We start from the raw sequence: 211,770 nt of genomic DNA on the forward strand, positions 1-211,770 counted from the left end.
TACAATTCATTTGCAAACTTAACACCATTAATTTGGGCTTGAATAGGGACTGGGAGTGGCTGGCTCATTACAAAAGCAATTTTCCCTCTCTTGGTATTGACACCTCATCAGTTATTGGGAGTGGACCACATCCACCCTAACTAAACTGGCCTTGTAAACACTGGTTCTCCACTTGTAAGGTAACTCCCTTCTCTTCATGTATAATAATGCCTGCATCTGTCATTTTCACTCCATGCATCTGAAGAAGTGGGTTTTTTTACCCACGAAAGCTTATACCCAAATAAAGACTAACAGATTTAAGGTGCCACTAGACTCCTTGTTGTTTTTGTGAATACAGACTAACACAGCTACCCCTCTGATACTGAAAGGCAAAGGATTCTTGCCCTATGTAAACCCTATATAAGGCAGGGGAGGAAGATAATCAGGGTTCATTCTTCACTGAATCCCTGACCAGGATAGATGTCTCCAGCAGTCAAGAAACAAGGAGCAGGAGAGAAGAGCTGAGCCCAGGCTGGAAAAGGTGTCTGACCTGCAAAAGAAATGCCTAAAACAACAACATTTAGGGTGAGAAATTATTACTTGCAACCAGTTTCTTTAGTGTATTAGGCTGAGTTTGCATGTTTGTTTCAGTAATCTGCTTTGATCTGTTTGCTATCCCTTATAATCCCTTCAGATCCATCCTTTGTAGATAATACACGTTTTTGTTTTCTCTAAAATCAGTTTGTGGAATTCGTAACGGAGGGGAGGCGGGGAAAAGCTGTGCATGTCTTCCTCTGCATGAGGGAGGTGGTGATTTTCAGGGGCTTACAACGTGCAGTGCAAGACAATACAATTTGGGGTTCGCCCCCAGAGGGGATGTGCACTTGAGTGCCGGGCAATCCCCTAGCTGAGTCTTTCCGTGCAGAGCTGATTTCAGTGTCTCTTTCTGCAGCTGGGGGTGTCCCTACCTGTGTGTGTGCTGGAGGAGGCTTGAGGGCCTGGCTCAGCAGAACAGTGTAAGGGAGCCCAGGAGGGTGGAACAGGCAGGCTCAGTGGTACCCCAGTATGTCAGGTACCCTGGCGGGGAGCCGGGGGGTGTAGCCTATCACAGCTGTGACTGCAAGAAGAGCCCCTGATGGCAGTATTTGAGAAACACTGTGCTAGGCACTGGTAGGCCTCAACTGGAGGACTGGGTCCAGTTCTATGCACCTCACTTCAGGAAAGATGTGAACAAACTGGAGAGAATCCAGAGGAGGGCAACAAAAATGACAATTGGTTTAGAAAACCTGAGCAGGGAGGATGGGTTAAAAAACTGGGCGTGTTTCGTGTTGAGAAAAGACTGAAAGGGGACCTGAGAACAGTCTTCAAATATGTTCAGGGCTGTTAGAAAGAGGACAGAGATCAATTGTTCTCCACGTCCACTGAAGGGAGGACAAGTAATGGGCTTAAGCTACAGCAAGGGAGCTTTAGGTTTGATATTACAGAAGATTAACTAAGGGTAGATAAGGCGTCCATGGGAGGCTGGGGAATCCCCGTCACTGGAGGTTTTTAAGACCAGGTTGGACAAACCCCTGTCAGGGAGGGTCTAGGTGTAGTCACAGTGGAGGGGGGATGGATTTGATCTCTCGGGGCCTGCTCCAGACCGGCATTTCTGAGACTCTAGATTAAGGCCACAGCACTGCGCATGATGGGCAGCTATTCCTGAGCACAGGACAGCAGCATGGGAGACCCCATGAAGAGGGGCAGGGGGGCAGAGGTTGACAGTGGGATGAGGGGTTACATTTGGAAAGGGGGGCAGGGCAACATGGCCTGACAGGTGAAGGCAGGGAGCTTGTGGGTTGGAGGGGGAGTCAAACAGGCCAAAGCTGGGAATCTGGCAATTATTTCTTGTTAGGAAAGGCAGCGAGAGGAAGAGTTTTCTAGAGCACATGGGCTCTGGGTCCAGCTTCACCAGTGACTCCTCCTAGAGCCTTCAGCAAGTCACTCCAGCTCTGTAGCCTGGTCTGCTTTAACTGAGGAGCAACAGTCCTAAACTCCTCGGGGATTAGCAAAGGCACCAGTCCTTCCACTTGGGCGATGAAAATGGATCGACAAGCTTCCGAGCCAGGATTCCTGCCACAGAAAGCAGAGGCCACAGGTCCAGCTGCACAGACTACCTGTCCTGTGGCACTTGTGTTCCCTTGGCTGGCAAGGGCTCTGTTTCACCACTCTTCAGGGGCAGTAGAGCTGCTCTGAAGCCCACAGAGCTTCTGGGCATGGCTGAGAGAAAAGCACCATGAGCACATACTTGCCTGCTGCTGCGGGTGCATCTGAGGACAAGAGACAGCCCCTCCAAGCCCCAGTGCAGATACTCAAGGGCTTCCCCTGCAAGTTAGTTCATTTTCCAGCTCAGTTCACTGCCGCAGATGTGGGGTGAGTTGGTGTTTGACATGCCAGCCACCGAAATGGCATCTCCCTCTTCAAAGAACCTCCCTGAGCATGATGTGAATGGCACGTTCTCCAGGGCTTCGTAGTCCTGAGATCTGCCCCACTGGCACTCCAGCTCTTCAGAGGTGGGGGCAGAACTGTATTTTCTGAATTTTTCAATTTATGTTCTTTTGGGCATGTGTGCTAGACTCTTGGAGCCCGGCTAAGGGTCCAAGATGCAAGGGAAGCAACCGCAGCAGCTGCTCATTTAATAAGGTCTCATTTAATAACAGCAGAAGACCTGGATGCCAGCACCAAGGCTATGAATTAAAACAGCTGCCAAAACAATGCCCTCTCCTCCACACTCCCTTGGCAAAGGCACCAGTACTCAACAGCCCACTGAGAACCAAACACCAACAGTGGGCTTGCAGGAGAGAGAGGCATGGGTGTGGACGGGTATGAGGTCTGTATGGAGTAAAGCGGAGCAAGCTTCCCGGGCAGCTGCTCCGAAGAGCCGACACAGCACGGAGCTTCAGGCCACGGTGGCAACGCAGGGGCAGGCCGCGCGCGCATCTCACAAGCAGTGATCCGATGCTGAAAGAACAGAGGCCAGCAGCTGCAAAAAAGCTCCTCAGAAGTCACCCTCCACCCATCACTATTAGGCTTATGCTCAAGCCAGTGTCCCTAAGGCAGGCCAATGCATCTGCCCCGCGGATGGCTGTAATCAAACCCCCTGGCAATCAAGGAGAGTGACCAGTGTCCAAGTGGCAGCGCAGCCCCTAACCAATTTCCATGATCCAAATGGAGCAGCAGAGAGGCCAGGACAGGGCACATCACACCTGTTACTCACCCTTGGGCACTCTGAACATGGCTCTGCTCACTGCAGAAGAGGTCCTGTCTCCTCAGGCAGGTACATCTGCTGACTGACTTGCCTTGGACTCCTGCCAGCCCTGCAGAGCCAACACAACAAACCAGAAAAGCCAGCGTGGCTCTCAGAGGGCAGGCTGGGTTGGCACCTCTGCCCTGGCATCACCTTCACTCTGCTAGCAGGGGGCTCCGGGAGGCAGCTCAGCCTGTTCAGACAGAACTGCATGCTGCAAGGTGATTTTTGAAAACAGAGTTCTGGGTGCTGAAGTTAAAAATGTGGTTCCTGCCACTGATAACATGCTAGTCACCTGGCTTGACCCATTTCTGGGAGGTGCTCAGATGGGGAGGTCTGAGAACATTAGCTAATTCTGGCTTGCATAAGGAATGGGACAGCTTTAAAATGTTCTCTATTATTTATCTTACCAAAACTCGGTGGCGCGACCTCATTTGGACGCTGTGTGATCATCCCATTTTACAGGACAGTGCAGAACTAGTGGGGAACAGAGAATGATCAAGGCCTGGAAAACTCTCAGATGAAGATACCAAAAAACAAAAAAAACAACCCAAAAACCCAGATTGTAACCTTGGAGGAGACGAGAAACGTCTGTAAAACAGTGACAGGTCCCGGAGAAGGTGCGCCTGTTCTTTCTGCCTCCTAACACAAGAACAAAGACCTTCCATTGAATTACAAGGTGGCGCATTCAAAACCGACAAGGAAATAATTTTTCACACAACGTGTAATTAAACTGTGAAACTCATTAACCACAGGAAACCACTGAGGCTAAGAACTTAAGATTCAAAAAGGGACTGGACATATATGGGAATTAACAAAGAAACCCCATACATGTGGGCAGGATATTAAACCTTGGCTTCAGAGTTTAGAGACCAGGTTGAGACCTGAGGAGGAGAGGAGATTATTCCACCTCTGCTACTAGGGGCTCTCACACCTCTCTCTGAAGCAGCTGATGCTGGTGGCTGGGCTAGATGGGGCTCAGTTCTGATCCAGTCTGGCAAATCCTATGTTCCTAGAGGAGCCTGCATCCAGGGCAGATGTGTAGAGAGATGAAAGAAGAGGGCAAGGTTTAACTTAACACCCATATGAATTTATTCAATCCAGAGTCCATAGTAGAGTGCAATGATGAGAAATGGGACTTGTTCGGATAATCAGCTCTCTTTATGAAACAGAGACACAACTCTGAGAAACTCCTTAATGTCCTAAACACCTGCACAATGGAACGGCGCTCACAATGATTACTGGATGAGTTTGACTTTAAATACAGAGATACGGGGGTTCTCTCCCATGGATACAGCACATCACACGAATGTCACCAAATTCTCAATCCCTCCCTGCCCCAAAGTTACTGGAATAGAAAATAAAAAGCTTTGGAGCCAGAGGACCACAGCAGCTTCCCCGCTTCCCTTTCTGTCCAGTATCCAAGGGGGAGAGTGGAAAGTTAGGCTTTGTTTAAAAATTAAAGTTAGCGCAGGTTAGTCCTTTTTCTTGTCCTCTGCTGTTTTCTCCGTCTGGGCCCCAGGGGAGCCATCGGCCACATCCTCCGTTACTGGTGCAGGAGACCCATCAGCCAGGCCCTCCTTTATCACCCCCTGGGTGCTCGTTGCGTCCCCATCGGGTAGCAGTGCAGGGGCACAGTCTGCTGGGGTGGTACCTTGTGTTAGCTGAGGGACTCGGCCCTCCCCACTTATCCCAAACTCGTTGACGCGCGTCAGATCCACCCGGTAGATCCAGCGCTGATAGAGGTAAATGAAGAAGACGACATCTGTGGGAGGAGAGCAGAGCGAGCGTAAACAGCAGGCCAACCCCAGGCCAGATGCACACCTCTGAACTGCCCAGTTCTTGGTCCCCCGGGGCCTATAAGTGCCTCGTGAGCTGCTTGGCAAGAGACCCCCAGGCATGAGTGACAGCATAGCTCAGCTGCAGCCCACCAGCGAGTTGCTGAGGCCCTGGGGCAGAGAGGAGGACGAAAGCTCTCTTTTCTCATCCTGCATGGGGAACTCACAGGCCAGCCCATGGAGCCATCACTGGACTCCTGGAAGGCTCAGTGGGAGAAGGACCATGCAGCTGCAATCAGCTGAAAGAAGTGGGGTCTTGAGTGCTGGGTTCAGACACTGGTAGGGTCCCAGCTAAGCCTGGGTGATTCCCACACTGGCTGGGGAGACACACGGACATGCTACACCCCCATCCCCAAGTAGCACGGCATGCTCCAAGCCTGTATGACACATTTGTAAAGGAGACGCGTTGCCATCCTTGCAGACAATGGCAGGGGATGGGAGGCTGGCACTGAGCCCCTTACCGTCTCGGAGGCATCCTATCCTGTACATCATGGGCATTTTGATCACAAAGGCAAAGAGGTCATCGATGAAGGTGTTGAGTGCTTTGTAGGTGAGCATCCTCCAGGGCAGGTGGGCCACTGACTTCAGTTTGTAGTTTATGAACAGCTGCGGCGTCATCGTAATAAAACCTGGGGGGAAAAGGGGGAGAAGTCAGGCCGCGGGCCACTAGGCTAACTCCGGCCAGTGTGCGTCTGGGACAGGCTGGATGCCAACAGAGCTGGCCCGGGCCATGGAGTTACATCCTGGCAGAAATGAGGGCAAACCTTGTGCACAGCAGCTCTGCCATAAAGCAGGCCCCAATCTCTACGGAGTTCACCGCACTCAGAGTCCCAAGAATAAACGGCTGAGGCAGAGGCGGGGAGGAGAGACCTCCTCCGCTATCTGAAATGGCAGAGTCATTTTTAGCAGCAAGGCCAATCAGCCACCGAACAAGCTACTGAAGGATGGGGTGCATTCCTCATGACTTGAGCCCAGGCTGATGTGCGATAGTCCAACTGCAAGCTGCTGGGCTGGACAGGATTCTCTGACCTGTGCTGGGCAGGTGATCAGACTGGATGAGCAGAGTGGTTCCTTATGGCCTTAAAAATCTATTAAACACAAGGCGGCTGCTCAAAACAGCAGGCACGGCAAGGAAGAAGGCTCCTGAGCCAGTAGTGGTGAGATTACATGAAGGGCCCGAGGCAGCCAATGCTAAGAGCAGAACAGTGGGAGGCAGAGAGGAGGAGAGAGGCAGGCAGCCACAAGCCCACTGAAATCTGAAAGGAACAGGGAACAGTAGCTTTGGGAGGCTGGTCAGCAGCAAAGCAAGTGAAAATAAAGGGAGTTTGGTTTTCAGTGCAGGTCGGGTGTTCTGTGGGTAAATTGCAACACGTTAGCTAAGGGAGGTCATGGCAGCCTTGCAGAGATCAGGAGACTGCAAGTCAGGATGGACTGATTTAAATCACTGATTTTAATCTTGCTTTTCATTGGCACTGTTTAGTTCTTTTCCTAAAGAACGTTCAATTCTCACTGGCTGGTAACGATTAAAACATGCTGATTTGCACCTTAACTATACAGCCTTTACATTCCATTGGTGTTTCTATTGGCTAGCCTGGAGGATACACTGTATCTATACACACTTTAACCAGTTATATAGCTTAACATACATTGATTCAGATTCTTAATAAAAGATTCTACATTTAGTCTTAACCAGGGGTTTTGCCAGCATAGCTTTGCTGGCTAGGGAATGTGAGAGTTTCCCCACACTCCTAAGGAACAGAGCTCTGCCGGCAAAACTTTGCAGTGTAGACTAAGCCTATGTGAGGAAGACACACTGCAAGCTTGGAAACAGCTTCTATGATCACAGCCTGCTTGGATTCCATCAGTTCATTTAGGCAGAAGAGGTTCCACCCGAGTTCAAACTAGCAAGGCTGGACTTTGACCTACACAGAAAAGGGAGTTGCCCAGCAATTCACCAGCACACACTGGCAACGCGTACGAGATACGGCAGGAAACAGAACCTCTCTGAAACAGAAGCTGAAGATTAACAGAGTCTGAAGTTGCTACAGTAGCTCCCTCAAGAGCAGGGAGTATGGCCAGAAACAGACTACAAGTGTTACTAAGTGAGGGACAGTGAAACCGAATCACTGCAGGCGAAGCCTATGGGGAATATCAATACCCAGAGTCTGAAAGGAGATTGGAGGTGCCTACACAATACCGCAGGGCACGCTTCAAAGTTGGGGTTAGGAGACAGGAACAAAGAAACAAGACTGCAACCATCTGCTCTGGATTGTGAGAAAGAGCACGAGAGAGAGAGACATGAGAACATAGAAGGGCCATAGTGGGTCAGACCAAAGGTCCATCTAGCCCAGTATCCAGTCTTCTGACAGCGGCCAATGCCAGGTACTCCAGAGGGAATGAACAGAACAGGTAATCATCAACTGATCCATCCCACTGCCCATTCCCAACTTCTGGCAAACAGAGGTGAGGGACACCATCCGTGCCCACCCTGGCTAATAGCCCTTGATAGACCTATCCTCCATGAATGTATCTAGTTCTTCTTTGAGTTTTTATACTCTCAGCCTTCACAACATCCTCTGGCAAAGAGTTCCACAGGTTGACTGCATTGTGTGAAGAAATATTTTTTTGTTTGTTTGAAACCTGCTGCCTATTAATTTCATTTGGTGACCCCCCCTAGTTCTTGCGTTACAAGGAATAAACAACACTTCTTTATTTGCTGTCTCCCCACCTATCATGATTTTATAGATCTCTATCATATCCCCCTTAATCGTTTCTTTTCCAAGCTGAAAACTCCCAGTCTTATTAATCTTGCCTCATGTGGAAGCTGTTCCATACCCCTAATTTTTGTTGCCCTTTTCTGTACACCTTTTCTAATTCCAATTAATCTTTTTGGAGATGGGGCGACCACATCTGCACGCAGTATTCAAGATATGGGTGTACCATGGATTTATATACAGGCAATATGATATTTTCTGTCTTATTATCTATCCCTTTCTTAATGATTCCCAAACAGCAAATGTGAAGCCAGGCCCTTTGTATGCGATATCAGGAGCTGGAGGGCTCCTTACTGGTAAGTGCAACTCAGTATCTCTTCTCCCTGCTGAAAGCTCATCCTAATTCCAGCCAGACACACATGACCAGCCTCTAACGCGTGCAGAGCACTATCCATGGCCTCCCCTGAGTGCGGGTGGACCCCGAAGCTGGGCGTGAGAGGCCGGGAGGGGGTCAGGAGGCCTCGGACGGGGCCCAGTGACTCCAGCAAACTCAGGCATCCAGAACGCTGCCTTGTGGATGCTACTCACCGAATGTCAGAAGGAAGCCATAGAGCATGCTCAGGACCCACGAGTACCAGCCCTTGTGCTCCATGTACAGCAAGCTGTACACAGCGTAGCAGCCGAGCAAGGGGAAGAGAATCCACGAGAGATACCGGAATGCCATCTGGGGAGGCAATATTCAAAGGTGACCGGTCAGCTGGGAGCCACACAGAATCCTGCTCAGGATCGGGGGGGAGGGTGCGTGTGTGCGTGCGCGCGTGCGCGTCTGCAGGGGCCCACTAGTCACAGACCCACCTCTTTGCAGGCCTGCTGGCTCTCAAGCCCTGGCTTCACAGTGGGAGACTCTTGTTAGAAGGGGGTTTCTGAACAGTGCTTGGGGTCACAAGGTGCTGGACACATCCCATGTCACTCACTCGCTAGCGCATCACAGCAGGGCTGGAAGCAGGGTCTCAATCCTTTTTCCCCTTCTGCCTCCACAGCCACCAAGGAGTGAGCGTGCTCCATGCCCCTTGAACACCTGTTGCTCCACCTCTCAAAGATGGGGGGTACGGGGGGGTGGTAGAGCTACCAGGGATTCTCAAACTGGAGGTCCAAACCCCTCAGGGGGTCACAAGGTAACCACTGACAGCCCTTAGCCCCCATTAAATTACGCACCCCCCATTTTTAATGAGGGGGGAAATCACATTCAGAGGCTTGCTGTGTGAAAGGGGTCACCAATACAAGAAGTTTGAAAGCCACTGAGCTACACTCATACACCGCCACCCTGGCTCTGGGGATCAGACCAGCAGAGTGGCCAAGAGACGCATCTTGGGCATCCTTTAGCAGTTCATGACTATGACGTTTTGCTGAGATTCCCGGCTGCGTGAGGGTGGGACTGCACCACCACACACGTGGCTTAATGACAACTATGCCTCAGCACCTGCAGCCATGCCAGAAGGAAAAGACTGAAGGGTGTAACTTGGGGCAGCAGGGCCTAGTGCGGGCCCTGGGCCACACAAGCTGATGGAGGGGATACCGTGGCTGCAGACAGGCACCAGGAGGGCATGCATCACTCAAGCAGCTGCCAGGGGTCAGAGGTGAGATAGACCCAGGGGAGTAGCAAACTGGACACATGAAAACCCACGCGTCCATCCAGCAGAGAGGAGAGAACAGAACAGAACAGAACTCAGGGCAAACAAGCCAACAACTAGAACGTGCTGTGGGTTCAGCTCTCTTGCAGGGCCCAGTGTAGCCCAGCTTAGCAAGGGAGCTGCTGTCCTGCTGGGAGAGCAGCAGCTTCCCAAGGAATAAGCTAGAAGGGATGACCAGGGCACCTCTCCTCTTCCAGGAGCAGGATCCTAATGCAGGGTATACCTGGGTCCCCTTTCCCTGGTCAAGGGCTCCCATGTCCAGTGGCGTAGGAATCTAACCCACACTACCCCCGCCTCCCAGAGGGATCCTACCACGTGCTGAAGGAAATCCCCTGCCAGGCACTGGACTTACATCATCGTAGACTTTGGTAGATGATTCTATATATGTTGATTTGTCTTTGAAGGTTAAACGTGGAAAAATCCCAGCGACTTTGTTGTCTCGATCCAGCTGTTTATTGACAAGAGCAGAAGTTACAGGGGAGGCAGTACATAATAAAGGCCCCAAGCTAGAAGGCAGCCTAGCTAGGGGTGTGGATCTCACACTCTCTAGCTTTCTGCTTACTCTGGCAAGGTGGAGAATTGGGTCTTCTACACAGGGCACCCCTTCAGTCTAGTGCGTATGCGGCCCACAATGTATTACCTGGGCCGCAGAGGCCAGGGCAACAGCAGCCCTGGACCCCTGACCCCGTGGGGCCTGCGCGGCTGCCCCAGACCCCAACCCTGCGCAGCTGCCCCGGGCCCTGGACTCCCACCACATGAGGTGGGCCGGCAGCCCTGCCCCCTCCCCACAAGGCAGCGGGAAACCCAGCGGACCCTGGGCATATAGACTGGGCTTTAGCACACAGCTGTGGGCTAATTGGGCCGCCTGCAGGCTGAGAACCACTGGTCTAGTGCAATGAGCCATGTGCTTACCCTGACATCCATGACTTTTGTGATTTTCCAGAGGTCTATGAGGAGCCCGATGAAGACGCTGACTTGAACCACAAAGTTAGTTTCATTGTCCAGGATGTAGAGAAGGACCACAAGTGACTGAAATACTCCGAAGAACACAGAGCGGACGGAGAGCCCCTCCAGAGACTGCCTGCTGTTCCAGAACTGGATATCTAGGGGCCAGAGAGAAGAGCATAGAGGGAGAACTTCCTGAGCATAGGGGGCCCTTCAGGGGCAGCCAGAGCCCCACTGCAGGGAGGAGTTTCCAGCTTTCTCCTCTACCTTATGAAAGGAGCAGAGCACAGGTCTACTTGCCAATGCCTTTCACCTCCATGAGTGGGAGTGAGTTGCGTTTCCCAGCTGTATGAAGAAGAAAATGGCCGGGCCAGCTCTGTGGGCCATGAAGGTGGTTCAGAAGAACCTGGCCAGAAACCCATCCACTGTTAGCAGCAGACTGACTTTGCCCTCTCCATTATGTTGTGGATACAGACTCTCCTGTGGCCAGTAGGTGTGTGACTAGTATGTGATCATGGGGTCATTATACAGACTGAACTCCCAGCAGTGTCAGAGGCATGAAGCTTGCTGCCCACAGACTTTGTAAGGGAAGCACTTGAAGTTTGCAAGCCCCCACAACAGCTGAGGAGAGTCTTGTGAAACTGGTGGTTGGCAGAATGGAGAGAGTGCTCCTCCTGCCCTAAAGCACATGGGGTGGGGGAGACGGCAAGGAGCAGAGTGCAGAGAGTTAGGGCAGGTAGCAGAGGGACAGGCCAGCTGAGTCACCCCTGTGGGGCCTCAGCAATTTATCACTGGAGAGCCTGGGCCCAAGTGAAAACAACTATGTTTTCCATTTAGTCACATCCATGTTCTTCACCTGTCCCAGATGTTCTTCCTCTTACATTCATATTGCCACCCCAACGGGGGCATTGAACAACTCTGCAAGGCCAACGCAGACCCAGGTTAAAAACCCTTCCTATGAGAAGGGCTGGAGCCAGAAGAGGAGATCTTCACTGCACTGCAGAACTTACCATTTTTGAAGGCAAGAAACTCAAATATGCTGTGAACTATGGAAACGACAATGGTCAAAGCCAGCAGATATGGATTGGTCTCCAAAAGAGCAACCTGGAAAAGAAAAAGATGTGAAGGGCCTATCCTGCCCCTCCAGCCAGGCCCCACCCAAAGGGACCCAGAGAAGGCAATCCGGACAGAACTGAGGGTTTCAGGCAGACAAACAGGAGCCAGAACACGTGTGGAAAAATAACCCAACCCAGAGATGCTTTAGTAGGAATAATTGGGGCAAAGCAGAAATGCCAACAGATTTCAGAGTCACAGGAAACAGGAAGTTAGATTACATCTAAGTGTGTGGGGGGTACTGTGGATACTCTCCCAGGGACTGAGCAAAGCCCGCTGTGTCTGGCTTTCACTCCAGCCACTGTAATGGAGTGAGGAGAGGCCCTAAGACTGTGACAGCTCAGAATAAAACTGCAGTGAGTGGCACAATCAAACCATTATTTCATGCACTAGTCTCAGAATTTATTTCTGTAAGAAGGGAATACAGCATTAATAGGATTAATTTCTAAACTAAAGTGAAAAGCTTTTAAAATAAGCTATGCACTTACATCAAAAGGTACACATGTAATTTTAATTTAAGCCTTTTGTAAAACAGCGTATACTGAACACTATGTCTCCTGAAAACACTGTTAAAGGAGACCAGGGCTGCCCTGGTTCCTCGTGCCCTTCCAGAATGCCCTTCCCGACACTCGGACACTGCTAGATTAGGAAACGCAGATCCCTGCCCCCACGGGTCCCTCAGGGAAAGCACAGTACCCATCTCAGACCTCACCAACTGGCTGCAAATACTACCCAGATTAACAGTGCTGTCCAGAGCACAGGGAGATTCTATACGAGCAGCAGTGCTGATCTGAACCCCAGCTGGGCACAGAGGAAGTGGTGAGCTTTGTTAGGGAGGGCTGAGGTCCTGCTACAGGCCCAGATTCTGCTGCCAGCCTCACAAAGAAAGCTACGGGATCACTTTCCATCCCAACTGACCTGTGTTTTTCCAGTGATGGAGTTTGGGGGATGACACCCCACATTAACGGCAATGCCCCAGGAAGCTGTTGACAGGGGGGGCGGGGGGATGGGTTGCAGTGGCAGTTAGAGCCACATACAGCCATCAGTTCAACTCTGAGCACGAGTCAGAACCAACCAGCCAAGCACCTGACAGAGAATGCTCGGTGCCACCTCAGAGGTCTGGCCACCCCCACAATGTCCTATCTTCAGCTATGGCCAGCTCTGATGCTTCAAAGGAGATAAAGCCCTCCCAGAATACATTGGGGCAGGGGAATAAATCTGTCTGACCCCTGGCTGGCGGCCAACTGAAACCCTGAAGGTTGAACTTTAAGGACATAGGACATAACCCCCCAGGTTGCTGAGCCCTGCCCCACCATCCCAAGCAACCCCATCAGACATTTGCTCTCAAATTTGTTCAGCTTTCTCCAGCAACTCTGAACCTCACCCCTCTGATGTTTAGAAACCTTCTTCTAATTACCAGCCTGAATTTGTTCCTGGCCAGTTTATATCTACTTGTTCTTGTGCCAACACTGTCCTTTTGCTTAAAGAGCTCATTACTCTCTCTGTGTTTACCTCCTTGCTGTATTTACAAGGAGCAATCACATCGCCTCTCAGCCTTCTTTTTACTAGGCTAACAAACCAAGCTCTTCTGGTCTCCTCTCAGAAGGCAGGCCCTGCATTCCCCTGAGCAGCCTGGTAGCTCTTCTCGGCACCTGTTCCAGGTTGAATTAATCTTTCTTGAACACGGATGACCAGAATTGCACACAGCCTTCCAAGTGAGGTCTAAACAATACCTTGTACAATGGCATTAGTACCTCTCTGGATGTACTGGAAATGCCTCGCCTATTATCCTAGCATCGCATTTGCCTTTTTCACAGCCACGTCACACTGGTTGGTAGCTCAGCCATCCTGCAATCGACTCACACATCCAAGCCTCTCTGCACCCTAACTGATGAACCCCCAGCTTGTAGCACAGATTCTTATTATTAGACAAAAAGTGCATGACCTTGCACTTAGTACTACTGAATTTCATCCCATTTCTGTCACTCTAGTTTTCAAGGTCATCCCACTGCCAGCTCCCCAGAGCCCCACTGATCTAACAGCTGGGGGAGTCCCGGCCTGTCTTGAGCTAGGGAGACAAGATCCAAGAGTAAATCCTGTGATGGTTGACACCATTTCTACAGAGCACTCGCCAGAGCAGAACAGCGCTGACTACACTGGCCTCCGTTTCCTTGGCAATAATATCCTGGGGCCTGTCCTGTTGTACCCAGTCACAGGAGGCACTGATATAGCTTAAGGCTGAACCCCTTCATACATCCCAAGCTGAGTTCACCCCGCCACACCGGAAGCACTGACTGAGAACAGGAGCGCTCAAAGCTGCCCTGTCCAGGCAAGGAGTGCTCAAAGAAACATCTCTCAGTCCTTGCTGAGGCCTGTTCACGACTGGGCCTGTGCATACTTGGAGCACTTCTTGAAGCCATGGAGTGGCCGATTCTCTCTCCCAGAAGAAGAAAGGCGGGTGTTGGGCAGAGAAGGCAGGAATCAAAGCAGGAAGCCAAGGTGACCTGGGCAAGCCCACCAGTTGCAGGGCCAGAAGGGAAGGGTTGGATTTTCCAGATGTATGCAGAATGCAGCAGCACAATCCAGACTCTGCTGGGATTTGACAGAAAAAGGAAATTGAAAGGGATCCCAGATGGTGGTGATGTGTGGGCCAGAGAAGAAGGATCAGGAGGGGGTAAGGCCATTTGGGAATGTTCTGAAAATTGCCTGAACGACTTAGGGGCCTAAGATGCATTTTCAAAAGTGACTTTGCCATTTGGTGTTCAGGCTCCTAAGTCACTTAGTCTTTTGAAACTCTTATCCCAGCAGTTCAGGTTTGGCTATGTTAAAAATAAGCTGATAGCATGAAATGAGGAGCTATTGGAAAGTCAGGCCAAGACGGGGCTGGATGGAGGGGGACAGGCCAGGAGTGGAGAGGTACATTTGGGAGTCATCCACATAGGAACAGCAATTGAAGCTCTGCGAGTGGGTCAGAAAGGGTGGAGAGATGCGAGCCGAGGACAGAGGCCTGTGGTACCTCCGTGGAAAGTGGCAGAGAGAGGGACCCACCAAAAACAAAGCTGGAGAAAACCCACCCAGAGGAGATTTGTCAAGGCTGTCTAACCTTTACAGAATCCTGCTCCTCATCCGATTGCTCGTACAAGTCCTCTCCCAGGAAGTTCCACGGGGACTTGGTGCTCTGTGCAGCATAGAGCTGCCAGCGCCACAGCGAGAGTGGGCAGAAGGAGAGGCGGAAAGGTAGCCGCTCCACTGTCTCGTTGATGGGGAAGTAATCCTTCTGCAGGTTCCAGTAATCGTTGAAGTAGAGGATGGGGTAGTAGTCACCACTGACCGCATCGAACTTCACATCTGCAGCAATGGGAGAGAGCGCAGAGACAGGCCTGAGAGAGCAAACAGGGATGGGATAGCACAAAGAAAGCTACCGTCACTCACTAAGACAGACAATGGAGACCCACCTCATCCTGCAGCTACAAAAATCATCCTAGACCAGCACCAATAGAAACCCCAGACCAGCAACTGCTTCTGTACAGCTGGCTGCACATGGAGCCTGAGCCTCCCGGCCTTCCCTCGGGAGAAAGATGCCAGCTCCTGCAGCACAGAGGGCACTAAGCAATGGCCAGAGTGCCAAGGAGGGGGTCTTGCTTTGCCACAGAGGGACGGGAGAGTATAGCACCTTTCTCTCGGTGCCCAGAGCTCAAACCCATTCCCTCTGTATATTACTGACCAAGCTCAGACTCAGGTATTGAAAGCAGTCTGACAGCATCCAATTAACACCCTCTGGAAACCAGGCCATTTGCAGAATTCCAATATATCAAACTGGCTTCCAGGAAGTTTATGGTGCCAGCTATTTTCTTTTAAAGAGCGTTTGTGATTTGAATCTCAAGCTGATGGATAGCGCCGGTCTAACAACCCTGGAGACGGATGTTCATTTAGCCACAGAACAGCATGGGGAGCAGCAGGGAAAGTCTGCCACATACATCCTTCCCTGATAGCGTAACAGAGTCCCTACTTAGGGGGCCACCTGGTGAGAGTTTACGCTCCATGACCCATTCGGTCCTGGGTTGCCACTTTTGAGACAGGCAATACAGGGGTCCAATTACAAAGGTGAATTGGTTGGGGTTTTTTAGGGTTTTTTTTGTTTTTCGCTGTGGAAGCCTGCCTCTTAGACGCTGCACTGAAGCCCTTAACTCACTTCCCATAAGCAGGCTTGGTAGAATTCAATTTGCTTTTTAAAAAATAATTTTGACAGCTATCAGTGCTTATTTCTTTAAGTGTTTATCCAATTTTTACCTATTTATTTTTTCACAGTTGCAGGATATTATGGAGGGAGGGGTCTGACAATAATTATTTAATGACACATGTTGAGATTAAGAAAAAGTTAAAGGTCCCTAAAAAGGTGCTCTGCTAATGCCGGCATTATAACACCCTCTTAAGCACGTTATGGTTGGACTCAAGTTTTCAAGCAGCATTTTTCTTACTTTGTCTACCTATCAATATCAATCATCACTGATGGAAATAGTGGTTGGTGTGTGTGTGTGTGTGTGTGTGTGTGTGTGTGTGTAAAATCAGTGTTTACCAACATTTACTTCTAAAAATCCAATCCTTCCAAGCCTCCTCACAAGGCAATGAACAGACAGGAACAATTTAGTTACTGCCAACTTGGGAGAAATTTATACTGCTGAACTAGAGGGAAAGTCTCCAATATTCCATTCCCAAGCCCCTCAGCTGCCCAATCCACAAGCATGCTGAAGAAATTAAGCTAGTCCAAAGCAGACAAAACCAACTCCACTCGCATGCAACTACTACATTACAACAAGTGCCCCAAAGTGGGCAAATAACAGAGGTAAACTCTGCAGAGAGCTGTGATGAGAGGAGATGACAAGACCAGCTATAAGAACCAGACAGATGAGCTGTGAAGAGACGAGTTCTTGGAGCAAAAACACACATTCCAAAATGGCATCTCAGAGAACGGGAAGTGCTGGCAGATCCCAAGTTCTTACATTGGTCCAGAGGCGGTGGCACGCTACCCTTCACCCAGGGAGTATGATCGTCCACTATGTTGATGGTGAGATTAGGGTGCCAGTGTGAGATCACCTCCACAGGGCCAAAGTCTTCTGCTCTCTGCAACAAAAACACAAAGTCACATTTGGTATAGGATGCTGGGGCATTTCATTGCTCTAGCGATAACAAGAGGGCGCCACATATACAATAACAGCCAGTGCAGCTCATTAGTTTTGGGCACTGTAGGTAATTTTGGATTTGGTCCTGGGGAAAGAGAACACAGATAAAGGCACTGGACTTCCATAATGCAGCTAGAGAGACCATCTGACAGGGATGTAAGGACCTGAGGGGTTTAGGACCATGAAGGAAACAAAGGGGAAGACAGTTTCATCCAGATCTTGGCCAAACGTGGGCAGATGTAGATAGATTAGAGGAGATAAACTTACTCCTGGAGGAATTCTGCATCATTGCGCAATTCAGAATTTCCTTTTCCCCACAGAAATGAGCTGCAGTGCTAACAGCCACCACTAGGGGCCACTGGACTCTGCAGAGCCCAGCTCACACATAGGAGAGGAGGGCAGGAGAGGGAGCTAGAGGGTTTCTGGCAGCTGCAGTTCCCAGCATGCCCTGGGAAGGAGAGGGCAGCATGTAGGAAGCACTGTGCAAACCTGGGACGGAGCATCAGGCTGTTTCTCCCTCTGGATCCCTGGGCTTGGGGGGCCATGATTATGTAGTGTTATTTTGACAAATAAAATTTGTAGAATTTTAAAAGATTGTGTGCAGAATTTTTAGTTTTAAACTAGGAGATTTTTTTTACAATTTAAAACCCATAAGAACTCTGCTAGGTTTTAGGTAGCAAGGGTCTTCGTAATGCTAGTTACTAACCCTTCTAAAGGCACCACTTTGACAGGGCAGTTCCAGCCCAAATTGAAAATTTCTGAACCAGGTCAGAGCATGTGTCTGGGAGCTCACTTTGTAGGCCTTTGGCTCCATGTCTCACTTCAGCCAATCAACCCCTTCAACTGTCCATCAGTTTTCCCCCTGCTATGGGCTTTTTTGGGGCTTGTGTTTTTGCCATCTTTCTTCTCCTCCAGCCAGGAGGGAGCGAGAGATTAACACAAGTACATAAGAATGACCAGACTAGGACAGGCCAATGGTCCACAGCCCACTATCCTGTCTTTCGACAGCGATCGGCAGCAGAGGGAATGAACAGAACAGGGCAATTTACTGAGCAATCCATCCCAGCTTCCAGCAATCAGAAGTTTATGGACACCCAGAGCTTGGGATTGTCAGCACCAGCCAGTCACAGATAGGCAAACAAGGATTAGATCAGACCAGACCACAACCAGCAGGGTGGCCTCTAATAATGCTTTTCTGCATCTCATGAGGCTGTAAATCAGCAGCACCTGTGATCCAGTCTGGCACCCCCCCAGCAAATAGCACTGGGTTGTCCTGGGCCCAGAGAACACTCAGAACAGGAAAGCACATGCCTTACGGGTGAGAGCACCAGGTCTACCCTTTGCAATACAAGGGCAGGAGGAAGCCTTCTGTAGCTGGTTTCTACTTCTCTATCAGACTCAGATTTGTATCCGTTTTCAACAGCAGGTTTAACTGGGCTCCCTTTCTGAGTTAACCCTTTAACAAAGTTCTGCCTGGGACCCTTCTGCTCCTCAGTCACAACCTGCTGTCACAGGACTAGAGAGCTGAGGCGAAAAGGGGAGATCCACAGGAGAGGCAGAAGGAGAAGTGATATAGCAGCAGCACACATATAGGAGCAGGAAAAGGTAGTTGAAACAGAGTCAGAGTCCCCCAGTGTGATTGTCTGATAAAGGGGTGAAGGAAAACCTTGTATCAATACATCAGAGGGAGGACACGGTAACGGTTCATTAAAGAGAAGGAGCAAAGTACCAGCCTGTGTAGGCAGGAGAATTCCACAGAAACATCTCCGCAATACCAAGGATGGTGAACCAACAAACATCTAGGGAACGTTTTGGACTTATTCACTGCTGAGTCTAAGTTCTACTTCCCACTGTTTGGGAAAAGCTTTAACCCACAGCAAACAAAGGGATACACGGATGATAAAAAAAATCTGATTTCTTAATTTATCAATCCACTTGTAGCAAAGCAGCTATTCGCAGGACAACGATACCTGGGATACAGGAAATTCTGCAGATGTCCAGGTTCTGCTAGGGAGTTAAGATGTACTTTGAAATGTCTTTACCATGTGCTTTACAAGTCAATTTGCTTCACGGCCTCTCTGGGAAATGCTGTAGGCCAGTGTAATCACTCCAACACCCCACCCCAGCAGAGATCCTGACCATTCATCCTATTCTCTCTCGAAGTGGAAGTTAGTACCTGACTGCAGCAAAGCCTAAACTTCTCTCCAAGCAAAGACGCACCTGGGTGTGGAAGCAGAGGTGAGAGAAAAGCCAGGGCCTTGATGAATGAGGAAAGCAGTTAGATACCTTTATCATTTCTGGATCTGCTTCTGTCTCCCCCGTCAGAAGATTCTTGGTTTTCTGGAACCGCCGACGTTTATATTTATTTATCACTAGAAGGAAAGAGGCAGGCAGGCAGACGTGAGTAATGCTGAATTCTTCCATTTATCAGTAACACACTCTGCAGGAGGCAGCCGCCCAAAACAGATCCACTTCAAGCAGCATCTCCCTGCTTCTCCTGAGCTCATGATTTGGGACAAAGTGGACCACTGACCAGGTGAATGAAAAGCATCAGTTCTTAGCACTTCCTGAACATCCTTCGTTCAAACTGGACATCTCGTGACCCCCCCCAACCGCCTGTGGGGTCACGACACCCAGTTTGAGAAAACCTGCTTTAGATGTATACAAATATTAAAAAACCCTATTCAAGGCTCACAGTAAATTAATATAAGAAAAGCATCCAATGGAGACAGAATAGCTTCTTAAGAACATAAGAATGGGCATACTGCATCAGACTAAAGTTCATCTAGCCCAGTATCCTGTCTTCCAACAGTGGCCAATGCCAGGAAATGAACAGAACAGAGAATCATCAAGTAATCCATCCCGTCATCTATTCCCAGCTTCTGGCAAACCGAGGCTAGGGACACCATTCCTGCACATCCTGGCTAATAGCCATTTGAACCCTGTTATAGTATTGGCCTTCACAACATCCTCCGGCAAAGAGTTCCACAAACTGACTAGGTTGTGTGAAAAAAATACTTCCTTTTGTTTTAAACCTGCTGCCTATTAATTTCATTTGGTGACCCCTGGGTCTTGTGTTATAAGAAACAGTAAATAACACTTCCTTATTTACTTTCTCCACACCAATCATGATTTTATAGACCTGAATCATATCCCCTTTAGTCGTCTCTTTTCCAAGCTGAAAAGTGCCAGTCTTATTAATCTCTCCTCATACGGAAATCCTGACTCCCTGTATTACACAGGACTTCACCTAGTTACTCCGGCATCGAGCCCAACGGTTTGTCTGGCTAAAGTATACCTTCCAGAAAGGCAGTCAGCTGGAGAATCTGCCCCTTCCCTTGGCAGTTTGCACCCATGGTTAATCACCTCACCGTTAAATTTGTGCCTTATTTCTAATAAAAGTGTTTGGCTTTATCTCAGTAGCAGCCTTGCATATTTCAAAGATGGTCTCTGCAAAAGCCACATTGGAGAGATTTCTATAAACCTCACTGAGATTATGCTCAGATGACATTCTACCTAGCTTCATGTTACATGACAAAAGACAGCCACATTCCCATCCTACGCAGCACAACACACTCCCTTTCCAACACAAAATTGCACCCACTCACTTCTGATTCATAGCACATGGCTTTTCTGTAACCCTCTAGGATCATCCCAACTTCTTCACGACTTCTCAGAAATAAATTTCACTTACCATTTTCCAGAAACCAACTCCTAGGTCTGTTGATGCCCATCTGTGTGTTTGTTATGAACACACAAACATGTCCCTTTCCAAAGGGCATTTATTCAAATTTGTATAATAAAAATAGAGACAGAATTTAAAGCCAGAAGGGACCAATCTCTAGTCAGACTGTAAAAGGCCCTTGAATTAATTCCAATCTTGATTTTAAAGAGAGAGTCAGTGATGGAGAATCCATGAAAACCTTGTGACTTTACTAAAAATAACTGGGGGGAGGGAGTGGGAGTGCGCAGAGGAATGACTGCTGAGCCCCATGGGGGGGGGCACCCCTCCGCCACAGGGAGGCACAGAGCCCCCGCTCCAGCCCACAACCGTGGTGCATAGTCCTGGCTCCAGTCCTGGGATGCACCAACAAGGGAAAGTCAAGTACAAGTAGAGAGGTTCTTTTACCTCTGTATTTCCAACTGGCGTGACCACTGCTGGAATAGTGTGTCCAGTTCTGGTGTCCACAATTCAAGAAGGATATTGATAAATTGGAGAGAGGTCAGAAAAGAGCCATGAAAATGATTAAAGTATTAGAAAACCTGCCTTTTAGTGACAAACTCAAAGAGCTCACTATTCAGCTTAACAAAGAAAAGATTAAGGGATGACTGGATTACAGTACCTACCTGGGAAACAAATATTTGATAATGGGCTTTTCAGTCTAGCAGTCTAACATGATCAATATTCACTTGTTTGTCCAGTTGCCAGGGCAAATTGTCCCGATATTTTGCACTCCGGTGCACAGGCGGAAGGGGCTCACGCCCCCAACTCAGCCCCGGCCCCCTCCCTGCCCCATTGGATCCCTCCCCAAATCCCTGCCCTGGCCCCGCCTCTTCCCCAAGCTCTCCACATTCCTCCTCCTCCCCCCTCCCTCCCAGGCTTGCACGAATCAGCTGTATGGCAGTGCAAGTGCTGGGAGGGAGGAGGGAGAAGCAGGATGCTCTGGGGAGGTGGAGGTGAGGTGGTGTGGTGGGGGGCGGGGAGCTGCCGGTGGGTGCTCAGCCCCCACCAGTTTTTCCTATGCTTCGGCGGCTTTTTTTTTTTTTTCCTCTGCCGGTGACCCCCACACTGCCCCGTGCCCCGATATTTCATGTCTCTCATCTGGTCACCCTAATCCAATGTCTGGAAGTTGAAGTTAGAAAAATTCAGATTGGAAAGAAGGTATACATTTAACGGTGAGGATAATTATCCATTGGAACAACTAACAAAGAGTCATGGTAGATTCTCCATCACTGGGAATTTTTAAATCAAGGTTGAAATTTTTTTAAAGTAAGATTTTCTACTTCAAAAGGAATAACGTTGGGGAAGTTCGCTGGCCTGTGCTGTACAGGACATAACAGTAGTGGTCCTACTACAGACAAAAAGAAGGGGGCACGATCAAGTAAGTTTGAGAGCGACTGCTGTAGAATCACACCACGGCTTGCCACACAAAGGGTACATGTCACCAACACGGCACTATGGTAGCCTCTCAGTTAGTTCTTCTAGTATTAGAACACTTCTGTACTATGACACCAGTTATCACACACTGCTCAAGCAATATATATATATATATATATAAAAATCAGACAGTCATGGAGTTTAAGGCCAGAAGTAGGGTGACCAGATGTCCCGATTTGATAGGGACAGTCCTGATATTTGGGCCTTTTTCTTATATTTGCGCCTATTACCCGCCACCCCTGCCTGATTTTTCACACTTGCTATCTGGTCACCCTAGCCAGAAGGGACCACCTGTATTCCCTGTAAGCTGCGTACTTGAGTGGCTGCACAGGAGAGATTCAAGTGCCGCTCAGCTGATTAGCAGAGTCCCCCAGCCAGCAGCATGTGTTCAGGTGCCCCTCCCCCAACGCTGATTTCCCCAGCAGCCAGCTCACACTCTCTCCCTCCCTCTCCCCATGTACCCCATCTCTGCAGAGCTGGGGAGGGGAGACAACAGGGCTTAGGACAGAGCAGGAGAGCTTTCCGTGTGTCTTAAAGAGACAGTGCATGTTTTCCCCAGCAGCCAGCACCCCCCCCCCCCCCACATACTTGTATTATTGCTGCTGTTACTCCTTGGTACTTCCTGCAATGCACATATATTCTCTGTAATTTTATTCTTTCAAAAGGTGTTTTGACTGGTTTATACATTTCATAATTTTTATTTCTCTTTAAATTTGATTCTTTGAGTAGTGAGTTCTAAAATGCCTAACCTGTCCTGGTAGAGTAATTACCCCTATGGTAACTTTTTAAAAATATATACAGATTATCTCTAGGTTTTTTGTTTCTACTGGTGGCGCACATCCGCACATACCTCGGTACACGTAACATTTATTCCGCACATGGCTAGAAAAAGTTAGAGGGAGCACTGGGGACCACCACCTCAGAGTCTGACCTCCTATACATCACAGGCCAACAGTACCCAGCAAACACACAGTAAACTCAACAACCAACATTAGACCTAAGCATTACAGCTCACAGGAGACTAGGCTATTTCGTGCCACAGGCAGAGAACAGAAGGGACCGAGAGGCACCAGTGCCCAAGATCCCCACAATTGCAGGGAAATGATTATATGAGATACACCCAGATAATCTTGGCAAGTGACCAGCACCCACCACTGCAGAGGAAGGCGAAAAACCCCAAGATCCCTGCCACGCTGACCTGGGGGAAAATTCCTTCCCAACCCCATGTATGGCAACCAGTTCAACCCTGAACACGTGAGCAAAAACCAGCCAGCCCAGCACCCGAGAAAGAATGCTCAGTGCCACCTCAGAGCCCTGGCCCACCCCAGCCAATGTCCCATCTCCAGCCATGACCATCCCTGATGCTTCAGGAGAAGGAAATCAAACACTGTTGAACCCCACCACTCATGCCAGCACGAGCTGTCTTACTGCGTGATGTGTGAACTGTAGCAAGTCTTCTGTACAAGTTCTTCTGTTTGGGATCGGGATGGAAGCCACTCTTCGTAAAAAACACATGGACGTACATGGAGCCATTATGCTGCACGCTCTGAAATCACACACACCAACAGGACAGTTAGCCTCTTCATTCCCTGCACTGGAAAACCAGGAACGACATTGCCTGGGCTATGCAGAGCAGTAAGCATCAAGAAGTGTTCTGTTCCTGTCAAGACACATTGCCTTCCTCTTCTGGATGCACTAATAGTATCCGTTATGCTCCAGTGAGTCCACTGGCCAATACAAAGTGATATGGCTACTCCCTGTGCAATGAAAAGGCTTAATACGTAGAGCCTGTATGAGGGGAACATCATGATACTGGTTTTATAACTAGATTTACAGATCTCTACAATTCTAAACATAAAGCTTCATCACCACACTATCGTTGCTCTTTCCAGGCAAGTGCCACGCCCCCCTACTCCAGTCTGCTGTTTGTTTATATTACTACAGTGCCGAGGCGCCCCAGTCATGGACTAGGACCCTGTTGCGCAAGGTGCGGTACAAACCTAAAACAAAAGACAGCCTTGCCCATAAATTAGTTCTGTGCATAATATGTATGAACGGTGGGAATGGCTGCTCTTGGAATGCTATTTGTCTAATCATGAATGGCTAAAGGAGGTTTCCCATGCACTGTCCGGTCATAAGAAAGGCCGGAGCCCACTCTTAACCATACACAGGCTGCAAAGTATTAAAGCTTTTGGGGTTACTCAAGAGATGAACCCGTGACGGATGAATAGGACTTTTGTATTACAGTAACACCAGGGGGCCTGAGGGAGATGAAGCCCCATTGTGTGGGAGCTGTTCAGACATGGATGGTTTGAAAAACGTGAAGCTTAATAGCAGACAAGACCAAGTGGGCATAAGAAAAAGAATGTGGGTGAGAAGTTGAGAACAGCGATGGGATCACGTGGCCCCATCACCTCAATGGCTCCACTCGCAACCTGGCTCCCACCACATCTTATCTTTGGCTCTACCCACAGCCCAGCCCAGCCCACTCAGCAGCTCCAAGTAACTCTGGGGTTTTTTTTAAATGTTTATAAGATTAAAAACTAAAAGACAACCAAGCCAGGCCTCGGTAATCCCCAAGGGCCGTCTGTCTGCCACTGCAGTGGTCAGTGTCCTGCAGCAGCAAATTTTTAGGAGGGGTTTGGAGAAAGGTTGGGTAGTGGCTGTACAGACCAATTTAGAGACGATGATCCATGCCTACTTATGGCCCAGAAGCAAGCACTAAGGGAGCTACAGGCAAGCAGCCTATTGAGGCAGACACTGCAGGACTGGCAGAGGACCACTTGCTAGCAAACAGTAACAGCTAGGAGGGCCCTGAAGAATGATAGCATGCAGCTGAAGTCTGACACAAGGCCAAAGGGGGAGCTAGCGGAGCAAACGGAAGAGGGAGAGTAATATAGTCCAACTGAGGTACCAGGAACACTATCTCAGCAGTGGCATTTTGAACAGGCCAGAGGTAGCAAGGAGCCAGAGTCAGGATGGGACATGAGGGGCCTGGGTGAGAGTTTTAGTCATATGGGCAGAGAGAGATGGCTGGGTTCGAATAAAAGAAGATCATAGAATCATAGACTATCAGGGTTGGAAGGGACCTCAGGAGGCCATCTAGTCCAACCTCCTGCTCAAAGCAGGACCAATTCCCAACTAAATCATCCCAGCCAGGGCTTTGATAATCCTGACCTTAAAAACCACCTCCCTAGGTAATGTTCTAGACTTCACCATTACTGGCAGAGCAGCAGCTCGCCACCACCCAAAGACAGCACCCATTTGCAAACAAGGAAATGGGGCTGGTTTTGCAAGCTGACCAATGCCTTGTGCAGGTACACCTCAGCATCCGACTCCTGCTCTGGAACACAAGGACAGAAAGGACATTGCAGGCAGGGGATTTATTGCTGGCCAAATCAGGAGAGTGAAACTCAGGCTTGCAATACAATGCCAGCTACACCTTACTTATGGAAAGATCAGTCACTCTGTAAGATCCCTGAAGGCTGCAGAGGGAAAGCCTGCAATGCCTTAGCCTAAGCATTTAATCTGAGGCTTTAAAAGGAGGACAGAGCAAAAAAAGGGGAGAAAACAACTCATCTCCAAGTCAGTGCTCCATTCTATGGCCCATTATCCAGCGTCAGGAGAAAAACCACCTACGAAGAGAGAAATCAGAGTTATGTACTAACCTCAGGAATGTCTAACTCTGCATAGCGTTCATAGCACCCATCTGCATTCTCACCACTGGTCCAGTCACCATAGACAAGGTCCCGTTGCTCCCAAAACAGTGCTGAGGTGACATTAAAATCTGTAAAGTGCTCATGCTCTGAGATATACACGTGAAGATCCTGCAGGGAGAAGAGAGGAGGGTTGCTTCTGGCAGGCAGTTCAGCGTGATGGTGACATCAAAATAGCGCAGGGAGGGTGGGTGAAAGGGGATACTCCCAGAAGCAGATAGCCACCCCGGGTGGAACTCCAACTGAAATGCTGTTTTACTTACCTGGGAAGTGCAGTTCTGCTCTGACAAGTGGCCCCTTTTGACTCAGCAGATGGCTCGCAAGACAACAAAGTTCGCACTGCTGGCTAACGTAAGTTTCTCCTGCTTTTGACTCCTGTTAACCATGCAGAGGCAGCACAGGAATGAGAGGGGAACCGGGAGTCTGTTGTGGCTCATGTGTCATCAGGATCTTTAGCCGTATGGCAGGACTTGGCAGTTGGCCTCTGTCATAGCTATGTGATCCACGCAGGGCAACGCGGTTGCAAAAGTTTACATGACTGTACAATCTTTATTGCTGAGCCAGAAAGACCCCAGCTTGACTCTCAGATCCCACGATGGGTTTGCAAGGAAAACAGCTCTATATCTGTAAGCTGAGCAGGTTAGCTATGCAATCACTAAGGGCTTGTCTACATGGGAAAGTTATACCAATATAAGCTAAGGTCTGAATATAAACAGCTACAGTTATACTAGTATAACTCCCTGTGTAGACAGTCCTATTCCCATAGAACAGGGCCTTTTTGTGTGTGTGTGTGTGTGTGTTGCTTGGGAAGAGGTTTAAACTAAACTGAAAAAAACCACTCTTATTCTGGAATAAGAGTTTCTGCACAGGGAGTTACACGGGTATAGTTGTACAGATATAATTAAATCTGTACAACTGCAAACACTTTCCTAAGTAGACAAGCCTTAAAGGCTTTTACATAAAGCACTTCAGTGTAGATGCTACCTTCACTGACGGAAGGGATTCTCCCATCAGTGTACGTAATCCACCTCCCCCAAGAGGTGGTATCTAGGCTAGAATTCTTCCATCAATCTGGCGCTGTCTACACTGGGGTTAGGCTACGTCTACACAGCACACCTTACAATGGCACAGCTGTGCTGCTGCAGCCGCGCCGTTGTCAGATGCGCTGTGTGGCAGTTCTTTATCACCGTGAGAGTGCTCTCCTGGTGACAAAATAAACCACCCCCAACGAGGGGCAGCAGCTTCATCATCGGGAGTAGCGCTGTCCACACCAGCTCTTTTTGTTGTTAAAACTTTTGTTCTTTTGGGGTGTTTTTTCACAGCCCGAACAGCAAAGGTTTTAGCAACGAGAGTGCCAGTGTAGACACAGCCTCATGTCGGTATAGCTATGCCTCTCAGGGTGTGGATTTTTCACATCCCCAAGAGACATAGCCACACCGATGTAAAATTCTAGTGTAGACCAGGCCCAAGATAGAGAACATGGAATAAGTTCTGTGATGTGACAAATCCATCTATGCTCTGAGGCCACAGTGCCACGCAGAAGAACTGCTGCAAATCTACGTGCTTATGACACTGTCCAACAACAGACTTCAAAACGCAAGAGCCAACCTACAGCAGGAAGTGCACTAGTGTTATCAGGTCCCTTTTAAAGTTAAGAAAACTGAGACAATGAATGAGCACTTTGCTTCAGCTGCACCGTGGAGCAGAGGGTTAGGGGCAAGGCACCACATATTCAATGTCAAACTGGGACAACCCCCATGGCAAACACCTCCCTCCAGGCAGAAGGGAACAGAGACAGCTTCACTGGCTCATCTCCCTGGGTCTCAGCTGCTGCACCATTCTCCAGACAGCCCTGGTCACCACCTGCACTTCCAGCTTTCCTGTTGCCAACTAGCCCCCAACTCTTGCACCTGATCCCTACAGCTTGGTCCCACGGAGCAGTGCAGGGAACACATGCTGGAATCCAACCAGCTCTCCACTTGTGGGGAATGCTGCAGAGCAAAAGGTGGGTGCAGACAGGATCCAACAGAGCAGGGAGACAGGACAAAACATCAGCACTCAGGTCACAGCAAAACCCACAGCAAAACAACTCCGCAACCTCTTGGAAACATGCTAAGTTTGCAGGTGCAGAACCGTGGAGTCCATAGGGTCCTGAGTGAATGGGGATTCACACCTGAGAGCTATTTTGTGGTCTCTCTGCAGCCCTGCACTGGCATCACAGCAGCAGTTTCTGCTTGTCTCAGTTTTAAGGTTATACAACTAGAAACATACATTTTTAAAAGAAATGAGAGCTGAGATTCTGAGCCCAATTCTGCAGCGAGAGGCAAATACTCAGGGCCATGGTTAGAGGCACAGGCCTGGGAGACAAAAGACTGTAGCTTGACACTAGTCTGCCACAAGTTTCCCACGTGACTTTTGACAAGTCCTCTTGGTGCTTTGGTTACCCAGTGTGAAAATGGGGGAGGTGGGGGATGATGTGTGGGCAGGACGTGAGTGCAGCTGCACAAAACCGAGGTGACATGCATGGTCAGTCAGCGGAAGAGAACGGTGAACCTGCAGCGTCCCAGCCCCACAGCAGAGCCTGTTGGCACGGACCGATTCGCGAAGTTCCGATCCGTGACAACCACGGAGCTGACAGGGAGCAAAGTCAGCTGGGCGAACGCTTTACAAACTTTGCTGGACATGCTCAGCATGTGATGTCCAAACCCAGTGTACTCTGGAAAGAGGCAGGACACCGCTCCCCAGCAAGAGCTAGCCCAGCTTTCAAACTGCCACTACTTCAGCTCCAGGGCTGCTCGAATAAAGGCCACAGGAATCTGGCAGTGGCAGGTTAGGGCTCATTTCCCAGAATTCTATTTTCACTTCCCTTCTCCTCAAGCTGCTCAAACTTCAGAGCTCGAGCCCCCAAGTCTCCTAACCAGCATCTGGCTGATTTGCTGGGGGAAGAATGTTTCCCTACCACATCCTTCTCTGCGTCCCACCATGGATGGGAATCGGAAAGAACTCTTCCAGACTCCTATCCCTTAATGGAAGGAAGTTATTTCGGGGCTCAAAACCACTAGCCAGGAAACCATGGTTTGGGGACCAGGGTGTCCCTTGCACACTCAGGACAAGATTTTTCCACTGGCTCCCATTTTTCCTCCCTTTTAAACCTCTCACTCATTTCCCTCATCCCCACTTGTTCTCACTCTTCCCCACCTGTCTCTTCTCATTCCCACTTTACTCCTGGGGGAATTCTGCGCCACTGCACATGTGCAGAATTCATGTCCCGCAAGGACTTGAATTCCCTTTGCTTTCTGACAGGGAAGCAAAGGGAATCCACAAGAGCGGTCATGCAACGCTCCCCTGCAGTATGTTTTGGGTGCCCAGGACAGCCAGCAGAGGGCAGGACTGCGGAAGACCCAACTGGTGGCTCCTACCCTGTGCTGGGCTCAGCTGCTAGTCTCGGCTGGGCTGAGGAGGATGGGACCTTCTCTTCCCCTGCACAGCCTCCAGGACTGGGTCAGACCCACCCCCAGATTTCTTCCCAGTCTTCAAGAAGCTCTGCAAACACCTCCCCAATACCCTTTTTGCACCCACTGCTCGTCAGCTGCAGGGGGAGGGATCATCCAACCCCGTTGCATCCAGCCTCCCTCATACCTAGACCCTCCCTCCGAGCCTCACCCCCCTACACACCTAGATCCCCACTCCACTGAGCCCCACTCCCCCAGCATCTGGACCACCCACTGAACCCCTTACACCCAGACCCCCCCTGCTGAGCTCTATTCCACACACTCCCAGACTCCTCACCCTCACTGAGCTCCAACTACCTTCACCTGGACCCCCCTGCAGAGTCCCATTATCCTTGCACCAAGATCTCCCACTGAGCTGCTCGCACCCAGACTGCCCCACTCAGAACCCTCTCAACCCGCACCAGGATCCCCCCAGGCTAAGCCCCTCCACGCTTGGATCCTGCCGAGCTGAGCCTGCCTGCCCACACCTGGTGCACCTGGCACAGAGGGGCAGGGCTCTGGGGTGTTTCTGGGGCAGGCATGGTCCTTGCGCTGTATCAGGGTCGGGTGCAGCCTCACCAATGAGTCCATGTCACAGCGGGGAGCTGCAGAGTGATCGCCCACCTCCATGCAGCCAGTGGACTGTGGTCCCCAATGCCATGCTGGAGCCTCCACATTTAAAATGTGCAGAATTTTAAAATAGTGTGTGCAGAATTTATTTATTTTTTTGGCACAGAATGTCCCCAGGAGTATCACTTCAATTCCTCATCTGAGAGCGAGGCCTGGGTTTTCCCGCTCCCTAGCTGCTGCCTGGCATTCCTACAAGTGCTGCTCCTTTCAACTCATCATCTAGCCCTCTGCAGCAGCTGCACTGCTTGCCCTGTTGGCTACGTGACCACCTCTCAGGTGCACTGATACTCAAACTGCCCTGCCCTCACAGGGATGATCCCTGTAGCTGCAGCAGCTCCCACCTGGCCATGCCCAAGAGAGACAGGAAGGTTTCTGGGCTAGTTTATATGCAGGAGAGGAAGGGGTTGCTAGGTTCCCTCTATGCCAACCTTCCACACCAAGGAACAAGGCTGCTCAGGAAAGGCCCCTTGCCCCAGGAGAAGTCCAATATGGAGAGAGAGGGGCAGTGACTATGTAGCAGGCTGGGAACTGGAGACGCCCTTGGGAGCAGAAGAAAGGGAAATGAACTCCTCACCCCTAGATTCTATTTATGGCAAAATCCCAGTGGGACCTGGAACTAGGCCCACATAACTCAGCTGAGTTCACTCCAATCAGAATACACTGAAAAAAATGCCCTTGCCTTTGGAATTCATCAGCTGCATAAAGTTAAATGTACCAAAGCATGACCTCCCTCCCTCCCCCATCACCAAAACAGCCCTTTCCTCTCAAACGCTTCCTAGAAACACTCCCCCTACCACGTCCCCCTTCCCAGAATTAGTCCTCTCCCCTCCATTGCATCAATCGCTTTTTCAAGGTTATTTTCACACCCACAAGGGCTAGAAGAATTTTTTTTTTTATTTTTTTTTTAAAAGGAAAGCTGAGATTCTGGAAGACGTCTGATACAGGGTGGATTCTGCAATTCTGTGCAACATCGGAGACCCATACTGCACTTTTAGAGCATCTTGAAGATTTTGGCCTGTGTCAGGTACATTGACTAATTCAGTCTTCCCACCCCTGGGAGATGGTATTATTTTCCAAGTAGGGGCACTGAGGTGACATGACTTACGCCAGGTCACACAGTGGCAGTGCAGGGTTCATTTCCCAGAGTTCTAGTCTTAGTGCGCTGCCCCAAGCACTAATTACTATCCTCCTAGGACAGGATGATACAGACACCTGGACCAGAGGCCATATTTGCCTTACCTCTGAGATTGGCCGTAACAACTGTCTGATACCCATGCAGTTGCAATGGCTACCCCTACTCAGAACCTGGGTCAGCTAACAGGCCTGCTCCTTTCACCATTACCATTAAAGTGTCTTTAGGGAAAAGGTTGCGGCTCGGAACGCGGGGTGCTCCGCCAGCGCTACTCTGATCCTGTGGTGCCGGCCCACGACGGAACCAACTGCTGATGGCCCAGATGATAAAGATCCTATGGAAGAAAGAGGGGGAGTGAATTAACACTGAGATTTTACCCAATCCTTTCTGACACAGCCAAATGCCCCCCTTAATCACATACCAGAAGCCCCATACCCCAAGCCTTCAACTGAAGTGCTGACAGATCTGTTAGGAGGACTGTGCTTGCTGGATGGCCAGCCAACTCTGTAAGGAAGAAGCTTTCACTGGTTTCTCTCAATCATGTTGCTTTCTCAGACTTACAGCCTGTGGTCATGAGGCCCAGCCAAGGCAAACTGATTCTGTGCCAGTTCACGGTTACAGACTCCTGCTGAGCAACACTATGAAAAACTGACTAGGTCTGTGCTGGAAACGAAAACCAAGTACGCTCAGTACGTGCCATCGATTCAAAGAGCTGAGAGAACACCCAGTGAGATGAACGGGCCATTTCACACCTTTGCAAGCCTCATATGGGTGTGCAGAACATGGAGCCTTATGTTAGGCTCCAATATGAGGTCCCAAGTTTCTCCTCCCACTTGCTGTCTCTAGCTGGTAGATGTACTCTTCACAGCCCCTCTACTACCACTTTCCCTCCTCCCTCTGGCCCTTCTAGCTCTACCATGGAGAGGCTGGGCAGCGTTGGTAGCTGAGAAGGAGCAAGGTGTGCCCAGCAGGAGGTTCCCATATGCCCCACCCCCGCAGGTGCCCTATAGTCATAACCTCTTCACTGCCACCCCCACTTCAAGAGAAGACCAACGGAAATTCACAGCCAAACAACTTACAAGCAGAACAGTAGTTGCCTCGTTTCCGACAAGACCCTGAACGAGGGGCTACATTTGTAGCTCCTGGTTTTCAGAAGTTTTAAGTTTAGCTTTTCTCCACATTCTGGTAGGGTACAAGGCAGCATTCACCAGGCAACCTGAGCTCTGCATTAACAAACCTCTTCGGCCAGCCAAATAGTCCATGAAAAAGCCAATGAATTCTCACACCGCTCGACAGGGCAAGGCGATAGAGTAAGTGAGAATTTACTGGGATACACAGACCACAGAAGTTGGCAGTGAAGTCAGCTTTTAGTTAAATACCCCAAACCTAAATGCACCTATGGAAGGCTGTGCTGACGCTTGAAAATAAACTATAGCGATACCAGGGACTGAGAGAAGCCCTAATCACACAGAAATCTGCAGTACTGAATCCCTACCTAGTAGATTCCAAGGCCAGAGGGGACCACTGCGATCAGCTAGTCTGACCTCCTGTATAGCATAAGCCAGAGAACTGCCCCAAGATAATTCCTTTTGAACTACAGCCTATCAAACGCTATTCAGCCCTTTGAGCTAAGAGAGGGCAGGCCAAGTAGATATTACAATGGATTTTGTACACTTAACACTGAAACAGCTAACTATGTGTTGCACATTTCCAAGTGGAAAGTCCTTACTGCCAGCCCTTCTGCAAGCTAATTTGCCTTAAATTGAAAAGTTCAAAGTTCCAATTCTTTCAAGGTTCAGTACCGCAGAGGTATGCCAGTTACAATACTAAGTGCCATAGCCAATAGTTACACCGAAGACTTCGCAGGTAGGAATTTATTTTCTAGAGCAGTTAGCCATAAAAAACTTGTTAAAAATGTGTTAATGACACAGAACCAAGAGAGGCAGGACATTTCAGGCACTGAAGGTGCGTGCTGAAATTTGTGTCCTGCACGTCTCGCATCTATTCTGAGTGCCACATTCCAAGCTCAACTTCTTTATCTGAAGAAGCAGCAAAGAATCCTGTGGCACCTTATAGACTAACAGATGTTTTGCAGCATGAGCTTTCGTGGGTGAATACCCACTTCTTCGGATGCAAGCAGTGGACCCACGAAAGCTCATGCTGCAAAACATCTGTTAGTCTATAAGGTGCCACAGGATTCTTTGCTGCTTCTACAGAACCAGACTAACACGGCTACCCCTCTGATTCTTTATCTGACCAGCCCCCTCCGAGTCACTGGACTGAATTCCCACGTATGCTCTGTTGAATGTAAACTTCCACTCTTTCCCCTCTAGGCCTCTGCTCTACTCTCACCTCACCTGCTGTCCCCACCCTCACTGCAAACAGTGCAAGCCCCAGAGTACACCTACACCCTGATTAAAAAAAAACCCACACCACCAAGTCTCAGAGCTCAGGCTCATGGTTTCAAGCTGTGGGACTAAAAATAGTGTAGAGACACAGGCTGGAGCCTGGGCTCTGAGACCCTCTCCCCTTCTGGAGTTCTATAGTCCTGCAGCACAAGCCCTTGAGCTTAAGTCAGCTGATGTGCCAGTGACGGATGTGCCATGGGTTTTTTATTGCAGTGTAGACATACCCTCAGAGCCCTTACTGTTCCACATGCCAGCCTGGCCCATGCATGGAACAACCCTCCAACTCTACTACCCCTGCGACTAGATAGGTTTGTTCGAATCCCAGGATTTTTCAGGAAAGCAAAGTGGCCGAAGATTTAGTTCTCTCTCCTGGCTCAATGAATCTTTTTCCTGGCCCACGGGCAGGAAGCTGAGTTGTGATCACTCCCGATGAGAGTTTGCCAAAGCAGCCGAGAGTCAAAGCAGCCCATGAAAGAGTAAGAACATGATCCTGGTGGTGTCAGGGAAAAAATAAATTCCTCCTTTTTGAGGACGTGGCATGGGGAGGTGGGTTATTTTGACGAGGCTGGGTGCTTTGTAGAGGGAAGGCCGGGGCATGAAGGGCCTATGAGGCTAAAAAAGGGGTGGGGTGGGGCAGATGGGGGAGAGCTCCTTAGAAAGTGGTGGGCAGTGGAAATCACAGGGGAGTTTGGATTCTGCCGCCTCTGGTGGAGATCCTCAGTCTGCTGCCCACTATAGCCATGTCATAGCCACCTTAAGGTGGCTCAGAGCGGAACACAACGCTACCATGTGCTGGATATACAGAGAATCGAGGGCAGGGTGGAGAACAAGTCAGGTCCTCAAGCCTGTGGGTTTTAGCAGGACAAGTCAAAGCACAGAGAATGTGTACAAGACAAAAAACAACAGCTGTGACCACAGCTCATCCTGCTGATCAGAATTGTCTCACTGGTCCCTCATGCTTCCCCATCGCTTTCATGTTGTATCATGTCTGTCTTTGATTGTAACCTCTTTGGGGGCAGGAAGATTAATCGATTCCAAGGCCAGAAGGTACCATTGTGATCATCCAGTCTGACCACAGGCCAGAGAACTGCCCCAAAACCATTGCTAGAACAGAGCTTTTAGAAAAACATCCTGATTTTAAAATGGTCAGTGATGGAGATCTCCAACCCTTGGTAAATTGTTCCAATGGTTAATTACTCTCACTGGCCCAATCTGAATTTGTCTAGCTTCAACTTCCAGTTATTGGATCACATTAGACCTTTCGCTGATAAACTGAAGAGCCCATTATTAAATATTTGTTCCCCATGTAGGTATTTACAGACGAATCAAATTGCCCCTCAAGTCTCTCTTTATTAAGCTAAATAGATTCAGCTCGAGTCTCATTACAAGACGTATTCTAATCCTTGAATCATTCTCATGACTCTTCTCTGACCCCTCTCTGATTTATCAACATCCTTTTTGAATTACAGACAACAGAACTGGACACAGGGTTCCAGCAACAGTCACCAGTGTCAAATACAGACATAAAAGAACCTCTACCCTACTTAAGATTCCCGTTTATGCATCCTAGGATTGCATTAGCTCTTCTGGACACAGTGTCATACTAAGAGCTCATAGCAGCTGATCCTCCATAATCTCCAAACCTTTTTCAGAGTCAGTGCTTCCCAGGATAGAATCCTCCATCCTGTAAGTATGGCCTAAGACTCATCAAGTCTAAGGGGAAAAACAATTGAAGACAGTTGGCAGTTTTTCAAAGAGACATTATTAAGGGCAAAAGAGCAAACTATCCCACTCTGTAGGAAACACTGAAAGTATGGCAAGAGACCACACTGGCTTAAACCAGGAGATGTTCAATGATCTAAAACTCAAAAAAGAGTCCTACAAAAAGTGGAAATTTGGTCAAATTATAAACGATGAATATAAACAAATAACAAGCGTGTAGGGACAAAATTAGAAAAGCCAAGGCACAAAACGAGCTCAAACTAGCTAGGGACATAAAAGGAAACAAGGAAAACATTCTATAAATACATTAGAAGCAAGAGGAAGATCAAGAACAGACTAGACCCATTACTCAGTGGGGGTGGAGGGGTGGAAACAGTACAGAAAATGTGGAAATGGCAGAGGTGCTTAATGACTTGTTTCAGTGTTCACCAAGAAGGTTGGTGGCGACTGGACATCTAACATAGTGAATGCTGGTGAAAATGAGGTAGCATCAGAGTCTAAAATAGGGAAAGAACAAGTCAAAAATTAGACAAGTTAGGAGTTTTCAAATCACCAGGGCCCGATGAAATGCACCCTAGAATACTCAAGGAGATGACTGAGGAGATATCTGAGCCATTAGCAACTATTTTTGAAAAGTCATGGAAGAAGGGAGACATTGCGGAAGACTGGAAAAGGGAAAATATAGTGCCCATTTATAAAAAGGGAAATAAGGACAACCCGAGGAATTACAGAGCAGTCAGCTTAATTTCTGTACCCGGAAAGATAATGGAGCAAATAATTAAGCAATCAACTGGCAAACACTTAGAAGATAATAAGGTGATAAACAACAGTCAGCATGGATTTGTCAAGAAGAAATCATGCCAAACCAACCGGATATCTTTCTTTGACAGGGAAACAAGCCTTGTGGATGGGGAGGAAGCATTAGATGTGGTATATCTTGACTTTAGTAAGGCTTTTGATATTGTCTCACATGACCTTCTCATAAACAAACTAGGGTAATACAACCTAGATGGAGCTGCTATTAGGTGGGTGCATTACTGCTTGGAAAATCGTTCCCAGAGAATAGTTATCAGTGGTTCACAGTCATGCTGGAAGGGCATAATGAGTGGGGTCCTGTAGGGATCAGTTCTGGATCCAGTTCTGTTCTCACAGACTCACAGACTTTAAGGTCAGAAGGGACCATTATGATCATCTAGTCTGATCTCCTGCACAATGCAGGCCACAGAATCTCACCCATCCACTTCAATAACAAACCCCTAACCTATGTCTGAGTTACTGAAGTCCTCAAATTGTGGTTTGAAGACCTCAAGCTACAGAGAATCCTCCAGCAAGTGACTCCTGCCCCGTGCTGCAGAGGAAGGCAAAAAACCTCCAGGGCCTCTGCCAATCTGCCCTGGAGGAAAATTCCTTCCCAACCCCAAATATGGCGATCAGTTAAACCCTGAGCATGTGGGCAATATGTTCAATATCTTCATCAATTAGTTAGATAATGGCATAGAGTCCACTTATAAAGTTTGTGGATGATACCAAGCTGGGAGGGGTTGCAAGTGCTTTGGAGGATAGGATTAAAATTCAAAGTGATCTGGAGAAACTGAAGAAAGGGTCTGAAGTAAATAGGATGAAATTCAGTAAGGACAAATGCAAAGTGCTCCACTTAGGAAGGAACAATCAGTTGCATACATACAAGACAGGAAATGACTGCCTAGGAAGGAGTACTGCGGAAAGGGATCTGAGGGTCATAATGGATCACAAGCTAAATATGAGTCAGTGTAACGCATTGTAAGCAAGACACGAGAAGTAATTCTTCTGCTCTATTCCACGCTGATTAGGCCTCAACTGGAGTATTATGTCGAAATTTGGGCAACACATTTCAGGAAAGATGTGGACAAATTGGAGAAAGTATAGAGAAGAGCAACAAAAAATATTAAAGGTCTAGAAAACATGACCTATGATGGAAGATGGAAAGAATTGGGTTTGTTTAGTCTAGAGAAGAGAAGACAGAGGGGACATAACAGTTTTCAAGTACATAAAAGGTTGTTACGAGGATGGAGAAAAATTGTTGTTCCTAACTGCTGAGGATAGGACAGGCAGCAATGGGCTTAAACTGCAGCAAGGGTGGTTATGCATTGTAATAAATTGCCCCGGAAAGTTGTGGAATCTCCAAAATTAGGGATTTTTAAGAGCAGGTTGGACAAACACCTGTTAGGGATGGTCCAGATCAGTGTTTCCCAAACTGTGTTCCACACGATGTGAATAAGTGTTCCGTGAAAGAATCATAATTAGAAAAAAGGGTCTAATTTTTTTTTTAATTTTAAATTTGGCATATTTGAAGCATAGTTTACAACTTTTTGAATGACTATAATTTAACATAAAACTTTTTCAGTTATTGATACATCTTGTATTGAATATCATGGCGTAAAGAGAATGTGGCACGTCTACCCCTTTTGGGTACGTTTCAGTTAGTGACGTCGTACCCCTTCCGCTCAAGGCTGCGCGAACTGCAGTGGTATGCACACACCATTCTCTTTACGCCATGCTGAATATAACATTAACTCAACACGTTCAAACCTGTGGGTCTTTACTGTGTGTATGATAAGCACAACTAAACTAGCTTCGCTCGAAACAATATAAATATTTGTGACAAAATTTGACAAAAATCAGTATTTCTAAATATTGTTACTAAATCTAATCACCATGGATTTGTGGCTAAAAGAAGGAACTTTGAAACAAAAAGCAAGTTCTTCTGGTACTCCAACTGTGGCCGAAATAAACGAGCAAAATATTGTGACACTTTAAAGGGAGGATGAACAATCACAGTCTTTTGTTGCCGAAAAATCTGTTAGTACTAGTGAGTTATCCAAGGTGAAAGAATTTCCACTGAAGTATATCAAAAAACAAGAAGCAGGTGTTAAAAGACCAAAACGAAAGTATGATGAAAGTTATTTGCCTTTCGGTTTTACGTGTGTTGGAAATAAAGATGTTCCTGATGCGCAGTGCGTCGTGTGCATAAAATACTAGCAAACAGTTCATTGGCTCCTGCTAAACTTTGTAGGCATTTGGAAACCAAGCATGCTGAATACAAAGACAAAGATATAAGTTTTTTCAAGAGGAAGCGTGACTCACTTGGAAATTGTAAACTTTCGATGATTAAAATTGCTAACAGACAACAAAAGTGCAACAGAGGCATCTTATCGACTAAGTTACCGTATAGCGCTTGCCAGAGAAGCTCACACTATTGGAGAAATGCTTATCAAGCCTTGCGCGAAAGATACTGCAACGTTCATGTTGAGCGAGCAGTCTGGTAAAAAAAATTGATGCTGTACAGTTGTCAAATAATACTGTTGCACACCGTATTAAAGATCTTGCTGATGATATAGAAAAGGAGCTAGTTTGCCAACTGAAAATTTGCCATGAGTATTCACTGCAGCTAGATGATTCCACTGATGTTTCAGGACTTGCTGTGCTACTAGTATCTGTCCGATATAGATTTAGTAAAAGCAGCAAAGAATCCTGTGGCACCTTATAGACTAACAGATGTTTTGCAGATTTAGTAACATTACTGAAGAGGACCTGCTCTTCTGTGAATCTCTGCAAAGCTACACAACTAGAGAAGAAATATTCAACTGCATCAACGATTTTATCAGAAAGCATGAAATTAGTTGGGGAAATGTATTGATGTATGTACTGACGGGGCTCTGGCAATGATTGGGAAGATGAAGGGAGCTGTAACGCGAATCATAAGCGTGGCACCAGAAAGCACTAAGAGCCATTGTGTTCTACACAGACAAGCACTTGCAGTTAAAAATATACCAGCATATCTGAAAATTGTGGTCGATGAAGCTGTACAAATTATCAATTTTGTCAAATCTTGACCACTTCAATCAAGGTTATTTAAAATTTTGTGAGAGGAAATGGGTAGTCAGCACAAAGTGCTGCTTTTACATACAGAAGTGAGGTGGCTATCCAGAGGAAAAGTGCTTGTGAGGCTTTTTGAGTTTCGCAGTGAACTACTGGTATTCTTCACTTCAGATAATTCAGGAGGAAAATTTAATGACTGTGTGACAAATTCCTCATGGCTAATGAGACTTGCGTATCTTGCAGATATTTTTGCAAAATTAAATGAGATTAATCTGTCGCTGAAAGGAAAGAATGTGACCATTTTTACTACAATGGATAAAATTTCATCATTAAAAAAGAAACCGGAATTCTGGGCATCTTCTGTAGAAGAGAATAACTGACTGCTTCCCTACTGTACATGAATTTCTGACTGAAATAAATTCTACAGTCCATGAAGAAGTTTCCAGCCCCATTTTACAGCACTTACGTGACTTGCAGACCTCTTTATTAGAATATTTTCCTACAACTACTGATAATGCTTGGGTTGGAAATCCATTTGTAATTACAGCCAAACCTGTCAGCTTTACTGCACATGATTATGAAAGCCTAATTGACTTAATTTCTGATTTGAAACAAAAGTTTAAGGAACTCCCGCTGAATAATTTTTGGAGCAGCCTAACAGAAGAGTACCCTAATGTGGCTAAACGTGCAGTTTGAGTGCTCCTTCCTTTTGCTACAACTTATTTGTGTGAGACGGGATTTTCGTATTATACTGCAACAAAAACCAAATATAGGAATAGACTGGATGCTGCGCCTGACATGAGGATTCAACTTTCCAGCATTATTCCTAATATTAAGCGAATTTGTGATAGAAAAAACGCAGGAACACCAATCCCATTAAAGCCAAATTTGTATTTTTGTTTATAAAAAGAGATTTTCCTAGTAAAAATCTAATTTGTTTGGTGTTTGTGTATATATAAAAATAGTTTTTTTTAAAATAGAACACTTTTTAATTTTGACTCTTGCACTTGATTTTTGTACTACTTTATACATGCTTTCCAGTTAGAAATTGTTAGTTCAAGTTATTTTAAATTTGTACTTTTGCTTTGTTTTATACAATAAAATATATTTGAGCATAAATAACGCAATTTTTTATTTGAAAACCAAACGACTACAAAATAATATTATAAGCGTTCTGTAACAGGCTAAGAAGTGTTTCGTGGCCAAAAAAGTTTGGGAAACGCTGGTCTAGATAATACTTAGTCCTGTCTTGAGGGCAGGGGACAGGATTAGATGACCTCTCGAGGTCCCTTCCAGTTCTATGATTCTATGACTTGTAGGCTCTAAAGCAGGGGTCCCCAAGCAGTGCCCGCAGGTGCCATGGCGCCAAAATTCGGTGGCATTTCGGCAGTGACACCTCTGGATGACGCTGCTTGCCGCCGACAAAGAGCGTCATCCAGAGGTGTTGCCGGCGCCATTTCGGCGGCGATGCCTTTGGATGACGCTGCTTGTCAGCGGCATTTTGGCGGATGCTTGTCCGCCGCCACGGTCCTCCGTGGCTCGTCGTCTGGCGCCCGCCAGACAAAAAAGGTTGGGGACCACTGCAAAGGTTTGCATTGTTTTGTTTTTGAGTGCAGTTATGTAACAACAACAAAAATCTACCTTTTAAAGTTGCACTTTCACAATAAAAAGATTGCATTACGGTACTTGTATGAGGTGAATTGAAAAATACTATATCTTATTTTTACAGTGCAAATATTTGTAATAAAAACAAAAAGTGAGCACTGTACACTTTGTATTCTGTGTTGTAATTTAAATCAATATATTTGAAAAATGTAGAAAAACATCCAAAAATAGTTAATACATTTCAACTGGTATTCTATTAACAGTGCAATTAAAACTCTGATTAATTGCAATTACTTTTTTTGCGTTAATCGCATCAGTTAACTGCAATTAATTGACAGCGTATTTTTAATCTCGCCTCACACGGAAGCTGTTCCATGCCCCTAATCATTTTTGTTGCCCATCTCTGTATCTTTTTCAACTCTAATATCTCTTTTTAGTGACGGGGCAACCAGATCGGCAAACAGTATTCAAGACATGGGCAGACCATGGATTAATATAGAGGCATAATATTTTCTGTTTTATTGTCTATCCCTTTACTAATAGTTCCTAACATTGTTAGCTTTTTTGACTGCAGCTGCACATTGAGCAGATGTTTTCAGAGAACTAGCCACAATATCTCCAAGATCTTTCTCTTGAATGGTAACAGCTAATTTAGATCCCATCATTTTGCATGTATAGTTGGGATTATATTTTCCAATGTGCATTACTTTGTACTTAACATTTAATTTTACCTGCCATTTTGTTACCCAGTCATTCAGTTTAGTGAGAGCCCTTAGTAACTCTTCGCAGTCTGCTTTGGACTGACGTATTTTGAGTAATTTTGTATCATCTGCAAATTTTACCACCTCACTGTTTACCCCTTTTTCCAGATCATTTATGAATATGTTGAAGAGCACTGGTCACTGTACAGACCCTGCAGGACACTGCTTTTTACCTGTCTCCATTCTCAAAACTGACCATTTATTCCTACCCTTTGCTTCCTATCTTTTAACCAGTTACTGATCCATTGGATCCCTCTTATCCCATGACTGCTTACTTTGCCTAAGAACCTTTGGTGAGGTCCCTTGTCAAAGGCTTTCTGGAAGTCTAAATACACTGTATCCACTGGATCCCCCTTGTCAATATGTTTGTTGATCTCCCTCAAAGAATTCTAATAGATTGGTGAGGCATGATTTCCATTTATAAAAGCCATATTGACTCTTCCCCCAACAAAGCATGTTCACCTGTATGTCTGATAATTCTGTTCTTCACTATAGTTTCAACCAATCTACCTGGTACAGAAGTTAGGTTTTACTGGCTGTAATTGCCAGGATCGCCTCTCCAGTTTGGAGTTTAATTTAAGAAGACTGTTAGCCTGGGAACCTGTCTTAAATAGAGGACTATTCCAGTCTTGAATGAATGATGTTAACTTAGAAGCATGGCAGGGGCTTACACCAGCCTGGAAAGCTTATGTAGTCTGTAAAAGACTTGTTCTAACTCTGGGGGCTGGGAGCTAAACAGCACCAAGCTGTATGGGAATCTTTAACCTAAGCTATTTCAGTTCCTATGGGACTTTTATTTTATTTTCCCCCTGTATTTCCAATGCTCCTGACTCTTCACAATATTAGAGCCCACAACTCTCAATTCACACACAAACTGCTCTCATCACCACCAGCACCAGTGGTAGAAATCTCATCTGAAGCTGATCACGTATGTCAATTTTTTTTTTTTAAATATTCTGTCACTGTGGCCATGCAAATGTTAAAGAAATTCTTTTGACTCTACCACATCTGCAAAACCTCCAGCAACAATTTCTTTCAGGTTAACAATTAACCTGATTAATCCACATTCTTTCCACACACTGGCTGCTGTGAAGCCTTCCTGTTCCCAAGAAAACTGAGCGGATTTAGCTTGAACTGTCTGCAGCCATAGAAGCAGGACAATCTCTGAAGGAAATAGACACTTGGCTCTCTTCAGTCACATTTTGACCAGCATTGTTCACTCAGATTCTGGATGTCCTGGGACAACACTCTACTCAACTCATACTTTATCTCCTCCTTCAGTGCTGCTGAAGGCTAGTTGAGAACATTAACATCTACTTAGAGAAGGGCACGATGCTCACTGCTCTAGTGGAGGCATCTCTTCAGACTCTGCTCAAAAGCTCTCACTTGATGCTGATCGTCACTGGAGAGACTAACTAATACCTACATTTCCATTTTTGGTTATGACAATGGAGAAGCTGTGATGAGACATTCTGAAGTAGCTCACTGCCTCGCACTTCCCACTGACAACCAGGGCTGTGACCTGGGTATGTACAGAGACATGGCTATCTCCTTTCAGTAATGGATACAGATGAGGTGCCTGTGCCAATACTAGATGATGAGGCATTAGTCTCTCAACTGCAGTGCATGGTAGAGTGAAAAAGCTGAGCTCAGGTGGCTTTGTTCTTCTCCCTCCCACCTGGAGGAGCCCCAGAGATTAGTTTTAGGCAATGCTCAATAGGTACCCCAAGAGATCTCGGATGTGAGGGACAGCAGCATTCTGTGTGATATGAGACTGGTGGCAGAGCTGGCGGGTGAAGCATTGAACTGTGGGTGAAGTGCTGTCAGTATGCAGATGACCCCAACTTTATAGCTTTGTCTCAGACCAGAACATGTCTTGCTCTTGTAGGAGTGGCTAGGCTGTGGGGTTTCTCAAGAGACCAGAGGAGCGGGAATTTTTAGTTGTCAATGTTCCCTTGCTGAATGGCAGTTTTTAATATAGGATGGGATCTGTTGATGTTTTGTTACTAAATGTATTTGTAATAACGGTCAGAGCACCTACAGCCAGGGGCAAGGGACTCAGAGGCCAAATTGAAATTAACATCAGGTTTTTAATACATGATGAGCAGAGGGCAGCTGGGGAATCAGCCAGGGCTCACCTGAACAACACTCCTTTGATGACCTGCCAGGCATTGGGAGCTTGTTGCTGGGGCTGGTTCTGCTGCTGGGTCTCTGCAGTCGGGGCCCCCGCCACAGTTCCATTACTCGTTACCTGCTTTGGAGAGAGGAGCAGATACAGGCTGGTAAGCAGTGCACAGGGCAGCAGGTTATCTGGTATTGCTGGTGGGAAATGGCCACATGTTGGGCAGTGCCAGGTGGTTCCCCCAGCTGGCTATGCAGGACAACCCCCCATCCAGGCCTGCTGGGGGAGCCCAGAGCCCCAGTCTAGAAACAACACGGGGGGCTCCCCTGGATCCCAGGACTGAAGGACCTGGGCCATAACAGAAGGGATGGGGCAGTCCAGCGAGACGAACCTGGGCAGGACAGGAGGCTGGAAGCTGAGTCGGGGCAGCCTGGTGAGGAAGGGGACTGAGGGGCTCAGGAAGCAGAGAATGGGGGGAAAGGGAGGAGGTGGGGAGCTGAGCTGGGACCGGCCTAGGGATGAGTGAGGGTAAGGGTGGCCCGGCCAGGGCAGGGGAAGGAGGAAGCGAGGAGCTGAGACGGCCAGCCCGGCGGGGGAGGGGGCGGAAGGGGGCCGAGCCCAGGGAAAGCAAAGTCGGGATGAGGTAGGAACTGAGCCGCCCCGGCCCGGGAAGGGGCAGAAGGGCGCAGGGAGGGGGCCGAGCCCGGGGAGAGCAGAGTCCAGTGGGCAGGGGCGGGATGAGGTGGGAGCGGAGCCGCCCGGCCCGGCGGGGGAAGGGGCGGCAGGGCCCGGGGAGAGCGGAGCCCAGGGGCGGGATGAGGTGGGAGCGGAGCCGCCCGGCCCGGCGGGGGAGGGGGCCGAGCCCGGGGAGAGCGGAGTCCAGTGGGCAGGGGCGGGATGAGGTGGGAGCGGAGCCGCCCGGCCCGGCGGGGGAAGGGGCGGCAGGGCCCGGGGAGAGCGGAGCCCTGCGGGAAGGGGCGGGATGAGGTGGGAGCGGAGCCGCCCGGCCCGGCGAGGGAGGGGGCGGCAGGGCCCAGGGAGCGCAGCCGAACCCGTGGGGAGCGGTTATGGGGCCGGGAAACGACACCGGCCCAGGAAGGGGAGGCTCAAGGGGCCCGGCGACACGCCACAGCGCCGCTACCTGCTCCGAGCCGGAACCAGGAAGCGCCGCCTCCGTCTCCGGCGCCGCCATCTTGCTACGCCGATACTTGCGTTGATCTCGCGAGAAGCTGCTCCCGGGCCCGCCCCCTTTGGAGATCACATGATGATCTGGTCATGTGACCGTGGCTCGCGGAGGAGCCGCGCCCACTTCCTGCGCGCGTCTGAGCTGGGGCCGTGACGTAATGGGGGGGGAGGAGCCGAGCTGAGGGGCGCGCGGCTGAGCCAGAGAGGGAAACTGAAGGGGGTGGGGGAATAGTGGAGCCTCAGGAGGGAGTTGAGGCGGGGGGAGCTGAGCCAGAGGGGGAGTAGTGGGGTGGGGGGAGCTGAGCTGGGGGCACGTAGTTAGTGGAAGAGCTGAGCCATGGGGAGTAGTGGGGGAGCTGAGGGGGCTGAGCCAGGGGGAGTAGTGTGGGGGGCTGAGCCAGATGGGGAGTAGTGGGGGGAGCTGGGGCTGAGGGGGAGCTGAGCTGGGGGCACGTAGTTAGTGGGGGAGCTGAGCCAGAGGGGGAGTAGTGGAGGAGCTGAGGGGGCTGAGCCAGGGGGAGCTGAGCTGGGGGAGCGTAGTTAGTGGGGGAGCTGAGCCGAAGGAGGCATAATGGGGCAGGAGGGGGAGGGTTGGGGTTAGAGTGGGGAGCTGAACTAGTGGTGAGGTGGGGGAGGCGATAGTTTTAATCTCTTATTTTATGTGACATTAAATGTTTCTCTGCTGCTACAGCTAAAACCTGAAGTGTGGGGCCCCTAATGCTGGATGCTCAATTCAGAGCGGGCTGTTCAGTCTCTGCACCTTGGGTCCCCATCCCCACACTGTGGATATAGCACTTCCCTATCTCACAATGGGGTTTTGAGGCTCTATGCAGAGGTGCTCATATTACAGTGCTGTGGGTCAGGTAAGGACCTTAGGTAAACAGGTTACATTGTTTTAAATCAAGGCCATTTAAATCACTGATTGTCACCATGATTTACATAAGCAAGCATGAAATCTTGATTTGAATAATCAGTTTTAATCTTATTTTGCATTTGTACTGTTCAATTCTTTTCCTAAGGATAGGTTTAATCTCATAGGCCTGGTCTGCACTGGGGGGGGTCAATGTAAGATACGCAACTTCAGCTACGGGAATAGCGTAGCTGAAATTGATGTATCTTATTTCGACTTACCTCCTGTCCTCACGGCACGGGATTGATGGCCGCGGCTCCCCCGTCAACTCCGCTTCCGCCTCTCACCCTGGTGGAATTCCGGAGTTGACGGGAGCGCGTTCGGGGATCGATTTATTGCGTCTAGATGGGACGCAATATTTCAATCCCCGATAGACTGATCACTACCCGCCGATCTGGCGGGTAGTGTAGACATACCCATAGGCTCCTAACCATTAAAACATAGAATCATAGAATATCAGGGTTGGAAGGGACCTCAGGAGATCATCTAGTCCAACCCCCTGCTCAAAGCAGGACTAATCCCCAGATATGTTTGCCCCAGATCCCTAAATGGCCCCCATCAAAGATTGAACTCACAACCCTGGGTTTACCAGGCTGATTTGCTATAGTTTTTACACTAAAATTGGTATTACTTGTTGCTAGCCAGGGAGATGTACTATATTACTCATAGACTTTTAGATACACATTTGTGCGATTAGATAGTTTAACATATATTTATTCAATTTCTTAATTTTTACATTTTTCTGTTTTGTGAGAAAATGGTGAATGACACATTTTACTAGATTAGTTTTTTTATTCCAGCTGCATGTGGATGGAAATTAGAATGAAATTAAAAAATCATAAAACGGCATTTAGAAAGTTTAAGATTATAAGAACAGCAATACTGGTTCAGACTAAAGGTCCATCTAGCCCAGTATCCCGTCTTCTGACAGTGGCCAATGCCAGGTGCCCCAGAGGAAATGAACAGAACAAGTGATCATCAAGTAATCCATCCCCTATCACCCAATCCCAGCTTCTGGCAAACAGAGGCTAGGGACACCATCCCTGTCCATCCTGGCTAATAGCCATTGATGGACCTATCCTCCATGGATTTATATAATTCTTTTTTTAACCCTATTATAGTCTTGACAGCATCTTCTGGCAAGGAGTTCCATAGGTTGACTCTGCATTTTGTGAAAAAATACTTCCTTTTGTTTGTTTTAAACCTGATGCCTATTTCATTTGGTGACCCCAAGTTCTTGTGTTATGAGAAGGAGTAAATAACACCTCCTTATTTACTTTTTCCATACCAATCATGATTTTATAGACCTCTATTATATCCCTGTAGCAGGGTGACCCCTGCTCCTGCCCTGAGGGGTTTAAAAGCAGCCTGGCAGGGCTTGAGAGCTGCTGCTCTAGGCTGGGCTGATTGAGGGAGTGGCTGTAGGTGAGGCCATGCCCCAAACTGAACAGGGCCTTATCAGAAGGCCAGGGAAGCTAGAAGCCAAGTCTCTCTCTGCCTTCAGAGGGAGATGGGCCTGGCTGCTTAGGAGCTGAGACAAGGTACCTAGGGTGAAGCAGGGCTGAGGGAAGGCTGAGGAGCTGGGGAGCTCCAGCCTGCGGCCTAGCATAAGGCCAATGGGTACTGGGGGTTGCAGAGGGCAGCCCAGGGGTAGGCCAAAGCAGCAGGTCCAAACCCAACCCTGCCAATGATGAATAGGCTGATACTGCAGTCTGCCCCAGAGGGTGGGGCTAGACAATGACTGTCAGTAGCCAATACTGAGGTAAGGTGGGGATAGAGGGTGAGGGTTCCCTGAGGAGGGGAGACCCTAAGAGAAAGGGGTTACTGCTAGGGGGCAGCACCCCATGTAAAAGGGCACCGGGTCCAGGGAGGGACACAGGGGCCTGAAGACAGGCGGATCACCGGCCTGCAGAGGGCGCTCCGAACACTGGACTGAGCTAATTCCTGGAGTCACCAGCAGGAGGCGCCGTGGGGGTGAGTCTGACCTTGTTACAAACCCCCTGTTATAAACATACAGCTAAGGGTAGTATAAAATCCCTCTTTACCCTGTGAAGGGTTAATTTCTCTTTTAACTGTAAAGGGTTAAGAAGCTCAGATAACCTGACCAAAAAAGACCAGTAAGGGGAGAAGATACTTTCAGATCTCTGGGGGAAGGTTTTTTTTTGTGTTTTCCCCTGCCCTGTTTCCTGGCTGGCTCCCAGAGACACATCTCCCTAGCTATATCTGAACTAAGCATCTAGTCTTGCAAAAATAGTAAGTAATAGCAGAAAAGAAATGGGTTAGATTACCTTTTGTTTTAGCTTGTGAATTTTTCCTGTGCTAAGAGGGAGGTTTATTCCTGTTTTTGTAACTTTAAAGTTTTGCCTAGAGCAGAAATTGTCTGTGTTTTTGAGTCTTTTGTTATTTGGTAAAGTACTTACCATCCTGATTTTACAGAGGTGATTTTTTTACCTTTTCTTTAATTAAATTATTTTTTTTAAGAACCAGATTGATTCTTCATTGTTCTTAAGATCTAAGGGTTTGGGTCTATGTTTATGTGTACCAATTTGTGAGGATGTTAATTCTCAAGCCTCCCCAGGAAAGGGGGTGTACAGGGGTGGGGGGATATTTTGGGAAGGTAGGGCTCCAAGTGGCCCTCCCTGAATGTTTGGTTAAATCACTTGGTGGTGGCAGCGATACTAAGGCAAGGAAGGAATTTGTGCCTTGGGGAAATTTTAACTTAAGCTTTTAAAAATAAGCTTAGGAGATCTTTCATGCGGATCCCCACATCTGTACCCCAGAGTTCAGAGTGGGGAAGGACAGTGGTGGCAGCACAGTGGGATAATTTTGAACTAAAAGCCCAGTAGGATTTTAAAAGGACAATTCTCCACCCACCCACCCCCCTTTTTTTTTTTTGGCTGCTTAGAAAGCAGAGAGGGTTTTTTGTGTTTTAAAGCTGCTCACAGCTTGAGACTTTTTTCTCTGCCTGAGGGCAGGGTAGTTAACTTCCTGCAAGGGAATTCACAAGTGTTTTTTTTTCTTTCTTTCTAACTTTCAAAAGTTAAGCTAGGATGACAGAGAGTGATGTCCAGAAAAAACTGGAATTAGCCAGATTTGAAGCTGAGGAAAGAATAAAAGAACATAATAAACACGTGGCCAGGGAAGAAGCTGCCCACAAGAGAGCTATATTTGTATCATCTGCAAATTTTGCCACCTCACTGTTTAGTCCTTTTCCAGATCATTGATGAATATGTTCAGTCATCAGGTAACAGAAGCTGATTTAAATGTCTTGGGTGAATGCCATTATCAATTTGTTTCAAAACCTCCTCTAATGACACCTCAATCTGGGACAGTTCCTCAGATTTGTCACCTAAAAAGAATGGCTCCGGTTTGGGAATCACATCCTCAACTGTGAAGACCGATGCAAAGAATTCATTTAGTTTCTCTGCAATGGCCTTATCACCCTTGAGTGCTCCTTTAGCACCTCGATCGTCCAGTGGCCCCACTAGCTGTTTGTTAGGTTTTCTGCTTCTGATATACTTAAAAATTGCTATTACTTTTTGAGTCTTTGGCCAGCTGTTCTTCAAATTCTTTTTTTGACCTTCCTAATTATATTTTTACAATTCACTTGCCAGAATTCAATCTCCTTTCTGTTTTCCTCACTAGGATTTAACTTCCACTTTTTAAAGGATGCCTTTTTGCCTCTCACTGCTTCTTTTACTTTGTTGTTTAGCCACAGTGGCTCTTTTTTGGTTCTCTTACTATGTTTCTTCATTTGAGGTAAGTTGAGTCATTTAAGTTGAGCCTCTATTATGGTGTCTTTAAAAAGTTTCCATGCAGCTTGCAGGGATTTCACTTTTGGTGCTGTTCCTTTTAATTTATGCTTAACTAACCTCCTAATTTTTGTGTAGTTCCCTTTTCTGAAATTAAATGCTACAGTGTTGGGCCACTATGGTGTTTTCCCCCACCACAAGGATGTTAAATGTAATTATATTATGGTCTCTATTACCAAGCGGTCTGGCTATATTCACCTCTTGGACCTGATCTCGTGCTCCACTTAGGACTATCAAGAATTGCCTCTCCTCTTGTGGGTTCCAGGAGTAGCTTTTCCGAGAAGCAGTCATTTAAGGTGTCAAGAAACTTTATCTCTGCGTCCCATCCTGAGGTGATATGTACTCCATCACTATGGGGATAGTTGAAATCCCCCATTATTATTGAGTTTTTAATTTTAATAGCCTCTCTAATCTCCTTAAGTATTTCAGTCACTATCACCATCCTGGTCAGGTGGTCAGTAATATATCCCTCCTGCTGTATTCTTCTTATTGGATTAATTAAATTTATTAATTAAAACTGCCTTAAATGTTCTGGAGACATAAGAAAAAAATAAATTTATCAAAACATGTCTTGCATTTAAAATTAACTGATTATTCACCAAGGGAAGTATTATCTGTTGTTAGTGAACTGATTGTTTTTGGTCACCATGTCTTTCAAGATTTTAGATCTAGTTTTCGTCTCCTCATATCTCATTTTTATCTGTTGACTGGGAGAGGAAAACAAGCTTTCCTGTTTTTTTAAGTCCCAGTCAGTTTCTTGACTTTGAATGAACTAGTCGTTAAACTGAACTAGTTGAATAAAGTAAAGTGAGGAAAATATTCTCTATACACTGCAGAAGAGGCTACTGCTGTCCAAAGCTGGTTTAGCATATCAACAAACTTTGTTCCCAGCATAGGCGCCAACTTTCCCCAGTGCTGGTGGGTGCTCGCACCGCCCCGGCCCCACCCCTGCCCTGCCCCATTCCAACCTCTTCCCCAAAGTCTCTGCCCCCTCCCTGCCCCTATTGGACCCCTTCCCCAAATCCCCACCCCCGCTCCGCCTCTTCCCCAAGCATGCTGTGTTCCCCCTCCTTCCCCCTCCCTCCCAGCGCTTGCTGTGCGAATCAGCTATTTTGCGGCACAAGCGCTGGGAGCCGGGGGGAAAAGTGGGCACGCGGTGCGCCCAGGGGAGGAGGCGGAGGCAGAGGTGAGCTGGGACGGTGGGGTGGGGAGCTGCCGGTGGGTGCTAAGCACCCACCAATTTTTTCCCCATGGATGTTCCAGCCCTGGAGCACCCATGGAGTCGGTACCTATGGTTCCAAGTACTTAGCCAAGGACTCCCCCAGTTCAGTGACTAGACTGTCTTTAGAACTTTGGCAGCAAACTTGTTGCTTAAATGATACTAGACCATAGAAAGTTTAGACCTTAATGTACATTGTCATAATTTCATTTCAAATAGGTTTATTTTAAAAAAGAATGATGTAATTAAATAAAAATCCAATATTTTTAAAAATGTTATTTGTATCCACCCTGTGTTGTGTTCAGAAGCTATTAAAAATTAGTGACTGCCAAGTCCCCAAAGGTTCCCGTGAGATTAGCAGGTGATTAGCCCCTCTGAATATGGTTCAGGTGCCTACAGTCTGGTAATTACAGCCTGTGGCTGTGATTTTTGGAGGGGGTGAGGGCTGACACACCCATTGATTCAAACCAACTGGGGGGTGCTCAGCACCTCTTAGAAAAAGACACAGGATGTGATGTCAGTTTTCATGATCATGTGCCACTGCCTTACATAGCATTTTTGTGTGCTGCATGTGTGGGATCAACAAGCAGCCCCCCAGGTAAGGCAGAGGGTGATTCTCCCCACTGTCAGGCATGGTTGCAAGATGTTTTGGGTTAACTTACCTGCCTTTCAGCTCTGAACAAACAGGTATATATCGTGCAAATAAGGGTCTGAAAATCTGGCTCAAGGCCAAAATTTGCAAAAGTGGCCCCCAAGTTTTGGTATTTTAATGTTTGGTACAAAACTTGAAATGCTAGAATGTGATTATAGTCAGGCAGTGGCACCATTATAGAGACTAGTGGAGACTAGTTCAGTGTTCAACTGTCAGTTTTTCTAAGTGCTCTAAAATCTATGTGCAGATTTAGCTTTTCTTTACAAAACTTGACATCTTCAGGGGGATCTAGAGTAGCATTAATTATTGGCACCGACTCCATGGGTGCAACAGGGCTTGAGCACCCATGGGGGAAAAATTGGTGGGTGCTCTGCACCCACCGGCAGCTCCCTGCCCCAGCCCACTCTGCCTCTGCTCCGCCTCCTCCCCTGAGGCACTGCTTCTCCCCTAGCTCCAGAGCTTGCCGTTGCAAAAACAGCTGTTTCACAGCAGCAAGCGCTGGGAGGAGGGGGGAACATGGTGTGCTGCGGAAGAGGCGTGGCCAAGGTGGGGATTTGGGGAAGGAGTCCAATAGGGGCAGGGATGGGTGGAGTTGGGGCAGGGCCAGGGGGGCGCGAGCACCCACCGGCGCCAGGAAAAGTTGGCGCCTGTGGCATTAATGGTCCAAACTTGAGGTCATTTGAGCCAGAGGTTCCTAACATAACAGCACCCCTAAAATAATCACGTGACATAAAAATGTTACAGTTATCACTTTTTTTGGTCCACACTTGAGGTTCAAACTGCGGCTCTGATCCTTTCCAAACTGGAAAGTCTCCAATGGAGACTGATCTCAAATAATACACTGCATCCACTGCCCCTCTGAGGAAGCAACAGGCTAAAAGTTGGACTTCCACTGAGGCCCAAGCCATGCTGAGGAGCCAGTGAAAGTCAGTTGCATGGGAACCAGAGGATGACTGGGGCTTGGAGCCAGAGGGTTCATGGGCAGCCTGACATCAGAGTCAGTGAGTGGCTGAAGGTGGCATGCTGTGGCCATTGATCCTGCCCAGCACGCAGGCACTGTGTGAGTCCTGCCCTTCACAGCTCTCTGAGGATGTGTTGTGCACATTAGTTGCTCTCTGCCTGTGTTTTGCAGGGGCTCATTCTAGAAGTTTTGCTGTATGAGCAAAGCTTCTGGGGTAAGAGATGATGTTTCAAAGTGCCCCCCACACTCCCAGATTTTGCATTATGCATTTGGCCAAGGCAAACAGCATTAATTAGAGTGGGGGGGAAAGATTCTAGGAAGCAGCAGCATTCAGGGGCTGTAATTATGCCTTGTGCTCCTTCCTCATTTCCTGAACAATGGGACTGAGTGTGATCAAAGAAAACCAAGTAGCTGCAGTTCATCAATGTTGGCATGATCACAGGGGTTGCTGAGCAACAGAAAATGTACCCAGAATAGAGAGCCCTATTGTAATGACTGACGCAAGGTCAACATTGACTAATGTGGCACCTGGGTACTCTCCTCAGCCCAAACAGTAACTTATGTTTGTCGTGAAAAGTAAACAACATCATTTGCAGCTTTCTATAATAATTCATCCAATCTGCACAAACCAAAGTGTCATGCCTCCGCATGGCCCCTCAAAATGTTGGAGCTTCTGGGAAAAAGGGGAAGAAATAAGTCTGGCTGGCTGTGTTGCATACAGGGCCTGAAACAAATGGCTGGGAGTGGGGAGAAGCTTTCCCTTGCAATAATTAGCCCAGGGGATGGGGCACTCAGCCAGGATGACACCCAGTTCAAGTCTCCCCTCCTCCTGAGGTTGAGAAGGGGTTTGAACAAGGGTCTGACCAATAGGCTATAGAATGATTTTTAACTCTCTGGCCCAGTTAATATTGATGTATTCAATTTAATTAAAGTGGAACAACTTCAATATGTGAGATTAAGAGAGGCCCATATTGGACTACCCCGTAGAGCCGTGTGGGCACTCACCTGAGGGGGCAGGTCACTGCTTAAATCTTTTTGCTTCATCAAGAGCAGAGGGGACTTGCCCTAGAGTCTCCCACGTGCAGGGTGTGTCCCCTAGTCATTAAGCTAAGGGTTATAAGGAAGGGCCTCCTACAGCAGCATTGCCCTGCAACCTTAACTCTGCCCTTTCCCTATTAACGGCCTTGTCATCACTAGATTTGACCTTGTATTAGTTACCCTGTAGCATTAGTGAACATGACATAAGAACACCTCCTGTTACCTATGTGTGGCCTGCCTGGCCTTGACCACTTCACCACCCTGTGCAAAGCTGCCCCGTGTTCCCACTGCTTGTCCTAAGGATCCCTCTGGAACATCCGCCCTTCAGTGCACGGGCATGGCTCCCACTGTTACAACACCCCTGGCCACAGACCATTGTACTCCTCTCTTTGCACAACCCACATAGGGGCCAGGCCTTTTGAGTGCAGGTGTCCCTTTTCTCACATTGCAGCATGGCCACCTGCTGCAAGCAATCCCTGACCAGTCACTGCAGCCATCCCTAGTGCAGCAGGGGGCATTTGGAACAGCTGCAGAGAGAATATGCTTGGGGGGCCCTCCACATCAAGGGCACATTTCCTCTGCCTTGTTACAGGGCAGTGCATGCAGGAGCCCACCTGCAGTACGTTCCCTGTGGCTCAGAGGAAAGTGAAGGTTGCAGGGCAGGGCTGATGTACCAGGTGTGACGAAGTTGGGGATTTTTGTAGTGTTTTACATGAATAGTGTGTGCGTGCCTCAGTTTCCCTTTGTGCTGCATGTTTAACAAGGTGTGGGGAGAGGGTTTGTTGTTGCAGAGGACCAGTGTGGCCTTGCCTAGCAGCTGGGACCCCGGCAGCCAGCTCTGGCCAGTGGGAAGACAATGGGCTGAGGAGAGAGGACCCCCGGTGTCCTGCACAACCACTTCCAGCCAGAGGAGGAGAGAGGGCCCCAGAGACCTGTTTACCTGGGATTGAAGACAAAGGACAGGGGAGGAGCAGTTGGGGCCGGTGATATAGCATGGCCTCGGATGGAAGGAGGAGGCTTCTTGACTGGAGAGAGAGCAGCTAGTGTCCACCTGGAGGCTGGACAGACCTAGATGTGCTGTGCTGAGGGATGCTAAGCCTGAGGGTCCAGAGAGTTTCCTGTGCTGTGTCCAGACATTCAATAACCCCTCCTGTTTTACACTGGCTGAGAGTCACTCCGGTCTAGAGATCAGGGTTGCATTATTCCCTCTGGGTGTGGAGGCCCCGGGGGTTCAGAGCAAGTGGACTCCTTGAAGGGGCTCATGGCGAGAGACAGGTGTGCGGTGCTTAGGGCTCAGAGAGGTGCGGATCCAGGAGGCGGAAGGGCCTACAGCTGAACTCCTGAGACAGAGTGGACCCCTGAGAAGGGCTGTTGCTCTGAAGGGGGTTCCTCCCAGGGACCGTACAGAGCCAAGAGAGCAGGGCTGCCCGGGGGGGTGGGCAGCAAGTGGGGCAATTTGCACCAGGTCCCTCCACGAGAGTTTTCGGCGGGTCTTTGGCAGCAGGTCCTTCAGTGCTGCCGAACACACCCAGATCGAGTGAAGGACCCACTGTCGAAGACCCGGAGCTTCTTCCGCTCTGGGTCTTCATCGGCAATTCAGTGGCGAGGGCTCCTTCCACTCCAGGGCTTTGGTGGCAGTTTGGCGGCAGGTCCTTCACTTGCTCCGGGACCCGCCGCCGAAGTGCCCCAAAGACCTGGAGCAGAAGGACCCCCGCGGCCGAAGACCCCAGGCCCCCTGAATCCTCTGGGCGGCCCTGCGAGAGAGTGCATGAGTCCGTGACACCAGGACGCAGTGTCCCCCTGGGTTTCAGTGGGTTCAGGCTGGGTGCATTTGACATTCCTGAGAGGTATGAGATGCTGCCAGACAACTCTACCTCTGCATTAATGAAGTTTGGGCCAGTGAATTTTCAGAGGTGCTGAGCACCCATTGGCTTCAGCTACTCAACACCTCCAAAAATCAGGCCCAAGATTTTTCAAGAGGGGCTTGCAAAACCTGAGACTGCAAACTCAGCAACCACATGTGTTGCCTAAGGAGGTGGAGCAGCCCAGTTGTGCTCATTGTAACCACACAAGCCATTCCTGGACCTCTTCTCCCTCTATTTAGCATCTGCTCTAGTTTGAACAGAAATTCATTCAGGGGAGTTACATGACCTGTGTGATGCAGGATGTCACTATGTGAGCACAGTGGTCCCTTCTGGGCATAGAATCGATTAATATTTTGTGCCTTGTTTTAGATGGTAATGAATGCTTCAGGGCAGGGACTGTTTTCTCTGTGTGCCTGTACATAGCCCAGCCCCATGTTCTCTAATGCTTTCATACCATGGGCCATGTTTTAGTAGAGTCTCTCAGGGACCTCCCTGCAACGGCCCATTCGGTGACTCCTTGTTGCAAGGGATTACTCTGATAGAAAAGGAATGGTAGGAAACCGCTTGCATATTTTTAGATTCTTTTAATGCAAATTTGTAGCAACTGGAAACAAAATAGGAAGTTGTGGCAGAACTGTGCCACCTGCCACCTCCCTTGGCCGGACTGAGTCACCTGCCTCCTCCCCTGTCCAGTCTGTGCCACTGTCCGCCTCTCCTGGCCCCCCCCCCCCCCGGCCGGCCCGAGTCACCTGCTACCTCCCCTGGCCGGACTCTGCCACCTGCTACCTCCCCTGGCCAAACCATGCCACCTGCCTCCTCCCCTGGCCAAACCATGCCACCTGCCTCCTCCCCTGTTGGAATCAAGTCACCTGCCTCCTCCCCTGTCCAGTCCGTGCCACCTGCCTCCTCCCCTGTTGGAATCGATTCACCTGCCACCTCCCCTGGCCGAACTGTGTTACCTGCCACCTCCCCTGGACTAGCAGCAAGTGCTAAACTGACAACTTGGCCTATGCAGGAGCCGCTGACCTAGCACCTACTCAAAGCTAGTGAAAGGAATAAGGCCGGGCCTCTGGGCCCTTCCAGTAACTCACCAATGGGCTCCCCCAGGACAATGAGATCAGAAAAGCCTAGCAGGGAGTGAGACACAAACGGCGGCTGCTGCACGATCCTGGGCATGGAACTGCTCTGGCTGCTCGCTCCACTCACTGCCACCTCCCTGGCCCTTTTCTGCCAGCCCGGGCCCCCTGTCCCCGGCCCGGACCCCCTCCGCTAGCCGCCCCCTCTCCGGCCCGGGCCCCCTGCGCGCCTGGCCGTGGCACCACGTGTCTGTCCCTTCTGGCCAAGCCGCTCTCTGCCGAGCAGCGGTCCCAGCTTCCGGAGGCCGGGGAAGAGCTGGCGGGTGTGGGGGAGTCGGCGCCCCCCGCCCGGCCCTTCCCTGCCTCTGCAGGTGGCCGGGAGCCCGGAAGCGCCGCCGAGCAGGGAGGCGAGATGCGGGCGGCTCAGGGGGCGACCCCAGCCTGAGGGCCGTGGAGAGAGGGCGCTTGGCCGGCGAGAGCGCGCTGGGTAAGGCCAGGTTTGGCCTGAGCTTCCTCCCGCCCGGGGGGCGCTAGTCCCACAGTGCAGGGGGCGCTGGGCTGGCGGGGCGCGGGCAGGGGGCAGGAGGCGCTGCGGGGCGCGGGCAGGGGGAAGGGGGCGCGGGCCGGAGGCAGGAGGCGCTGGGCTGACAGGGCGCGGGCAGAGGGCAGGAGGCGCTGCGGGGCGCGGGCAGGAGGGCTGGAGGCAGGGGCGCGGGCGGGGGCGCTGGGCTGGCGGGGCCGGGGCAGGAGGCGCTGCAGGGCGCGGGCAGGGGGCTCCGAGCTGGCGGGGCGTAGGATGGGGGCTCGGGGCTGCCGGGGCGCCGCGCAGGCAGGGGCAGGAGGCGCTGCGGGGCGCGGGCAGGGGACTGGGGCAGGAGGCGCTGCGGGGGGCGAGCAGGAGGCAGGGGGAGCGGGGGGGAGGGAGGGGGCAGGAGGCGCTGCGGGGCGCGGGCCGGGGGAAGGTGGCGCGGGCTGGAGGGAGGGGGCGGGAGGCGCTGCGGGGCGCGGGCAGGGGGAAGGTGGCGCGGGCTGGAGGCTGGGGGCAGGAGGCGGGGCGCGGGCAGGGGGCTGGGGCAGGAGGCGCTGCAGGGCGCGGGCAGGGGCTCCGAGCTGGCGGGGCGTAGGATGGGGCTCAGGGCTGGCGGGGCGCCGCGCAGGCAGGGGCAGGAGGCGCTGCGGGGCGCGGGCAGGGGGCTGGGGCAGGAGGCGCTGCGGGGCGCGGGCAGGGGGCTCCGGGCTGGCGGGGCATAGGATGGGGGCTGGCCGGGAGGCGCGCGGGCAGGGGGCAGGGGGCTTCGGGCTGGCGGGGCGGGGCGGGGCGCGGCGGAGGTCCCCGGGCACTGGCCGGCCAGCTGCGCCAAGCCTAGCCGGAGCGGGCCGCCTTCCCCAGAGCGGGGCTTTCCCGTTTTACGGGGATGAGCTCACCGGGGCCTGCAGCCAATGAGGCGGCGGCAGCCGGCGGAGCTGGGGAATTCCAGAGCCGTCGCCTCCTCGCTGCCTCCCTTGACCGGGGCTTTGGGGGAGCGAGCCCAGCGCGGGGAGCCGAGCGCCAGGCCCCGCCATGCGGGACACCAGGGGACGGCAGCCGCGGCCGGAGGAGCTGCCTCTCCCGCGGGGTGAGGGGATGCGGTGTGGGCGCTGCAGGCTTGGGGGGCAGGGAGCTGCGGGGCAGGGGCGGCCCCTGCCAGTGTTTGGGAGGGTCAGTGGGGATTGCAGCTTGGCCCAGGGGGACCCTTAGGCCGGGGGGGGGGGCGAGCGACCCCTGTGGGGAGGCGTCCGGGAGGAGCCCTGGGCAGGGGAAGGCGCGGGGTGACCCCCGGGGGATCGGCTTTGCTGTCCAGCGCAGCCTCCCCCGTATGAGCATCTGGGACCCTTCAATCGCTGCTTGGTGCCACCAGGCTGGCGCAGCCCCTTGCCCGCTCTGCCTGGCGTAGCCCCTGGCTCACTCTGCCTGGCGCCCAGGACCCGGTCCCTAGCACTGGGCTCTCTGAGTCAGTGCTTGGCTGGGGTGAGGTCTCTCCTTGCTGTCTCTGCTCACAGCTGGAGCCTGGTGGGGGTGTTGCCTCCGTCTGGGCCAGGCGCTTGAGGGGATCAATCTTTCTGGGATCTCCCTAAGCACCTGCCACAACCGCCGGGAGCCACCTGCTGATTCCTGCCAGGTGCTGTGTGGGGTGGCAGTGGGCGGGGCACAAGGCTGGTTGCTGTTGATTGATGGGGTAACAATGGGTCCTGTCTTTTTAGGTGCTGCTCTTCCAGACCCTGGCCTGGTCATGGCACATACAGCGCAGGCCTCTGGTAAGGGAGCTGCGATCTCAGATGAAGGTAATCCCCTTCCCCGCTAAAGCTGATAATGCTTCTGCCTTGGCTAGCGCTGTCCATGGTCCGAGCATGGAGCAAGGATGAAAGCATGAATCTGTCCAGCAGCCCCATTGCAGGGGCAGCATCATTGCCCCCATTTTACAGATGGGTAAACTGAGGCACAGAGAGGCCAGGCCATTTAGGAGGTGTGTGTGGCAAAGCCAAGTTAGAATCCAGGAGTCCATGCTCCTGGGCCTGTGCTCATTTATGCCAACTGTACAGCCTCCCTGCTCCCACGTCTGTAGTCTCTTTCCGCCATGCCTGGCTTGGGCCTGTTGGTGCTGCTCCCCCTCCCTTGGCAGCAGGGTCTCACTCCCCAACCTGATCTCCCAAGGGGGCTTGTGGAAAACGTGCATTTCAGTCATGCCCCTACATTTCCTCCCACTCCCCTGCAGCAGGGAGAATCTTGTACAGCTGCAAGAGTGCTGAACTTCAGCACTGTCCCTGTACCTCTCATCTGCGTTGGCACTTGCTGTTCAGTCCTCGGTCTCCTGGGGGAAGGGGCAGCTCTTGCTGGTTAAAGGCTCAGTTTGTACTTTCACTGCAGGCTGAGCGGTGCCAGCAATCCCACAGGGCTGAAACTGCCACATTGCTCCCATCTCCCTGGAGCAGACCGGTGACCCTTGAAATAGGAGTGTTCCCCAGCGTAGGGACCACCACAGTGCTGTCATAACTATAAAAGGAAGGGTAACAACCCTCCTGTATACAATTCTATAAAATCCCTCCTGGCCAGAGGCACCAAAATCCTTTTACCTCTAAAGCTCAGGAAACCTGGCTGACACCTGACCCAAAGGACCAATAAGGGGACAAGATACTTTCAAATCTTGGGGGGAGGGAAGGCTTTTGTTTGTGCTCTTTGTTTTGGGGGTTGTTCGCTCTTGGGGCTAAGAGGGACCGGACATCAATCCATGTTCTCCAGATCTTTCTGCACAAGTCTCTCATATTTTAAACTTGTAAACAACAGCCAGAACAAAGTAAGTCACCAAGCAAAATAAAATAAAATATGCAAATCTATGTCTAATTAAACTGAATACAGATAATCTCACCCTCAGAGATGCTTCAGTAAGTTTTTTCCTCAGACTGGACACGTTTCAGGCCTGGGCAGAATTCTTTCCCTTGGTACAGCTCTTGTTCCAGCTGAGGTGGTAGCTAGGCAGGGCCGTCCAGAGGGGGGAGCAAGTGGGGCAATTTGCCCCGGGCCCGCAGGGGCCCCCATGAGAATATAGTATTCTATAATATTGCAACTTTTGTTTTTATGGAAGGGCCCCCCAAAATTGCTTTGCCCCAGGCCCCCTGAATCCTCTGGGCGGCCCTGTAGCTAGGGGATTCTGCATGATGGCTCTCCTCCTCCTTTGTTCTCTTCCACCCCTTTATATATCTTTTGCAGTGACAAGCTAAATTGTTTTTTTTTCTTTCTAACTCTCGGGTATAGCTAGCTTAGACCCAGAAAGGCTAAACACTGAATGCTGTAAAAGTCTCTGTTAACTAAGCAGCCCCTAAGATGAGTGCATCCCAGTTTCAGTGAACTGTAAAAGGCGTGTGACCCAGCACAAAAAAGCAGGAAAATAAGTACCAGTAATGCCGCTAATAAACTAGAGCTGGCCAGACTAAAAGCACAAAAAAATTTAAAAAATCATAAAAAACTGCTTGTATTAAAACAACTCAAAAAAAAAAAAGCGTATAAAAAAGCAGAGAGAGCCAACGAGGCTGCCAACAAAAGAGCTATAAAGACAAAAAAAAGCCAAAAAGGCTGCCCACACGACAGCTATAAAGAAGAAAGAAAAAAAGATGGAGGAGAAAAAAAAAAAAGAGAAAGCATAACCTGAAGTTAGAGAGGGTAAGGGCTAGGCAAAATATACCAGCCAACCCTAGCAACCCCTCTCCAGGTACTGCTTCCTATCCCCAAAAATTCCCCACCTACAAGGCAGGCGATGATACCGAGGCCTTCTTAAAAAATTTCAAAAGGGCCTGCCTTGGGTACAGCATCTCTACAGATTAGTACATGGTGGAGCTGAGGCCGCAGCTCAGTGGACCCTTAGCAAAGGTGGCGGCTAAAATGCCTAAGAAAAACATAAACTTTTTAAAAACAAAGAGCACAAACAAAAGCCGCCTCCCCCCCCCATTTAAAAGTATCTTGTTCCCTTATTGGTCCTTTGGGTCAGGTGTCCGCCAGGTTACCTGAGCTTCTTAACCCTTTACAGGTAAACGAACTTTGGTGCCTCTGGCCAGAAGGGATTTTATAGAATTGTATACAGCAGAGTTGTTACCCTTCCCTTTATAGTTATAACAAGCGCTCATACACTTTCTCTGGGCTCTGCTGTTGTATTGTCTCCAGCTGAGTGGGTGGCAGCCTTTACTCAGCCCCTCTAATGTGGGGAGGGGCTGGTTTGAGACGTAAACGTTTAAACACCTGAATCAGAAACGCTCTTGCTTTGATTTCCTTTGCAGATGAATTAGGTGAGTGGACTCTGGGAAACGGGGGTACAGCAACCTCAGGTAGGTGCAAGCGCTCTAGGCCCGTGCGAGTGCAGACCCAGTGCATGGAACCCTGGCTGGAGCAAAGGGGGCAGATCTCATGTAAGTGTGGTCTGCAAGGGCAGGGGCAATGCAAGGCAAATCCTGCAGGCCTGCCTCATGCACCCTCCCCATGAAGTCAATTCCAGGACTTCAGCGTTGGGCCCAAAGAGCAGGTAAGGGAATTCCTGGGAAATGGGACCACATACAAGCCACAGCTTGCAGGGATGCCTCCTGCAGCATCCCAGGGATCCACCTGCACACTTTCCAAACTGCTGCGGGGCCTGGCAGCCAGGAGAACAGCGAGGGTGCTACAAAGCTCACACAAGCTGAGAAGCGTGATCTCATCAGTTACCATTCCATACATCCAGCTTCTACCACTAGGAAAACAGTGGGACGTCCGGGAATGTGAGAGGCAAACAAGTACGTTAAGAATGCTTGGCCTTCACCTCTGCTCCTGGCTCCTCAGCCAGCTTTCTGGCCATGGTATGATGTTTGTAGGCAAAAAGCCACTGCCCTGAGCAAATACCAGCTTCGTGCCCATGAGAGAGAAGAGGCAGTTCTTACCCTGGCACAGGTTGTCTCTTTAAGGCGGGACCCACAATTAAGGGGGCTCTGTCAGAAACTGGGTTAGGACTTAAAAAAATTAGTTGGTTAGTTTCAAAAAAAGGAAGTTAATAATGTCCCTTGAATGGAGGCTCTGACCTAGTGGTAAAGCAGAGTGGAAGCTCTGGCCTTGTTCTCTCCTTACACTCTCTTAGGCTGATGCTTCTCTATATGGCCTGGTCCATATGCAGAGTTGCACCGGTTTAGCTGAAAGCATGCCACAAAGTGCAGTGTTTGTGTGGGGACGCTGATGTCAGGTTCCGCCTGGTTTAGCTCGCAGTGATGCCAGCCATGTTCAGACTGAGGGTGGAAGAGGGTCTGCACGCAGAGTTGCACCGATGTCTCTAACCTGATACAGCGTCACACCTTTACCTGAACTGGTGTGACAGGGGCCTTTTTCATATTCCAAGCGCAGAAGGAACCATTGAGATCATGTAGTCTGACCTCTTGTGTACCACAGGCCAGAGGCTGCAAGGTGCCCGGGATGCTAGGGCTGCAGGGAGGTTGGGCAGGCAGTTCTAGTGGGAGAGGTGCCTGAGTGTTAGGGCCATGGGGTGGGCAGGACAGACGATTGGGTGAAGGACCTGGGTGCTAGGGCTGTGGGCTGGCAGGCCTAGTTGGTAAGACATCTGGGCGCTAGGGCTGTGGGGAGGGTGAGCCAATCAGGTGAGGCACCAGGGCTGCATGGAGGGTGGGCTGATCAGGTGAGTTGTCTGTGCGCCAGAGCTGTGGGGAGAGTGGGCCCACTGGGCAAGGTGCCTGAGTGCTAGGACTGCTGCGAGGGCGAGGCACCTTAGCGCCATGGCTACGGGGAGGGTGGGTCCGTCGGGCGAGGCACCAGGGCTACATGGAGGGTGGGCCCATCAAGCAAAGGGCCTGAGCACCAGGGCTGGGGAGGGGCCCATCAGGCAAGGTGCCTGAGTGACATGGCTGCTGGGAGGACGGGCTGATCAGGTCTTGTGCCCAGGCCCCAGGGCTGCGGGGAGGGCGAGGCGCTTTGGCCCCAGAGGGCAGGCCAATTGGGTGAGGCACCTGCATGCTAGGGCTGCAGGGAGGGCAAGGCACCTGGGTGCCAAGGCTGCGGGGAGGGCAGGCCAATCAGGTGAGGTGCCCAATGTTAGGGCTGTGGGGGTGGGGCAAGGCCCATCGGGTGAGGCACCGGGGCATCAGGGCTGTGGGTAGGGCGGGCCGACCTAATGCATGAGGTGAGTGAGTGAGGGGTAGGGATACTTAGGCAAGTGCTATGAAGGCTTGGCCAGATTCCCTGCTGCTTGGCGCGTGAGCAGTCGCTGGCTTCAGTGTAAAGTGACCAAGTGTTATTCTTCAGTCAGGACTGAGGTGTTTCTGAGAGACCTGCTCTAGCTCGAACAGGAATGAATTCAGGGAAGCCCTGTGGCCCTTGTTACATGGGAGGTCAGACTGGATGTGCAGGAGGGTCCCTTCTGGCCTCACACTCTTGGTCTCTGTGAAGGCAGGTGTGAAACGCTCTCAGAGCGGAGCAGGAGCACTCGGCTCTGGTGTGGCTGGCGCCGGCCCTGCAGGGCAGCGACGAATCGGGCTCGTTGCTTTTTGGTATCTCCCGTGTATGTCCACTCACTTGCGCACGCACACAGAGTCAGCGCAGTACAAAGCGCTGAACCCTCCTGCCCTTGCCTGGGGATCTGCTGCCTTGTTTGCCGAGGCTGGCCCAGTGGTGGCCCTGCAGTGGTGCATGGCTCCTCTCAGAGGGTCCCTCTTCCTGCGTGTGCACATGGAGGCAGGACATTCAGAACAAGATCAGTTTAGGCCTGCCCTTTCCCTGGGTCTTGCTAGGGCAGTAGTGAGGGTGGAGGTTGGCCCATCATGGCTCTCCTCCAGCCCGTTCCTAGCAGGAGGCCAGCCCGTCCTCCTGTCTCACTCTCTGGTTCTGTCCCCGTCCTGCAGAAATCATCGAAGAGTTAATTAAGGAGGATGGATTCCAGCCACAAGCCCCGCCCTTTCTCTCCAAGTCATCTCCCAAGGGCACAGCCAAGCTGGTGCCCAGGGGCTCAAACCCAGCCGTGCCCACTGGGATGCTGAGGCTAATGGAGCCGACGGGACCTAGCCCACTGCAAGGCGGCTTGACCTCCTTTGGCAGCTCCCATCCCGCCGCGGCTCACGTCCTGCTACCGGACTCTCAACGTCCCCTGCTCTCGCAGAGCCTCAGTAGCCTGCAGCTGACACCCAGGCTGGTACCCAGGGGGACGACTCCACCCCCTGCCAGCCGGCCCCACTGGGCTTCGCCCATGCGCTCGCCAAAGGAGCAGTTGGAAGACATGCTGGAGCCTCCCAGGCTGGTGATCACTGAGCAGCCGAAGCAGCGGGGGATGCGTTTCCGCTATGAGTGCGAAGGCAGGTCAGCAGGCAGCATCCTGGGCGAGAGCAGCACGGAGGCCAGCAAGACCCTGCCAGCCATCGAGGTGAGTGTGGGGGAGGAGCAGGGGCCAGTCTCCTCACAGCGGGGAAAGGGGCTGGGGGAGGGCCAGGGGCAGCCTTGGGCTGCCTGTGCCTCATGTGGTGGGGGCGACTGTTCCTCTGCCTGTCCGTTAGAGCCCCCCTCACAGGAGAGGCCGGGACCAGGGACTTGCTGCACTCCCCTCGCTCTCTTCCTGGTTCTTGGCGCCCCACCGAGGTTGGGGGAGGGATACCAAGGGCCCTGGCTGCTCCTGCTGAGTTCCCATGCTGCAGTCATAGCCCCGGCAGCAGTGCCGGCACCTGTGGGCTTGGAAGGGCCCTGTGACTGCCAAACCCTGCCTCTCTCTGCACAGTCCTGGCCAACCTAGCACTGCTGCTGGTGGTGGCCATCCGGGGTCCTTCGCTCCCAGTGGCCAGGCCCTGCCCTCGGATGATCTCTTGGGGTTTTGTTGACATTTCATGCTGTGGCAGTCAGGATCCCTGGCTGGAAAGTGGAGCTGGGCAGCTCAGCGGGCGCAGTCGCCTGCAGGCTCTGAGCCGCTGAAAGGAGCCGCCGTGCCTTGAGCTCTGCCCCCTGTGGAGGGGGGCAGGCAATTTACTGGGCGGGTTAATTACACATTGAACCCAGAGCCTGGTCTCTCACCCCCTTGGCGTGGCGGGGGACTCCCAGCGTGGCCTTGGCTCTGATCTCTTGCTCTTTCCCCAGCTGCTGAACTGCCAGAAGATCCCCGAGGTGAAGCTGATTGCGTGCCTGGTGTGGAAGGACTGGCCCTACCGCATCCACCCTCACAGTCTCGTGGGGAAAGACTGCAACAACGGGCTCTGCGAGGTCACCCTGAGGCCCCAGGCCAACCCCAAACACAGGTACCAGCTCCCTGCTCGGCACAGGGACTCCAGGGCTGTCGCCGGGGAGGGGGCTGCTGCGGCCCCACATGCAGTGCAGCATCAGGGGAGCAGGCGTGGTAGCTCCTCTCCACGCATGGCTGAGACCAGGCTGTGAGCTGGTGCTGACAGAGCTCACGTGGGGACAGGGCCTGCCGCTCACAGCTGGGCGCTGCGCTCCCCCTCGCCCTCTCTGCGAGGCTGAAGGATTTTGAGGAACGCACGCACAGGTGGTTTCAGGGTGGCGGTTACTCCCCAGAGTGCTCCCCCTCCCCCACCATGTGATCAGCACCCAGTGTCCCCTTTGGGGCAGAGTGGGATATCTCAGGCCACATCAACTGAGCCGCTCCAAACCTCTCCGGTACTAAGAACAGCCGTACTGGGTCAGACCAAAGGTCCGTCTGTGACGGAGTCACAGGTCTGGTGCTCTGGCTCTGCTCTGTATAAAGTCAGACAGGACTCTGGGTAGCCGCTGTCCAGGGCAAGGAGCCTCTTCGGCTCCAGCCTTCCTGGTCTGACCTTGGACCATTCAGCATCCCTGTTCACACCGTACACTTCCCCTTGGTGGGTCCACCTGGACGGGACCCCTGGGGAAGCCAGAGGGGCCTGCACCCCCCCTCCACAGTCAGCAGTGACTCTCAACCAGCATTGTAAAACAGATTTATTAGTCGACAGGAACACAGCATAGAACAGAGCTTGGGGGCTGAAGCCTGGGGCCCTGAACCCCACTACCCCGGGCAGTTGCGCTGCTTGTATCCCCTAATGCTGGTTCTGACTTTTCTATGCAGAAAACCAGTTCTTGTGGCACAGGTGGGCCGTGGAATTTTTATAGCATGTTGGGGTGGGGCCTCAGAAAGAACAAGGTTGAGAACTCCGGCTCTAGCAAACTGCCCCGGAGCTGTGGGGGGGGGGGGGGGGAGACTTCCTTCAATTCAGAGGAAGTTAATTAGGCATCTGTTCAAGCTAAGCCAAAGTGAGGTACCCTGACCTGATGCCAGAGCATCCCCATGAGGACTGCTCAGATCTCAGTGAGCCGTGTGCCCACGAGAACACTATGAGCACCATTGGCACGGCCATGCAGGCATGTCCTTCCCCGGCGTGGATGCCCTGATTCTGGGACAAGAGCGGCCTTGTCCTAGGGCGGCCACACCCAGAGCACCCTCTTGTGGCAGGCCATGGCACAAGGGCACCTGCCTCAGTTTCCCCCTCAGGTAATCCAGTAGCTTCACTTCAGGCTTTTCTCGCTCAGTAATACCCCTCCTTGGGGCTGATTTATTACAAAACCCCCAACAGAAGTCCCATATTCCATTTCCCATACCCAGGGAGGTGAGGGGGGGGGAAACACAACGACAGACATCCGCAAGTCTCTGTTAAGGTGCAGGCCAATCGCTGGCAGGCTCTGGGCACCATAAGTGTGGGCCTAAGAGAAGCAGTGTTGTACCAATCTCCTGACCCCGATGGAAGAGTTGCTTTGGCTGAAAGGGGGGTGATGCCCAGGCCCTCCTTGGGCTGTGGTCCCAGGTGGTGGCACTTCCTGTGCGGAGGTGGGGTTCCTCTCGCGTGGCGCCTGGCAAAGCCTTGGCTGGTCCATGGTGGCTGGCCGTGACCCCAGCCCCAGCCTTGCCCGCCGCGTCTCCAACACGTCTCCCCTTTGGTTCCCGGCAGTTTTAACAACCTTGGCATCCAGTGCGTGAAGAAGAAGGAGATCGAGGCAGCCATAGAGAAGAAGCTGCAGCTGGGGATCGATCCATTTAAAGGTGCGTGGCCCCAAGGAGCCCTGCCCTCCTGCTAACCAGGCAACTCCATCGTGACAGGTAGTCAGTTTGGGAGCCATGGGAACCATTGCACCCCTTTAACCTCCCAGCTTGGCCGGCCTTTCCTACACTGCTCTGTTGGTGACTCTCAGCCTCTTCAGGCCTTGTGGCACCCAGCATGACAGCAAGTGGCACCACACTCCCAAACTGGGTTACCTGAGTGCCTTACTCAAAGACAGGCAGGAAACAACAGCCAGTTTCCCAGCTCCTCCCCCCTGCACCCTTGCTGGAGTATAAACCCCAAATTGTACCGTCTTGCACTGCACAGGGATCTGTACAATGTAAGCTCATAAAGTTTGCCCTCCCCTCAGTGTGGGAGGGATGTGCACAATACACTTGTGTTAACCAAGCTGAGATTGTTCCCCAGACATTTCACTCAAAGGTACACTGGTTTAGGTAAAGCACAAGCCAGTTTATTAACTACAAAAAGATAGATTGTAAGTGATGATAAGTGATAGCAAACAAATCAAAGCGGATTACCTCGTAAATAAACAAAACCTCAAACTGAGCCTAAAATACTAGAAAGATTGGATATGAATTAGCAGTTTCTCACCCTGACTGATGATAAGCAGGCTTGCAGATTCTCAAGGCACAAGCGGCACTTGCTTTGCAGCTTGGGCTGCCCACCCCTGTTTCAAGTCTTTTTCTTTCGGAGCTTCTCTCTGGTGTTCAGTTGTGGGGGGGTGAAGAACGCCAGATGATGTCACTCCCTGCCTTATATAGCTTTTCCAAATGGTGGGTACCCTTTGTTTCAAACTTGGTTCCCAGACCAGTTTGTGGAAAAATACAGGTACCCAAAATGGAGTTCAGAGTCATGTGGTCTGGTCACATGACCTTGCAGAGTCATAGCAGCCATTACTTACAAGCTGGCCGAAGTGTTTACAGGAAGGCTAAGCTATTCCACAGCCCATTGTCTTTGTTGATGAGCCACTAGCACTGTCTGGCTTCTTCATTGTTGTACCTGAAAGGCTGGCTGTGGGTGTTTTCCAGAGTAAGCCCATTTGAAATACAGATCCATAGTCAATATTTGTAACTTCAGGTACAAAAATGATATATCCATAGGATAATCATATTCAACAAATCATAACTTTTCCAATGACACCTTACATGACCCAATTTGTAAGAAATGCATCATAATCATGCCATAATCATATCTTAATACAGTGAAACCCCGCTATAACGTGATAATTGGGGTCCAAAAAATTCGATCGCGATAAATGCGGGGTTGCGTTTTAGCAGGGTTATGAAAATTTACCATTTCAAGCCAGTCAGTTTCAAGCTGGTCAGTTTCTCTTGGGCAGAAAACAACTTGCATTTGCGAACTGCCCATAACATAACTGAAAGGGTGTAGCAATAATTAGTGACAGCACAAGCTAATCAACCTATTAAATGAGCCAGAACCAGCCTGAGAATGGCTGGGTTTGGACTTTGAAAACTGGAGTTTTGAGACCTGGCAGACTGGGGCTGGAGCGGCTCTCAAGAATTCTGTACAAAGGCGCTCAGCCGACTCCCCTCCACCCGGAGAGCCAGTTGCAGCGTTTGACACTGAAGAGTTGCTGATATTCAGAGCAGAGTTCGTGCCACTGTTTCTGTAGCATCCCTCCCAGCTGTCAGCCTGCTCCAGCAGCGGGGGCTCTCAGCCATGCGGCGAAAGAGGGAAACACTTGGGGAGAGGAGGGGAGACGTGAAAGGGGCAGAGGAAGAGCGAGGAGCAGCTGGGGAGGAGAACAGCTCTTCTCGCCAAAAGGGGAAGTGGGGTCAGAGGGGAAGAGACAGTGGGGAAGGCACTTTTTTTTTTTTGCTTCGGTGGCACTCCGGCCGCTTTTTTCTTTTCTTTTCTTTTCTTTTCTTTTTTTTGCTTGGGGCGGCCAGAGCCACCTTATGATCGCGTTATATTCAAATTCGTGTTATCGCGGGCTGTGTTTATAGTGGGGTTTCACTGTAATATTACTATATGACTACGGGATGCAGTGTCACACTCTGCCCCCCCCATTCACATGCCCAGCCTGGCCCCCAGAGCTGCCACCCCCAATGCATGCCCCTGCCCCACCCCCAAAGCTTCCAGAGCCACTTCCCCAACACATGTCCCACCCAGAGTGCCCCCCCAGCTCCTCCGAGTCCCCCAGGTTCCCCTCCCCAACGTACACACCCACCCTGCCCTGCTCAAGTCTCCTTGAACCCCCACCCCCCACACACCCACCCTGATTCCCCCACAAGTACCCACCCCACACGCACCAGAATTCCGTAGCGCCCCCGCCAACACTCGTGTGCATCCTTCCTCCATTGCCCCCAGAGCCCACCACCACCAACACACACTACCACCAAGTCCCCCCCAGAGTCCCCTCTTCCAACACAGGCTCTCACTCTGACTTCCCCCCAGCCCAACCACCTCACTGATTCCAATGGACTACAGGGCTGTCCCGGAGCCCCAGAATCAGGGCTACACCCCCAGCTTTGGAACAGCCTCTTGGAGGAACCCGTCAGTGGGCCAGCCTCCCTCAGGGGTCTCACTTATCCTCCAGGGCCAGACACGCGGCCTCCCCACCTCCGAGACTGAACTTCTGGGCTCCAGCCCTCCTGCCACAGTCCCCTACTGCAGGGACTGACACCCCCAGCAGTATTTGCAGGGACGCCTGGAAGAGCTGGCAGAACAGTCGGGTTTATTGGTCCTTGTAGCCCAGCACGGGGACATCCCCAGGTTAGTGCCGAGACATGGAGGTTAAAGTATCATCTGGCCTGGTCAGCCCAGGCCCAGCCAAGCTGGAGTGACCCCCAAGGCCAGGCTCTGTCTCTCTCTCCGTCTGACCTCCTTGGTCAGTTCCCAGATGAGAGCCCCTGCTCCTTCCAGAGCTGGCTCTTACCCCCACCTCCCCGTCCTTTGCTCTCAAGCTGGGGGTTCTGCTCAGCTCCCCTGCTGAGAGGTGGGGAAATCCATTTTTCTCTGGGGTGCGGGTTGTTAGGTGTCAATGTCTTGGTGACTGGTTTTGCCATTATCCTTTTGGATTCTCCACTGATACAGAGTTGGCTTCAGCCAGTTCTTTTCCAATGACCTGTTCAAGCTCAGACAACATTCATAGCTATGCCTCTTAGCTTGCCCTGAGAGCAAACAGTCCTGGGTAACAATGCAACACGGGGACAGTGCGGGACACAGAGGCATCATCAAATATTACTGAAAATTCTCACTTCTTTGCAGAGGGCATCTGTTCACGAATGGGCTGGAGCGGGCAGAGAGGGTGTGGTGGGGAGTCCCCTCCCCCTGACTGAGCACTGTGTGGATATATTTTTGAATCAGTTTAAAGCAGTGAGTGGTGCTGGGGTTCTCAGTGTCACCAGCCCCTGGCATTCAGAATGCCTGAGGCCGGCCCCCAAATTGTGAGATTGGCCTGGAAATCATGAGATGATGATCAACCTGGGGCTCTGCTTTCTTTGCCTTCTGGTTACGGCGCCTCTAGGGGTCCTGGGGTCCAGCTTGTCTCTAGAGGCAGGAGGGTAAGAAATGCACTGTTGCTTTTTCTTGGAATGAGAGCCGAGAATCTTACCTAATCACCTGAATGGGTGCAAGCAAACAATAGGCGTGGTAATACGGCTAAATGTAAATGTAATACTGACACGGAGCCACAGGTCTGGTGCTCTGGAACAGTCCCTGAGAGGACCCCTTCAGTGTGTCAGCGCCCCGGGGTCAGAATTTTCATTAGAGCAAGCTACTTGGCTTCACCACCTCCTGGGACCTAACCTCAGAGCCTTCAGCCCCCCTGCTTCACTCCCTGAGCTCCCCTCAGCGAGTCCACCTGAGTTGGACACCTGGGGAGACGTGCACACCCCAAGGGAGCAAAGCACCCCGACTCCCTGCCTCGGGAGTGACTCTCTGCCAGTGCTGGAAAAGCAGGAGGGTTTTTGGATGTCTGGAGCACAGTGTAGAAATCCCTTAAGTAACAAGTATCAGAGGGGTAGCCATGTTAGACTGGATCTGTAAAAAGCGACAGAGTCCTGTGGCCCCTTATAGACAAACAGACGTATTGGAGCATAAGTTTTCGTGGGTGAATACCCACTTCGTCAGTAACATGGAGAACAGAAAGTTACAGCAATGTCCATCTAGGTCAGTCCAGAGCCCTCCTCTGACTCCTCTGTAGGCTCAGTCCAGAAGTCCTGACCTGCTCCCAGTCCCAGCAGCCTACACTTAACACGCGCACACACACCTACACCCCGGCCCTGGGCCTCTCCTTTGTTCTTGTTCCCCGGCAAATATCACCATGGTCATCTTCCTTAGTCCTCCAGCTGGTCATAACATCTGGCTTCCTGCAGAGGGGCTGGGCCCCCCGGGTCGTTAGCTGCTAGATACCAGATGTCCAGGCCATTGTCTGGTCCCTGGCCCCAGACAGGTAAGCGACAGTCACACCTGGATCTCTGTGTCTCTGCAAAGAATAAACACCCTTCCCCCCCGACCCAGTTAACTACGCAGCACATAGGGCACACGCTATTCATACAAACATTACGAAAAATTCCTTCTTTGTCCCATCTCTTCCCCTTTGAGACTGAACTGACGGGGGTCACTTTGGCTGGTGACCTGGGGAAGTTCAGGTACCTCTTTCCGTGACAAAGCATGTGCTATAACTTTGGTGCTCCCACTAACATAAATCACTTCCTAATCCTAATCTTAGAGGATCAGACTCCGGCTCAGAAGCTTGGCATTAGCCCTTTTCATTTGATGTAGTCACCAGGGAGGGCTTGTCAAAGTCTGGATTTACTAGGACCCTGGCTTAGAGCTTCCTTCAGTGAACAGAGTGTCCCCCGGCACTGCTTGGTCCAGACCACCTGGTCGGGCTTCCCCTTTTTTGCACAGTTTAGTGATAGGAGCTGGTAGGGAGCTAAAGTGGAGTACAAACCTCTGGCAGCACCCCACCGTCCCAATAAAGGCCTGGGCCTGTTTCTTGGTTTGGGGAGTGGGCCAATCTCTGATCGCTTCCACCTTGGCTGGCTCTGGCCTCATACGGCCGCTCCCCACCTTGTGGCCATCCCTCTCCACCAGGAGCTGGAAGGTGGCAGGCGCCTCCTTGAAGCTCAAAGGTAAGACCAAGATCTCAGAGAGTCCTATAGGGGCGATGGGAGCAGATTTCAACCTGGCATATGGGTCCAAAGGCACCTGCCAGTAGCCCTTGGTGAGATCCATAGTAATGAGGTAGTGCCCCTAATTTGTCTGGAATCTCGTCAGTCCAGGGCATAGAGTAGGCATGAGACATGCTGATGGAATTAAGATTCTGATAGTCCATGCAGAATCTGCTCAATCCATCCTCACCACAGGTGAGGCCCACGGGCTGGTGGATGCTGGATCACACCGAGGGTCAGCGTGTCCTTGACCTCTCTCTCCAGGGCCTGGGCTGTGTTCCCAGTGACTCTGAATGGGGGAACACCCGATGGGAGGTTTGGCTCCTGTTTCCACCAGGTGGATAGCTAGGTTAGTGAGCCCAGGTCTGCTAGAGAACAGCGGCTGGTAAGAACACAGCACCACTCTCCTCTCTGCCTGCTAGGCCCGGATTAGCTGGTCAGAGAGAGGAATTGACTCCAGGAGGGAGGCTGGTTTTTGTCCCAGGGAAGAGATCCATCAGGGGATCATCCTCTTTCTCCCACTGCCCACACACGGCCATTACCAGCCTCTCCCCGTCAAAGTACGGCTTCATCAGGTAGACATAGTATACTGGCGTCTCTTAGCCCGGTTGGACAGTTCCACCACATACTTCACCTCCCTCAGCTGCTTGATGAGCTTAAAGTGCCCATCCCAGGCAGCCTGGAGCTTATTCTTCTGCACTGGGATGGGCACTCCATCCCCTGGTCCCTGGTGCCATAGGAGTGGGCACACGCTCTGTGGTCGTACCAGACCTTGTTTACCTTGGGCCTTGGCTAAGTTCTCCCTGGCCAGACCCATCAGGTCAGTGAACCTTTCCCTAGAAAGATAGGACATATTGCACCACCAATTCTCCATCAGGGGAGGACTTCCCCTCCCACTCGTCCCTCATCAAGTCCAGGGGTACCCTCCCTCTCCTCCCATACAGCAGTTCTAAAGGGGAGAATCCTGTGGATTCCTGGGGCACTTCCTGGTACGCAAACAGCAGGTGGGGTAGGTACTTGTCCCAGATCTGCGGGTGCTGGTCCATAAATGTCCTCAGCATCATCTTCAAAGTCCCATTAAACTTCACCACCGCCACATTGCATTGAGGGTGATATACAGAGGCCCAGGTGTGCTGGACCCCACATTTCTCCCACAAGCACCGGAGCAGGGCAGACATGAAATTCGACCCCTAATCTGTAACAACCCCCCGGGGATCCTCACCCTGCTGAACATGGTCAGAAGCACATCTGTCATGGTGTCTACCTCGACAGAGGACAAGGTCACTGCCTCGGGGTAGCGTCCGAGTAGCGAAATCTACCACCAGCAGAATGTATTTCTTCCCTGACCAGGTCACCTAGCTGAGGGGACCCATTATGTCCATAGCCACCTTCTGAAAAGATTCCTCTGTGATAGGCAGGGCACCAGCTGCCTCCTGATCCCCCATGGTTCCACTTTCCCCTGGGGAGCCCATTCCTAGTACAAGAATCCCATCTCCCACAGGACTCTGTACCTGTAGGATTCCTTAAGGTGGTTTGCAGCATTATGGCCAACAGGGCCCTCAGCTTCTCTAAGGAAGGAAGGATCATTCTTCAGCTGCTGAGGAAGGGAGTGGAACCTGGCTTCACCTGCTGGCTGGGCCTGGGGACACAGCCCTCGCCAGGGCCGGCTCCAGGCACCAGCTTATCAAGCAGGTGCTTGGGGTGGCCACTCCGGAGCGGGGCGGCACTTTCAGGTATTTGGCAGCAATTCGGCGGAGGGTCCCTCACTCCCGCTCAGAGCGAAGGACCGCCCGCTGAATTGCCGCAGATCACGATTGTGGCTTTTTTTTTTTTTTTTTGGCTTGCGGGCCCAAACCCTGGCCTGGCCCCTGCTGCTGCCTCTGTTTTCTCTCACCTTGAAACAGTTCTCTCCAGTTGGAGGCCCTCTTGCTGGGTAGTCTGCCTGGAACCAGGGCAGGGTGGCCCTCTCTGGGTAAGGACCAGGGCACTGCGGGTGCTGCCCAACCACTCCTCCAAATCATTCCCCATCAGCACTTCCAGTCGTTCCCACAGCAGATCCCAGACAGCTAGATCAGTCACACCTGGATCTCTGGGACTCTGCAAAGAATAAACAGCCTTCCCCGCCACCCCCAGTTAACCATACAGCACATAGGGGAAACATAGGACACACACAGTAGTCATGCAAAACATGAAAAATTCCCACTTTGTCACAAATACATTTCAGAACAAAGAACTCAAGCCACACTTACAGGATGGGGGACTCTATCCTGGGAAGCAGTGACCCTGAAAAAGATTAGGGAGTCATGGTGGAGAATCAACTGAACATGAGCTCCCAGTGCAATGCTGTGGCCAAAAGGGCTAATGCGATCCTGAGATGCGTAAATGGCATATTGAGTAGGAGGAGAGAGGTGATTTTACCTCTGTATTTGGCACTGGTGCAAATGCTGCTGGAATCCTGTGTCCAGTTCTGGTGCCCACAGTCTAAGAAGCAGCAAAGAATCCTGTGGCACCTTATAGACTAACAGACGTTTTGCAGCATGAGCTTTCATGGGTGAATACCCACTTCTTTGGATGCAAGAAGTTCCGAAGAAGTGGGTATTCACCCACGAAAGCTCATGCTGCAAAACGTCTGTTAGTCTATAAGGTGCCACAGGATTCTTTGCTGCTTCTACAGAACCAGACTAACACGGCTACCCCTCTGATACTTGACAGTCTAAGAAGGATGTTGATAAATTGGAGAGGGGTCAGGGAAGAACCACAAGAATGATTCAAGGATTAGAAAACCTGCCCTAGAGTGATAGACTCAAGGAGCTCAGCCTGTTTAACTTAACAAAGAGATGGTTAAGAGGTGACTTGATCACAGTCTATAAGTACCTACCAGGGGAACAAATATATAATAATGGGCTCTTCAGTCTAGTGGAGGAAGGTCTAATGTGAGCTGATGGCTGGAAGTTGAAGCTAGACAAATTCAGACTGGAAATAAGGGGTATGTTTTTTTCTCCCACAGTCTAGGTAATTAACCATTCATAGAATCATAGATATTAGGGTTGGAGGGGACCTCAGGAGATCATCTAGTCCAACCCCCTGCTCCAAGCAGGGCCAATCCTCAAATGGCCCCCTCAAGGATTGAGCTCACAACCCTGGGTTTAGCAGGCCAATGCTCAAACTACTGAGTTATCCCTGCCCCTCTCCCCTGGACCAACATACCGAGGGGTGTGGTTGATTCTCCATCACTGGCCATATGTAAATCGAGATTTAGTGTTTTTCTGAATAATCTGCCCTAGGAATTACTTTGGGGCAGTTTTCTGGCCTCCTTTCTACAGGAGGTTGGACTCAATGATCGTGATGGTCCCTTCTGGCCTTGGAATCTAGGACTCTGACTCTGGGAGGTGAGACTTTAACACCCGCCCCCATCTCACAAGAGTTGGTAGCACTGATTTTGCCCCTACCCATTGGCCATCACATGGGGTGGGAGCTGTGGGGGAGGAGGTCCCCGCTGGCTAGTGGGAATGCATCATTGGACCATTCTAGGCTAAAGATTGGTGTTGTTCGGTTCTACCTCCCCTGTGGTGAGAGGGTGGCCGGAGGAGAGAGACTCCAGTCCCTAGATGGCCTGGCTGTTTGTTTGTTCTTTGTTCTCCCATAATGCCAAGGGGTCCCAGTCATACACCAGGAACCAGAAAGTCTTGCCCCAAGAACCTTACAGTCTAAGTACAAGCCAAGAGGCAGCCTGTGGATACAAACAGACGGGGGAGCACAAGGAAATGGGGGTCTCTGCACACCCGCAGCCTAACTGGTGTCAGTTGTCTGTAGGCATCACGGCAGAGGAGGGATTTGCAGGAGGACAGTGAAGGAGCTTTGGGGATGTGTACAGGGAGCTGCTCCCACGGGTGAGGGCAGCAGGCGAGAGTAGGAAGGGGTTTGTCTGAAGATGTCACCAGTGGGGGATGGAGGCTGGCGTCATGGGCTGGTAGGAGGTGAGCATCGACAGCTCAGCTGTGAATGATAGTTGCGGGGGACAGGCTGGGAAGGGCCTTGGTGAAGACGAGCAGCATGTTGGATGCCGTAGAGCAGTGGTAGCCAGTGGAGGGATCCCAAGAGAGGGGTGACGGGGGCAAGGCGATGGGCTGGGAGAATGAGCTTTGCAGCAGCATTCTGCATGGCATGGAGCAGAGCGAGGATGCACCTGTCAAGGCCGGAGAGAAGGATGTTGAGGTGTTCAGGACGCGAGACGCTAAGAGCCTGGAGGAGTTTTAGCTCTGGAGGGATGGGAAAGCCCAGATCATCGAGATGTTCTGCAGAAAGAATTGGCAATACTTGGATGCGTCCTGGCTTGGGTCAGCTTGGGCATAGCCCTGGGATGGCTTTCCAAACTCTGTAAGGGCGCTCTCCTCTTGGAACCTCAGGATGCTGAATGCCCTGTTCTCTCTCTGCAGCTGGCTCCCTGAAGAATCACCAGGAGGTGGACATGAACGTGGTGAGGATCTGCTTCCAGGCCTCATACCAGGAGCCCTCAGGACAGATCCGGCACCTCAGCCCCGTCCTCTCCGAACCCATCTTTGACAAGAGTAAGTAGCTGGGCTGTGGCAGGGGAGCGCGGGGCGGAGTGGAGCGATGCAGGGGGCCATGGTGATGCCAGAGGAGGGAACGTGGCCGAGCCCACATTCCCTAGGATGACAGTGCTGGGCAGAGGGCAGGGTCAGCACTGCAGCCATGTCCCGGCATGTCTGGACACCCAGCCTGGGCGGGGGACTGCGGGGTGGTGGGGTGTTTCAGAGGGAAAAGGAAACTCACTGCAATAGCTCAACCTGCCCTGGCTGAGTGAGAGAAGTGTCACTAGGCCAGAGCCTGCCACGGCCCTGGGCCCTGTCTGAGAGAACCAGGCTGGGCAGCCCAGTGCTGCGCAGGTTGTTTGTATTGATGTGGTGTGTGTGTGCCAGGTAACCTCCTGCTGGACGGGCTGTTTGGGGCAGGGCAGGTATTGCAGCGGTGCCATGCCGGAGGTCGGCAGCCCTGTGCCAGACGGGCTGTTTGGGGCATGGCTGGTATTGCAGCAGTGCCATGTAGGGGCTGGGCAGCCCTGTGCCGGACGGGCTGTTTGGGGCAGGGCTGGTATTGCAGTGGTGCCATGCAGGGGCTGGGCAGCCCTGTGCCGGATGGGCTGTTTGGGGCAGGGCTGGTATTGCAGCAGTGCCATGTAGGGGCTGGGCAGCCCTGTGCCAGACGGGCTGTTTGGGGCAGGGCTGGTATTGCAGCGGTGCCATGCATGGGGTGGGGAGCCCTGTGCCAGATGGGCTTTTTGGGGCATGGCTGGTATTGCAGCAGTGCCATGTAGGGGCTGGGCAGCCCTGTGCCGGATGGGCTGTTTGGGGCATGGCTGGTATTGCAGCAGTGCCATGTAGGGGCTGGGCAGCCCTGTGCTGGACGGGCTGTTTGGGGCAGGGCTGGTATTGCAGCAGTGCCATGTAGGGGCTGGGCAGCCCTGTGCCGGATGGGCTGTTTGGGGCATGGCTGGTATTGCAGCAGTGCCATGTAGGGGCTGGGCAGCCCTGTGCTGGATGGGCTGTTTGGGGCAGGGCTGGTATTGCAGCAGTGCCATGTAGGGGCTGGGCAGCCCTGTGCCGGACGGGCTGTTTGGGGCAGGGCTGGTATTGCAGCGGTGCCATGCAGGGGATGGGCAGCCCTGTGCCGGACGGGCTGTTTGGCGGATGGCTGGTATTGCAGCAGTGCCATGCAGGGGCTGGGCAGCCCTGTGCCGGACGGGCTGTTTGGGGCATGGTTTCTATTGCAGCGGTGCCATGCTTGGTGCTATATGGATCAGTAGGAAGAGACGGTGTCTGCACTTGAGAGCTCACATTACGGATGGGACATGTGGAGGGGCTGGGGGTGATGGTTAGCGTAATGTTTTACCTGGTGTATAGGATCTTTTCCCGGTGGCCCGTGGACCTGGCCATCTCCCACCGCCATGGCAGACGGGGACTCCTGGGAGGATCTGAACGAGGAGGAGGGAATGTCTTATAGGCCAATTCGTGGGCAGCCGCTGGCCTATCCACTGCATTAGTGCACTCCACTTGGAGGAATGGCAGCCCGCCTCCTGTGTGTCATGGGCCCTGCTCTGCCAATGGCTGAGGGAGGCTCATGTGGGCATTCGGAGCTGGCTGCCAGCGCTGCGAGGCTATGGGGGGCAACAGTCTGTTCCCTGGCACAGGGCACCCCCACCTGGCCCCAGAGCTGACGCCACCCAGGTCAGGCAAATAACCAGAATGAATTTTAAAAAGTGTCAGCACAGACCCATTGGCCTTTTCAGAGACTGCAGGTCCCCCGTGCCAGCCAGCCAGCCCTGCATAGTGGGGCAGGGGCAGGGATGGAGGGGGGATGCCCCGTGCCTGCTGACCAGCCCTGCATGGTAGGGCAGGGGCAGGGATGGAGGGGGGATGCCCCGTACCTGCCGGCCAGCCCTGCATGGTAGGGCAGGGGCAGGGATGGAGGGGCGATGCCCCGTGTCTGCCGGCCAGCCCTGCATTGTGTGTCCGGGGAGGGATAGGAGTGTCCCTCGTGCCAGCCAGCCAGCCCTGCATGGTAGGGGATAGGACAGGGTGGCTCCCTGATGCCAGCTGGCCCCATGTGGCTGGGGAAGGCTGGAGCAGGGCGAGGAGATCTGTGCAGTGGCTGAACTGAGTCTTGGCGTCTGCAGAATCCACAAACACATCAGAGCTGAGGATCTGCCGGATGAACAAGGAGTGCGGGCCCTGCACGGGCGGGGAGGAGCTCTACCTGCTCTGCGACAAAGTCCAGAAAGGTAATGGAGGGGAAGCAGCTCCATAGGACTGGGGAGGTGGGAGTGGGTCAGCTAGAATGGGGGGTGGGAGGAGGCATGGAGCTCTGGTAGAAGGGGAGGGGGGGCAGATGGGCTGGTTCTGGAGCCCTGCTAGAGCGAGAGGCGAGGGGAGGTGATGGTGTGGGGCCTATGGGGGGCACATGCTTACTCAAAAGTTTGTAGAGCTCAAGGCCAGGAGGAACCATTAGATTAGCCAGTCTGACCCAGCATCACACAGGCCATTGCATTGCACAGAACTGCCCTGTGCTGAGCCCAAGGACATAGTTACACCAAAGGGTTTCAGTCCTCGGACACTGCGCTACTAAGAGCCACGGGCAGAGGACTGGAGAGACCCAAGTGCCCCAGTGGCCAGGCCCCTGCCACAGCAGAGAGTTGATTAGATGAGACGTGGCCAGCTGATCTACACCCGTCAGCCAGGAAAGGCGAAATGCCCCAAAGTCCCGTCAGTCTGACCTGGGGGGAGGATTCCTGCCCTGCCCCAAACCTGGAGGTCAGCGTGACCCTGAGCAAGTGCGTGAGACCCAGCAGCCAGACAAGTAGGCAGGGAGTTCTCTGTGCTACCATACTGTGGGGGCCTGGGGTCTCCTCCCATTGCAGCTGGATTTGGGCCCCAATTGGTCCCCAGCTCCTCCCACCCAACCCAGTCTCTTGGGGCACCCCCTTGCCTGCCAATCACCCAGTCAGCTCCCCAGCCCTCACCCCGCATCCTCCGCAGAGGACATTGCCGTGGTCTTCCGGAGGGACGCGTGGGAGAGCAAGGCAGACTTCTCGCAGGCCGACGTGCACCGGCAGATAGCCATCGTCTTCAAGACACCCCCGTACCAGCACCTGGACATCCTGGAGCCGGTGGAGGTGGAGGTATATCTGCAGCGCCTGACAGACAGCGTCTGCAGCGAGCCCTTCCACTTCACCTACCTGCCCAAGGACCATGGTAACTGCCACCCCACAAAGCCCTTCACAGCTCCTTGGGGAAAGGGGAGGTCAGGGGAGGGCCCAGAGCAGCTCCCACCGGTCACAGCCCCTCGGGGGTAGGGAGGGTCAGAGAGGCCCAGCACAGCCCCTGCCAATCACAAAACTGGGTGACTGGGCAACAAAATGGCAGATTAAATTTAATGTTGATAAATTCAAAGTAATGCACATTGGAAAGCATAATCCCAACTATACCTATACAATGATGGGCTCTAAATTAGCTGTTACCACTCAAGAAAGAGATCTTGGAGTCATTGTGGATAGTTCTCTGAAATCGTCCACTCAATGTGCAGCGGCAGTCAAAAAAGTGAACAGAATGCTGGGAATAATTAAGAAAGGGATAGATAATAGGACAGAAAATCTCATATTGCCTCTATCTAAATCCATGGTACACCCACACCTTGAATACTGCGTGCAGATGTGGTCGCCCCATCTCAAAAGAGATATATTGGAATCGGAAAAGGTTCCGAAAAGGGCAACAAAAATTATGAGGGGTATGGAACGGCTTCTGTATGAGGAGAGATTAATAAGACTGGGACTTTTCAGCTTGGAAAAGAGGCGACTAAGGGGATATGATAGAGGTCTATAAAATCATGAGTGGTAGAGAAAGTAAATAAGGAAGTGTTATTTACTCGTTCTCATAACACAAGAACAAGGGGCCACCAAATGAAATTAATAGGTAGCAGGTTTAGAACGAACACAAGAAAGTATTTTTTCTTCAGTGAAAGGGAAGTCGGGGGGCCCCCGCTGGTCACAACCCTTCAGGGAAAGAGGGGCCAGGGGGCCCAGAGCAGCCCCCGCTGGTCACAGCCCCTCAGGGAAAGGGAGGTTGGGGGGCCCAGAGCAGCCCCCACTGGTCACTGCCCCCTCTGGGAAAGGGAGGTCAGGGGGGCCCCTGCTGGTCACTGCCCCTCGGGGAAAGGGGGGTTGGGGGGCTCAGAGCAGCCCCCGCTGGTCACAGCCCCACAGGGTGGAGCAGGGCACGTGCCCAGCTGGTGCCAGGCAGGTTTTGGGAGCCCTTGGGCAGAGGTGTGTGGCAGTTTCCCATGGTTCAGGCCATGCCCTCCTCTGCCTCAACCTCTGCAGATGCGTATGGGGTGCACGTGAAGAGGAAGCGGGGGATGCCCGACGTCCTGGAGGAGCTCTCAGCGTCAGGTGGGTGTGTGGGCCTCACACCAGGGCAGGCTGGGAGGCTGCGGGGATCGGACTGGCCTGGCCATGGCCCTTGCAAGAAGCTCTTGGCTCCTGGGCCAGTTCTGCCCATGCCAGGGATGACTGATGACTCCAGCCTGGGCGCTGGAGTTTCCGGTGAGATGAGATGAGGGGCTGGGTTCCCAGCTCTGCCTCTGGCCAGCTAGGGAGTCACTCCCCTCGGTGTGCCCCCATCTGCAGAACGGCACCAGGGATCTGACTCCTTGGCAGAGCACTTGAAAAGGTGGGTTTTATTGCCTGCCGCACACTGAGCGGATCAGTGAGGGTGGCTGCTGCCCCCACCCCTGCTCAGTATGAAGTCCTGATTCCCCACATACACCCCTATTTGATGTGAGGGCCTGATCCCCTGCCCACTCAGCATGATGGCCGATCCCCCCATCCACACAGCTCAGCATAACAGCTGATATCTCCCCATCCACACTACTCAGCGTGATGACCTGATCCCTACCCCCATCCACACCGCTTAGCGTAACAACTGATCCCAGTCCCCATCCACACAGCCCAGCATAACAGCCGATCTCCCCACATCCACACCGCTCAACGTGACAGCCTGATCCCCCTGCATCAACACCACTCAGCATGATGACCGATTCCCCCCCATCCACACAGCCCAGCATAACAGCTGATCTCTCCCCATCCACACAGCTCAGCATAACAGCTGATCTCTCCCCATCCACACAGCTCAGCATAACAGCTGATCTCTCCCCATCCATACCACTCAGTGTGACGGCTGATCCCCCCATCCACACCACTCAGCATAACAGCTGATCTCCTCCCATCCACACCGCTCAGTGTGATGACCTGATCCCCACCCCCATCCACACTGTGTGACTGCCGATTCCCCCTATCCACACAGCCCAGAATAACAGCTGATCTCCCCTCATCCACACCCCTCAGTGTGATGGCCTGATCCCCCTCCCGCCCCATCCACACCACTCAGCGTGACGGCTGATCCCCCTCATCCACACCACTCAGCATGATGGTCTGATCTCCCCCCTCCATCCACACTGGTCATCATGATGGCCTGATCCCCACCCCATCCACACTGCTCAGCGTGACGGTTGATCCCCCCATCCCGTTCAGAGTGACGGGTTGATGGAGTGCAGCCTTCAGGCACCTGCTGTCTGAGGGGACGGGGGAATCCCGCAGGGGCTGCTCCCACCAGGCTTGCTGCTGCAGTCATAGGTAGCGCTTGGCTCCTTCGGGTGCCCATTGTGGGGCCAGGCTGTGCCCATCTAGGGCGCTGTGAGGTGCCTTCTCTTCTTGTCCCTTAGACCCTCACGGGATTGAAGCCAAGAGGAGGAAGAAGAAGCCAGGTTACATGGACCATTTCCTTGCGCCCCAGACAGCAGGTCAGTTGTCTTGTGTCAGGACGTGGATTGGCACGTCGCTGGCTGGTGCCCCTGTGCAGTGACCCCCCTATATGGTGTATTTGTCTGGGTGTGTGTGTGAAGTGTTCCCTTCCTACACATGGGAGGGGCCCAGGGGTGCTATGACCCCCTCCATGCTGGGTGGGGGGAAGATGGGGGCATCCAGGGGTCACAGTGACCCCCTCCATATGGCAGGGGCAGGTTGGGGCATCTGGAGTTGGCATAATGACCTCCTCCACATGGGGGAAGATAGGTGGGAGCCTGAGGGGACACACTGATCTTCCACGTGGGGACCTGGGGGGCACAATGATTCCAACACATGTGGGGCTGTGGGGAGCCCCTTTTCATGGTGGCAACAATGTCAGGGCCTCAGCTCCCAACTCCCAGTGGAGCCAATGTGAGCTGGGGTCCTCAAAGGCATCCTGAGCTGGGCTCCCACTGCTGGAGCCCCCAAGGCATTGCCTTCTGCCTCCCCAGGCAGGCAGCACTGCAATCCAGCCGGCCAGGTCCGTCCCCTCTAGTGACTGCACTCCCATCGCTGGGGTCATGCCCCACTGTGACAGGATCCTTGGGGTGCAGCCTGGGACTGTGGGACCGCCGTGACCTCTTAACTCTCCAGCCTGGCCTGTCTCTCACAATGCTTTGCTAGTGACAAGCAGCAAACCCCTCCAGGTGCTGTGATCACTCAGCACAACCGCATGTGGAGCCCCACACCCAGATAGATTGCATGAATGCTCCCAGAGCCACTCATGAATCACACAGAGAAAGGCACCAGCCAAATCCCCCCAGCTCCCAGCACTGTACCTCAGGAATATACCGTCTTGCACTGCTCAAGACGCTTTCTTGAGCAATGCAAGTGTACTAATTGGTTCACCACTTCATCAATGGAAAGTGGATATACACCAGCCTTTGTAAACCTGAGCAGATTTACCAAACACTTCAGGCAAATACACTGCTAAAGATATACAGTAAAACAAGTTTATTGACTACAAAAGATAGATTTTAAGTGATTATAAGTGATAGGCCAAAAGTTGGAATTAGTTACCAAAATAAAATAAAATGTAAGAACACAGTCTAAATTCTCAACCCTATTAGCCTGGGCAACGTCTACATTAAGCAGTTTTTTCACCCCACTGCATATTGCAGTTCATTGTACACAAATTTCACCCTTGAAGCCTGGGACAGTCTCCTCTGTTGGAGTCTTCAGTCTTCTGAGCGTCCTTGTTGCTTGCAGCCTAGGTGGAGGGAGGAGAAAAGGCCAAGCATGTACCACTGTGTTCTGTTTTATACCCTTAGTCCATGTGCCTGGAGAACATAAGTCCAGGCATGGCTGGTGGGCATTGACCCCCCAGGCATGGTTGAGCAATTCCCCTGGTGTGGCCTTGTGTAAGTGAGTCATTGCATTGTAGCTCCCTTGCTGGACAATGGCTGGTGATGTCTGTTCAGTACTCACCCGGGTGTTGGTTACCTCCCTTGTCATTGTCTCTGGAGAGTATCTGGACACTTCCCAAACCCACAGCATATTTTCGTGAAAACCATACAAGATAATTCTTATAATTTTATATGCATTAATGATACACACATTTCGATGGAACAATGGGTTTCAGCAGATCGTAACCTTTCCCATGATACCTCACGTGGCCTGCTTTAGATGAAATATCGCAGTTATGTACAAATGATGAATATGAGGGTTACAGGGTACGCCCCTGAGATATGGAGCGTCACACCCGTGGACAAACCACGGGTATTGCCTCGCTCCAGCCCAGACTGGCGGCTGGACATGCTGGCAAGGTGCAGGCTGTTCCCTTTGGGGGCCTGTCTGGCCACATCCCCACTGCCCCCCCTCTGCACGGCACCCCGGCCACCCAGGAGGACGCCCGTCGCCCTTCCCTGTCATCCCAAGGCAGCCTGGGCACCACGCTGCATTCCTGGGGGAGCAAGGCTCTCTAGCTGACCGAGCCATTCCTGTTCTGATTGCAGAGGAAGGCTTTGCCCTCCACCCCAGCCTGGAGCATATCACGGTGCCTGAGCCCTTCGATTTCTGCCTGGGCCCAGACTACGCCTCTTACAGCTGCCTGAACCAGAGGGACATGCTGCCCGCCGCCTGCTCTCCCGTGGAGCTGCCAGGCTGCCTTGGCGCAGAGTTCCTCTTGGACACCTACAGCCCCGCGCAGAGCAGCTCTGCCCCATTCCTGGCACCTGGGGACAGCTCCGCGGGCGACATTGAGGGTACGGCCAGTCTGGTTGGAAGTAACATGTTCCCCAGTCAGTACAAGGAGGCCTACGAGCGGGCATAGCTGTACACGAGGTTGGGAGACGTGTGAGGAGCAGTTGAGCCTCGTTTCAGACCTGCCCTGGCAGGGAGCCCCTTGTTCTGGCTGGGCAGGGCCTGGAGATGGGAGGACTGGGGCACCTGGTTGTTGGCAGAGTTTCCCGGGCCTCCCGGCAGCGAGCACAGACGAGACTGTCACTGCAGGGCCTACCTCCAGAAGACCTGCTGAGACCAAGGGGTGTGGAGAGAGAATGACAGCACCCCCCTCCCCTAAGACTGTGGGCCGTGAGGAGTGTGGCTGCCTGGGAATGTTCCACCTGGAACTGGAGGGGTTCCGCGTCCCAGCCTCCTCGCTGTCAGCATATACACTCTGCAGTTCCCCTTGCTGAACTCTCTCCAGGAGCTATGGGGCTGGCTCGCTGGGGCAGCGCCTGGCCAGAGGGGCTCTGCAGGGGCACTGTGCCCAGGGTTTGACTGCATAGGCTGCTGCAGGGGTTCACGCTTTGCACTATATTTATAGGGGTTAGTCGTAGGCACCACTTCCCTGCCATGAATGAGGCCAACTCAGGGCAAAGGGGGGGCGGACAAATAGGGGGGCCACACAATCACTCTCTGGCCCCAAATCCTGCTGAAGAAATTTAAGGTCTGCTCCTCTTCCTGTTGTAGCCAATGGCCAGGCTCCCCTGGCCGGAGCGAGGGCAGCTGGGCCATTGGCTTTGCTATTGATAAGGGGATGGTTCCAAGATCTTCCTGAAGGCCATGTCTTGTGCAGGCTGGGTGCCCCCTCCACAGCAGTCCCTGCAGCTGCTGACCTGAGGAGGGTGGGATTAGAGCACAGCCTCACACCTGGCAGTGCTGAGATGCCAGCTGGAATGGAGCTGCTGGGGAACCGGGAGCCAGGACTCCTGGTGTCTCTCCCCAGCTCCACCACTGACTTATTCTGTGGCCCTGGTAGGTCACTCACCTCTCTGTGCCTGTTTCCCAAGTTGTAAAATGAGGGTGCGTTGTGATGGATGGTAATAAAAACAATACAAATACGTCTCTACTGTCTCATCCTGAACCACTTTACGAGCCCATATACCACCTCTAGATGGGGCTGGGGGGGCCGCAGGGTATGTCACTATCGCTACAGTGCGCCCAGCTCTAGGGTGCAACCCAGCAGACATCTCATAGCAACAGCATGCCGCAACTGAGGGCAGGACGCAAGATAACTTTGGGGTTGGGAGATATAGGGAGCCCGAACAGAATTACCCAGGCTCTGGGCATTAATATTACTCATCTTACATGTCCTCCACCCAAGCAGCACTGGTACTATACTGACACAAAGGGCAGAGTGCCCCCACATAGCAATGAGGCCTGATGCCGCCAGCTGTGAATGCTGAGAAGCTGGCAGGACCAGGTTGCTAAGGCAGCAGGTTAAGTGCCCGGAGACCCTATTGTAGCCCGGGCTAACTCTGTCCCCCCGTAGCAGCTACTTCACGTATAGAGATTTGTGCTGCTGCTGCCTGGGTGCTAACAGAGCAGCTCCAACTAGAGCACGTCCTGCAGGCTGCTAAGTTGCATCATTGCCAGCTGGGTGCATCATTCTGCTCGACATTAGCTAAGTGTCGTACTGTTAACTCTAGGTGGCTCTCCCCAGTCAGAGCCATTAGAGGGCCTGCTCCCCATGTCCTGGGGAAACCCGTGCCCACAGCTACCCTCTGGGACAGGCCTGCAGGGAGCCTGTGGCCACCCACACTTCTCAATGTCTCTCTAGCTGCTGCCTCACTGCTCAGGAGGCGTCCAGGGGCCCCATGGCCTCTACAGCTGCTATCCCATCACCCCCTTCTTGGGGTGCTGTTTATTCTTGCTGCCTCGACTTCCTCCCCAATCCCTCCTGGCCCCCTGCAGCCTGCAGGTCTTTTGAGTCTTTGTCTATGTGGATCTCACTGATGGTGCATGTGTCTCAGCTTTGACCAGTGTCTACTGGGGCAGCGCTGGCCCCCTGCATCCGCTCCTACCCTCCACCTACGGGCAGAGTGGCTCTGCCCGCCTCTCACTTCCCTTCCTGGCTGTGGCAGTGAGATGTAGCACCAGGGTGTCCTGGTAGGTCTCAGTAGTGGCTAACGCTCTGCTTGCTGGAGCAGTGCATCCTCTGGCTCCTTCCAGAGGTCTCTCGGGCCACTCCATGATCCCATGGTATCTGGATGCTTGCTACCAGGAGGAAACCTTTTGAATATCAAGCCTAGTTCAGGCAGAGACGGGTGGGTTGTGGGCTTCCCACTGACAAAGCATCTAGAACCACAGTTACTGTACGGTAAGTACTCGCTCTTTACTGGAGTCCCTGTCCATGTGGAGCCCACTCCAGCGACTCGCTAGTAGCTCCCAGACTAACCGGAGGAGGGTGTGAGGAGTCCTAGCTAGAGCTGACTAAATAAGGATTGCAGAGCTGCTCTCCCAAATCTGGCATCACAACTAGTAACCAGCCCCCCGGTGTAATGCGCGATGAAGGCGTGGGCTGCGCTCCACCTGGCTGCCCTCGAGGTCTCTGAGAGGAATACTTCTGAGGCGGTTGCCTGGGCTCTAGTTGAGAGGGCCCTGCAGACTGAGGCCAGGGGCACGTCTGCTAGCTGGTTACAGATTGTTGTAACCAATGGAGTGAGTTCTGAGAAGAGACGGCCGGATTAATAGACAAACGCACACTTCTGGGCTCCTGCTTTCTAATATGAACACCAACAAACAGCCGTATAGGACACTCTGCAGCCAAGCTCACCCGGTTGTGGATCTGCTGGGCCCGGCTCTCATCTCGCCGCTGTGGGTGCTGCTCACCATGATGAGGGCGTAGCCTGGCCAAACCTGAGTGGTGCTTCAACCCCGTTGGCCAGGTCACAATGCCACTCACTCAGGTTTGGCCCAGCCACCCCTCTGTCATGGTGAGACTCACCCCCAGCAGCAGCAGGATGAGCAGCTGGTCCCAATGGAGCCACAGCAAGGCCAGACCGGCCACGAGCAGCATCCTGTATAGCTGTTTGTTGGGCCTCCACAGGCCCATGCCTAGTTTGTCTATGTGTTAATCTGGCCCTGAGAAGAGATGGCCTGACCTTCCACAGTGCTAAAAAATAAACAGGGTGATTTCCTGAATGGCTCCGTGCTGCCTAGAGCCCTCCTTGATTACTTGAAACAAGGAGCTTGGGTTCTCCCAGGTTCAAGTGCAGCTTGGGGAAGAAAACGGTGAGGTGGATGGTTTGGTTTAAATGAAAAATCAGACACCACCTCGATGAGGTGCTTACGATGGGCCCTCAGCCCCATCTTCTCCCTGTGGATGACAATATAATGGAGCTGCTATTAGTGCAAAGCCTCCTAGCTGGGGTGACAGCCACCAGGAAGGTGGTTTGGAGAGTGAGATGGTGGCGATGGTACCCGGATAAGGGTCAAAGGGGGTTCCTACCAGGCTCCATAAGAACTACATTAAGGGTCCAGGAAAGAGGGGCTCACGGACAAGGGTTAGGTGTGGACCAGTCCTTTTAGAATGAAACAGCCGGACAGGAGAATACCATACAGATTTGCACTGGAGCATGGCCAATGGTGAGGGTCAATAGTTTGAGGAGAAGGACGTAGTCCAAAATCTTGGCATCTAATGGGCTGACACTGTATTATAAAGGAAACCCAGATAGAAAATCTTTTCCACTACACGATCAATCTATGGATCAGAGTGCTTCCTCCTCTCTATAAGGATTTTTTTGGTCTTCTCTAAAGCAGACCCTGGCTGTAGTGCACAACCAGCCAATTTTCAAGCCATGAGATGTAAAGAGGTTGGATCTGGAAGGAGAATTTGCCTCTGCTCCTCTGAGATAATACATCTGGCAGACTGGAGCCTTGCAGACAGTGCAGTAGGTCTGTGAAGCAACACTGATGCTACAAGTATTACTGTGGTCACATCCTACTTGATCTTTTTTATGACCCTGGAGATCAGGGAAACGGGAGGAAAGGCATAAAGGCCTTGAGACTGGGATATGGGGGAAGCATTCCGGAGGGAGCCTGGGCTGGTACCTGCTCTGGAGCAGAAGAGAGGGCATTTGCTGTTCTTGTTAGTGGTAAACAGGTCTACCACGGGGAAGCCCCCTGTGGAACACAGGCTTGAGAACAGAGACCACTGGTGGCTGGCGGAATACTGTCATTGAAGTAATCCACCAGATTGTTATTTGCTCCTGGTTGGTGAAGGCCATGGAAGTTTACACAGTTTGATTCCCTCCTCACAGAGCCCCCCCTGCCTGTTGATATAATACATTGCAGCGGTGGTGTGTCTATCAGGATCTGTACTGTGATCCCTTCCAGCACAGTATTTCTTGTGGTCTCAGGTGGGCTGCTGCTATTGCCAGGCATTTTGTGAATACTCCTGGGGTATAAACAGGCTGGATGGTCGTACCCAGTATCGGTAGCTGTTGTGTCCCACTGGAAACTCGAGATATTTTCTGTGGGCTGAATGAATCACTGTATGAAACAAGTATCCTGAAGGCTGAGGTGGTAGAGACTCTCTGTCCTCTATGCCCTAGTGTGGGGGACACATGGACATGCAGGGCCCAGGCATGGACACTACTGGTCAAAAGATTCCAACCTCATGCATGCGAGATGCATGTACACCATACTGGATCCAACTGGACAAAATATCTAGAAGAACCCCACTTCCTGCAAAGGACAATAGAACCTTGATTTTACAAACACCAGCCTTGGGAATGACCAGTTTCATGAACCCCTTTTCCTGACCAGGAAAAAAATCCTCACATAACAAAAGTGATGTCAATAAAGACTAAGTCAACATCCCTTCACCATTCTGATGCCTTCAGTGCACTGGAAATTGCTCTGCAGTGGCGTGAAGGACTGGAAGAAAGCAATGTAGTGCCCTACATCACAGCTCCACAGGGTCTGGTCTAAGCCCCAACCTGTAATCAGTCCTGTGGAGTGACCCTTTAGTGTGCTGGGCCCCCAGCATCCACACACTTCCACAGGGGTAGGACCGTGGACTCCATAACTGAAACTGGGCCTTTGGGTACCAGTGATCCCTGTGGTTCCCTGCTGCAAGTCCAGACTTTTGTGGGAGGCTTGTACAGAGCCCCTTCAGGACGCAATGCTCCCAGTAAGCATTTACAATGACACCAGGCAGCCTTTTCAAAAGAAGGTAATCTAGTAGTCACCTGGCCTACAGAATCTGACAGTCCTTAGAGGAAGCAAAGATCAGGACAGAGTTCAGCCTGGCCAATATCAGGGCTCTACCCCAAAAAGCTCCTGTAAGATCCATTTTGGCCCTGTCTCTGTCCCTTTGTGTTTGGTTCCACGTGTGTGGTGTGTGTGTGTGCTGTAGGTATCTGTGAGCTCAGCTTTTAACATGGCCACCGACCACTTTCCCCCTTTGTTCTCCTGCTCGGAGCCCTTGCTCGGCTTCCCTGCAGAGAGGTGGGGGAAAATCTCCTTCCTCTTGCCAGTTGGACACTCGCTAGGTGGAAATATCTTGGCCATTGGGGTTTCCATTTTATCTTTAGCTCTTTCATTCACACATGTAGACTTTATTCAGTTTATTATTGACTCTGATTTCCAACCAGGCTGCTGAATCAACACCTCATCCCTTCTCTTTACACTCAGCAAGGCAGTGTAAAGCCCAAGGGGAAACTGAGACGCACATAGGTATCATAAAAATATTACCAAAATTCCCACATTTGTCACACCACACTCATGCACCAGACTGACTCTTTTTGAGATGTTCAATTTTAGGAACTTTTCAATCCTTGATTAGTTTATAAGAACCGCCAAACTGGGTCAGACCAAAGGTCCATCTAGCCCAATATCCTGTTTTCTGACAGTAGCCAATGCCAGATGCCCCAGAGGGAATGAACAGAACAGGTAATCATCAAGTGATCCATCCCCCATTCCCAGCTTCTGGCAAACAGGCTAGGGACACCATCCCTGCCCATCCTGGCTAATAGTTCTTTTTTGAACCCTGCTATAGTCTTCACCTTCACAACATCCTCTGGCAAAGAGTTCCACAGGTTGACTGTGCATTGTGTGAAGAAATACTTCCTTTTGTTTTAAACCTGCTGCATATCAATTTCATTTGGTGGCCTCTTGTTCTTGTGTTATGAGTAAATAACACTTCCTTATTTACTTTCTCCACACCAGTCATGATTTTACAGATCTCCATCCCCTTAGCTGTCTCTTTTCCAAGCTGAAATGTCCCAGTCTTACTAATCTCTCCTCATACAGAAGCTGTTCCATGCCCCTCATTTTTGTTGCCCTTTTCCAATATATCTTTTTTGAGATGGTGCGACCACATCTGCATGCAGTGTTCAAGATATGAGTATACCATAGATTTATATAGAGGCAATATGATACTTTCTGTTTTATTATCTATCCCTTTCTTAACGATTTCCAAAATTCCGTTCCCTTTTTTGACTGCTGCTATACGTTGAGCAGATGTTTTCAGAGAACTATCCGTAATGACACCAAGATCTCTTTCTAGAGTGGAAACAGCAAATGTAGACCTCATCATTTTATACGTAGACATAGTAGAGACTGTTTTCCAATGTGCATTACTTTGCGTTCATCATCATTGAATTTAATCTGCCGTTTTGTTGCCCAATCACCCAGTTTTGAGAGATCCTTGTGTAGCTCTTCGCAGTCTGCCTGGGCCTTAACTCTCTGGAGTAGTTTTGTATCATCTGCAAATTTTGCCACGTCACTGTTTAGCCCTTTTTTCAGACCATTGATGAATATGTTGAATACAACTGGTCCCAGTACAGACCCCTGGGGGCCACCACTATTTACCTCTCTCCATTCTGAGGATGGACCAATTATTCCTACCCTTTGCTTCCTTTCTTTTAACCAGTTACCAAGCCAGGAGAGAACCTTCCCTCCCACCCCAGGCCAGCCCACTGGCCTGCTCTGACCATGCTAAAGAGCCGAGCCAAGATCACCAAGGACCTTCTGGCCAGGATTAAGGGCACCCCCGGACCCAGCTTCACCCCCCACCCCGGGGCGTTGTGCTTTGGCTCCCTCCGCATCGGCTATTCCCAGGGCGCCCGCCCCGTTCCCGCCACACGGCATCAGCGCGAGACCCCCCACAGCTACTGCGCCGCCGCCGCCGCCACCCAGCAGGCGGCAGGAATCAGCCGCCTCCGCCCCGCCCGCTTAGCCCAGCCCGGCCCCACCCCGCGGGGCGGGGCCCAGCGGGGGAAGGGCAGCCATTGGCTGAGGAGATTTGTTCACGTGCTCGGCACCAGCGACACTCTCTCTCCCTTTTCCGGTTCCGGGTCAATGACTGCGGCCCTCGCAGGTGAGGGGTTGATGGCGCCGCTGGTAGGAAGCTTCGGGGCGGGTGGGGGCCGGGGGGGGTGATGGGAGCTGGGCACGTTCCCCCCATCTCCCTGGGCAGGGCGGGTGGGGGCCGGGGGTGATGGGAGCTGGGCACGTTCCCCATCTCCCTGGGCAGGGCGGGTGGGGGCCGGGGGTGATGGGAGCTGGGCACGTTCCGCCCCCATCTCCCTGGGCAGGGCGGGTGGGGGCCGGGGGGGTGAGGGGAGCTGGGGACGTTCCCCCATCTCCCCCGGGCAGGGCGCGTGGGGGCGGGGGAGGGGGGGTGGGGAGCTGGGCACGTTCCCGCCCCCCAGCGCCTCCGGGCCGGGCGGGGGGGGGCGGGGGGGGGTGATGGGAGCTGGGCACGTTCCCTCCCCCCCATCTCCCCCGGGCAGGGCGGGTGGGGGCCGGGGGGGGGGTGATGGGAGCTGGGCACGTTCCCCCCCCATCTCCCCTGGGCATGGCGGGTGTGGGAGGGGGGGGTGATGGGAGCTGGTCACGTTCCCCCCCATCTCCCCCGGGCAGGGCGGGTGGGGGCCGGGGAGTTGATGGGAGCTGGGCACGTTCCCCCCCATCTCTTCCGGGCCGGGGGGGTGACGGTAGCTGGGTATGTTGCCCCCTCCCCCGGGTGGGGGCTGGGGTGTGTGTGACGGTAGCTGGGCACATTCCCACCTCCACTGCCCCCGTGCAGCGGGTGGGGGCCAGGGTTGATGGTATGTTCCCCTGCCCCTCCCTTGCAGGGTGGGCAGGCTCTGGGGGTAATGGTACCTGGATATGTGCCCCCCCCTTGGTGTGGGGCGAGCAGAGGATGGGGCTATCAGTAGCTGGGTATAATTATATAAATTGGGTTCTCAACCTTTTTCTGAGACTGTGTGTGCCCCCCCCCTTATAAAATCTCCACTGCTCACCTGTGTCACAGCTGCTTTTCTGCATATAAAAACCAGGCTGGCATCAGGGGGTAGCAAGAAGGACAGTTTCCCAAACCAATTGCTGAGGCTTTGGCTTCAGCTTTCTGGGCCCCAATGAGTATAATGCTTGCACTGCTTGGTGGACCCACTGAAACCTTTTCATAGCCCCCCAGGGAGCCTTAGACCCCCTGGTTGAGAACTGTTGATATAAATAAAAGAATAACGTAAGCTGAGTGAGTTCGGGCCACTGTGTGATGTGAATGGGGAGAAGGCTGAAAGTAATCTAGGTATGAGGTGGGATTTGATAGCAGCCTTCGACTCCTGAAGGAGGGTTCCAAAGAGGATGGAGCTCGGCTGTTCTCAGTGGTGGCAGATGACAGAACAAGAAGTAATGATCTCAAATTGCAGTGAGGGAGGTGTAGGCTGGATATTAGGAAAAACTATTTCACTAGGAGGGTGGTGAAGCACTGGAATTGGTTACCTAGGGAGGTGGTGGAATTTCCATCCTTAGAGGGTTTTAAGGCTCATCTTGACAAAGCCCTTGCTGGGATGATTTATCAGGGGGTTGGACTAGATGACCTTCTAAGGTCTCTTCCAACCCTAATCTTCTATGATTCTATGTTCCTAAAATGTAAATGAATGTTTTGCTTCAGTTTTCAGTAAGGATTGTACCATGGAACATGTTCAGGAATGTGCCTGGGAGACTGTCCTGGAAAGCAGTTACCCCTGAAAAAAAATTGGGTGTTGTGGGAGCTAATCAACTGAACATGACCTCACAGTGTGATGTTATGGCCAAAAGAGCTATTGCATCTCAGGACTGTATAGACAGGGGATTCTCAAGTAGGAGTAGAGAAGTTTTTACGTCTGCGTTTGGTACTGGTGTGACCATTGCTATAATCCTGTTTCTGGGTCTGGTGCCCACAATTGAAGGATGTTGATAAATTGGTGAGGGGTCAGAGACGTGCCAAGAGAACAATTGAAGGATTAGAAAATATGCCTTATAGTGATAGGCTCAAGGAGCACAATTGATTTAGAGTAACAAAGGGAAGGTTAAGGGGTGACTTGATCACAGTCTCTAAGTGCTTACATGGGGAATGAATATTTAATACTGGGCTCTTCAGTCTAGCAGACAAAGGTATAACATCCAGTGGCTGGAAGTTGAAGCTAGATGCATTGAGACTAGAAATAAGGTTTAATTTTTTTAGTGAGTAATTAGCCAATGGAACAATTTATCAAGGGTTGTGGATCTCCATCACTGACAGTTATTAAATCAAGAGTGGCTGTTTTTCTAAAAGATCTGCTCTGGGAATTATTTTGGGGAAGTTCTCTGGCCTTTGTTATATTGGATGTCAGATTACATGGTCACAGTGGTCCTTTCTGTTGGATTTTATGAATTAATAAAGATACTGAATAACTGGTCCCAAGACCAATCTTTGAGGAACTCCACTAATAACCTTTCAGTCCATCTTTCAGCACAAGTCATTGTCTTCTCCTTTTAAGTCAGTTCCTTATCTACCTTACAGTGCTTATACTGATCTTCCCTAATTTAACCAATAATTTCCCATGTGGTACTGTATCATATGCTTTACTGAAGCCCAGGTATATTAAATCTACTGAACTTCTCTTATCTGAAAAATTGCTTATTCTCTAGGAATTTAATTATTATTTACTTCACAGTTCAAAGCCTTGCATTCTGTTGAGGTCAGACTAACAGGTCTGTAATTGCTGAGGTGATTTTTTTTCCCTTTCTCAAATATAAGCACAATGTTAGCTGTTCTCTAGTGATATGGTTCAACACCTACATACGTATATTTATTAAAAATTCTTGCTACCAGATTAACTAGCTCATATGCCAGTTCTTACAGTATTCTGGGAGGGAAACTATCCAGTCCCACTGATTTGAGAGCATTACGTTCTTTAAGTTTTTGTTCCACCTCAGATGTGATAATTAGCATTTCTAGACACTCATTTCCATCAGCTATGCTGCCTTCATGCACATGTTCCATGTTAGCCTCCTCACTGAAAACCCAGGCAAGTATACATTTAGTTTTTGGGCCACATCTAGATTCTTCTTCCCATCTGCACTGCATAGTGGCCCAACCTCATCCTTTCCTTATTTTCTTTTTATTTATATAACTAAGAAACCACTACTTATTTAGTTTAATTTCTTTGGCAGGAGCTAATTCAGCTTGACTTTCAGTAAGCCTCACTTTATTCCTATGTTTTCTAACCTCCATGATGTAGCTTTCTTTGCTTTATCAATCCCTTTTTCCATTCCCTAAAAGTTCTCTGCTTACTCCTAGTAACCTTTTTAAGGTAACTTTATCCTGCTGGCTCTGGAGTCTTTCCCTAAAAATTTTTTCCCCTTGTGATGCAAATTTCAGGTAAAGGTGACTTGAAAAAATTCCAAGCCTCCTTCACATTTAAGTCCTTGAATGCCTCAGTCCAGTTGACTTCTTTAACTAATTCCCTTAATTGCTCAAAAGTCTGCCCTTTTGAAATAAAAAATCATAGCTGATGACCTGGTTTTAATGACCTTTCCATTTAATTTTAACTCAATCAACTCGTGGTCACTTCTTTAACGTTATTTCTTACAACCAGTTCTTCTATGATGTCCTCATTACTTACCAAAAACATGTCTAAAATTGCATCACCTCTTGTTGGTTCAGAGATGATTTGATGAAGAAAACTGTTATCACATCCAGCAATAAGTGGGCCTAACCAGTGGATTTTATTCTGTAATCTACAGTAGAACCTCAAAGATATGAACACCAGAGTTACAGACTTACCGAACATCCTATGGAACCAGAAGTAATCAGTCAGGCAACAGCGGAGACAAAGAGCAAAAAAATAAACACACACTGTTCTGCCTTGGGGTTTAGCCCTGGGGCTCAGGGCTTCAGCTGGTTGAGGCTGGTTGAGTGGGGTGGCTCAGGGCTTCTGCCTCATGAGAACACTGAGGTGCAGAGCTGTAGAGGGGAGGAGCACTGGGGCTCGGGGCTTTAGCTACAAGATGAGTGCTGGTTTCATCCCAGTGTTCCTCCTGTAGCTAAAGCCCCAAGCCCCGGCGTCCCCCATGCTGAAACCGGGAGCAGAGCTACAGGGCTGAAGCCCCCAGCCCTAGCACTCCCCCCAGGTCTAAGGCCCTGAGCCCTGGTGCTCCCCCAGGGCAGAAGCCCGGAGCCATGATCCCCCCCGCCTGGAGCACTGACTCCACCCCCACCGTGGCTGAAGTCCGTAACATCTTGTTCAGAATTACGGAACATTTCAGAGGAAGACCAAGGACAGGGTAGGCATGTTAATCAAGGAGGCGGGAAAATCAATAACAGAAAATGTGGAAATGGCAGAAGTGCTAAATAACTTTTTTGTTGTTGCCAAAATGTTTAGTAGTAATTGGACATCTAACTTAATGAATGCCAGTGAAAATGAGGTAAGATCAGAGGCTAAAATAGGGGAAGACCCAGCTAAAAATTACTTAGACAAGTTAGATGTCTTCAAGTCACCAGGGCCTAATGAAATACATCTAGAATACTCAAGGAGCTGACTGAGGATATATCTGAGCCTTTGGTGATTATCTTTGAAAAGTCATGAAAGACTGGAGAGATTCCAGAGGAGTGGAAGAGGGCAAATATAGTGCCAAACTAATAAAAGGGGACTAAGGACAACCCACGGAATTGCAGACCAGTCAACTTAACTTCAGTAAGATACTGGAGCAAATAATTAATTGATTTGAAGACACCTAGAAGCTAGTAAGGTGATAAGTTAACAGCATGGATTTGTAAAGAACAAATTGTGTCAAGCCAACCTAAAAGCTTTCTTTGAGAGGGTAACACGCCTTGTGCATGCGGTGAGGAGAGCGGCGATACATCTTGACTTTAGTAAGGCATTTGATACTCTCTCGCATGACCTTCTCATAAACAAACTAGGGAATTACAACCTAGATGAAGCTACTGTGCAACCACCTTACAGTTGGTTGGAAAACCATTCCCAGAGAGTAATTATCAGTGGTTCACAGTCAAGCTGGAAGGGCATAATGAGTGGGGACCCGCAGGGATCACTTCTGGGTCCAGTTCTGTTCAGTATCTTCATCAGTGATTTAGATAATGGCATAGAGAGTACACTTATAAAGTTTGTGGACGATACCAAGGCTGAGAGGGGTTGCAAGTGCTTTGGAGGATAGGAATAAAATTTTAAATGATCTGGACAAACTGAAGAAATGGTTTGAAGTAAATAGGATGGAATTTAGTAAGGACAAATGTAAAGTACTCCACCTAGGAAGGAACAATCAGTTGCACACACACAAAATGGGAAATGACTGCTTAGGAAGGAGTACTGTGGAGAGGAATCTGGGGGCTCATAGTGGACCATAAGCTAAATATGAGTGAACAGTATAACACTGTTGCAAAATAAGAACATGTTATTCTAGGATGTATTAGCAGGATTGTTGTAAGCAAGACACGAGAAGTAATTCTTCTGCTCTACTCTGCACAGATTAGGCCTCAGCTGGAGTACTGTGTCCAGTTCTGGGTGCAACATTTCAGGAAAGATGTGGACACATGGAGAAAGTCCAGAGAAGAGCAACAACATTTATTAAAGTTCTAGAAAACATGACCTATGAGGGAAGAATGAAAAAATGGGATTTGTTTAGTCTGGAGAAGAGAAGACTGAGAGGGGACATAACAGTTTTCAAGTACATAAAAGGTCGTTACAAAGAGGAAGGAGAAAAATTGTTCTCATTAACCTCTGAGGATAGGAAAAGAAGCAATGGGTTTAAATTGCAGCAAGGGCAGTTTAGGTTGGACATTAGTAGAGCCCTACGCAGATAGGAAATTTATATGCAGAAGCGACTCTCACGTTCCCGGACAGGAGTCCCTTCCATGCAGTGGTGCGTGTTTCCTGACCGGGAGCACGTGCACACACATAGCGTGAACTGAGACAGCTGCCGGTGAGCCTGGTGCCCACCCCAGTGGGCGGGGCTGGGGCAGTACAGCCACAATGGAGGAGCTGCCTGGAGCCCAACCTGCTGCTTCTGCCACCACCCCAGTTCCTGGTCGAGCCCTGCAGCTCCACAGATACCTGTTTTACAGCCACGTCCACAGATATAAATTTTGTATCCACGCAGGGCTCTAGACCAGAGTTTCTCAAATGCTGCCACTGTGGCCGCAGGCAGCTGCCAGGAGCTTTTCTTGCGGCCACAGCATCCTGTGGGGGGGGTGTGTGGCCACAAGGAGGGGTTGGGCCCTTACCCCCATCTTGAGCCACAAATGCTGGATGAGCAGACAGCCGGTGTGGGTTCTTCACCTTTCCAGGGGTGGTGGGGCTCAGGCTTCCAGCTTCAGCACTGGTGTGGCAGGCGGCAGGTTCTGGCTGAGCAGGAGTGGGCTCGGGCTCTGAGCGTGGGGCTTCGGGCTCTAGGTTTTGGCTGCCAGGGTTGAGTAAGTCTGCTGTGAAAAGTGATATTTGTATGTTTGTTAATGTAACTTTTCACTGTCTCCCAGCTAGCTAACAAGTCTGCTGCTGTGAAAAGTGATATTAACAAACATACAAAGCAGACTTACTAGGTAGCAAGTCTAAAAAAACCCCAGCCAAACGCACCCAAAAAAGCAAAGGAAGCAACCAAAAAAAAAAGACAAGAATGTGCAAAGCACCCTATTTGGGTTTCTACTCTCTAAAGAATAGAGACAAGTGTGTGGTGGTGTTGTTTTTTTGCAGATTCAACAACAACCCCCCCCCCCCCCAAACCCTACATAAATAAATCACAATGTTTTGGACATGGACATGTGCATATTTGTTTGTTTGTTTTTCCTAAAGTTAAGTATTTTAGGGAAAACTGTCAAAGCAGCCACCGGCAAGAGTTGGTGGCCGCACTCTGAGGCCACCAAAAATGTGTTGTGAGAACCCCTGCAAGACATTAGGAAAAACTTCCTGTCAGTGTGGTTAAGCGCTAGAATAAATTGCCGAGGGAGGTTGTGGAATCTCCATCGTTGGGGATTTTTAAGAGCAGGTTAGACAAACACCTGTCAGGGATGGTCTAAATCAGTGGTTCTCAACCTATTTACCATTGTGGGCCACATGCAGCCCATAATGTGTTATGTGAGCCACATCCAATACTATCTGTATGGCCCTGAGGATGTCACATGGGCTGCAGCTGTGTGCTGACTGGGCCGGAAGTGGCCTGCGGGCTGCAGGTTGAGAACCACGGGTCTAGGTAGTAGAAATCATAGAATATCAGGGTTGGAAGGGACCTCAGGAGGTATCTAGTCCTACCCCCTGCTCAAAGCAGGACCAATCCCCAGACAGATTTTTGCCAGAGATCCCTAAATGGCCCCCTCAAGGACTGAGCTCACAACCCTGGGTTTAGCAGGCCAATGCTCAAAGCTAGAGTCCTCCCTTTCAGTCCTACGGTTCTATGAAATTTGAGTGTGACTGTATGATGGGGTTGCTTATGATAGGGTAGGGGACAGGGCTCAGCAGCGCTGGTGCTCTCTTCTGATTTGTGTCATGTTCTTCAAAGCTTGTGCATCAGGGCTTTGGCCAGCTGCCTGCTGGGGTAAGGAAGGGATTTTGTTTTCTTCAAAGTATACTGGGCTTTTTTTTGCCTCCTTCCTTTGATGCCTCAGGCATGGCTCTAGGTGGAGAGGGGATATTGGGTGAGGATGGCACTGAACATACTCTCTCAAGTGCTTGGCTGGCTGCTTCTTGCTCACAGGCTTGGGGTCTCACTGGTTGCCATATGTGGGGTGGAGGAGGAATTTTCTCCCAGGTCAGAGTGGCAGGAACCTTAGGGTTTTTTCATCTTCCTCTGCAGCATGTGGGTGCTTGTCGCTTGCCAGGATTATCTGGGTGTATCTCACATGATCATTTCCCTGTCATTGTGGGGGTCCCTCAGTCCCTCCTGTTCTCTGCCTGTGGCACGTAATAGTCTAGTCTCCTGTGGGCTGCAATGCTTAGGTTTAATTTCGGTTGTTGGGTTTTGTGGTGTTGGTGGCCTGTGACACACAGGAGGTCAGACTAGATCATCTGGTGGTCCCTTCTGATCTTAAGCTCTATGGGTGCTGCTGCCCCCCTCCCACCAGTGTGGTGGGGGATGCAGGGTGCTGATGCCTGGGCACCGTCTCCCTGAGTGCTGTGGGGAGGGGCATAGGAGATTGCCAGTGTGTGGGTGCTGCCCCCCCATGTGGGGCAGGGAATGGGGGGGGGTGCTGGTGTTTGGGCGCTGCCCCCTGGTGTAGGATGAGATGGGTGCTGCTGCTGTTTAGGTAAAAGCTACTCAGCTTTAACTTTTGCCCATCCTGTGCCCTTTCCATGCAGGAGCTTGTCAACTTCTTCAAAGAGAAGATCAGCAAGACGTGATGTAGCCGCTGCCTCTCTTGGATTGCGAATATTCCTTCAGTAGGTCCATTAGCAGTGAGGAAAGCCTTCTGCCCTTAACCCTCAAGCTAGCGATGGCAAACCTGGAGCTGACAGAGCCGGGCTCCTGGGGGGGTCCCTAGTAAGCTTGGGGTAGAAGCAGCAGCAAAGACTGCCCAGCCAAAGGAGCTCCTGGCTAGCCTGACTCTCCTCAGGTCTTGGCTGTGATACTGAGTGTGAATGTGTGGGCCGGGGCCCGTAGCAGAGACCTTTCCCTGCAAAGTGGGAAGAACTCCTAGCCCAGGTTGGGGGCAGCCCAGCTCCTGTTCTGTGCTGGGGTCAGTGAGGTGATTCTAATGAACCTGTGCTGAGGACAGAGCTGCTCCTGCACACAGCATGCGTCCCCTTGAGGGAGGGACCCCCATTCCCCCACACTGAGAGACCCCGGCCTTCGCTCTGTTCGTTGTAGCCCTGTGGTGTCCCTGCCCAGGTCACTGACCTGCCGTGTTCTCTTTGTTTAGGCTCCTCTTCCCTCGGCTCATGGGCTGTGCTGAGTGAGCACGCGGCTGCTGCTCCCAAGTCTCCACGCTGCTGTTCTGTGAGTATCGCCCTCCTCCAGCTTGTGACCTCTCTGAGGTGTCTCTTGAGATTAGCCTCCTTCGGCGGGGCACTGAGTGTCTCTGCGGAAGGGCTGGGTAACTGTTCCGGGGGGGAATTTGTGGGCAGGGAAAGGCCTGAACGTGGGTAACTGTTCTGGGGGGGGGGGGGGGGGGAAGAATTTGTGGGCAGGGAAAGGCCTGAGCGTCAGGTGTGAAGTGGACTGGACGGGAGCTAATGGGGCTCTTCAGTCCCTTGACATCAGCCAAGGGCTCTTGGGGCTTGTCCTGATGTGAGCGCAGCCCATGTCTGCAGGGTGTCTTTGGGATGCTCATAATGCAAGCACCTGTCTGGCTTGGCCATCCTTCCTTTGAAGGCTGAGAGCCCGTGGAAGCCCTGAGGTCAATTCCTGCCCCATCACAAACATCCTGTTTGATTCTGGGCAAGTCACTTCGTCTCTCTGGGCCTCAATTCCCATCTGTGCAATGGGGTAATAGTCCTGCCCTGCCTCACTGGGGCATGGGGATAAGTACATGAAAGACTGGCGTGCTCAGATGCCATGGTGATTTGCGGGGAGTGGGGGGGGCAGAGAGGTACCCTGGCTGAGTAGGTGTTCCTGCTGCCCCGCTCACTCCCTCTTGTGGTGTATTTCCTTTGGATTAGCTGTCCCTGTGCTAAGATGTTTTTCTCCTTTCATTTCCCACCTCTCTGTCTAATCTCTATGCATTGTCTTGCACCAGTAACCTCACTACTGTAATATCCTGCCAGCCTAACTGGCCAGCCTCGAAGCCAAGAGGCTGTTTTTCACCTGCTCAGGTAGAGACCAAATAGACCCCTCGCTGCAGTTATTGCCAGAAGCTGGGACTGGACGACAGGGGATGGATCGCTCCATAATTCTGTTCTGTTCATTCCCTCTGAAACGCTGGCACTGGCCACTCTCGGAAGACAGGATACTGGGCTAGATGGACCATTGGTCTGACCCAGTCTGGTTATTCTTATGTTCAGCCCACTTCTCCAGGATGCTCTGACTCTCCTATTCACGGCCCTTGCTTGATGCTCTCCTCTGTACCCTTCTGCCTAAGACTTTGTGTTCTTGGAGTCTCTCCGGGTGGGTGCCATGTAGCAGATTTTTCCTTTTGATTACGATCTCTTACAGCCTCTCCTTCCTGGTCCTGGAATGAGGAGAGCAGCATGATGCTTTTCTCCCCTAGAATACTTAGCCTGGTCTACGCTCCAAACTTACATTGGTATAACTGTCTTGCTCTGGAGTGTGGAAAATCCACACTCCTGGGTGATGCAGTTATACTGACCAACCTTCTGGTGTAGACAGCACTATATCGATGGGAGGGCTTCTCCTGTCAACGTAACTACTGCCTCTTGGGGGGGAGGTGGAGTAGCTAGGCCGACGGGAGACGCTCTCCCATCGGTGTAGGTAGTATCTTCACAAGCCCTTAATGTCTTGAACCCTGTGACTGGCTCCCTGGGGCTGAGGCTTGGGGGAGTGTTTGATTGCAGCCATTGGCGATGGCTGTGGCATCCACTGCAGCGCTCTGCAACCATGTTTGTTCCTGGCTTAACCTGTAACGCTCAGTCGCTGAGCTTGCTGGTGCCTGTGTGCAGAGTGGAGTCTGCGTTTCTCTCCTCGGCTGTGTGCACACATCCTAGAGGGCACCCCAGTCTCTGGGAGTGCTGAGAGGTTGTTGGCTTTACTCAGTTCTGTATTCCCTCCCTTTGACAGCTTGCAGACGGCAGGATGTGGCACGAAGCCCGGAAACATGAGCGCAAGCTCCGTGGGATGATGGTCGATTATAAGAAACGAGCTGAGCGTCGGAGGGAATACTATGAAAAAATAGTGAGTGTCCCTGCACAGTCCTGGCCCCGCCCCCGCCATCCTGATCTGTGGCCCTTGCTGTCGGGTGGGGTAGCACTCCTGTTGTTTTCTCTTCCCATGTCTGGCTTTATGCAGCTTTATATATTGCTGCTCAGTTGCAAAGCATGCACAGGAAGCGTCCAAGGTGTGTGTCTGCTACTGCTGGGACCTTCGGCCCTTCCTCATTTCTGTGACTTTACTCTTGCGTTAAGTTTTTGCCTTTAATGGTGGTTAGGGCTGGACAGTTAGTGCCAACTCTGTGTGTCTCAGGCTAGAGACACCTCTGTGCTGTGGGGTTTTGCTGTAGATCAGGTGGCTACAAACCACATTATAGTGTCTCGCAGGGAAAAATTAAACGGTTGAGTCTCTGAAAGTATCGGCTTTCCCTGTGCAGAGTGCGGGCCTGCACTCTGAGCTCCGGCAATATTCATTGTGCCTCCCTCCAAAGCCGAGGAAGGAGAAATGGAATGAGGCCTTGTGGCAGCCACTCCTATTGCATTTGGGGCTCATTCCTCCCCTGAGAGCTGCAGTCCCCCTCTTCCTAAGTGAATTGATACATGTTGAATCCCATACCAACGTCTGACTTCCTGAGCAACCTCTGCTGTTCCAAGGAGAGGGTTGCAGAGTTGTGATGCTGACTTGGGGGCAGTGTGGTTATCATGGTTAGTTGGCCTACTGTGCTCTTGTGAGGCATTATGTGGAACTGAATTCTTGCAGGTTCAGTTTCCTTTCTGGAAGAACAGCAGGATTACAGGAAACACACCACATGAAGGAGTGCCTGATCTGCAGCATGACTCTTTGGCCTGCTTCCCTGGGATGTGTTCCTCTCTAAAATGCAGTCCTGCTCTGAGCCATGGTTAATGCCATATCAAGTCTGCTCAGTTTACATGTAAAATGGTTTTTTTCCCTAGCTGCCAGCATCACAGAATTCACCTGGGATCTGTGAGCAAACCTCGATTCTTTTGTTGCACAGCAACACCAGTAACAAAGGTTCTGCAGGCCAAGCCGGGTCCGCTGTACCGCTTGTGCAATCCCATAGCCTTTCTTGAATGTGCTCAAGTGCAACTGCCTGCTGCATAGGAAGCAAACTGGGTGACACATACGAAGGAATTGAATCCAGCTCCTTCCGTCTCAGCTGTGCTGGCTCTGCAGGGCTAAGAGCAGTGACAATTGTTGTCACTAAAGGCATCAGGCTTGCCCCTGATAAGCACGTGAAGCGGATTTGAATAAGCAGGGGCTGCTTGTGTTGTCGCTCTTCAGTGTAGCTCAACACTTTAACTGCTGCTGCCTGAGATCCCCAGGATGTGTTTAACACCCCCCTGCACATGGTATTGTCAGACTCTCTGCTCTGAAGGGATTTCACTTGTAGCTTTAATGAATCCTCAAACCCCTTACAATGGCTTTGGACTCAGCCCTCAGCGTCTGCATAACTTGGCGCCTTGCTCAAACTGACCAGATCCCGTAAAATGCCAGCTTGATACATCTCGGTGTTTGTGCTTCTTCCAGAAAAAGGACCCAGCTCAGTTCCTCCAAGTGCATGGCCGGGCGTGTAAGGTCCACTTGGATTCTGCCGTTGCTCTTGCAGCTGAAAGTCCTGTCAACATGTGAGTAGCTTGAGCGGGCCCTGCCTGCTAGCTCTGCACTGACAGGCCGGGAGCATAGTGAAGCAGATGGGGATTATGGCTGGAAGGCCCTCGAAGGGGCACCGTCAACTTGTTCTCCCTTCGGTGTGGCTGTTGTATTACTAGTGGGATCCCCTAAGGTGACCGAGTGAAGGAGATGAGGGGGAAGGTCTGGAGTGTTCCTGTTTGTCTGCTTTTGTGCGTGGTCCATGATGCTGGGTCCCTTCTGTGGTCAGTCCCTTCCCCTCATGTTCACACAGCACTTAGAAATCTCTTTAAAAGGTGGGGAGAAGTGGCTGTAAATCCCCCAGAATTGGTGGGAGGCTTATAATAATAATTGGAGATATACCAATCTCCTAGAACTGGAAGGGACCTTGAAAGGTCATTGAGTCCAGCCCCCTGCCTTCACTAGCAGGACCAATTACTGATTTTTGCCCCAGATCCCTAAGTGGCCCCCTCAAGGATTGAACTCTCAACCCTGGGTTTAGCAGGCCAATGCTCAAACCACTGAGCTATCCCTCCCCCCAAACCACTGAGCTATTCCTCCCGTTGCACCTGAAGCTCCTTTGCTGTTTGCACTTCAGGCTGACTGTCCCTTGAGCATGCTGCCTGCCAGCACGACTACGCAAAGATCAGTGTTGGCTTGGCAGGAGCGTGCCATCCTGTGAGTACAGTTCTGTACCCTAGGGAGTGACACACACACCACACACACACAACCCCTCAGGGCATATGATCAGCAACTCAGCACAGGGATCTTGGGTCCAATCCCCAGGAACAGTGGAGCCTGTGGAAATGGCTTCTTCTCCCTGTAATAAGTCAAGGTACATGAGTAGGGCCCTACCAAATTCACAGCTGTGAAAAATGCGTCACAGACTGTGAAAGCTGGTCTCCCCTGTGAAATCTGGCCTTTTGTGTACTTTTACCCTATATTATACAGATTTCACAGGGGAGACCAAAGTGGGGGCCTGAACCAAAATGTGGATTGGGCGGTGGGGGGGCGGGAGGTTTGCAAAGTTATTCTAAGGGGGTGGCAATATCATGACCCTTCTGCGCTGCCTTCAGAGCTGGATGGAAAGAAGCGGCGGCTGCTGGCCAGGCACCCAGCTCTGAAGGCAGCACCGCCAGCAGCAGCGCAGAAGTAAGGGTGGAAATGGGCGGCTGGAGAGTGGCAGCTGCTGTCTGAGGGCCCAGCTCTGAAGGCAGCAGCGCAGAAGTAAGGGTAGCAATACCACACCGTACCATTCTCACTTCTGCGCTGCTTCTGGCAGTGATGCAGCCTTCAGAGCTGGGGTCTGGGCCAGCAGCTGCCACTTTCTGGCTGCCCAGTTCTGAAGGCAGTGCCGCCAGCCGCAGCAGCGCAGAAGTGAGGGTGGCAATACCACACACCCCCTACAATAACCTTGCAATGCCCCCACTACCCTCTTTTGGGTCAGGACCCCTACAGTTACAGCATCATGAAATTTCAGATTTAAATATCTGAAATCATGGAATTTATGATTTTTAAAATCCTATGACCATGAAATGGACCGTGAATTTGGTAGGGCCCAGGCAAGGCCTTAGCCAAACCTCTCTGTGGAGCTGGGGTCCTGCTGCAGGTTTGTGTTGGGGATGGGAGACCACAGGGAACTGTTCTCTCTGGCACAGGCTGACTGTGGGACAGTGGTTTATGGGGAGACTGTCCAGGCTCAGACCCTCCCTCCTCAGGGCTCCTTCTGACTCTTTATCCTCCCTGAGGCAAGTTGGCCTCTTTTCAAACTGAGGCAAGTTCAAAGATGTTGCCCATTTCCCCACCCCAGGAGTGGGGCAAGTGCTGCATCCTGCTGGATAGAGGCACCTCCGAAACCATGCCCTGCCTGGTGTTTACCTTTAGAAGAAGCAGGAACGTCGAGTCAGCTCTTCCCCACGCTTGCGGGGTGCTCACTGACGGGTGGGCAGTCAGCTGGACTGGCTGCGTGCTTTGCTCTTCATTGGAGGGATGGGCATGTCAGATCTTTCTGCCAGCTGCCAAATCTGAGTGAAATACCCGGGAATAAAGAGTTCTAAGGTGTCTGGCTCCGCCTCCTTCCCCTCCTGAGTGCTCAGTTTTCACTAGTGTTTTCCAGCAGATTGAGTACGCTCTGTGGACAATTCCTAATGTTAATAATGAGCAGAGGCCCCTCCCCTGCACCTTATTTTAAAGGACCCCCCAAGCCCCAGGATTTTCCTTTGGCAGCACCTCTGAGGAGATACCCGTTACACGTAACAAGTTCCTCCCCACTGGGGGGGTGAGTAAAGGACGAAAGTCCAAGTGCCCCAGTGTTTTTATGCTGGACTATTTCCCCCTGCTGAGGTGAAGAACAAGACTCTCAAAGGGAGGGCGCTAAGGCTCAGGGTAACAGGTGGCTGCTTGTATTAATTTAGGTGGACTAAATTGGTCAAAAAGTCACAGGTGGTCACGTGACCTGGTCACAGTGTTAAACAAGGTTCAGGGTTTGGTATGCAGAGACCCCAGCCTGCTTAGTGCCATGGCAAACATACAGTTAAAAATCCCTGAAGCCTTTTATTACAGAAGAAGTAGAAACAATTGAAGCATTTGAAATGTAAAGTATTGAGGCTTTTATTGCAACAGCATCCCTAGTTCCCTTTCCCTTTAGCTGGAGACCATTTTGAGAAGGGGAAAAAACCCTTGTGGGATAGTCTATTAGATGAAATCAAATATAACTCTTCTTTGTGGGGAAAAGAGAAAAGACGGGCTGGAGCTGTTGTTGTTAAGGTCTAATCCTGTTTCCTAGAAGACAAGACAAATACTGTTAGAAAAACGCAGGCACACTACATCATCTTATCAGCCCCTGTAAGGTAAATACTGTTAGGATGATGTGGTGTGCCTGTGTTTTTCTATCAGCCCCTTTAAGACCTGGCAAACTTGTACCAGCATCAGGCTGTTTAGGGCCTTGCCTTTAGTTGCCTGTCTGATCACAGGCTTACAGCGGTGTCTGCAAAATACACCTCTACTCCGATATAACGCGCCCCAGTATAACACGAATTCGGATATAATCCGGTAAAGCAGCGCTCCAGGGGGGCAGGGCTGCGCGCTTCGGCGGATCAAAGCAAGTTCGATATAACGCGGTTTCACCTATAATGCGGTAAGATTTTTTGGCTCCCGAGGACAGCGTTCTATCGGGGTAAAGGTGTATACAGTCTTCACCTGCTAAGCCAGACTCTTATTAAACAGAAGGCAAAGGGAGAGGGATAGGAAAGAGAAGAAATAAGGCAGAGAAGGACAGGGGTGCACAAGGAGATGCGGGATAACAATCTCATATCCCAGATAGTGTTTGGGATTTAGCTGGTGGAGGTGGTGCTGTCGTCCGGGTCCCTCTCTTTGGCCTGGTCTGGGATTAGAATTCTCTTGGGCTTAGAATGCCCAAGGCTCAGTGGTGGTATGGTGGATACCAGTGTTTCAGGAGATGGTGGGGGTAGCAGCCATCACTACTCCTTGATTTAGTCACCCAGCATTGTTCTTGTTGATTTTTCCCCCCCCCAAGTCATTCCTTTTGAGGACCCCAAGACGGAATGATGGAGGGAGTAGCACACCCCTTCGTTGTCTTGTTCATCAGTTAGGCTTCGTTTTTGACACACCAGTGTGGGGTCATTGATTTCCGGTCCCACACATTTTTGTTTACCTGGCGTGATGTCCATCTCACATACATGAGTTCTATCAGGAGGCCTTTCCATTTAGACTCCTTTCGTTTTTCTGTCTCCCTTTGGCACCTTTTCCCACTGACAGTTATTGTGCTAGATTATTGTGACATTTGATGAAGTTTTATCCACTTTCCCACAGTTAGGCTTATCCCTGGGGTAGGCCGACTAGACACAGATTGTCACTGCGCGCTGGCTCTGGCTAAGAGCGTGTCTGTACCATGCAGCAGAGCCAGTGCACAGACGTCACGGGACTGAACTGCATTGGGTCTAGACTGACTTCCCCAGCACCTCAGGCTTCCTCTTCATAGCAGCTTGTCTTGCTGGCAGGTCTGTCATTTGTAGCCAGTTGAGGTGCTAAATGACCTTGGTTTGTCTGTTGCTCTCTTGCCTGCAGGATGCCCTGGCAAGGGGATACGAACAACATGATTGACCGGTTTGACGTGCGAGCTCACCTGGACTACATTCCCATGTACACCCCACCACTGCTCAACCCAATGTAAGCCATGTCCATGGAGTACTGCTTGGGAGCTCTTCTCCGGAAGCCCCCAACCTCCTCCTTTCTAGCAGGGCACAGAATGCTGGGTGATCAGTGCAGGCCAGTGGGATTTGGGAGCATTCTGTGTTGTTGCTGTTGGTATCCCTTAGGGCATAGGGTTGGTAAATGTAACCTGACCCCTGGCTTTTCAGGCTGTCCAACACCGGTGGTGATGGGGAGCTGCAGTGGGTTCTCCAACCATGGATCTGCTTCACATGGCTCTTGAAGGACCCTGTGGCACTGGGATTCCATGGTTCTGATCGGTTCTGGGTTAAATGTGCTTGGCTTCCAAGTAAAACAACTGTCTCCTCCTTCGTCCCCCATCTACCAGCTCTACAGACCTGACCCGGGCTCTGAGTCCTACCAGGGTCTCTTTTCACATGTCATTGCTATAATGTTCCCTCAAACAAATAAGGGGCCCAGGGCAGCTCCATGGGCTTGCCCAGGTATGGCTGGTGGGAACAAAGCAAGCAGGACTGCTGTGGTTGAAGAAAGGATCGGATTCAGCTCCCTTAGCTCTGTTGGCTCTGCCGCACTAAGGAAAGCCAAAATCATTGATGGCGGGAGGCCCTAAAGCCAGCTGGGACTGGTTCACACATGGAGCAGAGCTAAGTAGAAAGCTCCATTTACAGAGTCCATTTTGGAACAGAACTTCACTAAATGGGGTTTTTCCCTTGAACAACTGATCTCTGGTACTTGCAGCTCTGACCCCGGGATTAAAGGGGGCTGGGATCTACCTTAGTTTAAAAATTTGATAAGAATTGCCAAGGCAGATGAGTCTGGAGTCTGCCAGATGAAAGGAGCAGGCTCTGTCCCTGCACAACTCTGCCCATGTGGCTCCCTGCTTCCCATCCTGGTATAGAGAGAGCTGCATTGGATGGACTGGGCTGGAGGTGGATTTATTTGGGAAATGGCCAGTAGACTTCTAGATGGGTTCCCTTCCTGCCCATCCCCTCCATCTGCCGCTCCTCCCATCCAGATTCCAGACTTTGCAAAGTCTGTACCGAGGCCTGCAGAAACAGCTTCAATAACTAAATTTCACCAGCCAGCTCTCCCCTCTCAGAGCCTGTCTTCACTGAACTTAATGTTTCTAAGCCAAGTCAGCTGTAAGTGGGGACGACCCTGCCTGTCTCCCAAGCACCCCAGATTTCCCAGAACTCCAGGCATGTTGTCCCCCGTGAAACTTTAGGCCAACTGAGTTTCAGGGGAGGGAGAGTTGCACCAGGTTTGTAAAGGAGAGCTGGCTTCAGCCTTGCCTATGGAGACTCCTGTGTAACCGTGCAGCCTCCTGCTGAGCTCTGTTAATAGCCCAGGGAAGTCATTGATGCACGGGGACAGCCACCAAGGGGTTAATGTCGCACTGTTTGAAAAATGGAGTTAGCAGAATGCCACCGCAATTGCTGTAGGGTCCAATTTCCATAAGTGCTTTGCTGAGTTGTGACGTGGGAGCCTGAATCTCACAGGAAGTGACTTATGGAAATGGGCCGTGGGCTGCTAAGTCACTGAGGTGCTTCTGAGCCAGTCACCTTTAGTTCTGTCCTGTCTGCCCAGTTGTCTCCTGGTGCCAATGTGTGTTCTTCCTTCTCAGCTCTCCTGAGCAGGAGTCGGACGAGAGGAAGTGTAACTACGAGCGCTACAGGGGTCTGGTGCAGAACGACTTCGCTGGCAGTAAGTGTCTGTTGGAGACCACTGTCCACTGGGGCACGGAGACATCCCTGGGGGCGATGCTGTGAAGAGAAGCTGGCTCTGGTGAGAGGTATCAGCTGGCAACAGCAGGGCATGGTTCCTGACACCGCTCTGTGAACTTCTGCTCTGCTGTGCTCTGCCAGGAGCCCCTCTGGAAGGGAGGGAGGGACCCTCCCTCCCTCTCCCTCATGGCCCATTCGGCTCTTGGGTTCTCTGCCAAGAATAACGCTGAGGGGGCAGTTAGTGCACATTTGGTAACTTGCACATGTCACCCAGCCCTTCACCTTGGAGTCCGCAAGCAGTCGTCAGCTGGTAACAGCTTTCAGCCGCTCCTGGGCCAGGCTGCATTCCAACCAATGACTTCTAGGATTAAGGATCAGCAATCCATCCCCGTTCCCCTACGCTCTCCCGGCTCTCGAGGCAGGGATCCTGCTCTGCCCATGTGGTTTGATGATGCGTACAGGAGAGGCTCCCTCTTACCTGTGTCACCTCGAATGAGCCCCGATGCTCAGCTGTAATCAAGGCCTGTTGGCATCGGTGTTTGCCCTCAAGCTGGCATGTAACTCCTTTGTCTGTCTGTCTGTCTGTCTGAAGTCTCGGAGGAGCAGTGTCTCTATCAGATCTATATTGATGAGCTCTATGGGGGACTCCAGAAGCCCAATGAGGATGAGAAAAAGAAGTGAGTATGGGGGAAAAGAGGCTCGGTGCTGGTCCCCAGTGGCGTGCGTGCTGAGCTGCCCCTCTAGGCATGCTTTGGAGGAGACAGAAGTGAATGTATTTGTGCCCCAAGTTGGATCAGAATGAACAGCCACTGCCCTCTGAGCCCCATCTCCCCGGGCCTGGGGGGCATCAGTCCTTCCTTCCTGCCCTGCCTCGGAATTAGGCTTTCCAGGGAGTGTGGAAGAGGCTGATACCCGATGCTGCAGAGGAAGTCCTCCCCTCCTCTTCCTGAATAATAAAGCTGCTGGACGGGAGTAGCACCGGGGACAATTCCTTCCGGACCCTGCGGTGCTCAGCTCGTCCCGAAGCCTGAGACTGGGTTATTTCTGCCTCGGTGCCAGACTGCATGCGTTGCACCACCAACGTGGTGGCTGCTGGCCAAAGCCCTGCGGGAGGGCCCTGCCCAGCGATTGGGAGAACTGGAATGTGAAAAAAGGCAGCCCTTTTCCCCTGGCCCTCCTCGCCTGGTGCCTCAGCACTGCTTCAGGGGAGGGCGGGGTGATTCGCTTATGTGTCTGAGGTGGGGGGAGGCCTTTGGTGCCCAGGGCTCTTTCTGTAGTGGTTCTCCGTTAACTATGCTTTGGGTTTTCAAACGTAACCGGGGCAATGGGGGGGTCAACAGAGCAGCCCTTTGAGAGCAGGGGAGGCTGGTGCTGCAAGAGGGACCTCGGGTGGCTGCCCCGTGCCCTTGCCCTGGCAGCACACGTTCACAGCCAGTGTTTGTGCCCAGGCTCGCGGAGAAGAAGGCCTCGATTGGCTACACATATGAGGACAGCACCGTGGCTGAGCTCGAGAACTCCTTGGAGAAGCGGGGAGACGAGGAGGACTCTGAGGAGGACAGCAACACGGATGAGGACGAAGTCATTCCGGATATCGGTGTGTCTCGCTTGCCCCGGCAGTCCTGCCTCGGGATATCGCCCGTCCAGCTGTGCCCCACCCCACACGCACAGACCGGCTTTCCCAGGCCTTGTGCTTACAAATTCATCCGTCAGGTGCCAACTCCCCAGTGTGGTGGGCACATGCCTGTTTTACATGGTGCCTGGGTGTATCTCTAGGGGAGGGGTGTAGGGGAGCAGTGTGTTGCAGTGCAGTTGCTGTGGGGACATGGGGAACCCCAGCTAACCCTTCCCAGTTGCCTCCTCCCTTGGTGCATCGGTGGTGCTTGCAGGGGCCTGGGGTGCTGGCTGGGGTTGTGTGTCCTGTGGCCCCCACGTTTCAAACCTCAGCTGCACTATGGTGCAGCAGATACTCCAGCAACACCCCAGGTGGCCCCGGGGCAGCTGGAGAGCAGCCCAGCTCTGCTGTCTGCCCCGAGCGCTGGCGAGTCTGCAGGCACTCTGACACCAGTACTCTGCTTGCAGATGTGGAAGTTGATGTGGATGAGTTAAATCAGGAGCAGGTGGCTGACCTGAATAAACAGGCGACCACGTACGGGATGGCTGAGGGGGACTTCGTCAGGTAAGGCCCACGTGTGAGTCGGGGCCCAGAGCCGAGCTCCAGGCCCACCACCTCATCTCCGAGAACTTCAGGTGCTCTGGGGGGTTGGATTGCCGTAGTCACGAGCCACATAGGGGAGCTGTGGCTACTGCGGGCAGTAGGGGGTAGATGTACCCACTGTGGGTTGGTGTGGGGGCTCCCGTGGCAGCAGGCCCTTGGCAGCCCTGGCTTCTGTGAAGCTGCTGCTGCCCCTCTGCCCACATGCACTGAGAAGGTTGCTTTGGGGCAGATGTGTGCGGCTGTCTGGATGCTGCAGGTATCGGCGAGAGGCTGGTGCAGCCTCAGGGCAGCCCCGTGTGTTTGGCTTGGCTGGCTGCCTGCTGCATCACCTACCATACATGTGAAGTGCCAGCCCTCGGTGGGGAGGAGTGTCCAGCTCTGGCATCAGCACTGCTCCCGTCGAGGGGCAAAGCATCTGACCCAGTGGCAGGAGAGCCAGGGAGAGGGGCAGGGTTAAATGCAGCTCCTCTCTTCACTGATGCACCTGGGGGAGCAGTGGCTGCTTAGTTAACTTTAGTGTAAGACCCTTTGGGTGGCACCTGTCCTGCTTTCCAGGGGCAGTCCAGACGCTGCTGCTGCTGCTGCATGGGCCGCTCCAACTTGGAGCTTCCTCCCTTGTGCCAGTGGCACCCTGGTACCGATGGCGCTGTTCAGCTGTAGGCCCAGCTTAGCCCTTGACTCTTCCATTGACGGCCCAAGCGCTCTGGTAGCAGCCTCTGTGCTAGAGGCAGATGCTGGGACTGCGTCAGGGTGGGGGCAGAGCAGAGGCTCTTGCTTGCCATCACTTGTTGTGGCAGTGAAGTCCCTTTGTCACAGCGCACCCATGCCCCCGTGCTGTGTACCTCCATCCAGGGGCTGGGCAGGGCAGGCTCTGCGAGCGCTGGGATCAGCCGCACTTAGCCAGCTCTCTTTCCTTTTCCGGAAGGATGCTGCGGAAGGACAAAGAGGAGGCAGAAGCCATTAAACACGCCAAAGCCCTCGAGGAGGAGAAAGCCATGTACTCGGTAAGGCGCAGCCCTGGGGAGGGCTGTCCCAGCCAGGCCTCTTCCCAGCCCTGCTCTGATCTGTCTGTATTTCCCAAGCCTGGCAAAGCTCCTTTCCCCATGGGTCAGCGGTGCCCTCTGGAGACCTCTTGTGCTTTCCAGGTAGGCCCTGCTTCCCGAGGGTTAGCAGTGGGACGCAGAGGAGGTTTTAAAAGACCTGGCCATGTTAGCCAGGACTCCCCACAGCTGGCCTGCACCCTGGCTGGGGCAGCTCAGCCCAGAGGAGCTGGATGGGACAGACTCTCATTTCCCACCTCCTAGTACTGCGGTAGAGCAATGGAAGTGCTGAGCCCTGGGCTGGGAGTTCCTGGCAGGCTTTCCTCCGCCACTCAGTGCTGGGCCTTTCTCATCTAGGGCCGTCGCTCTCGCAGACAGAGGAGGGAGTTTAGAGAGAAGCGCTTAAAAGGAAGAAAAATCAGCCCTCCCAGGTAAGGCAGGGACAACGTAATGTCCCCCTGCAGCAAACTAGTCAGCCAGAGCGGGCTGGCGAGCAACAGGGTGCTGGGGTGGGGCCTCTGGCTCTGGCTGTCCTGGGCGCAAGGGCTCTTGTCTCCCGTGTCTGGCCCCTGCTGCACTGTCAGGGCAGCTCCCCTGGCCCTGAACACTCCTCCTGGAATCGTGGTTATTTCAAACAACTGGCTCTGAAAAGGCTCCGTCCACATGGATTCTGCTAGTGCAAGCTCGCCAAGGGGCCGGGCAGTGTGATGCTTTCTTTGGCCAGGGGTCTGTGTGTAAGGTAGGGACTCTCCTGCTCTCTCACGAATCTATAAGCCAGTGATCTGGTAAATTCACTAGCTCTGTCCCTTAAGGCCTTGGGGCGGCTGGCTTAGCTCCAGATGTTCCATGTGCTTCTGTCCCTGCCTCTCCTTGTCTGGACTCTTCTCCTCTGAACCCCTTTAGGAGGGAGGCTGGTGTCACCGTTCCTTTGTGGGTCACAACTGAGAATACCAAATACAGGACAAACTGCTGAGAAATAGGGCAGACACACCCCAAAACTGGTGGTTATTCTCCTATAAGATATACCAAACCAGCAACAAAAGGAAACTTCTGTTTCACCATTTCACCACACTGGCTAACGAAGTCAGAAAAGCAGTCTCCTTAGCTATTCCAGTCCTTGTATCACCACCAAAAACACTAGACTTAATGAGTGGTTATTTAAAACCAATTTAATCAAACAAAGGGTTCTTTACCCAATAATCACGCCGTTGCCAATCCTTTAATACCTAAAATCTAAAGGTTTATTTATAAAAAGGAAGGTGAGAGTTAAAATTGGTTAAAGGAATCAAATACATACAGTAATTGCAAAGTTCCTGGATCAGGCTTGTAGCAGTGATGGAATAAAGTGCTGGCTTGTGAAGTCTCTGGCTGCTTCCAAATCATTGGAAGGTCCTCGATCCCTTGATTAGAATGCTCCCATTAGTATAAGTTCATAGTCCAGAGGTCTGAGCAGGCCAGAGGCAAAATGGAGATGTTTCTAGGGCCTTTTATAGCTTCTGCCAAGTGAAGGGAAACCCATTGTTCTCACTGTGGAAAATTACAGGGAACAAGATGGTGTTTGGAGTCACATGGGCAAGTCACATGTCTGTGCATGCTTTGCTTAGTCATAGTAAAGGCTGTCACAGGAGGTGTCTTCCATTGTGAGTTAAAGCAGCAGAGAGTCCTGTGGCACCTTATAGACTAACAGACGTATTGGAGCATGAGCTTTTGTGTTTGAGTACCCACTTTGTGGGATGCATGTCACCCACGACAGCTCATGCTCCAATACATCTGTCAGTCTCTAAGATGCCACAGGACTCTTAGTCTGGATCTGTAAAAGCAGAAAACAGGGCTACCCCTCTGATTGTGAGTTAAGTGTTCTTTGATGGCCCATTCAACTTGAATAGTTCCTTCACAATGTCCTGGCTAAACACCTTGTGGGTGTTTCCACATGAGCAAACATTTGAAATACAGGGACATAATTAATATTCATCACTTCAGATACAAAAATGATACATGCATAAAAATAGCATAATCCTACTCAGCAAATCATAACTTTTCTATTGACACCTTACTTCGACACACTTTGTATAAGATCTGTTGCAATTATATAACAGTGGTAGCAACAATGATGGTCATATTTTAATCAGACAACGAACGTCACACCTCTAACCCAAAATTGGTGCAGGAAGGGGTGTCCCAGACACTGCTGAATACATCATAGGAGCTTCCCATTCTTGGTTCTATATTACTGTAGTTTCCAACCCAGTATTGGAACTATCAGTGTCTAACAGAAATGGTTCATCAAAATCATATTTGGCTAAAACAGGCTTTTTCTTTGTAAAGTTCATTCTGGAAGTAACAATATTATTGAATTCCTTTACAAACCAAGGTAAAACTTGGTTAGACCAGTAGTGGATTGGATCTGCTCTTGAATGTCTCATATGATCTTGCCATGAGCTAATGAAAATAGTTAATTTATCCATGCAAGCTCTGGCAAATGTTTGGAACCCAGTTAACATCAAGTCAATGTAGATATTAATGTTCTCCGTGGTGTAGGAATCTTGGCATTTAGCCATGAAAGCAATAGGATGACGTGCCTTAGTTTCCTTTTCATGCAGCACGTTAAATCTCTAATGCCTTCTCTGATGTGAAAAGTTTTAAGACTGGTGGTTACAGGCACTAGCTGTGAAATATCAGTATCACGAGGCCTTTTAACATAAAGTGTGTTGTCATGTAAAGAAACAATACACCTTAAAGGCTTCTAGCACATGGTGAGTTCTTATGTACCACTCCCAACATGTTTAAGGGTTTTTCCGAAGGATCATGCACACTGTACGTTTTTACAGTTTTGGGTATCAGCAGCAAACAAGGCACAAGTTAACATTAGCCATAATATTAACATCAAATCCGTCACATGTACACTTACAAGCGTTTTTGTCATGCCAGCCTCTGGCTCAATGCTGTTGAGGTTTTGGCGTTTTAGGGTTAACTTGTGGCTTCCATTAGCAAGATGAAGTTTTTCCCTTCCTCCCTGTCCTGAAGGGTCAAAATCTGAGCTCCTCTGTGTAACAGAATCCATTGGTTGACTAGATGTGTCCCCTTTCTAACAGCTATGGTATGGGCAAGCCTTTCTCCTCCTCCTTCCCCTCCCATCAGTCAGGTAATTTGCATCAACATATTTTCAGATTCTTAACCATTACCAATTCCAAGGCTGGACTCTGTCTTAAAGAGATACCATCCATTTTCACTAGCAAGTTAGACTCAAGGTTCTTTTGTCCTTCCATTACCAACCTCTGCTTCCACAGAGAATCAGATGTCAAGTCCACTAAGAGACTAAAAGTCATATCTGAAGTGTCTAGGGGTGAAAGTTTGCCTGCCATCCCCTGTATTCTCAAGAGAGAACTCCACAGCTGACCTGCTCTGTAGATTCAGCTACTCAGTCCTCCCTCTGAACCTGAGTCACAGACTGTTCACAGAATCGGTATCAGAAGGGTAGCGTGTTAGTCTGGATCTGTAAAAAGTGACAGAGTCCTGTGGCACCTTATAGACTAACAGACAGTTAGTCTATAAGGTGCCACAGGACTCTCACTTTTTACAGAATCAGTATGGAGACATTTATGTTCCAACAACGTCGTCTTCCCAACAAGCTGGTCAAGCACAGCCACTTCATCTTCTTCATAGGGCCGTTCAAATTCCCTGACAATTTTCATTCCATCTGACGCCTTCTCTAAGTTATTCACACTGGATCTTTCTAAAGCAAAGTCAGTGGATCCGTTTTCAACAGAAAAATTCTGGCTGTTAGGAACTCAGACAAATCTCTCAACAAACTGTTGCCTTCTATGGACAGAAATTAATCCTGATCTACCTCAATTCACTTCCACACCCCTCAGTTACAGCCAACTGCTTTGCAAAAACAACCACGAAGATTCTTCTTAGGACCTTCTTTAAGCAACAATTCACGTTTATCTTGCTCCACAGAAGCATTGCTCTGCGGAGCCACAACCAAACTCCTCCTGATTGTCACTTACACTCAATCACCTCTGGCCCATTAGGAGGATTTTTATACAACCCCTTTTAGGCAAGCTGCTGGACTCCATAGTTAGAGGCATTCTCCTTCCCTTTCCTCACTGGCAACACACAGGTTACCAGGCTCAGCACACACTAGCTTAGTTACAAGTTTCCACACTGTCAATGGGTAACGCAGTTAAATCACTTTCATGCTCTCCTTGTGCCCTGGCTGTGATATCAACCTGATTAGAGTTGTCATATCTTTACCCAGCAACACACTAGCAACAGGCAAAATAGAAGCACCAGATCGCCTGGTCCCAGGGACTAACTGGATATGACCTAGTTGCAATGTCATTCTCCCTAGCAGACACAAACTTAGGAAACTTCCTTCCTGGGCTTTAGTTAAATCCAGAGCCGATTCTGATGCAACTGATAATTTTTCAAGCATCGTAGGCCAACAGGCTTCTTCTGTCCTCTCGCTCTTTGTGATGCACAGCGGTACTCAGCCTGCGGGGACGCATGCAGCCCAGTTAGCGCACAGCTGTGGCCCAGCTCAGCTGTGTGCTATAGGCCGGCCTGCATGCCGGGGGTCTGCTGGGTTCTCAGCTGCCCAGCGCAGAGAGGTCTGGCCAGGCTGCCCTGCGGGGCCAGGGGTCCCAGCCCCACCCCTCGCGAGCCCCAGGGCTGCTGCTGCCCTGTCACCCGGCCCCCACAGCCCAGGTAACACATTGTAGGCCGCAGCTGGTACCTCCGTGTTCTCACCTCCACGTAGAGCCAGCACAGGCCGTGTGCACCGGGGTTACCTTCCCTCTCTGGGAGAGGCCTCTGCTCCATTCAGTAGATGAGGTCTGTGGGGGGCTGTGACCCTAGTGGGGTGGGTTAAATCCAAGAGGAGTAGCTCTGCCCTGCTTCCTGCTCTGAGTGGGGCACTGGGGAGAGTGAGCGGCCTGGCTGTGCTGCCAGCTGGTCACTCCACAGGGCACCTGGCTGCTGGCCACGTGTCAGGCTGTGCTCCTTGGATCTCTCCATGGTCATTGCCACAGGCTCTCCATAACGTGTTCTCTCTTTGCAGCTATGCGAGGAGAGACAGCCCCACATACGATCCCTACAAACGGTGAGTGCCTGTAGCTGCTGGGCATGGCTTGCTGGGCATGGCAGGAGTGGTTTGCTCTGCCTCCGCCACTCCTGGGGGAGAGGCCACTGCAGCAATAGTCTCTGGGGATTCTTGTAGTTGACAGACTCTGGCTGTTTCTGAGGGGCCCTTGGGCTGGGGGAAGGTCACCCCCTGCTGGAGCAGGTGCTACAGTACATGCTGGTCTGCTGCAGCTGAAGGTTCAGCAGGGGTCCAGAAACTGCATCTACCCCAGTGTGCTGCCCCCCTGGGGGAGCTTTTGGTAAATTCCACCTCCCACAGTGAAGCAGCCCTTCTGTTCTCCCTTCATCCCCAGATCACCTTCAGAATCCAGCTCCGAATCCCGCTCGCGCTCTCGCTCGCCTTCCCCGGGCCAAGAAGAGAAGATCACGTTCATCACCAGCTTCGGGGGCAGTGACGAGGAAGCAGCTGCTGCTCAAGCCGGAGGAGTCCCTGGGAAAGCCGTCTCCCTTGGCAAGCCGCGCTCCACCCAAGTGCATCAGGGCAGCGCTGCAGCAGGTCATAGCGCCTCCTCCCGGTCGGTAACTCCCCCGCCTGGCTCGCTTTCCCAAACCTTAACACCAGAGACTCAGCAGGGGCTAACGGCCCATCTACGTGATCGGCCTGCACCCTCTGTGCCCCCGATGGGCACCACGCCAAGCTGCCCCTGCTTGGAGACCCTGTCCAGTGAGAGCTCTTGGCATCCCGTCCTTTCCAGCTGCCATTTCATTGTCAGCCCTGCCCGTGGGTTGGCCAGGTGCTGTGTGGGGTGGCCAGTTGGGGGCACTCTCCAGGACACTGAGCAAGAGGCCTGTTTGGGTAGACAGTGCCTGGAAAGCCCTGAATAGCCAGATCCTCGACCTGTGAGAGGAACTCCGGGGGGCAGCTCGTCCTGGGGCCCAGGGAAGGGACCTGGCATGTCAGGGATGGGGAGAGATTCTAGGACATGGGGGATCTGGCAGCTGGAAAGGGGCAGCTCTCCTACTTGCCCACAATATCCCGTCCTCTCCTCTCCTCGCGTTCCCTGCCCTTCTCCTGCCCCTGTTCTCGGCGCACTGGCCTGTCCCAGCTCCCTCTCCAGACGAGCAGGGCACTTGGTGCAGGCCGAGAGCTCACAGGGTTGTCAAGTGCCTCGTATGCACCGTATAGACCAAGCTAGCGCCTGGCCTTAGGGCCGTGGCTGCATCATTGCCATTGTGTGTCTGTGGCTAACTAGCTTGAGCCGGAGGCTCCACCTGCGCCCCGTTGCACAGCACTTGGCCAAGGCTGTGTAGGGAGATGGAGCGGGCAGACACTCTGCAGAGCCCCTGGGTGGTGCCCTCAAGTGGAACTGCATGTCCTGGCGTCTGGGCTGGCACTGCCTAACATTACTGCCCCTCTCAGTGCCCCCCTGCAGCATTGCCAGGAGCCAGAATCCCAGTTTGCCCCAGTAGCTCTGCCCCATGGGAGAGTTGTCGCACGTTGGAGCCTTCCTGTGGCCCACGTGGCAGGATGGTGATGGTCCAGTCCCCCAGCCCTCAGGACTGCAAAGCCACTTGTCTGTCTGAGGCAGAGAGGCCATGTGAGAAGAGGCCTCTGTGAGAAGAGCCCAGCGTTCCCGTCGGTGTTTCTCAGAACCACTTCCCTCCTCACTCACTGTGCCAGCCAGAGCTGAGCCCGGTGTGGCGCCTGTACCTTGCTGGAGGCCTCGTTGGAGGACCCAGGTCTGGGCACGGCCTCAGCTCTTAAGTGTTATCACGCCCCTCCCCTTAAGGCTTTTCTCCAGCATTGTGGTAGGATGGTGCCAAACCTGCATTGAGACAGGGCTGACCAGCCTGTACCATCGCAATTGGGTTTCCCCTGCGTGCTCTGGGACTATGGCAGTCACTGCTAGCCCTGTCCTCTGTAGGGTCTTCTGGGGCAGACGGGAAAGACCAGAATGGACTAGCCTAACGAGCCTTCACAGCCTCTGGCTGCACGAAGGCCTTGGCCCCACCATTCTCCCTGCAGCCTACCTTTGAGGGTCCCCAGTGAGGAAGGGATGGTGGAGGATTCTGGTAGCGGAAGGACAGACATGAGTTACTGAGCCCCTCCTGTTGGGGCTCCCCCTGTCAGTGAGCCCTGGACACCCCCAGATGCTCTCACACTGTGCACAAGGGACTTGGGCAGCAGGCAGTTGCGTTGCAGCCACTGATGTGCAAGCCCTTCCCCTGGGGACTGGAGCGGAGCCGCTAGCCACTGGGGGGTGATGGTGCAGAGTAGGTGGGGCTGGTCCACAGGGTTCTCTCCGCAGCTGAAGCATAGGGACGCTGCTGGGGGAGCAGGGGCCACTGGACATGCTGTGAGTCATTTGGGGCACTGCTGTCTGTTTCTTAGCCCTCTCCTGAGCCAGCATGCAGGGATCCTGGCGGCAGGGAGGGGGAGGTTTTCTGATGCCTTCGTGTGGCCCCGCAGCCCACTTGCCATGGTCTCCTGGCTCTGAGGAGCTGCTAATTGAGAGTGTCTCGGAGCTGGACTGGGGGAAGAGCTGGTAACAACCGTCACAACATGCTTGTTCCTCCTTCATGCCAAGCCCTGCTTCTTGGTGCTGGCTGTGCTAGCTGGAGGCAGAGACCAGGGGCTGAGTCTGCCCAGTGCTACTTAGGGGAAGGGCAGGGACCTTGGCGCGCTGTGGTTCTTTGGCACCCCGTGTCACATCTCTGCCCTCTGTGAATGGCTTGCGTTGTCTCTGTCCTCTATAGGAGACACTCCTCCTCCTCCTCTTCCTCATCCCCCTCCTCCTCGTCCTCTTCGAGCTCCCGCTCCAGCTCCCGCTCCCACCGAGCCGGTGGGCACCACCACCGGTCCAGCCGGTACCGCCGCTCCCACAGCCGACGGTATTCCCGCTCCCGCAGCAGGAGCCGGCGCTACTCCGGAGGGGGCTCACGGGATGGCCGCCGGCGCTCCAGATCACACTCGGCCGATCGGGGCCGCCGGTACAGCTCCCGTCGCAGGTCCAGGTACGTCCCACCCGGAGCTGTGCAGTGAGCCGAGTGGGGGATTGCAGGAATTTCCAAGCATGGCTTGTTCAATGGGGTCCCGCGCTGCTGCAGCCTGCAGGAAGGCGCCTCTGGCAGAGGTAGGAACAGGCTGGGTGGGGGTGATATGGCAGCTTTACACCCTGGGTTCCTCCTCCCTTCTCTGTACCTCGAGGAACCGCTGCAGCCCTGGCTGGAGGCCACTGACCCTCTGGATGCGGCTATGGTAGACAGCGTCACTTCCCGCAGTTATCCGCAGCTGTGGGATTGGCAACCCTAATGCCATGCTACTGCTCCACTTCCAGGGCATGTGTGGGGGAGGGTAGCCTGCATTCCTTGGCTATGTCCTTTGCACTTTAGGAGCCATTCCCGGTCCGGGGAGCGCTATCGCCGGAGCGGCCGAGCGGGGAGACACTGGAGTAGCAGTCGGAGCAGCAGGAGTCACAGCGATTCACGAAGCCGCAGCAGATCAGCTTCTCCAGCAAGAGAGAAACTGCTGAGGCCTGCAGCTTCCCCAGCCATCGGGGAGAAACTGAAAAAGTGAGTGAGTGGAGCCCACCCTGTTCTAGCTCTTCCCCTGGCCTCCCTTCTGCATGCTGTGTTTGGCCTTGAGCCCTGCAGCAGAAGGGGCTTCTCCTGCCCCTGCCCTGGGGAGCGCTGGCACCCGGCAGTGTGGGTACGGGAAGGAGACAATGCCGAGCTCTGTGTGAGCTGCCTGGTCTGCCCGTGTCTGAGGGGGGAGGTTAGTGCTGGGCCTCTCACTCTCCCAGACAAGGACATGGCGTCCCATCTGCTCCACAGTGCTTCTGATCACAGCTCTTTTCCCCCTCTAGGGCTGACACTGCTGGTGGTAAAGAGACAGGAGCTGCCAAAGTCAGTAAGAATTTAACCTCACCTGTTTAATTCACATCACTGCAGAACAAACTAAGGGACCCCGTAGTTCACGGGAGTGAGGAGGTGCAGGGACTTGTCTGAATGAAGGGCTCCTTGACTGCGTTTGAAACTCAAGTTCCCTATCCCTGGGCTGCAAATCCTGAGCCCTCTCCTCAAGGTGCAGGCCTGCCAAGCCCAGTAACTCCTTAGAACTGAGAATGGATGGCAGCCGTCATAGGCAAGTGCCAACAACCCTGCCTCCGGGCGAGGGGGTTAACAGAGCAGTCTGTTAACAGGCTTTCGGGTCACTGTCCCTTTCGCTGAATTCCTGGGAACAGAAGACACCTTCCCTTCTCCTGGCTCCACAAAGACCCTGGTCCGCTGGGTAGTAGCCAGTCCATAGTGTGGGGGGCGGGGCTGGCCTGTAAGGGGGCTAACCCTGATCCCCTACCTTCAGTGACCCCTGTAAGCGGATGAACCTGTGTCCTCTATTGCACTGACTAAGCTAGAATGCAAGGGTGCCAAGGTTTGGGATTATTGCTGTCCCTGAAAACCAGCCTGGTGCCTCAGTCCCCCTGGCGGCTTCACACCCACCCCTCCCTTGCCAGCTGCGCTCTCCAGACCCTGCTGGTCTGGGGCTTGGGCTGCTCTGCAGCGAGTGCCTTGTGACTGTGCTCCCGCTGCCTGCCTGGGTGCAGGTGCACAAAGCAGTAAACAAAGTGCTGCCAATGGAGCTTTGGGAGACTCATTGAGGGGAGAAGGTGCTTTGAGCTGCCAAGGGGGCTGGGGCCAGGACACACCTCCCCTTCCCAGTTGTTCGGTTCCTGGAACAAACCTCCTGGTGCTTTCGGACTCCGGGCCATTCTGCGTCCTGCTGCCCGTTCCTGGGCGGTAGGTTGGAGCGGCTTGACCCAGGGTTAGGCATGGCCCTCCCAGCCTGCATGGCCCTGACTCCAGATGGAGCCCCTAGGAAGGAGTTCCAGACATGGAGGGAGAGGTGCTGGATTGGAAGCAGGGGGCCCTGCTGTACTCTGCAAGGCCATTTCATGGCCAAGTCAGCCCGCAATGCAGAGAGGCTCTGTGTTCTGTTGACCCTTGTGTCCTTGAGATCCCGAAGAGGAAGGGGAAGCAGGCTCACTGCATTCCTACCTGGGATCCAGGTGCGCACCGGTTCTCCAGGAATGGGCAGCAGGGTGTTGGCTTCCCTCCATGTGTCTGGGAAGGGGTGGCACCCAATGAACTCCTGATGGTCTAGATCCCAAGGCCGGGCCTCTAGGGAAGCAAGGTGCCTGTGTGGGGGTGCGCAGTGGGATCCTCTGCAGAGCAAGGGAGGGCGTGCCCTTGGGGTTACCCTGGCATCCCTCTGCCTGCTGCTCTGCAGGTCATCTCCAAGCCATCACCACCATGGGGAGCCTTTGTGTGACGCTTAGGGCTCAGGCTGTCTGTCAGAAAGGAGCGAGCGAGGGGTGTATATAGGCTAGGCACCTTCTTGGTATGATTTGAATGTGGGGAGCTGGTTCTAGTCCCAAGGCAATTGTCAAACATGTTTTCTTGTCTGCTTAATACGCTGGGCTAATCGATCAAATTTGCTAAAGCACTGGGGAAATGTCAATCAATATGACTGACAGCCAACAGCAGCAATCCACACGCTCAGTCTTGGTGGACTAACTTCTCGCATTCGGAGAGTAAGTCTTGGGGACGAGCTTCTGCACTTCCGCCAGTGGGCTAATGGAGGTGAAGCCCTGGCCAGCCTGGCCCTCCGTGAATGGAGCTGGGCTAGGGAGGCCAGGGCTCCCCAGCACTGCAGGTGTTAGACTCATTCTTCCTTGGCTAGAATCCCTGCGAGAGATCAGTGCTGTCCCCAGAGACGTGGAGCTGCTGCACGGGTTCTCTCTGATCCTACCTGTGCTAACTCTTGGTGCCAATGGTCAGGAGAGCGCTAGGCTGAGCATAGCAGTAACGTAGCAGGAGTCTAGTATCCAGCTGCCCCACTGTGGGTTGATCTGGCTTGCCACGGGAGCGCTTCCAGGGCCCTGCCCTGAAGGACTGCAGTGGTCCCATGCCACTGGCAGATTGGGGGTGGGGGGAAGATTCAAAGCCTGGGTGCACTGTTGTGGCAGTGGCATCCTGAGTGCCGGAGGGCTAACCTGTCTGTAACCTGTAACTTAAGGCACGTTAAAGTTGCCCAGGTCACATGCTGGGCAGACTGAATTTCCAGGTGGGGTTGGAGGGTGTTAAATCAGGGGAGTGCTCCAGGGCTTGGTTTCCTTCGCTCCAGGGAGCCCAAACTGTGGCACCAAGGCTGCTAGCTGGCCATGAGCTCCAGGGTTTCCCTTGAAAGCTGCACACTCTGGCAAGCCCCTGGAGTATTGCTGGTCTCCTCCCGGCTGCATGAACAGACGTGGCTGGCTGGGCTGAGTTCCTCCAGTCCCCAAGCCCTTCCTGTGGCTGTTAGAGGAGCAGCAGCCTCTGCCCAGCTCCCATCTATGCTAGAACCAACTGGAGGGTGGCCCCTCCTTTGGGTGCCCCTGGGTGCCTATGAGTGGGTCCCTGCTGGCCTAAGTTGAGTTGCATATTCTCACCAGTGAAGCCTCTTGTTTCTGGCTGCCTGTCCACAGGGCCGCTCCCCAGAGCTGAGAGGCCCAGCTTGGCACGCAGCCTGAGAGTGCTCCCAGAAAAAGGCAGGAAAGTACATTGTCCTCACCCACCTTGGAGTGATGTAAATGCAGTGTCCAGTCAGGCCAGGGACCCGGGCACCATTGCAGGCAGCGCCAAGGAGAGCCCTCTTCAGTGCACCGCTGCAGCCAGGAGAACAAACCAGGGGCTAGGGTGCAAAGGATGGGATAGAGATTAACGGGTGCAGACTGTGTGCAGTGCTGGTCACCCCATCTCACACAGGACACCCTAGAACAGGAGGTTCAGAGGAGAGGGGAGACTTGATCAGTCTACAAGTACCTGTGTGGGGAACAAATATTTAATAACTGGCTCTTCCATCTAGCGGCGAAAGGCCTAATATGGTCCGATGGCTGGACATTGAAGCTAAACAAATTCAGATGGGAACTGTGAGAGTCATTATCCATTGGAACAACTTACTAGCAGTCATGGTGGATTCTCCATCACTGGCAACTTTTAAATCAAGATTGGATGGGTTTCCAAAAGCTCTGCCCTAGGAATTATTTTTGGGCCGTTCCCTGGCCTGGGTTATACGCACTGGTCCCTTCTGGCCTTGGAATCTACAAATCTGTAACAATGGTCAAAACTCTTGGCTGGAGGGAGGGAAAAGATTTGGCTTTATTCCCTTAGGGTATGTCTACACTGCAGTTGGAAGTGGGATTGCAGCATGTGTAGATAGGCCTGAGGTAGATTTGATCTAGCTACCTTGGTCCCTAGGAGCAGCTGGCCTATGCCTCCACCCCTTCCGCTGTGACTTCAATGCCATTCTTACTCAAGCTAGCTTGGATCAAGTTCAGTCAAAGCTAGCTCGAGGATGTCTACAATCTCACCTCCTGGCTGTAGGGTAGACATTCCTCTAGAGGAGGGGAATAAGAAGCGACAGGAGAAAGTCTGTGAATTACTGACTGGTCGAGAAGGGAGATTGGGAGCATTTCCCTGCCTCACAGCACTAGAAGGGAACATTCCATGAAATTAGAAGGTGAAAATTCCAAACTGATGAAGACATCCACAGACTGACTCTCATATTTTATTCAGAAGGAACTCATTGACACAGGATATTGCTGTGGTCAAAAACTTGGCAAGATGCAATGAGGGACTGTCCGTTTCTGTGGCTGACAAGAATATCCCGAGTTACTCTAGTCAACGCAACACAGAACATTGGAAGTGGGGGGAGAATCTCCTTCTTCAGGGTCTAACCCAGTCTCTAGGTGTCAAGGATCAGGATGAGACCTGCCAGGGCAGGTTGCTCCTCCGTCTGTCTGGTGCAGGGTTTCCTGTCTCTTCCTCTGAGGCATCTGGTGTAGGAGATGCCCTCCTCGGCAAGAGTGCCTCCGGATCTGATCCTGTCTGGCAGTGCCGATGTCCCTGCGCCTCCCCTTAACACGTCTCTGTTTAACTTCCCTTGTAGCCAAAGCTGACTCCGCAGGAGAAGCTGAAGTTGCGAATGCAGAAGGCTCTCAACAGGCAGTGTAAGCAGGACTGGTTTCATCATGCAGTTCACTTGCCGCTCCGGCCTGGCCTTGTCGCAGCTGCTTAAAATCTCTCTCTCTGTCTCTCTCAGTTAAAGCTGACAAAAAGGCAGCACAAGAGAAGATGATGCAACAGGAACATGAAAGGCAGGTACGTGACCCAGCTGCACTTTGACATGGGTCAGTCTCTGCCTCTAACCACTGGGCTGCGCCACTACTCCCATTTCACACCCCTGGGTGGAGTGTCTGGCCATTTGGAATGGCCTCTCCCTGCAGACCCCTCTGCCTGGTTAAGAGCGCTCATGGATGTGTTACCCGAGAGCAGAGGTAGCATCCATAGCGGTGGTCCAGGGGCACAATAGGCAGGGGTGGGGAGTGAAGTCAGGGGAGCATTGCTGTGCTGAGGGGAGTGTGTGTGTTTTGGGGTTCACACTGAGCTTGGGAGGCTGTGCCTCAGCTGAGCTTTGAAGGGCTCTGCCCACAGAATGAATGTGTAGCAGCTGCCTCTTGGGGGCACCTCGCTGCCTGTGCATGCAATGTGGCGGTTGGCTGATCCGTGCCTCTCTCTTTCAGGAGCGAGAAGACGAGCTACGAGCCATGGCCCGGAAGATCCGAATGAAGTAAACTCTCTTGCTTCCCCTGTTGTGCTCTGGGCGTGTTCTCTGCAGGTTGAGCGCTAAGCCCTCTTGTTTCTCTGCAGGGAGAGAGAGCGGCGAGAGAAGGAGCGGGAAGAATGGGAAAGGCAGTACAGCAGGCAGAGCCGCTCCCCATCCCCACGATACAGTGAGTACCCACTGCTTGGCACCGCCCTGGCAAATGACACCTGTGCTGTCAGAGTGGGAGCAGGCACAGACTGGGGGGCAGGGAGTGTGATGGGTTCGGTCACAGAGACCCCCTTGGGACTGTCACCTCGTGCTGAAATTATCTCTGAGCCCGTTATCCCTGCCAGCTCAGGACTCCAGAACCCTGCCTTGTTGAGCCAGACATGCTAGCCTGCTGCAACACAGACCCAGCGTCTGGACCACACCCCCAAAGCTGCACGCTTTAAGTGAAAACCACTCTGCAGGTTACTTGTCTCCAGCACCCAGACACCCAGCTCCCAGTGGGATCCGTTTTACTCTGTATAAAGCTTATACAGGGTAAACCCATAAATTGTCTGCCCTTTATATCACTGCTAGAGATGCACAGCTGTTTGCTCCCCCAAGCATTAATCACTTACTCTGGGTATATTAATAAACAGAAGTGATTTTATTAAGTATAAAAAGTAGGATTCAAGTGGTTTCAAGTAATAACAGACAGAACAAAGTAAGTCACCAAGCAAAATAAAGCAAAAATATGCAAGTCTAAGCCCAATACATTAAGAAACTTGACTACAGGTAAATCTCACCCTCAGAGATGTTCCAATAAGCTTCTTTCACAGACTAGACTCCTTCCTAGTCTGGGCCTAATCCTTTCCCCTGGTGCAGTCCTTGTTAGTTCCAGCTCCGGTGATAACTAGGGGTTTTCTCATGACTGGCCTCTTTGTTCTGCTCCACCCCCTTTCATAGCTTTGGCACAAGGCGGGAATCTTTTGTCTCTCTGGGTCCCCACCCCTCCTTCTAAATGGAAAAGTACCAGATTTAAGATGGATTTTAGTATCAGGTGACATGTTCACATGTCCTGTGAGACCCCAGCCTCCATTCTTCCAGGGCTGGCCCACACGCACACAGGAAGGTTTGCAGGTAAACAGAGCCATTTACAGGTCATTGATTCTGAAGCACCCTTAATGGCTTCCACTTAATTCCACTTAATATGTTTACATCAGTGATAAAAGTTTATGGCTTATTCTTCTAACTCCAGACATAGAAATAATACATGCAAACAAATAGGATGAAGACACCCAGTAGATTATAAGCTTTGTACCGATACCTTACGAGAGACCTTTTGCATAAAGCATATTTCAGTTGCATAATATTTACATTCATAAACATGTGTTCATAAAGCATATGGAGTCCGGCATCACAGGGAGCAGCTGCTGTTTGGGAGCTGGCTGTCTGCAGAACTGGGGAGAGAGCTGCTCCTTTCTCCAGCATTCACTGTGATGGTGCTGCAGTGGCCGTGGGCCAGGCTGGGAGGTGACTCCATGCTGCATGTGTCCAGCAGATGTCACACTTCATCCTCAGCATGTGCACTGGACACTGGCTGGGTTCCCAGAGATTAGGGCCTAAATCTTCAGAAGTGGCCAGTGATTTTTTGAGGCCAGTGGGAGACCCCTCCCCCCTACTCCGAGTACGCTCGAGGTCAGTCTCCTGCAGTCCTCAGAGCAGCTTCTTCAGGGGTCCAGGTGTGTGTGTGTGGTGTGTGGTGTTTTGGGAGAAAAGTGCCATTTGGGTAACTTCCATCCTCACTAATGGCTCGTGCCCCTGGAGAGCCAGCACCCCGGTGGGAGCTGGCTGTACCCAGGGCTTCCCTTTTCGCCAGGGGTTAAGAACATAAGAACGGCCAGACCGGGTCAGACCAAAGGTCCATCTATCGCAGTATCCTGTCTTCCGACAGTGGCCGATGCCAGGTGCCCCAGAGGGCAGAGCTAAATCAAGATTAATAAAAATAAAAAATACTGATTGTATGTGAAAGTTTAAAAGTGTAATTAGCTTGTTCTGTTTCCATCTGACTAGTAGGACTGCAAGAGTCAGGTTACCCTCCCCTGCTTGCAGGGTCAGGCCTGTACCATTCAGTACGTCCTTTCCCCAGAGCAGTTGGCTGATCTCCTTATCAGCCAGCTGCTTCCCGGTTAGTCTCCAACTGCTGAACTGGATGGCTCATGCTTGACTCTGCCGTTTGCTAACTGTTAAGAGAATTTCAGAGCTTACATAGCATTTTTTCTGCTAAGATGTGTCACTCTTAAAATGCTCATCATTGCTGAGACACACAAGTCCAGGGTGTCGTTAATATCGGTTCTGAAGTCACGTGGGAGCTTCTGGGAATCCCACCCTGAGATGCCTAAATATAGGCTGAAGGGTCTCGCCTTAGGCTTCTACTTCTGAAAATATTGGCCTGTGTATTTAAAAAAAAAAAAGTCTTTGAGATGTGTTGCTCATGTCAATTCCAATTAGGTGCGTGCCTGGCAGCTGGAAGATTTTTCCCTGGCGGTATCCATTGGGTTGGCCTGGGCGCCCCCTGGGGTTGCACCTTTATGGCGCTCAATATAGGGCCCTGCCGACCTGCCATCCCCTAAGTTCCTACTTACTGCCAGTGACGGTTAGCCAGAACCTCTTTGCTTTGGCAAGTGCCACCACTCTTGCAGTGTCTTTTTGTAAATTGTGACTATAGTTATCCTACTTGTTGTGGGAAGTTAGATCGTTAGGTAGTTTCTTTGCTAAGTTTCATTTTGGGAGTACCCCTCACCCCCAATGCTCTCCCGGCATCGGGGCATGCCTCAGTCCCTGGGTTTTAAAGCCTGCGAGGACTGTGGCAAGTCTATGCCCAGGAGCAACCCGCACACTTTGTGTCTGAAGTGTTTGCGGGAGTGCCATCAGAAGGAGCGCTGCAAGATTTGCAGGGGGGTTTGCCCCAGAACCCTTAAAGACTAGGACCAGTGTCTCAAGATCCTCCTTATGGAGGCTGCGCTCCACCCTCAATCGGACCCCGGCTTGGCAGAGCCGACCCTAAGCACCTCCTCATCGGTGCGGAGTGTGCTGGTGCCGAGGAAGGACTGTGAGAGACCCTCTGCACCACCCTGGCTCTGTCCACAAGGCCTCGACACAGGGAGGCACCGATCTCAGTCTCCGGTGCCCCAAAAGAAGGGAGGCCGGAGAGGAGATGCTCTCTTCTAGCTATGCTCAAGAAGCAGTTGGCTGTGAGACCCGCGTCAGGCCACGCCACCTCGCCAACCAGGGTCACGCCGACTCCTGCCCCCGCGGGGATCCAGTCAAGTCCGAACCCTCATCGCTCACCGGCCAGCCACAGCTGAGAGCTGCAGCTCCCCTCAATGCCAGGGGAGGCAAGGGACCTGCTGGAGCTTACAGCGCCGTCCTCCCCTCCAAGGAGAGACAAATCACCAGGGCCAGTTCGACCCTCAGTGCCGTCGAGGGACAAGCCATCACCATCCTGCATTGCTCTGCCACTTATTAAAACTATCAGTGAGGCCACTAAGACCTTGTGGCAGACCCCGGCCTCTCTGCCTCTCATGGCAAAAAGGAATGAGCAAAGATACTTTGTTCCCTCAAAGAGAGATGAGCACCTTTATATGCACCCTCCACCAGATTCCCTGGTAGGGGACGCGGCTAACCAGCATGAGCGCCAGGGCTATCAGAGGCCCTCACGAAAAAACCGGAAGGTGAAGAAATTAGACCTGTTTGGCAGGAAGGTCTATTCGACGTGGGGGTTGCAGCGCCGCATTTCAAATCAACAGGCTAGTGGATATAGCTACAACACCTGCAGAGTGATGGCCAAATTTGAGGAGCTGCTGCCATAGGACTTCAGTGCAGAGTTTTCTGCACTGGTTGAAGAGGGCAAGCTCATCACCCGAGCCACCCGCACCATGCAACGGGGGTAGCCAGGATGAGGAACTCCTGGCTGCAAGTCTTTGGTGTCCCCTACGCGGTCCAGCAGACTATCCAGGACCTCCCCTTTGAAGGCTCGGCCTGTTTTTCAGAAAAGACAGACGCAAGGCTCCATAGCCTGAAGGACTCGAGGGCCACACTCCAGTCCTTTGGCCTGCATACCCCCACTACACAGCGGAAACATTTCAGGCCACAACCTCCATCATGGTTCTACCAGCCACAGAACAGACAGGATGGCTCTTGGTGGAGGAATAGGAATGGCAGGAAGAGGCACCACCCTTCCCCTCACCAGGGCTATGGCCAGTCGAAGCCGTCTTCAGGCCAGAAGACGACCTTTTGAAGGCACACTCAAGGACGGCGCACCAGCACGGACACTGGATCCACCCCACCTTACCTTCTTGAACAGATTGTCCCCTTTCTACCCTGCATGGACCCATATTACGTCGGACCGCTGGGGGCTCCACATGATAGGAAGGGGACACTCCCTCCAATTCTTGGCACTTCCACCTCCCTTCCCTGTCCCTCTTCAGGGACCCTTCTCACAAGCAACTCCTCATACAGGAGGTGCATTTGCCTTATTGCTGGTGGCAGTGGAAGAGGTTCCTCAGGAGCTGATGGGCAAGGGCTTCTATTCCTGGTATTAATACCAAAAGCCAAAGGCGGCCAAGTTTCACATGGTCTCCATTTTCCCTTCATTGGATCCAGGGGACTGGTATGCCACCCTCAACTTGAAGGATGCGTACTTTCACATTGTAATCACCGTCCCACAGGTTTGTGGTGAACCACAATTACTACAGTTCACAGTCCTCCAGTTCGGCCTCTCAGCAGCGCCTTGAGTGTTTACCAAGTGCATGGCAGTTGTGGCCACGTTCCTGCACAGGCGACAGGGTGTTTCCATACCTCAACGACTGTCTGATCAAGGGCTGCTCCAGAGAGCAAGTGGAGGCACAAGTCGGGTTCATAACAGCAGCTTTTGACAAACTGGGCCTTCTCCTGAATGTGCAAAAGTCAACTCTGTCCCCGGTCCAGCAGATAGAGTTCATAGGGGCGGTATTGGACTCCATGAAGGCCAGGGCATACCTCCCGGAATCGCAGTTCCAGGCCCTGGGCAACGTTATTTGAAATCTCAGGCAGTTCCCTACCACAACTGCAAGGAATTGCCTGAAGCTTCTGGGACGTGGCTGCTTGTACCTATGTAGTACAGCACGCCAGGTTCAGACTCCGGCCGCTCCAGTCGTGGCTGGCCTTGGTATATTGGCCAGTTAGGGACAATCTGGACAAGGTCGTCACCCTGCTTCATCTGGCCTTTGACTCCTTCCTGTGGTGGTTCGACCCACAGGTGGTATGTGTGGGAGTTCCCTTCACCAGACCTCTGCCATCTCTCTCGTTGGTGACAGATGCATCAGTCTTGGGGTGGAGTGCACATCTGGGAGACCTCAAGATACAAGGTCTCAGGCAGAGCTCACTCTCCACATCAACTTAAGAGAGCTGAGAGCGCTCTGCCTAGCATGCCAGACATTCCAAGTTTATCTGGAAGGGAAATGTGTATCGGTTATGACACCACAGCCATGTTTTATATAAACAATCGGGGGTGCACGCTCCTCTCCCCTTTGCCAGGAAGCTGTGGGACTTCTGCGTAGCTCATTCGATACAGCTGGAAGCATTGTACCTCCCCGGAGTACAGAACGAGTCGGTGGACTATCTCAGCAGGTTGTTCCACGGCCACAAGTGATCCTTGCGCCTGGATGTTCTGAACTCCATCTTTCAACAGTGGGGGTTTCCCCAGATAGACCGGTTCGCCACGTGATGCAACAAGAAATGTCATCGGTTTTGCTCCTTCCTGAACCACAGCCCAGGCTCCATCGCAGACACGTTCCCCCTTTCCTGGGAGGGCCACCTCTTGTACGTGTTCCCTCCCATCCCTCTCGTTCACAAGATGCTCCTCAAAGTTCAGAGGGATGAGGCCCCAGTCATATTGATAGTTCTAGCCTGGTCCTGTCAACACTGATATATATCTCTCCTGGAAATGTCCGTGGAAGCCCCAGTCACCTTGCCGCTCTTCCCAGATTTGATAACTCAGGATCCAGGCTATCTCAAGCACCCAAACCTTGAATCGTTGCACCTCATGATGTGGAAGCTCCATACCTGAATCCAATGGACCTGGTCAGACAAGTCCTCCTTGGCAGTAGGAAACCTTCCATGAGGGCTACCTACCTGGCCAAGTGGAAGAAATTTTCAGTCTGGTCGGCGCAACCCTCTCTGTCTCCAACGCTCGTGTCCATTCCCCTCATACTGGACTATCTGCTCCACCTCAAACAGGGGTTGTCCATGTCATCAGTAAAGGTTCACTTGGCTGCCATTTCTGCCTTCCATCCAGGTGCAGAGGGACAGTTGGTCTTTGCCAACCCCATGGTCAGTCGGTTCCTGAAAGGTCTTGACAGGCTATATCTGCATCTCTGACAGCTGGTCCCAGCCTGGGACCTCAATCTGGTCCTTTCCAGACTAATGGGGCCACCTTATGAATCGCTGGCAACATGTTCTCTGCTGTACCTCTCATACGAGGTGGCGTTTCAGGTAGCAATAACATCAGCCAGGAGGGTGGCCTTAACATCAGAGCCTCCTTATACTGTGTTCTATAAGGACAAGGTTCAGCTCAAGCCGCATCCGGGTTTCCTTCCCAAGGTTGTCTCCCAGTTTCACGTCAACAAGGACATCTTTGTCCCAGTTTTTGATACTAAGCCGCACTCAAGCATCAGGAAGCAGAAACTTCACTCACTGGAGTTTTGCCAGACATTTGCATTTTACGTTGAGCGAATGAAACCATTCCAGAAGTCCATTCAACTGTTTGTCGCCATAGTGGACAGAATGAATGGGCTTCCAGTGTTCTCTCAGAGGATCTTGTCACGGATCACGTCCATGCATACGGGAGTGCCATGGCCTGGCAAAGGTACCTGCCCCTCTGCTTACAGCACACGCCACAGGCCTCATCAGCAGTGTTCCTGGCACATGTTCCAACCCAGGAAGTATGCAGAGCAGCGATGTGGTCACACTTTCACCTTGCATTTACAGTTACCTAGGAGGCCCGAGACAATGCAGCCTTTGGTAGAGCGGCGCTTCAGTCGGTGAACCTTTGAACTCCGACCCCGCCTCCAAAACTTAGGCTTGGGATTCACCTAATTGGAATTGACATGAGCAATCACTCCAAGAAGAAAAAACGGTTACTAAGCTTCTCGTAACCATTGTTTTTTGAGATGTTGCTCATGTTCATTCCAATACGCACCCTCCTACCCCTCTGTCGGAGTAGCCGGCAAGAAGAAACTGAGGGGGTGGCGGGTCAGCATGGCCCTCTATTGAGGGCCATGAAGTCGCGACCCCAGGGGGTGCCCAGGCCGACCCAACGGATACTGCTGGGGAAAAATTTTCTGGCGGCCGTGCCCGCAGCGCACACACCTAATTGGAATCAACATGAGCAACCCATCTCGAAAAACACTAAGAAGTGTTCAATGAAACTGCCGCCATAGCCTGCAGTGCTGTGGACACTTACCTGCCTGTTCACTTTGCAGGGTCAGGTCTGTACTGTTCAGTACGTCTTTTCCCCAGAGCAGTGGGCTGAATCCCCTGCATTTCTCACTTAGTTCACTATAAATCAGCACAAGTTTTGAGAGACGCCTCCCCCAGCCTAAAGCTGCTGGAAAGGGCTGTCCCACTCTCCAGAGCAGGCAGGTTATCCTTCTCCTGCCCACCGAGCTATTGTGCCCTCAGGGCAGCTGTATCTCCTAAGCCCGTGCCCGCCAGGGCAGAGGCTTCATCTCCAAGTTGTAACCCTTGCTCTTTGCTTTGCAGGTCGGGAATATGGTTCCTCCAGGAGGTAGGTTCAGTCTCCCCTCGCCTGGGATGGGGTAACCAGCCGCCTGCAGCTCCCAGCCCTGCCCATGGGGGAGCTGTGAGGGCAGCCAGTCCTGAGCCTTGTGGCAGGTGGGCACAGGGAACACACGACACTCAGGACCTCGTCCCTACATCCTCATAGACCTGGCGTGCCCTGCTGGCCCCTGGCACTCCACGGGCCCCTCCAGTCGCTGCCTCACGCTGCTGGCCCTGCTCACACCCTTGGCTGTTCACCTGCATGCAGAGGCAGGGGGTGGGCAGGGCTGGCTGTACTGAGGGCAGGCTCGGGTGCACTCGGCCAGCGGTGTCCATGACAGCTTGGCTGCCGTGTGCAGAGCAGTCGTGCCTGGGCGGGAGAAGTGAGAGGAGCTGAGCCCAGGAGGGAGCCATCACTGTGGTGCTGCTTGATTGAGGCAGGCAGTGGTTTCAGAGTGGCCCAGTCCCTGTGTCACCTTTGACTCCCTCCCGCTGAACCCAAACACAGTGAGGCCTCTGTCAGGCTTTTTCATGGACCAGAGAGATTGATGTAGCTCTAGTGCCCCCTATGGGGAAGGGGGGGAGTGCTACGTGGCTGCTAGTGAGCAGCTGGGGGCCCTCCTTGCCCCAGGGCTGCCCCGGCTGCACATTCCCCGCCTTGCTTTAACCAGCCTGTCTTCTCCCTTTGCAGGCGTTCCCGCTCCCGGTCCAGAAGCCCTCACTACCGCCATTAGAGCGTGGGTCCCAGCGCAGCACTGGGCTCTGCCCCCTTGTGGTGCGATCGGCTCAGCAGGCCCCGCCAGCCCTGCTGTGTAGCAAAGCTGTACATTGCTGTTCTGTTTTTAAGATGCCAGTATCGGATAATAATAAAAAATCCACCTTAGCCCTTGCAGGAGCCTTAAACTGGGCATCTGGGACGAGGCCTCAACTTAGTCTCCCTTTTGTCTCTGCAAGGACCTGCACCCAGGGTAACTGCAGAGCTTTCCTGTGACATGGGGTGGGGAAGGGGTGGAGCTGAGCAGTTGGACTTTGGGAGGAGGGGAGTGGGTCTGCAGTGTAAGGGAATGGGGGCTAGGGGGCAGTATCTGTAAGCTGTGCCCTTCCCCCTGGAATAGCTGTGGCCTGCCCCTGCAGACAGCAGGGAAGTGGGAGGAATAAGGCTTGGAGGCTTAGGCTGAGGCTTTTCTAAGGAAATGTCAGCTCCCTCCACCCCTGGGCCCTCTCTGCTAGCTGGGCTAGTGGGTGCTCTTAGGGGATGCAGGTCCGGAGTGCTGAGAGGGGAGGCTCCTTCTGGGGTGTTAGAGGGCTTATTCCTTCACCCTCTCACTTCCCTGGTCCTTCTCGCGTGCAACAATACCTGAAGTCCGAAGGTGCAAACAATTCGATGTTTATTAGGGTGAACTTCCAGCAAGCTTAAATTGAAGTTCCTTTTTCCTTATTTTCATATCCCAACTTAGTTCCTGTTTGCCCCTAATTTATATAGTAATAGTCTCAGCCAGACCTTAACCAATCATTTTACTGAAATTTACCTAACCAATCCTAACATTGTAACATGATTAACTAACCCGGGGTGGCCAACCTGAGCCTGAGAAGGAGCCACAGTTTACCAATGTACATTGCCAAAGCGCCCCAGTAATACATCAGCAGCCCTGCATCCAGTCCTCAGCCCCTGCCAGCAGCCCCCACCAATCAGCACCTACTCCCCCCCACCCCCTGCAATCAGCTGTTTCACGTGCACAGGAGGCTATGGAGGGGAGCGGGGAGGAGCCGAGGGCATGGCAGGGGCCTTGGGGGAAGGGGTGGAGTAGGGGGCAGAGCTGGGGGTTTTGCAATGAGCACCCCCCCAGCACATTGGAAAGTCAGCATCTATAGCTCCAGCCCTGGAATCAGTGCCTAGGTAAGGAGCCACATCATAACCTCTGAAGAGCTGCATGCAGCTCCGGAGCCTGAGGTTGGCCACGCCTGAGCTAACCAATTATATCCCACCACCTTAATGAGTTTACACCCAGCAAAATTAATTCTACAGCCGACCGAAACCGTGCAAATCAACAATAGCAAAGTGGGAACTATAATGACAAAAAATGCAGAAGTGAGGATTTCACAACTACATCTATAAAGACATGAGGGTTTCCCAACTATGTCTATTGATAAGTGAGTTCTTACCAAACAGAAAACTATCAAACAAAATTTCTTTTTACATCTCCTAGGCTCTTCCCTTTCTCTGGAGGTGATAGATCGGCTCACCGTTCTAACAGCCCCCGATTGCCTTATTTCAATATGACTGGTTTGAAATGTGTGCGGATGTGACCGTTCGCTTCCCAGCTTATGGCTGCTCCCACTGCTTAGCCAAAGGCCTTCGCTTAAGAACAGGGCCTCAGACTGTCACAGTGAGAGAAGGCCCTTACGCAGGCAGACTGTGACTTTGAATCTTTCTTTTATACCTCTATAACTAGCTACATGATAAACATACACCTACATTCGTAAAGTACAGGCCTTGCAGACAGGCCTGAATATCTATATCCTAACATGGGGCTGTGAGCTCTCCATGCACTAGCCTGGGCCTTTTCTCTGGAAGGTTCTGTTCCAGTTGGGTATGGACCTGTGGCTATGAAACCTGTACATGGCAGGTGCAAGTAGGGTTTAAACTGATGGAAGTGTTAAACCAGAGCAACTTATGCGTGCGTACGGATCAGAATCCAAACCAAGTGCCTGATCTGGTACCTGCAGCGTGCTATTACCTAGCTCTTTAAATGCCACTACACCACTGCGAGGAGGCTGGGTAACAAAACAAGAATTGCAATTCATAGAACTGGGGGACTGGATGGGACTTTGAGCGGTCATCTAGGCCAGTCCCCTAAGTATTATCTAGACCAACCCTGACAGGTTCTAACCTGTTCTTAAACGCCTCCAATGACAGAGATTCCACAATCTGCTTTGGTCATTTATTCCAGTGCTTAACTGTCCTGACAGGAAGTTTTCCCTAATGTCCAACCTAAACTGCCCTTGCTTCAATTTAAAGCCATGGCTGCTTCTCCCCTCCTCAGAGGTTAACAAGAACAATTTGTCTCCCACCTCTTTGTAACAACCTTTTATATACTTGAAATCTGTTATGTCCCATCTTTCTTTCAAGACTAAACAAACCCAATTTTTTCAATCTTCCCACATAGGTCACGTTTTCTAGGCCGTGGCTCCGAACCTTTCCAGACGACTGTATCCCTTTCAGGTTCTGATTTGTCTTGTGTACCCCCAACTTTCACCTCATTTAAAAACTACTTGCTTACAAAATCAGACATAGAAATACAGAAGCGTCACCACACTATTACTGAAAAATGGCTTCCTTTCTCATTTTTACCATATAATTATGGAATATAAACGTACATTTCAGTGTGTAGTACATAGGGAGTATAAAGTCATCGGCTGTATGAAATTTTAGCGTGTGCTGACTTTGCTAGTGCTTTTTACGTAGCCTGTTCAACTAGGCAAATAGCTAGATGAGTTGCTTACCCCCTGGAAAACATCTGAGTACCCCAGGAGTACATGTAGCCCTGGTTGAGAACCACCGTTCTAGACCTTTGATCAGCTTGTTTCTCTTCTCTTCACTTTCTCCAGTTTGTCCACACCTTTCCTGAAATGTGCCCAGAACTGGATACTCCAGCTGAGGCCTGATCAGCAGAGTAGCAGAATAATTACTACTAGTGTGTTGCTTACAACACTCCTGCTAATTTGAGCTGGTTGGTATTAGTGAAACCTGCGGGAATGATTTGCATGCTTAGGATATTAAAGATCAATGGTTGTAACCTATTTAGTAGGAGGAATAAAATGGGCAAAAGGAGAGGGGCGCTTGATGTCAAAAGGGCATTACCTGTTTGAGACACTGATAACAAGAAAGTGATGGTGCATGTTTACGGATCAATGTCTCAACAGATAAAGCACGAGATGGGGTATTAGTTGGTGTCTGCAACAGCCCACCATACACTAGGGAACAGGCTGACTGGCTCCTTACACACCTATCTATAAAATGTAGGGGAAAAACGGATCCTGGGAGACTTCGAGTGACACATGCTGGAGGTCTCATGCTGCCTGTATTAAAACATCCTTGTGTTGGATTTTTTTTGGTGGGGGGGAGAGGGGGGGCTTGCTGCTTGGCCCCTCTTGCTATTTAACATTTTTATTAATGACCTGGAACAAAATAAAATCATCACTGAAAAAGTTTGCAGCTATCAAAATTGGGGGAGTGGTAAATGAAGAGGCCAGGTCACTGGTTCAGAGCAAGCTGGATTGCTTGATAAACTGGGTGCAAGGAAACAGCACGTGTTTTAATACAGCTACATGTAAATCTAGGAACAAAGAACGCAGGCCATCCCTACAGGATGGGGGACTAGCCTGGGAAGCAATAACGCTGAAAGTGTTTTTTGGGGATGGAGGGAATGCTGGGTAATCAGCTGAACTCCCAGACTGATGCTGTGGCTAAAAGAACTAATGTGACTCTGGGATGCATAAGTAGGGGACTCTCCAGCAGGAGTAGAGAGGTTCTTTTACTGCTGTATTTGGCACTGGTGCCAATGCTGCCAGAACCCTGCGTCCAGTTCGCATGTCTGCAACTCAAGAAGAATGTTGATAAATTGTGTAGGGTTCAGAGAAGAGCCACGAGAATGACTAAAGGATTAGGAAACCTGCCTTATAATGAGACTCAAGGAGCTGAATCTATTTAGCTTAACAAAGAGAAGGTTAAGGGGCAACTGGATCATAATTTGTAAGACCTCCGTGGGTTCTTAATTCAGACATTACCAGTCACACCATGCAGTTACTCAACTGTCAGTCAGACTTCAGGTGTCACAAATGAAATGAGGCCAGAGGGAAGGAGAAGAAATGTTACATTTGTGGTAGAAGCATGTGTAATGAACAGGAGGAGTTGGAAATGCTCCCGTGTGTGAGAAATTCTGACGTGGTGTAACTGAAACTGGATGGAATATTAAAATCACTGGCTGCAGCTCCAGTAGGAGGCTAAAGGGGAATAGCTAGCCCCTTACATTATTTTACACACACACACACCCATATTTTTGGGTCATCTGAAAACTTTTTCAGAGATGGTTTTTATGTTGCTTCCAGGTCATTAATAAAAATATTCAACAGCATAGGGCCAAGAACTGGTCCCGGAGGGACTCCACTGGAAATGGACCCACTTGATGAGAATTCCCTGTTTACAGTTACATTTTGAGACCGTTAGCCAGTTTTTAATCCATTTAACGTGGGCCATGTTCATTTTATGTTGCTCTGGGTTTTTTTTAATCAAAATGTGTGATACCAAATCAGATGCTTTACAGACTTCTAAGTATATTTCGTCTACCCTAGTACCTTTATCAACCAAATTTGTAATCTCATCCAAAAAAAAAAAGATTGTTAGTTTGACAGGATCTGTTTTCCATAAACCCATGTTGATAAATTGTTTGCTGGTGGCAGAGAACAGGAGGCACTGAGGTGCACAGTGCCTGAGGCATTTGCAAGGGCCTTTGAGATGTACCCAGGAAACCCCAGCAAGTAACCTGCACCCCTCACTTCAGAAGAAGGCAAAAAAAACCAACCCTGCCAATCCGACTTGGGAGGAAAATTCTTTCCTAACCTCATGTATGGTGATCAGTTAGACCCTAAGCATGTGAGCAAGAACCAGCCAGCCAAACGCCTGAGAGGGGAAAGTAACAGTACCTAGCACCCCGCCCAGTATCCCATCTCCAGCTGTGGCCATCCCCAATGCTTCGGAGGAAAGAGCCAAACCATTAACACCATCACAAGCCCATGCCCAGACTACACTGGGGGGAAAATCCCTGACTCCCAATAAAACTAGACTAGATCCAGAAAGTGATGAGAGAGGGCTGGGAAACTTGCCTTATATTGAGACTCGAAGGAGCACAATATCTGTATTTTAAAGGGACCATTAAATGGTGGCTGGATCATGATCTATAAGTATCCACATAGGCAGAAGTTATCAGATACTAGAGGGCTCTTTAATGTCACAGATACAGGCAGACTCAGGGTACGTCCATACTACCCGCCTGGATCGACGGGTAGCGATCAACTTCTCGGAGTTCGATATATCGCGTCTCATCTAGATGTGATATATTGAACTCCGAACGCGCTCCCGTCGACTCCGGAACTCCACCACCGCGAACGGCGGTGGCGGAGTTGACGGGGGAGCCGCGGACTTCGATCCCGCGCCGTGAGGACGGGTAAGTACTTCAAACTAAGGTACTTCGATAGCGTAGCTGAACTTGCATACCTTAGTTCAAACCCCCCCCAGTGTAGACCAGGCCTAAGACCCAATGGCTAGGAGTGCAGACCAGTGGATTGGAACAGGATAATTAATTTACTAAAGGTTATAGTGGATTCTCCAGCACTTAGAATCATAGAATATCAGGGTTGGAAGGGACCTCAGAAGATCATCTAGTCCAACCCCCTGCTCAAAGCAGGGCCAATCCCCAGACAGATTTTTTACCCCTGTTTCCTAAATGGCCCCCTCAAGGATTGAGCTCACAACCCTGGGTTTAGCAGGCCAGTGCTCAAACCACTGAGCTATCCCAGCCCTCCCATCTTTCACTCAAGATTGGATCTTTCTAAAAGACCCACTCGAGCTCAGCCCCAAGTTTGGAATGCAGGAATCTTGCCGTGATCCCATATGGTTTAAAAACATTAAAATCTATAAACTCCCCCATTTTAGCAGAACCATCCAGTGCATGTGCTTACCAAGCAATCCCAAGAGCCAGCTACAGCTACCAACAATCAGTCCTCCATGATAGGGTTGTTTTCCCCTATTCACAAACACATCTATGGCTCACTATGCTGAAGCTGGGACACCATAGAAGTGTCCAGCAAACAAAATGGGGGCAAGATGCCTGGCTTGTCTCATTTTCACAATTAACTTGAAGCAGAAATATTCCCCAGGCAAATGCCAAGCACCAACTCCAGCTGCTCAGTGCTGGGAGTGGGGGCGGGAGGGGGTTGCTTTAGGGGCCTGATCTTCAGGGTCCTCGGCAGGTTCTGAAAATCAGGTCTATCTAAGACATCTCCCATTGGATCCCCAAGGAGTGCAAATGGAACCTTGGCCAATTAGCTCATTTCCAGGTCAGAGGGGTGAGCCCCATGGCAGGTTCCAGAGGAGAGATTGAAATCCCTGCTCCATTGATGCCAATTCACTGAGGGCATTAGCTTGCCAACTTTCATCTCAAACGGCTAGGCTCAACCGCTCTGTCCCACCAGGCCAATCATCCATGCAGCCACGATAACTTGCGCCTCCCCCTGCAAGCCAGCAGGGTCCTCTTGTCCTTCTGAACTGGCCAAAAGGAACCAGGGAGATCAGATATTAACTACAATCTGAAAAATTTGAGCTGGAAAATCCTATTGCATCTAGTGAGCTGCCCCTGCGCCCATGCCCGATGGCGCTCTGCAGACTTCTACCAGCTTCCCAGGAGACCAGTGCACAGCCTGAGACCTTGCTCCTGGCTCAGCTTCATCCCATTACTTTTCAGCCTCACCTCAGTCACAGTCCAAACAAGGGCGGACACGTTTTCTAACACTGCCTAGGCCATCACAGTGGCACAGGCCTCACCTCTGTACATCCCAGCTCTGATCTGCACCCTGCCCCACACTATGTTCTACAGAGGCCCAGGGGGCTGGCAGTTCAAACCTTACAGCAGCAGAAACTTTGGTTTTACTGGAGACTTTGGTTTTACTGTTGCAATATCCTTCCCTCCTCTGATATTCATGAATCCCACACTGGGCTGGGTGTCTAGACAGAAGGGACGAGAGGGGTGCAGCAGTGATAGACGAGGCTCCTCAGGTTTCTTTCTTCCCTAATTTGAATAGGTGCTCATAGTTACTCACAGGGATGCCAGGTGCTCACCGAGCCACCTAGACTGGTAACCTTCAGTGAGCAGATTTGGTGATCATGAGCTATTTGCAGAATGATCATTTTGGCCTCTGTGCTCCAAAGTGGTGGAAACTTTTAGGGGTTCTATTCAGTGGGGCCAAGTGGATTATGGGATATCATGTTTCTATAACTAGCAGTTAAAAGAAACAGAGATGAGTTGTGCCAAATGGATGCCGTTCCATGCACCCCCACCCCCAAGCTCATTTCCACTCCAATTCAGGGCCATCTCCAGAGCAGCACAAATGGGTGGAGGGGAAGCATCACTTTCCAGCTATGATGCTGGGGCCTGCAGATTCACCTCCACTCTGAAAGGCGAAGAAAGGACTCTGCAAGCTGTACCCGAGTGTGTTTTTATTAGAAAGCAGGACAGGTGGGAGGCAGGGTGCCTGTGGCAGTCACAGCTCGAAGGTGTAGGAGATGATGTCCGAGCAGCGGAGCAGCGCCTCCCTGTGCACACCCAGCGGGGTCTGCAGGTCGGACACCTGGAAGTTCAAGATGTCGATGTCTGAGGCGTCGAAGAAGGCCGAGACGTTGACTCTTTCGTACATTGTGAAGTGGATGGTGTGGCCAACCATGGCAATCAGGCTGCGCAGGTACCGCTCCCGCAGAGCCACACGGGCCTGCTGCTCCCGCTCCAGATCTGCCTCATTCCCACAGCCCATAGTGGAGATACTGATGGGGCTCAGAGCCTGGTACCGAGGGGAGTTGGGGTCAAAGCCGCGGCTTGTGCCATCTGGCCCATGGGGCAGGCGGATCACGCTGACTGGCACCTTCATGGCAGGCTCCTGGGGGCAAAGGCAGCAACACATCAGTTGGCAGCGCAAGTCCCTGTGCTAGAGCAGTGGTTCCCAAACTGGGGTTTGTGAACCCCTGGGGGTTTGTGAAATGCTACAGGGGTTCTTGGGAAAAAAAATCCCTAATGGCGGACAGAGCTTCCCTAGGGACCCCGGGCAGCATGGGGCCAGCAGCCCCTGGACTTCCAAGAGCAAAGCAGATGAAAGCAAGCATCTCTATCACACTGAGGAGCTTGAAACTTCAAGACTCTTTATAAGAAATGGAAAGGGAGGTGGATATTTTCTGCTGTTTTTTAAATTAAATAGGCAGCTAGGATTGTTTTTAAAATTATCATGAAGAACAAGTTTAAGCTTTGTTGTAACGTGCACTGTTTGCCTGGACTGCTCAAGACCTGAATGCTTGTGTAGGAGGAACTCTTTTGAGTTGGCTTCTTAAATCCCTTCCTGCTGTTTCACATCTGATACTCCTGGATGAAACACAGGAGCCTTGTCTTATAACAGGCTTATTCAAAGTGATACAAGCCAGGAAAGTGAGAGCTTGGAAGAGTGTTGCCGTTTTCATAATGTAATAAAAATACTGTAATGATAAATAATAATTAATAATAAATAGTGTGTAATAAGCATGTCATTAAACACATTTTATATTTCCAAGATCGCGGCTTTTATCATTTATACTCAGGTAAAGGAAAAAATCCCTGGAAATATTCATTTTTAAGAGGGGGTTCACAAGACTTGACATGCTAGTGAAAGGGGTTCACAATGCCTTCCAAAAACTAGGGATGTAAACAGTAGTTACAAAAATGTAACTGTGTAACCGATTACAATGTTATTTGTTAAATAACCGGGGAACTAGCGGTGCTGGGGGTGCTGAAGCACCCTCATGTTTTACACAGGGCCCTACCGCCCGCGCCCAGGGATGCTGACCCCTGAGCCTGGGGGTCCCAGCTGCCGCCCCCAGGACAGCAGCAGAGTCCTAGGCTCCGGCCGGCAGCAGACGATAACTGTTAACCGAAACCAGTAAGACTGATGCTTATCGGTGAACCGGCTAAATAAACGTTTACATCACTACCACAGACCTGCCTAGGCAGGGCGGGCCAGAGATACCTGGCCCCCAGCTGCCACCCACCCCTCTCCTCCCCCCAGAGATACCCCTACCGGCAACCCCTCTGTATCACCCGACTCCCCCCCCAAAAAAATACCCCCCACCTACACCACACCTGGATACACTCAGCCCCTGGCTGCCACCCTTCCCCCAACTCCTCCTGAGATACCCCCACAAGCAACCCACCCCAAATACACCCATTCCCCAGCTCCCACCCCACCCAGCTCCCTCCGGAGATACCCCATCACTCTATCTCCGATACACACAGACCCCCAGACTCCCAACTACTGCCCCCTAGTCCCATCCAATAGCAGCCTCCCCTCACCACACCTCCGGCGCCCCGAGATCTCCCCGCTGGCCTCCACCCCTGATACCCATCCCCCCAGGCGTCACCTCCCGAGCTTCCCCCGCCGTCACCCATCCCAATACGCCCCCCAGGCGCCACCCCACAGCTCCCCCAAGATCTCCCCGCAGCCACCCATCCCGATCCCCCCGCAGGCGTCACCCCCTGAGCTTCCCCCCCGCCCCCATCCCGATCCCCCCCCACAGCGTCACCCCGACCTCCCCGCCGGCCCCCATCCTGATCCCCCCACAGCGTCACCCCTGACCTCCCCGCCGGCCCCCATCCTGATCCCCACAGCGTCACCCCCGAGCTTCCCCGGCGACCCCATCCCGAGCCCCCACAGCGTCACCCCGAGCTTCCCCCGGCCCCCATCCCAATACCCCCCCCCAGGCGCCACCCCACAGCTCCCCCAAGATCTCCCGCCGCCCCCATCCCAATACTCACCCCACAGCATCACCCCGAGCCTCCCGCCGGCCCCCATCCCGAGCCCCCGCCGAGCGTCACCCCGAGCTCCCTGTGAGATGCCCCGCTCGCACCGCAACCAGCCCGAGTCAGACCCAAAGGCTCCGGCCCGGCCTCACCCTGCGGCTCGCTGGCCCCTGGCGGCTTCCGGAGATCGATGGACTCGGTGCAGCAGCGAGCAGAGCCCGGCTGGAAACAGGAACCGCCCGCCTGGTTCCGCCCCGCGCCGGGCCGCCCCCAGGATGGCCCCTGCCCCCAGTCACCCCCCCCCCCCGCTCCTGCCTCCGCTCCGCAGCCCCGCCTCTGCCCGGACACCTGCCCCTCGCGGCTCCGCCCCTGCCCCCACACCTCTTCCCCGCCTCCGCTCCGCAGCCCAACCTGCCCCCTCTGCCCTGACACCAGCCCCGCCGCCTCCGCTCCGCTCCGCAGCCCCACCTGCCCCCGAGCCTCTGCCCGGACACCTGACCCCGCTGCTCCGCCCCTGCCCCCACACCTCTTCCCCGCCTCCGCTCCGCAGCCCAACCTGCCCCCTCTGCCCTGACACCAGCCCCCGCCGCCTCCGCTCCGCTCCGCAGCCCCACCTGCCCCCGCGCCTCTGCCCGGACACCTGACCCCCGCTGCTCCGCCGCCTGCCCCCTCACCTCTTCCCACGCCTCTTCCCCGCAGTCCCCTGCCCTCCGTGGCTCCGCACTGCCCCCTCACCTCCCACCTCTGCCCGGACACCAGCCCCGCCCGGGCACCTGCCCCTCGCGGCTCCGCCCCCACACCTCCGCTCCACAGCCCCACCGCCTCTGCCCGACACCTGTCCCCTCGCGGCTCCGCCCCTGCCCCCTCACCTCTTCCCCGCCTCCGCTCCGCAGCCCCACCTGTCCCCGCCTCTGCCCGGACACCAGCCCCCGCCTCTGCCCGGACACCTGCTCCCCGCAGCTCCGCACTGCCCCCAACTCCTCTTCCCGCAGCCCCACCTGCCCCCACACCAGGCCCCGCACTAGCCCCCACGTCTCCACCCCTGCCCCCACCTCTTCCCCGCCTCCGCTCCGCAGCCCCACCTGCCCCCTCCCCCCGTAGGGGTGCCAACTTTCTAATGAGGAGGAGGAGGAGTCCTTGTGGCACCTTGGACACTAACCAACGTATTGGTTTGTCTCTAAGGTGCCACAAGGCCTCCGCCTTCTTTTTGGGATACAGACTAACAGGGCTACACTGAAACCCCCCAACTTTCTAGGGGCCGGTGTACCGACAGAAACATGAACCGCTCCCGATTCGCTACTTTGGCTGCACTGAGCATGCGCGGCCGAACTGAGCATGCCCAGTAACCTGCGCTGTCGCCACTGCCCTCTCTCTGCCCTCACTTCTACTCACCATTTGCTACTGACCAGCTAGCCGTCCGCAGCTGCGGGAGGTCCAGCTGAGCCGCGCGACCAGCGGACCCTCCGCAGTCATGCCCGCGGCAGTTCCGCTGCTCCCGCGGCTCGGGGGCGCCTCCCGGGCATGATTGCTTGGGGCGGCCAAATTTGTAGAGCCGCCCCTGCAGACGCTGCCCACCGGTCTCCATCGCTCGCTCCGATCTCGTAACACCTTGTGGGGGGAGGGCGGCAGGGGGGTGGGGGCGCGAAGGAAAGCGAAATGGCTCGAGCCGGAGTGGAATAGGACCAGCTGAATGGAGGGAGGGTTGGGGAGATGGGAACGGCAGAGCGTTCAGATCTCTGGAAATATTGACACCCCCCCTCAGCGCTCAGACCTGGAATGGGGGCGGGGGGCTGTCATCTGTTTGGTGTTTTTTTTCCCTCCTCCTGTTTTCCCAGACAGGGATCGTTTTGCGCCAGTCCCCGGGAGAGGGAAGGGGGGGGCGGGCACACACGCTTCCTAGCAGCGATGCTGGCAGGAAGGGATGCATCCAACCCCCACCCCCTTCCTCGGGAGAATGGGTAGGAGGGGAGGGGGCTCCCCTGCGTCTGATCGGTGGGTGCAGCAGACAAAGCCACCCCGGGATCCGCTCCTACTGCAGTATTTTCTGGTGTGTGTGTTTGGGGGGGGGGCAATTACCTGAGTACGGTAATCTCTGGAGGGGGAGGGCAGGGATAATTCTTCCAGCTCTGGGTGGCTCTCGATCCCCTCTCGCTGCGGGGAGGTGGAGGGGCAGGGGTAGATGTAGATACAGAACAGCTCTGAGAAGAGATTGGGGCAGACCCCCCCCCCATACGTATCTTTATGTAACGGGCTTTATCGGGGGCGAGGGGACACATTTTTTTCATATGTATCCTTCCAAGATGGTAGGATGCGGGCGGAATGGCTAATAAGGGAGGGGTGGGGGCTGTTGCCAACCATGGGGTGGGGGAGAGCTGTGCCCAGCACCCACCTCTGGGGCCAATCCCGACTGGGGGGTGTTGATTGGCTACCCCCTTAAAATGGGGTGTGGGCGCCCCTTTATTCCCCTCTGGACTGGCCAGTGTGGCTGAAACCGGGGCGGCCTCACCTTTTGGAGTGGGGAGGGGCCTGATCCTGCTCCTTACCCGGGGCGCTGGTTCTGCTCTCTTCCCCTTCCCCCACGCCCAGAAAATGGGGAAGGGACTCCACGGTGCGGGGAAGAGTCGTGTCAGCCCTGGGAAGGATTCGGCCCCCTTGGCATGTCTCAATCCGGATTGATATCAGAGTCCAGCCGGATCCAGCCCAGAGAGAAGTAAACAAAGCGAGGAGGTGGTTAATAGCGAGAGATAGGAGCCCCTCCTCCCCCACTGCACCTGCAATTATATCACCTCCTTTGCCCCCCACCCCGTCACAAAAGCCCTAGACCCCAGTGTACGCCCCCCCCAGCCTTGGCCCTTGGCGCATCCGACGTGGGTGGGGTGCGGGGGGAGCGACTTCTGCAGCCATGGCCGTGGCTGTGTGTGGTGGGTTTTTTTAAAGGATCAAGTCCAAAAATTCCACCGGTGATGGGGAGGGGGAACGAGCCCTGGGTGGCTTCTTTAAAGCCCCCAGGGCCGTAGCAACAAAGAACGTGGCCCCCTCCGAACATATGTCCGGGGCCCCTTACAATGCAGAAACTGGAATGCGGTATTTATTTTATACAATATACAGGGTTCATATTATGTATACATAGGCCTACAGTGTACATGTATTCCGTATATACTCAAAGCGCTTCTTTCGAGCCTTGTTCTCCGCAAATTGGTTAATCAGTGCATCATAGTCCAGAGATCTGGCAATCTTGTTTTCGATTGAGATAACTGCAAGCGCAGAAATAAGCCCTCGCCATGAACTTAAGAAAACCAACAAACGCTTCACGAATATTGACACCATCTTCACCGTTGCATTCAACAAAGCGTAACACCACAGACCTCTGTTCTTCATGTGACACGTCAGGAGTACAGTCCAAAATAACTGAATAATATTTTGCTTTTTTAAGCTGCGCTATGTTGGCCTCTTGAATGTTACTGGCAACAAGTTGAATCAACTCGTTTTGGATCTGTGGACTGAGGTACTGAACATGTGTCTCTGCCTTCTTAATCCTCTGTAAAAGTTCGCTGAGGACAGTATCATACTTTGCAAGCAATTCAAACAGTCCCAAAAAGTTGCCATTCGAAGGATCGCCAAGCTTTTCATTACTTCCTCGAAATGCCAAGTTTCTTTCGGACAAGAAAATAACGACATCAACCATGCGTTTGACAACATTTCTCCAGAAATCTCTTTCTTTCAGAAAAGCTTGCAATTTGAGTTGGTCAATAGATGTATGGTTTACTATGCCTGACCGAAGGTCAAACCATTTCACCATACAGTCTTGATGACCTTTGCCTGTTTCATGCTGCTGAAGTCTTTTTGACAGTGCTTTCCAAGCAGATGTTCCATGACGTAGCAGTATGTCGCCAGTGCCAAATAATTTACAACAAAAACAAAAAATGGCATCTTTCTGAACTGAGTACATTAACCATGAACGTCTTATTTTCTCGCCATTTGCCATGGTTCAATAGAAATGAGTACTTGTGAACCTCCGTCTTTCCTCGTTAAATGGAAATTCATAACTTTCATTCTGCTGCGGTGGGCCACGTGCAACAATGTCACACACTTGCCTGTCCGATATTATAGACAGCCAATCTCCTGGATCATCAGTCAGTGGTTCAGATTCAGATACTTCTTTCCCGGCAGCACCTGGAATATCTGTCACAGTTTGTTTGGTAGAACAACTGGCTTCACCTTCGACCTCACTTGAAGCACTTCTGGATACTTCTGGATACGATTCCTCGCTGCTAGCGCTGTCCGTTTTATGTGCCTGTACCTGTACGTTGGATTGCAGCGCAAAATACGTTGACAACTTTCTCAAGTTCCTTCTCGGCATCTTTGCTGCCTTTTGTTTACTAGCTCCGCTCTTATACGTTCTCTTAGACATCACAAAGCACGCTTCTGCGTTGGAAACGATAAAAAACTAAACAACTAAATTAATAACATTTATCTGCCAACCGCCATTATGAACGCAAATACACATTCTTTGAATGGGTCCAACTAAAATTCGAAACTGACCGACAGACAACTGATGTAGCCAATAGCATTATGATGTATCATAATGACTTCATGGTTTTGTCAGTAAAACCGACATGGATTGTGCAATAGCGTCAATAAATGTCACTTACCTAGTTATACCTTACATTTTTTTGCCACTTTTAAGGGCCCCCTTCCTTGCGGGGCTCCCTCCGGACAGAGGGTACGGAGGGCACTCGCTACGCCTCTGAAAGCCCCTTTGGGTTTTGGGGGAGAGGGTCCCCGGATCTCGGGCTCGGTCCATGGCTCCAGTGCACCCCGCTGGCCCACCTCTGCTGACCTTCCTCCCTCGATTTGGGGGGGGCAGGGGGGAAAGAAATAAAGCGGGGGGCGGGGGGACGCTCTCGGTGGGGCTGAGCCCCAGAGCGAGGAGGGAGGGGGAGATGGATGGAGGGAGATGGATGAGTGGACAGAAAAAACCTGTTACTATGCTCAGCCTCTTGATTCCTTCACTTGCCTTGTCAATTTCACTCCCGTGCCAGCCCCCCACCCCCGCCCCAGGTTAATGTCATTTCCTGGATTTCGCCCCCATCTAGGATCTCAGTCCCCCTCCCTCAATTGCAAACGCCCCCCCCTTCCCACCCCAAATCAAATTCACCCTGGGTTTTCATAATAAAATGGTGATTTGCTGGCGGATGGGGTGGGAGTAATTGCTTCGGGGGGAGGAAATTGAGTATGGGGGGGTCATCGTGGGGGTCCCTGGAGGTCTCCCCCTCACACACACACACCCACCAACGAGGAGAAGGAGGGTGTGGGATGTTGCAGGAGGAAGCTGGTTGTGGGGGTTGTCCCTCCCCCATCTGCTGGGGAGGCGGTGCACACCCCCCATGCCAATGTGTGCATGGGGGGCTCCCCCACTGCACCCCCCGGTGGAGGGGACCAATGCCCCAAGATGGGCACAGTGTTTGGGGGGGAACTTCCCATTGCCATGCATTGGTTTCTCTGGCTTTCCCATTCCCCACCCCCCAACAAAAGCCTTAAAAATAGCCCCTGGCTTCTCCAGCCCCAGGGTGGTGGCCAGGGGTGGGCAGATGCCTCTGGAATATTAACCAGGCAGCAGGGCTGGGACCTTACAGCCGAGGCTGCTGCTGGGGGGAGGTTCCTTTGGGGGAGGGGTGCTGACTTTTGTCCCACAGGCCTGGCCACTGATCAGCCCCCACTCGTGTCATGCCCCCCCCCAAGCTGTCCAGCTCTGGGCAATTTGCTTTCTGCCCTACAGGAAAATTGTGGGGGGAGGGGCTTCTGGGCCAAACTCCAGCTTTACCCGCCGCCCCCCCCAAGCTGGGAAGTGAATATTAAGGCAACCCAATAATTTGCTCCTTGCTTCAGAGGTTATTGCTGGGTCTCAAGGTGCCCGCTGCGATTGGGGCTGGCTCACCCCATTGCGCCAGTCCCTGCCCTGAAGAGCTTTCAGTGGGAACAGACCGGGAGAGGACAGACACTTCTTCCCATTTTACAGATGGGGAAAGTGAGGCATGGAGCTAGCTGCAGGGACTGACACAAGGTCATGCAGGGAGTCAGGAGCAGAGCCAGGATGTGAACCCACAAGTCCTGACTCCTTGCCTGGGATCTTCCTCCCCCATCCCCTCCTACCAAGGCTTTTGGCATGTGGGGACCTTGGGGGAAGGGGTAACTAGAGCCTCCCCCCAGGAGGTATAACTCACAGAGTACCACCCCCACTCCTGTGGGAAAGTCCCATCTGGCCTGGCAGAGCTGTTTCGGGGAGGGGTGGGGAGGCTCTGACCTTGCCAAGCCCCCCTTCACCACATCTGGATCAGTCCCACTGCTTTGGGGGGTGGGGAAGAGTTCATAGGATCTGGGATCTGGATCAGAACTGAGTCGGGTTCCACAGAACCAGGGAGGGAGCAGAGTCCTATTTTATCCCAGAACTTTGAGTAGGGAGGTGTCCAGATAAACTGGTCCCCAAGCACTGTCCCTGCTAGTTCTGGAGTCCCAGCTCCAGGCAGCCAGGACGCCTGGGTTCTCTGCTCCCCACTCTGCAGGGTGGGAGGAGGGGCTGGGGGTTAGAACAGGAGGAGGCTGGCAGCCAGGACTCCTGCAGTCGGTAGTCGGGGGGGGCAGGGCGGGTGTAATGGGTGGGCAGCCCCAAACTGGCAGAGGAGTGGGGATGCCAAAGCAGTGGGGTCTAGCGGTTAGAGCGGGGGGCTGGGAGCCAGGGCTCCTGGGTTTTGTCCCCAGCTCTGGGAAGGCAATGGGGTCTAGCGGTTAGAGCACTGGGGCGCTGGGGGCCAGGACTCCTGGGTTCTATTCCTGGCTCTTCCGAGGCCACCCCAGCAAACTCACATGGCTGCCAACCAAAGGGCTGCACTTCCCCCGGGAAAAGCAGAGGAAGGGAATGCAACTGGCGCATGCCTTCTGCCTCCCCCTTTGAATACAACCCCCAAACTTCCTTCCCCTTCACAGATGCCCCCCCAGCCCCTCAGTGTTTAGAACTCTCCCTGCACCGAGTGACTCAGCTGTGAGGGCCAATCTCTGCTAATCTCTGCCTGGCGCTGCCTGCGAGTGTAGCTGGGACCCCCCTGTGCCAGGTGCCCTGTGGCAGCCATCGGACTCCCCCCTCCCCCGCCGGGTCACTTTCCCTTGGCACCACGAGCTGTGGCCTCTCGTAGCAGGGGCCCACTGCACAGCTCGAGGTACCAAAGCCTCCTGCTCCCACTAGTGGCATAGCCAGGGCACGGCTGGGTCAGTCACTGATGAGGCTGCTGGACACAGACAGACCCTGTGGTCCCCTCTGGTTGCCCAGCCTGTGCGGTCTGGTGTCGCCATTAGGGGGCTCCCCTAAATCCCTGCCTGGACTCGGCCATGGAGGGTTACACTACACCCCCATCAGGTCCTTAAGGGACAAGGTCTTGCTTTCCTGGGTGGGGCTAAGATTGGCTCCTCCTCTTGGGAACTGTCCTCTGGCTGAGGATGGAGGTGAAAACACCCCCCCACACACACTCCTGTGGGTTGAAGTAGGCAGTGCATGTGCCTTGCTGCCGCCTCCTACCAATCACGTCCATCCTCCATGCCTCAGTTTCCCCTCGTGGACTGTGAGCTCTTTGAGGCAGGGCCTGTAATAGGTAATAATAAAGGTAATATACCAATCTCCTAGAATTGGAAGGGACCTTGAAAGGTCATTGAGTCCAGCCCCCTGCCTTCACTAGCAGGACCAATTTTTGCCCCACCTCCCTAAGTGGTCGCCTCAAGGATTGAACTCACAACGCTGGGTTTAGCAGGCCAATGCTCAAACCACTGAGCTATCCCTCCCCTGCTCTGAGCTATCCCTCCCCCTGTCTTTCACTCTGTGTCTGTGCAGCACCCGGCACAACAGGGGCCCTGATCTTGGTCTCTCTAGGAGCTGCTGTAATAATAATAATTCCAGCTGTGGTGGCAAAGTGTAAATGAAGCAGAAGATAAAAGCCCTACTACTGCTGCAGTGAAGGGCAACTCCACCATTTAGCTTGGGCATCTCGATAGGGCTGTGTTCAATGCCGGACGCTTGCAGAGCAGTCCACCGAGCCACATAAGGTGGCACTCGGAGTTGGGCAAACATCGCCACCTCCCTCCCTGCAGGGGGATTTAGGGGGCTGAATTTCCAGTGGGAGCTGGGAAAGGGGGGGAGCCCTCCAGTGCCCAATGGGTTAATTGAACAAGAGAAAGGAAGCTTGGTTGTCTGGTGCCAGTTCACATGCAGGAATCGCCAGCCTGCTTTAGGTCAGGGGCCCACCTAGCCCGGTATCCCGTCTGCGACGGTGGCCATAAGGAGACCCCCTAGTAGGGCGATTCTAGGACCGCCTGCCCCCAGGGAATATTTCCCCGGGTAGTAGGTAGCAGTTGGCTCAAGGCTCAGATCCCTGCCCAGTAGCTTGGTTCTATTTTAATCCTCGTTATTGTACCCCTGGAGAGTCTCCTGTTCTGTATAATTGTCCCGTTCTTCTTGGAGCACGGCATTCTGGTGGCAGTGAGTTCCACAGGCCACCCCCCTCCAAGTTCCTGGGCTCCACGCAGGAGCTCCTGGGGGGATTCTCTGTCTGGAAGAGGTCAAGAGGTCAGACTGGCTGGAAATCTAGGACTTGGGTTTGCCAAGGCCTTGAGAATTTCATCCCCTTATAAAATGCAGTGGGTGTTGTCATCACAACCCATGTCCAACTGTACGGCCTGATGCATGGGGAGGGGGGCTCCCGTGGGGCAGGCTTTGGTGTAGCAGACAAGTGGGCCAGGCCCCCAGCTGGTGTCAATCAGCCACCACACCCGGGTGTACATGGCCAGAGCATCTGCTTTTCGCGCTGCATCCGCCCAGGCCGGGGGCTGTCCTCCGGCCAGAGCCTGTGCCCTGTGCCCACGGCCTGTTGTGGTGAAGCCGCCCCCACCCCCGGGAACGCCCAAAACAGACACCGCAGAAAGGAAAAAAAAAAACAGGAGCTGAGAGCCCTCACCCTCGTCTCAGCCGCCTTCTGCCCCGGCCCTGAACCGGCTGCACTGGGAAGCCAGCCCCGATGCCCCGCACGCCGGGGTCGGGTCATGCCACAGTCGGAGCAGGCTGTTAGCACCCCGGAGGATGGGGAGCGGAGGGATCCCAGCTGGTTACCAACCCCCACCCTACCCCAACACCTCGAGTCTTCATTTCCAGGGGTGACGTTTGATGCTTTTCTACCCCCCCCCCCAGCCCCCGGTGGCTGCCATCCAGGGGTGGTTCTGCAGACAGACAGGGCCAGGAGGGAAGAGATTTTGGGGTGTGGTTGGCAGAGGCGGCGATTTTTAGCCCCAATTCCGGAACCCGGGGGCTGATCTGCTCCTCCCTGCTTTTCATTGTTATTATTTAGCCGGCGACAGAGCGGGGGCGTCTGCCACCGGTATCTGGAGCCGCACTACCTGCCTGGCACCCAGCTCCGGCGCACGGCGAGTGATGTGTGGGGGGGGGTATTTCCAGGGGTGAGCTGGAGCCGGTTCGCACCGGTTCGCACGAACCCGTTGTTAAATTTAGAAGCGGTTTTAGAACCGCTTGTTAACTAGCTTCCCTGCGAGGGAAGCTTTGATGGGCTCTGCCTGGGAAGCCTGTAATTCCTCCTCCCGGCCGCCGGGGGGCGCTGCGATGTGCTGCGAGAGCCATGTGAGCTGCCTCCTGGCCCTGTTGCTGCTCCTGCTCTTTGGACCTCTGGGCCTGGGGCTCCTGCTGCTGCCTGGTGAGTCCCCGGCTGGGTCCTGCTGCTCCCAGCCCCCCCCCCACGTGTGAGTATCTGCGCCCCTCCCCCGCCTTCCCTGCCCCCAGCCAGCCACAGCCACCCCCTTGCCCCCTCCCCAGCCCCTCCCAGCCGCCCCTGCCACCCCTGCCCCCAGCCCCTGCCAGCCCCTGCCCTGCCCCCAGCCAGCCCCTGCCCCACCCCCTGCTCACAGCCACCCCCAGCCAGCCCCTGCCCCCAGCCGCCCCCTGCCCCACCCCCTGCCCCCAGCCAGCCCCTGCCCACAGCCGCCCCTGCCCCACCCCTGCCCACAGCCACCCGCAGCCACCCCTGCCCCCAGCCGCCCCTGCCAGCCTCTGCCCCACCCCTGCCCACAGCCACCCGCAGCCAGCCCCTGCCCCTGCCCCACCCCTGCCCACAGCCGCCTCTGCCCCACCCCTGCCCACAGTCACCCTCTGCCCGCAGCCAGCCCCTGCCCGCAGCCACCCGCAGCCACCCCCTGCCCACAGCCGCCCGCAGCCACCCCCTGCCCACAGCCGCCCGCAGCCAGCCCCTGCCCACAGCCACCCGCAGCCCTCCCGTCTGCATCACCTGCCCACAGCCAGCCCGTGTCACTCCCTGCCTCCAGCTAGCCCTGCCCCACGCCCCTATCTGCAGCCAGCTCCACATCCACTGGTGCCCTGCAGTTCCCAGGGCAGTAACCCTGCACACCTGCTTCAATGAGGGGGGGGGGCAGGGAGCAGCTGGGACCCACACATGTGCACACCCTAGAGTGACCAGACAGCAAGTGTGAAAAATCGGGAAGGGGGTGAGGGTAATAGGAGCCTATATAAGAAAAAGACCCAAAAATTGAGACTGTCCCTGATCACCACCCACACATGTGAAACGGAGCTCATTTCTAGTTCAGCCCCATCTTTTTAAAAAAGAACTTTAGGTAGGGTTAAAATACATCTGTATTTTCCTGGACATGTCAGGCTTTTCGGTTCTTAATCACCTCCTGGGAAAATATGGACGTATGGTAACCCTATTGGTACAAAAAATACGTGCTGTCGCACATCCCTTAAATCAGAACTTTTTATAGGGAACCCGTTGTTAAGATTTTGGCAGCTCATCACTGCCCGTGCCCACAGCCAGCTCGTCTCCAGCCAGGACCGCACCCCATGCCCTGCCCGCACCAGCCCCTGCCTGCAGCCAGCTCCGCATCCCCTGCCCTGCCCGCAGCCAGGCCCTGTCTCTAGCTAACCCCGCACACTCTGCCCTGTCTCCAGCCAGCCCCTGCCACATCCCCTGCACTTTCCACACCAGCACCGCACCCCGTGCCCTGTCTCCAGCCAACCCTTGACGCACCCCGCTGCCTGCAGCCAGCCAGTCCCACACTCCTCTGTCTCCAGCCCTGCCAACCCATGCCGCATCCCCCTGTGGCCCTACCTGAAGCCAGCCAGCCCATCCCACAACCCCCTGTCTCCAGCCAGCCCCGCACCCCTTGCCCTGCCTGCAGCCAGACCCTACCTCCAGTCAGTCCCTGCCCTGCCTCCAGCCAGCGCCATGTCCACTGGTGCCCTGCAGTTCCCAGGGCAATAACCCTGCACACCTGCTTCAATGAGGTGGGGGGCATGGAGCAGCTGGGACCCACACATGGGCACACCCTAGGGTGACTAGACAGCAAGTGTGAAAAATCGGGACGGCGTTGGGGTGTAATAGGATCCTATATAAGAAAAAGACCCACAAATCTGGACTGTCCCTATAAAATCAGGACACCTGGTCACCCTAGCACACCCCCAGGGAGTGGCAGGATCCCACATATGTGAAACAGAGCTCATTTCTAGTTCAGGTCCATCTTTTTAAAAAAGAACTTTAGGTAGGGTTAACAAACATTTGTATTTTCCCGGACACGTCAGGCTTTTTGGTTCTTAAATCGCCATCTGGGAGGAAAATATGGACGTATGGTAACCCTATTGGTACAAAATATATCTAGTGTGGCACATCCCTTAAATCAGAACTTTTTATAGGGAACCAGTTGCTAAGAAATTAAAGGCTTTTTTTTACGTGTTTTTTTTTAGTCATCCCTGCCGGGGCCCCACCGAAAATGTTTGAATTGGGCCTCGCACTTCCTGAAGCCGGTCCTGATTGGCACTGTTTATCCACCTCCATGAGAGATGGTAGCTATGTTGAGGGGAAAAGCTCTCCTGGCCACATAGCGCTGTCTACAATAGGGGTTAGGTAGGTGTAACTGCGTCGCTCACAGGTGTGGATTTTTCACACATAGTTCTATCAATGGCATGCAGGGGTAAGTTTACAGTGTAGACCTGGCCTAACTACCTTGCTATCTGGGCACTATTGAGGATTGGAGAAGGAGTCTCATATGAAGCTTCCCTACTTTTTTTGTTCTTTGTTTTGCCTGACTTCTGGGCTGGAAGACAGCAAGAGGACTCTGATTGGCTGGAGTACCCATTTTGGGATTAAGAAAAGGGTGTGACCCAATAGAAGAGGGCCAGACTGCTTTGCAAGAACAAAAAGTGACATAAGGGTGTTGAACCTGGAGTCTAAAGGGTTAATAAATGTAGAAATACCATGAAAGATGAATTTGAGAAAGGTGTATGTCCACAGGTATGTTTATGCCATTCCAGCGCCCGTCAATCGCCATGGTGCCACAGTCCTCGTTGTTGGAGTCATTGGGCTCCCTGGTGCTCCAGAAGCTGTGAAGAAGAGCAAAACCCCATGGAGACCACAGCGGGGAGCAAGGGGTGGGTCAGGGGGGCATGGAGCCTTTCACCCCACACACCTGAGTTTCAGAGGGGAGCCATCCACCCAGAGCCATTGATTTTCCACTTTCTGGTCACTCAGCCCCAACCAGTATACCCGGGACATTGTGCAGTTCTTCACCAAGAACGCCTGCAATAGACAAGAACAGACTAAGGGGGTGAATGGGTGGGGGACAGGCCACGCACTCTGCCAGTGCCAGGAAGGATGGCCTGGTGGGCAGGGCACTGGCTTGGGACTCAGAAGACTCAGATTTAAGTTCCAGCTCTGCTACTGACTCCCTGTGTGGCCCTGGCCAAGTCCCTGCATCTTTCTCTATGCCTCAGTTCCCCCAACTGAACAATAACCCTAGCCCTGAGGGTGCTAGCGGAATAACAACACTGAAGAGTGTGAAATGCTGGGGGAGGAGCTTAAATGCTATAGATGTGTCACCATCTCAAATCCAGCAGGAACTGAAGGCTGTTCCTGGCTGATGAGTGGGGGTGGTCTCAGTCCAGCTCTCACCCCTGAGCAATAAGAGGTCTGAAGGGGGTGTGTGGGGCCTGAGCCCCTGTGAGGGATTAAGGGGGATTGTTGCCTGGAGGAAACATGACCTAGTGGTGGGGGAAGATACAGGGGCTGAGGGTGGAGCCACGCTAGGTTTGTCCGGCTGATCGCTTGAAAACATCCCAGCAATTCCCCTCCCAACAGAAATGGCAAAAACTCCACAGGGAGTCCTAGAAATATGGGGCTGGCACTGTGCTCCTCACCTACTCTTTTCTGTAACGCCGTGATCTCCTCTTGCATTTTACTGTGAGACTCCTTCACAGCGGCCAGCTCCCCAGACACCGAAAGATGGACAGCGTCTGGATTGGTGGAGGAAAGCAGGTTAGCAGCCAAAGTGCAGCATTGTCGTCTCAGAGCTTCCTGCACAGCCCCCAACTTTGGGCTGCTTACAGGCGCCACGGGCCCTGCTTGAAGTCTCCTCTGGGATGCCTGTAACCTGGGCTCCTGGCAACAGTCAGAGCAGCCTTTGGGCTGCTCTAACTTCCTCTCTGCCGACTCTGGAAAGCAGGGAATAACCATGGTGCAGCACGCTCCAGCCAAGCCCCTGATCCATCCCTTACACCAGGGGCTGGGAGCCAGGCGGGTGCAGGGCTCTGACGCCAGCTCCACACCAATCTGAGATTCCCCCTACCCAGGGCAGGGGCAATTTCCATCCCCTGCACACCACCAGTGTGGCCCAGTGTGACACAGGATTGGTCCCTTTAGGGGACTGCAGGGGGTTACGTCCTACTTAAAGACCCCAAATAGGGCTTTGACAGCCTGGGCAGACAAACCAGCTACCTGAGAATTGGTAACAAAACGGTTTTCTGTTCGTGTTTCTTTAAAAATGGATCACTCTGAAGGGTTTTTAATTGCTTCAGCGCTAATTAAACCATCGAAGCTCGCCCCTAAGAGTTCATCTGAAATGCTTCAGGGCAACCACTGCTCAGCAGAACCCCCCAGAGGGGAGTGGGCACCAAACCTACAGAACTGAGCAATGTGTGAAGGAGGCAGGGTCGGCCAGTGGACCAAGTACTGGCTTGAGGCTTGGGACATCTGAGTTTGATCCCCAGCTCTGTTACTAACCTGCTGCGGGACCTGGGGCAAGTCATTTCCACTTCCCAGTGCCTGAGTTTCCCCATCTGTCAAATGGGGATGATGATACTGCCCTCCTTGCAAAGTGTTTTGAGATCCACGGATGAACAGCATTATAGAAGCACTAGGGATTCTTATATCTTCCTTGCCCTCTACTGTTTAGCTTTGTGTTGTTGTGACGTTGCACTCCAGCCTGAGGGATGCTGTTAGGGTTGCCACCTTTCTAATTGCTGATAACTGAACCCCTATGGCACCGCCCCCTGCCCTGCCTCTTCCCCAAGGCCCCATCCCTGTCACTTGCTCCTCTCCCTCCCTTCCCCCATCCCCCATCGCGCGCTGGATCCTCTCAAGGAGCCTGTCTGCAGATAGGAGGCTGCCCAGCTGAGCAAGAGCTGGTGCTGGCTGAGCAGAGCTGGTCACAGTTAATGACCTGGTGCCTCCCCCCGCCCTGCGGAAACCAGGCATTTGGTTTGGGTGCCATTTAGGGTTGCCAGGTCCCAAAAACCAGTCACCTGACAACCCTTAATAGCCCCCTGACAGAGAAGCCAAAAATCAGATTGTCCAGGTAAAAACCAGACAGGTGGTAACCCTAAACTAGATGCCATGGGATTCAGCATAAGGACTGATTCGCAGCTCCCAGCTACAAATGACCAGCAAATCTACTGCAAATGGGAGCAGCTCATGGTTGGTGGGTGGCCCTTTAAGAGAGGCTTCAGGTCCAGCTCTGCCCCATTCCTGCTTGCTGCTGGGAGTAGAGGGATTCTGGGAGTTCTAGTCTAGAGAGATTCATGGGAGTTAGAGGCTGACAAGGCATGCTGGGTAAAGTGCCGTGGGGATTGTGATACACGCCAAGAAAGGGTTAAACATCCTGCAAAATAAATAACCCTCCAAAGACATGTGGGGAGATAATGTTTGTGTTTTGATGTATTTACAGATGTAAGCAGAGTCTGAATGAGCTCTCCCCTGACATCTAGTGGTGAGCTATGGAAAAAGACTTCAGAAGCTGATCTTGTTTGCATGGACATACCCACCCTGCCTAGGTGCTCGGTGTGATGGGATTGCTTGCCCAAATGATCACTTCTAGCTGGTGTTGGATCCCCAGTCTCCTTGTTATTGGGGCAGGAGTAATAAAGGGCTGTTACCCTTGTTGTGTGAACCAAGGGCAGCAGAACTGTACCTGGAATCTCCCAATGGAGGGACTCACCCTCAAATGAATGACACTCACTAGGCAGGGGACATGGGTTCCAAAGACCAATGGGAGTAGGGTGAATGGGCTTATTGTGCTTAAGGGTTCTAGATGTCATTTGACCCATGTGCTAATTTAGACTCAATTGTGGGTTTTGTTATATGCTACAGAGCTGAAGTCATTGATACATTGGTCAAAGCATTAGATATACTTTAGAACAGCATCTCTATTGTAAGAGACTGCCTAGTGTGTACCAGCAGTGAGGCTCTCACACGAACAACTGAAGTCACTGAGAGCTGTGGGAGAGGGGCTTGAAGACCTCTTGGTGAGTGGGCAGCTGGCGGAGAAGCATGGCAAGGAGCTACCAGGGCAGCTGGCGGAGAGGTGTGGCAAGAGGCCAGGATAATTGGTGGTGGAGAGGGTCAGGGCAGAGCCCTGCCGATACATGGCAATCAATCATTGGGGCAATGAGCAAGTGCTGGAGCAGTGTGGCATTTCAGGTGCCTCCTTACCCACCCCTGCCTTCCACACAGGGTGGGAGGTTAACTCTGCAGATGAACCTCTGAACTGTGGGGCTACACTGGCCAAGGACAGCAACTATGAATGGGGTATGGAGAAGGGATGGGCACTGTAGCACGGTGCTGCTGCAGAAGCACCTAATCAGCCCCTGCTCAGCCAGCCTCAATCAGAGGAAATGGATTGGGGCTGGGGAGAAGGCTGGTGCCTGGCCCCAGAAACTGGCTGCACCTGTGGGCCTGCTCAGAAGGAGCTATAAAGCCTGGCTGGCAGCCAGTACAGGGGGGGATGGCCAGGGAAGGGTTAGTCTCCAGAGAGAAGGGAGAAACCCTGTAAAGAGGAGAAAAGCCTGTAAAGTTTGTATATAGTATTGCTGGTGGTGGGAACTATTCTGTAAATAAACCACGGGTGCAGGAAAAGAGAAGCCTGACAGAGCTTTATTAAAGGAGCCCAGAACACCAGGAAGGCAGGCCAGGAAAGGACCCGGTTACACGTGGGGGCTTGTCCGGGATCCTTGTTATCTAAGCCATAGACACAGTGTGGCAGCCTGAGTATGGAAGGCACCCTGCAATGGCTCGCAGAGCAGCAGTCTGAACTGGGGAAGACACTGCAGTCTTTCAAGGAGTCCCACCAGGTGGAGCGGCAGGCCCTCCTCGCCTGGCAAGCTGAGCAACAAAAAGCCCTCCAGGATTTCATCAAGGACCAGTCGGCGGTACAGCAGCAGCTCCTGCAGCGTCTGGTGAGTCCTGCTGTGGTGGGGGATGGGGCCTGGACTCCAGGCCTTGGCCTGTGTAAGATGGCCCCTGCCGACGACCCCGATGCCTTTTTGGGCACCTTTGAGCGGGTGGCCCTGGGAGCCGGATGGGATCGGACCACCTGGGCCCTCCGGCTCGGCCCTTATCTCACCGGGGAGGCGCAGGCTGCGTATATGGCCCTGCCTGAGACCCAAGCCCGGGATTATGAAGCAGTGAAAGCGGCGATCTTAGACCGCCTCGGGTTGTCCGCAGAGAAGTACAGGCAGAAGCTTCGGGCAGCCCGATGGACAGGGCGTGTGCGACCCCGGGCCTATGCCCAAAAGCTAATGGACTGGGCAACCCGGTGGTTGAGGCCCGATGCCCACACCGTGGGCCAGATAGTGGACTAAGTGGTCCTGGAACAGTTCCTGCAGGGCCTTCCTGACAGCGTACGGGTGTGGGTGCGGCGACATCAGCCAGCCACTCTGGAAGCGGCAGTACAAAGAACCGAGGAGTACACTGAGGCTGATTTCCCCGTAAGGGAGCACCGAGTCTTGCGAGGCCCAGAGGGGAGCAGAGAATCCCGGGAGCATAGCGGGGCGAAGCCACCGGACCGGCGACGGGAGGAGCCCAAGGGGACCCCTAGCCGCCCGGGGCAGTTCGTATGCTGGCGATGTGGTCAGCCAGGACACAAAAGTTGGGACTGCCCGGTGATGGAGTGCGGAGCAGCAGACTTTTGCGGATGGACTAGGACTGGGGCAGGGGAAAAGAGGCATGGGTTGGCCACCATCCCGGTGCGGGTAGGAAAAAGGACCCAGAGGGGTCTGGTGGACACGGCCTCCGCCCGCTCCTTTGTACAGCGGCGTGTAGTGAAGCCGCACTGGCTTATCCCTGGGGGACGGATGTGGGTGGATTGCATCCATGGGGATAGGAAGTGTTGTCCCGTGGCCCAGGTGCCCCTAGAAGTAGATGGGCAGTTTGCCTGGAAACGGGTGGGGGTAATCGAAAGGTTAGCGTACCCCGTGGTCCTAGGACAGGACTGGCGCTTTCCCCTGAAGGGAAAGGCGGCCGGGGGGAAGCAACCAAGAAACAGGAGGAGAAAAGGGACCCTGGAAAGGGAGAGCAAGGCCCCGGTGGAGGTGACTCGGGAGCAAGAAAAGGCCCCACAACCTCCCGGGGTAAACCTAGAACAGCCTAGACAACCAAGCCAGGACAATAAACATGGGAGTATGTCTGAGGAGCCCAGGGAGCTCCGCGGGCAAGACCACCTGGGGGAGGAAGCCCTCGGGGGGGATAGAAGGCGCCCAGCGGGGAGAGGCCCAACACTACAGGGGCAGAGAACCTGAACCAGAGGCAGGGGGCCGACTCGGGGCAGTAGGCTCTGAGCTAGCAACCCCGCTGGAAAAGAAAGGGGAGCCTCTGGCGCGGCCAGCCCAGCCATGCGACTGGTGTGAGGACCTCTGGGTCAGCGTGGACCGGTGGGGTGCCTCACCCCCGACCGAATGTGCCTTTTGTGGCTGGGGAGTACAAACAACCCAAGGGGTTGGTACAGGGAACCCCCCGACTGGGCAGGGGCTGCAACAGCCGGGTAAGGTCCCGGGCCGTGGAAGGCGAGGCCGAGGGAGGCCAGGCCTGGCACCAGCTTAAGGGGGGAGGTATGTAGCAGGGTGCTGCTGCAGAAGCACCTAATCAGCCCCTGCTCAGCCAGCCTCAATCAGAGGAAATGGATTGGGGCTGGGGAGAAGGCTGGTGCCTGGCCCCAGAAACTGGCTGCACCTGTGGGCCTGCTCAGAAGGAGCTATAAAGCCTGGCTGGCAGCCAGTACAGGGGGGGATGGCCAGGGAAGGGTTAGTCTCCAGAGAGAAGGGAGAAACCCTGTAAAGAGGAGAAAAGCCTGTAAAGTTTGTATATAGTATTGCTGGTGGTGGGAACTATTCTGTAAATAAACCACGGGTGCAGGAAAAGAGAAGCCTGACAGAGCTTTATTAAAGGAGCCCAGAGCACCAGGGAGGCAGGCCAGGAAAGGACCCAGTTACAGGCACATAAAAGGGACTTTTGGGTTGCTGGACTTAAGACCCTGAGGGGAAAAGGCCACTGCCCAACTTACTTGAGGGTGGGTCTTTTGCTCATGGCTTGTGTTTATGAACCCTAGTTGTGGTGTTTTCCCAAATTAATGCTGAGTTAATTCCCTTCTTTTATTAAAAGCTTTTTGTTACCCTCAGACTCTGTGCTTGTGAGAGGGGAAGTATTGCCTCTTAGAGGCACCCAGGGGGTGGTGTGTAATTGCCCCAGGTCACTGGGTGGGGGCTCGAGCCAGTTTTGTGCTGTATTGTTGAAAAGGAACTCCTAGATACCGAACCTGGCCCTTGTTGCTGCTGGGTCCACCTGCAAAACTACTTGCAGTGAGAAACCAGCAGCTAGAACTTGAACAAAAGCAAAAAAAAAAGCTGATATGGAAGGAGAAGCTTCTGAAATACAACACCTGTGTTTTGAACATGAACAAAGAATGGCAGATATTCGATTGCAGGAACTAGAAGCTAAGGCAAAAGTGGACAGACTGAAGCTCCAACTCATGAGAATAAAGGAACAACAGGAACTGTATCATCCTGGACAGCCAGCTCCCCTCAACAGCAAAGATGGGGATAAAATCTATCCAGTTTGTAATAATGTTGATATTTTGTTTGATTCTAAGCAGTTCTCTGTGTGTATCCAAATTTACCCCAACATTTCCGCCTTTTATGTAAATGCTTTTACTGTGAGCTCAGGTGAAGGTAAACCCATAACTTGTGCAGAGAGTGTAAAAGTCATGGTAAAAGCTATTTAGGGTAAATTACAGCTTCTAACATCACTCTTGTTAAAGGATGGAACAGATCGTTGCACAAGTAGTGAACACATATTTCAAGGGAGCATTTAAGGTGAAGCGGTCTGTTAATGCCCCTCTAGTCAAAGGGAGGAAAGGTGGCAGGGAAGGTGAGGGGGGTTATAAATTATTGCAATAAGCCATAAATCCAGTATCTTCATTCAGCCCATGGTTTTTAGGTGTGGAAGAATAACGCAGTCTTCACTCTTAGGTTGGTTGCAACATGTCAGAGGCAGTTCATTCTCAAGCATTATTGCAAGTGGGAGAGTGCACAACGGCAGGGATCCCAAAAGATAAACAAGGAAGGCAAGTATTTATACCTTTTGTTCCATACAGTAATGATCAACAACTGCATTTTGTTTATACATCTTCCTTTCTGAGATCTTCCTTTTTCTCAGCAATTTCTGCTACAGTCTGCATTCTAGTCTTAGCTAACACAAGGTCGAAAAACAGCATCTCTTGCAGTTCTTTTCCACTTCAACCTGGCTTCCCTAATATAAATACAGAGAAATGTGTACACATAACCTGACCCCCAAACAAACCAAAAATCAAAGCCCTACCTAAACAAAACTGCACACACAATCCTCCCCATGAGAAGAGGATGAGAGAGAATGAACTGGACATGATAAATGTTATTTGCAATCATGTTGTAGCTGGGTCATTCCTAGGATATTAGAGAGGCAAGGTGGGTGAGGTATAGGGTGACCAGATAGTAAGTATGAAAAATCGGGATGGGAGTGGGGTGGGATTGATAGGCACCTAAACCCCAAATATCTGAACCGTCTCTATAAAATTAGGACATCTGGTCACTCTAGCTGAGGTAATATCTTCTGTTGGACCAACTTCTGTTGGTGAAAGAAATAATCCTTCAAGGACCTGAAGAACTCTGCAGTTCTTTCACCGACAGAAGTTAGTCTAATAAAAGATATTACCATGACAGATGTTAGTCATATCATTAATGTACTAGGGGAAGCTGCTCAGATACTGCATTGACGATAACAGGATAAAAACCTATAGAATACAGTGAAGGAGAAAAGACTCTTTCTGAGATTATCCTTTTCCCCAGTGATCCTATTTGCTAACAAGTAGATACATTCTTAGTGCTGTTGCGGCTTTGTGCAGAAGCGTGAATTGTCTCAGTAGATTCTGATGTATTTTATCCTTTAGGCAAAGATATCTTTAAAAACGGACTATAAATAAGACGTTATGCAAATCCACACCACTAGGTGGAAGCAGATATTTTGAGTTGTCATTTATTGAGAAACTATTTCAAAAAGCGCAGTAATGTTCTTGGAATTCTGCTTTCAGCCATAAGGCACACAGCTAAGCGGAGTCATCTATAGAGTGCTGGATCTTTAATTTTTTTCCATAAAAAACCTGCTTAAATTCCCTTTAATAAATTGTGTTACCTTCACTCTCCTATTTGTCTGTGCTGTGACAGAAAAATAGAATTGTCTGTTAATAATGGCTTTTATTTGAAGCAGAGAGCTAGAAAACGTTTTTGTAAAATGTGTTGAAGAAGAAAATCTCTCTAGAAATGCAAATTATTATTGTTGTTGTTATTGGGTAAATTCTACAGTCCTTGCTCAGATCCTAAGAGGTACTTAGGCTCCTAGCTCCCATTGGTTTCAGCAGAAGTTAGGAGTCTAATTACCTTTGAGGATCTGGGCCTCATACCCTACTCAGACAAAACTTTGACTAACTTTAATTCAACCTAGCACTGAGATGGGTTAAGCCCAGTATCTTACTGTACATTGTACAGAAGCTTCTTGTTAGCAGGAGTTAATCTGCTGGCTATTTTTGCAGTAATGCATTTTCTGTATTTACCACCCTTGTTTTCTTGCATCCTCAGACATTTTGGGCCTTGTACATAATGTGTATAAATGGAATATTTATCATCCTCTCTGACTAATGTGTTGAAGTGATGGTGTCTTGTCAAACTGCAATCAATATGGATTGACCTGTTGATCCTCATTAGTGAGAGAAGTATATGAATTACAAGCCCAAGACCTGCTACGGGCAGTATCCCACTGCTCATTGCTGCAGCTCAACTTGCACTGCTGCAGAACACTCTGTGTGTGTGTGTGTGTGTGTGTGTGTGTGTGTACGCACAAGGCTTGTGTTGTTCAAACCTGGCCCCCTGTAAACACACTCAGAGTCAACCTATGATCCAGCTCTTGTAAAATGCAGCCAATTAACACCACAGTGACCATGGGTGTAAAGCTGTGGCCTCCTTTTGAGGGTCTACTGTTGCCCAAGATCTAAGTCAAGCTGAGGCAGTGTTTGTGTGATGTGCTAATTTCTGAGCTCCTTGATGCCTGCACAGTGTTTGTCATGGCTTTGCCACACATAATGTTGTTCTGTTATTGATCTTAATTTGTTCTGTGGCATTACATGCATGAACACTCTTCCTATCACTGGTCCATGTGTAGTGGATTTATATGTGGATGCCTTGCCCTGATGTTAACAGCTGCAATGAACAAGCGTTATTACAATTACCCATGCTCCTACACAATGCTGCATTCTTGAAAGGCCGAAGTTTATGGAGCCAGGTGTAGATAGTGAGGAGTGCATAACATAAGGACAGAGACAGGCAAATTCTCTGTGCTGACCATGCCCTTAGCTTCTTACAGAATGGCTTCCTGTTTGTGCACTGACTCACCAACCTTATGAGAAGAGCTTAAAACTAAGTTCAGAGGGGGCAGGTCAAAAAAGGCACCAGGTAAAAAAAGGTGACGTTAATAGAGGACTAGATGTTTGGGGAAAAGCAGATGTGGAAAATTGTAGTAGAATTATAGGAGTAACAAAAGGGAAATCCATGGGGGTATCTGCTTAACATCTTAGCTGTCTATACACAAATGGAAGGAGTAATAATAATGAGGAATAAACAGTAAAATCTGGGAGTTTTAGTACATAAGTCATAACTGAGCTTAACTGGCATCACAGATACTTGATGGGCTAAATCTCATGACTGGAATATTGGTATAGAGGGTAAAGGTAATAATTGGAGATATACCAATCTCCTAGAACTGGAAGGGACCTTGAAAGGTCATGGAGTCCAGCCCCCTGCCTTCACTAGCAGGACCAATTGTTGCCCCAGATCCTTAAGTGGCTCCCTCAAGGATTGAACTCACAACCCTAGGGTTTAGCAGGCCAATGCTCAAACCACTGAGCTATTCCTCCCTCCCATTATAGCTTAGTCAGGAAGGACAGGCAGGAAAAAAAAGAGAGGACGTATTGCATTGTACACTTGTTCTGAGGTCCAGAAGGAGGTGAGAAGCAGACCAGTTGAAAGTCTCTGAGTAAAGATAAGAGGGAAAAAACAGGGGTGATGTCCTGGTAGGGGTCTATTACAGACCACCAAATCAGGAAGAGGAGGGAGATGAAGCATTTCTAGAACAAAACCCAGAAATATTCAAAACACAAATCCTGATGATAATAATGGGGGATTTTACCTACCTAGACAGCTGTTAAGAAAGAAATATGGCAAAAAACAAAATTATCCAGTAAGTTCCTGGAATGTACTGGGGTCAATGCTTTGTTTCAGAAAATGGAGGTAGTAACCTGAGGGACAACCATTTTAGACTTGATTCTGACCAACAGGGAGGAGCTGGTTGTGAATGTGAAGGTGATTTGGGTGAAAGTGATCATGAATGATATATTTCATGATTCTAAGGAAAGGAAGGAGTGAGAATGACTGAAGAAGGACTACCAAAAGCACATTTCAATATACTCAGAGAATTGGTAGGTAGCCACCCATAAGGAAAATATCTAAGGCATAAAGGAGTTCAGGGAAGCTGGCAGTTTCTCATGGAGACAATATTAAAGGCACAACTGCCAATCCAAAGGAAAGATAGGAAGAATAGTAAGTTTTTTAATGAGCTGAAAATCAAAAAGAAATCCTACAAAATGTGAAACGGACGACTTACTAAGGAGGAATAGAAAAGAATAGCATATACGTGTAAGGATAAAATCAGAAAGGGTAAGGCACAAAATCAGTTATACATAGCAAGGGACAAATGTAATTGGAATTCTTTTTCCATATGGTTTACTGCAAAGTGTGTCATCACTCTGAATGCTTTAAAGGCAACATAACTTCCAAAATCAAGAGTTGGCTCTACATATGGCCCTACATATGACACCACACTGTATCAAACACAATAAAAATTAATGTAGTTGATTTGTTTGGCAGGACATGGAAATTAAGTATACATTTCAATTCATTGTAAAATAATATAAAATCAATATTTGTAATACAGTTCAATAAGGTTTCATCAGGCTTTTTGATCAACCAAATTAAAAAGCAAAGGAAACCAACCAACCACACTCAAGGGTCACTGTGCATTCTCCAAGGCAGTTTCTTCTCTTTCTTTGTTTGGTGCTTTTATTTTATATAAATTCAACCAGGAGCAGATTTTCAGGTAAAACCAATATTGGAAAGTGTGGTAAACAGAGAGGGACCAAACCAAAATTCAAAATGATGTTGAGAGAATGAGAAATTCTACACTGGAGCAAATGTAGCCTCCTATTGAACTGCTTACATGTATGGGCCCAGATATTGAAATGTATTTAGGTTCCTAAGAGCTACTGATTTCAGTGTGAGTTAGGAGCCTAAATACCTTTGAGGATCTTGTCCATGTAATTACAGCACATACCTGGTCAGCAGGAGATTATGTGGTATGCTACAGTCACATTGATGTCATAATAGTGCTTGCATAATCTGAACTGGCTATCCTGGCCATGACAGATTGAGAGGCCAGCTGCCTATCAGTACAGGAGCTCTTTGGAGAAAGGACTGGAGGAAGTGTTGAAAAGACTAAAACATGAATAAATTTGTGACTGAGCAGGAGGTAACCGAGAGAGGTAAGGGTCAGCACTGTATTTTCTAGATCCAGTCTATATTCACACACACATTCAGAAAGCATAGGCATACAGATAGATTAGTTGTAATGTTCTCCATTTCTATGACCAGAACCTCAGCTGATGTAAACCAGTTGTCTTCCTTGTAGCTGTGTTGATTTACACCAGTTCAGGACTTGGCCTACAGCCTCTGGAGCTGGAAACTTTCCTGAGAATCTCAGTTTGTATTGAATGTTATGGGGAAGGTCTCCCTACTTTTGTCCCAGGTGTTTTATGTTTATTATGTTTATTATCATTTTGTGTCTTCTGCATCCATGGAGCCAAGATCTAGCTGTGGAATCCTCAGAGATGGGGGAAACTAGAACAAAAATGCAGAGGACTTCTCTTCTGGCTGTCTAAATGAAGCTCTGCTAATATCTTAAATGCAGGATAAGAAAGCATGGGGGTCACACTTCTTAGCAACACTAGTGCTCCTAATCCCACACTATCACTACTGCAGCTAGATGGGCAGTGTAGGTTACAGTTAGGATTCAGTTTGCATCTGGGTGTTAGAACTGAAGGATGCAATTTGCATAAAGGATGGGCAATCACCTAACCTCAAGCAGTCTTTCCAGGGAAGGGGAAATCTTGTCAGTTCCTCCTTCATGCTTTGGAATGCTGTTACCATGGAGACAGATACATATGGCATTTCAGATTTCTTGTTAAATATTAAGGCTCCTGGAGAATTTCTGCCCACAGCTAAGAGATACATGGGAGATAAAATCCTGATTTTTTTAATACATCAGCTATTTCATAGTTTCATAGAGTTTAAGGCCAGAAGGGACCATTAGATCATCTAGTCTGACTTCCTGGATTTCACAAATCATTAAATTTCACCTAGTAGCCTTACACTGAACCCAAAAACTTGTTATCTGGGTGCTCAGGATTTTTGAAAATGAGGCCCTGACTAAGCAAAACTCTTAAAGCATGTGCTTAACTTTAGGTCTCTTTGTTGGCTTAGAGTTAAGCATGTGATTAGGATGCTGAATCAGGGTGTAGGTGCCTTAATATGGATTTAGGAGCTTAAGTTTAGGCAACCAGTTTTGAAAATTTGGGCCATAAAGTATTATTCTGTATGCTATCAAACCTCATCAATTGATAGTAAAGAGGGAAAGGAAGATTATTTTACACGGGGATCTACTCGAAAGGAGCAAATTTCCTTCATTATGATTTCCCCAAACACATTGGGTCCTTCAGCACACAAACCTGGTCATCAGAAGGAAGGAAGAGGATTTACATGATTCCCAGGTTGTCTTCTCCTCACAGTGTTTGGGCACCTGCAGAATCTTTACTGGATAGTGAATTAAAGAGGCCAGCACCAATTTGTACCATCAATGGTAACCAACTGAATCCTTTTATTTAATTTCAGGTGTTTATAATGAGGTTGTTTCCTCCTGGCACATATGGCTGACCAAAATAAGAACAAAATTGCCCTCAGGATTGCCTCTATAGCTAAGACCAAGCTGGCTAGTGTTGTGAGAGTTCTGCTGGAGAAACTGCAACAGGATGAGGTAGGGCAGTTTCAGGAAATTAAATCTGCTTTCCATGTGTCCACACCAAATTCTGCCTGACTTCCTGGGGGAATGCATGGGGGTAATTCAGTATAGAACTTGGTCTGGTGCACCATCAGTATTAATCTTTCTGTCCTCAGGCATGAACTCATCATGCAAAATGCTGTTATTATAGATCAGGATGATATAATGCTCTATAAAGAGAGCATTGTCCTTTTACACACAGTGGAGTACATGGGTTGTATATAGTAAAAGTACACTATAGGACTAGCAATAATCTTTTTTAATAATACTGTGCCCTTCTTTAGCATCTTCATCCAAAAATCTCAAAGCACTTACCTAATACTAGTGAATTAAGACTCACAGCACTCTTGTGAGAATGGTAAGCACGATCCCCATTTACAGATGATTTGTCACAGGGAATTAAGTTACTTGCTCAACACCACTTAGCAAGTTAGTAAAAGAATGTGAATAAAACCCAAGTGAACTGATTCCCTGCTCTTATTCCTAACCAACACTCCTTTCTTATGATGACATATTATTGAGATTATAGCACTGAATGGACCTTATCTATATATTTTCTACTGGGAGAATTCTGCAACAAAAAAATAAAAATGATGTGCACAGTATTTTAACATTTCTGCAAATATACAATATAATTGCACCAGTTCAAATTATGTATTTCAAAATCCCTGTCAGCAAGTATGTCTGTATCAATACAGACAACAAAAAGGATTGAGGAAATGTTTTTTGACAAATAGATTCCTTACTGTGCATATTAATACAGAACTCTGAGTAATAATTCATTTAAACTCACTACAGAACCATATTTCTGTCACCCCTCAGCTGCAGTGCAAAGGCTTGGTAGAGTCAGGGTAATGGAGGAGCTGAGGGAGAGGGAGGTAAATTGCTGGGAAGAAGCCTGGGTGTGAACTTGGAGGGTTGCTGGGTATGGGTGGGAAAAGTATGAAATGGTTTTTTTGGGAAGGGTGGGGAGGAATTGTTAGGGAGCTCCCCCCATGTAGACCCTGGCTGACTCCTAACCTCTCCCATTCAGTAAGGCACATCTGCCCCTGTCTCCATGTGTTCCTGCACCCCCATGGGTGCTTGCACCCACTGTTCATGTGTTCCTCCACCCCTGCTCAGACACCCACTCCTCCCATCCCCATGTGGCTCTGTGCCCCACCCAACCACCCTCTGTCCCTGTGTAGCTCTGCACCTCCTCCCCCATCACTGTGTGTCTCTGAACCTCCCTCCTGCCCTGTAACCCTGGGTCTCCACTCCCATTCAGACACTCCCCCAGTCTGCCCTCTCCCACTAGCCCTTATGAGCAGAACTGAACTGCTTGTCTTGGCCTCCTAGTACTTTAATTATTTGAATTACTTGATGAATTATGAATCTCTTGGTTTTAAAGAATAAAATTGTTGCCTAATCCAGAGCTACTTGTATTACGTAGTGCTTATGTATTCATAAATTATCAGTGACAATTTTCAATTAAACAAATCCTCCTGACATTTAAAAATGAATGGAAGGAGCTTCTCCCCAGTGGAGCTGTGTGTTCTGGTTGCAGTTTGCAGAAGCCTCCTTTTCAAGCAGCACCCCTGGAATGTTTAGCCAATCGAGAGATCTGATTGGCTCTGAACATTCCAAAGGGCTTTATGACCTTGGCATGCAGGTTACCTAGATTTAGAGACTCCCAGGAGACAGAGATGGAAAAGACCTATTGGATCATCCAGTCCATTTCCTGCGAATGCAGAACCATTCCAAATGGCCATTTTCAACTGGTTTGGCTAAACTAATTTTAAAAGCCCCTAATGACTGAACTTCCACTATTTTCCTAGGAAGACTATGTCATAACCTTATAGACCTGTCTCACAGGTGAGGCATTTTTCCTGTTGTTAAAGTCTAAACTGTATGTCTTTTTTTTAGTTTAATCCCATTACTCCTACTTTTACCTAAATGTATTATACTAAAAAATTCCTCTCCCTCCTTGATGTTCACGCGCTTCACATAGTTGTATGCTATTATCATGTCTCCCTCATAGCCATCCTTTGGCCGCATCTGCCGTAGACAGTTCTTTCAGTCTGTCTTCAGAAGTAGAGGTCTGCTCGGGCCCAGTTTTGAAGCCCAACCTGAACTGGCCCCAAGCCCACTCACCTCACCTTGAGAGGGTTGAATAATTTTCCATCCTGGTCCCAACCCTTCCCCTCAAACCGGATATTGCCACCGCATCCTGTTCATGGAGCCGGTGCAGCGGCAACAATGTTCAGCAATGGCTTCATCCTCTGACGCTGCCCCCTGTTGTGCCGATCCCATGGGCTAAAGGAGGAGAGCCGAGCTGACCTGAGCCCAAGAGAGTCAGTTGTTTTCTCATCCAACCTGAGCCTGATGCCTGTAGTCAGGTCCCATAGGATTTGGGTCAGGTTGCAGGGCTCTATTCAGAAGTCAATTCTGCCACCCCCCCTGCATTCTCTTTTGCTCTCCCACGAATTACTTCCAATTTGTTGATCTCTCTGGGAATGTGGTGCTAGAAAATGCAATAATCCAGATACAGTCACACCTTAGATGAACAGAGGAACTGTCGTCTTCCTGCTTTGTGCCATGATCCCTGTGTGGAAAAGACCCAACCCACATGGCTCTTTGTGGTAGCCATCACCCCTTGCATAGACACGGTGACTTGCTTTTTCACTGTCACCCCCAGGGCGCTTGTTGCTTCCCACTTTTCTCCTCCCATTATGTCAGTTACCTCCTTTCCAGATGTGCTAGTTTGCAGTTTTCTGAAAAGAATCTTGTTCTTCGCTCAGGTTTTTAATTTCTCTGTTTCCCTCTTTATTTTTTTTCTGTCCCAGCTGATACTAAACTCCCCCATATTTAGTATCATCTGTGAATTTCTACACTGATGGGCCTCATAAAAGACACCTTTGAGTGTGCGACTGTCAATGAAGATCTAACTGCTGAGCTAATTTCCCCTAGGAGCTGTTGAGGACTTACTGCGGGAGTTGGGTATTTTGTAATTACACATTTACCAATTCTGTCTGGAGTGGCTAGAGCAAGGGCAAGGGGCTCCTTTTTATTGTTTGTTTTCAATAAATGAAACTCAAGAAGGGGGCAGTGAAGGAGGCTTCTTCTGGCTTTTTTTCTCTGCAGGAAGATTAAAATATGTCAATTGTTCGGCTGCTTCTGAAGTGCTGCTAATGCGGTGATTGTGGAGGGCATGGCATGTTTGACACCAGTTAAGCCAAGGGATTAGTTGTGTGAGCATGCTGGCTGAGGAGTCAGTGTGGCCTAGTGGATAGGACTCTGGATAATGACTCAGGAGACATGGATTCTCTTCCTGGCCACGGACCTGCTCTGTTCTGATAAGACTTGGGCTAATCATTTCATGTTTGGATTGGAAGCTCTTTAGGGCAGGGGCTTATTTGTCAAATTACTGTGTGGTCATCAAGAAAAACTTTTCCCAATTGTTTGTTCTCTTTTCTGGTTTGTCCCCAGCAAAACAAAATAGACATTTACTATATCCTGGAGAATGTGTTAGAGCAGGACACCGGGGGCCTAGAGAGAAGGCTAGTGTACAAAATTATAAGCCTAGCCTCAGAGCAGATGAGAGAGACTCGGGTAAGTTAGTTCTCCTGAGCTACTAATCAAAGGATCCAAAGCTTTAACTAATTAAAACTCTTTTTTTGGGGGGGGGTCAGAGTAAACTATATACTGAAATGAAAATGTATTCTTCTGTTAGAGGCTCACACCTTCCTCCAGACCAAAGCCCAGGTCCTAGACAGCACCTGTGCACATGCATAAGATGGGAAAACTCACATGTGAAAGTTACACATGTGCTTAAGTGCTTTGCAGGATCATAACCCGAGACACATGATATCAGACACAGAGACAGGCCTATGGTTGCTTAATGAGCACATCTTTCCCAAAGTCTACTAGGGATTTCATTTTTTATACTGATGTTATGTGGGAGGTATTCTGATACTATAGCGATAAGTGCAGTATAAAGCCTAAGACAGACAGAATCTGAGCTATCTCCAAAACCAGCAGCATTGGATTTAGAATCTAGTTTGGCAGCAGGAAAACCCATGGAAAAATCCCTCTCTTGTTCCAAAGGAAGTCAGCCTCCTTTTGGGGGACAGTTTATTCCAGGAAAGCTCTCTGAATATCATTGAAGCTGCCCAGTCTGTCTCTTACTACCTCCTTAGGGAAGGGCGGGGCAAAATATCATGTGACTATGGTGACCAGTCATCCACCACAAGGAGCTACTAGTGAATAGTCTAACCAAGCAGCTTGCAAGCAACTCAAAGGCTGAAGATTGTTTTGATTCAATGAATATTTATAAGTAATGACTCTATCCACATAAAGTTGGGTGGGTTCATTCACAACTTATGCACAGAAATTAGGACTTGACTCATCTAAACAACTCTGGCTAGTGCAGCCGGCTTCAGTCACCTCAGTCTCTCTCTTTTTTTTTTTTTTAGCAAGTAACAAATGAACTTAAAGTGGCAGCTAGTAACACCTTAGTGATGCTGGCACGCTGCTATTTCAATGATGTGATGTCTGAGCTGCGGTGTCATCTGAACCTGCCGGAAGAGTTTATTTTAGTTACACTGGGCAACCTGTCATCAGCCTATGGTATGGTAACTTCCATCTTTTGTTTCAAAGTTATTGTCTTTCATTTAAGGACAGGGGATTACTCTCTCTACCTAAAAATATTACAGCTAAACAGAGCTCTGCTTGAGTGTGTGCATGCGTGTGTGTGTGGAGAGACACAGGATTCACTGCTCTTGCTAGTTCTGGCTTCCAGATCATGAGCTATCCAGACAGAGGTGCAAGCTGTAACTTCTGCCCCTGACTGAAGTTCCTTAAGGATGGGAATGAGTGGAAGATCAGGTCCAGTGGAGCTCTTCTTCACCCCACTTCCCACCCGGCCCCAGTGCGCTCTCCCCTTACGCTGGGAGTGAGTTGGGCATCAGGCACAGCTGTGCACTGGTGGAGGATTACCCTCTTCAGGGTGAATCCCCCACTGGGTATCAATGGCTGCTGTAAAGCCATCCTGCTCTGCTTACACAGTGCAAAATGGCCCAGGAGCCCATAGCATCCTGCCCCACAGTGTTTCTAAGTGTGTTCTAAGAAGGCGGAGAGCATCTGATTATCTGTCTTCCTTCTCTTCTGGCCTTTCTCTGCAGCACTTAAGTGTATCCGTTTTGTGAGAATGACCCTGTATGATATGGACTGCATGCTGGAGTTAGTCAACGACAGCAGGATGAGACAAGCATTTTGTGGTGGTAAGTGCCAGAACTTGCTATAGGTGCCCAATATGGATACTTAGGGGGTTTTGGTACAATTGAAGTGACTGACCAAGTTTGCAAACAGGCCCTGCACTGTGCTCCCTGCCCTGGGTTGCACCAGGTGCTGTGTTCCTTGGCTCCCATGGCACTCAGTGAAGTTGAGAGTGCGCTGTACTTTGCAGGAGGCGCTGAGCATTTGTAAGTTCAGGCCCTTTATGACTCATGGATATAATTTAAAATAAACAGACACAAAGGCTGAAGCTGCCCATCTGCCAGCAGTCTCCTGGGGGAGGAGGTGAAGGGAGCAGATTTCAATACTGTACATTTAAAAATCCCATTTCCCACTCCTTCACCCATTCTCTCCCCTTAGTTTCTTTATCATCATCTCCTTTCACCCTCTTTCTCTGTCTTCTCTTCCTCTCCACTTCTCTCTTCCTTTGCTTTTCAGGTGATGCTCAGTAAGGGGTTAATCCTGTGCCTTTGAGGTAAATGGGAATTTTGCCATCAACTTCATAGAGAACAGGATTGGGCCCTAATTCTTCTTAGCAAGGACACTAGATACACCTACCTTTAGGGCAAAGTGCTCCCCACTACCTTCAAAGCCCAGTAAAGCCAATGGCAGTTAGGGGCACTCAACATCTTTCAGACAAACTGTAACTCAGGATGAAATCATACAGTGTTAGGGTTAAATAAACAATAACTGCAGAGGACACGAGTCATTTACAGGAGCGCTTGCTGAAATATTTTGATTTTTAATTATATTTTCCATAATTTTCCCCCCAAATTTGATGAAAAACAAACCTGAAAAATGTCCATGACAATTTTGATTAGGAAGTGTGTGTCCAGTGTTTTGGAGCATCTAAAGAGGTGACTGAATTTTTCAAATATTTGAAAAATAGAAATGATTTTACAGTTTGCAATTTTGAAAGAAAAAAACAACTATCTGTAAAGATTTTTAATTTAATTTAAACTGCTTTTTCAACCAGCTCTAATTAAGAGGTAACAAGGAAGGGAGAAAAGATTTGTCTTCAAATGATGGTAATTGAAATAAGATTGAGAGATCTGCAAATTAAAAAGCCTTTTGAGAAACAAGACACGGAATGTGGGGGAAGAGAAATAGCTCAAAATTGATGTTGGATTTCAGCGTCTATTCCTGAACTAAGCAGTAGCTGCCATGGAATTGTAGTAAACTTTAGGCCTGGGTGTGTTCACTGATAAAGCAACTTCTCCTTGTTACCAATATGTCCTTTTCACATTGCCTGTCTTCTCTCCTTCCATGCAGTTCTGGAAAAATGGTCAAGAGCAGTAAATTTCTATTTCACTAACTGGGAAAAGTGCTCATTCCGCAGAATGGATGCATCGCAATTCTGCGATCCAATTCTTCCTATTTATGCTCATGTGACCAGCAACTGGCTGACCTGTGAGGAGCCGGAGGTGAGAATTGCTGGCTTTCTAAACCTTTAGCAGAAATTGTAACATTAAATTCTATGTGTCTGGCACTCATTGTGATGATGACATTTAATGGTAGGTCCTTTTGGATGGAACAGAGTGTCATGTAAAACATCTAAAATCCAAACATTTATAATGTCACCACAACGTGGAAATTCTGTCTGTACGCAGTGTACATGGATTCTGGTTTTATGCACCTAACGTGCAGATGAACGCGGGATAGTGGGCTAAATTAATTCCTCCATTCAGCCCCAGTGGAGTTCCAGCAGGGATGAGTTGGCCTAGAATGCATATTAATCTGGGGAATATTTTACCTGGTATAGTTGTGAGGTGCATTAGGATATAATCCTGAAAACCAACCCTACGAGTCCTGGTTCTTACCAGGAAATATTGATAGGCCCATTCCTACAGTGGAACAAGGGAAGCTGCACTCATTGGAAGTAGAAAAGGTGTGCCCATTGAATGATATTGAATGAATTCATAGGAACATAAATTCTGTGTCTCATCTATGCAGCTCAAGCAGGCTATCATCAAAGCCCTTGGTCCCATGATGAGCCTCCTGCTACACAAAGAAGGCCATCAAGATCAGCTATTTAAACCGATCTCATGGCTCCTTGAGCAATATAAGGAGAACACTGATGTTTTTCACATCACCAAGGTGAGGTACCACTCCTTAAGGTAACTGTCTATGTGTCTGCATATATGAACTGCATATATGAACTGCATGAGGAATTTGCAGTGCAGTGCTGTTGTAGCCATGTTGGTCCCAAGATATTAGAGCGCCAAGGTGGGTGAGATAATCTAATTAAAGATATTGACTCACTCCCCTTGTCTCTCTATTTCATCGACCCTGAGTACCACATGAGCAAGAAGTAAGGGGCCATATTCTGTCTTCAGTGGGGCTACACAGTTATAGCTGTCTCGTGAGTTCATTTACAACTTCTTGGTAGTGATATTTACTCACCATCTCTGTTGGTTGAAGCTTTCTGGTACAGAGTATGTGGTCACTTTTGGGGTTGAAATACCCATGATTTGGAGGGAACCAATGCATCATGGACTTGTTTGATAGCATCAGGGCACTACAGAACTGCTTCAATATAGTAAAATCTGTAGATGGCATCAGAGACATTCTGGAAGCTTGAAGCAGCAAAGGAGAAAATTGTTTAGATGCAGGAAGGAATTCGATTTTCACCTTTTTTATCAATAACCTGGCAGAGGACATAAAATCTTCCCTGCTAAAGTTGGCAGATGAGATAAAAATTGGGAAGTGGTAAAAAATGGAGAGGACAGATTCAGAGAGATCTAGATCACTTGGTAAACTGAGTGCAAACAAAGGTGCATTTAAATATGGCTGAATGTAAATGTGAGCATCTAGGCGCAAAGAATTTAGGCCATACATACATGATGGGGGATGCTGTCCTGGGAAGCAGTGACTCTGAAAAAGATTGTGGGGATTATGATGAATAATCAGCTGAACACGAACTCAAGCTGTGTCCAAAAAAGCTGAAAAGCATAAAAAGGGGAATCTCAAGGAGGAGTTCAGTGGTTGTTTTACTTCTAAATCTGGCACTTGTGTGACTACTGTTGGAATACTTTGTCCAGTTCTAGTGCCCACAACTCAAAAAGGGTGTTGATAAATTGGAGAGGAGATTGAGAGAAGAGCCACAGTGATTAAAGGATTAGAAAACATGCCTTACAGTGGTAGAATCAAGGAACTCAATCTATTTAGTTTAACAAACAGAAAGTAAAAGGGTGTGTGATGGGGTTTACCTACCCCACATTGGTTCAGCAGGGGTTAATCCTACTTTGTGGGCCGAGGAGGCCATGGCCCCTCATCTCTGCTGGGCATGCTTCAGCTGGAACCAGGGGATAAAAGAGAACCACTCAGCTCAGTCTGGGATGGCTGCCGAAGGGAGCAGAGGTGCATTGCAGGCTCCTGCAGAGAGACTGCCAGTGCTCCAGGATTCAGAGGCCAGCCGGACTGTGGCTGCAACCAACGACCCCCAGCCACCCAATGCCAGAGATGGAGGAGAGACCACAGAATCCCTGAGTGGGAAGTAGCCTAGGTAGACTAAGCACTGATCCAGTTGAGGCACTGGGCTTTGACTTGGCATGTTTTGGAAGGATCCCCGCTGATTTGGTGGCAGATACCTCTACAGCAAGACAGGGCCCTGTGCTGGGACCTTTGGAATAGGTAGGAGCAAGTGGAGAAGGGCTGGTCACTAGGCAACACTTCCCTGCCACAAAAGGTGGTTCTAATGACTTTGGCCACTGCACTGCCATACCTAGAAGGGGAGCGCTAGTGACTCAGGCTGTTGGGCCATGAACCCTCACCGAAGGGCTGCTGCGCTGATCCCAACCATTAGGCTATGCTGCCCTAGGAGCCAGGACTGCTGCGGTGGCTAGGGAGACTAGGCCAGCTGGGCCGCCCAAGATCTACTTCAGTTCCTCCACAACCTGGTACCACCTGACGGGGTGGACCTATCCTGTGACAGGGTGACTTCATGACAGTCTATAATATCTTACATGAGGGAGTCATGTTTTATAACGGACTCTTCAGTCTAGCAGAGAAAGGTGTAACTTGATCCAATGGCTAGAAACTGAAGCAAGACACATTCAGACTGGAAATACAGCATCCATTTTTAATGGCGAGATAATTAACCATTAGAACCATTTACCAAGGGCTGAGGCAGATTCTCCCTCACTGATAGTTTTTAAATCGAGATTGGGATATTTTTCTAAAAGCTCTGCTCTGGGAATTATTCTGGGCAAGGTCTGTGGCCTGTGTTATACCGGAGGTCAGACAAGATGATGGCAATAATCTGTTCGGCCTTGGAATCCACGAATCCCCTGAATCTGCTTCAGTCACTACATATTGCTCCTGTGTGTGCCACCATCTGACTTTCATCCTCTGTTGCAGAGTCTGAGCCAGCTCTTGGAGGTCTCGGGTGAATATAAGATCCCTCTCCCTGACGGGAAGTTTCAAGCCATCTGCAGTGCTCTGCACAACCAGGTGAGGGGTGGTTTTGCTTGGATCCCTTGAGCTTAGGCACAGCAGATCTGAAGCATATTAACAATCAAAATATATGGAATGATAGTGCAGAGCCTGGGGACCGCCTCATGCCTTACTGATTTCTGCAGGCTCAAGAGTAAGCAGGTAGAGGTCTCATTTTCTTAGCTAATATCCAGCTCAGTTTGTAAAGCAATTTTACCATAAGCCGATTATCAGGGGGAGTTAGAGTTGTACAGTAAACACTGTGGCTGTGTCTTGATTCGATGAGCTCTGCTGCTCAAAACACTTTAGCTTCTCTTATCTAATGTATTGGACATTGTGTTTGATTCTTGCTGCGCATTCAGTACCATCCACCTGGGGTTCAGACCTCTAGTTGGACAAGTAGGAAGTGGAAGCTTCGAAATTAATTGAACGTTTTCTTTTCAATTGGTTCTGATTAGTTTTTTTCTTTGACCATTTCCCTTCTTCCCACAGCTCTGTTCTCAAGCTAAGCTGCTCAGCATGGAAAATCACACAGAGCTGGTCTATTGTATAGTTCAGCTAGGTAAGGGGAAGAGACTCTGAGTTACACAGTGGTTTCCTTGTAACTTCCTTTGTAAGGTATGGTAAGAATAAGAGTTCTGTCGTCAGTGAGGACGTGATTTCTTGCCTTGCAGCCCGTTCTTCTCCTGATGATCTGATAGCCTTTCTGCACTCTCAGCTGAAGATTGAGAATGAGGCTGTTCGTGTGGCATCTCTGAATCTGCTCAGAGCTATTGTTGGTGCTGACTGTAAGTAACACAGGAGCAACTGTGCCAGCTGCCCTCTTGGCCGACATGCTGAGGGTTGAGTTGGGGACGTCCAGGGCAGGGCTGGCTTTAGGAAGTGCGGGGCCTGATTTGTGGGGCTTGTACTCACCGGGCGGTGCCCTGAGACTTTGGCTGCACTTCGGCAGCGGGTCCTTCACTCGCTCAGAGTCTTCGGTGGAACTTCAGCAGCGGGTCCTTCACGTGCCGCCGAACACCCAAAGCGAGTGAAGGACCCGCCGCTGAAGTGCCGCCGAAGACCCAGAGTGCTGCCGGGTGAGTAAAAATTTAAAAGGCCACTGGGCGCGGGGTCCTGTTATGTGCGGGGCCCTCTCAGGCACGGAGCCTGATTCGGGAGAATCAGGGGAATCGGCCTAAAGCCAGCCCTGATCCAGAGCTAAAAGCATGAGCTACTGTAGATTGAGCTAAAGAACCAAGGTTTTGTAGGCATGTCAGGGCTGTAACAGACTCATCGCCTCTGCGAATGGGACACAGAATCTCTATAACACACAGTCACCAGTGGCCTGGATATCCACTAAGGGATCAAATGCTGCCCTAAGTTACCCCCCTATGGCCACCTAGAAATCAACAGGTTCAACTAAGTGCTGAATGTAGCCCAAGATATTTTTCAACTTCAGATACAGAAGTTGACTTGGGGCTAATGCACATTAACAATAATCAAAAATAAAATAATACCCTGACTCGATAATCGTCAGTATTAGGCACTATAGACTAGATTCTGTGTTGTTATACTGTGTAAACACAGATTGACCTCAGTCTATCTAATTCTTTTATACTATTTCCATCATGGCAGTATGATGGCACTATTTATAGAACTGGAATTACTTTAGATTTACACTAGTGTAACTGAGACCAGAGTCTGGTCCTATCTTTTCCCCATTGATTCTGTGTATGAGAGAAGCTTGGGACTATTCTTAAATAGGGCCTTTTGAAAACCAGGATTCATTCCAATGTGGAAAGTGAGTGTGTGGAACAAAGAAGTACTGTACACCTCTCCTTATCTTTCAGTGCCCGAGACAAGACTGAAAAAGTTGCTGATTGTGAAGGCAGTGAAATCCACTTTCAGTGATCAGAATGCTACGGTAAGATTGTGTGTGGAGCAGTGAAATATTTCAATTTTTTCAATGATATGGGATGAATGGACATCTGGGTGGAGCTTTCATTCAGATCCAGAGGAGAGACTGCAGACTAGAGAAGGCATGTCATTCTCCTGCCTGTGTTAAATGGATCCATGTTTATAAGCCAAGGAGATCAAATCAAAAGCATAAGGACTCTCATATCCTATCTCCTATCTCAGGCAGAAGGGATAACAATAACTCATGTGTGACATCTCTACCCTTTCAGGTGAGGAAGGCAGTTCTTCATTTCATCCGGAGGCTGCTCAGCTCAGAAAGTGTGGAGAACTGTGCAGCATGGGATATGGTAGCACATGTTTTCAGGGAGTTCAGTGTGTCCACCAGCAAACTGGTAAGGATTGGATCCATGATCTGTATTAACATAAACAGTTCAACTTTACAGTAAGTTGTTGAAGATCTTAGCTCTGCCTGGCCCCTTTTCTACAAAGTTGGAGCTTGTGGCAATACTCTCCAAGGGCCTTTTTTTTCACACACACGCACCCCCCCCCCCATCTTAAGGAAGGCTGCTTGTTCTCCTCGGGCCAGTTTTGCTCTCCTTTACACTGAAATCAGTAGAGTCAATCAATATTTACTCCGGAGTAAGTAAGAGCAGAATTAGGCCTGTTGATAGAATCACACTCACTACACACGAAATGACCAAGCTGGTTGGGGCATCAAAACAAATAGAGTGGATCCCCCTGGTTCTGCATAGTCTGAATGCTTTTCCTCTGAGATAAAAAGATGAAACAGTTTTTCAAATGTAAAGAAAATTAACCCTGTTGGGGAAACTCTTTTGTGTTCAGTGAATCATTCCCTTCACTTTAGGGTTTTCCTAAGCCTGGGATCTGACCCACCAGTTAGGAGTTTCCGTTATTCTCTTCCCTTCAGATGTTTGTGCACTTCCAGTGCAATATAAAAGCAGGCATAGGTCAATGTTCATGATGGCTTTGTAAGAGAAGGACACTGATTCTCTAGCCAGTGACTTGCTACTAGCTAATAAGTTCTATAGAGCTGTCTCACAGCAGGGTACAACATTTCTCACCCAGGCTATTCCGGAAGAAAACACTATCCAAACCCTGTGCACTGACATCCTGCAATGTCTGGACACCTCAGTCACTGGAATGACCCAAGTAAGTGACCTGCTGCTACTGCTTCTTGAAATAGGGACATTCTTCCTTACTTTCCTTGTACCTCCCCACAAGGAAGCTTTTTGCACAGTCAGCATAATGGAGGAACAGCATGTCAAATTCATGTCAGGGATGTGACCCCTTCATCACGGAGTAAGTGGCTCACATTAGAGAAAAGATAGAAAGCAACTGAACTGGAAGGAATCCTGTTGCAGAGATCTTCTCTTCATTCTTTCCACTGTCTGAGTGCAACTGCCCTTAGGTCCCCCATGAATACTTCTGACATTTAGATTTGGTGATCCTGGATTTGAACAAATGCTGGGGCTGGGACTGTGCCTTATATAGGTCTGTAAAGTTCTGGGTGAGTTGATGGTGCCATCTAAATAGCTCCATAATGCTCTAATGCAGGAAAGAGGATTCATCTCTGGGTGAGAGCCAAATTGCTCACCAAAGAAGGCAGAGTATTTAAAAGACAGGGTGGGGGGGCCTTGGACAGGTGGAGTGAGATGATGCGGGGGGAGAGAGTTGAGGTGATAGGTAAGGGACGGGTCAGTGATGAATAAAAGGAGAAGCTACATGAGAGGGAGGGATTCCGACAGCAGGATACTGGAGGTGGGGGAATGGAAATAGCTGCGTACTGAACAGTCTTGCTCTTCTCTGCAGGTGTTATGGCCAAGGCTTCTCGAATATGTGGTGCCAGCTCAGTACACTGGTACTTTGAAGCCTCTCTGCAGATGCCTTAGGAGCTGGCTGAGAAAAAGCAGCAGGAAGGAGAAGAAGCTGCTTCCCTCGACTACGGTGGACCAGGTTTATAACAGGAACTCTTTCATTTATTCTCTCCAGGCACACTATGCAATGAACAGGTTCAGTCTGCTCCAGTTCTCTCATCTGCAATGAGAAGGCTAAAATGAGGGATGGTCTTGTGATTACAACATGGCCATGGGAGGGAGCTAGGAAATGTGGGTTCTGTTCCCAGCTTGCCACCAAAATTCTGATGTGACCTTGTGGAAATCACCTGATCTTTCTCTCTCAGCTTCCCCACTTGTGAAATGAAGGAGTAATTAATGCCAACCTCATAGAGGTGCTGTGAGATGGAATTCATTCATGTCTGTAAAGCATTTTGAGAAGCTCAGACTGAAAGCACTATGGAAATGCAAATTATGATCAGCTGCATTCAACATTGGTGGACATGTTGGAAATGGCTAGGTGAATAACATCAGCAGGACTCTCTGAAAGTCTGGCAGAATTAATGATATTCTCTTTCTTTCCCTAGTGAAACTCCCTACACCCCAGGGGCTGCTGGCACGACTTCTGGTGAGTAGACCATGAGAATAGGTTTTCTGCGGAATGTGAAGTGGGACAGTTAACTATAAAAATGGGTTTTCTAGCTAGATGCTTGTAGACAGGCTGAGGAATGTGTATGATTGGATCTCTCTGTCTCTGCCCTCTCCTGAGACGCACTGTTCTGTATCTTCATACTAGCTAGAATGCTTTCTTCTTCAGGAAGGCACTGCAGTAGAATCAACAACTCTATTGTATGGTCTCCACAGTGAGAGAGTCTGAACTATTCCCTCCTTCAGGAACAAACTGGTATTGTGCTGACCAAACTTAGCCTGTTCTTTCTGTCTCACTGACAGGTAGTAGCCTCGTCCCCTTATGCAGGAGAAGGACACGGATGTGCTGCCTTGCAGTTACTACAGGCCCTGCACCAAAATATCCATGCAGCAGTGGGTGAGACGTGGGTAGTAAAGATCCCATCTCTGCTGCAGTACATTGAAGGTAAAGTGCTAGTTAGGAGGATTGCGATCCATGGAGCATAGAAGGGAAGCCAGAAAATGCAGCTTCGTATCGACACGTGTTGTGCCATTCCTGTTGCAGTATGTGGGAAGAGCGGGGAATTGAAATTGGGCTTCTAGGCCCTCACTTTTCCTTCATCTGGATAACTGTGAACCACTGCGGTAAATCTAGAGTTAAACCACTGAAGCCAATTCAATCCGGGCAGAATCAGGCCAGGAAGGTTTCAGCTGAATGGAAATTTTACAGCAGTTCCCCCCACACCTTTGCTAGGTTAATGTTTGGGAAGGTGAATTACACGTGAAGCTGGAGGTTAGTGAAATATTTTGGGGTTCCATATATAGTCTGATTTTGCAAACTGAATGTTTCTGAAAATTAAACCCCATGTTTACTTTCAAGGGTGATTCAATTAAAAACCCAGAGTTTTTCTTTCTGTAAGGAAACCTGAGCCATAAAAGCTAGGTTGGCCAAGTGGGTGCCCTATGTAGAATCTAGGTATTGTGGGCCTAATAATGTCTTTCAGCAATTTTACAGTGGTATGAATCTATTGACCTCCTCAGTCAGTGTAGGCTGCGTCTACACTATGGGGTTATGCCAGCAGAGCTCCAATGACGTGGCTGTGCCATTGTAGTCTCTGTGGAGTATGACAGACCCTACGTGGAGCACAAACCCGATAGGTTTCTGATGAAGGTCGGACCCCACAATGTTCAAGTGGGTTTGATAGTCAAAAAAAGATTTAAAAAATGAGCTGTATCTTCCCTAGTTGTTGTTGCTGTACAGAGTCCCCAGTACTGCCTTGTGCCGACATTAAAGAAGGGTAGGTTAGAGCTGGACATTCAGAAACAGGGGCAGATTCTCAGCTGATGTAAATCAGTATAATTCCATTCACTTCAGTGAAGCTACACCGATTTACATCAAGTTAGGATCAAGTCCAGAATCCCTTATTATGCAGGAAAAGTTTGTATTCACATTAAACCCAGTCTTCTGATGTGCTGAACCGTTTTCTGAGACGTTAAGTACCCTCAGCTCCCATTAAAGTCAAAAGGAATTGGGAGTGCTCAGCATCTCACTCCTGGTGGGTTGACTGACCCTGAATAAAAATGCCAGCAGGGTACATAATATGATACTTTCTGTTGGTCCAGGAAAGAATGTTGGCGTAGGTCCCATTTAGCTTTGAAAGCCCAGGTATGTTACAGCTTGGCAGAGCAGGGGTTTTTGAAGGACTGATTGCAAAGGAGATTCCTGGGACGAGTCTTCTTGCTAACCTAGCTGACATCATGTTTTGCCTCCTGCTTCATAGGAAACACAGAAAATTCCCTGGACCATGCGCGGTGGGAGCACATGCTGCTTCAGGTAAAAGATGGCTTTCAGCTGTATTGTCACAGCCCTCCCTCCCCCCTCCAAATGTATCAGCTGGGGAAAATATTAATGATAAACTATTAATTATAAGCAGAGATGGTCAAACCATTTCATTTTGTTCAGTGACAACTGGCCTTTTTTATTTTCATGGGACATTTTCAATTTTTTTTTTCACAAAACAAAACAACCCAACCCAACCGGAAAATGTTCAGTTTTTTTAAACTGAAGTTGATTTTTTGGGTTTTTTTCATTTGCTTTCCTGTTTGTCTCCTTCCCCCTGCCCCCCTAACCCCCCTCCCGGCTTTTTCAGTCACAAAGTGGAAGAGGGGAGGAAAGGCCTGGGGACGAGGGATAAAGGGAAGGAAAGGGGGAAAACAAAGAACTGAATAATGGTCATTTTTTATTTTGAAAAGCAAAATATTTTTTCTTTCACTTTTCATGTGTGTGTTGAAAAATCAACAAAACAAAAAAATTCCACTTGTTTTGTGAAATGGACTTAGCATTGTTCAACCAGTTATAAATAACTCTGCGTTACCACTGGGAACAACACACAACTTAACCAGAAAACCAGCATGCTCATGGTGCTAATGCACCACTGAGGGACATCGAAAGGATTCTTTTTTTCTCTTTGCCACTCAAAAGAAAATTTGCTGTGAGAAACCCCAAAAGGAAAAGAGACAAGACAGGGTTTGGTGACTGTATCTCAGGGAGAAGCCTTTCTGCTCAGAAAGAGCTCTTTGCAGCCTCGTGTAAATCCAGACAAGGAACACTTTGATGGCGAGTGCTGAAAATGAAAGGAAGGGACCTAGTGACAAATACGCCCCAGAAGGTTTGCAGTTCCATTTGGGGTTGGATTACACTCTAGAGTTCCCATTCCAGATCCAGCCTCCTCTGAAATTCTTTGGGCTAAAAAATCAAATAAGATTAGGTTTTCTTGTGAGGTTTCTGATATTTCCTGGCTGCTGTTCAAAATTTGGGCCTGAAACAGCAAAGTGCTGAGAGTTACTAACCCCTGGCTGACTTCAATGGGAGTTGAGGGTGTGACCCTGGGTCCTTTGGGTGCCAACTGGCTGAGGCCACAGGATTCCCAGGATTCCCTGGATCTGATCTCTATATAATCAAAGGGTGTGATGTAAAGCCTTTACTGGATACCCGTGCCACACGCCTCATCATAATCATTGCACAGTGACTGGATGGATAATAGATAAGGTGTTATGGTTCCATACTGAAATTGATGCTTTTAAGGTCTGAGTTGGGGCTGGTCACCAGAAAATGATAAACAAGTTTATTTCAGGCAGGAGATGCTTATCTGCCTGAATGGCTGTATGTAGATTGAGTAATTATTCACAGTGGATGCTAATCAATAGAGGAAAATTCTAATCAAGTGATTGTGAAGTCTCCAGAGGACATTTGATACAAGAAAAACAAACAAACAATAGGGGGTACCCTGTTTACAAATGAAGACAATGGATGCTTGGAACCCTATCTGGAGGTCCAGAGGTATCCAGCACCAGGTATCCTTCACCTATTGGACGAACTGCCAGCTGGCTTGTCTTATGAATGGAGGATGACCTTTGGTCTGGGTGTTTCATGCTGGGAGAAAGATTTGGGGGAGCTATCCTTTGTGAGACAGGGGAATGTTTGGTTATCTAAGTTTAAGCTCTAGAAGTGTGTTATGATTTTATTTTTACGTAACCATTTGTTTACATTTATTTTACTTGCTGCTTCTCAACTCTCTGATCTTTGTCAATTGAACTCTGCTTGTTTTCACTATAAATGTATCTAAGTGTGTGAAATGGAGCAGTGACGCTGAGGTGAAACTGGTAAGGTGGTGTGTAGCAAACCTATGAATTCTGTGAGTGTCCAGTGGAACAGGGGCTGGACATTGTGGGGCTGCAGAGAGGGCTCGGCGGTTGGACCATACCGATTGCTTATCTGTAGAAGGATAGTGGAACCTGAATGGGGTGAGAAGGGCGTGCTTGTATTTCCTGTGGCTGGCAGAGCACAGAGAAGTCTTCCTCCATGCTAAGGGCAGGTGATAGTGAGGTACCTCACAACCCTGGGGACCCTCAGGAGGTGGCATAAAGGGTCCATAGCACTTCAGAGAAGGTGCCTGGTCCTTCATAGTCCAGGGCCCTTTGTTCAAAGTTTACTAGGCCCATCCTCCATCCACTATAAAATCACTCCTCAATGGTCAGATGTCTTGGCTCTATCTCATTCTCCAATTCACTGTCCATCTGGGTTTGGGGACTGAGAGGAATCATCAGACAAAGGTTAAAGAACAACAGCAGAGGAAGTCTGGGTTGTCGATGTTTATAGTTCTCAACAGGGAATTACCTTCCCATGACACCTGAATATTGGAAAGTTTACAAGAGAGAACAAGGAAGAAAAAACACCAAACAAATAAACAAACAACCCCACAACAACCCCCAAATTCTTGCAATTAACTATCTGCTTTAACTCTTCTTTTACACTCAGTTCCTAAGAACATCTCTGGCGATGATAGACGACAGTGCCTGGAGCAGCCAGATAAGCCTTGAGTTGAACCAGCAGATGGCCAGCTATACCAGCCCCTCCGTGAAAAGGTTTGTTCTCTGTTAAGGCTTAGTTTCTAGTTAATTTCCCTTGAAATTCTGATTGGGGGGCTGCATAAGGCTTCTCTCAAGGCTTCATTACTTTATATTTTATTCTCCATATAAAATTTGTTTTTACTTGTTCCCTGCTCTCTTGCCCCCCTGCCCTTCCAATATTTGCTTGGACAGGCTGCTTGTCTGTGCTGCATTGTTGGTTCTCTGGCTGGGCTAGATGATGGGATGTTTCTGCAGTATGGGTGCTTGGACTTGGCTATCTTGTTCTTTCCTGAGTATTGCTGAGCTGGGTCTGTACTGACTGGCACGTTCTGTTACTGGTATCTCAGTGCCGGTCTCTTTCTTTCAGAGTTTCCTGTATAAGGCGCTAGGAACATCCTTAGCAGTTTGTCAGGACCTGGGCCACGTTAAATCCCAGCTTCATCAATTTTTGACAACAACAGATTATATGGAAGCCCCTGAGAGACAGGTGAGGACTCTGTCCTTCTCTCCACTTTACCAAGTAATCCCTGAATGCTGCCTGTGGGGCTCAGCTCTGAGCTGGCCTGGGACAGATGCCATTTCGCTTCATATCCTCTTCATTGCTGTTTCACTCAGCCCCCGCTGCCCACGGGTCTGACGCCTGACTGGCGCTTTACACCGCTTCAGCTGAAAGGAAGGGACTCGTGGGTTAGATCCTAACCAGTATTTTTCTTGGGTGACAGGGAGTCATTTCCATCCTCGCATTCTGTGCTGAGAGCCACTTGGACCTCACCCTGAACGCACTTCAGGAGTTTGGGGCTGCAATGAGCAAGGTGAAGATTTCTGGGCTCATCAGCCGCCTGAAGGTAAAGGAGCCAGGGGCTTCTCTCCAACTTCCTCTCCCTCTATAGCAGGGGCAGCAGCCCCAGGGTAGTGTCTGCTCTGCTCAGCTCGCATTGTCCCCCAGTGTGTGCGTTCTACGTGATGCCTGCAGTTAAGCAGAGTGGAGCACAATCTGGAGCTGGGGTTCTCTCAAATGATTTTTATCATCTGATACCTCATGGCTTGAGCGCCCCTCCCATGCACAATGTGTGGAAACTACCTCAGTGGCTTGCATGGAAAAGCATTTAAGGTATTTTTAGTGTTTTTTTTTTAATCCAAGTTAGTGGCTGGAAATGAAGAGGGGTTGCAAGCAACATGTGGCCAACCAACCTGCTTTAGGTAGACCACCAGTGGGCTACGGATGACAATTATGGAACCTGTGATTTAGAGCAGTGGTTCTCAACCTGTCCAGATTAGTGTACCCCTTTCAGGAGTCTGATTTGTCTTGTGTACCCCAAATTTCACCTCACTTAAAAACTACTTACAAAATCAGGTATAAAATTATTAAAAAGTATCATAGCACATTATTACTGAAAATTGCTTATTTTCTCATTTTTACCATATAATTATAAAATAAATCAACTGGAATATAAATATTGTACTTGCATTCTTTGTAGTCTGCTGTAAAACTAGGCAAATAGCTAGATGAGTTGATGATAAACCCCCTGGAAGACCTCTGCAGACCCTCAGGGTACACAAGTAGCCCTGGTTGAAAACCACTGATCTAGAGGCTAGAGCAGGAGACTAGGCCTCTGGGCTTCCACTGCTGGCTCTGCCATTTACTCATTGTGCAGCCTTAGGCAAGACATTTAGCGCCTGATCTTGTACCTACCAGTGTCAATGACTAAGCTCCCATGTACTTCACTGCTGTAGGTTCAGCATTTTAGGCTCTGTGTGTCAGAGTTACCTAGTGGGAATGATGGAGATACTAATATCTCCACACCTCACCGTTATTATATTGCTTAAATACTTTTTGCAAGTGGTTTGAGATCTTTGGCTGAAAAGAGCTTTGCAAATGCAAGCTGCTATTGCTGCTGTGAGGAATTCCTCGGTCAGCAGCAGATCAGAATTCCAAAGCAAAAGGAATCAGAAGAACTTTCTGATTGTCTAGGACTACCACCATGGGAGAAGAGGCAAGACTCGCAGCACCCTGATGCTGACCTACAGCAACGTGGCTGTCCATGCTCCAAAAGATCAGCTTCTCTCCCGAGTAGAGGCAGACATCACAGGGAACATCCTTCTCCATTACAGAGCCAGTGGTCAGGTAAGAGCTTTTGCGTAATAAGTGTCACATAACTCAAATTTAAAACTATAATGGACGGAGTGTGAGCTGTCACATGTTGTATCATTTTTGTTGCTCTTCTTTGTATTTTCTCTAGGTTTTTCTATAGTCTTCTGAAATTCTGTAGACCCCAGCTACACAGTAATTCAGATGCAGTGACACTCAGGCTATTCAGAATAACACTCTAACTCCCCTCATATGGATGTGTATCTAGCTCTATCTTTTGCTACCCAAGAGAGACTAGTGCTAGCCTGTATTTAGTTGATTTGCTGTCACGCTGTTTCTTGGACTCACTACTTCCCTTACCTCTTATCTGTCGTCTTGTTTGTCTGTGTGCTCCGTTATTTCTGTTCCCCAGGTGCCTGACTGCTGGTCCTGACTCTCATCTCAGTGCCACCTCTTCACGTCACTTTGCCATTCAGTTCTGCCTTGTCTAACTGAGACTCTCACTTAGGCATTGCCAAAAACAGTTGAACCAAACTGAGCTCTTCCAGTAGTTCACAAATGCAAATATTACGGAGGATGGCCCCTGATATTGACCTCTGGAAAACACCCCCTCTGGATACCTTTCCTGCCTTTTGGAAGATTTAACAATAGTGATTTCTCTCTGCTCCATAGTCACCAGCCAGGACATTTTGAGGTTGTGTGTTATGTGGGACTATCTACATTGCTAATAGCTATTTGCATTTCATTTTTCAGGTGCTGGGCATCACTGTTGCGAACAAGGTACATTCTAAATAATCTGCCCTCTGCTTTTGCGTTTTCTATACACAAGTTGCTTGTTTAAATTGCACAAAGCTTGGTTTCCTTGCTACATCAAGCAGGAGTCCTGGCTGCTCTGGTGTAAGTGGACCTGGATTTATTTGATGAACCTGGGTTTTCTCTTCTTCTGAGGTGGGTGCAGAGCCAGAGTCCTCTACCTTCTGGGGTCTGGGGACACCTCTCTCCTTCCCTGAGGCTAGATTTAATTCCTGATCTTTATCGTCTGGACTCTGGTTCTTTTCTCTGTTTCTCATCTACATACTCTTGTTTCTCCTTCTGGATTATGTAGGACATGAACCTAAAATTAACCCTCATCCACAATGTCATGGAGATTAGCTGTGCCATCTTGGAGACCAGAGACTCCCAGGAGTTCGAATTCTCATACAAACTGGAGCTCCTTGGCTACATGCTGGTGAGTGATTAGGAGCTTTGAGGACTGAAGTACAAGAGAGTTTGTTGTAATGTAATGAGACTGGTTTTCCAGGAGATGATATTTTATCCATTGGCTGTGACTGTACTACTGCAGTCTCATGAGCAACCTGCATGGCACCCAGAATGCTGGGTCCACTCTGAGCTTGGCAGGGATGCTGACATATTGTGGGCTGTAACTGGAAGGAATGGCTTGTGTCTTGTGAGTTCTCTTTCTGTCCTCTGTATAGCCTGCAGATGGCCCTACGGTCCATTGCTGAGGCAGAGAGCCTGCTGGGCACGGCGTCTGTTTATTCCAGGTCTGGCATATGGCCCTGTTTCAGGGTGTGAGAGGAAGGCCTCTCTGCCTTTCAGATCCATTTCCCATTTTTGATGTCCCTCTTCATGCATTTCAGGACTTCATTAAACAGGAACCACTGGATTCCCTGGCATCTCCAGTTCGCTACAAGGCAATTCTTGCCATTGGACATCTGAGGTAGGCTATTTTCTGCCATATTTCCTGGCACTGTGATGCCTTCTTATTTGTAAATTCATGAGTGTCAGGTAGGGAGCAGTTTAATGCCTGCAGGGTTTGGCTCACCAGGACCTCCCCGGGGGGAGGGGGGGGCAAGTGGGGCAATTTTCCCCAGGCCCCCACGAGAGTTTTTTTCAGGGCCCCTAGAGCGGGGTCCTTCACCCGGGGCCCTGGAAAACTCTCACGGGGCCCAGGCCCCGGAGCTTCTTCTGCTCCGGGTCTTCAGCGGCACCGCCCTGACTCCTCTGGCCGTGGCCGTGTGGCTCCCATGCTGCTCACCAGCAGGACTTTAATTCTTAAGGATTTGAATGTGTCCATTTGGGGGTTTGTGCTTGAAAGACACAAGATTGGAGGTTGGTGGGGCATGCAGTACAATGGAGCAGAGGTTCAGATGGGGAGGGAGGTGTCTGGCTAGCTGGCAGGGGGAAGAAAGCTTGTGGGTTTCTCTAAAAAGGAGACTTGATGTTTTAGCTTTACTTCTAGATGAGCCAATACTTAAGAGAGGTGCAAAGTGAAGGGTTGTTCGCATTTGGGGTTCTAGATTGGGACAATCTCTAGTCATTGGACCCATTTCTTTCACTTGGAGGTGGTACTGAGTCTAATGCATGACTTTTCTCTCTATCTTTCTTCTGCCAGCAAACTCAAACCATCTCTGACCATGGAGGAAAACCATGAACTCCTTGATCAGTGCTTCAAAAGTTTACTTCCCCTTCCTCCCTTGGAGAAGATGAAAGAGGAATGTGAGACAGCAAAGGATGCTCTGCATATACAAGTACGTGACGACAATTCTCCTCTGGCACCATCCACTGTATTTCTGCCCCGCAGGCACTGGGTGATGGCAGTCACACATGGCCTCCCTGGCAAGTTTATGGTTAGCTTTCCCCGGCCCCCACACACAAATGATCTGTACTGAGCCTCACTCCTTCTCTTCCGGTTTCAGGCAATCTACGTGAGGTCCTTTGAAGCCCTTTGCAAGCTAATGGAGACATTGCTGGAGGAAGCACCAACCGCAGACTGGTTCCAGAAAATGTTTGAAGTGAGTAGACCATTGAACCGTGGTGGAGATTGTTTCTTGTGTTACAGCAGGGAAGAGTCAGAGATTTAGGGGGTCAAGCTTCAGTTGTGGAGGAATTTTCCACAACGGAGTGAATTTTAGGGAGAGAGCACCAAATTCTTCCTGGGATAAGCGGGCATGTGCCCCATTGAAATCCACGGAAGCTGTGCCATTTTATGCCAGGGCTGGATTGGCACCAAGTTCTTATAGTGTTGTTGACACTACTTGGAGCGGCAAGAAAATCACCACTGCAGTAGCCAAATCCAAGAGAACCAGTTGAAACTGATCACTTCTTCTAAGAGGAATTCATGAATATTGAGTTAAGCCCTGTGTATGGAAACTCATTCAGAGCAGACTTGCTGTTCCTCAGACATGAACAGAATATCGTGAAGAGCTGAGGGGTGGGGAGTTTGATGCATCTTCAGTATAAAAGTGAAGTTATAAAAGGAGCTCGGCTGGGGGAACTTCTCTGCTCTTATTCAAATTAATAAAAAGAAATGCTCCTCTCTGTCATTTTGCCACTCAATGTGGGAGAAGTTGCCCAGGAAACAGACCACAACAGCAGACATCAAACAGCATGCAATGTGCTAGACAGCTCCCATCAGACAGTCTACAGCAGACATCACATACACGGGCCCAGATTCATCTCTCGTGTAACTCCTTTGGCTTCAATCGAGCTACAGTACACCAGAGGTGAATCTGGTCCCTGGGACTTGTCTAATGGAAGAGCCCCTTAGATATAGGTGTAATTCCTTTGCTACATGGAGGTCAGATGCTTTGGAGAGGGATTTTAGTGACAATTAAACCTGTTTAAGAGGAACTTTTGGGAGGGATTTTCTGGTACTAACTCTGTCCATTCCTCTGCTCTACCAACAGCTCCTAAGGACATGGTTCAGTTCAGGGAAGGAGTGGGAGAGAGAGAGGGCCTTGCAGGCCAGCACCCAGCTGCTGACTGTCTATCAAGAGACAGTTCATAGCACAGTGAGTATAGCCGTACTCTTCCTTGAGCTGACTTCCTGCTTACATCAGAACTGACACTCAACGCAAATGCATGAAAAACTCTTCCAGGACAGCAGCTGGGATCTCAAGGTGACGAACATCCCTCTGCTTCCGTAAGAGAGAGGTTTACACAACAATGCTGTGACCACACTGTGGGCAGACTGCAAGAAGTAGAGGGAGACAACCCCCAAACTGATGGTTTATTCTATCATTAGATTCACCAAGTCAACAACAAAAGAGCTTCCACCCTAGTTAACAAGATGCCAAACATGGTCTTCTTTTGGTATTCCAGACCTTGGCTCCCATGTAAACATCCACGTCTTGGAAGAGGGGGGAGGGATAGCTCAGTGGTTTGAGCATTGGCCTGCTAAACCCCAGGTTGTGAGTTCAATCCTTGAGGGTGCCATTTAGGGAACTGGGGTAAAAATCTGTCTGGGGATTGGTCCTGCTTTGAGCCAGGGGTTGGACTAGATGACCTCCTGAGGTCCTTTCCAACCCTGATATTCTATGTCTAATATAGCGAGGGGTTACTGGAAACCTGATTCGCCATATGTGGGGTTCACTGATCATAAAGGACCAGATGCTTATCCCCAGGTCAATGTGAATCTCAGGTCTTCCCCAAATATCACACTGTCAGCCAATCCTTAATAACTAAATCTAAGATTTATTGTTAAAAGAAAGAAGAGAGTTACAAATGGTTAAAAGATCAATATCCAGACAAGTGACTTTCAATGTTCATAATTCAGGATCACAACAGTGATGGAATAAACTGCTGGTTTGTAAAAGTCTCTCTGGAATCATCCCAACAGATCAGAATCCAAAGGCAGCTTAGATGTAAAGTCTGTTAGTTTTTCCAGGCATTTTCCAGGTTCTTCCAAATGATTATTTGGAAGATCTCTGTCCTATGGCTTACACTGTCCCTGTTCAACGTTTAAGCAGACTAGAGATGATAGGATCAGGCCCGAGCCTTCTCTTTTATAGCTATTCTACCAGGCTGACAAGCCTACCTCGCAGAAATTGTCACAGAAGGCCCTTCCCCCAATGCAGATGGCCTCTTGTACTTTGCTTTGAAGATAATCTTCTATTTCCTGTGCATACACAGTAAACTAGTTACATTCATTCACATAAGGTAATTAGCCGTTCTTCCATTATAACACAGATAGTTAAGCTGAAGATAATGTAGAAATGATTGGTTTCCTGAAGTGTCTTACATCTTTGATTTTAAGGTTAACTGAACACCTTGCACACATAATTAAGGCAATTAAGCCATGAAAGGGAATTAGCATCCACAAGCTAATTTAGTTACATTGTGAAACTTCTAACCAGGTATAGATAATCACAGACAAGTACACTTAGCATCTATTGTTCATTTTTGAATGAGTTGATGATTGCTAGTCTAATACATCTCTTTGAAATTCACATGCAAGTGAACTGTCTTGATACAGTAGAAGTGCCTCTTGTTAAGTTATTATGGGTCATACACAGGTTGACTGGTCTGCCAGTGTCACAAAAATGCATTCTTGGTTCTTATGCTCCCAGGATGCTAAAGCTGAATTTCTATGTAATCAGCTAAGAACATAAACCATAACAGTGGCTATCCTGGATCCCCCAGAAGAATGGTTCATCTACCCAGTATCCTGTCTTCTGACAGTGGTGGGTGCCAGATGCATCAGAGGGAATGAACAGAACAAGGCAATTGTCAAGTGAACCATCCCCTGTTGGACAGTCTCAGCCCCAGCATCTGGCAGTCAGAGGTTTAGAGACATCCAGATCATGGGGTTGCATCCCTGACCATGTTAGCTAATAGCCAGAGATGGACCTATGCTCCGTGAACTCATCTAATTTTTTTTTGAACCCAGTTATACTTTTGGCCTTCACAACATCTCCCTGGCAATGAGTTCCACAGGTTGACTGCATTGTGTGAAAAAATGCTTCCTTTTTTTGTTTTAAACCTGCTGCCTATTAATTTCATTGGGTGACCCCTTGTTCCTGTGATATGTGAAGGGCTAAATAACACTTCCTTATTGACTTTCTCTACACCAGTCATGATTTTATAGATCTCTACCATAGTCCCTCTTAGTCATCTCTTTTCCTAGCTGAAAAGTCCCTGTCTTTTTAATCTCTCCTTGTACGAGAAGTTGTCCCATACGCCTAATAATTTTTGTTACTCTTCTCTGTATTTCTTCCAGTTCTAACATATCTTTTTTGAGATGAGATGAGCAAAACTGCACTCAGTATTCAAGGTGTGGGGGTCCTGTAGATTTCTATAGTGGCATAATCATATTTACTGCCTTATTATCGATCCCCTTCCTAATGGTTCCTAACATGTTGTTAGCGTTTTTGACGGCAGGTGGAGCAGATGCTTTCAGAGAACTGTACACAATGACTCTGAGGTCTCTTCTTTGAGTGATAACAGCTAATTTAGGCCCCATCTGTTTGTATGTACAATTGGGATTATATTTTCCAATGTGCGTTACCCAGGTCAGAACAGGAATCAGGGGCACAATGTTACCAGACGTGCCCGTTACTTTGGGGAGGCTCATTAATTAGGGTTACTTTTCTGTGCGGGGGAGGGGCGGTTCTGTAATTCTATTAATGTGTTGCTTATGTCACTTGTGTGTTCTACTCCTTCCTTCCACAAGTCCCCTCCCAATGGAGCTTTCCTGCAGGTCCTAGGTTCCCCAGGGTGAATAACTAGAACTAGACGTGCACGCGCCCACACCCACACTAGCAGAGCAAGTCAATCAGCACTCCCCAGCTGATCCCCTCATAGGTCCCTGTGTTCAGTGGGCTGGGTTAAGCAGCACTGTCAAGCTGGTACCCTTATGCGCCCCTGGTCTCAACAGGCTGGGTTCAGCAGCACTTTCAGCTGCTCCCTGCCCCCACTTATGTGCCGCAAGTTTAACACATTCCTATCACACTTTCACATTACAATTGTACTGGTAGTAACCCACTTGATGAGCAAACCCCACAGTATTTTGGGGCACTACAGGGATCTTTAGCTTAGGTACTAGAAGCGTCGCTGCACAGTAAATGGGGGAAGCTAAAAACACAAAAGAGTAAAATTCAGAGAGAGAGAGAAGCAACCAGCTGAACCATAACAGTTATTGATTGAATCATAGTGATAACCACACCAGGAGGGCTAAACAAACATAACAGCTACATTTTAAAGGTTAATACCTGAGGTAGGAAAGAAAACAGAGAGAGAGATGGATCTCACCCACTCCATGAGGCTTGAACTGGTCAGGGTTCCCAGGTGATGGTGGTAGCTCAGGGTCCTGAGTGCTGGAGACAGGCAGAGCCCCCAGCACGATCAGTCAGGAGATGGAATCCCAGTGGAAATGATGCAGAGTTTGGGTCTATACATCAGAACCCTTACCTGGGCATACATAGGGGTTTTGTAGAGAAAATACAATGGTTCAAGGGAGAACACTAGATTTGTTTATGGGTAAACTGATGGCTCAAGGGTTTTCTTTAGGCTAGACAATAGGAGCTGATCACTCTTGGCTATGGGTGTTGTTTTCTTCCAGGGAGCTCACAAGGCAACTAGGCTGCTTCAGTATTTTGGGATATGAGTCAAAGATTTATTACTTGAATTGGTCTGATAATTACTGAGCTGGGTGTGTGCACGCATAGGTTCATTAGCATCTGGAGCAGGGATTCCCATGATTCAGTGTGTCCCTGCTTTCTGGTCCCAGAGTTCAGTGCGGTTCTCTGTTCTTCATTCTTTATGCTATACCCTATACCTTCTTTAATGCAGTTGAAGCTAGGGGAGTTGTCTCTGATCTTCATTCTGTATGCAAATGGAGATGTCTTAATCTTGTCACCCTTGTCAGGAGGCCTCTAGGTGTGTCTCCCCAAACCCTTCATTGTTCTCTGCAAGCCTTTTCTCTGATCTGTTTTGGTTCAAACAGAGACGGGGGTTGGGGGTGTCCTTCATGAGTCACACAAGCTAGATACTGTGCCCTGGTCCCCCCAAAACACAGAGCTGACTGGTATCAACAATAAAGATGGCAAGTGAAGTCTAGTACAGCTGGAGAACGTTCATTCTTCATTCTTTTTTAATTAGACTCAGGAAACTTTTAATCAGTTTGGATCTCTGATTGGAGCAATAGCACCATACAGCTGTGATTCACTGGCCACATCTCGTCAGTGGGTGGTTGACTGTATCAGCTGCCTTCTCTGTATACAAGGTGAGGAGACCATTAGCAGGTATAAGTAATTCTTCACCTTCTTTCACTGTTGTATTGTCCATTTTTCTGCCTGTCTAGTTCTTTCTGTCCTGTCTGTTGGCACTTAGATAACAGAGTGGTGGGCATCTTGTAAATAGCTCATTAGAAGAGAAGATTATGATGTGTAAAGAGTCTAGCACACTTCTGGGAACTGTACAAATAATAAATGGTCTGCACCAGGTAGATAACTGCTCAGTTCCTTAGGGCTTCTCTACACAGGGACACTGAGGAGAGTTAATCCAAATGAACTAAAGGTGTAAATTTTAAAGTGGCATTAAACACGTGTGGATGCTCTGATTCTGAATTAAAATGGCCCTTCTTAATTTTAGTGAATTACATGAATTAAACTAACCTGAAAAAAGGCCCCTTTAATTCTAAATAAGTGTGTCCCCAGAGGTGTTTAATGAATTTTAACTAATGCAGTTTGAAAATGAATTTGGATTAGCTTTCTTGACTATCTCCATGTAGACAAGCCCTTGGTACTAAACATTTTCCTTCTCTTTACCCTGCCACTGGCTGTATTGGAGGGATTTCCTGGGATAATTCTTTAAACAAAAAGTTCTTGCAGCAGCCCTCTGTCATGAGCATTCAGAGCTATTGGAGTAAGTGTAGGCCATTTTCCCCTTTGTGAAAGAGTGGGACAGGAGTAGGCAATCTATGGCACGGGGGCCGAAGGTGGCACTCAAGCTGATTTTCAGTGGCATTCACACTGCCCAGGTGCTGGCCACCAGTCCGGGGGGCTCTGCATTTTAATTTAATTTTAAATGAAGCTTCTGAAACATTTTTAAAGCCTTATTTACTTTACATACAACAATAGTTTAGTTATATATTATAGACTTCTAGAAAGAGACCTTCTCAAAATGTTAAATTGTCTTACTGGCACGCGAAACCTTAAATTTGAGTGAATAAATGAAGACTCGGCACAGCACTTCTGAAAGGTTGCCGACCCCTGGAGTAGGATATTCTTTTCACCTAATGGGATAGATCTTGGTTATCATTTAAGGCCATTTCCAATTAGGGAGACCAGACAGCAAATGTGAAACTCATGCAGGACGGGGGTGGGGGGTAATATGAGCCTATATAAGAAAAAGACCCCAAAATCGGGACTGTCCCTATAAAATCGGAACATCTGGTCACCCTATTTCTAATTATTATTAATCAGTCCTAAAAAACAGTGTTGGTGATTCAGAAACAGAATAAGGGACTCCAGTCTTTGAGTGTACAACATAGAAATCCCAGCATTGTTTAGAAGTGATGGATGAGCCTGGGTTTCCTGCCGAAGGTTTTGTCCAGCCCCATCTCTTTTACACTGAGAGTTTGGTGGAGGATTCACCTCTACATTGGAACCTCCCATCTACCTGCATGAGTTGTACTTGAATGTGAGATTAGATGTAAATACTGAGAGCAGAGAGGCTACTGAAACCAGACACCCCCAGAAAGCTGCTCCAAGCTGAATACGGTGCTTGTTCAATCCTGTATCAGTCACAATAACATACCACTACTGTTAACTTTCAGACATTTAGGTGTAATCCCGACTCCATTATAGTCAACAGGAGTTTTGCCATTGACTTTGATGGGGCCAAGGTTTTACACTATGCTGATAACAGCCTAGCACATGGATCCTCCTGTATGAATATCCATGCAGTAGAGGTTCAGTTTCATTAGTCGTTACAGTACTTTTTCCCCTTTTCTCCACTCCAGGCCAGCCCATGAACCTGGGGTCAGCGGAGGAGGAGCTGAGATGTCTCCGTGAAGAACTAACAGCAGCTCCAGACCCCGAGGCTCTGTTTCAGGCATCTTCCAAAATGGCCAGGGTAACTGACTCAAAAACTTGTGCGGATGTTCTAGTGACCAGGCACCGTTCATTTTACATTTACGCTTTCATGATGCCTTTCCATACTTGGAGCGAGCTGTGGGAGCGGGGCATTCATTGCTAGTAACCAGCAAGATGCTTTTCATAGATGTGTGCTATGAATGCCATGTAAATCCAGATGCCACAGAATGTTGCACACCCATGAAAATGCACACGCAGATGCACACACATGTACCTATACAGCTATCCATGAGAAAAAACTGTATTAGTGGAACATCAAGCTGAGAACCCATCCAGTCTTCATTCTGTCACCTTGTGGGTTTGCTTTAACCTATATTTGTGTGCATGCCTCTCTTGACTTAATTTTATATGTTGTATAAAGATGCAGTGTATCTAAGAGAATACAAACTGGAAACTTACCTCCTGCATATCCAGTACAATGTTGTGCTAACTGTGTGACAGAGGCTTTGCCTCAAACCTGATCTCATTATTGTAGAATACAAAAATGTAGTATATAGACTATGGAGAGAATTTTAATCCCAAATGGCTAGCTGGACATGCAGCTAATTAACAAATTGTTAATTAATCAGAGGGGTAGCTGTGTTAGTCTGGATCTGTAAAAGCAGCAGAGAGTCCTGTGGCACCTTATAGACTAACAGACGTATTGGAGCATGAGCTTTCGTGGGTGAATACCCACTTCATCGGATGCAATTTGCTGATGCATAGATCTTTTTCCATAGAGATATTAGGCCTCCATTTTTACAAGTGCTGGAGCCAAACATCATTGCAGTCTCTCCTATTTTTGATTTGTTCCCAGGTTGTTAGTGAGTACTTTTCCCCAGAACAGGCCACAGACTTTATCAAGGCCACAGTGGAAGGTATGCTGTCTGCCAGCCCCACCTGTGCCACGACAGCTGGACTGTGGATGAAGGTTATACTGAAGGAGTGTGGAGATGCCATGCTGGACCAGGTAAAACGGGAAACTGGAGAGGTTTTCTGCCTAAACTCTAGGCTTTTAGATCTTTGCCCTCATGTGTAATGAACAAAAAGCTTGCTGTTTCTCCCCCTCGGACATAGAGTCGATTCCATCTCTGTTCCCACCCTAAACTAGGCAATGGCAGAATCAATAGCAATAGACAGAGAGAATCCAAGGGAAAAGGAAGATGGTTGGTTATTTATTTGTCTGGCTTGTTGCCACAGTATTCAGCCAAGAAAGGCTTGAAAAAACAGACTCTGGGGAAAAGACAAGAAGACAGAATGACTGGCACTTGGAGGCATCCAGTTCTTAGGAGGCCCATGGCTAAGGGCTACCTGGATAAAAATAGCCCTGTAGTCATTCCCAGTGAGTCTGGAGCCTGGGCTCTGAGACCCACCCTCTTGCCAGGTTTCAGAGCCTGGGCTGCAGCCTGAGCAGGAACAGCTACACTTTTAGCCACATAGTGCAAGCCCCTTAAGCCCAGGTTGACCTGAGCTCTGAAACTCACTGCTGAGGGATTTTTTTGGTGTGTAGACATACCCTTTAAGAATAGAAGAAGGGAGGGAGAAAACTATAGTGTCTTTGGGATCCACTATTTATATGCCTTATTCTGGAGCCCAGTGCGGTAGGGCTAGATGAAAGGAGCACTCCACAAATCGTCTATCAAGGCTGGTGAAAGGCCTCAGGACAGGGAACCCTTGCAGCAGAACTGCCACGTTTGCACAGTGTTTTGAAGATGTGAAGGGCTAGGAATGAATATGAGAGGTCGTCACCTGTTCATAGTCCCAGGCATTTGCACACTGTGTTTAAAGCACTTGCATATTTTGTGCTTGTGGTTGTTTATGAACTGTGCATCCTTCGAGGCAAATGGTTGCATTTGGCTGCTTAAATCACACCTGCAAAATCTGGGCAAGCAAAGCCTTCTTTTGTGCATGCCAGCTGGTTTATTTAATGCATAGCTGGGCACCACCACATTAAATTACCTGGTATGTACAGGGAAACCCCGCTTAGGGGCGGCTCCAGGCCCCAGCACGCCAAGCGCATGCTTGGGGAGGCATGCCGCAGGGGGCGCTCTGCCAGTCGCCTGCGGGAGGTCCACCGGAGCCACGGGACCGGCAACCAGCAGAGCGCCCCCCGCTGCGTGCCACCGTGCTTGGGGCGGCGAAATGGCTAGAGCCGCCCCTGACCCCGCTATAATGCACCCCGCAATAACGCGAATTCGGGTATAACGCGATTGTAAGGCCAAAAAAAAAAAAAAGCATCTGGAGCACCATGGAAGCGCAAACTAAATAAATAAATTACGCGGCTGGAGTGCTGCGGAAGCGCAAAAGAGAAAAAAAAACAAAGAGAGAGAGAGGCTTTGTGAAGGGAGAGAGGCTGGAGTGCCCCCGAAGAAAAAAAAAAGAAAAAAAAGCAAAAAATGGAATGTGCCTTCCCCACTGCCTCTTCCCACCTGCCCCAGCTTACCCTTTTGGTGAGAAGAGCCACTCTCTCCCCGGCTGCTCCTCGCTCTTCCTCTACCCGTTGAACGTCTCCCCTGCTCTCCCCAAGTGTTTCCCTCTCTCACTGCATGGCTGAGAGCCCCCGCTGCTGGAGCTCCACCCTTTCAGTTACTGCTGTGGGTAGTTCGCAAATGAAAGTAGTTTTCTGCCCAAGAGAAATCGACCGGCTTGAAACTGACCAGCTTGAAATGGTAGACCCCGCTATACTGCGACCCCGCATTTAGCACGATCCAATTTTTTGGACCCCCGATCATCGTGTTATAGCGGGGTTTCGCTGTATATGTGTGTGTCAGTGTTAATTTTTACAGCCAAGTGTGGGCAATTGTTGTGGGTTAAAGTTACATAGACATATCTGAACATTTGTTTCTTGAGGAATTTCTAAAAAAGCAGCAAATGTCTAAATAAAGGTTTTGATTCTGTAGAATGAATGGAGAGAAAGAAAAAGGGACATTTCTTTCTGGTTTTGTTCCTTCCAGGTGCCAGCTATTCTGGATATAATATATAGCCACATGGCTACTATCCTGGAGGGCAGCTTGAGGCAATTCCTGCTGGAGGCAGTGTCTATTCTAGCTCACCATCACCTAGAAGCAGTGATCTCCAGCCTACTCAGCAACCATCTGCCAATGGACAGGTATATACCGCTACCGATTGCATTCATCTTGGTAAAACATGGATCCCACAGCTTTACTGGGAGATGTAGGGCTTTATTTAAGCAGCAGACATTTTGGGATAATTCCTGATGGTTAATAGCCTGGGTCTTTCTCCAGGAAGGTCCAAGAGCATATTAAGGTGGGGTGTGGAGAGAAATTAAGTGTCATTCTGTTTCCATTAATTCATAACTGCTTTGACATCCTAAAGACCTAACTTCACTGGTATAACTGGAGTGTATTGTTGGAAACATCTACTTCTCTAGCAGGGCTGGCTCCAGCGCTTTTGCTGCCCCAAGCAGCAAAAAAGGAAAAAAAACACAAAAAAACTGCAATCGCAATGTGCAGCTCTACCACCACCGCTTCAGTCTTCGGCGGCTGGTCCTTTGCTCCGAGAAGGAGTGAGGGACCAGCTGCCGAATTGCCACCGAAGACCCAGACGTGCCGCCCCTCACCATTGGCCGCCCCAAGCAGCTGCTTGCTGGGCTGGTGCCTGGAACCGGCCTGGCTCTCTAGACACCTGAATTGACCTCACTTTGGAAATTAGCAGTTGCTGTTGATTTCCTGGTAGCATGACAGCTTCAAGTCCAATCCCTGGCTGATTACAAAGAATAGGGCCAATATTGTCATCAGACCGCCGCTTGGTATCGGTGAGGGTGTGGCTGCTAGAATAGAGTTGCCGTCCTTGGGACTTAAAACTGGACTGGAAGCAGATCCATCATTTCATTTAAAGATCCCTAACTGAGTTATCAATTATCAGTGCTGGAATCTAAGACCATACGAACGGCCATAGTGGGTCAGACCAAAGGTCCATCTAGCCCAGTATCCTGTCTTCCGACAGTGGCCAGTGCCAGGTGCCCCAGAGGGAATGAACAGAGCAGATAAATGTCAAATGATCCATCCTTTCTTGCCCAGTCCCAGCTTCTGGCAAACAGAGGGTTGGGACACCCTTTGTGAAGGGGACCTAGGATGGCCATGAATATTCATTCTCATAATTGTATGTCCAGTTAGTAGGAATGTGGCTTTTCTTTCATCAACTTGCCTTCCAAACCCTGGATCTTTGGGAGCCACATGCTCATGAGTCCATATTTACTGGGAAGTGGGAAAACAGGAACTGAGGTTGGCGCTCTGTGTCTTGTCCTTCGGAAGTCTAGTATTAATGGTTAGGCTGCAGTAAGACTAGGTCACTTAACCTAGTTCTGTAACTGGAAACTCAATATTTATACACGAGGAGCATTAGAGGAGGACAGTACTCCTAACTTTCTCATCATAGGCAAGGAGAACATTTGGTCTTTACTTAAATAGGACGCATTCAATCTGAGCCACAAAAGAGTCCAGGGTCACATGTAACTTCTATTAAATTGCAGTGACACCACTGAGCTGTGGAGATCTCTGGGAGAGACCCTTGCTTGCCACTCAAGTCCTACAGGTCCTAATAGAAAAAATAAAGACTTCAACAAGCCAAGAAGGAAGCGTCACCTCAGAGACTGAAACTGACAGGCATTTGGCAGCTGCTGAACCTCTCTCAGTAAGTTAGATGACAGACACGCCTTTCAGGCTTTCCTCTGCCCTGTGACAATCCTGCTGCTGGAAAGCTAGAAGAGTGGTAGAATATTGCTGTGTGGGCACTTCTCCTCTGATGTATTGTTTCCCTGAGTCCAGCTCTGCTGTCTGTGGAACAAATAGGGCAAGTTTAGAGTACGTGGCTGATTTACTTAATAATATCTGGCAATTAGAATGTCTTTGAACCAGGTTTCTCACAGTGCTTTGCAAATATTCCTTAGGACTCACAACATGCCTTGGTAGGTCATACACATTTTTATAGATGTGGGAAACTGAGCCACGAGTTAAGGGAGTTGCTCGCAGTCATTCAAGTTACTGGCAGAAGTGAGAATTCAGTACAGCAGATATCAGAAGGGGAGAGAGGGTGTGATGGTGTTGGGAGGAGATCTCATTTTTTACCATGCTCTCCTTTCAGGCAACATGTGCCATCTTTGAGGTGGTGTCATCACTGCAGTCAAGCGAAGCTGTGCAGGAGCTGCTCCCAGAGCTGTTTCCTGTTCTCCTGCAGCAGGTCAGCCGAACCTTAGGACAAAAGATGCCTTTGCCAGTGATAAGAAGCCGGAGCCTATTCCGAAAAGACCAACAACATACTGAGGCAACCCTTGCTGGTAATTAGAAGGAATGCAGAGAAACAAAGAGAATTCCAATAGAGTTGTGTGACACTCCCCAGGAATTTCCAGGGTTATGAGGCACCTTACCATCGCCTGCCCTTAGAGTGAGGAAGTCTTGTCTGTGTCTGCTGTGGGTCAGTTCCCTAAAATGACCAGGCTCTGGCAAAACAAGCACTGCCATCCAGGCCTCCTCAGACCCCAGTCTCTTTGTACAGGTTAATGATAGGCACACACCAACCCCCGAGTCTTCTGACCATTCCGTATAGTGTCCAGACCTTTATCCACTGAACACTCACAGAATTACCAGGCCTGCTGTTCCCAATGGAACAGTACACACCAGTTTATTACTTCTACTTTAGACTCTATACTTTATTACTTATACTCTATAGTGCAAAACACACAGCACTTGGATATATTTATAGTGCAAACAAGAGCAGAGATGATCAAAGAACAGAGATTCCAGTGATAGTGAGTAAGAATGCAAGCCAAAAATGGTTACATGTATAATGAAATCATAACATGCTCCTAGAGACTAAATTTAACCAACAGGTTAACCTGTCTAAAGATGTTTCTCACTCAACGTTCTCAACCAAGCCTGATAGCGACCCCGCTGTCTGTCTCGCTGTCCATCTACTTCCTAAGTGAAAGATGCCAGGGTGTCTTCTTTGTCGCCCAAATATACTAGAGCAAACCTTTGAGGTGTACCCCAAAATTGGGTCCCCACCCCCTGCCTACTTCCTGTTACTTTTCTTTCTTTGAAGTTCTCACAGTCCTTCTGAACCGAATGTGAACCCTACATGCTTAATTTACATGTAAACAAACAGATGGAGAAACATTTCTTGCCTGAAAGAAAACCATTTTTTCACCTTTCCTGGTGACTAGTCCCTAGACACAGATCATAAGAATGTAATTTTCAATGCATAGACATGGCTCTTTACACTGCATCTGTAGATGTGTTTCACAATGATATTGGTGACATGAGCTTTTATTTGAGACTCATATGGCAATCTTTTAGTGAACTAGAATGTACATACCACACCCCTCGGCACCCACTCTGTGCCCCTCACCAGTTAACACTAAGAGATTCCTGAGTCATCAGTGGACTTCAGATCTGGTAGCCCATTAATGTACATTTCCCACCAATCTCACAACAGTTTCTATTATTGTTGTGTTTCTTTACTCCGTGCCAACAAGGTGCTCAAATTACAGACTTCCTGGTTTTATAATGTCTCTGACTTTTCCTAGGAAACCAGGATCTAAACTCTGTTCACGGATGGGCAGCGAGTATAAAATAAACATAAGAAAGTACAACTTCACACAACACATGGTCAACCTGTGGAACTCATTGCCAAGGGATGGTGTGAAGGCCAAAGTATAACTGGGTTTAAAAAAGAATTAGATAAGTTCATGGAGGACAGGTCCATCAGCGGCTATTAGGCAAGATGGTCAGGGATGCATCTGGGTGTGCCTCTGACCACCAGAAGCTGAGACTGGACAACAGAGATTGGATCACTTCATGATTGCCCTGTTCTGTTCATTTCTTCTGAAGAAGCTGGCATTGACCACTGTTGGAAGACAGTATACTGGACTAGATGAACCATTGGACTGACTCAGTAAGGCTGATCTTATGGCCACAGTGAGTCGGGTTTTCAAGCATGGGTGCCTAAGTTTGGTCCCCAAAACTTGTATTTGTTCCCATGGATGGGTACCAAGCTGTGTGAATTCTGGTGCTGCAGACACAAGTGTATATTCTGCTCATGCTGTTGGCCTATCAGGCCCATTTTAGATACCTCTATGTGACGGGGTGGTATGCTGTGCCCCAGCCTCTTCCATGAACACAGACTGCTCTGAGTCTCTCCAAAGTGTTCTAGGGATGCCTGCTCCTGAGATCCTGGTGGTAAGGGCTCTGACTGTTTGACCCTAATGGATGATCTTAAGTCACCTTTACTCTTGACTTTTGATTTCTTTCTCCTCCCTCTTGTCTCTCAGGGGACTTCTCCATCCTCACCTTCTCTGTGGCTTGTACTTTTGTGTCTAGGTTCCTCCAGCCCCTTTACATATATTTCCTCTTTACCTGGCCCTGCAGGTTTTACTTCCACCCTCCTGGGCCTCCACACATGCCTTGGTGTCCCTGTCAGAAAGGGATCCCAGTCCATGCCCAGGAGAAGGCAGTGGGGCAATCCATCCACTACCCCTACATGTTTCTGCCTAAACTTCCCCTTGATTTCCAGAGTCACCTCTGCCATTGGGCAAAATGTATTGTCCCCATGTACATATTCAGTTTTGATCCTACCTCTGGGATAACCTATACTCAGGTATGCTCAGGGAAACTCTGAAGAAACTTCCAGAATCATGCAGTCCATGATCTCCCCCCCAAGTTTGAGTACCTGGCCTTACCAGTGAGTGGCGCAATCTTTCAATTTCTATCCAAATGCACAGAGGCATAATCCCTCAATCCATCTTTCAACTTTCCATTTCTGGCAGTACTTTTGTGGACAGGCCCCACCTCATCCAGCATGGCTGCCTTAATCATGTTCTAATCTCTTGCCCGCTAATCACTAAGAGCCATATATGTGCTTCCCCAGTTAAATGGGGTGTCAGTCGAAAGGCCCACATTGTTCTGTCCCTATGAGGTCTCACCGCTGCTCCTTTAAGAGTAACCAAAACCAGATCAGGGTTGTTCGCAGGTCCCATTTTACAGAGTCTGATCTCCTGTGCCTGGTTTCCATTTCCTGTCACAGGACTCGCCAGACTTTGGGGGAGTTGTTGCCAGACCTGGGCTTGCTCCCGTATAAATTCCTGAAGGCTCTTTTGCTGTTAAACCTACCAGGCAAGCAAAGGCTGTTTTTCTGCCTGGTGGGATTGTTGGAAAGTTGGTGGGGTCTTCTATACCAGCAATTCTCAACCGGGCCGGTTTTAGGGGGTCTGCCAAGCAGGGCTGGCAGTAGACTAGCTGGGGCTTAGGGCAGAAAGCTGAAGCTCTGAGCCCAGCACCTGCACTAAAGCCCTGAGCCGCTGCACCCTGTGGAGTTAAAATCCAGAGCCAGGAGCCCCAAACTGATGCCTGGCAGTGCAGAGGGCTGGGACTGGGCCATGGACTATTTATAGCTTGTTGAGGTGAGAGGCGGCTCAGAAACAGAAAGGTTGAGAACCCCTGTTCTATACTTCTCTTTGCTGCTTCACCACTCATTTCAGTGTGTTCCCTCCATCACCCAGACTGCCAAACCTCTACCCCAGCTTCTCCAGCAGGCTCTCCATTTGAATAGATAACAGGAAATCCCTGATGAGCCCCTGCTGTGACAGAGAGGGGTGTTGCAACCCCACACCTTCTACAAACGCAGACCACGTTGAGACTTTCTTGCTTGTAAACACCAACGTGTAGTCTATTTAATCCCCCTACCAATACATAGCACCTTTTTATCTTGTATCTCAACTTTCTAAACTCTTCTCCAAAATGGGGGGTAAGCTGTTTCCACTCAGAGAGCTCAGTTTGTCAGGCTCTCCCAGCTTTTTGTCTTGCTGTCTGGTCACCCAAAGAGAAACAGAAAGTGTGAAAAACCAGGACAGGGAGTTGGGAGTAATAGGCACCTGTATAAGATGAAGCCCCAAATATCGGGATATCTGGTCACCCAAGTTTCTTTCTCTGTCTGTTCCCCTCAAAGGGCTCCTGCCCATGTCCTTTTATACTGTTTCCCTGTTAATGGAATGATTGGTTCCTTGACTCACTAGCCCCAATCTGACCTCGTAATCAGCTACACCTCTGTCCAATTAGGTTTTCTGTAAGGAACTGAATTAGTACTAATAGTGACCAGAGTGCTGACTCAAGTGCAAACCCTCAGCACTCTGTCACATCATATCTGGAGATACGACCCCAAAATATCCACTAGTGATCACCACACTCTATGCCCCCAGTTTTGGGTCCTGATCATGTATCTTTTCTATATCCTTGTACTCTGCTAGTGCCCATACTCCTTGCAGAAAGTGAAAAATGACTGCAAATTTTGTCCCTAGCAAAACTAGTTATATGAGATGTATGAGATAGAAACTTACCTCCTGGCATCAAGTCCTTCCAGGGACACTGGTATCAGGATATTGCCAATGGATGAACTGTCAATGAACAGCAGACCTGACAAGTAACCTGGGCCTGACTCTGTTCAGGCTGCCTTCCTACCGATTGCTGCAGTTCTGTTGCCTCTCTTTCCCCAGGTTTTCTGTCCAAGCATTAGAATCTGTGCTTCTCAAAGTTGGGAATGAGAAACTGGTGAGAGTGCTCGGGAAGCAGAAAGCATGGATTCTGTGAAAACCCCAGACTCACCATGAGGAGTGTGTCTGCTGAGTGAGGTAAGAGATCTTGGAGGCATCATTTTTATCCTTGGGAATCCAGTAGCAAATAGGGTGGCTGAGAGGAACCTCCAGTTTATAGCTTTGTGTGGGGCGCCCTGGGTGGGCTCACACATCTCTCACCCATAGATATCAGGGCAGCTGTCTGCTCCAGAGCAATACTGAGTTTTTGAAAAAGAGTGTGCAATCGACCCCATAAGCGGTTTCTTTTTGCCTTCCAGTGTTTCTGCTAAGATCTGGACTGAGTAACACCTGAGAGTCATACAGCGCCTCCTCCCCTGGAGTAGATTCCCCAATGGAAAACTTAGAGTCACCAGCACAGCTTTCCTTGCCCAGGTAAGACACAGAGGCTCCCAGCAGTTTCACCATTAGACAATTGTCTGTTTGCCTTTCTTTTGGGGAGTTGTACAGTTCAGTTCATAGGAGTAACTGTCATTTTAGATAGT

At 50.5% G+C, this 211,770-nt stretch overlaps 5 protein-coding genes and 1 long non-coding RNA gene across 22 annotated transcripts; 3 read left to right on the forward strand and 3 right to left on the reverse strand.

Annotated features, from left to right (window-relative positions):
* Positions 1-4,333: 4,333 nt before the first annotated feature.
* On the reverse strand, positions 4,334-44,631 carry CLPTM1 (CLPTM1 regulator of GABA type A receptor forward trafficking). Of its 2 annotated transcripts, none has more exons than XM_039509671.1 (14): positions 44,491-44,631; positions 43,366-43,481; positions 31,084-31,207; positions 25,573-25,731; positions 23,333-23,450; positions 19,033-19,118; positions 16,567-16,687; positions 14,670-14,914; positions 11,464-11,557; positions 10,421-10,611; positions 9,861-9,956; positions 8,406-8,541; positions 5,565-5,732; positions 4,334-5,030 (listed from the first exon to the last, which is right to left on the reverse strand). In XM_039509671.1, exons 1-14 carry the CDS (start codon positions 44,539-44,541, stop codon positions 4,741-4,743), a joined length of 1,995 nt encoding a protein of 664 aa, XP_039365605.1. In that variant the 5' UTR covers positions 44,542-44,631; the 3' UTR covers positions 4,334-4,740. The 2 variants fall into 2 exon arrangements, with proteins under 2 accessions (XP_039365605.1, XP_039365606.1); XM_039509672.1 differs by having other exon boundaries at positions 43,366-43,478; positions 44,491-44,620.
* An 11,706-nt stretch (positions 44,632-56,337) lies between these two features.
* On the forward strand, positions 56,338-85,479 carry RELB (RELB proto-oncogene, NF-kB subunit). Of its 6 annotated transcripts, none has more exons than XM_039509683.1 (12): positions 56,338-56,554; positions 58,309-58,389; positions 60,874-60,882; positions 63,469-63,983; positions 64,685-64,842; positions 66,526-66,617; positions 76,214-76,345; positions 78,472-78,576; positions 79,331-79,546; positions 80,671-80,739; positions 82,071-82,148; positions 84,147-85,479. In XM_039509683.1, exons 2-12 carry the CDS (start codon positions 58,338-58,340, stop codon positions 84,461-84,463), a joined length of 1,743 nt encoding a protein of 580 aa, XP_039365617.1. In that variant the 5' UTR covers positions 56,338-56,554; positions 58,309-58,337; the 3' UTR covers positions 84,464-85,479. The 6 variants fall into 6 exon arrangements, with proteins under 6 accessions (XP_039365617.1, XP_039365618.1, XP_039365615.1 ...); XM_039509684.1 differs by having other exon boundaries at positions 58,309-58,362; XM_039509681.1 differs by lacking the exon at positions 56,338-56,554 and adding an exon at positions 57,446-57,683 and having other exon boundaries at positions 58,309-58,362.
* Positions 85,480-91,605: 6,126 nt separating this feature from the next.
* LOC120388096 (CLK4 associating serine/arginine rich protein) lies at positions 91,606-135,727 on the forward strand. 5 transcript variants are annotated; one of them, XM_039509675.1, is made up of 23 exons: positions 91,606-91,741; positions 99,981-100,061; positions 100,541-100,617; positions 102,355-102,468; positions 103,993-104,090; positions 108,181-108,282; positions 109,910-109,989; positions 110,602-110,686; positions 111,458-111,603; positions 112,089-112,185; positions 113,150-113,228; positions 113,622-113,695; positions 118,327-118,368; positions 118,703-118,924; positions 121,107-121,364; positions 121,743-121,922; positions 122,216-122,255; positions 126,337-126,397; positions 126,490-126,548; positions 126,971-127,017; positions 127,098-127,180; positions 134,782-134,806; positions 135,491-135,727. In XM_039509675.1, the coding sequence occupies exons 4-23, from the start codon at positions 102,370-102,372 to the stop codon at positions 135,531-135,533; spliced, it is 1,920 nt and encodes a 639-aa protein (XP_039365609.1). In that variant the 5' UTR covers positions 91,606-91,741; positions 99,981-100,061; positions 100,541-100,617; positions 102,355-102,369; the 3' UTR covers positions 135,534-135,727. The 5 variants fall into 5 exon arrangements, 4 of the variants coding, with proteins under 4 accessions (XP_039365609.1, XP_039365612.1, XP_039365610.1 ...); XM_039509676.1 differs by having other exon boundaries at positions 91,718-91,764; XR_005590491.1 differs by lacking the exons at positions 134,782-134,806; positions 135,491-135,727 and having other exon boundaries at positions 122,216-122,259; positions 127,098-127,133.
* A 7,327-nt stretch (positions 135,728-143,054) lies between these two features.
* Positions 143,055-146,900, reverse strand: GEMIN7 (gem nuclear organelle associated protein 7). Of its 4 annotated transcripts, none has more exons than XM_039509752.1 (2): positions 146,781-146,900; positions 143,055-143,505 (listed from the first exon to the last, which is right to left on the reverse strand). In XM_039509752.1, exons 1-2 carry the CDS (start codon positions 146,781-146,783, stop codon positions 143,116-143,118), a joined length of 393 nt encoding a protein of 130 aa, XP_039365686.1. In that variant the 5' UTR covers positions 146,784-146,900; the 3' UTR covers positions 143,055-143,115. The 4 variants fall into 4 exon arrangements, with proteins under 4 accessions (XP_039365686.1, XP_039365687.1, XP_039365688.1 ...); XM_039509753.1 differs by lacking the exon at positions 146,781-146,900 and adding an exon at positions 145,541-145,664; XM_039509754.1 differs by lacking the exon at positions 146,781-146,900 and adding an exon at positions 145,496-145,594.
* A 6,629-nt stretch (positions 146,901-153,529) lies between these two features.
* Positions 153,530-171,017, reverse strand: LOC120388132 (C-type lectin domain family 17, member A-like). 4 transcript variants are annotated; one of them, XR_005590497.1, is made up of 6 exons: positions 170,913-171,017; positions 165,128-165,298; positions 158,645-158,736; positions 157,914-158,023; positions 157,702-157,827; positions 153,530-153,982 (listed from the first exon to the last, which is right to left on the reverse strand). XR_005590497.1 is itself a non-coding variant. In XM_039509760.1 (5 exons), coding segments are annotated over exons 2-5 (270 nt in total). In that variant the 5' UTR covers positions 158,678-158,736; positions 170,913-171,017; the 3' UTR covers positions 153,530-153,981. The 4 variants fall into 4 exon arrangements, 1 of the variants encoding a protein (XP_039365694.1); XR_005590496.1 differs by having other exon boundaries at positions 158,641-158,736; XR_005590495.1 differs by lacking the exon at positions 165,128-165,298 and having other exon boundaries at positions 158,641-158,736.
* Positions 171,018-194,302: 23,285 nt separating this feature from the next.
* On the forward strand, positions 194,303-195,574 carry LOC120388136. The gene is made up of 3 exons (XR_005590500.1): positions 194,303-194,358; positions 194,527-194,622; positions 195,517-195,574. It is a non-coding gene; the product is annotated as an uncharacterized LOC120388136 (long non-coding RNA).
* Positions 195,575-211,770: the final 16,196 nt, after the last annotated feature.

Source organism: Mauremys reevesii, linkage group 22 (assembly GCF_016161935.1).
Source record: "Mauremys reevesii isolate NIE-2019 linkage group 22, ASM1616193v1, whole genome shotgun sequence".
Classification (NCBI taxonomy): domain Eukaryota; kingdom Metazoa; phylum Chordata; order Testudines; family Geoemydidae; genus Mauremys; species Mauremys reevesii.

Excerpts from the sequence above, each read along its gene's own strand:
- CLPTM1 (XM_039509671.1), bottom strand. The coding sequence starts at position 44,541 with ATGGCGGCGCCGGAGACGGAGGCGGCGCTTCCTGGTTCCGGCTCGGAG. Across the intron at positions 19,119-23,332 it reads TACAGTTCACACATCACGCA|TGATAAATAAATATAAACGT; the intron begins GTAAGACAGCTC and ends CTTTCCTTCTAG. Across the intron at positions 10,612-11,463 it reads GTTTCTTGCCTTCAAAAATG|ATATCCAGTTCTGGAACAGC; the intron begins GTAAGTTCTGCA and ends TCTGGCCCCTAG.
- RELB (XM_039509679.1), top strand. The coding sequence starts at position 61,167 with ATGCCTCCTGCAGCATCCCAGGGATCCACCTGCACACTTTCCAAACTG. Across the intron at positions 64,843-66,525 it reads CAGGCCAACCCCAAACACAG|TTTTAACAACCTTGGCATCC; the intron begins GTACCAGCTCCC and ends GGTTCCCGGCAG. Across the intron at positions 66,618-76,213 it reads GGGGATCGATCCATTTAAAG|CTGGCTCCCTGAAGAATCAC; the intron begins GTGCGTGGCCCC and ends CTCTCTCTGCAG.
- LOC120388096 (XM_039509675.1), top strand. The coding sequence starts at position 102,370 with ATGTGGCACGAAGCCCGGAAACATGAGCGCAAGCTCCGTGGGATGATG. Across the intron at positions 110,687-111,457 it reads AATGAGGATGAGAAAAAGAA|GCTCGCGGAGAAGAAGGCCT; the intron begins GTGAGTATGGGG and ends GTTTGTGCCCAG. Across the intron at positions 118,925-121,106 it reads GGTCATAGCGCCTCCTCCCG|GAGACACTCCTCCTCCTCCT; the intron begins GTCGGTAACTCC and ends TGTCCTCTATAG.
- LOC120388132 (XM_039509760.1), bottom strand. The coding sequence starts at position 158,677 with ATGCAAGAGGAGATCACGGCGTTACAGAAAAGA. Across the intron at positions 158,024-158,644 it reads TCACGGCGTTACAGAAAAGA|GCGTTCTTGGTGAAGAACTG; the intron begins GTAGGTGAGGAG and ends TGTCTATTGCAG. Across the intron at positions 157,828-157,913 it reads GGCTCCCCTCTGAAACTCAG|CTTCTGGAGCACCAGGGAGC; the intron begins GTGTGTGGGGTG and ends TCTTCTTCACAG.